Consider the following 288358-nt stretch of genomic DNA (forward strand, 5'->3'; position numbering starts at 1 on the left):
ATATGGAGATATCCACGTATTCTTACACACACACTATGATGCTGTGTTGATAATCATACGCACACAATTAAAAGCATTTTTTTTGAAACAACATTTAGATCAGCGCGTTGCGAGCACCGTGTTCTAGTTTCATTTCCGCCAGTTCTAAAAATTTAAAACTGCTCGCAATTTGAAACAATTATAAAACTTCGCGTTGTAACCAGTCTTAGGACCCTATTATATTTTTGTAAACTGCTCGATTTTATATTTTGATTTCTCCACCATAAATTTCTTTCCGTGCATGTTCTTTCCCGCAGGGTCTCTTATTTTGACATTTTCTTTTGCCCCTTGTTCTTTCCAAATTTTCTCTCCATCCCGTCCTGTCAGTGGCCTGCGGGAGGAATCGCTGCAGTTTTTGGTGTGAGCATTTTCGTCTGCTTCAAATCTCTTAAATTTATCTAAATTCCAATTCCGCTTTCAGCATTTGCCTGGAGAAACATCCCAGGTTGAGGGTCGAGCATTACCACTAGCCGCGGTCACCAGCCGAAGCAACGCGCCAACAACCATGGGCAACTGGGTTTCGCGGTACGTCACCAACCCGGACGGAACTCCGGTGCCGCTCACGCAACCTTCGTTCGATCCGAACTTTGGCTTTGCTCACGCCCGCAAGGAACGAGGTAAGTTGGCTCCGTTGGCTCATCCCGGTGGTGGTCGCTTCTTCGGTTTGGTGTAGATTTACCTGCCTAGTTCGGAAATGTTTACGTTGAAAATTACATAACAAAAAAGGTTAGACATCGTAACCGAGCCACCAGCGCCGAACTGTCAAACCAAATCAAAACAAACTGTTTGTTAAAAATGAATCGTCTTTTTTTTCTCGTTCCAGTGATGATTGCCACCGAGGAGGAAATGGAAGCGGCCAAGGTGCCGCTGGCCGATCGGGACTACTGTGCCCACAAGCTGATCGCGTACCGTGCCTGCCGGGCGGACGTGTGGCCATGGGCGTACAAATGTGCCCACGAAAAGCACGATTACCTCAACTGCGAATACGAGGAGTGAGTATTATTTCGTTGTTGTTTAGGTTTAATTCTTCCATTGGTTTTTTGAATTTAAAAAAAAACATTGTTTGAATTTTGTATCCTTCCATTTTCGGAAAAATAATAATAATAATAATAATAATAGGAATAGGAAAACATCTAATTGTTTTATATACTGTTAAAATTAAAGTTATGATTGATGCCTACTTAAAAGCAAACCAGAAAAAGAATTTGCACCAATTTTTGAGTTTTAAATTAAAAGTGCTTTAAAAAAAACTTCCCTAAACAGGCTAATTTTCGTAATCAAATATTATTTTGCAGATAGAGAGAGGCCTTCAACAAGCGTTGAAAAAAAATCCTTTTTGTAGATAAATAATAATTTAAAAATTTCGTGAACCAATCAAAATGAAGCAGGTTAATATTAGAATGGCGAGATTTCATTTACCACTCACCGTTAAAAAAAAAAAAACAGCCTGAAAAATCCACTCTATTATTTTTTTATGATCTGCGTTCAGAATTTAGTCGACTTTAAACACTTTAAATTTGATCAAATTCAGTATATTCAGACATTTGCATGTGTAAAGGTTAGGGTGGTCCAAATCCGGACTTTTTTGGGGCTACCCCCTGAAATCAAAGATTGACCCATCACTAGGCTAAATTCTAAATTTGAGCTCATTCTGACCACGGGAACCCCTCCCTCCAATCGCTTAAAGTTTGTATGGGAAAAATCGTCAAAATGTATGGAGAAAAGCAACTGTTTTACCTGTGGAAGGCACCATAATTATCCGATTCTTACCATTTCTCAAATGTAGAACCTTTATTAAATTTAGAACAACTTTCCCGAAGACACTATATTTTTAGGATTTTTTCCCGCGAAGTTATTAGCGCCCAAAACTGGAGATGGAGCCACACGTTGCCGTCGTTTCAGGGCTACTTGCAAAGATGGTTTCCGATGTTGATATATATCACACATTTATTTTATATTTATATACTTGTGTTGATAGAAATCACAGCTTTTATAAAATGTAAAATTGCAAGATATTGAATTTTTTATTTGAATCTCAATATTCTTGTTCGTAAAATCTGTTAGGAACAGGTTTAAATCTGTTTGATAATGGGGAGGAATAGTTAGTTTTTTTTTTGTAAGTTTTCCTAGGTTGTTTAATAATTACAGACTCCAGTTATGTGTAAGCCAGTTGAGTAATGCTATCAGAATCTCTGATTTCAATTGAAGTGGTATACTAGGGGCAGGGGGGGCAGAATGGCCCGCCTAAGTAAAATGCGCCAAAAACCATGGAAAAACATGAAAACTTATGAATTCAGTGTAGTAGGCTTATGCTTTGGAATGTTCCCTTCAATGTTGTATACTTGGTTGATGAAATTTTTTAGCTTAAAACTATTTTTGAGCCAATTAAAAAAAAAAGGTTTTTTCGACTACTTTTCCAGGGTGCGGGGCAGAATGGGCCACCTTAAAAAAAAAGCCATTTCGTCTAATACAATGTTGAAGGGAGATAAGAAATGACTTAAGGTACCTTTCTAACATAGTTTCCATGAAGTTAGACAACTTTAATAAAAATAGTCACTTACCAAAACAAACATTTTTGAAAATAGTTTTAACATGTTGAAATAAGTCACTATTTTTACAAATAAGCATCAAAATAACTACAAAATCAACTAATGTTGCATTAAACGTTATTTGTGAACCTACCAGGAGTGAAATAATCCATTTAATCCAAATTTCATAACTTTTGATTGTTTTTATAAGGCAGGATAAGGGTGGTCCATTCTGCCCCCAAGTGGATTTTAATTTAACACTTCCACCACCAAGCCTCTAAATGATTTCAAGGCTCCGTTGTTGTTTGTATACCTTGGTAGTAACATCTAGTATCGTTATAAGCGTTGAGCAAACTTTTTCAAACAATCCAACTTTTTAGAAAGCTTATTTAAAAACCTCGAAATAAACAACATTTGCGTGGTTTTTCCAATAAATTTACATTTTTGCTCATAATTCGAAAAATACAATGAATTCAAACGTCGTTTTCGGTATGGTGAAGTTATTTTACGTCCTTTATAAGACACTTGCCTTACAATTGGTTTAAATCCATTCTAAAGCCCAAAACCAAGGGTGGCCCATTCTGCCCCCCCTGGTCCATTCTGCCCCCCCCCCCTGCCCCTAACCATTCTGAATTGTCAAAAAATCCATAGAGTCTCGATCAATCAATAATGAAATGATATCGGACAAAATTCGTTAATCTGTTGAACTAACGGTTTTCGGATTATGGTTGTATCGACCATTGTTGCGAATCGAGGATCTACTGGAGTTTTGACGATCAAATGGAGCCTAAAATTTAAAGGGACACATGGGTTTTGTGAACAGGAGTTAATCTCTTTAACTCAAATGACAGTTTACATAAGATATGATAGGGATATACTCTTGTTTGCAGAGCTTCTGTGCCCTAATGAAATGGAAGGCACGAAATAGTCGTCTTAACAACGAGTGTTCAACTTGTAAAATATGAACGTTTCATTAATGTTTATTGTTTTTGGAAGCAGCCAGACAGGTTTAAATAACTAGGTAAAGAAATGTTTGGCTTTGTAATTAAAATTTCGGGGATTTGAGATTCAAGTTACTTTCAGACAGTTTAGTTGAGGTTGATTCAAGTTAGTTAGTTTTCCCAGAAAAAAGGCCTCAAGATTTATGTTCCCTTGACAAGTTAGTTTTTATCTTTCATTTTCCAGTAAATTCATTTGATCTCCTTTAAATTTGAAATACATTATAGGTTCCCTTTGTATAAATCTCAAATTAGTTTTTGATTGAATCATAATTTCAGATTTCCTTTATTCAGTTTTAAAGTTAGATTAACGTAACTGCTCAAGTCATCCAAGTTCTTACTACTCACACCTACACTAATTTTCTTTCACCTTCCCCCTCCCGATCCCCTATATCTTCCGGTGGTGTTCATTTTGTATGCAATACTAGTTCGGCCACTACCCTTTTTTCCACAAGAAACCGGACTTGGACTGACTTGAGGCCGCGTCCCCCACCTTGCTCCGTAAAACGAAAACGAAAACGAAACGAAACGAAGTTATTAGCGCCCAAAACTGACCCTTTTTGCGCGGCCAGCTGTAAGGGGCTACCTAACAACGATGTTTATTTCCAATTCGTACACGCACGTGCTCTCTCTCAGGTTCAAACTCTCTCACGAGCTTGCTCGCCTGCCTGCCTGCCTGTTTACCTACAAGCGCGCGCTGTTTCTCTGCTTGGACTTTTGTCGTCGTCGTCGTTTTCGTTTGCTATCCGCTGCGCTGCGTTTCTGGCATGTTTATTATAATTTTCAACTAAAATAGCAGGATTGTTTTGAGATATATTTAGCATATAAATTCTTAAATTATGTCAAAAATAAAAAAAAAACTGCGCTGAAAAAAATAGTTTAAAGAAAAGACAGCTTAGGCTCAATTAAAAAATTACAGCAAATGTCATGAGAACAGGGTTTGTTTGTTTTTCCAAGCATTACACGCAGTTTTTCGTATATGCTAAAGAAACATGATAATGATTCAATTATTTTAAAAAAATCTTCAGGTAATATAAATGTTGTTCCTTTAGGTAGTTTGCTTTAACAAAAATATACTTTGTACAAATCAAGGCAATTTTACAATTATTGCTGCAAAGTTTCATTCATACTCTCTAAAATTCCCTGGGCTTTGTCATAATGAGTGTCATAGGTTTGATGCTTGTTTGGCAAAGAGTATGATTTGATTCGATGTGGAAATAAAATCGAAGTGTTCAGTATATTGCTGAAGCTTCCATTTTTACACATGGACACCACTTCATGCTGCGAGAACCCACTTTGGCGTAGTCTCAGGGCTTAATCGATGGCCGGTAAGCTGTCATCGAGACAAGGAGGTTCTCTGATAGTGGAAATATCACATTTGTACAATGAACCGCTACATATGTGATTTTTCCCTATCTTAATGTGGGTGTCAGGTTAGGACGCGGGTTTAAAAAAAATAGTTTTTGTTGAATTTAGGATTTTAACTATAAATATCAACTTTTTATACTTTGCCTTTAGTTATTTAGGGACAAAATTAGTAACAGTGAATTTATTAATTCTATCAGAATCGGTGATTTTCATTCAAGTAGCATAAAAACCATTATGATTTGTCAAAATTTCCATAGAGTCTCGATCAATCAATATTGAAATGATATCGGAATAAATTCGTTGGTCTGTTGAACTAACGGTTGTCGGATTATGATTGTATCGACCATTGTTGCGAATCGAGGATCTACTGGAATTCTGACGATCAAATGGTCGTCTCTTTTTCAATTAGCGACTTGTAAAATATGAACTGTTAATCTACTTTTTGTTGTTTATAAAAGAAGTCAGACAGGTTTTAAAAGAAACGTTTTTTGTCGGGGATTTGAGATAAGAGTAGCTTTCGGATATGTTACTTTAAATCTTGTATTCAATTCAAGTTAGGTAGTTATCCGCAAATGAATATTTGGACTTATATGAATAATTGAACATTTTGGACTCATAAATAACACACAACTGTGCATTTATTCTAGAGTCAGATCCATACAGCGTCAGTGTTTATTTGGTCGAAGTGTACTAATTCATTGGCAGATCTGATTCTAGTTGTAATGTACGACAAGACTACTGACGGACGTGACAGGACGAGGGCCCAGTTTAGAGGTTTCGACATCAACGATGTGCGGCTGGATCACCCTCCCAAAAAAAAAAAAAAAAAAAAAAAAAAAAGTTTCATTCATACTCTCTAAAATTATTTTTTTATTCTTTCTGGAAATTTCTTTCTGTGTTCCTAGACCACCTGCGACAAATATTGCAACTGTTTATCATTTTTTTTTCAGTTTACCTGTAAATTTTTCGATTCAGCAAACATCTCTTTCTGCACAATCGTTAACTACCATCTTGCAGTTGCGGCCTTCCTTTAAGATACTCATTTGTATTCAGTTTAAAAAAAAATCTAAAGAAAATTCCTTCCTTTTTTATCTAAAAAAACTGCATGGTATTTGTTGACGCACCGCGTTAGCGTACTCCATTTCTGAGATGATCGATGAGGTAAGGGAAAGAGTTTTGTAAAAAGAAGAAGGAAATGTCAAATGGTCAAAGCAGAGGAGATGTATAGAGATAGAAGAAGTGCCTCATCAAGTGCAATTTGTTGTCCGCAGGGATTATTTGATCTTTTTGTAAGTAAATAATTTATCAACATCAATAACAGATCGGCCGCCAATGTAGGTTTCATAATTTTGTATCAATTAGGAACATATCTACTACGGAGGCAGCGGCGATTGATGTTGTGCGGGTTTTAGAGGTGTAGATAGAAACTGTTAATGTGAGTATTTAATCGAGATTTGCATTGTAAAACTAAGCCTAATAATAAAAATAACTATTACAGTTTTAAGCTGCAAGAATAAATGCTGCTCTAAAAATCATTTCGCCTACTGGTCCGAACAGTATTTCTTGTAACAAAAGCAGATAAATTAAAATCCAAAACGTTTGCAATTAGGTTTGGATCAGAACAGATGACGATTCATGGATGAACTAATTCATCAAATTTGTATTCTCTCTCACACGGTCTTATAATATGATATCTTTTGTTGATCACATATTACATTAAATTTTATATCTTAAAACAAACCTGGTATTTTAGTTCAACATTATAATAAACATGTCAAGAACGCAGCGAAGTGGATCCCAGTCACGACGTTCTAGCAGGATTCTAGCAGAGTTCTTACAGCGCTGGATATTCTTACAGCATTCTAGCAGAAACGTTCTACCGTTCTAGCAGGATTCTGGCAGAACCAGCTCTGCTAGAATATTTCGTGACTGGGATAGCAAACGAAAACGACGACAAAAGTCCAAGCAGAGAAACAGCGCGCGCTTGTTGGTAAACAGGCAGGCAGGCAGGCGAGCCAGCTCGTGAGAGAGTTTGAACCTGAGAGAGAGCACGTGCGTGTACGAATTGGAAATAAACATCGTTTTTAGGTAGCCCCTTACAGCTGGCCGCGCAAAAAGGGTCAGTTTTGGGCGCTAATAACTTCGCGGGAAAAAATCCTAAAAATATAGTGTCTTCGGGAAAGTTGTTCTAAATTTAATAAAGGTTCTACATTTGAGAAATGATAAGAATCGGATAATTATGGCGCCTTCCACAGGTAAAAAAGTAAAACAGTTGCTTTTCTTCATACATTTTGACGATTTTTCCGATACAAACTTTAAGCGATTGGAGGGAGGGGTTCCCGTGGTCAGAATGAGCTCAAATTTGGAATTTAGCCTAGTGATGGGTCAATCTTTGATATCAGGGGGTAGCCCCAAAAAAGTCCGGATTTGAACCACCCTAGTAAAGGTATTTTTTTTTAAATACAAATATTTAAAAAATTGTGAAGGTTTACTTTTAAATTGTCAAAATATCGGGAATTTGTTATATTTTGTTTGTTTTAAGGTACGAGAAAAGTTGGGAATCCCAAGCATATTTATTTGAAAATTATTTAAGTCTTGAATAATTTTATACCTCTAAGTACAATTTTCAAATGATTAAACAAAAATATTCTAGAGTTTTTTTTTAATAGGTCCCATAAACATATGAAATACAATAGCTTATAGGACCTTTAAAAAAACTCTAGAACTGTCAAGAGAACATTTAAAAAAATTAAAATTTTAATCGATGGATCAACTATGGTCCCCTCCGAATGAGCTGTCAAGTTGGACCATTTCTATCAAAAAAGGCCGTGAAGTTTTTTTTTTAATTTTTAAAAATCAATTTTAAATATTTTAAGGTCGCACAAAGGGTCATTGCACTCAGAAAATTAAGTTTTATCGTTGTAAACAGTAATATCACAATTTTAAGCTTGATTTTAGGACCAAATTTTGGCAGCTGTCCATACAAAAATAGTTAGTACGTGAATATTCGAAAATCTGTATACTTCTAAGAAATTTTCTGATCGTTTTGGTGTCTTCGGCAAAGTTGTAGCTATTTGAGAAATAATGCCGATTTTTTAATTGACTTTTTTTTTACAAAAATAAACATTTTTCGAAATCAATAATTTTTTTTTTTTGTTTGTTTTGCCATAGAATGGACAATCATTTTGCAGCCGAGTTGATTTCTTAAAAATATTGTGTTTTTTTTTTTACATTTTTTTACTGTAGGGATTATGGGTTGCTGGATCACGAATCATTTTTTGAAAATGCTGTGTTTTCTGGAAAGATAGAAATTTTAGTCGACATTTTTTTGACTTCAGTTTTTCTGTAATTCTGTAATTTCGGAATACATTCGTCCGGCTTCAGCTGAAGATTCATGCTGTCCCATGTTGCATGTTCGAGTGTAGACCTACGGAAAACCTTGCCGCGAGGAGAGGTGAGTGAACCTGTACACGAGCCACCTACGACATAATTCCTCGGGCGGCCCAGGTCAACTCGAAGTTACCCCAGGCACCCCCAGTGCAGGACACATTGGGGGTAGAAAGCGGATAGAATAAGCAAAACATCAAAGCAGAGCGCGAGCCATACTTTTAAAGTGGTTTGTATCTGCAAAGGAATTTGTATTAACAAAAGGGTCAGAAATAAAAAGGCGATACTAATTAATACTTCCCTGCGACCTTGGAGGTCTCTCGGTTGGACATATAGCCGTGGCCACCAAGCTTGGTAGCAATCCTGACAGTCAGGGTGGTATTGATCACAGCTGATGTTAATTTGTCCTGCAGCTGTGTAGCAAGTCAGATGCTCGCTCATTCGGTTTGAAACGAAAAGAACAAAAGAGAACACAAGAAAACATTAGATTCTGATAGTGAGTTTTACACAGATATAAAGTGTAATATAATATTAAATATATTTATAATAATATTTTCACTTCACGATTATTTATTGACACTTTATTTAGTTAGCTTTCACTATCACTTTCACTATTTCTTCGGGTCGTCTAATTTTCGTCGTGCTTCCGTACTTGAAGAATTCCGCATAACTAATCATTGCTGGTTAGAAGTTTCATGTCGAACATGTTACAAACTAACACAACAGTGACACAGAAACAGAACTTCACAAGCACGGACATTTTTACACGACCTCCCAGTGAATTAATACCGAGCTTTAACTATTTTTTGTACAACTATTACCTAAAATGTCCAAAGCAGCTCAGTAAAACTCACTGGGAGCGTTCCACAATTTAGCCCCATCCGGGGGGAGCTTATCCCTTTGTACCCTCGTGTTTGTTTCCTTTGATCAGTAGTCTAGGTAGTCCAAGAATGTTCAGCACAAGTTTGAATCGAAAGCAATTGCTTCAACAGCTGAACGGATCAAACTATTGCTTCCCTTGCTGAACTAACTATGCTACTGTTACTAAGGAAACAAAAGGATAAAACATCATGATTTGATGTTCTAACAGGTACGTTCAACTAGCCAGCTGCGAGACCCATCAGCCCGGCCGGGAACCAGTCCATATCTGTCGAGTACAGCATACGGTGTGGTTCACAAAATATCAAATACAGTGAACACAACACTAAGGCTATACATATGGACTGGCGGGATGGAAGCACGTGGACACCTCCCCCCATTTTTTTTTGACTTCAGTTTTTGATGTAAAATTAAATTTGCAATCGAAAAGTACTTACAGATTTTTCGATACAATAACAATCTTTTTAAAGAAATATTTTAAATTTTCAGAATAGTGTTTATGATTGTCCATCAGTAATTTTCTTGAAAGGTTGAGAAAATTTTAAATAAAATTTCCAGAGTGAAATTGAAGCTTGGACTTCTGGTTGTAGAAATACAGCAAATAAAAGAAAAGAAACTGGAAAATTTAAATTTATTTTATCAGCGTTTTATTTTTTAGCACCAATATCTCAGAAACTGTTCCTCTGTAATTACTTTTAGCTTTAAGAAAAATGTAATTACCTAACCAGGTCCCAGTACCGAACAGGACCTAATAAAAATAATTTGATGAAAATAAATCTCAGAAACTAACAGCCCTATTTTCAATGTTAATAAATGAAACATTTGTGAAATTTTCTGATCAGCTCTAAAAAAATATTTTTAAAATTTTGGAATCAACTCTAACATTTCCAAGGGGTGTAATATTACATATTTGACCTTTTTTAAAATGTTAGTCTTGATTCCATAATTAAAAATCTTTTAAAAAAGCCGCGTTTTAAAAAGTATTTTTAGTTATTTATTTAGAAATTTTATTTGTTGATTAATATTGACTTTTTGAAAAACAGTTTTTGATTTGAAATCATTCTTTAAGTAAGTAATGCCTATTATTTGATTTCTGGAAATGTCGGAAATTTGAGAATGGGATTTGATTGGTCACCCTTTATAAGCATTAAGCGTCGTCGATTAAGCCATTCTGGATTGTGCCTTTTGATTTTAGGCCTTTCAAAAATTTGCCTTGCCTAGAAAACTGTAACTTTTTTACTTGTAAAAAAAACCTGAAAAAATTAACTTTTTGATTGGGGAGAGGGGGTTCTGGAATTCCTCAAAAAAATGTCACGTGGTTTATGGATGGTCCCTCAACTATGATAAAGATTAGGAAAACAGTTAATTTTTGAATCAGATTAGCATATAAACAATATTTCTTATTTTTCAGTTACATCTACCGGATGAAGGAGTACGAGCGCGAGAAGCGACTGCTGCTGAGAAAACAGAGAATCGAAAAGAAGCAGGGTTCGGAGCTGCACGCCTAAAACCGGGAGGACACTATCACCTCTTCTGCCAGCGCCCGAAGAAGCCCTTCCCACTTTCAAACACGTTAATATTCTTCTAGTAGCAAGCAAAATGATACAAAAACAAATACTACGCAATTTATGATTTTAAACGCGGTTATCCATCATAAATCTGCCCGGTTGAAATCGGTTTTCTAGGATTAATCTGCCCGCTGTTTCGCTATGACCCCGGGGCGGTCATCATATCCGAAGGCCAACCAGCAAAAGACGCAAACATTTTTTTTACAAATTAATCCCGTCTCTATTCCTCCTTTTTGCTGCGCCCGCGAAACTTCCCCCGAAGCACGTCGTTGCAGCCCTCCCGGTTCCGGGCCACTTCTATCGCCCAAAATTGAATCCTCACCACCAGGATGGCATTGTCCGGTTGGAATTCCTCGGTTGCGTCGGCCCGCAGCAGCGTCCCGTAGCTAAAGTCCTCCAGCCGGTTGAACTTTTCGACGTACGCGCGCCATTTGGCCTTTCCGTCGCCACTTTTAAGGTCGGCCTCCTTCACCACCGAAACGTCCAGGTCGGGGAAATTCCGGCGGAACTCTTCGTAAATTTCGTTATCGTACGGGGTGAGGTGGAGCTGGCGCGGATCGACGCTGCACAGCAGGTTGAAGTGAATTTCGGCGTGCTCGACCGCTTTCATGGCCCAAAGTTCCTCCACCATGCCATCGTTGACAAACTCGTCCGCGGGTCGGCTCAGCACGTCCATTGTGGTCGGTTATGAGAGTGTTCTGTGGAACTGATGTAAAATAGCTTGAAATTGTTGGAATATCACCGTAATTTCACTAAAATACCGAATTATTTTTATAATTTTTGAGCCACCTCGTTGTCGTCGGCGAATGCACGCGATTTTTTAATGTCTGAAGATTTGTTTTGATCTGTCAGAACGAGGTGAAAGGAAAATCGGAGGAAAAAAATCAAACGGGGGACAGCACATCAGAGTCGAGCAGTTTAAAGAGTTTAATAGATTAGTCGAGTAGTTTTAAACTTTTTTTTTCAAACATATTTTTTACTGTTTTGCTTTCAAATATAAATTTTGAAATCAAAAATAATTTTGACGAGTCGTTTCATCATGCGAAGTTTAAAAATGAAAAATGTAATAGTTTTTGAACTTTTTGAAATAGTTTTGTCAGGTTATAAATTTTAAATTTTGTTCTCTTTAACTAAGAATTTTAAAATTCTTGAAAATAAAATGAAAATTAAATAATTTAAATAAATTATGATAAATATAGGAAAAATAACAAAAAAAAACTTACTCTTTCAAGCAGTTTTTGCCATTAACTATGACAAATTTGCATACTTTAAAAACAACGAATTGAAAAAAAAAATAGAAAAATACATTTTGATACATTTTAGTTTGACTCTGTCAAACCAACTGGGAACAAACAGCGGGTTGTAATGAAAAAAGCATAACAAAATTAAACAAACAAACCACTGAATTCTTTTTTAAAAGTTTTTGTACCGCCTCCTATCCCGTTCAAAAATTTAGGGGCTGAAAAATATAGCAAAATAGCAAAATTTTCATTTAAAAAAATAATTGGGCGCTATTTAAATCTTTTCAACTAAAAAAATATGTATAAACTGAAAAAGATTAAATCCTTTTAAGTATAAAATAAAAAAAGGAACTCAAAGTGTGAACTAAAAAAATAATAGAAAATTAAAAGAAAAAAAATATAAAGCAAAAAATATCCAAAAAACTAAATTGGGTCCTAAAATTAAGCTTAAATTTGTGATATTATTGTTCACAACCTCGTTCACAACGATAAAGCTTATTTTTCTGAGTGCAATGACCCTTTGAACGATCACAAAGCATTTAAAATAGATTTTTAATTCAATTTTTAAAAATTAACTTCACGGCCCTTCTTGACAGAAAAGGTCCTACTTGACAGCTCGTTCCAAGGGGACCATAGTTAATCCATCGAAAAAATGTTGTCTTGTCAATAATTTTTTTAGCATTAAAATTAAAAAAAGTGATCAGAAATGGTTTTAATCATGAGCAATTCTCTACCAAAACCGGAAATGGATTTTATTTGTATTTTTTGATTTGGCTCAAACTTTGTGGGGGCCATCCCTGTGACCAAATAAGCTATTTTGTGTCATTGGTTCACCCATACAAGTCTCCATACAATTTTGGTTGCTGTCCATACAAAAATGGTATGTAAATATTCAAACAGCTGTAACTTTTGAGTGAATTTTTTGATCAATTTGGTGTCTTCGGCAAAGTGATCAGTAGTGCGGTGCCTGTGTGGACGCGCAGTCCTGTTTTTTCGTGTTATTTACCGTCTCTTTTGTGTCGCTGTTCGAGTGCATGAGGTGATTGGTCATTATTCTGTAATTCTGTAATTTCGGAATACATTCGTCCGGCTTCAGCTGAAGATTCATGCTGTCCCATGTTGCATGTTCGAGTGTAGACCTACGGAAAACCTTGCCGCGAGGAGAGGTGAGTGAACCAGTACACGAGCCACCTACGACATAATTCCTCGGGCGGCCCAGGTCAACTCGAAGTTACCCCAGGCACCCCCAGTGCAGGACACATTGGGGGTAGAAAGCGGATAGAATTTTCAGTGAATACAATAATTATGACAATACAGGTTCATATAATCCTTATTCCTCGATCTTACCTTTTGACACTATCAAACCTAGCAATATTACTATTGCATCTTACCATTCCCTTTTGATAGTGTCAACTTCAAACCTTCATCCATTGTGCAATTAACACATAATTTCCGCTATATTCTTCATGCGGAATCGTCGTCTACTTTCTTCGCCTTATTATCACTGAACCACGGCGCGATATTGTTCTCACATTTTTTTGAGCTTCAACGACCGATTGTTATTCACGCACTTATAAAAATACTTGTTCTGTTTCGCGGCTTTGTGAAAAATACACATGTGTTGGCTTATACAATGACTTTTTCGGTCATCGTATGCTCGCAAGGTACATGAAAGAGAAAAAGAGAAAAAATGGGATAAGTACAATGTAAAATAAAATCGAACATTGAATAACAGACTAACACAGAAAGAAAGAATAAAGAAACCTTATTTTGCAACTAGACAGAACTACCTACTTGTAACGAAAAGTTTACAAGAAAACAACTGAAGTTGTGAAATATGGGACAAAACAAACAAACTTGAATAGTTAACATATATAATAAAACAGATTGAACGTACCTTTAATCATATTAATAACAGTTATGCCCAAATTTCTTACCAAAAATTTTATCAGCAGTTATATTTCTACAATAATGTATTGCAATTCCAAGTTTGAGTAGTTAAAGGTGGTGAGGTAAGGGACAAGTTATAGCAATAGTAGATGGATAGATTTTACTAAATTTTATCTTAAAATAAAAGGAAAAATCTAGCTTGTTTTTTGAAAATAGCCAATGCACCAATTGCAAACATACAGCATTTCACGTTCACACCGTATGGAGTAAGTGTGATAAACTATATGTCCACATTCGGCGCATCACCTTTTTCAAAATACAGGAAATGATAGAAGAAAGGCTCCATTGTGTAGAGCGGAAGGCTTCTGAAACACTTAGAACTCAGACCAGGCATCCTCTGAAATAAGAGAGAAAGACAAATATTAAAATTGTGGTATTATCACTAAATCCTATCATCCTTTCACCCCCCAAGACATGGTCTATCCTTCGTGCCTTCGTGTCTTAGGTGATGGCGAATTCTACCTTCTTCAATGATCTTCGGACCACCTCCAACTAGAATTCACAACAGGACCACCCTCGGCTCCAGTTTACAACATGACAGCGACGAGAACACAGCCGAATGGGAGTTGACAGTATCAAATGCATGCTATACCCTTTGCTTTGCTGGATACTTACTAATAGCAAAGGGCGAGAGTCCTGCGACTCTCAGCAATCATGAATACTGCCCATTTGCCACAGAGGTGATTGGTCATTATAATTAAATAATGGCATCAGTAGTGCGGTGCCTGTGTGGACGCGCAGTCCTGTTTTTTCGTGTTATTTTCCGTCTCTTTTGTGTCGCTGTTCGAGTGCATGAGGTGATTGGTCATTATAATTAAATAATAGCATCATTAGTGTGGTGCTTTTCGGGACGCGCAGTTCTGTTTTTTTTTTACCTTCTTCTTTTTTTTCATTGTTTTTTTTTCATCGCGTTCGTTGGCCGATGAGTTTTTTTTATGTTGATCTGTTTTTATAGTTTTTTTTTACAAAAACGTACCTATTTTTTTGAGACTAGCAAGTCGTATTGCTGGATTAAGTCCTTTCTATATCATCGATGATTGGAAGGCACGCCGTCGAATATTTTTTAAGGCTTATGATATAAAATCATTTCAATAAATGAAGCCCTTCCTACATCACCGTTGATCGGAAGGCACGCCGACGGAGAATTTCTGGAGAATCGCGGTCGAATTAATACTATATTTAAATCCCTAGATAGCTATCTTTCCGCAGCCGGCTGCCTAAGATTTTTAAAATTTCAACCGATAAACAAATTGCTTATGGTCGCATCACCTACCACAGTGAATCCTGACCTCATACCCATCTTACTAACCCCTCAAAACTCATGTGATACTTTGTCGGTGACGCAGCTGATTTAGCGGTCCCATCACTCAAGTATCGGCTAACATTCCCATCCACTTCCCCGTGTCTTACCTCTGGTCGTGAATTTTTGAAAAAATAGTGATTTTTGGAAAAAATTTCAAATTTCATGCAAAAACAAATTTGAAATCAATTTTTAATGCAAAATTGAATTTGCAATCGAAAACTACTTTACAATTTTTTTGATAAAGGGCTTCGTTTTCAAGATATAGCCACCGAAAGTTTGATTTTAGCAAAATATTTGCAGTTTTTCGATTTTTAAAAATAGTGACCATGAGCGACCATTTCTAAAAATATTTTTTTTTGTATAGTTCAGAAAATTTGCTATAAAATTGTCTAAGAGACATTGAAGATTGGACCTCGGGTTGCTGAGATACAGCCGCTTTAAGAAAAAGAAACACGAAAATTGAAGTTTTCTAAGTCTCACCAAAACAACCCACCATTTTCTAATGTCGATATCTCAGCAACTAATGGTCCGATTTTCAATGTTAAAACATGAAACATTCGTGAAATTTTCCGATCTTTTCGAAAAAAATATTTTGAAAAAAATTAAATCAAGACTAACATTTTAAAAGGGCCAAACATTGAATATTACCCCCAAATATTTTTTTCGGAGAGATCGGAAAATTTCACGAATGTTTCATGTATTAACATTGAAAATCGGATCATTAGTTGCTGAGATATCGACATTAGAAAATGGTGGGTTGTTTTGGTGAGACTTAGAAAACTTCAATTTTCGTGTTTCTTTTTCTTAAAGCGGCTGTATCTCAGCAACCCGAGGTCCAATCTTCAATGTCTCTTAGACAATTTTATAGCAAATTTTCTGAACTATACAAAAAAAATATTTTTAGAAATGGTCGCTCATGGTCACTATTTTTAAAAATCAAAAAACTGCAAATATTTTGCTAAAATCAAACTTTCGGTGGCTACACTGAAAACCCAACCATGGTAGTTGCTACCATACTGTAGGGTACCGACGTATTTTTGCTAAAAACAATCCGTGCTTGAATTGACTGACTAACGTAGTCAGTTTTACTATGTCGAGAGCGGAATGGTAATTTTAACCCTCCAATACCGAGAGAATGATTATTAATTTTGTAATTGCTACCATGCAATTTTGTGGAAGTATGGCACATTTGACCATATTTGCGTTTACTTTTACTAAAAAGCCATAGTTAATTTAATAAACAGCATTTTTAGCAAATGTTCTTAAAATTACCATGGTCGGGCTTTCAGTGTATATCTTGAAAACGAAGCCCTTTATCAAAAAAATTATAAAGTAGTTTTCGATTGCAAATTCAATTTTGCATTAAAAAATAACTTCAAATTTGTTTTTGCATGAAATTTGGATTTTTTCCAAAAATCACTATTTTTTCAAAAATTCATAACTTGGCGGCAGATTTTTTGACCATGTTTCTCTATAGCTCAAAAGTTGCGGATTTTAGTCCCCTAAAACATATAAAAAAATCTCGAAAATCAAAAAATACGTACTTTGGGAAATTGATTTTTTGTTTAAAAAAAAAGTTGATAAAAAAATCTGCAAATTTTTTTTTCCGTGTATCTATTTTTTTCTCAATTCTGGAGCAACATTTGAAAAGGGCGCATAAGCATTTTGACAGCTAGAACAATTTTGCAAATTCCGAGAAAATAGGTAACTATTTAACAAAACCCGCAGCGTTAAAAGGTAGCTGGGAAGGCCAGCTATTGTTTAACACATCGAGTTTTGTCAAAAAGTTACCTGTTGGCTTGGAATTTGCAAAATAGTTCCAGAAACCAAAATGCTTATCCGCCCTTTTCTCGTGTTACTCCAGAATTGTCCTCAACAATACCTACAACTTTGCCGAAGACACCAAATTGATCAAAAAATTCACTCAATAGTTACAGCTGTTTGAATATTTACATACCATTTTTGTATGGACAGCAGCCAAAATTGTATGGAGACTTGTATGGGTGAACCAATGACACAAAATAGCTTATTTGGTCATAGGAAAGGCCCCCACAAAGTTTGAATCAAATAAAAAAATACAAAAAATAAAAATGGTCGAAATCGGCCGATTTCGTAGAGAGTTGCTCTCATGTCTTTTTATTGTTGTACATAAAAATTTACATAGGGCTTTAGTACCCAATTCACAGTATTTTTTTACTTTTTTTTATTTCTGTTATAAATATTTATTTAAGTTAAATAAAGCAGGGATCAGCCTTGGGATCAGCTCATATTTATTTGAAAGCATGTTTTAGATATTTGTTAACATATCAAATAGGTCCTCTACGGATCGATCGCCCCAGGTAACGGTAATTTTGTAATTTACGCATTATCGCACTTTTCTTTATTTGGATTTGAGAATTTTAAACTTTTTGGTATTTTTAAATTTAATAATGTATTTTTTTTTTTAAATCTTTCAGTGTCAACAGCGAGAAACGTCAACGTCTGTCAGAATGTCAGGGGAAAAAAGTTATCGCGAAAAGTAGGACGATAACTACAACATCACAGTCAGAGGAGAGAAAAAAAGATTATCACGATACGTGTAAGCTAAGTGACGAGTACAAATTCGTAAATTTCAGTGCAAATTACACCCTTAATTCTTAATTGGAAAACCAGCCGGGAGGCCGTGGCATGGCATTCTGGTGAACGAGCAAACGGCGACGACGACGATGATGAACAACCTGAAAGCTCCGTCGCTGCACTCGCTGCTCGATTCGGACCATGGTTCCGCCGAAAGTTTGCTCGCGGAATCGCTCCAGCTGGACATTGAGGAGGTAGTGCAACTGTTTACGCGTTTACGGCTGCTGGATTCTTGACGATTTTGTTCTGATTTACAGCTGGACGATGAAGAGTACTCGATTCCGACGGTGGACCACCTGCCGACGCTGGAGAGCGTCCTGAGCGAGATCGACAGCGATCTGGACAGCGCGTCGGCGCTGGGGCGTTGTGCGGTTGATGGTTCCGGGCGGACGCCAACGCCGTCGCTGGGTGGAGACGATTACATGCGACTGGAGTCGATTCTGCGGCATGTGGTTCTGCAGGGCGTTACGGCACAGGTCACGTCGGCGGTGGACCGGGTAGACGCCGGGTTGGCCACTTCTTGTACGGTGTCGCAGATGTTGGCGGTCGGGACGTCACATGGGCATATTTTGGCGTTTGACTGCACGCAGACGTTGAAGTGGTGCAATCAGGACGGGATTTCGCAGGGAGCGGTCTCGGCGTTGTCTTTTAATGAGGACAATACGCGGTTGTTGGCGGGTTTTGCTCGGGGGAACATTTTGATGATTGACACGCTGACCGGAGACGTGATACGGACGCTGAACGATGTCATTACGCCGAATACGGGAGTGTTGCATTTGAAGTGGACGAATAGACCGGCGTTGGCACTTTGTTCGGACTCGGGGGGTTCGGTGTGGAGTTTGAGCTTCACGCGGAGGTTGGGAATCCGGGGCTGTGACTCGCGGTGTCTTTTTAGTGGTGCTCGCGGCGAGGTTTGCACGATCGAGCCGCTCATGCTGGGTGACGAGGAACATCCGTTGAAGAACTACACGCTGGTTGCGTTGGCCACGTTGAGCAAGTTCTTTGTGGTCATGATCCGTCCACGGTTGAAGGTGATTAAATTCCATCCGATGGCCGGCTACCCGGACTGTTTGCCGCTGCTGGCGTGGCAGATGGTGCTGATCCAGGCGGCCGATTCTTCCCGTACGGTTGATCCGGTGTTGGCCGCGGCTCGCGGTGCAGATTTGTACTTCCATCAGATCAGCTACTGCAGCGGTCGGATTTCCCTGATCTTCCTGCGGCACATCCAGCTGGGGTACAATTTGCTGGCACTGCACTGGCTTGGACCGAAAACGATCGCTTGTCTCGACACGCTGGAAGTGCTGCATTTGTCCGACGTTCGGACCAACAAAGAGATGGAGTCGATCGATTTGTCCAACGTGGGCCTGATGTACAACTCGGCGCAGTTCAAGGGTCTTGCGACCGGTAGTAACGTATCGCCTGCGCTCGCCCTGGCCGGTGCCTCGGCCTGTTACAACACGGTCGTCTCGCAGGGCAATCAACTGTATCTGCTTGCGGGCAAAAGTCTTCACGGGGTGAGCGCACGGGCTTGGAGCGATCGCATTTCCTACCTGACGTCGATGCAGCGCTGGGACGAAGCGATTGAACTCGCCGTGGAGGGTTACCGGGCCGCGGCCGGCAGACACCGACGGCTGGTGGCCGCCAAGGAGCGAATATTGCGCATGTTTGACGAGTATTTGAATGCCACGAAAAAGACCCCCGAAGCGTGCCTGGAAGCGATCGTGGCCTGTTTGATCGAGATTAATGAAAAGTAAGTATGAAGAAATCTTACGTGGAGATCTATTGCACTCGATCGTCATTTTTTGACTCACGATCGAGATTTCTCGATAGTAAGAAGAATTTACAATCGAAAATTGTAATATGTAGCATGTTTTTGATTTGTTGCTGGTAAAATTTTTATTTAAAGTTTTTGTCCCTAATAAAGGTCGAGTGGGGAGGGGCTACAAAAACCATTTATTTTTAATAAATTTCAAGCAAAATTTTCAACATTTAGAAGCAAAAAGTATCACAAAATGCTTTCTATTATTACAGTTATGCAACTGCAAAAAATTGGCAAAATATCAATAAATCTATGAAAGTATTTTTTCCTAAGCTTTTATGTCTTTTTTCCGATCTGTGGCTACAACATCAATCAATCAACCAACAAAATTCAAAAATTTGCAATCTTAAGGTGTTCTATATTTGATTTAAAATACCATAATAAACATTATGACATGTGTTGAACATAATTGACAGCCAATTGCTCATTTTTTTTTCAAAGAAAATTTCAACTTTCGGTAATGGTTATTTTTTTGTCCACTGATATTTTGGGATTTTTTTGAAGCGGGGGGGGGGGGGGGGGGTCAGGCCTTATTTAAACAAAAAAAGTAACAAAAGTAAAAAAAAAAAAATATCAAGAAAATAAATAAAAAAAAGTATAAATAATTAAAAAAATTAAAAATAATCAAAATAAAACATAAAAAAATAAAAATTTGTTTTTATAAAATAGAACATTTTAAAATTTCAAAAGTTTTCATATTAAAAAAATAAAAATACAAAATTTTAAAAATCTAAAAGGCTTTAAAAAGTCCAGACGAATATGATTTTTTTCGAAAATGAATGCATTATATTCATATTATTACACTCGTACGGTGGATTTGCAGTCATTATTTATCAAAAACAATTAAATTTGACGAAAAAAAAAAATTAAGCAAAAAAAAACTTTTTGCAATTCCGTCGTGAAACTTCTTACTTTTCCTGTCATTCTTGAGCGACGAAATAGCCTACTTTTCTGTACCAAAAATAACAGAATCGAATAGCAATACTTTTCAAAATAAATGCAGAAAAGTTCTATTTTTCAGCACTGAAAAGGATGCTGAAAAGTTAAACTTTTCAGCACTTGTTTCGAAAAGTAACACTTTTCAACATTTTTTTATTTAAACGATTTAGTGACAAAATACATGAAAATTTGACTTAAAATTTCACTCAATGGGTGTTTCTCGGAATTGCAAAAAATGTTGTATGGAACTCGTTGCAAACCTTGATTTTTTCAGCACTCGTCGTATTTATCCAACTCGGTGAACCTCGTTGGATAAATGTACGACTCATGCTGAAAAAATCCTCTTTTTGCAACTTGTTGCATAAACTACTATTTTGCGGTACTCGATAATTAACTAAAATTCTAGTAATTTTTGAGTAATCCCTAAAAAACGATTTTAAACGAAGAGGAATGCATTTTAAATTTATTTCAGCTGATGGCGCTTAAGTTTCCATTGAGATTTTGAGATTAAAAAAAAAATATTTATATTTTTTTGCTCTCTGATTTTTCGAGAACAAAAACTTTGAAAAATATTTGCAACTTGTTTGCAACAGCCTAAAATAAAAAAAGAAATAAAAAAAATCAAACACATAAAAATTCAGATAAAAAAAATTAAATTTGAAAATTGAAAAAAATAAAGAATTTAAAATAGGCCATTCCAAACATATTTCAAAGTTTATGTTTGCCCGAAAAATTAGAGAACAAACAAAAAAAATCAAAGAGCTGCAAAATTTTATTAAAAATAGAAAGTCCACCACTGAAAAAAAAAAAATAATCATATTTTCCATATTTTTGCTCGATTAAAAATATTTTGATTTTTTTGTGAAATTTAAATGTAAATTATACAGTACCTACCGAGAAAAGTTATTTACTAAAGACATTTTGAAAACTAATGATTGCAAAACAACTTTCATTCAAGTTGTCAGTTTTTTTCTTAAAATTTTATATATTTGTTTTATTATTTTTATTGTTGTTAATTTTTGTAATTTTTTAAATGCTTATATATGTATTTTTTTATTAATTTAATTCTTTGTTATTTTTAATTATTTTTTTTAATATTTCGATTTTTTTAAATACAAGGTGGCCACTCAAGTCGGGAAATCGGGAAAGTCGGGGAAAAGGTGGAAATTCGCCAAAATCCACAAAAAATCGGGAAAAAGTCGGGAATTTGTGATTTGATGATAATTGTGGCATATATTTGACTCAATTTTTTATGAATAAAAAGATTGTTATTTATTTTTGACTAAGTTTATCGAACAAATGATAACATAACATCTAACTTCAAATAACAACAAGGCCAGCGTATAGTTATGATTCTGATTCTGTTCCATTTTGCCAAATTGGTTGAATATTTAAAAATTGAATCCAACTTCAGTTTGGCATAATTTTTATTTGTGGTAATTTTTTTTAAATGTTCATTCAGTCATTTCTAATATTGTGTCAAAATATTTGATTCCCTTAAACCTTTGTGTGATAGACTATAGATAATGCTTCGTTTTCAGTTTTCGGAAAATTTTAATATCGAAAATAATACAAACGTTTTTTGTTCTGAATGAAAAATGGAAAAACTGTTTTACGCTTTAAAAATATTTCAGAATCTTGAAATTGTAAATAAAACTGGTAAAAAATTAAATCAAAATTTTTGACTTTCAGATATGGTCAGTATATTAATGAATTTACGAAAATATTGTTTTTCTGAAGTTTAACATCTTTTCCGTTTTGTTTGAGAGCACAACATTTGTAAAAAGTTTGGAAAGCCTTCACTTGATAAGAAATTTATTGATGAACGTTATACAATTTATTCTCAATTGATCGTAATAGATTTTTCATGCAGGCCAAGGGTGCATGATACTGATGATACTCGTCGGTTGACACACCTAGGCGAGGAACATCCCGGAAAGAGCCCAACTACATTCGTAGTGCTGTTTGGACAAAACAGCATGGCTCTGGTTCCTTGCAAGTGTCCTATTTTCTTACCTCCACGTTGGCTTGGTTTAGTCATCATGATGACAAGGTGTAACCTAGCTGGTGGCCTGTGGAAACGACTCGTAAACCTTTGACCAGCGAGGGTCAGAGTAGAGACGGCTAGAAGAAAGGGGCGCGTCAATGTGGGAAAGGGAAGTAATTTGTGATTGTAGACGGTATTGTTTTGATTCGCAGTATGTTGAGTCAACTGCTGTGGATGTACCTGAGCATCGCAGAACGGGGTTTCTCTTCTTTCCATTTCAGCTAACAGCTATCTTCTGTTTATTTTGTTTCACTGATTTTCTAAAACGGCTTCTGTTTACTTTCCTCCATTTGATTTCGATTTTACTTATTTGATTCTCTTTTCCACTCTATTTTACCAATTGATGCTGCTGTAACAAACTGTCTGCTTTCCCTTAATTTGGCAGCGATGTCAATTTTGTTTATCATGTGCCTTTTCTTTATTTATCTATTTGAATAATTTCTCATCTTCCCGGTAAATTGCCCTCAATACAATCTAAGCTATTTATTAACTATTGTTAATTTCTTTATCTACTTCATAAATTACTATCTTTCTTTTACTATTGATTCTTTACATAGTATATTTCCTTCACTGTCCATTGTTTTGAAACTTCACCTTTTTCTCAAGCAAGTGAGGTTCGAGCCCTTACTCAATTTATGGAATGATTAAAGGATTAACACAAATATTACTATTGTACTTTTGGTAAACTTTAATAACATGCTTAGGACCAAAAATTGTAACAAAACACCGCGACAAAAGAAAAAGCAACATATAAACACGACTCAACACTAGGAAAGGTTTCAGGAGAAAACAATACACAGTAAAATAACAATTAGTTTTGAATTCGAACTAAAAATAAAACAGTTTTTGCTTTAATGAAAGTTGATAGGCACACTATAGATGGTTAGGCGCTTATACTTACATCAAACCCTACGTAATGTACCACCCCCGGCCGAGTTAAAATGCGTAACCGGAAAAGAAGGTGTGCATGCCTGGCACGAACACTCAAAGCGTGTTCTAGCGTGCTGCTCGTACTGACTCAGAGCAAGGGTGAGATGTAGGTGTAAGGGCAGTGCGTGTTCGTCGGGAACCTAGTGCATAAGATCGGTCAAGGCCCGTTCTTACACTGAAAATTGCGAATTGCGAATTGCGAATTGATCGTAATAGATTTTTCATGTTTTTTTTTTCTAATGACGGGAAAAAAAATAAAAATTGGATTGGCTTGATTAAATTAATAAGAATTTGTCAGAGTTACAACAAATAACTCATTTCATTCATCATTTTCATTGCCAGTTAAAACGCAAATTCAAAAAAACTTTATGTTTGGTTATTTCAAAAATAAAAATTGAAATTATATATATTTTTCGGGTAAAAAAAAAAGTTCAAAATCTGATGATTTATGTTTTTACTCAAAACAATGCTTTTATTTTTGAAGAAAGGTTGAAAGTTTTAAGAATTTATTTTTGGAATTTTATTTTTTTTACTTAAACTGTTTGATTTTCTTTAGATATTTTGTCCTCTCATAATAAAGAGTTTTTAAAACGAAATCATTCTTCAGAAAAGCAATACTTATTTTTTGAGGTTCTGGAAAAGTCGGGAATAAGTCGGGAATTTGAAAATTGGATTTGAGTGGTCACCCTGTAAATAGTATTTTTTCAGGCTGCAGATGCGTTTGATTTTTTAATTATATAATCTATTTATTTTTTAAATATTCAATGTTTTTAGATTTTTATTGAATTTTTTAATACTTAAATTAAAAAAAACTCGATCTTTAGTCGCATTTTGTCGATGGCAAAATCTTATGATCAAAATCGAAATCTCGATCGTGATTCGAACAATTACGATCGAGTGCATAATGACCAAGTCGTTATTGTTTGATTTGAATGACTAATCTCTGCTTTCTTTTAGGAACCTGCTCTGGCAGGATCTGTACGATCGTCTTCCCACGCCGGACCACTACCTTTCCATCGTTGCGCATCACATCGAAAATGACGACCTGGACTCGATCGCGCCCTCGGTGGCGCAAGTCCTGTGCGATCATCTGTGGCGAAAGGGACATATCAACCGGTTGGAGAATCTGATCCTGAAGCTGGACTGGCAATGTCTCGATCTGCACCAGGTGCTGACGATTTGCCGCAAGGAGCGTCTGTACCGGGCCCAGATGTATCTCAACACGAAAGCCCTGGCGGATTACACGATCTCGCTGACGGATTTGATTCCGTTGATTCGCGACGGAAGTGATCCGCATTTGGGTAATTGCCTGTTGGTGTACATTTCGAGTTGCCTCGCGGGACGAGGTTATCCGACGGGGGAGATCGCTCCGGACATGATCGCAACGGTGAAGCACGAAGTTCTGCGTTGTTTGACCGTGGTCCATTCCAAGAGTGCTTCGGAGGGAGAGCTGCCGTATCCGTTTTTGAGGACGCTGCTCGAGTTTGACACGCGGGAAGCGTTGAACGTGATATCGCTGGCATTCCAGGAGAAGGAGTTCAACGGGGAGCTTGGACTGTCCCAGCGGCAGCGGATCATCAACATTCTGCTGGAGATTTTAACGCCGGAACACGCCAGTTGGTCCCAGATCGGTTGCTTGCTGAACTTTATCGCCCATCAGATTTCATCACGTCAATTGCCGGAAAACGACCTTCTGCTGGAACGCGTCGTCAGTTACCTAACCAGACAGAGCGCGGAAACAGAGACGGAAGGAATGTCCCGGCGGGAACACTCCGAACAGGAGCAAACCTGGCTCGAGTTGCTGCGCTCCAACTGCCTTAGTCACATTTCAAACGAAGAACTGCTGAAGATTTCACGCCAGAGCCGGTGCTACCGCGTTACGGAGTACATCCTGGAGCAGCTTGGCCGGTACGAGGAAATCTTCGATTGCTACCTGCTGGACGAGTTCCGTCATCTGGAACTGTTCAGCTACATCGCTCAGTACAGTGAAGACGATCGAAGGCAGGTGTTTCCGCTGTTGGTGCGGAACTTCAAGCGCATTCTGGACATCAACTGCGAGCAGACGACCCGCGTCGTAACGGAACAATTTATGCGACATCTGAACCAATTCCTTCAACTGCTGGACGACACCCCGGAGAAGCTGTTTCAATTCCTGCGTCAACTACTCAAACTCTCACTCCAACTCGAGACGCGCGACTGCGAACGCTACCTCCAACTCCTCTGTCAATTCCAACCCGAAGAGGTCATCGAATTTCTCAAATCCAACGACTCGTACCGGTTAGACTTTGCCGTCGCGACGATCAAAAGCGCCGGCATGAGCGCAGCCCTCATCTACCTGTACGAAAAGCAGGGCGACTTCCAATCAGCGTACGCCATTGCCGTCGAAGCCCTCAAGGAAGCCCCCGAAAGCACCGCCGAGCTGTGCGCCCTGCAAGTGTCCGGCCTATGCACCCGCGCCTCCTCCATCCTGTCCGAAGCCGAACGCGAAGAGCTCTGGTTCTCCCTCCTAAAAATCGTCCTCTCCCGCTCCGACCTCACCCAAATCACCAAAAACATCCTCCACTCGGCGAGCGAGTTCGTAGACCTGGCCAAACTGGTCCAGCTGGTGCTCACATCCGGCACCAAAACCGGCAACTTTGGCGACATCAAGCACGTCCTCATCGGCATGCTGTCCAACTCGGCCTACGAAACGGTCCTCCTCGAAACGACCTCCCGCGTCCTCGGCAAAGATCTCCACTCGGTGCTGTCCCGCGAGCGCCGTTTCGCCCGCCGCGGCCTCTGCGTCAAGTCGATCAAGTGCACCATCTGCCGGTCCAAGCTGTACACTGCCGCGAAAGATTCGATCGTCGTGTTCGGCAACTGTGGCCACGCTCTTCACAAGGACTGCGCGAGCCGATTCTGCACCATGCCCGCAGCCGATTCGCCGACCGAGGCGTCCGGATCGAAGCTGCGCTGCCCCCGTTGTGACACGGTCATCCACGAGCGGGAATCGGTGCGGACGGTCGAGTGTCGGTTGACAGCGACGTCACCGTCGTCGTTCCTTGGAAGTCGCACCACGGACGACGGAAGCGGCGATTCCAGTGCGTTGAAGGTGAGCGCTCCGCCGCGAATCGGGCTGTGATCGATTTGCCAACGGTTTCCTGTTTTGCCATCTGAATCCCGGGACCGGTGCTCGGGGTGAGTTTTGCTTTTACTCTTTAGGTTCTCTATTCCATACTCGTTACTTTGGCGCTTTAGACTTTTAGCAATTTGCTTTCTCTCGAGCAACGCCAAACATAATTGTATTATTATTCTTATTTATTATCAACTTCCCGCAAAAAAAAAAAAACTAACCGAAAAAAGAGCTACACAGTTTAGCCGACATTATGTATGACGAATAATATATAAATGTAGACCATGGAAATCTATGCAAAATATTTAGCAGTTATTATAATAATTAATTATTACATCAGAATAATAAATTAAGCAACACAACTCTACCATCTTTAGCCTAAGTGTACTAAACTGAATGAGCAAGGATTAAAAGAAAACATCGTTTCGTATAACAATGTTTGTGCATGAATAGACAAATAAATGTTTCGTCCTTAGACAAAAATGTTCACAAAAATTGTTAGACTTAGTAGAATTTTCATTGCGATGACAGCCCACAAGTCTTGCTTGAAAAACAAAAAACAAAAGATATCCCAAAAATGGACAAAAATACTAATTCAAATATTTAAAGATACAGTAGAATATCTAGGTCTAGTAGGACACGCCCTAAGCAAGCATTACGATCTACCATCGATTAAATTACTACTGACGATCGAGAAAATCTCGATTTGTATACGAAGCCTTTTTTTAATTCAAAGGCTTAAAAATTCTAAAATTTTAAGAATTCAAAACTTCAACACTCCGAAAATTAATTTAAAAAAACAAAAATGCATTTTTTTTTAAATTTCTTATAAGAATGCTAGATTTTTTTTGCATGTTTCTAAATTTCTAATTTTTTAAACTTTAATAAATGGGAGTTGCGTTAATTTTAATTTCAGATTTTTTATCTCAAATTACAAAACTAAGCATTGTTGATGTACGGTATTGAAATCGGAAGGAACGCGGTCAAGAAAAGTTGCAAAAAATCAAAATGCTTCTTTAAAAAAATATTAGATATAGAAAATTAAAGAGCTGAAAATAGATGAATTCAAAGAAATAAAAAAAAACTAAAATTGTTATAATTCAAAAAATCTTAAACTCTAAGATTCTAAAATTCCCGAATAAAATTTATTTTAAAAATCCTTACTTGAATCCTTAAATTCTTATATTGGTACAATTTATGTTGTAAATAATTTAATTTAATATTAAAAATGTTTAATGTAATGTCGCCTGAAAATCATACAGTTTTGGAATTTTCCTTGTTTTTAGAATTTTTTTAGGCATTTGATTCATTGTTTTATGAATTTGAGATTATAATGTTTTTTTGTTTTTTTTTTTAGTTTAATTGGAGCATTATTAAATATTGAAATTTTGATGATCTATACTTTCCAAATTTTGAATTTTCGTTTTTCTTTAATTTTAAGTTATGAGTTAATTGATTTCAGATTTTTTGAAAATCTGTTTTTTTTTAAACTTTGTAATTTTAAAATTTTTTGATTTTTAAATTTTTGGATTCTTCATATTTTTCAACTTTGGATTTGAAAATTATTTTTTTTAAAATTTGTTTGTTTGTTTTCATAAATTTTGAAATTCTTGAATTCTCACATTTTTAAGTACTTAAGATATTTAATTTTGAAATTTGTAACTGTTAAATTATAAATTACCGCCAGAAAATCAGAAAGTTTTGGAGTTAAATATTTAGTCAAAAACACATTTTTTGATTTTAGAATTTTTAATTTTTTAAGCTTTCGATTCATTGTTATATAAATTTGAAATTATAATGTTTTTTTTAATTCATTTGAAGCATTATTAAATATTTAATTTTTGATGTTCTATACTTTCCAAATTTTTAATTTTGGATTTTTTTTATTTTTAACTTCTGAATTTTTGAATTTTAAAATTTTTTAGTTTTTGAATTTTTTGATTTCAGATTTTTTGAATATTTTGTTTAATCTTTGTGATTTTTTTTTTAAACTTCAGATTCTTTAATCTTTTTAATTTTAGATTTTTTGAATTTTTAAAATTATTTTTTGTTAAAAAACATGTTTGTTTTTATTTTAAGTTTACAAATTTCTGATTTATTTTGAATTTTGAATTTTTTTAATTTAAATTGAAAAATGTCTAGCTTTCTGATTTTATTAATTTCTGTTAAAATTTTTCAAAGCTTTTATTTTTTTTCTGCCTGACAGTCTAGTTCACTTTTTTCCCTCTTTTTTACTTTTTTCGAGCAATAAACAAAATCCGTCCTCTTAATATTAGGATTCTGCCGGGCCTCCCTCGTGGCGCGGTGGTTCGGCTGCCGATCTCTAAGTTGCTGTGGGGCGCGGGATAAATTCCCGCCTTATCCTCCTGGCCTTCTATCGGATGGGGAAGTAAAACGTCAGTACATTTGCGTAAAAAAGGTTTGGGGTGACTCAACACAAATAACCTTCGGACGCCTAGAAATAAGCAGAAACTTGCAATAGAGACCGCAAAAGACCCGGGGGTCGTTTAAGTGGATTGCTCTGCTTTTTTTGCATTTTGAGATTCGGAATTATAGGCAATTTAATAATTTTCATAATTATTTATGCGTTTGTAATTTTCTGTCGCATTCAAATAAGAAAATCACCCTTTGGAAGTCGCGTTTTCAGCCTCCATTACACTCATTTTTACAAACAGTACACAAAGTACACTTGCACGACTGCCGAAAGATACAAAAAAAGTTATTTTCTTCAAAAAATAACCTAAACATGGATACAACTCGTAAATGGTGCCCCCTTTTTAGAAATTGACAGAAATAATTTTCGATTATATTTCATAAAAAAAGATGGCTTGACACGAATTGTTGTCAAACGAACAACGGGGTCACTTTTTAGTTTGACACCCTCTTTACACGGAACTCACACACACTACCAAACATATAGTATGATAGTAAGTGTGAGTCCCGTATAAAAAGTGACAGTTCATCACTTTTTAGTTTGACTTTGACCAACCACTAAAAAAGTGTCAAATGAAAAAGTGATCAACCACCGGGGGTTGAGACTATCAAAAACTTCGTATTCGTATACGTTCGCAATCGGCACAGTTTAGTCCTAAAACAGGGTGGCCACCTCGGGAAAAAACCGGGAAAACCGGGAAAAAACCGGGATTTTTATCCACCGGGAGAAAACCGGGAAAAACTCGGGAATTCGACCGACAAACCGGGAAAATATTTTAAGTTTCGTTAAAATTTGACAAAAGACTCTTTTATGTATTCAATATGTTCTTTTCTCAATAAGAATATTATTCCTGTTATTCTAAATGAAGAATTCGCGAAATCTATGTTTGAATTTATGTGATATACTCATGCTTCTTGGCTATGGATTTTTTTTTCTGTTGTATCCTATGATACTTTTACCAGACGAATTTGTTTTTTTTAATAAAGAAAATGTTTGCTCTACCAGCGGTTCTCAACCTGGGGTACATGTACCCCTGGGGGTACCACGAGCGGTCTCAGGGGGTCCGGAAGACAAACCCCGTAATGGCGGATATTTACCCCATCTTTGCTAAAATATTAGTTTTGCATAAAATTAAAATTAGGATTTTTTTGTAAGTGGAAAACTGGGTGCTGAAAAGACAGAATGCGTAACGTGATTTTCGAATGCTCTCCACTGCTCCCCACTAATACATCTGCACTACAGCTGTAAACATGAACAAAGTGGAAGGCTATGTTCAAGCTAAAGCGTGACATATTTTTTGCTGCTGAAATGACTTGTTATAAATTTTTTTGATTCTGTTTATGTTTAAATTTTCGTTGAAAAATTAAGGGCTTCGTGGTTTTTTTGTTCGTATACTAATCAATGAGCGGCCAAAAGAGGCCTTTTTTGTTTTCCACGTGACGAAATATTGCGTCAAAAATGGGTGGAATTTTGTGAATCAGAAGAACACCTAATCGAAGTTCCGAGATTGTATACTTTGAATACCTCAAAAGCTCGACGCCACCGACAAAATAAATTATAGAGCGATTACAATACTTGCCACTTCTTGTTATCATTTTGCGAACAGTTAATTGGTTCCGCTTTGACAGTTCTAAATTGAGGCCGCTTTGCGAACCACTATTCTGCACCCAGGTGGAAAATATGGATATCATGGTACGAAAACAACATTACAGTAAATATCTCTCTAAATTTAAAGATCAAGACTTTTCCTTCAAATTGTCACACAAAATACACTCTTTTAAAATATTTTTCTTGGCCTGTATCTCAGCAACAAAAGAATGGATCAAAAATGTTCAAAAAAGAATGCTGTAAAGAATTTTCTCAACCATTTGATTTTTTAGAGATAAAATAGAATTATTTTTTAATTGAAAATAGCTACAACTTCAAAAAAGTATGTGTAGTATGTTTAAATCTGAAAAAAAAATATAAAAATTCAAAGAACAAGCCATAGTCTCAACATTTGAATGCAAAAAGTGTTAAAAATGCATTTTACGCTAGTTCAGTTGTTTTGCAATCAGAAGTCTTCAAAAAATGCAAGATTTGACGAAAACAAAAAAAAAGAACGAATAAAAAAATAAAGATCGAAAATTTTCAAAAATTCAAAAGATTATTAAATCAACCCAAACATGCTTAAAAATTATTCTAGACGCAAGGGAATGCATTTTAAATTGATTTCAGCTGATTGCACTTAAATTTTCATTAAAATTTTGATGCTTTATGAAAAAAAAAAAATAATTTTTTGTCCCCTGATTTTTCGGGGCAACAAAAACTTTAAATAAAATGTGTACCCGCCTTATGTGTTGTTGAAAAACTCACAGCACGATAATTTTTTAATTGTTTTTACCATTATGTGTTTTGGGTTTTTTAGAAAGTATTTTTTATTAAAATTATTCTAAAAAGAAAGTTTCAAGGTATCGATTTTTTTACATTTGTATGGCACTTTTCCTGCGCTGCTGCCAAAGTGTATACATTTTTGTTTAGACTAATGATGCAAAAAGACTTTTTTGGTTAAAAAGAAAGTACTCACATAATTTTAGCAAAAAAAAATTCACAGAAATTGATAATTCTTGGAAGAATTGTTCTTTTTGAATTCACAAAACCTTTTTTCAAAGAAAATTAACGAGCATTTACATCAATGTTGATAGCAACGTATTTTTGTAAATCTATTTTACAAAATTCATAAATTCTTTTTATAATTTATCTTATTTAAAAAAATAAAAACGACTTTTGATGAAAAAACCCAATAATTTGAAAATTAGAGGTTTGATTGATAACAGATAAAAACGGCTTCGTTTACAACTTACTTACTTTTTACTCAAGATTTGAAAGCTTTCTTGAGGAATTCAAACTTTGAACCAAATGTATGCGTTCAAAAAGTATGATGATATTAACGTTAGCCTAAAAAACATTGTAATTTGGTTTAAAAACATTCCGGAAAATTCCTTCTGGTCCCGGGAGAAAACCGGGAAAAAACCGGGAAATTGAAAATCGAAATCTGGTGGCCACCCTGTCCTAAAATCATTCTTAAATTGCTGATATTATTGTTCATTATTAAAATAATAAATAAAAAAAAACATCGATATTTTTTGAGCCAAATTTGGATAAAATTAAGCACCGAAATCGAGTGGTAGAAATGAAAGTTCTCCCACAGACAAGGGTGAAGGAATGCGTGGACATACCGTACCAAACGCTCCGTCAATTCGGAACAATATCTCTTAGATATATTAAAGCTAAGAATTAGCTTAGAAAATCAAATGCAAAAACGTCACCTTCTCACAATTGAAATATAAAATAAATTTTAAAAAATAGATAAATAAATTAAAGATGTTAGAAAAAATAACGGTGATATTCAAAAATAAGCTTTGAACATTGTTTACACTGTATGTTCACACAAACATTTTAGGTTATATTTAGTATACGTTCTATAGTACTAGATTTTATAGGAATTTTGTGCCAAATTTGTTTTTTTTTTACAAATGCATTGCTTGCGCCTAAAGGTACGCTACCTTCCGACTCGTAGTCTATCTCTAGGAGTTAAATTTTCAGAAAATACTGTCGCCGAGATCCGTCAGCTATTGCTACTACTAGTCATCCCAACTGTTGGACTCCTGCTTGAACAGCAGTTCGTACACGGCGGCCGCCGCCGGATTAGGCAACTGCGCCGCGCTGGAACCTGCCACCGCGCCGCCGGAACCGCTACCCCCGGCGGCTGCCGTTACGGCCGCGTACGCCGCCGCAGCTTGCTGTTCCGCGTGAAGTTGTGCCAGCGCTTGCTGATGCTGCTCGAGGGCCATCATGGTGCCGGGCGGTGGCGTTCCTTGACCGAACGGCGACGGCCAACTGACGGTGGCGGGGGATTTCGGGGGCAGGGGAACCTTCCGGTGCATCCGGTTGTAGTGCTTGATGTAGTTTGAGTTTGCGATGGCCCCGCTGCTGTCCGCGTCCGGCGCTCGGATGTAGATTTTGATTTCCATCCGACAGAACGGGCAGATGACTGAACCCTGGAGTTTGCCGTCCTGGATGGAGACGTTGATGTTGATGTCCGGGAGTTCGACCTCCTTCGATCCGACTTCGCCGTGGGACGTCAACCAGGAGAGAATGTTTTGCTGTAGCTTTGAGCGGTAGATCTCGACTAGGGATTCCGCGGAGGGAACCGCTTTGACGGCACTGTGCGGAGCAGCCGGCGGTGTTTGTGGTTCGTCACGGGAGTCACTGCTTGTGGGGTTGGGGGGTGTTGGTTTGGACACCTTGACCACGGTGGTCGCGTGACGGTCCAGCTTCCGCAGCAGCTTCGACGTTAGGTCATCCATCCCGATCTGGTTGATGCGTTCGGACAGGACCTTGATCAACCGGCGATGACCCATGGGCAGCTTGAACTGGGTTGCGATGTCGTCCAGGTCGGATTCGCGCATGGCCGACAGCGACAGCAGGTTATCGAAGCCGGTTCTCCGCAGGGCTTCCTTCACCGGCTGTGGAATGTACCCGAGCGGAGACAGGATCTCCCAGAACACCCGGGTGGCCATGTCATCTTCCGCCGGCTGAAATGGTCGGGACGGGTGAGAAACAAGTTGTTTGAGCAACTTGCACAAGTCAAACGTACCATATCGAGCTTGATGTCTGCCATGGTTGCGTATCAATCTCTGCGTATTGCTCCAAATTGATCAGCTATTTCCTGCTACGTCTCATTCTGGCGTACGCGTTATTACGCTCTAATCACAACTGGTCTTACGCACCACGGTTCAGCTGCCTGTGTATTGCACTTTCAGGTGACCTCACGCACCGAAAACCCCTTTTGGCGTATTGAATCTGGTGCTGCGTCGGATTTTTGTACGATTGCAGATTGACATAAATCTCGCTGCATCAGGTGAACGCATTAAGCTGCTGCTGCTGCTGTTTGGTTGGTCTGCTGGAGGCTGTGACGGGACGAGTGTGTCAATCACCTCTGCTGCTTTGCATGGAATGTTGCATGCAAGGTGTTTGGCGGTAGTGTGATCCAAAATATGGTTCGTCGTTGTCAATTTTCTAACCTGAATATAAGTCAGGTCAGATTTCCGAAGTCAAAATATGAAAATTTCAATGCTTTTAGACTTGAGTTTAAGCAATCATTAATTGTTTAAATTTTTAAAACTTGTCTGGTCATTATTGCATTTGATCACAATAATTCGATCGTAATTTTCCAACGGCCGGGAACCGTGGTGTGAAGAAAGCGTGTAGTCGGCTTGGGTTCGATCCCAGACGGTCCCGGTGGCATTTTTCGAGACGAGATTTGTCTGACCACGCCTTCCGTCGGATGGGAAACTAAATGTTGGCCCCGGTCTAACCTAGCGGGTTAGCTCGTTAGCTCAATCCTGGTGTAGGAGTCGTCTCCCTGGGTCCTGCATCGGTGGAGTCGCTGGTAGGCAGTTGGACTAACAATCCAAAGGTCGCAGGTCGAATCCCGGGGCAGATGGAAGCTAAGGTGTAAAAAGAGGTTTGCAATTGCCTCAACAATCAAGCCTTCGGACACCCAGTTTCGAGTAGGAATCTCGCAATCGAGAACGCCAAGGCAATAGGGGGATGGCGTCGCTATTTTTAGACCCCGTTTTCCACTTTTTCTCTTCGAAACCGACTACTTTATCGACTTAATTTTGCTGGGCGAGATAGGACGCCGTCTATTTTTAGACGATGACTCAGCACTTTTCCACTCTTGCACTTAAAAAAATCAGATGGCAGCACGATGTTACGCCACGTCCCTATGCTGTAGAGCGAATAATTTGATTTTTGATTTAATTTGCCAGCGGTAAGTCGTAACTTGTCGATAGTAGATTGAGATCATTGATCGTAAATTTTCGATCTACCATCGAAAGATTACGACTGACGATCTGAAAAATCTCGATGTGTTCAAGTTTGTTTTCAAAACTTTTTAAGAAGTCAAAAATTTCAAAATTACAACAGTTTAAAAAAATTCAAGGTTATGAAAAAACCAGTAAATATCTTTTAAAATAAAAAAAAATAACAAGAAAATCCTAATTTCAATTCCTTAATTTAAAAAAATATGAGAAAAATTAGAACATTGTTTCCAAATTTGAAATGTTTATTTTTTTAGGTTTCAACAATTTTAAAAATTATTTAAAAAAATTAAAAACCAAAATAATATCCTAAAAATTAGAAAAATTAAAAGAATAATCTTTTTTCAGTATGGTGTCCATGTGACCCTAATGGAAGCTGTACACTCAACCCTTGGTGGTTGGTCACTTTTTTCAACTGCCTAAGCAAATTGACCGAGCCACGTAGCCCAGTGGTAACGCTTCCGCCATGTAAGCGGTAGATCGAGGTTCCCCTCTCTACCACGACTGGGGCCGAGGTACAAACCCTTTAAAATAACATTGGATAGCGAGTCTTAAAAAAATGATTGGTCCAAAAAATAAAAAAATAAATACATCAGGAAATTTGAAAAATGCAGAGTTTTAATAAGATTACAATCTATACAAAAAAACATTTTATTTTTTTCGAATTTCAAAGATTCATTTTACAATTTAGAAGAAACTTACCTAAATACGAAATGTAGTCTGCAAACGAATCAACGTCTCCAAGCAAAGCGATTTACTTTAATTTTTTATGTTGAGAGCTTACTAATCTTATCTAAAATACAAATGCGGCCAGTCCGATGAAGGCATGCTGGTAAGTCTTGTTATTAGTTTACGAAAATGTATTTCAAAAATTAAAGCGACCAGCCTTACTTCGTAGTGTTCACCGCAGGGAGAATTCTGAGAACAGATCATGCGTGGAAGAATGCGTGGACATACCGTACAAAACGCTTTGGCTTTTCTTTTTAAATTTGTATTCTTCGTTTGAACATTTTCTAATATTTTTTTAAATTCTGAATAAGATTTTCTAAAACCTTTTTGAAATTCTCAATTAGGTTTTCTGAGACATTCAAACTTTGGCGTTTGTTTGTTGTCAACACAGATTTCATTTTTATTACATAGTCGTTGATCCAAATATCGAAAAAAAAGATCAATTGCGTTTTTTGCTGTTTTTGAAAAGAGATCATTTCTAACAGCTTTTGCAAAATTTATCGACTAAAACTTGTCTAGTTTCTGAAGAGTTCTCAAAGAATCTAACGTAAACATGAAATTTTTCGTCTCTGGACACTTTGCGCAGATTCGACCTTGCATGCAAGGATGCACCTGCTTGCATGCAAAGCTCGAGCCAGCCAAAATAAACATACAATAAAACAACTTTGTCCAGCAGTGCAAAGTTCGGGGCTGTCAAACAAAATTGAACTTTAATGGTTCTAGACTGCTAGAACCCACTTCAACCATATCTTTTAAAAAACCTCAAAATGACTTCCCCCGCGACCACCGTGGAGCGGTGCATATTCTGCAAGATCGCGACCGGCGCGGACCCGTCCGCCACGATAATGTTCCAGAACGAGCGCATCTGCATCTTCAAAGACATCCGCCCGGCGGCCGATCACCACCTGTTGGCCGTGCCGAAGCACCACGTCGCGAGCGTACGCGCGCTCACCACGGCCGACCGACCGTTGCGTAGGTTCCACGTCTTGCACGGGTTGTCTGGAGAATTTAAGGTTTTTTTTTTGCAATTTCAAGTGGAGGAAATGCGTGCCGAGCTGGAGAACGTGATGCGCGACCAGTGCCAAATCGATCCGGTGACGATGGCCGTGTTCGGGTTTCACGTTCCACCGTTTGTCACGGTTAAGCACCTGCACATGCACGGGATCGCGCCGACCGGAAACATGGGATTCATTTCGAAGATGATCTTCAAGCCAAACACAATGTGGTTCAATACGGTATGTTTAGAGATTAATTTAATGTCTTGAAGATTAGGGTATTAAACATAAATTGGTTTTGTCTTTCCAAAAGGACGCGGCCGTAATCGACAAGCTTCCCCCGGGTCCAGCAGCGGAGGACGGTGCTTCAAAGTGATGTTACGACTGTTTTCTGACGAGGCTCAAACAATATTGTGTAGCTTATTACAAACCCTTCCTAAATATAATGATTTAGACACACTCTTCCACAACTAAACTTAGTTTGACTTTATAATGGAATATATGGTTAGATTATTCTTGCACAGATCACATACCTTAAATTAGTCGAAGTCTACAAGCACTGCGTGCTGATCAACGTCTGATAGTATTGCACGTACTCCCCACATTGTTCATCTGGAAGGAAAAAGCAAGATCAGCTGAAGAAGTTGAGTTGACCACGGGCAACTTACGCTTCAAAAAGTCGGGCGAGCCGCGCAGCCGGATGTTCTTCGCCTGGAAGAACGCGTACACCGAGTGGAACACGAGCGCGTCTTGGGTTTTGGAGGCCGCCTCCAGGTACTTCCGAGCGGGGAGGGAATCCGCACCCGGCATCTGTTTGGCGATCCGAAGCGCCTCGATGACCTGGCCCTTCTCGAGCAGGACTTCGAGGATGATTTCGTTGGCGTTGAGCCGGGCCAGCATGTCCAGGGCCATTTGGGAGATTGAGGGGTGCGAGTTGGAGAGGGAGAGAAGGAAGCAAGCGAGTGGTTTAGACTCGTTGAGGGCGGAGTATTTCAGCAGTTGCTGGAGCGTGTCGAACTGCTTGTTTTTGACGAGGTCGATGACGATCTGCTTGCTGAGCTCGTGGTTTGCGGTTATGCCGTGTTTGGCCAGCGAGTGTAGGTAGAGCAGGAGGATCTTTCCCAGCTGTTCCGAGTCGGTTATGGTGGAGAAGACCGCCGTGTACATGTCCGTTTGGTCGATCAAGACTCGTGGAATGAGGCCAGGTTTCTGCTGTTGAGATTTGCTGCTGGTCATCGTCATCAGGGCCATCTGACTCTGCAGTTCACTGTCCAGAACGCCCTTGTAGAGTGAGTTGAGCTTGTTGAACACGCTCTCGATGACCGGCAGCATCGTTCCGCTGTAGTTGGTACTCATCATCTCTTTCAGCACGGTCAACAAAGCCGGTTTACCGTCACTTCGCTGCAGCAAGAACTCAACCAGACGTAGACGATCGGTGATCAAGGCGCACAACGAACTCAGCTTCAACAGCACGTACCACAAACAGCCCAACTTGGCATCGATCACGATATTCGGCTGAAACAACACCCAGTGCTGCGAGTAAAGATCACAGTTCATCGTCTTCCCGTCCAGCGAGATGCTAGGAACGGCCAACGCAAACGGTTTGATCGCCCTGGCCGGAATGATCGGCTGGTGGACAACTGCCCCAGTCCCAGCTTCCGTTTCCGACCCTCCAAGAGCCACGTCAAACAACATCGACGTCGCCGTGGCCTGGTGATGAACCACGATCACATCATCAACGATATTCATCGCAAACCTGCCATTCTGTCCCAATCGCAAAATGTGAGACTTTTTCGGGGCCAACCCCGGCCCATTCAGCAAATAGATCACCACCTCAAACTGACGATTCTGCAGCGGCTTCAAAAGCATGATCGCGTTCGTCCCATAAAGCTGTGCCAACGTCACATCCCGACCCGAACAACCCTGCCCCGCCGGCAGCTCCAACCGAGGCAACTTCGTGATCGTCGACGGCTTCAGCATAACCGGCGTCAAGATCGTCCCCAAGTTCGCCGACAACAGCGCAAAATTCGACGTCGGACAAAAGCTGAACCAGTTCACCGTGATGTTCAGCGACTTGACCGACTTCAGCGTCCTCTTCTCCAAATTCACCGCAAAGATCTCCACCCCAGAGTTGGAAATCAACGCCACCTGGCGCTCCTGCACCCACACAAACCCATAGATCGTACTCTTGCCCTGGTGCACCATCATTTCCTGCACCTGCGGCTGGTGACTCGCGTTGAACGGAACAAACTCCACCGCCGTCTCGTTGCGCTGAACCGCCAGCACCAGATTATCCGACGAGAACTTGATCGACCGGATCGTGCCGCGATCCTCCATGCAAAACGAAATGTTCGGCCCGTCGCCGGGCGTGGCACTCTTGACCACGATCCCTGTCGCTCCGCCGGAGCGAACCGCAAACACCTGCAGAAATCCGCAACATTAAAAACCTCAAAAACAAATCAATTTTTGCTTCCCAACCTGCTGCTTGGCATCGTCGAAGAACACGTTCGTGAGCTGGCTGACGGCGTCGAAGCGCACCGGATCCGGGGACAGCTCCAGATAGTAGTGCTGAAAATCGCCCATTTTTCGAACCTTTCTGCCCTTATCACAGCAACTAAGTTGTGTGTGCGGGGGAAGCAAAACAAACGACGTGATGACTGCAAGTCAGATGACAAACGTGACGTCAAACAACAACAACAGCAAGCGTTGCTTGGCTTTGGGGTTGGGAGAATCAGCTGTCATCAGTACACCCACCTCCTCTGATGTTCACAAGTTTTTGTTTTGATTTCGGCTTGGTTTGGCATTTTTTTCAGTAGTGCATTATTTTTTAAAGTTTGCTGGTATTTAGAAAAACTGCATTTTTTAGTTAGTAATTAAGCGCTTGATGACAATCACTGCACATAAGTTATATTTCAACAAGCATGAATGCAATCATCGCGTTGTGCCATTTTTGCGAAGCACATGGTAAGTATTAAGTATTTGAAAAAGGATGCTAAATTCAAGCATTCACTAGTTTAAATATCATTATCATTAATACCAATCAATACCTGATGGCTGGCAGCGAAGTTATGAGAAAGTATAGCTTGTATCAGACTTGGGTTATGCTGATCCAGCTTATCTCAGTCCCCTCGCGCTGCTTTCAATGACCCAATTCAGAATGGCAGAGATCTTGGCGTACACATTTCGAGGTCATTAGGCATTAGCTGGCCCCACCTAAACATAAAGGAAGAACCAGACTGGTCGACCTACTTCCAATTCCATCAGAATCAAGGGGACTCGGCACGTTGGTTTGTAAGAATGTTTTAAATATTAGAGGCCATATCAATGAGGTTCACTACGGACCGATCTTACCTACAGATTGGCTAGGAAAACGGGTTTGCCGATGTAAAATAGCTGTACAAAGCTGGTCGGCTCCTGTCCAATTTTGAGGTGATTCTGAGAACCGTAAACAACCCGGTTTGAAGCGCATATCAGTGTTGCGTTTTTTTCTGGAATAGGTTTGACCGCGACCTGCAACTTTCCCAAAGACCGTTTCGAAATATCGATTTTACTCAAATTCAAAAATATAGAATTAAAACAAATTAAACAAGTAGATTTCAAATTTCAAGTTTTAAACCGCTGAAACATTTATTAATTCAATTCTAAACGAGCAAATCTATGAGATTCCGGTCATTCGATTTTTGTTTTAATATTTTTTAATCCGGCTGAAATTTTTTTGGTGCCTTCGGTATGCCCAAAGAAGCCATTTTGCATTATTAGTTTGTCCATATAATCTTCCATACAAATTTGTCCGTTGGCCATACATAAATGATGTATGAAAGTTCAAAAATCTGTATCTTTTGAAGAAATTTTTTGATCGATTTGGTGTCTTCAGCAAAGTTGTAGGTATGGATATGGACTACACTGAAAAAAAATGATACAAGGCTAAAAAAAAATTTGGTGATTTTTTATTTAACTTTTTGTCACTAAAACTTGATTTGCAAAAAAAAAAACACTATTTTTAATTTTTGTTATTTTTTGATATGTTTTAGAGGACATAAAATGACAACTTTTCAGAAATTTCCAGTTTGTGCAAAGAATCTTTGACCGAGTTATAAATTTTTGAATCAATACTGATTTTTTCAAAAAATCGAAATATTGGTCGCAAAAAAATTTCAACTTCATTTTTCGATTGTCATCAAAAAGTACTTTATTGAAATTTAGATAAAGTATACCGTTTTCAGGTTTAATCCATTTTTAGGTGTTTAAATATGAAACATTCTTGAAATTTTCCGATCTTTTCGAAAACAATATTTTCAAAATTTTAAAATCAAGACTAACATTTCAAAAGGGTGAAACATTCAATATTAAGCCCTTTTAAAATGTTTGTCTTGTTTTAAAAATTTCGAAAAAATCGGAAAATTTCGCGAATGTTTCGTATTTTAACATTGAAAATCGGACCATTAGTTGCTGAGATATCGACATTAGAAAATGGTGGGTTGTTTGGGTGAGACTTAGAAAACCTCAATTTTCCTGTTTTTAAACACTTGCATGGCAATATCTCAGCAACTAAGGGTCGTATCAACAAAGTTCAAAAAAGTAAAATTTAGAAAATTTTCTCAGCTCTTCAAAAATATTTTTTTCAAAAATGGGCAAACATGTGCACTAATTAAAAAAAGAAAAACTGCGACTATTTTCAAAAAAGTTACCTGGAAATAGATTTAACTTGAAAACGGTGCACTTTATCAAAATTTCACTTAAGTACTTTTTGATTGCAAATTTGATTTTACATCGAAAAATTGCGACCGATATTTCGATTTTTTGAAAAAAAAACAGTATTGATTAAAAAATTCATAACTCGGTCAAAGATTTTTTACACAATCTGGAAATGTCTGAAAAGTTGGCATTTTATGTCCTCTAAAACATATAAAAAAATAATAAAAATTAAAAATAGTGTTTTTTTTTTGCAAATCAAGTTTTAGTGACAAAAAGTTAAATGAAAAATCACCTAATTTTTTTTACCGTGTATCATTTTTTTTCAGTGTAGTCCATATCCACACCTACAACTTTGCCGAGGACACCAAATCGCTAAAAAAATGTCTTCAAAAGATACAGATTTTTTAATTTTCATGCATCATTTTTGTATGGACAGCTGCCAAATTTGTATGGAAAATTATATGGACAAACTAATGATGCAAAATGGCTTCTTTGGGCATACCGAAGGCACCAAAAAAGTTGATGATTAAGGTTATGGCTGAGGGCTGTTGTAAATATTTTTTTTTATGTTTTTTTCCCCTCTACTTCAAAAGAACCCGAAAAATCAGGCGGTGGATTTTTGTTTTCAAACAATTACAAAATGCCATCGGAAAGTTAGATGCGTTTAGTGATTTTAGTTAATTTTCGATGTACACTGCTGCTTAAAAAATTAAATAATAGTGTATGCAACAAGTTGTTAAATGAGGATGTTTTCAGCACGAGTCCACCAAGTTTATCGGACGATGCTCTGCTGAGTTGGAAAGTGCTGAAAAAATCGAGTTTCATACAACTTTTAACGCAATTTCGATAAATACACTTGAAATGGAATTTTAATTGGAACGTCCATGTGGTTAGTCAATTCGAACCAAACATTTCATTAAGGCTTAAAGCAAAAACTTGATTTGAGAAACGAGATTGTGTCACATTCCCCAGAAAACCATTCCCCCGAATACCATTCCCCAGAATGAACCGTTCCCCAGAAAACCATTCCCCAGAATGTATTATTCCCCAGAAAACCATTCCCCATAAATATTTATTGTGGTGATTATAATTATTTCCAAAATTTAAAAAAAAAAAAATCCAAAATTTTCTAAATGTTTTCAAAATTTTCCAAATTTCCAAAATTTCTAAAATTTTCAAAATTTCTAAAATTTCCAAAAAAATTCCAAAATTTCCAAAATTTTCAATTTTTTTTAAAATTTTCAAAATTTGCAAAATTTCTAAAATTTACAAAATTACCTAAATTTTCAAAATTTCCAAAATTTTCTAAATTTCCAAAATTTCGAATTTTTTTAAGATTTCCAAAATTTCCAAAAATCAAAATTTCCATTATTTCAAATTTTTAAAAAACTAAAAAAAAATCATAATCTTTGATTTTTTTTTTTAAATTTAAAATTTCTTTTCTTTAATTTTGATTTTTGAATATCAAATTTTGTGTTTTTTTTTGAGAATTTTGAAAATGTTTTTAATTTATGACATTTTTGAAGCTTTGGTTTTTTTTGGCTTACCATTAACAAATTATGATCGTAATGTTTAGATCGAAAAATCTCGATCGTGATGCGAGAAATAAAGATTGAAATATTACGCTCGAGTGCAATAATCACCACGTTAACTTGTGTCAGCAGTTATAACAAGGCTAGAAAGTTTTTCCTTCTTTAAGGAAGGAAAACTTTACTGACTGATACAAGTCAAATTTTACCTTTAAAAGGGAGGAGGAGAGTTTTCCCTTCTTTAAGGAAGGGAAAAAATACTTGACCACTTACACAACTTTTTAAATTTGTTATCACTATTCAAGAGAGTTTTTCCTTTTGGAAACAAGAAAGAATACAAGAAAAAAAAACTTTAAAGCGAAATTCAACTTCTATTAGCAGATATCACAAGTCAAGACAGTTTTCCCTTCTTTAAAGAAGGTGAAATTCAACTTGTGTCAGGAGACCTTAAAAGAAGGAAAAATTAATCAGTTATTGTAAGTCAAGAGAGTTTTCTTCTTGCAAAAATGATAAATTTAATTTTGTCACCTTAAATCAAATTTAGAAAATTTATATCATCATGCAAAATGAGCAACATGCCAAATGGAATTATACCAATGACACCCATTATCATATTTAAATTTTAACAAACATTTTTCTTCTTTGCAAAATAAAAATAGCATTCACGGAAAACAAGAAATAAAAAGAAACTGCAATTTATTCGGCATTTGTATAACAAATTTAACATGACTGAAAAAGAAGGGAAAATTTCTTAGAATAATAGAACGAGTCATAAGCCGAATTAACATTTTCTGTTATTTTCTCAAGAATTGTTGTCAAAAAAAGGAAAATTTCTTGGCATGGATAAAATAACCTTGTCCAATTTTTATATTTTCTAAGAAATTTCAAACAAACTAATTTTTGAAACAACTTTGATTTTTCGAGAAAGAAACTTTTCTGGGGAATGGTTTTCTGGGGAACGTGACACAATCGAGAAACGAAGCTGCCAAAATAGTAGCCTATGCAACAAGTTGCAAAAAGTAGAACTTTTCAGCACTGGTATTGAAAGGTATTAACTTTCCATTCTGGTATTTTTGGTAGGGAAAAGTAGGCCGTTTCGTTTTTCTAGAAGGACAGGAAAAGTTGACAGTATTACAGCGTGTGATTTTTTGTGATAAAAATTGGGAATATTTAGAGCTCATTTTTAGAGTTTTTTTTGAATAGGTCCTACAAACATATGAAAGACACATATAGGACCTTTTTCTTAAAGAAAAAAAAAAAAAACTCTAGATTTCGATTTTTTTGTGACTGCCGCGCGGTTTGAACCTTGGCATTTTTTTGAAAGCGTCCCACGACAATATTTTTTTTTTACAAAAATTAAAGCGGCCAGCCTTACTGCTTGGTGTTTACCGAAGAGAGAATTCTGAGAACGGATCACATTTCACAGATTCTACGGGGGAGGAAGGATGCGTGGACATACCGTACCAAACGCTCAAATATAGAACAATCTTCAAAGCTAAAGTTACACATACACCAATTGAAAAAGGGTCTGACAATACTAGCATGACTAAAAGTCTACTTCAAAACCCCACATCACCCTGACCATGTTTGGGAAAATATCAACTTTTCCCCTCAACTCTCTCCCCCCCTTCGCAGGTCCCGGTTCCCTGTTCTGCACGCAAACGCTGCGCGAGACCAACATCCACCAGCTGGACATTGCGTTCGACGGCGAGCGCAAGGGCTGCGCGGCGTGCACCTCCGTCGGCAACAGCACCGGCCTGGTCAGCAAGGACCCGGACAGCAACGCGCACTTTGTGAGCAGCCAGAGCCCGGTCATCCCGGAGACGGTGGAAATGGTGCGGAAGGCAGCGCTGAGGAGTATCAGCAGTGAGGTGAGCAGTTCGAGTTCGACGGCGGCGGTGATTGCGGACGGTGGGTTGGTGTTTTTCGGCGATGCCCATCGGGGACACGTGCTGAGTCACACGTTTCAGCTGATGGATTCGCAGGCGCGGGGATTTAGCAAGCTGTTTTCGATCGTGATACTGATGAAGGACAAGATGTTTTTGCTGAACATTCAGCCGTATTTGGCGGATTGCTTGACGAAGATTTCGAGGGAGTTGCAGGGATATGCGAGGGTCGTGCACGAGGGGGAGTTGAAGGCGCAAGGGTCTAGTAATCGGGCGCAGAGGATTAACCAGGGTTTCAGCAGTTATTCGTCGCGATCGTTGATTGATCTGACGGGGAAGGAGTCGATCTTTGCGTATTTGCACGCACACTTTGCGTTCGTTTTGTGGGCCGGGTCGAGGTATTTGACGGAGAGTATTACGCTGGGGAGTCCTTCGGTTCCGCCGTGGTTGGGACGTGACACGGAGGAGGGATTTACGATGGTGCAAACCGACAAGGAGGGGTATTTGATGCGTCGGATGGGCTTCGGGAAGGTCGAGGACGAGACGGATCGCGTTGACGAGTGGACCAAGGCAAAGTATTCCCTTCGGATGTTCCGGCAGATGCTGAAGGATTCGTTCCTGTCGGTTTGCTTCTGTGCGCTGACCGGGATTCAGATCGTCATCCGGGGTCCGCAGGTAAAGGGCATTTGTTTGGCGAGGAATTTGAGGAAGATGCTGCCGGAGCCGTTGCACAAACTGGTCAAGACGCACGCCGAGTCGTACAAGGCGGCCAACGAGTGTCGAATCATCAACTTGAGTCAGGACGCGGTGGCACCGAATCCTTCGGCTGGGATTATGAGAATCGATTTGGTGGATGACCGCGGAAAGGATACGGTCGCCGTTTGCGTGTGGGAGGCCGATTTGCCCAGCAAATGTGAGTATCAAAAGTAGTTAATAATTACTGAAACGAATTTACCTGTTTTGTTCTCTATCTCTCTTCCAGTGCCAACGCTGCTTCAGAAGATTGCGAAAGCCGTCGACGAGGAACTTTTTACCGACACGGTTCTGGACAAACAGCTGCGCGCTCTAGTCGAAGAGTGGAAAAAGTAAGACCTTGAACACCAACCAACCCGATTTCTTTTCCTAACAAGGCTTTCTTTCGTTTTTTCGCACCACGCACGCACTCAACACAGCAAAGTGGTCTGCCTCCGGAAGATGAGCTCCAACCAGGACGTGGCCAAGATTAAGAAGATCATGGGCATCCAGCAGCAGGACCAGGTGCTGATAACGTACTGGTACAGTCACTTGTGACGACGCACGGCCTTTTTTGTGGTGGAATTTTTTGCCTTTTGTATTTCACTTAATTACACAAGGAGAATAATGAAAGAACCGATCGTGTTTTTCCTTCCGTGTGTTTTTGTTCCGAACTTCCGCACTTTCTCCGCTTAATTCTTGAAACCGCAGCTGCTGCGACGACCACGAGCCTTCTCGTACTTACGTCCCTTGGACTGGACGTACGGCCGGGTGTTGGAGTGGGGCACGCCAGGGGCGCGTCCAAAGTGAGTGAACGCTTCACGGGCGGTGCGGGCTCCCTGCATCAGCACGGTGTTCTTTCCGGTCGGCGCCAGCAGGGCCAGCTGATCGAAGGTGTAGATCTTACCGCCCCACTTCAGGATGCGCTCGCGGGCCTTGTCCGTGACACGCAGCGCGCACACGTCCATCTTCGGCACGTACAGCTGACGGTCATCGTTGGTCACGGTTCCGACCACGACGGCGATCGTCGACTCGTCCTTGCCGCGCAGCTTCAACAGCTTCGACACTCGCGACAGCGCAATCGGGGGCTGGTTGGTTCTGCTCATAAACAGACGACGCAGAACAATCTTGTTGAACTTCTTGTGCGTCCGGCGGTACAGGAAGCGGTACAGCTGTAATCGGAAACAGGGAGAGAAAACCGCAATGTTTACATCCTGTCCATAACCTCATATTTCAAGACGTAAACAACAACTCACCTTAACCAGCAACCGCAGGTACACGTCCAGCGATTTTGGCTTGGTACGGCGAACCTTACGGTCCCACTTGTGATTGATATCGATACCCTAAAAAAAAAAAACAGAGAGAAGACGTTCCGTCGATTAAACAAATCCAATCAACAAACATACAGCAGGCGTTGAGTGATGGTGGTATTTGGCACAACTGTCAAGAGTGAAGAAGCCGTCGCCACATGCAACAAACACAAATTTCACCGAAATCCGCGGAAAATCACAGCGGCAACGATTTCTTCACTTGGATCACCAATTGCACTAATTAATCTTGCAGAATTTACGCCACCATCGTCACTTTTTACCATATTTCCTAGCAAAATATCACAGCGAAAGAAGCTCGACTCGAAACGACTCTTACCATCTTCAAGACCGGAAAAAGAAAGAACCCGTCGCTGCCAACCGTACGTCAAATTTGACATTTATTTGACATTTCGAAAAATTCGAACCGGATATAGGTTTCTGTTCGAAAATGGAAACCTATATCGAAAATGAAATTCGAAATGGAAACTATATTTTCGAACAGAAACCTATATCCGGCCTACTTTATCGACATCTTTTTGAAATACCCGTTTCAAAAGGGCCTTTTTGAGGGGTAGTTCTAATTTTTTGCTGAAAAAGATTTTTATTCGGTCGTTTTGAGGTTTCCAGCTTGGATGTTGGGGTTATTTCAAAGAAAGCTAAAAATCTGGTAAGTTTGGGTTGGAAACTTTTGATTTGAGGTCAAATGTGTAATTTAGAGTCTCTTGAGGCACACTCATATGGAATTTGATAGACATGAACATGAACCCATCGATTTCCATCAACTTTTCTGAAGAAAAATCCTAGAAAATCGAAAAAAAATCTTCAAAAAAAAGTTGCTCTGGACCCCCCAACGATTTTTTTCGCCGAGCCCCGCAATATGTCGGGAAAGAGCCCTTTCATGGTGCCAAATATCAGACTTGCCGAACTTTTTATTTTAAGTTTTTTCTAGGAAACACCGTGGACACCGTGTGTCTAGTTTTAGAATTCATAAATTTATAATTTTCTGATTTATTGATGAAATTTTAAATTATTGATTTCTCAATATTTAGGTTTTGCTGTGCGACTGTGTTTCAAATGTAGGTGGCACCAAAATGAGGTTACTTGCCTAAAATCGTATTCCTTTCTGCTGAATTGAAGAACAAAATCGCTTGTTTCTCATGATTCCCTGTATCAATCTTAATGAAACTGGTTGCAAAAGACGAGATTTTATTTTTGCTTTAAAATAATGAACATTATTTTTTGGGCGCGCAAACATTTGTGAAACAATTTGTCACGAAAAGAACACGCAACATTTCTTGACCGCGTTCCTCCCGATATGCATACCGTACTTAAAGCGGAAAATGGCAAAAGTGATGAGAATTGGGTCCTAAAATGAAGCTTAGATTGCTGATATTATTGTTTACAGCGATAAAGCTTATTTTTCTGAGTACAATGACCCTTTGTACGACCACAAAGAGTTTAAAATGGATTTTTAAATCAATTTTGAAAAATTAACCTCGCGGTCCTTCTTGACAGAAAAGCTCCTACTTGACAGCTCGTTACAAGGGGACCATAGTTATTCCATCGAAAAAATGTTGTCTTGTCAAAAAAAAAAAAAAATGCATTAAAATGAAAAAAGTGATCAGAAATGGTTTTTAATCGTGTTTTTTAACGTTGTACATAAAAATTTACATAGGGCTTTAGTACCCAATTGGGTCCTAAAATTAAGCTTTGATTGCTGATATTATTGTTTACAGCGATAAAGCTTATTTTTCTGAGTACAATGACCCTTTGTATGACAACAAAGAGATTGGAATGGAATTTTAAATCAATTTTGGGAAATAAACCTTGACAGAAAAGGTTCTACTTGACAGCTCTTTCCAAGGAAACCATAGTTCGACGGTAACATTACAAAAGGCATCATATACATTTTGACACTTTCTGGGTTATTGTATATTCTGAAAGTACTTCTAATAAGCTACCTCTCCACCAAAAATGAGCAAAAGTTACTTCAGTAAAGTCTGTTTAATCATGATTTTAAATAAAGTAACATAAACAAAATCTCTGCCATCAGCAGTCCCTGTTTATATAGCCCTGTCAACCTGTCAAACAAAAGGCTACATAAAACTCGTGACGAAAAAAAGCAACATGAACTGTTGAAAACAAACTTATTTACAATCGTTTTCGAAATCGTGCTACAAATCTGATTAGAATTGCAAAAAAACAGTATTCTGCTAAATTATTTGATCCAACCTTGCCATCCAAAACAATTTGGAAAAACTTTAAAAGCCTTGGATTTAGGGACGACCCAGATAACCTTGACGATAAATTTAAACCTGAAGATGTTAATAACTTTTTTATCCAAAAAATTGAGAACTATCCAACTGGAAACAGACAACCTACTATTATTCCTGATATCGTTGAAGAAGACCAATTCAAATTCCGAGCTGTTACTGAAGATGAAGTCCATAAAGCTATACTTAGAATTAAATCTGATGCAATAGGGTATGATGAAATTCCACTTAAATTTGTTAAACTTTTTCTTGATCTTTTGGTTCCATACATTACGCTTTTATACAATAAAATCATTTCTACAAATACCTTTCCAACAATATATAAACTGGCTATAGTTAAACCGATACCTAAAATAAAAAATCCATCTAATCCTAACGATCTGAGACCTATTTCTATTTTGCCATCATTATCAAAAGGTTGTGAAATCTTGCTGAAGGATCAAATAGTTCAATATGTTACATTCAAAAAACTTATCACACCATTTCAATCTGGTTTTCGAGAACACCATAGTACATCCACCATTATTACAAAAGTTTGCCAGGATATAAATGCATCATTTGATTCTAACTATGTTACAGTACTTATCTTATTGGACTTCACTAAAGCCTTTGATTTGATTGACCACAGAATATTTATAGATAAACTTAAAGAACAATTTAAATTTTCTAGTGATGCTTGTGATCTTATGAAAAGCTACCTGAGCGACCGTTCGCAATTAGTTCAAATTAACGGAGTCCGATCTCAGTTTAGGTCCACAAAAAGAGGTGTACCGCAAGGATCCGTTTTTGGTCCGTTGGCGTATACATTATCCGTTAACGATTTGCCTAGTTTTATAACTCATTGTAATAAACAATCTTTTGCCGATGATACACAGATTTACCTTTCTTGCCCAGTTGATCAGCTTCCTAACAAAATATCTCTAATAAACTCTGATTTATCTGCTATTTCTCGTTACTGTAAGGATAATGGACTTGTTCTAAATACTTCAAAAACAAAAGCAATATTTTTTTCCCGTCAGAATACAGTTCTTCCACACTTACCTCCTATTCAAATCGACAATGAAAATGTAGAAATAGTTGATGAATGCTTGAACTTAGGTATTAAAATGAACAAACATCTTACATGGGATGATCATGTATCTCTAATAACACTTGGCAACTATCTCTTGTGTGCTCTAGACGTGTTTTTCTGCTGTGCTTTTCTTCGCTAAACAATCCGCGCGTTGTGGCAGACTCTGCAAAATGAGTGCTGCCCGCAAAAACACTCTTGTCGTCGACTTCAGCGTCCTCCCGGAACGCCCCAAACTGGACGTCGTGCAGCGGTTTGTCGAGAAAGGTCTAGGAATTGCTGCCTCGGACCTGAAAAGCATCCAGCTGCACAACATCCGCCATTGCGTGCTCATCGAGATGGCGGACCCAGCCGCCGCCACCAAGATAGCAGCAGACAACCACTGCAAGTACGCCTTCAAAGCCAACCCGACCATCAAAATTCCGGTCTACGTCGATGACAACACCATCGACGTTCGGATCCACGATCTGCCGCTAGACTTACCAAACGCCCAAATAGCTGAAGCCATGCGTGAGTACGGTGAAGTACTCACAATCAGGGACGAGGTTTGGCGGAACTTTTTCGCCGGCGTGCCGAATGGTGTGCGTGTGCTGAAGATGAAGCTGTCCAAGCCCGTGCCTTCCTATATCAACGTATGCGAACTCAGCACATTAGCTACGCACACACATCAAGTTGTCACGTGTCGCCGCTGTGGCGAAAAACGCCACGTGTCGAAGAGCTGCTCAGCAGCAGCAAAGCAACAACAAAAACCAAAAAAATCCAGTCCTCCTGCGCCGATTGTTTTGCCTCCAGCACAACCAACGGTAGTTGAATCCCAAGTCGTTGCTCTCACTGAGAACAATGGCAATGACGGATTTACTACTGTTGGGAAGAAAGGCAAAGCTAAAAGGCAATTATCGGGAGAAGAAGTCAATCAATCAGCGGAAAAAAGAAGCTGCGTGGATGACGACGCTAATACCGCACCGACACCGAATTTAGAAAAAGGACAAAGCAATGACCATGGACAACGAGATCAACAAATTCTACCACAAACAACGCCGAAAAGAAGACTGGGTAAGCCAGCCGTTTGACGGAGGACTACGCCAGTCGAATAATTGAAATGTTTTTTTTTCTTATTGTTTTTTTGTTTTATATAAGTAACGCTTGGCCAAACTATGTTTACAGAGGCCAGTAAAATAAACACAAAAAAAAAAAATGTATCTCTAATAAAGAAAAAGGTCTATTCAACTCTTCGAACTTTAAATTGCCATAGACACACATTATCAATTGACACTAAAATAAAGCTAGTACACACATTATTAATGCCTCATTTCATTTACGGTAATGTTATATTTTCTAAAATGAATGTTGACACTGAAAGACACCTACAAGTTTGCTTCAACAGTTGTATCCGTTTCATCTACAATTTAAGGAGATTCGATCATGTTTCACAATTTCAAAGGTCAATTTTTGATTTGTCTTTGAGCAAGTTCTATCAGTTTCAATTATTGTTATTTTTATTCAAACTTATAAATTTCAAAGAGCCGCAATATCTTTTCGAAAGTTTAGTTTTCAGTCGTTCAAATCGCACAAATAATATTATAATACCAGTTCACCACACTAACTTTATGGGAAATTCATTCGCAGTTCGAGGCGCACGTTTGTGGAATGATTTGCCGCATAACTTAAAATCTATAACTTTATTTAGTGAATTCAAGCGTAGGTGTAAAGTGCATTTAAAAAATTCAATTTGAGTTTTGTTTTGGTTTTTGATCAAGCGAAGAGAATGTATTACACACTCTTTTATAACTACATACACAGCTGATAATTAGTCTTAAATTTATTACTGAATTCTACCTAAACAAGTAATTTGTCGTATTATCGACATTATTATATCTTTAGTTTATTTCGTTTTAGTTTTTAATTTAGTTGTTAGTTTTTAGTTTTAATGAAACATAAGGTCTTTATCATTTAAGTCAATGTATACAAAAAAGGTTGTACCTTCGGTATATTGTTGAAAAATAAAATACAAATACAAATACAAATGAAAAAAGCGCCATGTACATTCGGCGAAGAAAAACGAATCATAACAAAGCGCCCCCCTCAGTGACAGCAGGGTGATATCGACGTTTGTGATTTCAAAAGAAGTTATGTTTGTTTTTCTCAAATAAAATTACGGAAATAATCTTTTATTGAATATGGATGATCAAGTATCAACAAAAGCAACGTTTTTCATCGTTCGTTATCGTTAGGACATCTTATTTTGCTTTTATATAAAAATGGTAATTGAAAATGGATGCTCAACATTCAAATGCGTTTTTCTCAAAACGCATGGTTTGTAAAAATTTACATAGGGCTTTAGGACCCCAATTGGTCGAACGGCTTAGTGTGATTAAAATGGGTATATTTCCCCTATGCGTTGGGGTTGCTATTATTTCGAGGGCCTCGTGGCGCGGTGGTTAGCGGCCAAGTTAGCGGCTTCGGCTGCCGATCCCTAAGTTGCCTTATCCTCCTGGCCTTCTATCGGATGGGGAAGTAAGACGTCGGTCCATTTGCGTAAAAAAGTTTTGGGTGACAAAAGACCCGGGGGTCGTTAAAGTGGATTGCTTTGCTTTTTATGCTATTATTTATTATTTCTTCTCATTATCGATGGACACGATTTTTAATAACAACATAAGATATTTTAACAAAACTTGTTGTTGAAATAATTTCCCTTTTGCTATTCCAATGAGTCCAGGATAAGGCTAGTACGCTGATCGGAAGGAAAGGGGTCAAGAAATGGCTTTCGTAAGCCGTATACCGCTATAAGCGGTGTATGCACTTCGGAAGGAATCGGTCAAGAAAAAATTCAAATGGGCAGCAGCGGCAGCGAAAGCAAGCCAGAGAGGGTGAAGAAAAGCCCCAAGAAAACGCTCCCTCTCCTTTGTTCTGTTGTCCGTAAAGCTGTTTCTTGACCCCTTTCCTTCCGATCTCCATACTAGCCTATAGGCGGGATAGGAAAAAAAAATGCAAGAAATAACTGAGAGTAGAAATTCAGAGTAATGTTATTTAACTTTTGTCTTTAAATTTCTAATTTACTTTTTATGTTTACTTTATTTATTAATTCACAATTTCTTTTTCTTCAGACAAAGTATTCTGGAGTGTCCAATAACAATCCGTAATTTCTCACCTCAAGCCGATTGACTTTATTTTCACCATTTCCTTACAAAGTATCGTTAAAACCAAATATTTACATGATTATTCCCGGCACAATTCAACACGCGATCCTCACACCTTAAACTTCTCCACCACTTCCTCCCAGGAGCGCATATTTCGCAGCAGTTTCAGCTTGTTGTTCGGATTTGGCGCGAACGTTTTGTCCACCTTCCGGATGCGCATCACTTCCGGTTTGTTCCGAAAGAATCCCAGGTTGATACCGGCCACGAACACGGCTCCCAGCGCCGACGCGTCCGCCGTATCGCTCCGTTCAACGGGCAAACCTGCCGTGTCCGCCAGCATTTGGCAGATGAAGTCGATTTGGGAAACGGTTCCGTCCACCTTGATTTTGGTAAATTCTTCCAGATTTTGGGCTTCGATTTCCTTGAGGGCACTCACGTAGAGGAGTGCGATTCGGTACACGAGACTCTCGAACAGTGCGCGGATGAGGTGCTCCTTGCGGGTTGATTTCTTGATGCCGATGAAGCTCGATCCGGCTGTGATGTCGCGAACGCCAAACACGCTGAACGCTGGGATGAAGAATACTCCGTTGGAGTCGGACACCGAACTGGCCATCGAGGAGCCCTCGCGTGGTTCGGTGAAGAGACCGATTTTTAACGCCCAGTCAACGACCGTCGTGCAATCGGTGCAGATCTTTTGCAGCACGTAGGCTACCTCTTCGTGGTCTGAGATTGGGTGGACCGTTTTGTGGGCGATCATTGGGGTCATTCCGTTGGTGGATGCTAGACAGGAGGCTTTGGTGACGATGTTGAGTACGGCAGCCGTGTCCATTTTGATGTATAGTTCGGATTTCTCGAAACAGCAGGTTCCCCAGAGGGCAGCTGAAGAATTTGCAATCTGGAAGGAGGGTAGATTGAAAATGTGTAGGGGAAGCACGTGTTGTACTGAGAACACTACATACCGAAGTTCCAATTCTAATTGTACTGCCAAATATAGACTTGTCCACGAAGCCGTAATGAAACGAGTTGTCTACCACTTTTGGAAGAATTTGGCGCTGAAAGGAATCAACTTGATTAGAACGTATATTCCACTTGAGTGATCTCGAGACTTGCCTCAATCGGGTACAGCATTGCGGCCCAATCTGCCCAGTCTTGCGTGAAAGGATCGTAGAATCCTGTCGCTACGCAGCTCGTCACATCGCTAATGTGTTCGACCTTCTTGTTCGGATCGATGCCCTGCCGGAAGCGGTACAGCAGCCACGCGTCGATTCCTCCAAACAGTACGTTCCCAAAGGGCAGATCTTGCATGATTCCGGGACTGTTTTCCAGCATCCACGCGAGACGCATGGTCACATGTTCGTTGGTCACCTCGTACAGGCTCTGGTTCAGATACCGTTGACTTCGGGTGAAACAGTGCAGGAAGCTGGCACTGCTCTTGAACGCCTTGAACATAAAGTTCTCGTTGCAGTCCTTGGTCATCTGATCGGCACGAAGATCTTGGGCGGTGATAAAGTTGTGGTACACCATTCCATTCGAACGATTCCAACATGTGAACGAACCCTGGTGGCAGGAAATCGCGAGGAAAGCGATTTGGTCAGCGGTTAGGTTGGCCTCTGTGGAGTTCAGTTGGTATTAGTGGTGACGATCGGATATTGCTCAAAACATAACTAACCTTCGAACGCGGTCTTGATCGTGGTGATTACACAACTCCATAGCTTCGCGGGATCTATTTCCAAACGTCCTATCGCTGGGTAGACGAATTCAATCTGCGTTCACAAAGAAAGTAGGGTTAGCAGGTTATTCGAGGCCCTCCTGGGGGTTTCACTTACATGATCGTATGCCGACCCGACGACTTCAACGCGCGATGATTCCCGGAACACTGCGTAAACGAAACACTTGACCAGCTTCGTATCGACGTTGAGGGCTGCGACGTACTTGACCGCGGTTCCCATCATGTTTCCCGTTTGGCAAACAAATCTGGCAAAGGGAGGGGGGCAGGATCGAAACTAGAGACCAACCACTTCACGTATCGACCTGCGATAGACTAAACGAGGCTCTCTAGTAGTTCTTCTGTTGATCCGCCCAAAATAGATTAATTATTGACGAGCCAACGGTGCATGAAGTGGCGATAAGCGCGCGACTCAGGAAAGAAGAGCCTCTCACGCTTGAACAAGATCCACGCGAGAGGCCAAGGTCGCCAGATCGGCCAACGGTTACCAACGGTCGAGGTATGTGGGCAGTGACATGAGACTACGCACTGACAGTGAGAGAGAGAGGGTCAAGTAAAAAGGTAGCAAACTTTTCATTTATTGCAAAAACAAGCTTCAATAAATTTATCACAACACGTTTGAGTCAGTTCGGTTGGTCGTCCGCGTCGTACCACAGCTTGAACCGGTCAACGGCGCGTTCCCACGAGCGCATGCTCTTCAGGCATCTGGCAGTATTGGCGGAGTTGGGTTGGAAGACTCGCTCGATCTTCCGAATGTCCACCAGCTCCTGTTTGTTGAGCCAAATCCCGACGTTCAGCCCGGCCAGGAACATTGCCCCGAGCGCGCTGGAGTCCGTGATCTCGCCCCTTTCCACCGGAAGTCCCGTGAGGTCGGCCAGCGTTTGACAGATGAAATCGTTCCGCGAGACGCCGCCGTCGACCTTGATGACCTTGAAGGTGTAGTTGGTTTCTTTGAGGGCACACACGTAGAGAAGTGCGATTCGGTAGGCCAAACTTTCGAGAAGCGCTCGGACGAGATGTTCCTTTCTTGTGGACGCTTTGATCCCGATGAAACCGGTTCCGGCAGTGTCGTCACGGATTGGGGGCTGGAAGAGAGATGAGGTGGGTGTGGTATTCTAGATTAAGCGTGTAACGGGTAAGGCGAGGGGTTTTGTGGTAAACTGGATTAAGAGTGTAATCTGTCAGAACTGTAGGATCTTCGTCTTTAAATGTAATGTTAAAAATTTAAAAATATTTTGAACGGGTAATAATAATCCAAAGCAGACTAGTCCTCACAGAAGCGTGTACTTGATTTTGACAGCGCATGGAAAGAGGAGAACGTTCGGCGAGAAAGTGTGAGTGTGATTGAATTGTGCTGGAATCGGTTGGTGGAATCCGGAACAGGACACGACGAAAGCGGACATTTTGTGTCTCAAGGAGTCCCGGTTGCGACTCTACAAGAACGGTCAGTCTTGGTGTGATGGCGATGTTTGTTTTGATTATAAACTCAAGAATGTCACATTGAGTTAGTTAAAGTGTCTATACTAACCCCCAACCCGCTGAAAGCTGGAATGAACGAGACACCGTCCGAGTCTGGGACCGACAGTGCCATCTGTGAAGTTTCCCGAGGATCCGTGAACAATCCGATGCTCATGGCCCACTCAATAATGGAACCATTATCGTTGGACGCTCCTTCCATCAAATAAACCAACTCGGAGCTACTGTTACGAGTCTTGAGTCGGTACCCGACCAGAGGGTAGAGACCATGCACCGATGCCAAGCAGGTTACTCCGGTGTTGATGTTGAGGAATGATCCTGTGCCCATCGTGATTTTAACCTCACCCTTCTCGAGGCAGCACGTGCCCCACAGTGATGCCGATTGGTCTGAAATCTGGACAAAATTGTTAAACTATTTTATACAAAAAACACACGGTTCTAAAATTACCGAAGCTCCAATTTTTATTGGACTACCAAAGAGCGATTGATCAACATAGCCAAAGTCGAACGAGTTGTCCACAACCTTGGGAAGCATCTCCTTCTGTAAATCGGAACAATGTTAGCATGATCATCAACCTCATCCAATTCCTTCCCCAACCAACCCGAATGTTGAACAACTTCAGCGCCCACGCGGCCCATTCCTGTCCAAAGGGGTCGTAGAATCCGGAAGCCGTGCAGTTGGTCACATCGCTGATGTGTTCCACCGTCCGCGTTTGGTCCAACCCCTGACGCAACCTGTACAACAACCACGAATCGATCGTCCCGTACAGCACCGTTCCCTCCTTCACGTCCCGCTGAAGATCCACGTTGTTTTCGAGCACCCACGCCAACCGGAGCGTCACCTGCGGGTTCATCATCTTGAGCACACTTCCGGCCAGGAAACGCTTGCTTCGGGTGAAGAAATGCAGCACGGTGGCGCCAAATTTGAGCGCCCGCAGCTTCAAACTGTTGTTCCAGCTGCGGACGAGTTCGTCCGCGCGCAGGTCCTTCCACGTGATAAAGTTGTGGTACACATTTCCGGTCAGCCGGTTCCAGCACACGAACGTGTTCCGCTGCGTCGATATGCTGAGGCAGGTGAGCTGGGCCGCGGTCAGGTTGGCGTCTAGAATGTAGGAAAATTGCATTTATTATGAAATCTTGATTCTGTTAGAAATTTCAACCAATTACCTTCACCATCGAATTTTGTTTTTATTTTTGAACAATTTTGGTAAAAATTTCGGGTATAAAAAAACATCTTAATCTTAAAAAAAAATTTGCCGATCGATCTATTACACAGCAAATTTAAAACATTCACGGGTCCAAAAATCAAGTTTAATTGAAATTTAATTTTATTTAACCTTTTCAGGACTGAGAGTTCAGTTCAGTTCATTTCCAAAATTGTTTTGCAGCCTTATTTTCATTTTCTCATCGCTGTCTTTAAAATTTGTTTGAATAATCTAGAACGGGTTAAAGCTGAGTACGTTCCGAGCTTCGCTTAGAAGCGCTGTCAATGAAAGTCACGCATTCTGTTCGTGACCCCTCCCCTAAAGAATATAACAGAATATCAAAATTCAATAAAACGCAAATAAAAAAATAAAAAAATGCATTTTAAGAATTTACAAATACAAATTTCTGCATTTTTGTATGACCCAATCTCACCCATAGACCCTATGTCAATCCTGATAAAGGTACGAGCTTTAAAGAAAAATATCCCGAGATTTTTTAAATTTTTAATTATTGAATTATTCATTTTTTCCTTGATTTTTCCCTTTTTTACTATATATTTCATATCGGGGAACAGTTATTTCTATCACTCAAATAGGTTACCCGTCGTTTTTTTAAGTTTTTGATAATTTTAAAAATTGAATTTTTGAACATTTTTTTTTATATTTGGATTTATAAATATGTAATATAATTAATTTTATAATTTTTGTATATTTTTATTTCAAAATTTCTCGAATTCAGATTTGTTTTAGTTTTCGGATATTCATATTCTTTAATTTCTGAGTTTAAGAATTTTTGATATTGTGGTCACACATATTTTTAAAATTATCAATTTCAGTTTTATTTTACTTTTTTTGATTTTTTTAATCTCGGAATAATTGAGTTTTGAACTGTATTTTTTTATATTTCTTAAACTTTGAGTTTTTAAATAATCTCAATTTCCAAAGTTTTGAAACTATGAATATCAAAATTCTATTTTCTAAAATTCTGCCATATTAAATTAAAAAAAAAACCAGATTTTACTTTAGAGAAATAGTGAAATATAAACATGTCGTTATTCGCTTAACCGGAGTGAAGTTTTGTTGAAGACTTCGGATAATTAAGTACAACCGGTTGTATATTTATTGAAATCCCCATAATTTTGATTTTTTTATTTTTACCTTTCATTACAATCTATTTCTTATCGGAGAACTGTTATTTCTATCACTCAAATCGGGTACTTATTTTTCTTTAGTTTTTGGAGTTTAATTCGGTTTCAAATTTAACATTTGCATATTTGTTGAATATTTTAAATATTTAATTTAATAAATTTCTTAATTTTTTAATTGGAGCATTTTTGTACTAGTATTTTGAAATTTCTCTAATTTTTTTAGCTGCCGGAATTATTTTTTTAAATTTTTTTAGAATATATTAATTTTAAAATGTTTGAATTCCTGATTCTGTGTAATCAATTTATTTAAAATTTATCAATTTCTGTTTAATTTTTATGTTTATAGAGTTTTTAAAATTTTGATTTAGAATTTTGACATTGTATATTGTCTTTGTAATATACACAGAAAAAAATAATGTAAATTTGGAAGCTGTAATTTTGGAAGGTTGAATATTACCTCTTTTATGATGTAATTTTACCTCAATTTAGACTGAAAAAGTGACACTACACCAGAAAGGTAGTAAAATTACACATTTCCAGAGAAAAAATTACACCTTTTTTCTGACATAAAAGATGTACCCCTTCCCAGATGTAATATTACCATGATTTTTTTTTCTGTGTACGGCATTGTAAGATTCTAGTGTAAAGTCACATTTCAAGTCGATGTACATTCCTGGCAAATGGTAATATGTTTCATTTAGAATTTTATGTTAAAAAAGCGTTTATTTCATGGCTCAGTTTAAAAGCTGACAACTGAGCCATGACATAAACGCTTTTTTAACATGCCTTCTCTATGACGTTTAACATGCCTTCTCTATGACGTAGAAGGCGTAAAGAAAGAAAAAAATAATGGGATTTCAATATATAAAAAACAAAATGTAAATAAAAAAAAAACAAATAAAACATTAAAAATCCAAATATGTGATTTTTAAGGATTCAAAAATAATACACTGAAACCCCGATGGTTTGGCACCAACTATTGTCAAATTAACGGGGTTACGTTTTTAGTTTGACACCCTCTTTACACAGAGCTCACACTTACTACCAAACGTGTTGTTTGATAGTATGTGTATTACATTATTATTATTATTATTATTATTATTATTATTATTATTATTACATTATTACATTGTGTAAGTGTAAGTCCCGTGTAGAAAGTGACAGTTCGTCACTTTTTAGTTTGACTTTGACCAACCAACGGGGTACAAAGGGTACAAACTAAAAAAGTGTCAAACGAAAAAGTGACCAACCACCGGGGGTTGAGTGTACAGCCTTTTGAAAAAAACTATTTATAAAAATCTTTAACTTCTTAAATTAAAAAAATATATTTCTAAAATTCTTAAATGCTGCCATCTCAAACTACAGGAAATCTCTTGGGAAATCTAGTGTTTTTAGCAAAGTTGAAGCTGTGTTGTCTGTGGTTGAAGGTTATGCTGAAATATGATAATTCAGAAGCAAACAGTTACACTTAAAAACAATACTCAATTATAAATTTACTTTTTTGCAATTCCGCTGTGAAACTTTCAACTTTTCCTGTCCTTCTGGAGAAACGAAACGGACTACTTTTCCCTATCGATAATAGCAGAATGGAAAATTAATACCTTTCAATACCAGTGCTGAAAAGTTCTACATTTCAGCACTGAAATGGGTGCTGAAAAGTTGAACTTTTCAACACTAGTATTGAAAAGTAACATTTTTCAATATTTTTTTTGTTTTGAACGGTTAATTTACTTAACACATGAATGTTTGACATAAAATAACATTCAAAAAGTGTTTTTGGAAATTGCCAACAATGTTGTACGCAACTCATTGCAAAACTTGATTTTTTCAGCACTCGTCGTTTTTATCCAACTCATTAAAACTCGTTGGATAAATGTACGACTCGTGCTGAAAAAAACTTCTTTTTGCAATTTATTGCATAAACTACTATTTTCACAGAAAATAAAATTCCTAAAAAACTATTTTAGATATGTTAAGGGAATCAAAAAGGCAAGCAACAAATGTCAAAAACCAAAATTAATAACACAAAACAACTTTAAATTTCGAAACTTAATTGGATTAATTCAACATCACCTTCCGTGAGCGTCGAGATCAAATTTCGGGTGTGACAAACTGGTTTAACCGGACGAAAGAAGCCCGCTAAATCCGCTCATTTGCAGAAGGTCACACAGCGCGTCACTGCGCCAAACAATACGACTGCTAAATAGTACCGAATTTAGTTAAAGTAACTAAGAGACGTGGGAATTCTAGCAAATCTCAACATTGATTAAGCATTTTTATAGCCCCTTTATCGTCGAACCGCGCGATTAGATAATACCGTCGGAACCAACCTTCGGGCATTCCAACCTTATCCCAAATTTGTCGTTGATCACGTTGCGCTTAAAATGCATTATGCATGCAGCAGTGTACGTACCTTTAATCGCATTCCGTATCGTCGCGATGACGCTGTCCCAAAGCTTGCCGGGCACGATCTCCACCTGTCCGGGCGCCGGATAAACCAGTACGACCTGGGGGGAAATTAAGGTGAAAGGTCAGCGCTCAATTAAGCCTAAGAATTGCCACTTATTCTCACATGCTCGTACGCGGTCCCAACGACGTCCAGCTTGCCGATATCGCGATTCACGGCGTAGATAAAGCATCTTATCGTCGTGGTGCCAATGTCCAGCGTTGCAATGTACTTTTCACCTGGCACGGCTGCAGCCGGTTCCATTCCAACGCGACGTGTGATGTAATGTAAACGAGGAAAGAGAGTGAGGAAGAAAGTCTGGTCTGTGGTTCAGCGCGTTTGGCGCACGCAAAGTCAAGTTGAGTCCGATTTAAGCCGCCGCCACAAACAAATCACGCGCCTCAAGAGGTATCGAGTACTACGCGGTTCGTCGCGTGGGGGGAGACTGGACCGGACTGCACGAGATACGCTGATCAACTGATGGGGGGGACCATTGAGAATAACAATACGCGCCACTACCAGCGAAAAAAACGGGGAGGCGTTGTCGTATACGCTTCAGTATATTTCGAAGCACGTGTTGATACCAAGGGAGTTTCCGTGAAAAACGTCACAAAGTGTGAAATTTGTGTTCCCTAAAGTCATTCAAATTGAACTAGTTATTACTCAAAATGTTAAGTTATTTAAAACAAATCTCCATGTAACATGTAAAAAGGATGACCACCTCAAGTTACGACTGTGTTGGGTCACGATCTTCGGGGAATTATTGTTATCACTCAAATTCCATGAGGCGCATGCGCTTATGTCTTGGTTCAGTCTGTTTCGCACATACACTCAAGTGTAGCGTTAATTCAGTCCGGTATCGTTTCCTAATTTGTGTTTGTTTTGTTGTTTCGTTTCGTGTTTTGCACTGCACATTAAAACAAACCGTCTCGTACACATACAGCGAATTCAATATGTTTATATATGAGGGGGGTAGTGCATGACGCGCCCCATCGTCATGCTTGAGACAATTCCAGATGGAGATGGCAGTTTATCGAGAAGCATAACATTGCTCGGAATTTAATTAATGGCTTTTCGTCATTGCAATTTTTCATTTTTGTTATTTTGATATTTATTTGATATTATTTTGATATTTCTCACCGATTTGAAACATGATCAAAAAGTTGATTTCAATCTTGCTTTTTTACCCAAATCTTTGATTTACTAAAATATAGAATATACTTCAAATAGTTATTTTTCTTCAAACAAATTAATTTTATTTTAAGATATTCTTGAGTGTTTGACAGTTTTATGCACACACTGTTGGAATTTAACTGCTCTGGCAGACAATTCACATTTTACAATACTGTTTAGATAATAAAATTGTAACTGGACCAGAAAACCCGCTCTTGTATTTTACCATATCTCCGTTGAAAGGAAGTCATGAGTCATATGGTAACGCTGATGCCTCATAAGCGAATGATTGGAAGTTAACTCCCCGATTTGGACCAACAACACTTCTTTCAGGTTTTGTCTTATAAAGAGGTAGAGTACCATCACAAGTTGTACAGTTCCTAGAATCTTTAGACTAATGTTAATCCATGCAAATGTCCCTTTTTATGTCTAAAATCAGCGCAAATTTTAACAATAACAATCAGTGTGTTCAATGGAGGCAAATTAGAACCTTTCTAGCCAGCACGTATCTCCATTCAGATCCACATACCTTTCAGATACCCGTTCATCGGAGGAATCCACCGCAACTGCATTACTCCGCTCCGACGTCTCTATCAGCTTGCCTCGTCCGGCATTGATATCACAAAAAAAACACAAATTTCTAGCGTTTTAATTGTCGAATTATTGAGCGATTTCCATCCGGCCGTCTGTTTTGACCAAAACACAAATATTGACACCTGTGCGCGTACGATTGGGCCCACTGTGCGCATGCCCGCACGTGCGGGACCACGTGACGAAAATTAAAAAAAAAAGTCAAATCATTTGGCGCCAAATGGTATCAGCTCCCGGTTTGCCGGTGTTTTGTCATTGTTTACAGATTTTTTTGAGACGATTTATTATACAGGAATCTGTACATACTGAAATACCTTTTTTTTGAATACATTATATTTTCTTAAAATTTAACAACATCCCACGACGTTCTAGCAGGATCGAGAGCAGGATTCTAGCACCCAGTCACGAAATATTCTAGCAGAGCTGGTTCTGTCAGAATCCTGCTAGAACGGTGGAACATTTCTGCTAGAATGCTCTAAGAATATCCAGCTCTCTAAGAATTCTGCTAGAATCTTGCTAGAACGTCGTGACTGGGCAGAGTTCTCACCGAGCTGGATATTCTTGCAGCATTCTAGCAGAAATGTTCCACCGTTCTAGCAGGATTCTGGCAGAACCAGCTCCGCTAGAATATTTCATGACTAGGATGGAGTTTTTTTTAAAAGGAATATTCCATTTTTTCATTTTTTTTGCTTTTTGTGTGTTTTGTGAATACTTTTTACCTAGAGCGGTTAAAAAAAATTGGAGGTCTTTAAAAAACTCCTGAAATATTTCATTTTGTTTTGCTCAGGCTAGTACAATTATCCACAAACCACTTGGACACTTTATGAGGAGGGAGGGGGGTATCTCCGCCAACTCAGCAGTTGCCCCAACCCCTCTTCGATTTCTGTGAAACTATGCTCTAAGAGGTAATTTTGGTCCCTGATTACGAATCCGAGGTTCGTTTTTTTACCGGGTAGATAAAATTAACATATAGGGCTTTATGACCCTATTATTAAACTTTTAAATTCTCACATTCTTCTTGAATGCTGCCATTTTGGACGCCATCTAAGATTACAGAAATTTAAACACTTCATAAGCATTTTTGGAGTCATAGTTTAAGTTAGAAACCCACATTTTGAGAAAAATAAAAGTTTCGTGATTCGATTATCCGGACTGACATTTTGGCTAAGACTTCGAATAATCAATTACGAACCGTTTTTGAGTTTATTAAGCCCCTAAATTTTTAATTTTTATTTAATTTTTTGAGTATTTTTTTAATTTTTGGATTCTAATTTTTTTGAATTTTCAAATTCTACATTTTCTAAATTTCTGAAATTTGTATTTGGAAATTTCTGAATTTTATGATTTCTATTTGCTAATTTTTTGGATATTTTTAATTTCCGAATTGGGTCCTAAAATGAAGCTTAGATTGCTGATATTAACTTTCACAGCGATAAAGCTTATTTTTCTGAGTACATTAACCCTTTGTACGACCACAAAGAGTTTAAAATGGATTTTTAAATCAATTTTGAAAAATTTACCTCGCGGTCCTTCTTGACAGAAAAGTTCCTACTTGACAGCTCGTTTCAAGGGGACCATAGTTGATCCATCGAAAAAATGTTGTCTTGTCATTATTTTATTTATTTTTTTTGCATTAAAATGTAAAAAAGTGATCAGAAATAGTTTTTGATTGTGTTTTTTACCTTTGTACATAAAAATTGACTTATGGCTTTAGTACCCAATTGGGTCCTAAAATGAAGCTTAGATTGGTGATATTATTGTTTGCAGCGATAAAGCTTATTTTTCTGAGTACAATGACCCTTTGTACGACCACAAAGAGTTTAAATTGGATTTTTAAATCAATTTTGAAAAATTAACCTCACGGTCCTTCTTGACAGAAAAGCTCCTACTTGACAGCTCGTTCCAAGGGGACCATAGTTGATCCATCGAAAAAATGTTGTCTTGTCAAATTTTTTTTTTTGAATTAAAATGAAAAAAAGTGATCAGAAATAGTTTTTAATTGTGTTTTTTATCGTTGTACATAAGAATTGACATAGAGCTTTAGTACTTTAGTAGTCGAACAATGGTGTTGAAACGTCAACATAAGTTTGAAACTGGTTTTGACGTTTGAGTGCTTTTTAATTTGAATACATTCGAATTAGCGAGCATTCGAATTAACGAATCCGCTCTATATTTAGCAATGCTACTATCACAAAATAAAACGTAGAACATATAATTTCAAAAACTAATAAAATTTTGAAATTTTGCGAATCAGAAATTTAAAACTCAAACTAGAACTCGAAAATAAAAAAAAATTAAATCTAGGAAATTAAAAAAAAATAGTTCGTACTTTATTCTGCGAAGTCTTCGTTAAATATTCCGATATATAAATTCTCTAAATTTGAGTTCATAACCTAAAATATGTTTTTTTTTCTAATTTAAGATGACGGCAAAACCACAGAGTAAGACAGAGTCACCACTGCCTTTTGATTTTTGGTTAAACTTTGTGGTACATCGCAGTTACATCGCACGCCTGCTAGGCGTCATCCATAAAGTATGTCACGCTCTAAAGGGGAGGGGGGGTCTGAGCAAGTGTGACATTGCATGTTATAAGTATAGGAAAAGCGTGACAAAGGGGGGGAGGGGGGGGGGTAAATTTTGGCTGATTTTTGCGTGACGTACTTTATGGATGAAGCCCTACCAGCAAACCTTATGGAGCCCAAAAAATAAATGACGTTTCTTCGGACTGGTCCCTCTGGGTTACTCTGTGGCAAAACAGTAATTAAGAATTTGTAAATAAAAAAAACAGAAATTCGGAAATTAAGGATTTTAAGAATTTTAGAACTTTAGAATTTTTGAGTTTGAGAATTTTAGATTCGATAAATTTAAGAAGATATGAATTTTAGAATATAGGAATTTGAGGATATTTGAATTTAGAAATTCAAGAGCATGAGAATTGAGTGATTTGTCACGAAAAGAATGCGCAATTTTTCTTGACCACGTTCCTTCCGATCTTCATACCGTACTAAAGCGGTATACGTACTTCATAAGAAACCGGTTAAGAAAAAAAATCAAATGGGCAGCAGCGGCAGCGAAAGCAAGCCAGATAGGGTGAAGAAAAGCCCCAAGAAATCGTTCCCTCTCCTTCCCAGTTAACTCAATCCGAATTCTGAAACGGAATCTAAATAGAATCGTATACGAATACCATTTCAAGCGCTACAACCGGTTCCGTGTTCGAACCGGTTGTTGCGTTTGAAACGGAATTCGTGTACGATTCTTATTAGGTTCCGTTTCTGAGTTCTAATTGATTTGACTGGGTTTGTTCTACTGTTCGGAAAGCCATTTTATGACCCCTTATCTTGGGAGGTGCGTATTGGCCTTAAGAGTTGAAAAATCACATAAACGATATTTTTGATAAATATTTGCCGTATCATTTAAAAGATAAAACTTTGGATTTCTAAAAAATGTCTAGTCAATTTTCAGACGGAATAAATAAATACTAAATAACAATTTAAAAAAGATTTGAATCTTTTTTGATAAATTTCTATTACAGATTTTTGTTCCTTCCATCCTTGTTCCTACAGATTTTGACCCTTAAAAATACAGAAATTAATGTGACAACCTGGCAACCGTGCTTTTTGACAGCGATTTGTTTTGATTGTTGATTGCGCCGCGATCACGTAATTTCTTGTCGCGCGCCGGTCGTGTTCCGGATTGTACCGTTGTTATTATCGGTTTGTGTTGTAAACCAGGTTCGGAGGTCGCGGTCGGTCGGGATCGTCGCGCGCGTCGGAGTGCTTTCGGGAATGGGCGGAGTCGACACGAGCAAGTGGAAGCCACGTCGAACGCAAGGCACGGTCATCAGCAGTACGCGCAACCGGTTCGCTTGGGCGGTTCTGGCCATCGGATCGGCCACCTTTGCCGTTTATTAGTGAGTTTGTTGTCGTTGTTAATTTTATGGTCATTTTGAATAAGGGTTGTCTCCTTTCAGCTCGATCTACCGGTACATCGGCGGGGACGAGTTGAAGCAGCGCATGAAACGAGATTTTTACGAGCAAACCGAGGAGGAAATTGATCGCCGGAACTTGATGCGATTCAGCTTGGTGGCGCCAAAGCGAGGGGACACCATCCGGAAGTTGCTCGAAGAGGAACGGATCGATCGCAGCGAGAAGTAACGATGGCCGCCAGTGGGAAGGTCAAGTACGCCAAGCTGAGACTGTTTAAACCTTCCACTTCCGGTGCCAGCAAGCCGGAAGTGTCACAGGAACATGGGTAATTTGCATTAGATATTACTTACTTGCGCTAGTCTTGTTGTTACGAATAAAAAAGTGTTTTAAAACTAAGAGATTGATTTTTATTTCTAGGGAAAGTCCAAAAGAACCTCCCGCCCCGCTACCGGAAGTGATCGATCTCGTCGACAGCGAACCGGAACCGGACGAGATGTTGCTCAAGCGCACTCGGCTAGACTCGCGTGAAAAGTCTCCCGACTCACCAATCCTTCGGTTGCCAAAACTGCCGCGGAAACCTCCCGAAGGCGGTTCCGGAATGATCAGCAAATTCTTCAAAGTCTCCGAAGATGACTTTGAACCGGTCAAGAAAGAGTCAACTGCGCCAAAGGCGAAAACAAAAGTGCAACGAAAGGTTACAACGAGGAAGCCTCGAGCGCCCCGCAAATCCTCCCAGGACATCCGGAAGGCGTTCCAAAAGTACCAGGACAATGACGAACTGCTGCTCAACGAACTCATGGTGGAACACTCCCGCGCGGAACAGATGGACCCGGAACAGCTGCAGCTCGCCATCGCCATGTCCCGGTCACTGTCCGAGCAGCACGGCGTCGTCGAAGACATCAGCGATTCGCAACAACCCGAGGTCGGCAGCAGTGCCAGCGAATCGACGCTGCAGGAACGCCGCCTCCAGGGCATCCGAACCACGCTGGAGCAGTACGGGTTCAAGTGCAAGGGCAACTACGCGGACCAGGATTTGAACGCCCTGTTTGGGACGCCTCCGGGACCGAAAACCGGTCGGAGAGGAAAGACGCGACGGAAGACGATGCTGATCCGGCGGACTCCGGAGGACATTGTGGCATTCATGGAGCGTGGCGCGGAACGATTGCTTCGGGAAGATCTTCACGCGGTACTAAAAGACTCCGGAGTCGTCCAGCTGGACGCTCGAACCTACGGCAGTGACGTATTCTGGATGAACGAAAATCCGAGCCTTGGCGAAGGCGCCATTCCGGAATACTTCGTCGAAGGGCTGATGGAACCGCATCCGGCCAAGGCCGGCTGCCTGTTGAAAGATTGGCACGCGATTCCGGGTCGAGAACGCACCCCAGAGCGGACACGAACCGTTCCGGAAGTCGAACCTCCAGCGCCACCGGAAGTGCCCGATCCGAACCTGTCAGAAGTACTTCAGGAGCCGGAAGATGCCCTGCTGGATATGGACACCGTCCCAGACGAGTATCGAGAAAAGTATAACAATGAAGTTCCACTTCCGGTTCGCGTTGCGAACAACGACGAATTGCGACTTTCGATTCCGGAAACGGTCGAGAGTAAAGCTGAAGTGGAACCGGAAGACGACAAAGTTATGGTCATTTCCGAAGAAGTTCCAGAAACTATCGAGGCTGAAGCGGAAGTGATACCGGAAGCAGCGCCTCTCACCGAGAAAGAGACATCGGACGACGATGAAGTGATGGTCGTTTCGCTTCCCACGACACCGCTTCCAGTGTTTGCTCAACCGTCTGCGAGTTCGCCGGAGCTGTTTGATTCGGAAGAGGGTGAAGAGGAAGAAGGAGTGTTTCTGACCGCGCCGGAGGAAGTGGCCGCTGACGAAAAAGTTGAGCAGGTGTTGCCTTCGACGTCGGTGCCACCGCCACCGGAGGAGGAGGAGTTGTGCACCAGTTCGGACAATATGTTTGAGGATTTCGATCCGGCGGACGTGTCCGAACCGATCGTGGACTGCGACATGTACTCCAGTGATGAAGGTAATTAGTGTGGTTGGGATTTTAGGAAGTTTGGTGGATTTTTCAGGAAATTTGATGGAGGTCACTTGAACTATTAAAAATAATTCAATCTAAATATGTGCTTTGAAATCAATCAATAAAAACTAATTTCAAATATATTTTTGAAGATTTATTTATTCCGGAATATTTTTAAATCTCTGTTTTGAAAAAATGTCAGAATTTTCAATATTTACAAAATGTCAACATTAACAAAATTGTAAAAATTGACAAAATTGTCAAAATTGTCAAAAATGTCAAAATTGACAAAATTGTCAGAATTGTCAAAATTGAAAAATTTGTCAAAATTGACAAAATTGTCAAAAATGTCAAAATTGACAAAATTGAAAAATTTGTCAAAATTGACAAAATTGTCAAAATTATCAAAATTGATAAAATTGCCAAAATTGCGGATTGACAAAATTTTCAACATTGTCAACATTTTCAACATTGTCAAAATTGTCAAAATTGACAAAATTGTCAAAATTGAGAAAATTGTCAGAATTGTCAACATTTTCAACATTGTCAAAATTGTCAAAATTTTCAACATTGTCAAAATTGGGTCCTAAAATGAAGCTTAGATTATGCTGATATTACTGTTTACAACGATAAAGCTAATTTTTCTGAGTAAAATTACCCTTTGTACGACCACAAAGAGTTTAAAATTGATTTTTAAATCAATTTTGAAAAATTATCCTCGCGGTCCTTCTTGACAGAAAAGCTCCTACTTGACAGCTCGTTCCAAGGGGACCATAGTTGATCCATCGAAAAAATGATGTCTTGTCATTTTTTTTTGCATTAAAATGAAAAAAAGTGGTCAGAAACAGTTTTTATCGTGTTTTTTACCGTTGTACATAAAAATTGACATAGGGCTTTAGTACCCAATTGTCAAAATTTTCAAAATTGTCAAAATTTTAAAAATTGACAAAACTGTCAAAATTATCAATAATGTCAAAATTATCAAAAATGTCAAAATTGACAAAAATGTCAAAATTGTCAAAATTGTCATAAATGACAAAATATTATCAAAATTAACAAAATTGTGAAAATTGCCAAAATTATAAAAAAAAATGTTGAAATGATGAAAATTTTGTCAAAGTTGTCAAAATTGAAAAAAAATGACAAAATTATTAAAATTATCAGAATTGTTAAAATTGTTAAAATTATCACAATTGACAATATTATCAAAATTGTCATAATTTTCAAAGTTTACAAAATGTCAAAATTGCCAAAATTGTAAAAATTTGAAAATTTGGTTCGAATTGTCAAAAATGTTAGATTTTTCATAATTTATTTCATAATGGTCAAAATGACCAAAATGGCCAAATCGGTCAGAATGACAAAAATGGTCAAAATGACTAAAATGGTCTAAATGACCAAAATGTTCAAAATTACCAAAATGGCCAAATCGGTCAAACTGACCAAAATGGTCAAAATGACTAAAATGGTCAAAATTGCCAAAATTGTAAAAAATGTAAAAATGGTCAATGTTGTCAAAATTGTCACAAATTTCAAAATTTATTAAAATTGACAAAATGACAAACTTATCAAAATTGCCAAAACTGTAAAAAAATTGAAAAATGTCAAAGTTGACCAAAACACCAAAATAACTAAAATAACAAAAATGACCAAAATGGCAAAACCGGTCAAAATTACCAAAATGGGCAAAATGACCGAAATGGTCAAAATGACCAAAATGACCAAAATGGCCGAATCGGTCAGAATGACCAAAATGGCTAAATCGGTCAACCAAAATAGCCAAATTGGTCAAAATGATCAAAATGGCCAAATCGGTTAAATTGACCAAAATGGCCAAATCGGTCAAAATGACCGAAATGGTCAAAATTACCGAAATTGTAAAAATGACCAAAATGGCCAAATCGGTCAAAATTACCGAAATGGTCAAAATGACCAAAATGGCCATATTGGTCAGAATGACCAAAATGGTCAAATCGGTCATATTGACCAAAATGGCCAAATCGGAAGGAATGACCAAAATGGTCAAAATGACCGAAATGGCCAAATCGGTCCAAATGACCAAAATGACCAAATTGGTCAAAATGACCAAAATGGTCAAAATGACCAAAATTGCCAAATCGGCCAAAATTGCCGAAATGGTCAAAATGACCAAATAGGTCTAATTGCCCAAAATGGCCAAATCGGTCAGAATGAAAAAAGGCCAAATCGGTCAAAATATCAAATGGTCAAATTTACCAAAATGGCCAAATTGTTCAAAATGACCAAAATGGTTTAAATGGTCAAATTGACCAAAATGGCCGTATTGGTCAGAATGACCAAAATGGCCAAATCGGTAAAATTGGTCAAAATGACCAAAATTGCCAAATCGGTCAAAATGACCGAAATGGCCAAATCGGCCAAAATGACCGAAATTGTCACATTGACCAAAATGGCCATATTGGTCAGAATGACTAAAATGGTCAAAATGACTAAAATGGCAAAATTGGTCAAATTGACCGAAATGGTCAAATTGGTCAAAATGACCAAAATGGCCAAATCGGTCAAAATACCGTCATGGTCAAATTTCCCAAAATGGCCAAATCGGTCAAAATGACCAAAATAGCCAAATCGACCAAAATGGCCAAATCGGTCAAAATGACCGAAATGGTCAAAATGACCGAAATGGCCAAATCGGTCAGAATGACCAAAATGGTCAAAATGACCAAATTGACCAAATGGCCAAATCGGTCAAAATGACCAAAATTGCCAAATGGCCAAATCGGTCAAAAAGACGAAAAGGTCAAAAAGACCGAAATAGTCAAAATGATCAAAATGGACGAAATGGTCAAAATGACCAAAATGTCCAAATCGGTCAAATTGACCTAAATGACCGAAATGGTCAAAATGACCGAAATGGTCAAATCGGTCAAAATGACCGACTTGGCCAAATGACCGAATTGGCCAAATCGGTAAGAATGTCCAAAATGGTCAAAATGACCGAAATGGTCAAAAGGACCAAAATGTTCAAAATGACTAAAATGGCCAAATCGGTCAAAGTGACCGAAATGGTCAAAATGACCAAAATGACTAAAATGGCCAAATCGGTCAAACTGACCGAAATGGTCAAAATGACCAAAATGGCCAAATCGGTCAAAATTACCGAAATGGTTAAAATGACCAAAATGGACAAATCGGCCAAATGACCAAAATTACCAGAATGGCCTAAATAACCCTAATTACAAAAATGACCATAATTACCATTGAACCAACCATTTAAAGATTTTGCTTTTCTTTTTTTTGAATGAGGTCTAGTTAGCATCGAAAAGGATTTTTTTAAAGTCAAATCGAATAAATGCAAAGCAAAACAAAAACAACCACATTTTTGAGGTTATGGCCACTACCCACGTGCTAATTAAAAGTCCAGTCTTAAGAACAATGTCTTTTTTTTTTTTCTCGCCAACTCTCTTTCTTCGCCAGTGAAGATGTCCACCTCTTCCAAACGTGCTGCCGTCGACCCTAACCCGCTCGAGTCCATCGCCGAAGCCATGCCAGAAGAAGACGATGTCGCCGTCCCGCACGATGACTTTGCCACGGTGATCACACTGAGTTCCGGCGATAGCAATTCCGTCGATCGATTCGTGCAGCTTAAACGACGCTCCTCGACGGAACCGTCCAATGATCGGGGTGAAAAGGAACCGAGACTTTTTCCAACGCCGGCCAAGGATCTGTCGTTTCACGCGCTGGCCCTGCAGAGTCGGTTGAGCGAGATCGAGAAAGGGGATGTGGAGACGATCGAGGTTGAGGTTGAGGAGGATGAAGCTGAGGATCAATCGACGGGTGACGAGGACGAAGTGCTGGTCATTTCGGACGAAGAAGTCAACTACTCGATTCGACGGGACTATACGTTGGGCTACAATGCGTCTCCGGAATTACCGCAAGAGGATGTCCCCGGGGAAGATCCAAACGCGACGAAGCAGTATTTTGATCTGGAAGGTTTCAACAAGCGTCAATCGGACGCCGGTTCCAGCTTTCACAAGGCGGACAACACGCTCGCTTTTCTGGACGGTCTTATTGAGAAGTTCAACCTTCCACCGGTCCCGGCTGTCCGTCGCCCAAGCTGTGATAACAAACTCGACGACTTTATCGAGCACTACGAAGTTCCGGACTTTTCAGATGAATCCGCGTCCGAGCAGGCGGTTGAAGAAGTCGTCCCTGAGGAACCTCCCGCCGAAACTCAACCAGTCATCTCGTCGGACCAGCTGGACAGCGAGATCGAAAAGATCCTGAACCAGGCCAAGCAAACGTGCACCCAGCTCGAGCAGGAATCCCGCCAAAAGGACCCCAAAATTCACCGTACTAAATCCGACTCGGCCCTGCTTGCTCGGCCAGCGAAGGCTCCAGCACCGTTCCAGGCACGGTTCAAGGCGGTTCTGGAGGAACCGACTCCGGCGCCGGTGCAGTGTGAAATCCGCCTGGACAACGTCACTCCACTACCGGATTACGACGCGCTGAGTTCTCCGCTGCTGGAGCGCGAGCTGTTCAAGTACGGGCTGAAGCAGCTGAGCCGGGCGAAGGCCGTCAAGATGTTGAACCACATCTACGATCAGCTGCATCCGCTGGTGGAGCTGGTTGAGGACGGCGAGACAATGGATGAGGAATTGCCCCGAGCGGTGAACACGTCGTCGCAGGTCAACGAACGGGAAGAATTGAAGACAGCAACAACGCCGCCGGCGGCGGTCATTGGGGAAGGTCCGGTGTTGGTGGAACGGAGGGATGCCTTTGTTCCGGAGATTATGGACGATGAGCCGTACGTGCTGGCGGTGAAGCCCCGGAAGAAGGTTAGATTGTTTTAACCGGAAAATTACAGAAAAAAATATTAAATTTATTTTCTCAAAATTAGACCTTTTGGTGCTCGGTTCCGCTGCACATTGCCTTCTACAACATGGTCAAGGCGAACTCGGTCCTCCGGCAGCGGATCCTTCGGTACGAACCGCTCGACCTGGACGCGATCGTTGGTCACCTGAAGGAGATTGGACTGCGGTACGATAGCAACGTGAGTTTGATTAGTGTTTGAGTGTTACAATTGAGATTTAATAATTTCTTTATATTTTCCAGGAAATGATTGCCTTTCTGGATAAACGGTGCATTGCGTTCCGATCCGCCCAAAATAACAGCGGTTCCACTGCAGCGGCAGGGCGGAAAAAGAAGACTGGTGCTAGTTGATAAGTTTGTGTAAAGTGAGTTAAATATTATTTAAAGTAAATTTTTGGTCGAGCATAACAAATTGGCGTTTTAATTACCTGGAATCGAAATTTTACGGAATTAATTTTGATGGTGATCGAAAATGGCAAATCAACGTCAACATTTCAAAAAGCATCTTGTACAAACCATGCGTTTTGAGATTTAAAAAAATTAAAAATATTGATATATGAGCAATTCTCTACGAAATCGGTATTTTTTCTTTAATTTTAATTTTTGTATTTTTTAATCCGTCTGAATTTTTTTTGGTGCCTTAGTAATGCCCAAAGAAGCCATTTTGCATTATTAGTTTGTGCCTATAATTTTCCTTACAAATTTGGCAGCTGTCCATACAAAAATGATGTATGAAAATTCAAAAATCTGTATCTTTTGAAGGAATTTTTTGATCGATTTGGTGTCTTCGGCGAAGTGTACTGCCGTTCTACGCATAATTGTCCCATGTCAGTTTTGGACGATTTTGACTTTATGCCATTTTTAAGTTTAGTTTGATGTGTACTTTTAGAAAAACACATAAAATCTGATACTTTATTCGGAAACTCATTAAAAACAACATCAAGTCTGTTTGTCCCATCGTTGTACTTCTACGCATAATTGTCCCACCAAGTATTTTCTTACACGGAATCATTAGTTTTACTAAGCATTATGTCTTGTTTACCTGTTGTATAGCAAGAGACTCACAAATAAGGTTGATAAACTGCTAACTGGGGCGATTAGGGACACATAGGGCGAATAGGAACCTACGGGACAATTATGCGTAGAAATACAGAAATCGGTCGAAAAATTTCAATCGCGTTTTTCTTAGTTGCACTTTTTTGAACATGGAACAGTAATGCGTAGAACGGCAGTGTAGGTATGTATAAGGGCTACACTGAAAAAAAAATGATACACGGTAATTTTTTTATGGTTTTTAATTTCACTTTTTGTCACTATAGTTTGATTTGCAAAAAAAAAACACTATTTTAATTTTTTTATTTTCTGTTTTAGGGGACATCAAATGTCAACCTTTCAGAAATATATTTGAAAAATATTTGATCGAGTTATGAATTTTTGAATTAATACTGATTATTTAAAAAAAAAATCGAAAGATTGGTCGGAACATTTTTTCAGCTTTATTTTTCGATGTAAACTTGAATTTGCAATCAAAAAGTACTTCAGTGAAATTTTCATAAAGTGCAACGTTTTCAAGTTATAGCCAACTTTAGGTAACTTTTCTGAAAATAGTCGAAGTTATTCATATCTTTAAAATTCAAAAAAATATTTTTGAAGGCTGAGAGAATTCTCTATAGCAAAGCTTTTATAAACTTTTTTGATACGACCCTTGGTTGCTGAGATATTGCCATACAAAGTTTAAAAAACAAGAAAATTGATGTTTTCTAAGTCTCACCCAACAAATCCACCATTTTCTAATTTCGATATCTCAGCAACTAATGGTCCAGATGTTCAATGTCAAAATCTGGAGTTTTCTTTGAACTGAAAATTTGGTTTATTGGACCTTTTAAAAAAAAAACGCCAGAAATATTAAACATTTGTGAAATTTTCCGGTCTTTTCGAAAACAATATTTTTAATTTTTTAAATCAATATATAGAAAAAAATTCAAAAAAATATAATTTAAAAATTTTAACATTTTAAAATTCAAAAGAAAACAAAAAAAATAAAAATGTCATGATATTATATTAACGATCAGACTTACAGTTTTTTTTTGGTTTTTTTTTTTAATAGGTCCTATAAACATGCAAAAGACAATAGTTTATAGGACCTTTAAAAAAAACTCTAGAGACGTTCCATAATTCTTAAACTTACAAAATATAATGATTCAGAGAATTTAAACCGTAAAAATGAAAAAAAGATTCCTAAATTCTGAAATGCTACAAATTTTGCCGCCATCTTAGATTGCAAAAAATCTTGCTTATTTTTTCAAAAGGTTCGATGTACATAAGAAACCCATATCGCATTTTTTATTTTGAAAAAGGACCCTAAAATGAGAGGCCTGAGACCTACATTCTGAGTAATATAAGAATACACGAACTGTATTTTAATTTTTCACATAAAAATTTTCGAATTTTAAAATTTCAGTTAAATTAAAGTTTGATTTTAAATTTTCAATTGAATTTTTAAATCTCTGAATTCTTTAATCCTTGAATTTCGATAAAAAAAATTTAGCACAATTAAAAAGAAAACTATTTTTAAAATTATCAAATTTTAATTTTTGGATTTTGGCATATTTGTACTTTGAATTTCTGCATTTCTTATTTTTTTTACTTCTGGATTTTTTTTGAAGTTTCCATTTTCATTCTTCGATTCTGATTTTGAATTTTTTAAGTTTGAATTTTTGTTTATTTTTGAATACTTGGCATATAAACATAAAAAAAATCAAAATTTTAAATTCCAATTCTTTTTTAAAAACCAAAAGTATGACAGAATCTAGAGTTGTTTTTTAAATCCAATATTGAAAATTTTAAAATATTGCTTCTTGAGTGTTTTTGAAACCGCCTTGAGTCAAGAATATTCAAAAATTAATGTATTTTTTAATATTCTTGAAAGCCAAAAAAATAAAATGTTGTGTAGGCAGTTGCAAATATTTTTCAAAGTTTTTGTCCCACCCCCTCCTTCAAAATAGGTCCGAAAAATCAGGAGGCAAAAATATTTTATTTCAAAATACATCAGTATTAAATGAAATTTTGAGCTCATCAGCTGAAAAGAATTTTCCTGTAATTTAATCATTTTTATATGTTTGTTTAAAAATTGTTTCAAATTCAGTGAATTTTCGATGTACAGCACCGGAATTTTCATTTTCGCAAAATAATATTTTTCGTCAAAACTAATTACTAGTGTAATGCATTTTCCAACAACTTTTTCATTGAAGTATTAAAATTTTGACTTTTAATTTCAATATTTAATATTCAACATGAACAGGGTGACTTGGGAATTGTGGGACAGAAGCGTGGAATCGATATCAACAACATATTTTTTTGGTTCTTTCTGTGGTCCAAAACAACCAGCCAAAATTTTAAAGCGATTGGTTGAGCCCTGGATTGGCGTAAAGAGAATGCATTTTGGTCGTCTTGGATTAACAATTTTCAAATAATTAGAGCATGTTTGAGGTTAACGGTCGAAAACATAAAAATGCAGTTTTTGTGATTCATTTACCCAAATAGGAATATTTACGGGGACTTCGAATAATCGAGTCTGGACTGAATTTTATATTTTATGAATCACATGTATCGAAAAATATACTTTATGATTACGTATAAATTCCCTGATAACAAGATCAATAAATTCGATTTCCGTTTAAATTTCCAAGAAGTTGCCAGCTCTCCTTATCAGCAACATTTTTGCGCCGAACCACTTTGTTGACAAAACACGCAACAGAGACATTCCCATCGAACATACTTAGTACATGTGTATAAAATATTCTGCCCCAGTGCATCATCAACTCATTCGACGGTTGCCACTTGGCTGGATCACTTCGCGCGCGCTCGTCCTTCCTTATTCCCCTAGCGTTTATCGCGTTTTGTTCGTTAATTTAATCATCCTCACTAGCGGTTGGAGTGGCGGGTCGTGTGAGTTTATAAAGTGTGACTGCAGTTATTCTGCCAGGCCCCGAGTGTTGCAAATAATAACAATAATAATAACGGAACAAAACATCAAAGCGGCCAAGCCTCCCGGCTCCGAGTTTAGTTCGTAATGTCGTTCACGAGGAAAGTGACCGTCTACAAGCAAGGATGTGGCGGGTAGGTCGTAAAAAAAAGAATCGAGAATAGTTATCACAACCGAAGCGAACGCTTTAATTAAAATAAAAAAAGTTGAATTCTCCCGCGTAGAACTGTGACCTAATTCTCGCGGCTTGAATTGAGATCACGGTAGTGTGCAAATTGTTGCGGAGAAGAAATCGGCAGATTTTTGTGATTTTTTTTTTGAGAAATGCGTATAACAAACAAACAAATTTTTTTATCACATTTTGTACCACGCGTCTCCATCGAACGGTTATTAGGGTGACAATAAAAAAATCGACCTCAGGGATAACCCCTGATTCGATTACTTACACAGAAAAAAGGTGAATTTTGGAAGGTTGAACATTAGGTTGGTTTAATATACCTCTTTTTAGAGTAATATTACCTAAAAAATGAGTAAAAATGTAAACCTGATCAGTTAGCAAAACTGATGAAATTCAACAGTTTCTGACGTAAAACACATTTTTTGACATTAAAGGGCTTTTGTTAATTTGATTTGGTTAACCGCGGTGGATTTTCTTGAAATAATTCGAACTGTCAAAAATCCACCAAAACATCTACCACATGGATCATACAAAAAAACTGTGGTAGAAAAGTATCCACCGGTAGATCCTTTGGTGGATTTTTGACAGTTCGAATTATTTCAAGAAAATCCACCGCGGTAAACCAAATCAAATTAACAAAAGCCCTCAAATCTGTCACCATTCCCTGATGAATATTACCATCATCTTTTTCTGTGTAGGCAAAAATAAGTAACTGTGAAAATTTTGAGCGAAATCGGTTAAGGTTTAAGGGTCGCTACAGATCGTTAAAGCTGGTGATAATAATTGTTTTCATAGAACAACGTCTTCTCTAAATCGATAAAAACTCGTCAGGGTTTACTTTTTCATAAAATTTTACTCAAGAATCTCAAACTTGACAATGATCCAACACATTTAAATTTTGAATTTTGAAATTTTTTGTTTTTCCCCACGCATTTTTGCGGTTTTCCTATACAAACTTCAACGATAAAAAGAGACCCTTATACATTAACCGATTTGGCTCAAAATTAGCACAGTTACTTATTTTTACATAAAAAATCAAACCAGGTATCTCTTAAGGTTTTCCGAGATTTCCATGTTTTCTTGTCACCCTAATGTGGAACCATTTTAAGAAACCAAATGTTTCAATTCAATCTCCTTTTATTAAATGAATCCATGTAAAATTTTCAAAACAAATTTTAAATTTTAACTTCGTCGATTGGAATACTGCCGCTCTAATCTAGTCCGTCCCATATGTATTTTTGTAAAAAATGAGATAAACTTAACAAAAGTTTTAATTTTACATGTACTTTTAGACTATTGAATAAAAAAAGTATTGTTTGTTCTAAAAAATCCAAAATAAATATGACTTTCGTGCTGTCCCATATGCAAAATAAAGGCAAGTCAGTTCCTCATATAGAAATGTCTCGCAAATCGTTAAAATGGATGCGAAATTATTTAAAATCAACATAATATGTTTTTAAGAGTACGTATAACTTGAAAATGTCATTAATTGTTCATTTCTGAAGAAATATTTGAAAATTTAAAAACTAGATACTCCAAACCTTTAGTGACTTTTTTCTTTTGAAATGTACAACCACAGAAGGAAAATATATAACACATACCGTTATGGCTAATATCTAAACCATAAAATTAGTTATATTTTTTCTTGAATGAAGGTTGATCCTGGTTCTGGGAGAGACTCCATCAACGATAAGCGTAGATTTTCAAATTATTTTCAAGGCCTTAGCAGTTGAGAATTTTATTTGCCTCTGTAATATATTACCAATTTCTGGTGTCGTAGCAGATCATATTTTCATATCCAGGAACTTTATTATACAGATAATTTAAAGCAAATAAATCTGAAATAAAACAAACCTGGAAATGACAGTTGAACCAGGATGAAGCGCTTCCGTAGCAAAACCTTTTACACTTCCTGTCCTTCTAGAGCATCGATCCTCAATCTTCTTCGATGCTGGTATCTCCATTAGGGTGGTCCAAACCCGGGATTCCTCGGGGCGAAAATTGAAGATTGACACATCACTAGGCTAAATTCCAAATTTGAGCTCAATCTGACCACGGGATCCCCTCCCTCTAAGCCCTTGAACTTTGTAAGGGAAAAATTGTCAACAGGTATGGAGAAAAGCAACTGTTTTAGAATGAGCTCAAATTGAGAATTTAGCCTAGTGATGGGTCAATCTTTGATTTAAGGGGGTTGCCCCGAGGAAACCCGGATTTGAACCACCCTAATCTCCATGTAAAAAACAAAATGGCCTACTTTTCATGAAAAGAGCACAGGTTATAGCAGGTTCCCAGTGGCCACTGTGTCTTAATCTCTGTCGGTTTTGGAATGGTAAAAAATATCTCAATATTTATTTTTTGGCGATTTTTTAGTAACTTTAATTATAGACGCTCTACTAGGGCTCGTTGGATTTTAGGCTCTAGATCAAAATTTCCACTGGGTAGGTTTATTTATACAGCGATTCCACGTAAAACCAGCAGGACCCAGATCAAAAATGCTCCGATTTGGCTCTAATTTGGCATGGGAGTCCTTGTCCAAAATGGGGTGGTCTAAAAAAGCAAAAAACACATTTAAAAAAAAATAGCTTCGGAACGGCATCAAATTAAAACTTTGTTTTTTGAGTTGATGGTCTAGACCAAAGAGCTCACAGCTAAAAAAATCCTATGAATTTTCAGGATTTTTTACGTAACAAATCCAAACTTTTAAAAATTCATTAACAGAATTCTGAGATATTATCCTTTGAAACAAAATTATCGGATTTCGGTATGTAAATCAATCGAATTCAAAGTACCATGCTTCTCCATCGAAATTAGTTTCTAATACATATTGTAGGAGACGCATGGTGCTTAATGATTTATGTATTGGTTTGTCGTGGAATCGCTTAATTAAAAATGCGCATTTTTGCTATAAATTTAATATCTGCAAATTGACTGTTAACAATTGTTATTTTTTCCCAATTTAGTACCGTAGTAAGTCTTGAACTAATGTCATATTCAATGAATAAGGTTTTAAATTTTTATTGTATTTTTAATGCAAATTAAATTTATTTGTCTTTAACAAATTTCACTGTGATGGGTTGGATTCGAAGTGCTTTGAGAACATTAGTGAATTGGTTTCAAGGGTAACAAAAAAGTTTATGATACTATGACACTCCTAAGAAAAGTTTTGATATAATGTTATGAATAAACACGCATTAAATTTAGATGATTTTTTTCTAATAGCACTTTTCTCCATCCCACCGTGCCCAACTAATTATTCCAGCCAGCGAACCGTGACCACCGTCACGCAATCCAGCAGCTCGTGTTTCTCCTCGTCGTCATCGTCAAACTTCCAGAACTTTGAAAACTTTCAAAACTGCCAGAATGTAACGTGGACCAAAAACACCCCGTCGTTGGCTGCCCAGGTGCTGCTACCCCAGAAATCCACCGTTTGTCCAACGGCAAAGGCCACTCCGTCATCGACTTCCACGTCGTCGTCATCATCCTTTGAGCAGACCGTTTTGGAGGAGCACAATCGGCTACGTGCGCGACATTCGGCCCAGCCGTTGAAGCTCAATCCGGCAATCAGTCGATACGCACAGGAATGGGCTAACGTGAGTATCAACGAACTGACCTTGCGCAAGTTGCAATTTGTGGTGTCTTTTTTAGGTTTGTTGGTGGAAACGCTTGGTGGATTAAAAGAAGTCTTTTTTAATTTTTAACATTTCAAACAGAGTTCTGATTGTGCATTTATTTTTAGATACAATTTGTCTCGACTTCACCGTATCTAAACGTGATAAGAAGAGCGGAAGTAATATTTTTTTGTACCAATAAAGTACTTGCTTTTGTTTGTGAGGCACTAAAATAGGGTGAATCAGAAATCATTATCTTAAATTCTAATTGAATGGCTGGGAATGGTGCTTTTTTTAAAAGAAAAAGTCTGTTAACTCAGAAAAGGTAGATAAGGTTTCTGTGTAACTTAGTGATTAAAAATCCAGTAAATGTTAAATTGATTTTCTTCGTTTACTTGTAAATGACGTCTCTAGATTGTTAGGTTTTATTTAATTTATGAAGAAACAAGAAAAAAATAATCATCAACGTGCCACTAAGAAACTCATGTAATACTGTAATAGTGGACGATTCATTCATGCTTAGGAATTAAGATTTTTTTTTTCGATTAGTAGAAATTTGTATGAAACATAGTAAGGACATGAAACTTTTGTGGCATTTTCAAGATTCTAAAATCGTTGTGATATTTTTTTTATACGTATTAACAGTTAGACATATAACTTGCAGCTGAAATTGTTTTATTCCAAAACATGGAATCAAATTCTTTTTAGTATTGTTGAGTTATTAGCAGTACTTTGAACTCCCTGAAGCACGCGTGCTTTTCCCACTTGATGAATATTCACATTCGAGTGTCCCCCAGCGAGGAGATAAGCATGGTTGCGCCGACAGACACCAGACCAGACGTCCGACCTTAGTCATGCATAGTTAGACGGCTGAGCTAATACCATCGACAGTGTTGATGACTAATCACTTTCCCTTTAAATTCCAAACAGAACCTGGCCGCCCGGAACACGATGCAGCATCGGTCCAATAACCGGTACGGGGAGAATCTGTACGCGTGCTTTGGGAAGACTGTCGTTGGTGGGGAGGATGCTGTGAAGTCGTGGTACGACGAGATTAAACACTACCGGTTTGGACAGCCTAGTCCGGGAAACTTTTCTCAGGTGGGACACTTTACGCAGGTTGTGTGGAAGGAGTCACGGGAGCTGGGCGTTGGGATGGCGAAGAATGGGTAAGGAGTGTAAACATTTCTGATTATTAATATTTTACTAATTGTTTTGATGCTTTTTAGCAACAACGTCTACATTGTCTGCAACTATGATCCTCCCGGAAACTTCATGGGAAAATATGCCTCAAATGTTACCTCTAGTTAAAATGGTCTCCAAATGATAAATATTGTCACCAAAGTTTACTGTAATTTAAATTGTACGTATTTTATTCATTCCATAGAACAAGTTCACAACCAAAGATCGAAATTATATTTGTATTTTCATGTTACTTAATCATGTTTAAATATTTATATTTATATTTTTATAAAAGCAAATAAAATACGTTCAACATATAAAATAACATACAATTTTGTCTAATAAAAAAAAATCAAAATTGCTGCATGTTGTTTCGTAAATGCAAAAATAAACGTTAAACAGCGTCCAATCGATTGCACGAGATTTTGTTAAATGAAAATTATAGTTTTTATCATTATTAATTTTTTTTGGGAAATTTTGAAAAGGACCGTGAAACTAGAGCACACGGTTTTAGGATTAGAATGGTCAATATCCGGAATGTTTGCTTAGTGCGAATAATAAATAAGTTTTGCTCTAATCTAATCTAATCGACCATTAGCGATGTCAGTTTAAAGAAATCTCACGGGAAGAATTTGTGGTTGGATTACGCCAAAAAGTTTGTTTTGATTAAGGTTTTTTTTTTATTTACAAAACTAGCTAATTATAGAAAACTACAATGTAAAAAGCATTTAAATTTAACACTTTTCCCAAAAAAGAATGATCATTGTTGTAATTTTAAAAAGTTTCTATTTAAATAAAAATAAAGTGATCAACAATTGTCTCATCCAAATTTCTAACATCATCTAATTTTTTTGTCTTTGTTATGCATAAAAGTTATTTTTTTAAATAAAATTAAGCCTAAAACTTAAAAATTACCCAAAAGATTTTTTGAACAGGTAAACATGTTGACCACGTGCCGCCTCTGCCTTCAGATAAATTTTATGTCTTCGGCAAAGTGGTATAGGACAATTCGGAAAAAAATGGTAGGGGAGAGTGGGGAGACTTGATCCTCGGGGACACTTGATCCCAAGCCTGTATCTCGTCAGCATGTGGGTAAAACAATTAGCTTTGTTCTAGAAAGTTGTGCGAAATTAACTAAAACTCATTGTAGAAAACAAAGAAAAAAATAAAAAAATGTTTAGATAGTTACACACATTTTTCTAAAACGAGCTGCACAAAACTTCCAAGAGATCTTTTTTCTTTGTTTTGATATGTATAGAAAACACTCAAAAATTATTCAAAAAAATATTTTTTATACATGAATTGTTTGATGAACTTATCAACTTCAAAACCCTTACGCATTTGATGTTAAATTTATCGTCATACTATTAATAATAATATTCAATGTTTGGCCTTTTTAAAATGTTAGTCTTGATTTGAAAATTTTGAAAATATTTTTTTCGAAAAGATCGAAAAATTTCACAAATGTTTCATATTTTAACATTGAAAATCGGACCATTAGTTGCTGAGATATTGACGATAGAAAATGGTGGGTTGTTTGAGTGAGACTTAAAAAACATCAATTTTCCTGTTTTTAAACCTTTGCATTGCAATATCTCAGCAACTAAAGGTCGTATCAACAAAGTCCGAAGAAGCAAAATATAGAGAATTTTCTCAGCTTTTCAAAAATATTTTTTTCAAAACTGGGCACTAATTTAAAAAAATAAAAAACTGCGACTATTTTCAAAAAAGTCACTTAAATATGGCTATAACTTGAAAACGGTGCACTTTATCAAAATTTCACTAAAGTACTTTTTGATTGCAAATGTGATTTTACATCGAAAAATGAAGTTGAAAAATTTTTACGACCAAAATTTCGATTTTTTGAAAAAATCAGTATTGATTAAAAAATTCATAACTCGGTCAACGATTTTTTGCACAACCTGGAAATTTCTGAAAAGTTGGCATTTTATGTCCTCTAAAACATATCAAAAAATAAAAAAAATTAAAAATAGTGTTTTTTTGTAAATCAAGTTTTAGTGATAAAAAGTTAAATAAAAAAATCACCAAATTTTTTTTACCGTGTATTATTTTTTTCCAGTGTAGTCCATATCCATACCTACAACTTTGCCGAAGACACCAAATCGATCAAAAAATTCCTTCAAAAGATACAGATTTTTGAATTTTCATACATCATTTTTGTATGGACAGCTGCCAAATTTGTAAAAATTATATGGACAAACTAATGATGCAAAATGGCTTCTTTGGGCATACCGAAGGCACCAAAAAAGTTTCAGTCGGATTAAAAAATACAAAAATTAAAATTGAAGAAAAAATACCGATTTCGTAGAGAATTGCTCAATTCCGAAAAAAAACCCATTCAGTGAAATTTTATGTCAAATTTTCATGTTTTTCGTCAATAAATCGTTTGATTCAAAAAAATATTGAAATGTGTTACTTTTCGAAACAAGTGCTGAAAAGTTCATTTTTTCAGCACCCATTTCAGTGCTGAAAAGTAGAACTTTCAGCATTTATTTTGAAAAGTGTTGCTATTCGCTTCTGTTATTTTTGGTACAGAAAAGTAGGCTATTTCGTCGTTCAAGAATGACAGGAAAATTAAGTAGTTTCACGACGGAATTGCAAAAAATAATATTTTAAGTTTTTAAATATTTCACGTATTAAACCTGTTATATTTTGAACACAAACGTACAGGTTTTATGTGAAATTGCTGTAACTTACAGAAAATTTAAAGTTTGGTTGAATAAGAAACATTTTGCTTAAGATTTCTTCAAAATGTTGAAAGGGGGATCAAGTTACCCCTAACATTTTTAAAATGCCGGTTTATTTTTTTTTGAAACGCTTGGCATGATTAGAAGAGTTCATCTGATGAAATACCCTTATTAGCCAAACATAGATGAATGTTTAAGCTTTCAATTCATGCAAAAAGTGTATAGTTTTGTGAGAAATTGACAGAGCTATGTGCGATACAAAAAAGGGGATCAAGTCTCCACACTCTCCCCTACACTCAAACAATACTCTTTTTTTATTTTTACATTTCAACACAAAAAACGCAATTACGTAACTTTTGAAAATTTTAAATGATTTTGATATGTTTTGGAGGATAAAAAAACAACTTTTTGAGTTATGATCCAGCCAGTTAAAAAATAAAATTTAGCATTGTTGCCAATTTCCCAAAAAAAAAAAGTTTTAAAACCCTAAAAAAAACGATCGAAAAAAACATCACTTCATTTTGGATTTGGAAACAGAAATTACTTTAAGGAATGTTTTTAAAGTGAATCGATTTCGTGGTGAACCCAACTTAAAGTTTTAGTTTTTTCTTCGTTTTTTCAATAGTCTCATGCTCAAATCAAGAGATTTTTTTTGTCCGGAAGGTTCAGAAAATGCCCTTTAAATTGGTCTCAGAAACCTTGAATATTGGACTTCTACTTACCGAAATACAGCCACAGTAAGAAGCAGGACAAATTGCCGATACATAAGCAACTATTGTTCCAATTTACAATGTAAAATATACGTGAATTTGCAAGATTTTTCCCATAAAAATATTATCGGTTAAAAAAAATGGCTACGCTGTCAGATTTGTTTTTCATTGCTGGCCGCTCAAAAGCTGTTTTTTTTTTATCCACTTAAACATATTGAAACATATATCAAAAATAATGATTTTGCGCAAATTATTTTTCGTGTTAAAATGTGAAATAAAAACATGTGAATATTTTTATTCCCGTAATGTTTCTAAGTTAAACAAAATTAGGTGTTATTTAAACAGAATTGAAAAAAATTCAAAGGATTTTTCAGTAGAACCCCTTTATTGATATGTGCAAATTTGATTTTGATTTTAATTCGTGCTACAATATTGGTTTTGATGGCAATTAAAATTGATATTTATAATAAATTTTGAAGCGCTGAAGCGCAAACTTTTTTGAGAAAGCATACTTTTACATTTGGAGCCTATTCCAGTACATGTTTTAAAATATAAATCGTGAGAGAAGTCTAATCGGTTGAAAATTATTTGAAAAAATAAATTGAAATCCTATCAATGTCATTCTAGCTTATGGTACCGTAAAACGGGGTGACTTTGATAGCCGGGGTGACTTTGATAGATACGGAATGGATTAGAATCATATTAACTGTGGTAGAGAATTGTTCAAAGTATCTCAAGAAGAACTTTTCATAAAATTTTGAAAAGTTTAAAAAGTTAGTTAACTATAGTTAAGAAAATGTTGATGAAAGTCAATATTTTAAACTTCTCAAAGTGTCATGATTTTCTCAATCAACTTGATTTTGAATCTGAAAATGGAATGCATTTTCGGATTCTTTGGACAATTTTCCACTAGTAGAAGGTTAAAAAAGTTTGTAAATAATAAATAATATGTGTTTTTGAAACACAATTAAAAAAATCTTCAAATTTATAGGCAATTTCAGTTGAATAAATTTCATGTAAAATGTGAAAACTTATGATTCGTGCTTCGAATTCAGTATAAAATGCAATATAAATCGATAATTTTGTAAACAAAACTAGTATTAACAAATTTCAGGCAAAATTCCGACTTTTTAAAAAATTTACCTGAAATTGATATGTATTTTGTTAAAAAGCTTATAAACTTAGTTAACTAAATATAAACATTGATTTTGTTTCTTCAAAACTATATCAGCTACTTTAGTGATGGTACAATTAACGTTCAATCTTAAATATGATTTTATCAAGAAAAACTATGACTATCAAAGTCACCCCGGAGTTTAATCTAAGAATTTTGAACTTAACTATTTTTCTAAAAACTATTGAATTTTTCTTCAAAATAGTGCATGGACTTTGTGTTACCTACCCAGTACATGTTTTAAAAATAATAATCTTGAGAAAAAACTTACCTGTTGGAAAATATTCCCAAAACAAATTGTAATCCTATAAAAGTCACCCCGGTTTACAGTAGTCTGATTACACGTCTATATTCATTGGAAACTTGTTTTTTGCTTCCTTCATATGGTACAAATAAGTTCAATTTATCAAACCTTAGTTTTGATTCACTTTTTTATTCTTTTTTAATCTTTTTTTAATTTTTAAATTTTCTATTATATTTAATTTTTTTAAATCAAATTCTATTACAATCTATCAAACATAGATTTGCCTACAGCATATCCGTCACTTTGCCACCTTCACATTATCCGCATACTGATTCTTATAATTCCCCGGCGGATCGTAATTGCACACCACAAACACGCTGTCCCCGTTGGTGGCCATTCCGACGCCCAGCTTCTTGCAATTCTTCCACACAACCTGCGTAAAGTGGCCCACCTTGCCAAAGTTTCCACCCGGATCCTTCTCCCCAAAGGTGTAGTCCTTAATTTCACCGTACCAACTGGCCACCGCGTCCCCGCCGGAAACCTCCTTCCGCCCAAAGATGGCGTAGATATTTTCGCCGTACTTTTTGTCCGTCCGGTGCTGCAGCGTCTTCCGCCGGGCAATGTCCTCGGCCCACTCCTGGGCGTACGCGCACATGGTCCGGTTGAGTTGAAGCGGAGGGGCCGCGTGGAGCGACCGGAGTCGGTTGTGTTCTTCGAGGACCTGTTGCTGGAATTGGCTGTGGAGGGAATTTAGGCGTTTAGAGTAATCGCCTGAAAGTATACTTTCATGGGTTTTACTTACGCTGACATTGTTCTTGACGATTATGACAAGCGATCTCTTTGCTGGGGAAAGTTTAACTGTGATTTCTTTAGAACAATTTCACCTCTTTTAAATAGAACCTCACCCTTAGAAAGGGGGTGCCTCTTCTTAAGTAGGAACTAATTAAAACGTCCTTATCGTAACCTTTGTTAAATTGGTCCAATAAAGCCGCATTGTAATTCAGGTCTGTTTGAAGTTCCGGCGAGAATGAGTAATGTTGATTATGTTCATAAATGCGTGACAAATTGAAAACCCGCTGGAGAAATAGCAACTTGTCCGTGTATCCGACGTACCTTGCCTGCTACTCAAGGGTTAACTTTTTGTTCATCACAATTTCAAATGGTCAAGTTTGATTGAGCGTGGGATATGGTGGAGGCGCTTGGTTAATTGCTGCATTTAGGATTGCACTTGATTGTTAATGGTCTTGCAACTAGTTCGTTTTGCAGGATTAATTTAAAAGATTGGCATTTTTTTCCAAAATAAACTAAATAATCTTCTGAAATACAATGAATTTCATGTTTTACTTCATTTTTCACCCACAATTTTAAACCATAACGAAGGGTTGGTCATCCCATACAATAAAACAAAAAGCTTACCACATTCGTTCAGTAGGTTCCGTGGTCACATTTCCTGGTTACGTTTTTTCACGACACTCCAATATAATTATTTGCTACGTACATGGGAAATTGGCTACTGTCCATACCGTAACCATAAGCACACAATTGCTTCATTCAGTATGAGAACAGCTACCGTTGAAGAAAGTAATTTTGAAATTATTTATATTTTCCATTTTATAAAAATGTTAGAAATATTTTCTTAAGACATGCAAAGCATTTTTATAATTTTGAAACAAAATTGTTCGATCTTGCATACATTTACGGTACTCCACATATTGGCACACAGTAGGGTCACCAGCTGGAACGCGTAAAAAACCATCGTGCGGGGCCAATATTGACAATTGACAATTTTATCGCCCCTAAAGCCAACCGAAAGGCCACAACCCTTCCGTTGCAAATATGGCGATTGGCGGTTACGGCCAAGAGGGAAAGGGATGAGTGTGGGGGAAAAGCGTTCCAGAGTCATAAATCCACATTTCGTGCACATTGAACAGTAGTTGTTGTAACTGCATTGTGAGGAATGAGAAATGGGCGTTTTTAAGGGAAGGAAAATTGAAAAAAAAACTTTGTCTTATTTTAATTCCAGAGTATTTATTTAAAAAAGTGGACAAAATTTGCATTTTGTTGACTCAAGGCAGTTTCGGAAACACCCAAAAAGCAAAAAAAAAACTTTTTCTATTAGACCTTTTCGAAGAAGTTAAAATTATTTGAAGAAAACTTGTTCAAAAATCTTGATTTCAGGCCATGTCATTTGATGTTAGTAGGCCACGCTTCACTGTACTGAAAAAGCGCGCAAATTTCCAGCCATTCTACTTTATCACACGTGGTGTAGCGGGCGTCACGTTTTTTTTTGCGATATCAGTAACTGAGATGATTCATGTAAACTTTCAACGCTTTTCAGCAAACGAGAGTAGAACATATTTTTCGTAGAGCGCTCTCCAGTTGTAAAGTGGACCCCAAGGGGAGAAGTATTTCGCTGGTGGTGTCGTGTGCGTGTGTTTGCTATAGTTTATCGGTCAAAAACGAAATCAGTGTAGTTTTGTTTGAGCAGATAAGGGAGGCCAAACTTGAACTTGGCACTTTGCACAGGGTAAACATTTCGGGATTAGAGCTGATAAAACGGTGTTTGGACCAGCGCGGGAATTGGAATCATGAGGTAAGTATTAATTGAGTAGGGAACGAACCTTAGTTGGAATATGTGGTAACGTGGAAAGTACTTCATTCAAACTTATCGGAATGAATCATTTAGCAGCGAAGTGCCGATATATAAATGTAGCAAGTCGCACGTCAACATACTTGATTTACATCATTAGTTAAATGTTAACGATTTGGCTTTTCAAACAACTTTAAGAATTATGTAGAAATTTGTATGACCCAATCTCACCCCTAAGACTCAATTTCACCCTTGCTGACGGCATCTATAAATTATTTTAACTGAAATTTAATTTAATTGAGGACAATTTCTCCGTACACGGAAAATAGTCAATTCACGAAATTGTGAATTGTATTTATGAATTTGAGAACCACGAAGGAATATATTCAATTCACGTTTATATTGCAAATTCTCATGAATTCCTTCGTGGTTCTCAAATTCATGTACACAATTCACGATTATGGGAATTGAATTTTTTTGTGTATGTGCGGGAAATTTTACAAATTTTAAACTTTAAGAGGCTGTATCTCAGCAACCAGCAGTCCATTGAACCCTAAGGGATGAACAAGCAAACGTAAATAAAGTTATCGTCGCGGATTAAATCGTAAAATCTATCGGTATTACCACGTTACAAGTTACGGTTATTGTTTGGCCGCTGCAGGAGAGCTGACTCGTCATCGATCTGGTGGAGTTCTGCTGTTTAAGAAGAGGTGTTAGCTGTAAATCGCCAATTAGCAACATTATTGATACACCACGTTGCTGCTGGATCTCTTTAGTTTCCTTGTGACCTTTTCGGAGTGACCACTCTGACAGCTGCTGTAATGGTCACTCACTGAAATGAACTCTAACCATTCTATGATAACACGTTCAACCTCGGTGAACTCACTTATCAGCTTGGACGGCAATACTTTGAAAAGATCTCGCAGCGATCTTAACCAGGGCAGTGAGATGGGTGAAGTCACCGATTTGGCTGATCTGTGGTCCAAAATCCATGGAATGTTTTCGAGCTCTGCCACAATCATGGAAGAAAAATTCAACACTATCGAATCCAAAATTGACTCCTGCAAAACAGATCTCGAGGAGCGTATTGGTGGCATCGAGCTCAAGCTTGCCGAGTTGCGGAACGAGTGCCACTCGAGTGTTCAAAACATCGCTCAAACTGTGGACGTCATACGCCATGACCTGGATATTACTGCAGAGGGCATCAATCGACTTGGTAGATCTCAAGATATTCTTATCTCTGGGGTTCCCTACACACAAAATGAAAATTTGCTCGGTCTGTTCAGGAACATGGCAAACACACTTGGGTACAAAGATAATCAACTCCCCATGGTCTCGCTCAGACGTATGGCTCGCGACCCTATCGCACCCGGAACGATGCCTCCAATCGTGTGCCAATTTGCCCTGAAGAACGTTAGAGACGAATTCTACCGCAGTTACCTCAACCTGAAGACCCTCAGCTTGCGCAACTTTGGATTCGACAGTGACAACCGTGTGTACATCAACGAAAACCTCACCGAGCAAGCCAGGCAGATTCGAAGTGAGGCTCTGAAACTCAAGAAGAAGGGGAGGCTGCTGAGGGTTTACTCCAGAGACGGCGTCGTTTTCGTGAAGGGACCTGGTGCTGCTGATGCCGTCGCGTGCCACACGCTGGACAAGCTGTTCCACCACGTCAAATAACCTTTCCTCAAAAGCGCTCTCTCTCCTTCCCCCACCTCCTTTGTTTCCCTTCCTTGAGTTTTTTCCGTGAATCCCCACCCCTCCTGAAAGTCAATTTGTGAAAATAGTTCACCAATCAAACCTATCCTCGCTAAATCATTCATCCCGCCTCGATTTTCCCTTGAATCCGATCCCTTATTTCCCGTGAATCCATCCTTCCTGAAAGTCTGTTGCTGAAGAAAAAAATACTACGCTTGCTGATCAAATTGTTGCTGATGATGTCTGCTGTTGTTGCTGATGACGGTTTGCTGCTGCTGCTGATGACGGTTGCTGATATCGCTGTTTTACGGATGCTGCTGTTGCTGGTGAGGTCGGCCGCTGTTGTCGATGACTGTTGTTCCTGTCGGCGATGTCGTAAGCTACCGTTTTTGCTGTAGTGCTGGTACTACCGTGCTGGATGCAGAGGCGCTATCAATGGCCGTAACTTACTAAGATAGTTGTGTTACTTTTTGTTTGATTGATTTAATCCTAGACGGCCCATATTTCAAGAAAAGTGAATTCAATAATTAGTTATAAGATATGCTTCTCAAATCCTAGTTGTAATTTTCGTGTGGTGGGTATGGCAGTTGGGTTTCCTCTGAAGTCAATTTGCAGTTGGTTCTACGATGTTGAATAGTGGATCCGTTCACAACACCCTTTCAAATTCATTCATTCCACGTGCGGTCATCAATGCTTGTTTAAATAATGAAAAATTGAATATTTCCCACATCAATGTTCAAAGCCTTTGTGCTCGACACTTCACTAAATTCAATGAACTTAAAATGTCTTTTATTGACAACAAAATTGATATCATTTGTATGACAGAAACTTGGTTAAGTGATAAGATTACCGATTCGATGATTGAAATTGATAATTTCCAACTGGTTAGAAATGACCGAAATCGACAAGGAGGAGGTATTTGTGTATATTATCGAAAGAATTTGAATTGCCGCATTGTTAGTAAATCGATATCTTCTCCATACTTTCATACAACTGAATTTTTGTTGCTGGAAATGCAGTGCGGTTTGAACAAATGTCTACTAGGAGTTTACTATAATCCACCAACTTCTGATTGTTCTGGTCTTCTGGCATCCCACTTTGAAGAGTATAACATAAAATATGATTCAACCTTTTTTATAGGTGATTTCAATACTAATTTGATGAAAGATTCAAATAAATCACGAAGTTTTCGTGATGTTCTGGAAAGAAAGTCATTTGTTTGTATAAACGATGAGCCAACATTCTTTCATAATACTGGTTGTTCTCAGCTCGATCTTCTTTTGACTGACTCTCCGCAACTTATTATAAAAAATGATCAAATTTCTATGCCAGGTGTGTCAAGTCATGATATGATAATTGCCTCATTAGATATTGATTTCAATTCTGAAAAAAATATTATTTATTATAGAGATTACAATAACTTTAATGCGGCAGCTTTGCGTGATACCTTTTTTTCTTTCGACTGGAACTCTTTTTTGCGTATAACTGATCCTAATGATTTATTGGTCAGTTTTAATGAAAGACTTAAGGTGTTACATGAAGACTTTTTTCCCCTCAAGTGGTACAAACCAAGAGACAATCCTTGGTATAACAATGGTATTGAACTAGCTATCGTTAATAGAAATATTGCCTACAATAATTGGAAACGTAACAAAACTACTGATCTGCATAACAAATATAAAAGACTTAGAAATCTCGTAAATGAAACGATCAAACATGCCAAGGAAAATTATGAAAGAAGAATTATTAATACCAACGTTCCTAGTAAACAATTATGGAAAAATATTAAAAAACTTGGTGTTACTAAAACTAGTTCCACCCACAAAAGCTGCGAGTTTTCTCCTACAGACATTAATAATTTTTTTGCCTCTAATTTTACGTCCGATGATACTCTTTATGATGGTGTTTCAGGCTTTTCAAATGATGATGGTTTTCGTTTTCGACTAGTGGAAGATTTTGAGGTTGTTAATGCTGTATTTTCTATCACTTCAAATGCAATCGGTTTAGATGAAATACCAATTAAATTTGTTAAAATTATTCTACCCTTAGCATTATCTTATATTACTCATATTTTCAATTCTATTTTTCTGACTTCAATTTTTCCTAATGCATGGAAACGCGTAAAAGTTATTCCTATTAAGAAAAAAAATAATAGTACTTCTTTAAGTAATCTTAGGCCAATAAGCATTCTAAGTGCTCTTTCTAAAGCATTTGAAAAATTAGTAAAATCACAAATTTCAGAATATGTTAATCAAATGAATTTACTGAGTCCCTATCAATCAGGTTTTAGAAAACACCACAGCACTGAAACTGCGTTAATCAAAATACACGACGACATTGCCTTAAATTTAGATAAAAAGGGTATTGCTATTTTGCTCTTAATAGATTTCGCCAAGGCATTTGATCGTGTGTCACATACAAAACTATTGCATAAATTAAAATCTAAATTTAACTTTTCTTCTATGGCTGTTGATCTTATAAAGTCATATTTAAGCGATCGAAGTCAAGCCGTTTTGTATAATGATGTTTTTTCTAGTTTTGTAATGATAAAATCTGGTGTCCCCCAAGGTTCAGTCTTGGGGCCAATTCTTTTCTCGCTTTTTATAAATGATCTTCCATCGGTTCTAACTTTTTGTTCGGTGCATTTATTTGCTGATGATGTCCAAATTTACTTCAATGCTGATGTTAATTATAATCTTGATGTTGTTGCACGAAAAATTAATTCCGATCTTCAGAGTGTTTGGCTCTGGTCTCAACGTAACTTGTTGTTTATAAATTCGTCTAAAACGCAAGCAATTCTATTTAGTCATTCCAAGATTAAAATTAACCATCCCATGTTGTTTTTGAATGGTGACCAAATTGTTTTTGTTGATAAAGTTGTAAATCTTGGGATAACCTTTATGTGTAATTTATGTTGGGAGACCCAAATCAACATTCAGTGTGGAAAAATTTATGGAACATTAAAGAAATTACATCTTGTAGCCAGACATCTAGACATAGCAACAAAAATTCGAATTTTTAAAACCCTGCTTTTTCCGCATTTTATTTATGGAGATTTCTTGTACACAAATGCATCTATGGCAGCCCTTGATCGACTTAGGGTGGCACTTAATTCATGTGTAAGATTTGTTTATAACCTTCCAAGAATATCTAGAGTTACTCACTTGCAGAAAACACTTATTGGATGTAATTTTTCGCAATTCTATAAATTTCGTTCATGTGTTAACTTGTTCAGAATTATTCATACTAAAAAACCAGAATATTTATATACTAAGCTCAGACCGTTAAGATCTACAAGAACTAAAAGTTTTTTGATACCGCAACATTCGTCTTTTTACTATAGTCAATCTTTCTTTGCAAGAGGGGTTGTGAATTGGAATCAATTAAGCATTAGTATCAAAAATAGTCATTCTTATAAAAATTTCAAAGAAAACCTACTGTCAGAACTCGCCAGCGTAAATTAGAATTAGGATAAAGAGAAGCATAGCATTAAGGAATCGATTTATCGATATTGAATTAAATCCTGCATCTGCACACTTTGTAACAAATTAAAAGGCTAAGCCTTAAGTTACATTATTTGAATTAAATAAATAAATAAATAAATAAACCAGCAGTCCGATCAACCAAACAGAAAATGTAGAAAATTTTCCTTCATAAAATATTTTTAATATGTAAAAAACTGAAAAAAACGAAAAATTCACCATAAATTTCCTAATTGCGGTGTTCTTTACCAAAAAATTTGTGAAGTAATTTTCGATTGCAATTTTGATTTTGCTTTTTTTCAAAAACTTTTATTCTCAAAAAAAGATTGTATTTGGTACCAGTGTGTGTTTTTTCTGACAGTTCCTAAATATCTCTCTACAACTTTGCTGAAAACAATTTAATAAGAAAAACCCTCCTCAAGATACAGATTCTAGATTACCCACAAGTCCTTTTTGTATGACCAGACCGAAAAATTGAATGGAATCTTGCATGAAAAACAATAATGATGCACAATGGCTACTTTTGACATAGGGACACAGTTTCATCCAAATAAAAAATACAAAGAAAAGTCGATTCGCGAAAACTTTGGAAATTACTCAGTAGTTTGAATGTATCTTTCATTTTGAGTTAACAATATTGCCGAGCAGAGTAAAATAACACGGGAATACAAAAATTTTAAATTAGTTTAATATCATTAAGATTGAAATAATAAATGTTACTAAAAAGAAATTGGGTACAAATTCACATAAAGCTTCAACAAAAGTAATAAATTTAGTTGTCCTTTCAATACAAAGTTATACAGTATGTTAAAAAAGTATTTACACCCCTTGGGCACTATGCACATTTTGTGATGAAACATGTAACAATTTAAAGTTTGGCAGAAACCTAGTACTTTGCTACCAAAAGCTCATGAAAAGATATTTTCTATAAAAAGTTATATAACAAATACTATTACCAAAATCAAAAAAGGTACAAAAAAAGTTTGTACACCTTTCGAAAAAATAACAAAAATAAAGTTATTTGTTGACAAATCACCATAAATCCAGTCTTCCAACTCCAAATAGGCATCCTTGACTGATTAAAAATATAATTTGGATTGAATATAAAGTTTACTAATTACTTAGTATAAAAGTTTATATAACTCTGAAAATTCTATATAAAACTTATCTAAACTTAATTTTGCACACTTTCAATTTAGCTAAATGTCAATATATTATTTACTATAGTCAATTTTTCTTTGCAAGAGGGGTTGTGAATTGGAATCAATTAAGCATTAGTATCAAAAATAGTCATTCTTATAAAAATTTCAAAGAAAACCTACTGTCAGAACTCGCCAGCGTAAATTAGAATTAGGATAAAGAGAAGCATAGCATTAAGAAATCGATCTATCGATATTGAATTAAATCCTGCATCTGCACACTTTGTAACAAATTAAAAGGCTAAGCCTTAAGTTACATTATTTGAATTAAATAAATAAATAAATAAATATATTACCATAGAATTGCTAAATAAACCTTCTGAAGTGGGTATAACACCGTTTTGGTGGTCTTTGTATCGCTAGAATAGATTTTTCGTTGGAATTTCGTACTAACCCGGAATTACGTCGTCGGAAAATCCGCCGGCATCCGAACCGGTCCACAATTCACAAGTCAACCTATGTGGCATCGGAAAAGGCATAAAATTTCCGATCTTTTGATACCCAACCATCTAGGTTTTCTATAAAACCCACGTTTTTGAATACCTAGGCAAAAACGTTGCTATGGTTTCGTTTGAGCAATCTGCCAAAAATGTATGGACTTTCGTAATTTTTGCTCTCGTGGATTAAACTTACTTTTTGCCCAGGTATTTAAAACCGTAGGTTTTATAGAAAACCTAGATGTATGGGTATCAAAAGATCGGAAATTTTATGCCCTTTCCGATGCCACATAGGTTGATTTTCTGACGACGTAATTCCGGGTTGGTACGAAATTCCAACGAAAAATCTATTCTAGCGATACAAAGACCCCCAAAACGGTGTTTTTTTTTTGAAATTAAATATGTCTTTATTGAATATTCTTATAATAATTACATTTCTTTTACATGCTAAGTGGTATGGCCTAATGCTCTTCATCTTTGTTGTATTTTTCGTTTTATTATTAACTGATCACATTTATTTTATTTACTTCAAATTGTTCTACATTATTGCATTGAATCGAATACATTTGGGTAAAAAAGAAAAAGAAAAAAAAATCGCTTTTACAACTAATCCTAACTTAAAACTAAAAAATAAATTCATTGAAATATTCAAAATCACTAGAACGAGTAAACTACGAACTGTATTTTAAGATGAATGCTCCAAGCGTTCTTACTTGTTCTTGGCGAGTTTTGCAACCACGCAGTGTTGTTGTCATCTCGAAGAAAATGTTCAAAAGTTCTTGTGGTGAAAACAGGTCACTACTGCCTTCACCCGTTGATGTTGGTTGGCTTTCCCTCAGTTGCTGACTGAAACCTGGAGGTGTTGTATTCTCTGCAACTCTTTGCCGCTGATTCAACGGCAATGGCTGCAGATTTGGAACCACTCGAACAGATCCTGCTCCTGGTGACGCCAAAGCAGGAAAATCCACGTCCGTGTATGCTGGTGGTGTTTTGCGACGATTTGGTTGGTGCCTCGTCGTCGCTTGCTTCCGAATGATTACAAACTCAGCACGTTTTGGGCAGCTTCGATTCTTGGTAGAATGGTCGCCGCCGCAATTGAAGCATTTCGCTTCGATGTTCTCGTTGATTGTTTCGCAAGCTTGAGTTTTGTGCTCACCTCCGCAGGTTGCACAACGACTCTTGATGAAACAGCCAAAACGGTGTTATACCCACTTCAGAAGGTTTATTTAGCAATTATATGGTAATATATTGACATTTAGCTAAATTGAAAGTGTGCAAAATTAAGTTTAAATAAGTTTTATATAGAATTTCCATAGTTATATAAACTTTTATACTAAGTAATTAGTAAACTTTATATTCAATCCAAATTATATTTTTAATCAGTCAAGGATGCCTATTTGGAGTTGGAAGACTGGATTTATGGTGATTTGTCAACAAATAACTGTATTTATGTTAATTTTTCGAAAAGTGTACAAACTTTTTTTGCACCTTTTTGATTTTGGTAATAGTATTTGTTATATAACTTTTTATAGAAAACATCTTTTCATGAGCTTTTTGTAGCAAAATGTTCGGCATGAGTTTCTGAACAAAACGTAGTACTAGGTTTCTGCCAAACTTTAAATTGTTACATGTTTCATCACAAAATGTGCATAGTGCCCAAGGGGTGTAAATACTTGTTTTACATACTGTAAATGTTTTTGAGAAATTCCGAGAAAGACTGAAATATCTAAAAATTACCAAAATTCGATATCACGACAAATAGTTTTATTAACGATTTCTAAATTTAATGTTTGTGGTTTCGGAAGTTTCGAAAAAAATGGGTTTGTTTATATTTTGTTAGTTTTTTCGAGAAAAAATACAACACAAATAAAAAAATAATAACATCAAAAAGAGAAGATAGAATAAAACAAAATTTCCTATTTTAAATCAAATCAACCACGTTTGGAGCTAAAAGTATCAAACTTCTTTGAAGTTCTTTCCAATTTGAGATACCATGAGACAAAAATGTTTGAGAGTGTCCCGATTGGTCAACATTTGCAAAATTAGTTTTCCACCAACCGATCTCATATTTGGAATTCATATTGGGTACACACAAAGATTAATTTCGATTTTTCCAAACAAACCATTTAAATTCGTTCAAATTCATTTGCCTTAATATTTCAACTAACATAAATTAATTAAACTGTTACCTGGTTTTCAGCCCCGGTAGTTGCAATAATTACGGGTCAATCAACTCTAGTGGCACGCATTCCGCATCCAAGACGAGAGGTCTTAACCCCAACCAAGAAGAGAAAAAAAAAAGACATAAACAAAGCATGCCATGCTTGAGCATAACATCGTTGGCGACACATAGTAGAGGCCGTGCCAGCTCAGAGTAGGCCAGAGAGGTGCATACTAGCGTGACAACTCTAATTTGCCGATTTGAAGTTGAGGGTCAACGAACGCGACATGACATGGGCAGTAGGCCAGGTGACCCGTACCTGCATTGTTCTATGCGGCGGTCATTGAAACCATTGATTTCGTTGTGGCCCAGAATGGTAACCCACGGGGAAGGGAATCGGTTACAGTTATGTGTGTCTTTGTACTCCATACTCTCTGTATCGGCTATTATGCAATTATTTATCGATTTTTCAATGCCATTCAATTATTTATACATTATGCGCGAACAATCGACTGTTTTGCCTCCCAATTCGAGCACGAACAATGATAAATCGATGCTGCCTTCTTTTTTTTTTAGTTACAGCAGACGTCGCCGACGCCACCACGTGCGTTAAGTGATTTTATTTTTCGACACTGTCAATTTTAGAATCGCGATTTCTCGTTGAGGCGCCACACGCGATTGGACATCGTAAAACATAGCTTCGGATAGGTTTTTGATTGGATTTGGCGAAATTGGAGGATTATTGGGGGTTTTGGCGTGGCGCCACACGCAGGAATGTTTTAATTGACGGTCGGATGAGGATTTTTTAAGGTCCAACTGATCCAATTGATGGCACGAAAAGTTGTAAAAGATGTTTTTTTAGCCGGAATTGGTTCAAAGTGAAGACATCTACTCGAAGTCGAATATTAGCAATATTTATTCATATTTTTTTGTTTCTGTAAAGTTTAAATTTTTGAGTTTTTATTTAAAATTAAATTACACTCAAAAAAATGAGTTCGCGTAAACGTGAACAGCGTTCATGCCAACGGGAACCAGGAAGAAAATTGTTCAACTTTTATAGTGCATTGCACCATGAAAGTGAACAGTTTTCTTCCTTGTTCCCGTTGGCATGAACGCTGTTCACGTTTACGAGAACTCATTTTTTTGAGTGTACTCAAACAAAATTGAAAAAAAAAATGCAAATGATATCATTTCAAAGTTTCAATCATATTAAGAGGCAATATTAAAAAAATCGTCAGCATCGAGTTGTAAACTTAAACCATTCAAAAAAGCTCAGAATGCCATGAGGAATTTCATGAACACAAAAACCAGCATAGATAAAAGTTACGACGTGTCATCGTGGTTAGATTTATGCTTCGACGCTATTGTTTTCCTTTGTGTATATGTATTAGTGTGCATGCTGTATGTGCGCTGTCACCAGCATTTATCAAGCTCTATCATTTCCCCTGCTCTATAGGCTTGTGGGAAACATTATGCTCACAGGCTCAAAAGGAAACGGAAATACCATGCCTTAAGCGGCTGAAAATCGTTTTTAATTTAAATATCAATATAGTTCTTGTAATTTGGATAGAAATTAGGATGATAAATAAATGAATTAATAACAACTTTTTAAGATTTTTTGCAAGGAATGGAATTAATCAAATTTAAAAAATACAACTCGGGTCACAGAACTAAAGCTTGTTTTTTTTTGTATTTTGATACGAACAAAAAAAATTATGTGGGATGAAGAATAGTTCTTTTCATTTCAATCAAAATGTAATTGGATGTATTGAGACACATTTTTTAAAAGGGGTTTGCACATTTTTTGTGATTTTTTGTTTTGATATTAATAGACACAGAACAGCAAATTGTGTATATTGATTCACATATTTTAGGCATTCATTTAAAAGTGCTATGAAAACTGCTGCTCCTATTCGCCCGAGTTGACAGAACTAATTTTTAGTAATTTTTAGATTTCAATAAAAATTTACAACATTGTTCAGGACATTTCTTTTTTTATTTGTGTCACCTGAGCAATTCTCTACCAAAACCGGGAATGGATTTTATTTGTATTTTTTTATTTGGCTCAAACTTTGTGGGGGCCTTCCCTATGACCCTTCCCTATGATTTTTTAATCAACTTTTTTTTCACTAAAACTCAATTTCCCAAAATACGTATTTTTTGATTTTCGAGATTTTTTGATATGTTTTAGGGGTCAAACATCCGCAACTTTTGAGCCATAGAGAAACATGGTCAAAAAATCTGCCGCCGAGTTATGAATTTTTGAAAAAATAGTGATTTTTGGAAAAAATCGACGTTTCATGCAAAAACAAATTTGACATTATTTTTTAATGCAAAATTGAATTTGCAATCGAAAAGTACTTTACAGATTTTTTGATAAAGGGCTTCGTTTTCAAGATATAGCCACCAAAAGTTTGATTTTAGCGAAATATTTGCAATTTTTCGATTTTTAAAAATAGTGACCATGAGTGACCATTTCTAAAAATATTTTTTTGAAAAGTTCAGAAAATTTGCTATAAAATTGTCTAAGAGACATTGAAGATTGGACCTCGGGTTGCTGAGATAGAGCCGCTTTAAGAAAAAGAAACACGAAAATTGAAGTTTTCTAAATCTCACTAAAATAACCCACCATTTTCTAATAGCGATATCTCAGCAACTAATGATCCGATTTTCAATGTTAACACATGAAACATTCGTGAAATTTTCCGATCTTTTCGAAAAAAAATATTTTGATTTTTTTTAAATCAAGACTAGCATTTTAAATGGGCGTAATATTCAATGTTTGGCCCTTTTTAAATGGGGGCAATTTTTTTTAAACTTAAAAATTTCAATGGAAATCAGTTGCAATCAGTTGAAATCAATTTAAAATGCTATCCCCTGCGTTTAGAATCATTTATAGCAGATTTGGGTTGATTTAAAAATCTCTTGAATTTTTGAAAATTTTCAATATTTATTATCGCAAAATGTTTTTTTTTCGCTAAAATTTTTGTTTTTGTTAAATCTTACATTTTTTGAAAACTAATGATTGCAAAACAACTGAACTAGTGTAAAATTAATTTTTAAGGTGAAACACGCAAAAGATAATCTCTTCCGAACTTTTTTTTTTAAATCAATCAGTCGAAGATTTTTTGTGAGTCTCGTTGTTATCACCACTTAAATTCATTTTTCGACGTGTGATGTTACACCTGCAAGTGTAATAGTGTAATCGGTGATTCGCTGAATGATCCAGATGATGATTTTTTGCGTTTCTTTTAATCGAACTTTCGTGCGCGAGAGAGGAGAGAAATGTTCCCTTCCCATTTTTTTCCTGATGAGCGTCATAAGATTTTGAAAGAATCATCACTGGAATTGATAAACATTTTTAACTTGTAAGGATTCGCTAAAAGAATATTTTGAATTTTAGTTAAATATCATAATTAATTTCATAATTGAATAAAAACAAACTGTTAAAAAGAGTTAGAAAAACGATTAGCCAACTATCCTATTTTTAGGAATTGTCAATATAGGTGTCAATTAAATATTGTTTATCCATAAAAAATATTGGTTTTCTCTTCCCTCTAGTTTAAAAATGATGCATTTTTGGAAGTTACTTTAAAAAAATATTTCTTTATTTTTTTGTAAATATTTACATGATTATATTTTGACCACTGAGCAATTCTCTACGAAATCGGCCTTTTTCAGAATTTTAATTTTTGTATTTTTTAATACGACTGAAACTTTTTTGGTGCCTTCAGTATGCCCAAAGAAGCCATTTTGCATCATTAGTTTGTCCATATAATTTTCCATACAAATTTGGCAGCTGTCCATACAAAAATGATGCATGAAAATTAAAAAATCTGTATCTTTTGAAGGAATTTTTTGATCGATTTGATGTCTTCGGCAAAGTTGTAGGTATGGATATGGACTACACTGAAAAAAATAATACACGGTAAAAAAATTGGTGATTAGGACCATTAGTAGTTGAGATATCGACGTTTGAAAATGGTGGGTTGTTTAGGTGAGACTTAGAAAACATCAATTTTCCTGTTTTTAAACACTTGCATAGCAATATCTCAGCAACTAAGGGTCGTATCAACAAAGTTCAAAAAAGCAAAATATAGAGAATTTTCTCAGCTTTTCAAAATTTTTTTTTTCAAAAATGGATAAACATGTGCTCTAATTTAAAAAAATGAAAAACTGCAACTATTTTCAAAAAAGTTACTTAAAAATGGATTTAACTTGAAAATGGTGCACTTTATCAAAATTTCACTATAGTACTTTTTGATTGCAAATTTGATTTTACATCGAAAAATGAAGTTGAAAAATTTTTGCGACCAATATTTCGATTTTCCGAAAAAATCAGTGTTGATTGAAAAATTCATAAATCAGTCAAAGTTTTTTTGCACAACCTGGAAATTTCTGAAAAGTTGGCATTGGATGTCCTATAAAACATATAAAAAAATAAATAAAAATAAAAATAGTTTTTTTTGCAAATCAAGTTTTAGAGACAAAAAGTTAAATAAAAAATCACCAAAATTTACCGTGTTTCATTTTTTTCAGTGTAGTCCATATCCATACCTACAACTTTGCCGAAGACACTAAATCGATCAAAAAATTCCTTCAAAAGACCCAGATTTTTGAATTTTCATACATCATTTTTGTATGGACAGCTGCCAAATTTGTATGAAAAAATATATGGACAAACTAATGATGCAAAATGGCTTCTTTAGGCATACCGAAGGTACCAAAAAAGTTTGAGTCGGATTAAAAAATACAAAAAAAAAACGAATGACCGAAATCTGAGAAAACTGCTCCACTTTCTTATGTTAGTTCAAGTATAATCTACAAATGTCCTTTTAAAATTCTTTCATTTCAAGACAATAATTAAACTTGATCGAAAAAAGAAAACTTCTGCCACTTGAGGGTTTCCCCCGTTGGCAAAACCTGCTCCCTTTTTTTTTGGCACAAACCAAGCCGGTGGTGTCCGCAGAAAATAACTTCAAAAGCCAGAAAACCAGAAAACATAGGGGTGAAATGCCCGCAAACTTTGGCGCGAACAATCCACCTAACTAGAATCTCATAAATGTCTCTGTCTTTCTTCTCTGTAAATATTCTCGATGATAAATGGTGCAGTGTTTAAGGCTGTAATCGGTTTCCGGTTGAGGGGAAATTATGAAATGATGGTGTTTACAGAAATTTCCGCAGAAACCGGTGACGTAGTGAGGGGCACAGAAACAAAACGACAATTTATTCATGTCTCGTTTCTTTTGGGGCAGACTGGGCAATTTGAGTGCCATGTGTGGAATGCAATATAATGTCTGCTGGCAGGGGCAACGACAAGTGCTGGGTTCGATTTCTATAATTCATGTTCTGTGGACAATTTTGAGTGGAATTGAAGTCTGCCTTTTTTCGAGGGGTGACAACCCCACATTTCTTTGGATTTGAGGAAGGGTGGCGTACTGCGGATGCGTCATGCGTACTATATCTTCTCCGGGGTGTTCTCTAATATCGTACAAATTCGCACACATTCTTGCTGTGCCTCTGTGTTGGAATTCATTCATTCTCACTCTACGTTGTAGAGCATCGTAAAACGGACCGGGGATAGTTGGACTAAGTTTTGCTTCAACGCGGGATTTAGGGATTTGCCAGCAGACACTAAACACACACTCTTAAGCGGCTTATTTAAAGTGGGTTAAACGGCGAAACTTTTCAAAGACTGTTCAATAAAATGTAAATAAAACACTCGACGCCATCGTCGAGTTGGGAATTTGATATCCCTTGCTAGTTTGAAAAGGTGCTGTAGACTATATAGCAGCAAACTTTGGGAGGATTTGCTCCAATAAGTTCGCACATTTGTTGTCTGATGGCTCACCAGCACTAAAGTGGATTAAATTACATTACATCATGATCTGATCTATAGAGCCCTTTTGTTAAAAATTTGCAATGCAACAAAATCGATAGCTTTTGTTCAAAAGTTGACGTGGCTCAACGTGGATAGTTCAAATCCGATCCGTAATCGATATTATTTAATAAGCTTTGCAATCGCATCGTTGGACATGTGGATTATGCAAATGGGCGGGTTAACCTCGAACCAAACTGTAGTTTGTGGATATATTCAGCGGATGTTTGCATGCATACAGATTTCTTGTGCAATTTCAATGCACTTCCTTTATGGGATATAGAATCTTGGAGCCGGTGCTTGTAACGTTATCATAACACTAGATTGCAAAATTATTTAATAAATATCCGAAAATTACCTAATATATTATTATTCTAGCATTTTTTTTTCTCAGTCTTTTAAAATGTATTTTTTTTAAATTTATTTTCCATGCACAAAATAAAATTGAGAACCAGTGCATCCCTCCTAGGTGCAGTCCCGCAATGTTTTAAAGTTTTCCCCTGCGAACCAAAGAAAGTAGGATCAACACTTTACGGAGAAGTGGGTGGGAGAACCGGGGTTTTCCTCTTTCCTACGATTTGTCGGCGTTTCCTCTCGAAGCAAGCTTGATTTCCTACTCGAATTTCCTCTACCCGGAAAATGAGATTCTTTGAATGTGTTGGTAGAGCAGAGGTTAAGGACAGCGTTGTCGAGGGGTTACTTGATTTATTTTCCAACTTTAATTTTCAACTTATTAGTTTTTTTCTGTCCCAGAAAAGTTCGCTTAAAAATTTAACAAAATTCCCACACACTTGAGCGACCCCTCGGCGATATCAACAAACCGCAGCAGTATCGGCAGCAGCCCAACGTGGTTGTGCTATACTCGCCCCGGTTTCCCCAGCCAAAATTTTCCAGCTCACACAACACATTAGCCGAACGATGACGCGTTCCCGGTGTTTGTTGATACTTGTATGCTTGTCACGATTCGCGAGATATCTCTACCACTCTCACTCTGAAGAGAGGCACTCTTTCTCTTGGTTCTCTGTTTTGGAACTCTTTGTGAGAAAATATAAAAAGCCAAAAAATGAAAATATATAAAGCCAAAAAATAAAGAATTTTGATATATTTTTGAGTTTTAAATTATATAAATAGTAAATTTTGCAATTATCATCTATATATATAAAAAATTTCGACGGTTTTGTTCGAACGCGAATCAGTTCAATACGGAGTGTCGGATCAAGGTGCTTTTTGTTGCGTTGGGTTCCTATAAGCCCAAGGAAGGTTCATACGCTAACTAATTGGCACTTTGGCCACTCTGGTACCGATTCCGGAAAATCTGCAGATTGTATGGGGAAAGTTACGTAAAATCAAATTTAGATCATAGGAGGCTGAGAAAGCAAAAAAGCAAAAAAACGTCAACAAACAAAAAAGGCAGAACGAAGTTTGTCGGGTAAGGCTTGTTTTTTTTTAATATTTTATCAAATCAACTATGAATTTTGTGTGAAGTCTAAAAAAAATCTATCCTTCTAAAGATAGCTGTCTAACCTTGCAAAATTGAGCATGAGCATGAGCATGAGAGACCACCCATGGTTGTCCTTCTCCGTTGCTGAACAGGACCGTAATATCCTATCAATACAACCGACCATACGCTTGAACGATCTAATGGTGTTTCCCTTATCAACAGCATGTATGAATGCGTTGAAAAGATAAAACATCAAGATCATTAAAACTAGATCTGAAGCAAATAGGTAACAGTCATTGGCCACCAACGGCGCCCGCCATGTCAGTTTGTAGATCTCGGGGGATTGGGACGGGAATGTTAGTTAGCACAGGTTGCTACCAAGGGTGGGTTCTATACGATATCCACACCCCCACGTGTGCCGGAAAACTACTTCTACTTGGGATTTTGTTAGTGGGTAAGGGTAATGGCCAGGATTCAACATAGAGGATGATGATGCGACCCAATAATCAATAAATTTGGTTTAATAGTGTGATGTATTATGCATTCTCAAGGCAAACAGTCGGAGGATGCGGATGAGATTATTCCCGGTTATTTGGTGTTGAGTTTAGCATTAATGATTCAATCTTAGACAGCCGGCTGTGGAAAGATAAAACCAAATAAAATGCGAAAACGCGAAACCGCCCGGGCCAAACCCACACAATCGAAAACGGCAACGAAAATCCTGCGTGATAACCGCGACGCGCACCGTTCAAATCCGCCAAAGCAACTGTCAAACAATCGCGAAATCACCCGGGTCGAAATACACACACAATCGGGGGGGAAACAAAGACGGAAACGGCAACGAAAATCCTGCGTGATAACCGCGACGCACACCGTTCAAATTCTCCAAAGCAACTGTCAAACAATCGCGAAATCACCCGGGTCGAAATACACACACAATCGGGGGGAAAACAAAGACGGAAACGGCAACGAAAATCCTGCGTGATAACCGCGACGCACACCGTTCAAATTCTCCAAAGCAACTGTCAAACAATCGCGAAATCACCCGGGTCGAAATACACACACAATCGGGGGGAAAACTAAGACGGAAACGGCAACGAAAATCCTGCGTGATAACCGCGACGCACACCGTTCAAATCCGCCAAAGCAACTGTCAAACAATCGCGAAATCACCCGGGTCGAAATACACACACAATCGGGGGGGAAACAAAGACGGAAACGGCAACGAAAATCCTGCGTGATAACCGCGACGCACACCGTTCAAATTCTCCAAAGCAACTGTCAAACAATCGCGAAATCACCCGGGTCGAAATACACACACAATCGGGGGGGAAACAAAGACGGAAACCAATAGCTGTCTAACCTTGCAAAATTGTCACAAAAAGTTAAAATTAGATTTGAAAAATTTAATTCTCCATTTTTTAATGAATTTTATTTTTGGATTTTTTGATTTGCTTCAAACATTGTGATTGCCTTCCCTATGCCCACAATAGTATTTTTTTTTTAATCATATCTGTATCGTAAGGAGGAATTTTCTAGAATTAAGAAAAAAAGGATGCACACTATCAAAAATACCACATTTATTAGTTTTATTTTTTGTCCCAAAAAGTCAAAGATTCAATTTTTTTTTGCAGTTTTACATATAAAGTGACAACAGAAAAAGATACAAAAAAATTACACGGAGTTACACATTTTTGTACAAAACAGGATTTTTGAGAAGTGTCAAAAACTAGGTTTTGATAATTTCATTTAAAAAAATAATTTGAAAGCAAGATTGAATTTGCAATATGATAGTAAATTTTTATTATATCTTAGTGTTTTGGAGAATGGTCACAACGCTTGCTTAGAGCGTATCCTAGGCCCTACCCTTTCCCAAAAACGGTTATACTCCATGCGATACTTATGGGACCTTATGCACCAGCAACCCTCCCGATTCCCAAATCACTTTCCTTGTCCCTGGTGCGTGGTGGGGCTGGGAAGGCATGGCATTAAAGCATTTTTTTTTCTATAAAAAGCATAATTTTCAAGTTATAGCTATTCTAAGCCTAAGTTAAGGTAAAAATTTGAATATCTGCCATTTTTGAAAATATCGAATTCGAATAGCTGAGAAAATTCGCAATAATTTTCGTTTTTAAAGTCTAATAAAGATAGAGAAAAAAAATGACTTTTTCAAAGTGTCATCTAATAGACCTTTATTTTTTAAAGACGAAAATTCTGTAACTATTCGTCTTGCAACGACCTTATCGTTTAAAAACAAACAAGTTTTACTAGTGGAATAGCTAGAGAATTTCCTATACAATCCAGATCATAACAAGATAAAAAAAAATCAAAATCAAAAAACTAAAATTATTTTACTTTATACTTAGGCCGTTGCAAATATTTTTCAAAGTTTATGTCCCCCCCCCCTTCAACATTGGTCTGAAAAGTCAGGGGGCAAAAAAATATTCAAAAAAACTTCAAAATTTCCATGAAAATAGAAGTCTAATCAACGGAATTTATATTAGCATGTTTGGGCTTGTTTAAAAATGTTTTGAATTTTTGGAAACTAATGATGGCAAAACAACTGGACAGTTGTATAATGCATTTTAAAACACTTTTTTCATTAATATGTTGAAACCATGGCTAGTAATTTAAATTTTTATCCTTTTTTATTTATTTGCCCCCCCCCCCCCTCGATTTTGGGCAGAGTCGAGGGACATAAACTTCAAAAAATATTTGCAACGGCCTTATTTTGATATAAAAAGTTGGAAATTTTTGTTGAAAACATAACCAAAGTTGACCTCCGAAAAAATCTCAAGTAAAATCATTAAACTCAAGATTTTCTTAAAATTTATGAGTACTTTTGTTTAGTTGTTTTTAAAGATTTAAAATTGGGTTTTTAATAGATTTTAGGCGATGTTTTAGATTGAATTCCTTCTAGGGACAGAGTCGGAGGGTTAAAATGTCTCAAGTTTGACTTTTAAAATAATAATACAAAAATGCCTCAAAATGCATAAGATTTTTGCTCTAAGGGTACCAGCAACCAAAGAAGTTGTTATTTTTTTTATTCCAAAATTGTTGAACTTAAGAAATCCTGAAATAATTTGATTATAAAAATTGTCAAGTTTTGTTGTAAATCATTATGGAAATAGGGGATGAATAAAAAAATGAAATTATATCTAAGAACTATATTCCGTAGTTCTGAAGATATTAAAATGTCTGTAACAAAAATCTGGGTACAAGAGCTCTGGTTGATGTGCACCGTTAATGCAAAAATGGGATCAGGTATGTTTTTTAAAATGTGATAAAAAATTATAAAACAGAATAGAAAATGTAGAAATTGCATTTAAGAGATTGAAAACAAACGTTAATATTAAATTTTGATGCATTTTGAACAGATTGAATTTGAATTCATAATTTTTACAAAAAATTTAAAAACATCGAATGTTACATGTTCCAATTTTTTGTTGTAAAATAAACATGAAAAATATATTTAAAAAAATCACAAAACGAGCACGTGAAATAAAGCCAAGGGTTACTTCGATAGCGCACAGTGAGACCGAGAGAGAGAGTTCCACAGCGCGCGCAAAACCTGTCTCCAGCATTATCAGCAGCAGAGAGAGCGCCTGCTTGGGCGTCGCGACGTCGTTTGCCACACTCACTGCTAGTCAGCGTGTCAGTCAGTTCAGTGCTCGTCGAGCATTGGTCCGCTGCAGGTTTGTTTTTGCGGGAGTTGTCGCGCGCGAAAAACGAAGCTTTTCCGGTGGGTTGTGTGGAAAATTCTCGCGGGCTGTTTGGCACCAGTCCAACCAGGATTCAGTTTGTTGTGTTGTGCTGTGTGCCGTTTGTATCCTTCCCTATGCAGAACCTCGATAGAGTGTCTTATTTATGACCCTTTTCAAGGAAGGCCGGGCGCATCGTAAACAAAATTTGTGCTTTTTTTTCGGTGTGTTAGAATTTTCCATTGGAGCAAATTTTAAAGTTCAGGCGTGAGGTTGGGAAAGCTTGCGTGCTCGTACTGCACCTGCCACGTGGGTGTTGAAATGAAGCTGTGTGTTCTGTGTGTTTGCCCACCTGGTGCCGTCAGGATAGATCAAATGGAAATTTATTCGTCATGAAGCAAGGAAAAAAAAAGTTCGGTATGAAAATGCACAAGCAAATATGACACGAGTGTAATTGTGATGAAAATTGCTTCCAAAAAAAAAAGCAGCAATGATCCTGACAGTGAAACCATATTGTTTGTTGATTTTTTCTTCCCTTCTTGTTTATTGTGGTTCGCCACACAATCTCTCTCTTGTCCACAAAAGTGTGACTGAAGAGACGATGATTGGCTCGCGCGAGTGGCGTTGATGGTCAGACACATTCGGTGTTGTCACGATTTTGGGAGCATGTGTGTTTGATAAGAAGAAGAACGGAGAAGACACTTCGGACGGTGAAGACGCAAAAGGACAGAATCGGCAGCAGCAGCAGCAGCAGAAACATCAATCGATCACTGACTCTTTCTTCTGCGGATTTGGATGCGATGATGGTTATGTTTGTTTTGGGATTTGGTGATGAATCTTTTATGATGTGACTTGCCGTTCGTGCAAATATTTACATGTTGGGGAATGCGAGATGATGGGTCATGTTATGTTATGCGGTTTTTTGAAATATTTTATGATGTTGCTTCATGCATCTCATGTAAGCTTAAAATTTTCAATTTTGTTGTCAAATCTTATTTTGTTAAGTTTGAAATTTGATCAACATAAAAAAATATTAATTTTTAAAGTACTTATTTTAAGTTTCGATCGGGTTTTTGTTTGGTCTTAGTTTTCCAAAAAAAAGAAATTTCTGTTTTCTTAAATACTTCTCGAAAGGTCCTAGAGTTGGTAGCATTTTTTGTAAAAGGTAAGCTTGGTTTGCTATGTAACTAAACAGAAGAATCTTATAAAAATATAACTGGGATTGATTTTTTTAAACAGATCACCCTTATTTTTTCTCAATTGATAACGAAATTTTCAATAATTAATTTCCAAACATTGTACATAGTTTTCATTGCAGCAATTTTCATGCCATTCATTTTTATTCTTTTGACCAAATGGCGTAAGTGCTATTAAGTAGAAAAGTATGTTAAATTAATCATTTTTTCTTAAGAAAAATAAATGGTTCCTCAAAAATAACCAACAAATGAATTTACTGTATCATTTTTTTTGAGGTTTTTTTAATCAAAACTCAGAAAAAATATGTTAATGGAAACATAAGGAAGTTAAAACTGTGATGAAAAGGAGTAAATAAAGTTTTCATAGGATGCTGAAAATTCGCCAATTTTATTTTACAAAGATCTTGGCATTGGAGGGACAACAAATAATTATCCAAAAGGCAAATTTGTTCATCAAGAAGTTTACTATAACATTAATGGGCATTTTTCAGCTGGTTTTAAGAGAGAAATTTGTCAAAAAATCAAAGCCAATAATTTGGTGTTTTACGCTTTAAAATTCTGCTATTGAATGATTACGGCAATAAATTCAATAAAATTCAGAACTTTGAACAGATCTCTTTTCAATAAATCGAAAATTGCATATACGCTTTTTTCACATCGAAATTATTCGATGCATGAAAACATTGCTCTTATAAGGGCAAACATATTGAAATCCTGCTGAGTCCGAAAATGTCTGTAACATTGGGGAGTTGATAATGATTACAGATCAGAAAAGTTTAGCAAAAATATTTTCGATGTTTTGGCATATTTTTGGCATTCTATCAAGTCTTAATTTTTTTAAATATTTTTTGTTTGAATATTTAAGCCTAAAATTTTATATATATTTTTTTAGCTTTTAAATTTTTATAGCAAAACTTAGTTTTTCGATTATTTTATAATTTTAGTAACGTGCAATATTTTCATATTGAAATCACTGCTTGATGGGCTTGATGGGATTCCTATCTAGATAGAACTAGGGAGCACACAGGAATCGAAATGCTGAACAAATATATTTTTTAATGTTGCATTTAACCATATTAATTCAAATTGGGACATTTATTAATGGATTACGAGTTATCATAATTGAAAAGATTTTTTTAAGTGGTTCAGGCCGTTGGAAATATTTTTCAAAGTTTATGTCGCCCCCCCCTTCAAAATTGGTCTGAAAAATCAGGGAGCAAAAAAAATATTTTTCTAAGAAACTTCAAAATTTTCATGAAAATATTAGTCTAATCATCTGAAACAATCTTATATGCATTTTTCTGCATTGATAATCATATTTAGCATGTTTGGGCTTGTTTAAAAATGTTTTGAATTTTTATGAAATTTCAATGCACAGCACCGCAAAAAATTTATTTTTCGCAAAAAATAAAATTTTCGTCAATACTTAGATATTTTGGAAACTAATGATGGCAAAACAACTGGACAGGTGTATAATGCATTTAAAAACACTTTTTTCATTCAAATGTTAAAACCATGGCTCGTAATTTCAATTTTTATACTTTTTTATTTTTTGCCCCCCCCCCCCCTCGACTTTGGTCAGAGTCGAGAGACATAAACTTCAAAAAATATTTGCAACGGCCTAATTTGGCCTTTTTTAACCGGTTTATTGAGGTTTCACAGAGTAAAAATATTATGAGCTATTCAATGTATTTTTTTTTTGGAAATTCATTCAAATTATGTCTTAAGGATTTTGTAATATTTTGTGATTAAATCAAATTTAGCTTCGAGCAAAAAACAATTGGATCTGTTGCTCCACGATCTCTTCTAGGCGGAGCCCATTTAAAAAAATAATTAAAAGTCATTAAATTTTAATAAACAAATGACTTTATTAATTCCTGGATTTTTTTTAAATATTATTACAGAATTACTTATACGGTTTTCATTGAATTAGGGGAAATATACCATTTCTCAGCCTATTTCTATTATCGGCCTATCAGCACTTTGATCATGAATTACAGCTTGCATAAAGTGTTTTTGACTGTTCCAAAGTAATAAATAGCTCAAACAAAAGTGAGCAAGCAACTCTTCGTTGTTGATACACCTGAAAATGTTGATTTAATAGCGCAAAACGGCAAAAGTGATGAGAATTGGTCGAACGGCTTAGACTGATTAAAATGGGTATATTTCCCCTACATTTTAAATTTACTGCCCAAATTGTTTTATTCGAGAATTTTCATTTTTCTCATGTACAGGAGGTCATTTTGAGCAACTTTTTTTTTACGAAACACTCTACTTCTCCCGTTTGATGTTTTTCTTGTATAATTTTAATATATTTTTATTTGCATTTGTCTTGTTTAGTTTATGTTTGTTGCTGATAGTATTTGGCCTGCACTTATTTTTACAAACAAATATAGAAAATGTTAATGAAAAGCCAAAATCCTAAAAAAAGCCATTTTCAAAAACATTAGCAAAGTCACATAAATCAAGTCAAACTTCCAATCATGAAAGTTTCTTAAATTTAAAGCGTTCTACATTCAATACTTTTTGAAGATCAGATTTTTTTCAAAAATTGATTCTTTGTGAATTTTGGGATTGAAGTCAACCTAGAGGCGTTGGGTTGTAGAAGGTTTTATAATTTTCGTAGCACTTGTTGAAACCTTTTGTTTTGAAAATTAATAAAAATTTTGGCACTAATTTTAATTGAAACAAAATTTGTCGAAGTTATATCAACTTGAAAAATTGCGTAAATTATAGTCGACAGAATTTCCGAAACTCTTTTAGTTTATACAGAAATGAAAATTACGAGATTTACTTAAATTAGAATATTAAAAAAAAAACTTTTGTCCTTTTGCCTCTAAGATCTTGGTGACTTATGCCCGAGTGTGATTTCATCAAACCGTCCCCCGTCAGCCGTGATTTGTGGATGATGTTAAGTGCCATCTTTTTTGGATTTTGCCACATTAGCAACACTTTCGGGAAGACTCCGGGGTGCACACGCGAGAACTCGATTATCGGATCCGCGCTAGTCTGGCTTGCTGTCTTTGACTAAATGGGATTAGTCTGGCAGCGGCGGCTCGCTGTGGGTCGTTCTTTTTTACGATTCTTCCACAGAATTTTTGGTGTGTGTTTTGTGTATTGTGTTCACCACCCAAGGTCAATCGTTTATTTCACTATTTTTGGTAAATGGAATGCATGCTTTTGTATTTTGCTTCTTCTTCCTCTCATGTTCATCGTCTTCTTTATTGGCGCATTATTAAACACTCCCAGTCGCCGCGACTCAGTCAGCAGCCATTTCGGGTAATTAATTCTAATTTGGCCGTTTTCTTCCTTCATTTCTTCGCTCAGCCTGGGAAGGGGGCAAATTCTCGAAATGCTTTTTTATTACACCGCAGTTTCCTAATGAACGTCAAGTGACTAAGCAATGGATTAAAGTTTGGGCGAAACACCTTGGTGTCGATACGATGTATCTGCTGAAAACTTTTCCAATAAAGAAGCTGTCAATAAGCCAAAATCACCTGCCAGCAGGTTCATAACTTGTGATTGCGATTTTTGAATTTCCATATTTTTCAACCGCAAAGTTTTCTCGTTTCCACAAAAAATAACAAGAAGTGCTGAAAAAGTGCCCGAAAGGAAAACAAACAAACCAGGCAAAAATGAAGTTCTTCCTCACTTTGCAAGGCAATTTATTCCAAAAGAAAAAAAAAGGCTTTTGGCACGTTCCAGACTCCTTCTGGGCAGAATCCAAAAATCCTCCCTCTAATTCTTAATACAAAAAAAGTAAGCCATCCTGGTCTGGCAACTTCATTCAAGTCAAGTGACTGAGCCTTCACCTCTCCCACGCTTTAGACATGCAAAGTGTGGAAAAATCCTTCCGCCACTTTGTTAGTAGCCTTGTGTGTGTGGGGGGAGAGAACAAAGACGATAATTTTCCTCCCGGCCAAAGGGAAAACTGCAAAAGAGTGGCTGTTTGTTGCAGGAAATTGCCTACCTCTTCTGCATCTGCCTTTGTCTCCTTGAGTTTGGGAAAAGGTGCTTGAAAGACAAGAAAAGGATTGGAAAGTTTTCGGGAAATGCCGCTGGGTGGAGCTTAATTTCCGGGAAAAAGGTGGAATTTATGTTAATTATTAAACTTTTATCATAAATTTTGAAAAATCCTGTTTATTTTAATTTAAATTATGCAAATGTGAATCAATAACAAATTCTAAAAATCACAGCATATTGGCGGTTTGATTGATGTCTATTTACATATAGATTCATATAAGATAGCTGAAGTAATGGAGCTCACTAGTTGCTTAACAATTACCTCGTGAACATCACACGTACCGCGATAAGCTTGTCTGCCTATTTGAATTTCAATTAGCATTTTGAGTACACTGAAAGACAAAACTTTAGAGATTATACATCGATTTTAAATTAAAAATGTGTCTCCCTGTGTTCAAAACATCCCACTCAAAACAAGTCATTACAGCTTCATATTACGACAATATTCACCTCGAACAATTAGACCAACCAAACAGACATTCTTGCGAGCCGTTTTTGCGCGATCTTATCAGGCAGTAATTGAGTTACTGCCTCGCACAACAATCTAGTTAGTTTACTCATATGGCAAATACACGTTGACGGAGTCGTAGACGTGGCTTGTTCCACACAGCAGGCTCTGATTCTGGTCGTAGCGCGCGCAAATCTACCTTGCCAGATAACGGGGCGATCAATTCTGTCATAGCCTGCTAGATCGATTGAGCTCCACGCGTTACACCTGTTCAAACTGCCAATCAAGTTGGACAAGCCTTCTTCGATTTTCGTTTTCAAAGTATGACTAACACCGTTCATTTTTCGATTCCCCCAACAAGAATTTATATGCAAATACGACAAAGCGCTACTTTGCGGGTTTTGGATGACGACGACGACCACTCGGAAGAGGTGCTGTTTCGGGCCATAATCTGCCATAAGACACACCTCTCAAAAAAAGTCTCGAGAACGTGCCGGCCGGTTTTCTGGTTATTTAATCTGCGCATCATCCGGTCAAACAGCGTCATTTGACCCGCGTCCCCGGGTCGTCTTCATCATTTTAAGTGATGTTGTGAGCTGTGACCCTTCCCCTTTGGCTCCTTTTTTTATTGTGACGCACAATATTGGTGCTTTTGGACACATTCCGGGCGATCGTAAAATTGGTATAAAAATTAAAGTTTGCCTTTGGCGGGATCGTGGGCAAACACTTTCCTCACACAATGGGTCGTAAATTTTGGATGGGGAAGTGAGTAGCCGACCTAATGTGGTCGTTTTGCGTGAGTTTGGTTCTGGACATGGCATTACGGTTAAAGTTGGGAGCAATTGTCATAATAAAAGAAGTTTTCTAAAAGACATATTGAAATGTTTTCAAAATCATTTAACTATGATTTATAAATGGATTCAATTCGCAAAAGAGCTGCTTTCTATAATTCTTTGGACACATTTTCACTAAGGTAAAGATCAGGTGAAGATAGGTTTTGAAACAGGATTTCCAATCCTTTTTCAATTTCTGGGTAAATTTTAAGCAAAATTTCATTTGAAAAAGCATGTCTTAACATTGACAATAAAAAACAAAAATACTTCAATCAGAACAGATTCAACCTCAATTTTATTTAAAAAATATGGAGTAGGATGGGGCAAATTGGTGAACGAGCCGTTATGATACTTAATAATTACCTAAAAATGTCATACTTTGTGTTTTCGACATGTTTTAGGGGCTATTTTGCGTTTACAGAAAATAAGTGATATAAATTCTAAAGTAAATTTTCAAATCAACCTATGATCCCTGGGTTTCCTATGCAAATAAAACCTTTTGAAAATTTAATCTAGAGTTAAAGTTTGTGTTTGGTAGGGGCAGAAGTCACTTTTTAGAAATTTTGATCTAACATTTGAAGTTTACAAAATAAGGTGCTGAGATTTTTTTCAGGCAAACAAATTGAAAACGTATAAATATTTAAATAAGGAGCCATAGTTTCTAAATTTTAATGAAAAAAGTATTTTAAAATGCATTATAAACCTGTCCAGTTGTTTTGCAATCATTCGTTTTCAAAATATCGAAGTATTGACGAAAATATTTTTTTTGCCAAAAAATCCTAAAAAGGATTATTAATGCAAAAAAAATGCATTTTTCGCACCAATTTTGAAGGAGGTGGGAAACATAAACTTTCAAAAATATTTGCAACGGTCTAACTTAATTGAAAAAATTACTTTTTTTTATTGGCCCGCAAACTCATGTCAGCATCAAATTTATCCAGCCATTAAGAAACATTAAATGTTATTTGTAGTCAACAAAGTATGTAAGCCTATTAATAAAATACTTTTAAATTTTGGGTAAAATTGTTAAAAAGTCAGATTTTTTCCTAAAATTCATCAAAACTAGTTTTTTTTTGTAAAATTTTCGATTCATATTGCATTTTAAACTGAATTCGAAGCACGGATCAAAAGTTTTCACATTTGAGACGAATTTTTTTCTACGGAAAATGCCTTTAAATTTGAAGATTATTTTTATTTATGTTTCAAAAGCACATAATATTTGTTATTTACAAATTTATTTTATGTTCTCTTAGCGGAAAATTGTCCGAAGAATCCCAATTCATTCCCTCACAAAGTGTGAGTCGAATAAAAAAATAGATAAAATTAAAATTGTCGAAATCGGTCAATTTCATAGACAATTATCGGTCCGATTTCAATGTTAAAAATTCTTTTTGATTTTTTTTTATAATATTGAATGTTCAATCAACAATAAAAAAAAAACAAAAAATGGGTTGGAATTCTTTACTGCTTTTATAACTTCATTGAAATTAAGAAGAAGGAAACATGGGAAAAAAACATATTTCCAAATATGTTACTGTTAAAAAGATCGAATGGAACCGATAAACTTTAATTTTATATTTATTGATACAGAAATCACCTTATTTTAGATATATATTTTTTTTTAAATTGAAAGAGCACACGATATTATGGATTGCGTTATAATATTTTAGCTTATTTCTTAAAATAATGGAATAAATGTCTGTTTCTGAAGTTGTTTTAAGTGGCAATAAATTAGCCCCGAATTGAAGGAAGGTCTAAATTTGGATGGTCGAGTAGGTAAATAAAATTTTAACAACTAAAAAATATTACAAGAAAATATAACTATCGAAAAGCAAATAAGAACATTTTCTATATGAAAAAAGTTTCAAATTCAATCATTGATCTTCGAAAAATATTCCTTTCTAGCTAACCCAGATAATCAATTCAGATAGTTACTTTGTGTCTCATTCCATGACCTAGCGCGAGTTCAATTTCCAAAGTTTACCCCGTTAATACCAACAAGTCAGCCGTTCAACTCACTTTTAAAATCAACCCTCCCAACTCGTGCTTCTACACTCAAAAAAATGAGTTCGCGTAAACGTGAACAGAATTCATGCCACCGGGAACCAGGAAGAAAACTGTTCAACTGTTATAGTGCATTGCACCATGAAAATGAACAGTTTTCTTCCTGGTTCTCGGTGGCATGAATTCTGTTCACGTTTACGCGAACTCATTTTTTTTTTGAGTGTACTGATCCATAGAAACAGGCCCAACCTCGTCATCATCTCCTTCTCTGTGTGTCAGCCTCCCGGCATCCAATCAGTAACATGAAATCCAAACAAACAATCCCGCTAATTGTTTAAACACGTTTCTCCCAGCGCCCAGCGTGTTCTAACTGTGGCTGGGAAAATCTCGCTACAACAACTTTCCTTCGGTCACAAACAACAGTCAGTGTTTTGGTGGAGGGGGAGGGGGCGGGGGGTGGGGTAAATCTCGTTCCGGAGATCTGCTGTAGCGACACTTCTTTGGAGAGCCAACCAGACGTCTCTAGTACAAATAATTAAAAAGGCAATCTAAACATCATGAATCAATCATGAACACGGTGTGGTTCTTTCATCTTGCGGGATAAATTTACCGAATTCTTGAATATTTTAGCTTGACCGTCCTTGGGAGCTTTAATTGAACGCTGTACTTTGAGTGTTGATTAGCACTTTTTCGAGGAAATCCCGCGTGACATCATTTATGGCTTACCCCGCCGATTGAAGTGGCGCTTTTGAGTGGTTATTCAATATGGCAGAATCAAAACAACCGCATCGGCAACGAGTCAGCAGTTCTCGACGGAGCACATCTCACTTCTGAATGGCTCATTACATCAGCTGCTCTGAATTTGATACCGTCGTCGTCTGTGATGGGTGGCAGATTAGTCGTGATTTGATAGATTGATTGACGTGAATTGAAAAATTCTTCAACTTATTAAAATTGGACTACTGGAACATTCCTAGGCTTAAATGTTTAGCACCTCTGTCAGAGTTGTGACTTGTTCCGAGAAAGGCAATTAGGATCAAAACCCAAAAGTTTAATCAACCATTCATCAGAGGCTTATGATGACGTCGGACCCTCTTGTCTGCCAAATTCCATATCTTTCCACTCCAAAGCATTCAATAGGCCAGCTCAAGCACTTCATATCAAAAGCCTTGGGCAAACAAATCACGTGACGACGATGGAGGAGAACGGCCAGCAGCAGCAGCCCAGATTGGAACTGCACAAGGGCGTTTTGCGCCGATCTCATAAATTAACCATAAAGCATGAAATTGAAATTTACTTTCGCCCTCCGAACTACCCTCGAGAACTCACTTTGCACTGACTCGAGAAGAGGACACAATGGGAGCCATCCCCGAACTACGTCCCTAAAGTTTCTCAGCACGTACTTTGCGAACTGCCCCCGAGGGAGTGCTTTACAGCTAGGTCGTGACGAGCCCGTTTCGTTACACTGTAGATGAAAGTCAGTAGTGCATTGAGGCAGAGAGATGCTTCATCCTTGCCGTTGCAGCAGCAGAGTTTGGGGGAGGAATATGAATGCGAAATGTGGTGGCAGATTTCATGGACGAACTGTCGAACTGAAGCCAAACGATGTTTGCGTTTGCTTCAAAGGGAATGCTCCGAATTGTGTGCCAGAAAAATGGAGCTGGACTTTTGGCGATATACAAAGTAGAATAAGGTTGATCTATATTTCATATTTTCCGTGAAGTTATTTTCTGAAACATGTTTTTACAACCACCCTAATCCACAACCAAACATGAACTCAAATGCTTCATACTCGGTCCTTGAGGGAGACGAACTGGAATGTAGTATGTAGTTCAAGTTCAAGGCTGTTGTTTGGTGCAATTATGTTGTGCGAAGGTTAAACTTTTTGTCTTCGTAATTTGTATAAATTTATTTTAAAATGATCCTGAATGCACTATTTCTATACTTTTGAAAAAACTTCTTTGTATTTTAAGCCAAGAAACTGAAGGATGACGTTTCCTTAGGACTTTTATGGGAATTCCTTTAGTTGGAAACTAGATCGTTAATACATTGTTGAACATCGAGGTTTTCGTGTCAAATCTACCAAAAGAAATCGACTTTGAAACTTATGAACTTATTCAATTCATACTAGAATGATCAATTTTCATCTACCAGAAAAAATACTTCAGCATTAAAATCACTAGTGCAAGATCACTCTCTAAAAAAAATATTTACAATTTACAAAAAGACTTTCCCTAACAAGGTTAAAATTTTAAACAAAAAGAAAAAACAGAAATAATGACACATCAAATTAAAAAAAATACTGGCATCAATATTTCATTTTCCAGGAAATTGAACCCTCTCTTTCGTACGAAACATTCAAGATATTTTTTTTGAAACTGAAAAGAAACAAGTCTTTTTAGATTTTCTTTTTATGCTCAGGAGGCCATATTGAGAAACATTGTCGTTTCAAAGATTATATCGATAATCAAAATCAAAAATAAATATCGATATTTAGAACCAGTGTTGCCAGATATTCAAATTTCATGGATTATTGGAGAAAAAACTGAAAAATAGCAAGGTGGCCACTCAAATCCCATTTTCAAATTCCCGACTTTTTTTTCTCACCCAAAAAATGATTGCAAAAACTGTTTATGAAAAAGAGAACATCTACAACAGAACATAAATAAAATATAAAAAGGTTTAGAAACAAAACAACATTCTTTTTATAATTTTATATAGCACTAAAACGAACAAAAATTTAAAAATAAATTTAACTCAAAAACTACATAAGATTTTATGGTTTATTTTAAACAATATCAAACTTAAAGTTTTTTTGGAAAGGGAATGGAACAAAGTTAAATTCTATCATTTTTTCAGGAAATTCCTAAGGATAGCTTTATTCTTTCAAAAAAATTCAAAATATCCGGATCATGAAAAAAAATGTTTATCATGTTTCCTTTTTAATTTCCGTATTTAATATATAAATAAAAAAAATCCATGTTCATTATTTTTTTTGAAAATTTTAATGTTTTCGATTTAATTTGAATAAAAATTTCAGTTTAATAAGAAATTAACTTCTAATTTCATGCGAATTTTTTGAAGAGACTAATTCTCTAAACATATTTGTAATGGCCTACATAAAAAAAATGGGCGTAATATTGATTGTTGTGCCGTTTTGAACTGTTATTCTTAATTACAAAATTTAAAAAAATATTTTTCAAACATTTTTGTGATTTAAAAAAAGAATATTTTTTAATTTTTATTTTTCATCTGATATTAAAATTTGAAATAAAATGAAATTTTGATAATGTGTAGTGTTTGTGGTAATTCTTTTGGAAAAGTCGAAGTTTTTTAATGAGTTTAAATGCCCATTGCCCATTTCTATAATAAAATATTTCCCAAATGCTGAGAAAATTCGGAACATTTTTCATTTTTGAACTTTGTTGTTATGGCCTTTGGTTGCTTCGATATGCGAATAAAAAAAAATATAGAAAAAATATTATTATCTCAGTGTTGCACGATTAGCCCTAGTTTTTGATCATCTCACATCTTGGGAACTAATGGTCCGATTTTCAATGAAAAAAGTAAAGTTTTGTGAAATTTTCTGTTCGCTGCATAAACATATAAAAAAATGTGTTTGTGAAAATCAATTTTTAGTGACAAAAAGTTATTTTAAAAGTACAGAAAATTTTGCTTGTGTACATTTTTTATGTAGTTCTTATCTCTACCTACAACTTTACCTAAGACTCTAAACCGATAATAAAGTTCCTGCAAATGTTTTTTGAATTTTCACATATTATTTAGTATGGACAGCTGCCAAATTTGAATGGCAAATGATATGGACAAACTGGTGATTCAAAATGATTTATTTACAAAAAAAAAATAATAATTTGAATTTCTCAATTATGAAATTGTGAATATTATTTAGAAGATACATTATTTTGTAAAATTTTGCGTATTTAAAACACTGAAAATCTGTTCGAAATTTCGCCTTGTTTGATGCCCATTTTGCACATTTTTATACAATTCGAGAGTTGTCAAAAAATTATGGTATCTTATGATTTTTTTTGAATATTAAACAACAGAATATGTTTTAAGTAAATGTTTCAAACGTATAATTTTGATCTTCAAGATTTCCGCAGGAATCAATTTTCCCCAAAAGCAACAATCCGAAAAATCAGCTGATCCCAATAAACAAACCATTCATCGACCACTCGTTGCAGGAAGCAATTAGTTTAATTTAAATTCACAAAACGCGTTCGGAAATCCAGTTCAGTAAACCACACTTTGAATCACAACTAAGGGACAGGAATTACACCCGTACAAAGCGCCACGTGCTTTGAATTAGGCTAAATAACGCGATCGGCAAGATTGAGTGCGTTGCCGGTGTTTAACATAAGGAAGATAACCAAACATGTGTCGAACGGTGTGACGTTAGTTGGGTGCAAGTTACTGTTTCAAAACACACACACGCCTCGACTAAAACATCCCGTTTTAGGTGGTGCTTCCGGAAGTGGCGTTTTGGCCTCGAGAGGGGGTGTGAGAAACGCAATGAACGCGAAAACGTGCCCAAGTGATTAGTGAATTTTGGATTATTTTTCGTTTTGTTTTTGTGACATTTGTTTGGCGAAATAACTGTGCCATTAAATTTTGGGGTGTTGAAAGTAAAACGATGGAAGTGTGCTGTCTGAAAATGGCATCCAGATGCAGGTGAGTGTCACGGCGGATTTTTTTTTCGTAATATATTCATGCGGGATATTAACAGAACAAACTGACGACAAGTAGTGCTGACGGGAAATGTAAACACTTTTGAGTTTGAGAGTACACACGCGGGTCGAAATTCGACGTTTGCGAGAACATGACTTGCGACGCGTCTCTTTATTCTCCACTTGGGTGGTAAATAGTGTAGCAACAACAGTAGTGTGTAAGGTAGAGAATTGACACGTTACTGTTAGTGTACACAATTAGAAGAAAAACACAGATAATAAATGGTTTTGTTTGATGTCGGTTGTATGAGATGTTGTGTATTTTTGTGTGTGGAAATGTCAAAGGGGAAATGACTAATGATGTAAACTGACATCATATTTTTGAAGGGTTTAGGTATAGCACACAATTAAGACTATGCCATGAGCTAATGAGAAACAAAAAAATAGCTAAATTTATCTTTCTTGAGTCAAACATAATCATTTAATCTTGTACTAAACATATTTTTTCGACTTTTAATAATAATAAAATGCTTGTGAGGACTATCTCTTTCTACTACTTAGGACTTAGATAAGCTTATGGGTAATTCTCCGCCAACTCACACAGCAGTTGCCCCGACCCCTCTTCGATTTGCGTGAAACTTTGTCCTAAGGGGTAATTTTTATCCCTGATCGCGAATCCGAGGTCCGTTTTTTGATATCTCGTGACGGAGGGGCGGTACGACCCCTTCCATTTTTGAACATGCGAAAAAAGAGGTGTTTTTTAATAATTTGCAGCCTAAAACGGTGATGTGATAGAAATTTGTTGTCAAAGAGACTTTTATGTAAAATTAGACGCCCGATTTGATGGCGTACTCAGAATTCCGAAAAAACGTATTTTTCATCGAAAAAAACACTAAAAAAGTTTGAGAAATTCTCCCATTTTTCGTTACTCGACTGTAAATTTTTTTGGAACATCTCATTTTATGGGAAATTTAATGTACTTTTCGAATCTACATTGACCCAGAAGGGTAATTTTTTCATTTAAAACAAAAATTTTCATTTTAAAATTTCGTGTTTTTTCTAACTTTGCAGGGTTATTTTTTAGAGTGTAACAATGTTCTACAAAGTTGTAGAGCAGACAATTACAAAAAATTTGATATATAGACATAAGGGGTTTGCTTATAAACATCACGAGTTATCGCGATTTTACGAAAAAAAAGTTTTTTAAATGTTGGTCGTCGTTGATCATGGTCGTTCATGGTCACCCGCGACAGACACGGACGACGAAACAAAGAGAAACGCAAAAAGTAACATTTTCAAAACTTTTTTTTCGTAAAATCGCGATAACTCGTGATATTATAAGCAAACCCCTTATGTCTATATATCAAAATTTTTGTAATTGTCTGCTCTACAACTTTGTACAACATTGTTACACTCTAAAAAATAACCCTGCAAAGTTAGAAAAAAAACACGAAATTTTAAAATGAAAAATAGTGTTATTTTCGATAGCCGGGACCATGGTGTAGGGGTAAGCGTGATTGCCTCTCACCCAGTCGGCCTGGGTTCGATCCCAGACGGTCCCGGTGGCATTTTTCGAGACGAGATTTGTCTGATCACGCCTTCCGTCGGACGGGAAGTAAATGTTGGCACCGGACTAACCTAAAAAGGTTAGGTCGTTAGCTCAGTCCAGGTGTAGGAGTCGTCTCCCTGGGTCCTGCCTCGGTGGAGTCGCTGATAGGCAGTTGGACTAACAATCCAAAGGTCATCAGTTCGAATCCCGGGGTGGATGGAAGCTAAGGTGTAAAAAGAGGTTTGCAATTGCCTCAACAATCAAGCCTTCGGACACCTAGTTTCGAGTAGGAATCTCGCAATCGAGAACGCCAAGGCAATGCGTTTTTTTCGGAATTCTGAGTACGTCATCAAATTGGGCGTATAATTTTACATAAAAGTCCCTTTGACACCAAATTTCTATCTCATCACCGTTTCAGGCTGCAAATTATTGAAAAACACCTATTTTTTCGCATGTTCAAAAATGGAAGGGGTCGTAAGGCCCCTCCGTCACGAGATATCAAAAAACGGACCTCGGATTCGTGATCAGGGACAAAAGTTACCCCTTAGGACAAAGTTTCACGCAAATCGAAGAGGGGTCGGGGCATTTTTTCCCGATTTCGTGTGAGTTGGTAGAGAATTACCCTTATACTTTTTAATAATTTCATTGCCGGCCAGCGAATACTTATACTTTGGTGTTCTCCTTTTTTCTTGATGGTCCCTTCGATATTTACAACCAACTGTATAACGAATATTGTTGCTGCCAAAACAACAATTCGTCGTTGTCGTGCTACATTGTCGCACGTGCATTTTGAGCCAAATTGAGTTAAGGAAGACATTTTGTGCAGCTCTTAATGCCTCACCGTTTCACCTTTACAGATCCCCAAAATTGAAATTAAATGCTGAGATATTCATTGCATTGTTGTCATGAAACAAGTTTCAATCTTGTCGTGCTAACTTGACACACCCTGAAAGTTGCTGTAAGTACGAAAACTAGCCAAAGGGATTTCAGGACAGATCGCGTTTGACACACGTACATTCCCAACTACCGTACACATTTTCAATTATAACTCTGGACTCCGTCAACCAAATTCAACTAAACTTCGGGACAATGCACAGAATGGTCAACCAAACAAAACGTGTTTGTTATTGTTTACATTGCGTGCATTTGTTTATTCAAGGTCAAAATTTAACTAACGTCAAAAAGCGACGTGTGGCATGATAGCACGTCGATCTATTCTAATATTGGCAAAACTTAATCACACTCTCGCAAATTCTACACCGTATCACTCATATCACGTTGCATCCATAAAGTTTTCCACGTGAATGTAACGATTACTATCACCATTCCACGGGAAAACCCTACCTGCTTAGCCGGCTAGATGGTTTCCGGTGGAATTCGAGCTATTTCCACCCCGCTGTCCAAGGTCGTCCCATCTCTTGTCCGGCCCACCGGAAGGACGGAAATTACCGAAACGTGTTTTATTCACTGCGTTCAGAGGCTAGTTTTTTTTTTGCACCAGGAAAGGTAATCACGATCATCATCAACAACGGTTGAGGGGGAGGGGATATGTTTTCATGTGTTATAAAAAAACGGTGGAAATAAAGTTCGCTCGTCAAATTAAACCAGGTAATGACATGGATTCAGCTTTGTTTACGGCGGCAGTTTCCCGCGGCCAGCCGTTGAAATCGCCATGTACTGAAATATGACAAAAGTGGGGTTGGAAATTTGAGAGTTGTTTTGGGCAGCTCGGGTAGTTTGCCAGTTTTTGGCTTGGTGAACAGTGTTGAACGGAAGTGTTCAACCGTTGGTGAATGACCCCATTGCTGTGTGACACGTTGCATGGCCCAGGTTGGTTGGGAGGCCCTGACCTTGACATTCATGTCGCGGAAAGCCGTTTTTCATGCACATTTTCATTTCCCAGTATAAAAACAAGAATAACAAAAACAAATAATGAGAAACATGAGCCATGATATGCCATGTTGGGGGGAGCCACGAGGTGGTCGTTTAATGGCGGTTGTTTCTGAGTTGTTTATTCTAACTAAATTATGATATAGAAAAAAGCCGGGGGACTGATTTTGATGAAATCGCGCGCGCTTAGTCAGTCAGTCCCATAAGCGGTAATCCATTTTCGAGCTCAGATCTGGTTGCGTGCTCGAGGCAATTAAGGGTAATTTGTTTGCAAGTCAGCTGACTTTGGGATTTAGGGTGATTTCGAGCGAGAGCGGATAAAAGTAAATCGTTTAGGGAAAATTAATTGGCTTTTTCGACAAGTTGAAATCCATGTTGGTGGTCGTGTTAAGAAATGTGAGACTATTCCAGTTTGATCTAAAACAAAACATAAAAATCTGAAATGAATTCGATCACAAATGCATATATCTCAATACAATCAAGTGCATAAATTTACATCTTCGCCAAAACATTTCAAGCAAACTGTGCCATCGTTACATAAACTTAACCACGGTAATAACTTACAGCTCTATTCTGTAAACAAGCTGGAACGTAGCAGGCTCCGGGATCTATACCTAGAATGAATCGGTCTAATAAATCACCCGATTCAACTGTGACTTATTAGCTGACAGGCAGCAGGGTTACAATAAAATTGCCAGCCCAGACTGCCGTTCCCGTTCTCGGCGATCGCTATCTGATAAATGAAGCATTGCACGATACAATGCAACGTGTGATGATGTAAACGTGATTATCTCTAGTTAGTCAACTGAGTTAAAAAGTGTTTCGAACAAATTACTCTGATTAGCCAAGGGTTACAAAAAATTAAACCACGTGATCAAGGAACCTGTATTTATACCGAACCTAGTAGGCCAGCATCCTCCAAGATACCCGATGGATCTGAATGAAAGTCGCGACAGTAGCACACGAGAGGAGGATGATCTAGTGCTCCACGACGATCTGCGCGCCCTATTGGGAGCGTGCAATTCATCACGTCAATTAACGGCGCGAATGCATCGCCCGGGAAAGGGGATTTCAGCATCGCACAACGGCCTACTACTGTTTGATTCTCCTACGCGACGAGCTGATCTGGAGTAATTGACGGGCGATTGCAGTTCTAGGTGGAGTTGCTTTGTCGGTAGATTAATGTCAATTGGGGGGATGAGTGGAAATATTATTTTTTTCAATAAACTGTCGATTGAGCTGTCATTAGGTTGATTGAAAGCATAACAAAGTTTTAACTCTTGCAATGACAGCACTAATTGCTGCCAATGAACGATTAGGAGGGTTCAAAATAGTGCAATTTTGTACTGATAAGGTGGTTTAATCAGTACAAAATAACCTGTAAGGAATTAAATTCAAAGTATAGCTCAACTATCAACCTGAAATTGATGCGCAGTTGGTTCAGCGGGGACGATCGAGAGTGCCGCAAACGACTCGGGAATAGCAATTATTTCGCGTCAATTGCTGATTACGTATAGCACGGGGTGCAATTACCGCCCTGTGGAACATTATTGCACGGAACGGTTGTTTTCAAATCTTGATAAAAAGACTGCAATTTTTCATAGATAATAATAAATCTTGCCAAGAGGGTAAAGTTCAACTTTTGAAAAACTTTGTGCATGTAATTAAAAAAATGCAAGTTTCGACTGGCATAAGACTTATTGATTTAACTGAAAACACGATTTAGATATTAAGTTATTCTAATGAACCGACAATGCACTACATACTTTAGCCCGGTTTCCCCCAAATTTCAACCCCAAATTACAAAAAAAAATACTTTTTTGGAAAATGTTGAAAATGAGCTTCACTCTTCTTCATGAAAAATAAATAAATTAAATGTCACCTCAAGACCCTTAAATCGATTTAAATCTATTCAGAATACATTTTAAACTGCTTTATTTAGTATTTAAATAAAATTTAGGACTACAGACCAAACAAATTAGTAAAACCTTGAAAAAACGTATATTTACATGAATGCTTAAATATTTGCAGTAGAGTAATTACAGTGAGAAGGTGTTGTTCGCTTGAATCTCGACTTTTTTCACGAGATTTTGAGTTTTGACTTAGACGAAACTTCGTCCATACATTCCCTGTACCAATAGATTTTGCGTCGTTAGTTTTTTCATACAAGTCTTGATACAAATTTGGTAGGCATGCCATACAATATTGATATGTGAAAAAAATCTGTATCTTGAGAAGATATCTTCTGATCGATTTGGTTTCTTCCTAAAAGTTGTAGGTTAAGATTTTGACTTTTTTAATAGGTACACTGAAAAAAATCCTGATTTTTAAATTATCACTTTTAATAACTTTTTGTTAAATTTCCAAAAAACGTATTTTTAATTTTTAACATAGCTAGTCTTTTGGAATCAAAACATATTTTTGCTAAAAAGCCAAACTACCTTTCTTTTAAAACGTGGCATTCTAAATTGGTTTAGCAGTTCCGGAGATATGATTTTTTTTAAATGTGTTTTTTTAAATCGTTGAATAACGTAATTTTTTAGACCACCATATTTCGGATAGACGCACCCTAATCGCCAAACAAAAAAACATGGGTCTCATTAATTTGACCAATTAACTTCCATGCCAAATTTGAACCAAATCGGAGCACTTATGATTTGGATCCTTCCTGTTTGACGTGGAATCGCTGGTATATGAGTTTTTTGTTCAGTGTCCCCTTATTTCTCCCTTACTCTTCAAGTGAAGATATCTCGGCAACTATTGTTCCCATGTTAAACGTTAAAAAGTGATACCTTGATTATATTTTCGGGTCTTTTCAATATAAATAATTCAAATTTTTTTAAATCAAGCTTTACTTTTGAAAAGGTCTTAAATAAATAATTTTCTTTATTTAATGATTTTGATTAAATTATAAAAAAAATTGAAATATTTTTACTAAATAGATCAAAAAATTTCGCAAGAGATTATTTTTTTAGCTTCCAAGAACGTCACTTGAAAATTACAGGCAATGGTGACAATTGGGTCCTAAAGACCTATGTGCATTTTTATGTACAACGGTAAAAAACACTATTAAAAACCATTTCTGATCTTTTTTTTCATTTTAATGCAAAAATATAATTAAACAAGACAACATTTTTCGATGGATCAACAATAGTCCCCTTGGAACGAGCTGTCAAGTAGGATCTTTTCTGTCAAGAAGGGCCGCGAAGTTAATTTTTTTTAAATTTATTTAAAAATCAATTTTAATCCCTTTGCGGTCGTACAAAGGTGCATTGTACTCATAAAAATAAGCTTTATTGTTGTGAATAATAATATCACAAATTTATGCTTAATTTTATAACCCAATTAAAAAAAAATCATCGATTCGAATTCTTTGCGAGGCTGCATCTTAGAAAGTTTTCCTAGTAAATTTATACCTTAAAGTAGCTATAACTTAAAAAAAGGTACATTAAATATTTTGATAAAATTTTTATCAAAAAAAAAAAAATGTAATGTACTTTTCGATTGCAAATTCAATTTTGCATTAAAAAATATTTTTTTTTAAATATTTTGTCTAGGTTTTCGATATTTTCGAAAAAAAACACGATTTTTTCAAGAAATCATATCCCCCAAACAAGATTTTTTACTTTTTTTTAAACATAGCTAACAATTTCGAAAATTTTAAAATACGTATTTTGGAAATTCAACTTTTAGTGATAAAGTTAAAGTTTTCCAAAAACTACCAATCATAACCTACAACTTGGCCAAAGATAGCAAATCGATCAATAAATTCCTCATCAAGATACAGAATTTCAAACATTTACATACCCATTTTGTATGACCAGAACCCAAAATTGTATGGAGACTTGTATGGAAAAGGTATTGATGCAAAATGACTACATTTGACATAGGACCAAGTTTCATCAAAATTATAAAATAAATTTTAAAAATTGCGAAATCGTAAGGAACTAATCTTCTAAATTACATTTTGCTTGTTCGGTTCGAAAAAGATAGAGGATTAGTTGAACAGTATTAAAATTTCAAGAATTTTGCTTAAAAATGGTTACAAAATATCAAAAAATGCATTTACAGTTAGTAGAATTTATCAAATCAATATGATCCGTTTGACTAAAAAGACAAAAAAATTTTTTTTTAAATAGATGATCAACTAGAACTACAACTACTTTGTTAGACCCACATTTTTTTTTTGAAAAATTGAAGTAGGGAAAGGATATCCTCATATAAAATATTTGTAATAGTCCTACAAACAGAATAACCTGCAGAGATTGTGATTTATGCAAAGCTATTCGCGACATCATTTCAGCTGGTTTGCAGTTTCCTGTCTTTCTTGGGCAGTATTTCACACGCCCAAACCGTTTAGAACCTCCATCAAATTGATGCTTCAACCCATTCTTGGTCAAACAAACCATTAACCCTTTAAGTACCACGTGGAAATTTAATATTCAAAAAATCATATCTTGGCTCAAACACAACCAATTTTCGATGTTTTGGGCTTATTCGCTCAGGATTTTAATACGGAACACGATGCAATCGGAAAAATCCGGATTCCGGTTCCCTGGCCGGAGATATTCCGGATTTCCCAGGGCCAGATTGGGGCTACGCTAGCCTGGTCATTTTTCTGATTACAAAAACCATCCAAAAAAGATGAATACGAGTGAAGTACTATGGAATTTTATCATCTGCAATCAAACGAAGGCCATTTTATTGAACTAGAACCATGTTGGACACGGGAAACCCGGTCAGTAACCTGGGACCGGTTCCAGGGTCCCGGTCATAATTCGAAGATATGACCAGTACACTTTTCTTGTCCAAAGTGGGCATGCGACATGTCTATGATCATGAAATTGTATCACAAGTTCAAAAAGACTAACTCATTGCCAATCGGACCGACTGTGGCCATCCGGAACCGGTTCCAGGGTTCCGGCCATAATCCGAATATATGGCCAATACACTTTTCTTGTCCAAAGTGGGCATGCGACATGTCTATGATCATGAAATTGTATCACAAGTTCAAAAAGACTAACTCATTGCCAATCGGACCGACTGTGGCCACCCGGAACCGGTTCCAGGGTTCCGGCCATAATCCGAATATATGGCCAATACACTTTTCTAGTCCAAAGTGGGCATGCGACATGTCTATGTTCATGAAATTGTATCACAAGTTCAAAAAGACTAACCCATTGCCAATCGGACCGACTGTGGCCACCCGGAACCGGTTCCAGGGTTCCGGCCATAATCCGAATATATGGCCAATACACTTTTCTAGTCCAAAGTGGGCATGCGACATGTCTATGTTCATGAAATTGTATCACAAGTTCAAAAAGACTAACCCATTGCCAATCGGACCGACTGTGGCCATCCGGAACCGGTTCCAGGGTTCCAGCCATAATCCGAATATATGGCCAATACACTTTTCTTGTCCAAAGTGGGCATGCGACATGTCTATGATCATGAAATTGTATCACAAGTTCAAAAAGACTAACTCATTGCCAATCGGACCGACTGTGGCCACCCGGAACCGGTTCCAGGGTTCCGGCCATAATCCGAATATATGGCCAATACACTTTTCTAGTCCAAAGTGGGCATGCGACATGTCTATGTTCATGAAATTGTATCACAAGTTCAAAAAGACTAACCCATTGCCAATCGGACCGACTGTGGCCACCCGGAACCGGTTCCAGGGTTCCGGCCATAATCCGAATATATGGCCAATACACTTTTCTAGTCCAAAGTGGGCATGTGACATGTCTATGTTCATGAAATTGTATCACAAGTTCAAAAAGACTAACCCATTGCCAATCGGACCGACTGTGGCCACCCGGAACCGGTTCCAGGGTTCCGGCCAAAATCCGAATATATGGCCAATACACTTTTCTTGTCCAAAGTGGGCATGCCACATGTCTATGTTCATGAAATTGTATCACAAGTTCAAAAAGACTAACCCATTGCCAATCGGACCGAGTGTGGCCACCCGGAACCGGTTCCAGGGTTCCGGCCATAATCCGAATATATGGCCAATACACTTTTCTTGTCCAAAGTGGGCATGCGACATGTCTATGATCATGAAATTGTATCACAAGTTCAAAAAGACTAACCCATTGCCAATCGGACCGACTGTGGCCACCCGGAACCGGTTCCAGGTTCCCGGCCATAATCCGAATATATGGCCAATACACTTTTCTTGTCCAAAGTGGGCATGCCACATGTCTATGTTCATGAAATTGTATCACAAGTTCAAAAAGACTAACCCATTGCCAATCGGACCGACTGTGGCCATCCGGAACCGGTTCCAGGGTTCCGGCCATAATCCGAATATATGGCCAATACACTTTTCTTGTCCAAAGTGGGCATGCGACATGTCTATGATCATGAAATTGTATCACAAGTTCAAAAAGACTAACCCATTGCCAATCGGACCGACTGTGGCCACCCGGAACCGGTTCCAGGGTTCCGGCCAAAATCCGAATATATGGCCAATACACTTTTCTTGTCCAAAGTGGGCATGCCACATGTCTATGTTCATGAAATTGTATCACAAGTTCAAAAAGACTAACCCATTGCCAATCGGACCAAGTGTGGCCATCCGGAACCGGTTCCAGGGTTCCGGCCATAATCCGAATATATGGCCAATACACTTTTCTTGTCCAAAGTGTGCATGCGACATGTCTATGATCATGAAATTGTATCACAAGTTCAAAAAGACTAACCCATTGCCAATCGGACCGACTGTGGCCACCCGGAACCGGTTCCAGGTTCCCGGCCATAATCCGAATATATGGCCAATACACTTTTCTTGTCCAAAGTGGGCATGCGACATGTCTATGTTCATGAAATTGTATCACAAGTTCAAAAAGACTAACCCATTGCCAATCGGACCGAGTGTGGCCATCCGGAACCGGTTCCAGGGTTCCGGCCATAATCCGAATATATGGCCAATACACTTTTCTTATCCAAAGTGGGCAAGTGACATGTCTATGTTCATGAAATTGTGTAACAAGTTCAAAAAGACTAACCCATTGCCAATTGGACCGACTGTGGCCACCCAGAATCAACAAGTTCAAATTAGCTATAACTTTCAGCAATAAATAAAATTATAAAATTATAAAATTATAAAATTATAAAATTATAAAATTATAAAATTATAAAATTATAAAATTATAAAATTATAAAATTATAAAATTATAAAATTATAAAATTATAAAATTATAAAATTATAAAATTATAAAATTATAAAATTATAAAATTATAAAATTATAAAATTATAAAATTATAAAATTATAAAATTATAAAATTATAAAATTATAAAATTATAAAATTATAAAATTATAAAATTATAAAATTATAAAATTATAAAATTATAAAATTATAAAATTATAAAATTATAAAATTATAAAATTATAAAATTATAAAATTATAAAATTATAAAATTATAAAATTATAAAATTATAAAATTATAAAATTATAAAATTATAAAATTATAAAATTATAAAATTATAAAATTATAAAATTATAAAATTATAAAATTATAAAATTATAAAATTATAAAATTATAAAATTATAAAATTATAAAATTATAAAATTATAAAATTATAAAATTATAAAATTATAAAATTATAAAATTATAAAATTATAAAATTATAAAATTATAAAATTATAAAATTATAAAATTATAAAATTATAAAATTATAAAATTATAAAATTATAAAATTATAAAATTATAAAATTATAAAATTATAAAATTATAAAATTATAAAATTATAAAATTATAAAATTATAAAATTATAAAATTATAAAATTATAAAATTATAAAATTATAAAATTATAAAATTATAAAATTATAAAATTATAAAATTATAAAATTATAAAATTATAAAATTATAAAATTATAAAATTATAAAATTATAAAATTATAAAATTATAAAATTATAAAATTATAAAATTATAAAATTATAAAATTATAAAATTATAAAATTATAAAATTATAAAATTATAAAATTATAAAATTATAAAATTATAAAATTATAAAATTATAAAATTATAAAATTATAAAATTATAAAATTATAAAATTATAAAATTATAAAATTATAAAATTATAAAATTATAAAATTATAAAATTATAAAATTATAAAATTATAAAATTATAAAATTATAAAATTATAAAATTATAAAATTATAAAATTATAAAATTATAAAATTATAAAATTATAAAATTATAAAATTATAAAATTATAAAATTATAAAATTATAAAATTATAAAATTATAAAATTATAAAATTATAAAATTATAAAATTATAAAATTATAAAATTATAAAATTATAAAATTATAAAATTATAAAATTATAAAATTATAAAATTATAAAATTATAAAATTATAAAATTATAAAATTATAAAATTATAAAATTATAAAATTATAAAATTATAAAATTATAAAATTATAAAATTATAAAATTATAAAATTATAAAATTATAAAATTATAAAATTATAAAATTATAAAATTATAAAATTATAAAATTATAAAATTATAAAATTATAAAATTATAAAATTATAAAATTATAAAATTATAAAATTATAAAATTATAAAATTATAAAATTATAAAATTATAAAATTATAAAATTATAAAATTATAAAATTATAAAATTATAAAATTATAAAATTATAAAATTATAAAATTATAAAATTATAAAATTATAAAATTATAAAATTATAAAATTATAAAATTATAAAATTATAAAATTATAAAATTATAAAATTATAAAATTATAAAATTATAAAATTATAAAATTATAAAATTATAAAATTATAAAATTATAAAATTATAAAATTATAAAATTATAAAATTATAAAATTATAAAATTATAAAATTATAAAATTATAAAATTATAAAATTATAAAATTATAAAATTATAAAATTATAAAATTATAAAATTATAAAATTATAAAATTATAAAATTATAAAATTATAAAATTATAAAATTATAAAATTATAAAATTATAAAATTATAAAATTATAAAATTATAAAATTATAAAATTATAAAATTATAAAATTATAAAATTATAAAATTATAAAATTATAAAATTATAAAATTATAAAATTATAAAATTATAAAATTATAAAATTATAAAATTATAAAATTATAAAATTATAAAATTATAAAATTATAAAATTATAAAATTATAAAATTATAAAATTATAAAATTATAAAATTATAAAATTATAAAATTATAAAATTATAAAATTATAAAATTATAAAATTATAAAATTATAAAATTATAAAATTATAAAATTATAAAATTATAAAATTATAAAATTATAAAATTATAAAATTATAAAATTATAAAATTATAAAATTATAAAATTATAAAATTATAAAATTATAAAATTATAAAATTATAAAATTATAAAATTATAAAATTATAAAATTATAAAATTATAAAATTATAAAATTATAAAATTATAAAATTATAAAATTATAAAATTATAAAATTATAAAATTATAAAATTATAAAATTATAAAATTATAAAATTATAAAATTATAAAATTATAAAATTATAAAATTATAAAATTATAAAATTATAAAATTATAAAATTATAAAATTATAAAATTATAAAATTATAAAATTATAAAATTATAAAATTATAAAATTATAAAATTATAAAATTATAAAATTATAAAATTATAAAATTATAAAATTATAAAATTATAAAATTATAAAATTATAAAATTATAAAATTATAAAATTATAAAATTATAAAATTATAAAATTATAAAATTATAAAATTATAAAATTATAAAATTATAAAATTATAAAATTATAAAATTATAAAATTATAAAATTATAAAATTATAAAATTATAAAATTATAAAATTATAAAATTATAAAATTATAAAATTATAAAATTATAAAATTATAAAATTATAAAATTATAAAATTATAAAATTATAAAATTATAAAATTATAAAATTATAAAATTATAAAATTATAAAATTATAAAATTATAAAATTATAAAATTATAAAATTATAAAATTATAAAATTATAAAATTATAAAATTATAAAATTATAAAATTATAAAATTATAAAATTATAAAATTATAAAATTATAAAATTATAAAATTATAAAATTATAAAATTATAAAATTATAAAATTATAAAATTATAAAATTATAAAATTATAAAATTATAAAATTATAAAATTATAAAATTATAAAATTATAAAATTATAAAATTATAAAATTATAAAATTATAAAATTATAAAATTATAAAATTATAAAATTATAAAATTATAAAATTATAAAATTATAAAATTATAAAATTATAAAATTATAAAATTATAAAATTATAAAATTATAAAATTATAAAATTATAAAATTATAAAATTATAAAATTATAAAATTATAAAATTATAAAATTATAAAATTATAAAATTATAAAATTATAAAATTATAAAATTATAAAATTATAAAATTATAAAATTATAAAATTATAAAATTATAAAATTATAAAATTATAAAATTATAAAATTATAAAATTATAAAATTATAAAATTATAAAATTATAAAATTATAAAATTATAAAATTATAAAATTATAAAATTATAAAATTATAAAATTATAAAATTATAAAATTATAAAATTATAAAATTATAAAATTATAAAATTATAAAATTATAAAATTATAAAATTATAAAATTATAAAATTATAAAATTATAAAATTATAAAATTATAAAATTATAAAATTATAAAATTATAAAATTATAAAATTATAAAATTATAAAATTATAAAATTATAAAATTATAAAATTATAAAATTATAAAATTATAAAATTATAAAATTATAAAATTATAAAATTATTCGGGTGGTCGGTCCGATTGGCAATGGGTTAGTCTTATTGAACTTGTGATACAATTTCATGAACATAGACATGTCACATGCCCACTTTGGACAAGAAAAGTGTATTGGCCATATATTCGGATTTTGGCCGGAACCCTGGAACCGGTTCCGGGTGGCCACAGTCGGTCCGATTGGCAATGGGTTAGTCTTTTTGAACTTGTTACACAATTTCATGAACATAGACATGTCACATGCCCACTTTGGACAAGAAAAGTGTATTGGCCATATATTCGGATTTTGGCCGGAACCCTGGAACCGGTTCCGGGTGGCCACAGTCGGTCCGATTGGCAATGGGTTAGTCTTTTTGAACTTGTTACACAATTTCATGAACATAGACATGTCACATGCCCACTTTGGACAAGAAAAATGTATTGGCCATATATTCGGATTATGGCTGGAACCCTGGAACCGGTTCCGGATGGCCACAGTCGGTCCGATTGGCAATGGGTTAGTCTTTTTGAACTTGTTACACAATTTCATGAACATAGACATGTCACATGCCCACTTTGGACATGAAAAATGTATTGGCCATATATTCGGATTATGGCTGGAACCCTGGAACCGGTTCCGGATGGCCACAGTCGGTCCGATTGGCAATGGGTTAGTCTTTTTGAACTTGTTACACAATTTCATGATCATAGACATGTCACATGCCCACTTTGGACAAGAAAAGTGTATTGGCCATATATTCGGATTATGGCCGGAACCCTGGAACCGGTTCCGGGTGGCCACAGTCGGTCCGATTGGCAATGGGTTAGTCTTTTTGAACTTGTTACACAATTTCATGAACATAGACATGTCACATGCCCACTTTGGACAAGAAAAGTGTATTGGCCATATATTCGGATTTTGGCCGGAACCCTGGAACCGGTTCCGCGTGGCCACAGTCGGTCCGATTGGCAATGGGTTAGTCTTTTTGAACTTGTTACACAATTTCATGAACATAGACATGTCACATGCCCACTTTGGACAAGAAAAATGTATTGGCCATATATTCGGATTATGGCTGGAACCCTGGAACCGGTTCCGGATGGCCACAGTCGGTCCGATTGGCAATGGGTTAGTCTTTTTGAACTTGTTACACAATTTCATGAACATAGACATGTCACATGCCCACTTTGGACAAGAAAAGTGTATTGGCCATATATTCGGATTTTGGCTGGAACCCTGGAACCGGTTCCGCGTGGCCACAGTCGGTCCGATTGGCAATGGGTTAGTCTTTTTGAACTTGTTACACAATTTCATGAACATAGACATGTCACATGCCCACTTTGGACAAGAAAAATGTATTGGCCATATATTCGGATTATGGCTGGAACCCTGGAACCGGTTCCGGATGGCCACAGTCGGTCCGATTGGCAATGGGTTAGTCTTTTTGAACTTGTTACACAATTTCATGAACATAGACATGCCACATGCCCACTTTGGACAAGAAAAGTGTATTGGCCATATATTCGGATTATGGCCGGAACCCTGGAACCGGTTCCGGGTGGCCACAGTCGGTCCGATTGGCAATGGGTTAGTCTTTTTGACTTGTGATACAATTTCATGAACATAGACATGTCGCATGCCCACTTTGGACAAGAAAAGTGTATTGGCCATATATTCGGATTTTGGCCGGAACCCTGGAACCGGTTCCGGGTGGCCACAGTCGGTCCGATTGGCAATGGGTTAGTCTTTTTGAACTTGTTACACAATTTCATGAACATAGACATGTCACATGCCCACTTTGGACAAGAAAAGTGTATTGGCCATATATTCGGATTTTGGCCGGAACCCTGGAACCGGTTCCGGATGGCCACAGTCGGTCCGATTGGCAATGGGTTAGTCTTTTTGAACTTGTTACACAATTTCATGAACATAGACATGTCACATGCCCATTTTGGACAAGAAAAATGTATTGGCCATATATTCGGATTATGGCTGGAACCCTGGAACCGGTTCCGGATGGCCACAGTCGGTCCGATTGGCAATGGGTTAGTCTTTTTGAACTTGTTACACAATTTCATGATCATAGACATGTCACATGCCCACTTTGGACAAGAAAAGTGTATTGGCCATATATTCGGATTATGGCCGGAACCCTGGAACCGGTTCCGGGTGGCCACAGTCGGTCCGATTGGCAATGGGTTAGTCTTTTTGAACTTGTGATACAATTTCATGAACATAGACATGTCGCATGCCCACTTTAGACATGAAAAGTGTATTGGCCATATATTCGGATTATGGCCGGGAACCTGGAACCGGTTCCGGGTGGCCACAGTCGGTCCGATTGGTATTGCATTAGTTTTTCCGAACTTGTTACACAATTTCATGAACATAGACATGTCGCATGCCCACTTTGGACAAGAAAAGTGTACTGGTCATATCTTCGGATTATGACCGGGACCCTGGAACCGGTCCCAGGTTACTGACCGGGTTTCCCGTGTCCAACATGGTTCTAGTTCAATAAAATGGCCTTCGTTTGATTGCAGATGATAAAATTCCATAGTACTTCACTTGTATTCATCTTTTTTGGATGGTTTTTGTAATCAGAAAAATGACCAGGCTAGCGTAGCCCCAATCTGGCCCAGGGAAATCCGGAATATCTCCGGCCAGGGAACCGGAATCCGGATTTTTCCGATTGCATCGTGTTCCGTATTAAAATCCTGAGCGAACAAGCCCAAAACATCGAAAATTGGTTGTGTTTGAGCCAAGATATGATTTTTTGAATATTAAATTTCCACGTGGTACTTAAAGGGTTAAGCCGATAATTTCGCTCAGCTGCTCGTCCAAGCGGCATTAATTGTGTGTGTGTGCCGTCCGTCGTCAGTCCAATTTATGAGAGTGCTAAAACGCTTCAATATTTCAAACAAAAAAACATGCTATTGCTATTTATAGTAAGGGGTTGTGTGCAATAACCATTTGGATTTAAACAAATTCTGTCACCCAACCTGGGGGCTGCACGCCGTACGTCACCCCCCGGCGGCGGCGTGGTCTTGGAAAACAAACATGGATATTACCACTCCAATTCTAGTGTGAGGTTAATCAAACATAAATTCCCAGCAGTGGGAAAAAGCTCGGGCAATTTTTTTGCTTTCTGTTGCTGCTTCATGAATTTTCATCGAGAACTGCTCGCGCGCGATACAAATTATGAAACTAATTTGCACTCGATTGTGGACATCGCAGTACGCCATGTCAAGTCCACCCAGTCCGCGTTTTTGCCGCGCAGGCCGTTCTTGGCCATTCCGGTACATGTGTTTTGTGTCTGTCTACAGCGCTGCGTTTCGATATGTTTGGCGATAATTAAGAACTCATATCTCTCTGACCCAATAATAATTAATTCATCAATTGAGGTTAATCATTTATGTTCACGCCGTCGTCGACGTCGACGACGGCTGCGTTTCTTGTGAAGTGTTGCGTTGAGAACTGCCTGATGGCCTACTGTTTGCAGTAGATTCTGTACCCATGGTAACCTGAGAAATTCCTCTCCGCCGTCTATCAGTCTCTGTAGATGGTTTGCTAAGATCGAGAGCGATAGCGAAAATCACAAGCACATGTTAAATGATTTTCTTCTGTTCAGTCAGTTTGAGCTGCGTTGATGTTGGTCGCGTGCAGCCAAGATCCATTCGCGTACATGTTTAGTCAAAGCTTGTTAGACGACTGCATTTCACTGCACGGGACGGTCTCAGCAAGTCAGCACAGTTGCGCGGCGATAAAAAGGGCAAAAAACACAGATTTATGATCGATAATGACGGGTGTGGAATGGGTTTTGCAACTGCGAGTGAGAGCACACGCAGTTGAAGACCTGAGCAGGGCAGGGCATGGCAGGCAGCTCAGCGGTCGTTCTCGACTGTAATCAGGGAAATTGGCCTCATCTTTTTCGCTGCTAGCGCAGCAGGCCATGCCACGGCGACCTGATGCAGAGTGTTATTGATTGGATATTTACAAGCGTAATGGTTTGGATTTTCAAATTAGTCACAGTAGGCCGTTTGCTCGTGGTAGGGTTAACGAGGGGGTATGCTGGATTGTTATTTTAATAATAATTTGAATTATATGAATATTCAATATAGGGGAAATTCTCGTATGTTTGGCAGGTTAAGCACTCGCTCCTAACTCTATCCAGCTTGTTGATTTTCACTATTTAAACAACTTATTTTGTAAAACTGTTGATAGTTACTTCCTTGCCCACTTCCTATTGAGCTATTTATCACTCGATTTCTGTTGAAAAAGATCTTTACGAAATGTAATAGAAAGTCAATGTGCTGATATGGCAACATTGAGGCACGATGGAATTAGATGCTGTTTCCCTATATACTTGACTTAAAACTGAGCGAGACTCTTTCTTTTTTTAAAGTAAACATAAATAAACTGGTCCAATTTATTTTTTAACTAAGGCTAATTTCTTTTCACACTTTCAGCTTTAAACGAGCTTTTGAAAAATCTGGACGTCTTAAATACATGTTTGTGTAGTTTTAGTCAAGAGAATATTTTTAGCATGATGACTCGCCGTTACTAATCTAAGTTAAGAGATAAGATAGCTTCCCTAAACACCTAACCTAGGTCACTTAAGCGCTTACAGAAGAGTATTAGATTCCATTTTTATCTGGTAGATAAGTATTCGAAATTTACGGTTTGCAAAATAAAGTCGAGCAAGTTTGGCGTCAGCTTGTCACACTTGTACACACAAAAAGTCCAAAGATTGCACTTGAATCTTATCGACCACCCATTGAACGAGCACAATTTTGATTGATAGCACTCCATCAATTCTTATCGACCACCCAAGATGCACAGAAAAAAAAATGATGGTAATATTCATCAGGAAATGGTGACAGATTTTGTGGCAAAATAAATGATTAATTTTATCCCTGAAAATGATGAATTTTCATCAGTTTTTGATGAATATTCATCAGGTTCGCATTTTTACACATTTTTTAAGTAATATTACACAAAAAAAGAGGTAATATTCAACCTACCAAATTTTCAACATTCCAAAATTCAACTTTTTTTTTCTGTGTGGGCAAAACACAGAGTCCCAATGATTCATTGCCGATAAGTAGGCCGCGTCCAGCAGAACACTGACCACCACCGGCTTGGCCAGGATCCGTCGCTAAATTCAATCAAATTAGAGACACCAATAATAAAAAGTACACCCAAACGATGATTGATGGACAGCACGGCCTACTGCGCGATCAGCTGTGTCGACTGTCACAGCGTCGTTAAAAAAGCAAACAAAATTTGTGACGTGTCACGCTTTTAAAGCCACGTGCCTAAACGCTCCTCGCTGACATGTTTGTTGACAAGCATCCGCGTCGACTCTGAAAATATAGACCTGCCTGTCCGCAGCATGATTCGATGATGTTCACGGTTCACCTGGCTTTGCTGGGCTGAGCCCAAGGTAATTTATCATCCCTCGTTTTGACAACGGTGGAAAACAAACACGACTTTTTCCCCCCTCCGTGTGAGCTTTTTCCCTTCTGTTTTTGATCGGGTGGGTGGCGTCAAGGATAAAGTTAAAAGCGTCGATGCTGGTCGTAATGGCAAGTTTGTCCTATATGCCAACACATATCAACACATTTTCAATTGTAGAAAAGCCACTTTTCCGACTACGGACAAACTCCTACGCCGCCCGCATACCGAATCGGATGGTTGATGGCTAAACAAGGATCCTTGTCGAGCGATTGATTCACCTGTTAGAGTGCTGGTTGACGTCCGTTATTTTTCCCTCCCCAACTCCGGGTTTGGAACAGGCAAAAAAGGAAAGAAAAATGAGCCTCCTTTGATGATGGAACGTGCGGGTGCGGACCATCACGTCATCAATTTTCCCGCCCCAACATTCCACACCGTTGACCGAGAAGGCTGCCGACTGCAGTCTTCGGGGTGATTTGGGAGCGTTAAGACACGTGTGTTGATTCGCAAATCGGGCGTGGGTTGCTTTGGTTTTTGGTATTTTGGGTTGACGCAAAAATATGTTAAATTTCGATGAAAAACCTTCACAGAAAATTGTTTCAAACTTTGATATATTTTTTGTTTACATTGTTTGCAGGCCAACAAGAAACATCAAGGACATTACGCAGCTGTCGACGGCCGGTGCGTCCCACGATTGCGGTTCCCTGTCTCGAGTCGTGATGGTGCGGAAAACGGATCAGCGCGTTATCAATCATAAGGGTAGTCAAAAGGTAGGTAAAAAGTTTATGCAGTTTTGTTTTGCTTTTCGTAGAAAACTTGTTTTCCGAATTTAAAATCGAAGGATTTTTTAAAATTAAATTTACCTTTTGATTCTAAAATTCCGAAATTATTTTTAATTGAAAAGTGCAGAAAATATCACAATACTTTTCTAGTCGAAATTAAGGGCTGAGAAAAAATAATGTTTCACAAATTTTGAACATCCAAAACTAGATATTTTCACTATCTCTGAAAAAAAAAGCTGTGGATAATTTCTCCTTAACACATATTCAAGTTTCAAAAACAAGGAAAATTTGTCACACCCACAAGATTAAGTGTCGCGGAAAAAGGGGTTTTTATCAAGTTTTTGAAAACAAGTACTAACTTTCACAATTTTTTTCCCGGAAAGTTCACAAGCTCAATAATCATGAATTCAAAAGTGAGAAAAACTCAAAAGGGACATACGACAACAATTTCAGAGATATTTTTTTACCAGATAATAAAAAATTCCCGTTCATTTTATAAACACTGTTCGATAAAGAGGAGAAGATGAGCGTTTAATTTGATTAACTTTTTATGGAAGTTTATTTAATTTTTTGTCTTGGACAGAGTAGTACCTACTTCTCAGAAAAAAAACATTCTTTAAAATACTTCAATTGATCAATTACTATAACTCTAAAAATATATATATATATGTATGTATTTTTAATAGAAAGGGTACATTTTGCCTTCCTCACCTCACTGAGGCAAGGCTATAAAATCACTCGAAAAATGAACTTCTTAAGAGGCAGTATTTGTAAATATTGCTCGGTTTGTTCTAGAGGTCGTATTGAGGTGCTCCGATTTAATAGTTTTTCGATTTTTCTATAACAAACATTTTACAACGTTAGTTTTTGCCCTGTAGGCCGCCATAGCGGCACTTTTTGGTCTCAATTTTGTCATATTCGGAATCCTTGGACAATTTCACGTAAGTTAGAAGTATTGAAGTTGTAATTTTGATTTAAAAAATACTTGAATAAAACATTTTTGAAAAAAGAAATAGATCTTATTTACCCTATGATCAATACGTCAAATGCTGTATCAAGTAGGCGAAAACCTGTTTTACCTCTAATCCAACAAATTGTTAAAAAATATTTAATTCATTCTAAATGGCAATTTTTCCAATCAAATTTACAACTCCAATACTTCTAATTTACGTGAAATTGTCCGAGGATTCCGAATATGACAAAATTGAGACCAAAAAGTACCGATATGGCGGCCTACAGGGCAAAAACTAACGTTGTAAAATGTTTGTTATAGAAAAATCGAAAAACTATGAGAAAAACTGCGATTGGCCAAAAAGTTAATACCGTAGGCTTATAGTGCATGAAATTACCTATCTTTTGACCTATGGGAGTATGGGTGTTGGAGGCTGTTGCAAAAAGATATTAAGGTTTTAAAAAAATCCATTTTTGACAGTAATTTGCAAAAGCTAAGAGAAAAAGTCAAACCAATCCTGGATGTCTATGGCTCATTTTGAAGTGCTTCAAAAGACATTTCGAATGCATCTAAGAGAGTTGGAATTGATGAAGTTTTACGGAAATGCGAGCAATTTTAATATTTTTTATGTTTTTTTGACCTCAAACTTCAAAGCCCGTTTTACCCTACTTCCCTTGGTCGTAGAGGGCTCATATTTGGCATGAGTTCATCTCATGTATAGACAAACAAACGCTGAAAGTTTCATCCAAATCGGAGCACCTCGATACGACCTGTTACACATTGGTGAAAAACTCGCTCTTAAATACACCTCCTAGATATACCTTCACGTATAACTATCGACTCAGAATCAAATTCTGAACAAAAGTCTGTGGGGATGTGTGTAGACATGATTTTTTTCCCCCACGATTATCTCAGAACTGGCTGAACCGATTTTGGTCGGATCCGACTTATTCTGTTCGTTTTGGGGTCTCCTAAGACCCTATTAAATTTTATTCTGTTTAGTGAAGTACTTTTAAGGTTATGCCAAGAAAAAGATTTTTGTAGCTACAAAAAAGGGTGATTTATGCATAACCTCAAAGGCCGGGTCTTTTTGCTTACCCGCGAGAGCCGCGCAGCATGCGTATCGCCCGGTTGCCAAATTGCTTAAGCAGTGTCTGCGTCTCTTCTGGAAAAAGTCTGTATTAATTATGTTGCTGAATACATCATTTTGTCTCGAAAAAAATAAAAAAGTATAAAAATTGAAATTACGAACCATGGTTTCAACATTTTAATGAAAAAAGTGTTTTAAAATGCATTATACACCTGTCCAGTTGTTTTGCCATCATTAGTATTCAAAATATCTAAGCATTGACCAAAATTTTATTTTTTGCGAACAATATTTTTTTTTGTGGTGTTCAAAAACATTTTTAAACAAGCCCAAACATGCTAAATATGATTATTAATGCAGGAAAATGCATTTTAGATTGTTTTCATTGTTTTAGACTTCTATTTTCATGGAAATTTTGATTTTTTTTGGAAAAATATTTGTTTGGCCCCCTGATTTTTCAGACCAATTTTGAAGGGGGCGACATAAACTTTGAAAAATATTTGCAACGGCCTAATTGAAAAAAAATTAAAAAAAATTAAAAAAAACTTAAATTAATTTGTAAATACAACCTAAAATACAACATGAATGTGAGGAAGGCATCAACCACCTTAAGGTGGATTAAGTAACGTTTTTGATAGTACTTTTGTGTTTTCAAGGACATGAATTGCTTACTTATTTGAACTTTTTAATTATATATTTTTTGTCATCTTGATATTTTGGGACAGGCTAATTTTTGTCAGAAAATTTAACATTGGTTGCCGGAATAAGGCTTGTGAAGAATGAAAAAATATAAAAAAAGTTTTGCCAGTTTTATATCATCAATAGCTAGGAAAAAATAATGGTATTTTACATTCGATTAGTGGAATTATCTTAAAAAAAAAACATTATTAAAATTATTCACATCAGATAAGTTTAAAATATAACTATACTGCCCCTGATCGCATAAATGTCCCATATGAATTTTCATCGTTTATGAGTTATTGATGCAGTTTGGTTCAAAATCGTGTGCTTTTTCAAAAAAGCCTTTAACATCCAGTACTTTGTTGAAAAATCAGTAAATCCTTTTTAAAATATAAACCTTGATTTTAATTCACAAAAAAACACAAAAATGTCGAAAAATTGATTAATTGTTTCATAGCCTAAAAAATCTGGGAAATGGACAAGAAAAAATAGAATAACTAAATATTATCTATAAACCCTATCTTAACAACCAAAGGTCTTATTAACTTATTTTAATATGGAAAATTTAAGCCATTGTGCAAATTTGGTTTATCAAACAAGTTTCTATACAATTTTAGGAGCTTTACATACAAAAGTGCGTTGAACATATTCCAAAATCTTCAATAATATTTATTTGATGGAAGGAATTTGTTTAATTGATAATATTTAATTTTATTCAATTTAACCAATTTTTGCACCAAAATTAATCAGAATACGACGGTAGACCCTTTTTGAAGGTACTGAAGGTTTTTTTGCTTTAAACCAAGTATGTCTCAAAAAGGTATTTTCTTTTTAATTTCGTGATTTAATTATTTACTTCCTGTTTGACAATCATCGATCAATGATGATCTTCATACCATCAAAAAGAGAAGGACTGTTATCGTAAATCGTCATCAAAAAGTATCAACACGTGTAGGGTGTAATCAACTTTGTAGGATTTTATTTTCGAATATAGTCAGAAATGTAAAATTTATATGTATCTTCAAAAGATTGGGGGAAGTCGTCACTTTAAGATTGAATCAAATTATTTTCATCAAAATCATAAAATACATCAATTATTAAAAAATCGTTTTTGCAATTCCATCGTGAAACTCCTTACTTTTCCTGTCATTCTAGAACAACGAAACAGCCTATTTTTTTTACCAAAAATAATAGAATCGAATGGAAACATTTTTCAAAATAAATGCTGAAAAGTTCTACTCGTGCTGAAAAAATCTTCATTTTGCAACTTATTGCATAAACTATTACTTTATTGAGAAAATCTTGAGAATCACTCAGCAATATTTCACGCGTAATTGTTAAATGAGATCCGACACATTCTCGTTCACTGGAATTGTTAATCAAAAGGAAAACCGCCAACTTTGATTAACTGTCTACCTGTTGCATCAACAAGTAATTTGATCACTTCGATCTTTGGAAGTATTCCTGGGCTGCGTCCGTCAAAGTCTCCAGACGTGCACCAAAACCGACGACGTGTGCACCAATAAACACCTTTCCCAATCACCTGAAATTTGAGCCAATCGCGGGCTGGAAGTTACGACTTCCTTTCCTTTTAACTGTATCAATAGTGCACTGTGGTTCGTGGGTTGTTGGAAAGTGGTCAAAGTATTGCTTTTTGTCAAGTTCATTTATTGCTGAATGCAAAAAAGCTATTTTTAATCATTTTTGAAAACTGAATTTTAAATCATCGACAGTGTGCCGACAGGAGAGCAAATTGCGGCAAATTTATCGTCGCCAATCAAAACCACATAAAGGTGAATTTATCGCGGTGATCATAAACCGAAAGCACATCCGCTCTCAAACCACAAATCCCACTGGAGTCGCTTGGGGTGGTCAGGTCTCGAAGCAGAGAGAGGGGGGCATGAAAACTTATGTTCATTATTTAGTAAGTTTGTTTTTTTTTCGAATATTGCCTTTTTTGTCGTTGGCTGGTTTCTGGTGGTTGGTGGTGCACGTTGTTTCAATGTGGTAATTCCGAAGAAAGGTACGGGCCCAAGCCTCAATCGAAGCAGGCTGCGGTGAATATTTGCGATATGAGAGTTCAGGTTTGTTTTTATTGAAATGGGCGCTGCTACAATGTTGGCGGTAGCCTGAATCGAAGCAAGCCTCTTGGGAAAAAAAGGTTCCCGTCTCATCGCCTGCTAGCGTTGAAAAAGAGTCATTGAGTCGAGTGATTTATTGGACTGTTTTAGCGAGAAAAAAAAATCAAAAAGAGCGATTCAAAGAAAAGCGAGCAACTTTTTACTATTTCATTGGGGAAAATGAGAACGGAAAGCAGACAATGAAATCTGTAGGAAAAAGTGGGGGAAAACCCCCGTAGTAGAATTTTCCCTCACTTTGGAAACTTTGAGGCTAAACGACCTTGCAGAGAATAGTTGGCAGACACTGGAAACGGAACGAAAAGTTATTCCCCATAGTTTTACTACCAATTGTGCGGGGTAAATGAGCAAACTCCGCATGACCTCGACTAAGTTCACGATTGTTCTGCCAACAAGTCTCGTAAAAATCAATGGAACGTGATGATGTGTTTCGGATTTTTATTGGGTTAAAACGGTCGGGCATGATTTTGCATACTTTCAGGCGATCATCAATAATATTTTCTCATAAAGCATGTTTTCATGAAAGAGCTAAAAATAATTCTTCCAATCAAAGTGAAAGCCATTATCCGAAAATTCGCAATCAATTTGGAAATCCCTGAAGGACGCTGAAATAGAGCTGGCGCGATCCAATATCGGTGTAACACGCACCGCCGGGAAAGCCAATCTTTTCATCTCGGAATCCGTTGATTGCCGGTGTGCTTTCTGCTCTCGATTACAATAATCTCCTGCTTTAGGAATAACCAACCGAAACGGCGATTGAAGCCCTGTGGGAAATTTGAGTGCAAAACGGTTCTACGTGATTGGGGATTTACCAGCATTGTTATCTTTTGCTTATTTTGTAAAATTGTCAGAAAAATACTAGAGTTCAAATGCTGATGAATGAAATGAATACCTAGAATTTTGCAAAAAATCTTATATTTTATATTTTTATTTTGTACTTTTAAAGGCAATAAATATCTTGATGTTGAAAATTGATTTTCTGATCGATATGGTGTCTTCAACAAAGTTTGAGGAAAAAATGTTATGAATGTTATGTTACTCTAAAAATAATTCAATTTTTCAAACAAATCCCATTTTTTGAGCTATATAGCATATGTCATTTGACAATGCTTCCAATATTTCGAAAAAAAAATCATGATTAACCGATTTAGACGTGACGTACTACAGTACTTGTTCGGTAACTGGGCGTTGTTTAACTGGGATGCTTTTTAACTGGGTGCTCGATAGCTGGGCTGTATCCCACTAGACTCATCAAAAGGACCAGGACCCGACGGAATAGCACCTGCATTCCTAAAGAACCTTGCAGAAGAATTGACATTTCCACTGCATCATCTTTTCAACATGTCAATAAATACTGGAAAATTCCCACAAACATGGAAAAAGTCTTTTTTGGTGCCTATTTTCAAGTCAGGCCCAAAATCAGACATACGTAATTATCGCGGAATTGCCCTTTTGTCTTGCATTCCAAAACTTTTCGAATCTATTATAAATGAAAAAATCTTTCAGCAAGTAAAAAACCGCATTACATGTAAACAGAACGGCTTTTTTAAAGGCCGCTCTACTAGCACCAACCTTTTAGAATTTGTAAATTTTACACTGAATGCAATGCATAATCGCAATTTCGTAGAAGCAATTTACACAGACTTTAGTAAGGCATTTGACAGAATCGACATACCATTATTAATCTTCAAACTGCAGAAAATTGGAATTCAACCGAATCTTTTGGAATGGCTTAAGTCATATTTGACTAAGCGCGAACAAATTGTTCGCTTCCAAAATGTACTATCGGAATCAATTCACGTCACCTCTGGGGTTCCGCAAGGATCCCATCTAGGACCTCTTCTTTTCATCTTGTATGTAAACGACATTTCCTTCATTCTTAAAAAAATTCACGTACTTGTATATGCAGACGACATGAAATTGTATATGGAAATAGGAAATGCCAATGACAGTCATGTATTCCAAAACGAAATTAATCTTTTCTACACATGGTGTAGTAAAAGCCTACTCCAATTGAATGTAAAGAAATGTAATTCCATTGCCTTCAGCAGAAAACATGAAACACCAAACATAACAGTATTATTAGGAAACCAACCAGTAGAAAAATGCAAAGTAGTACGTGATCTAGGTGTCATCCTAGACTCACAACTAACTTTTGTAGAACACTATAACACAATAATAAACAAGGCAAAAAGTACATTAGGCTTTATAAAGCGCTTTGCATTCAACTTCCAGGACCCGTATACTATTAAATTACTCTATATAACGTATGTCAGGCCACTCTTGGAATACTGTAGTATCGTCTGGAATCCATACTATGCCGTACACCAAGCACGTATTGAATCTGTCCAAAAACAATTCTTACTGTACGCACTACGTAAACTTAACTGGACTGCATTTCCTCTCCCATCGTATGAAGCACGCTGCATGCTCATAAACATACAATCATTACAAGAACGTCGTAAATTTGCCATGCTCTCTTTCATCAACGACATTATTTCTCAACGCATACAGTCAGCAGCATTATTTTCAGTAATACGCAATAGTATTCATGAACCAAGCCGTACTCTTAGACATTCACAACTTTTTAGAATAACTGCATACAAGACAAATTATTTAAAAAATTCGCCATTAAATCAAATGATGCGCTTTTATAACGAAAATTCACAGTACATACATTTCGACATGTCTAAACCGGAACTACGAAAAAATCTGTACAATAGAAATAATATCTAGTATGTAAGAAAATTGTAAGTAGTCTACATAAGCTTGACGAATAAACAATAAACATCCAATTTAAAAAGCAGACAAACGTCAAAAAACAAAAACAAACCAAATTGACCGAGGGGTCAACCGATGCAAAAAATCAAGTGTATTGAATAAAACTTTTTTTTTATTTTTTGGAATTTTTTAGTTTGTTTTAAGTAAACTTGATAAAATTGCTCTGGAAAAAATTTAAGAAACTTTTATTTTTAATATTTTATTTAGAAAAAATAATGAATTGGGCGTCCCCTCGGCAATTTTCGTTTATCCCAGTTATCGAGAAACATTCGGTGACTGGGCTACGTTACCAAACAAGTACTGTACACTCAAACCCCGATGGTTTGACACCAACACTTTTTAGTTGACACCCCTTTTACACGGAGTTCACACACACTACCAAACGTTTATTTTGATAGTGTGCGTGATCGCCGTGTTAAAAGTGACAGTTCGTCACTTTTTAGTTTGACTTTGACCAACCAACGGGGTACAAACTAAAAAAGTGTCAAACGAAAAAGTGACCAACCACCGGGGGTTGAGTGTATATGGAAAAAAGAAGTTTTATATGCAAAATCAAATCAGCATTCGGAAAAAACTATCAGCAGTTCCATATAAAATTAAAAGTAAAAAAAGTGCTTCGATTTGGCTCAAAATTGGGTACCGTAAACTGGGGTGACTTTGATAGCCCGGGGTGACTTTGATAGATTTTTCAAATGCCCGTCAAATTAATTTCTAAACATTTTTGAGAATTTTGAGTATGTAAGCATTAAGGGATAGCTTATTATCGAACATATTTGCAAAAATGTGAGTGTTACATTGGATGTATCAAAACTAGTGGCCAAATCAAATTTCTATCAATGTCACCCCGGGCTATCAAAGTCACCCCAGTTTACGGTACTAAAGCCCTATGTAAATTTGTATTGTACAACGGTAAGAAACACGATTAAAAACCATTTCTGATCACTTTTTTTCATTTTAATGCATTTTTTTTTGACAACACAACATTTTTTCGATGGATCACGGGGGATGGAGCAGGGGTGCCCAACCTTTTGGCCCTGCGGGCCAGATCTGATTTTTCTGAAGTAGTGGCGGGCCGGAATTAATATTTGATAAAAGTTGAAAAAGTAAACACATTTTTTCAATTTTCTTATGATTGGGTTCTTTTAAAGCAAATACATAAAAGAACTAGTGTTGCAAATATGATTCATATACCTTGATTTTAAAAATGAAAAACAAAGATAACATTCAAAAATGTGTTTATTTGACTTATTTTAATTTTTGCTTGTTTAAAATTGTATAGATATTATTTTTGACGATTGCAATTAAATACCTTGATATATTTTTTTATAAAAAAAACATTCAAGTTTTAATGATCGTTTCATTTTTTTGAAGTTTTTGTTACATTTTTCAATATTTTAAAAATATTTCCGGCGATCTATTTTCAGTATGAATAATTTGATTTTTAAGCTTTTTTTAACTTTATCACTAAAAAGTTGTTCTGGAAAAATACATTAGTTTTGCTTACGCATTTATTAAAAAAAGACAATAGAAAAAAAACTTCAAATAGAAGTTAACACAGTCAAAACTGAAAGAAATAACATTTAGTCTCTTTTTGTAAATTTTAAGACAACAATCCAAGTTTTTTCATAAATTTCATAATTTTACGAAATGGATAATTTTTTTTCCTGCACAATTTTTTCAGTTAAAAAATATCAATATAAAAATTATAAGAATTAAATTCAAACATGAAGAATGTTCTTATAATATGTTAAAATTTGATCTCAAGCTTATTTTTTAAATTCAGACAATAATTTTATTTATTTAATACTTCATGAACAGCCTTAAGGGCCGGTCATAGAAATATTTTAAAAAGCCGTCGCGGGCCGGATAAAATGGCTTCAAGGGCCGGATCCGGCCCGCGGGCCGGACGTTGGGCAGGCCTGACCTATGGTCTCCTTGGAACGAGCTGTCAAGTAGGAGCTTTTCTGTCAAGAAGGACCGCGAGGTTAATTTTTCAAAATTGATTTAAAAATCCATTTTAAACTCTTTGTGATCGTACAAAGGGTCATTGTACTCAGAAAAATAAGCTTTATCGCTGTAAACAATAATATCAGCAATCTAAGCTTCATTTTAGGACCCAATTAGAGTGGAGATTCTTTGGACGACATTATTAGACCCGTATTTTTTTGTTTGGCCAGTAGGGTGACCTATTTCGTCGTAAAAACTGGAAAAAGGAGATTTTTTCTTAAGCACCAAAACAGCATTGATTTTATGAGTTACGATGAGTAATTAGTTAGCGTCAGATTTCAAATTTTTTAGATGAAACTATAGTGAAATTATCCGATCTTTCATATTTTCAAAATTTTCCAATCAATCCTTATATTTGAAATTGCAAAAAAAAAAAATTTTGGGTCACATATTTTATTTCAAAATTTGAAGATGTTTTCGAAACAAATATTTTCAGAGATTGTCGAGCTTGGTCATGCTTCTATGAGTGAAAAAGCCACATATTTTACAAAAAAAAAACAGGGTTTAGTGGCTATAACTAGTCCAGATAGGACTTCGGATAATCGATTCATTAACATTTTTTTTCCTTTTTTATTGTTTTATTTTTAACGTCAAATTCGTGTTCTGTGTCCCTACTTTAGTCAAATTTTAAGAGCGAGTCCACGAACAGGGCATACCCCTTTGTATGGGACGTCGTTTGGACCTCACCAATCTGCCTGAAATTTTCAGGGGTTGTTTGTACATATAAAACTAGCATCTGGCCAAAATATGAGCACTCTAGGTCAACGGGAAATGGGGCAAATCGGGACACAAAGTTTGAAGGTTCAAACACGTCAAAAATCTTAAAAAGGCTATAACTTAGGCAAAATTCAATTTATTTTCAAAATTCAAAATGCATCCAAAAGGGCTTAAAAAAATGCAACAAAATGCAGGGAGAAGCACCCCAATTGGTTAAATCTAAAGGGAGTTATTGGCATTTTAGTGAAAAAATAGCATAATTTTCAAACTCAAATAAAAAAGTGTTCCATCCAGTTATCAACTCGGTTCGACCTGCAGTTTGTAGAGGACATCTGGGACTACCATTTGAGACAGAGAACGCTTTGGGTAAGGCAGTTTAACATATTAAATAGACACTTTTACTTTTAGTGAATTTTTTGGTTGTAAATTTTTGCTCGGGGGACCCCTTAGATCCCATTTTCTGGTGATAATTTTATCATATTCGTGTTCCTGAGACAATTTCACAATAGAAACATGCATAAAAATGTTTATTTTGATCCATTTTAAACCTTTAAAAAATAAAAGTTAAAAAAAATCTTCGATTCACATTTATTGAAAATCAAGCTCGTTTCCAAGGATACTAGATGACACCAGAAAAAAGCAGCTTTTTAATTTTTTTTAACTTTTATTTTTTAAAGGGTTAAAATGGATCAAAATAAACATTTTTATGCATGTTTCTATTGTGAAATTGTCTCAGGAACACGAATATGATGAAATTATCAACATAAAATGGGATCTAAGGGGTCCCCCGAGCAAAAATTTACAACCAAAAAATTTACTAAAAGTAAAAGTGTCTATTTAATATATTAAACTGCCTTACCCAAAGCGTTCTCTGTCTCAGATGGTAGTCCCAGATGTCCCCTACAAGCTGCAGGTCGAACCGAGTTGATATCTGGATGGAACACTTTTTTATTTGAGTTTGAAAATTATGCTATTTTTTCACTAAAATGCCAATAACTCCCTTTAGATTTAACCAATTGGGATGCTCTATCCTGCATTTTGTTGCATTTTCAAAGCCCTTTCGGATGCATTTTGAATTTTGGAAATAAATTGAATTTTGCCTAAGATACAGCCTTTTTAAGATTTTTGACGTTTTTGAACCATTTAACTTTGTGTCCCGATTTGCCCCATTTCCCGTTGACCTAGAGTGCTCAAATTTTGGCCAGATGCTAGTTTTATATGTACAAACAACCCCTGAAAATTTCAGGCAGATTGGTGAGGTCGATGTGAGATGGGTATGCTTTGCTCGTGGACTCGCTCTTAATAGTCGACTGCCTATTTAATTACAAAATGCATTTTTACAATATTTCATCATTAAAAATTCTAAATCATTTTAGCGTAGTTGAGGGGTACTACTTAAGCTCAATAATCAAAAATAAGACAACAAAAAAAAAAATTTCCGACATGATTTTTTTTCAAGGCTTTCGAAAAATCGGGTATGGACTGCGCATTTAATTTTCCATCTCTTACCGAAAAAAAGTCAAACAAATCTTCGACTTTTTTTTACATAATTTTAGGAAAATTGGCAGCACTGAAAACAAATTAAAACACATTTTCCTGCGTCGATGATTAATTTTTGCATAATTCGGTTTGTTTGAATTTTTTTTTTTGATTATTGGTGAAATTTCAATGTACAGTACCGCATATATAATGCAATAAATGGTGTTTAATGCATATTGCATCATGTTTTTTCATTGAGTTTTTTCGAGGGACATAAATTCAAAAAAAATATTTGTAACGGCCTTAATAAACATATGAATGATGGAGATCTTTCAAACATTTCGATTTTGATTCCTTAGAAATTAAGTTAATTATTAGGAATCGCTCAAAAGCATATTATTTGTCAAATTGTTTTTTTTCGGGATTTTTTTATGCTAGTTTGTCAAATTAGATCGATTCACTTAAATTTGAAACTTTGTTGCTCATTAAAAAATAGAACTTATAAAAATGATTTTCTTATTTCCCAGATATTCTAATGTAGATCACGAGAAGACTTGAAATTTGATAGTTAAAACTTATTTTTTGCATTACTGTCAGCAGGAAAGCCATTAGATCTACGGGGTAAGACTAAGTCATACAAATTTCTGTAAATTTTGCTTTTCGATTGTTTAAGGACATTAAAAGAGAGCAAGGGATTGTCCTAAACAAAGGGGAAAAATATGTTATTGATTTGTTACACATTTACAGCAAAATGCTCTACCAAGCTTTTCTTGAGATAAATAAACAGCTAGATCAGTCCGAATTTTGTTCGACATATATTATTTACCATACCATCATGAAAAAGGGGGTTTCAACAATTTGAGCGACAAAAGTTTGCTCCTTTCATCTATATATAAAAAAAATTTCGACGGTTTTGTTCGAACGCGAATCAGTTCAATACGGAGAGTCGGATCGAGGTGCTCTTTGTTGCGTTGGGTTCGTAAAAGTCCAAAGAAGGTTCTTACGCCAAAAAGTTACAACTTTAGTCACTCTGGAACCGATTCCGGAAAATCTGCAGATTGTATGGGAAAAGCTGCGTAAAATCAAATTTTGATCACAGGAGGCTGAATAAGCAAACAAGCAAGAAACGTCAGGGAACCAAAAAGGGCACGACGAAGTTTGCCGGGAAAAGCTTGTATTATTTAAATATCTAGTAGTAGAAATCATCATTTTTCAAAAAACCGTAATTCATTAAAAATCTGTATATACTAGGGTGTTTCAAATCCGGGCTTTCTCGGGGCTACTCCTGAAATCAAAGATTGACCTATCACTAGGCTAAATTCCAAATTTGAGTTCATTCTAACCACGGGAACCCCTCGTCAAAATGTATGGAGAAAAGCAACTGATTCAGTTTTTTAGCTTTTGAGGGGCAAATGTCACCTCAGACAATATATTAACTGTCTCACTGTACAGACTTTTGACTCTAAATTTTTACTTTTATTTTACTTATTCATCAGCTGAGCGGTTGTTGCTATAGTTTTAAAGAAAAAGGATCAAGTTTTAGTAACCTTTCATTTAATGCTAAAATCTGCAATAATGTTTAAAATAATAAAATAATTGCGTCTATTATGATTATTTTTATTGAATCTGAAATTTATTATCAGGATATTTTGACACTCAAAACTGATTAAATAAATACAAAGCAGTACCACCTCAAAGTCAAAGAAGCATAGAGGAACGCACTGACAAAAACAACCCAAACGAAAAATATTGTGCTGCTCCTAGCAAAAGCACCTTTTGCCATTGCTCAAAAGAAGGCATTTTTGTCACCTAAAGTTATACAAAAATAAGAATTTAGAAAATGGTTATTTTGCGCAATTATTTTTTTTTGTGAAAAGCAGAATTTACCAATAACTTTGCTAAAGACTCGAAATCGAACAGAAAATCCGTTTTCAAGGTATGGACAGCTGCCAAAATTGAATGATACCTGTATGAAAAAATCAATGATGCAAAATGGCTTCTTTAGTCATAGAGAAGGTACACACAATGTTTCATCCAAATAAAAATAATCGTTGTCCGAAGTCTCAGATAATTGCTCAGTATGAAAAATATGCAATCTGGCCAGGCCTACTTCGTTCTGTTTACCGCAAATATGATTTCTTTAAAAAAAAAATAACTAGTCAACAATTAAAACTCAACTTTTCTTCTTCCCAGGACCCACTATGCGAGGTCATCACGATGGAGACCATCTCGACGTACAAGGGCCACAAACCGGACCGGACGGTGGTCTTCAAGGAGAAGTTCGATCTCAGCGGCAACGACATGACCAAATCGCTGTCCACCAGCAAGCTAATGGGATCGCCGCGTCTCTCGATCAGCCCGCTGCGCACAGTTCTGACCACGACAACCGAGCTGGAGCAGGCGGGCAAGAGTGACCGAAACAACAACAACACGTCCCCGCTGGTCACCACGGGTCAGTCGTTGTTCAAGGAGCAGCAGCGCCACAAATCGCTGGACAGGGCTGGGAACAACAATGTAAGCAACGGGTACATTTCGACGACGCCAAAGCCAACCCGGTGCTCCAAGAGTCCCTCGATCAGCAACCTGCGCACCAAGTCCCCATCGTTGTCCGCGTCACAGAGTTCGCTTCGCAGGTCGATCTTCAACGATTTTGAGCTCGAATGCTTGAAGGCACACAACGAATACCGGACGAAGCACGGCGTCCTGCCAATGAAGATGAACAAACGCCTTTGTCGGTACGCGGAAGAGTGGGCCAAAGTGATCGCTGCGCGTGGCGTTCTGGTCCACCGGAGCAACTCCCAGTACGGGGAGAACATCTTCTGCTCGTGGAGCTCGCCGAACGCGAACGTCGTCATTACCGGGCGGGAACCGGTAGAGAACTGGTACAGCGAGGAACCGACGCACGTGTACGGGAAGGAACCGGCCACGCTCAAGACTGGCCACTTTACGCAGGTCGTGTGGCGAGACAGTCGCGAGCTGGGCGTCGGGGTAGCTAGGAATAGGTTGGTCAAAGTAGGCTCTTTTTTACAACTCGGTACTGATGATTGTATTTTTTTCAGATCTGGTCAGGTGTTTGTCGTGGCCAACTACGATCCACCGGGAAACTACATCGGGAGTTTCGCCAAGAACGTGGCCCCGCCGGGCGGGTTTGAAATACCAAAGATTATCGTGGACAGGCCGCTGGTCGATGACTGCAAGGTGATTACGCCCAAGCCGGAGAAGCACGTGCGCATCGTGGACGAGAACGATCCGGACCAGTTTGACGAGTTTTCGCGCGCGATGCTGCGGCACCACAACGAGTACCGGCGCCGGCACGGCGCTCCGGACTTGGTGTGAGTTTTGGGGACCTTTCTGGATTCAGGAAACGAATTTGACATTTTGATCTTTTCCAGGTTACACAAGGAACCCCTCCGGGATGCGCAGCAGTGGGCGGAGATCCTCGCCCGGGATGACCGCTTCACGTACCGTCAGAACTCCAAGTACGGCGAGAATCTGTACTGTTTGTGGTCTTCCGATCGGCACGCCAAGCCCAACCCGAGGGACGTTTGCCGGTCCTGGTACGAAGAGGTCAAGCAGTACGCGTTCGCGGTTGAGCCGCGGGGCGTCATCAAGGGAGGCCAGTTCACGCAGATGGTCTGGAAGGGAACGCGCGAGTTGGGCGTTGGCGTTGGCCAAACACGCAGCGGCAAGGTCATCGTGGTTTGTACGTACTACCCGCGGGGCAACGTGCTCGGCCAGTTTGTGGCCAATGTGCAGAAGAAGACGATTTAAAACCATCCGTCAGGAAAACAAACACTAGAGAAGCCTTAAAACGATCAATCTTTGACACTTTTTTCCCCCACTCACAAAAATCTCGACGATCCTCGTAGATAAAAGTTATAAACTTGTAAATCAATCCACAAAGCAAATCATATAAAATCCGTACAACAAGCAAGCCTTTAATCGCAGTAGCTACCGCAGGAGAATTCGATTCGACACATCAAAGCAACCTGAGAAGAGATGCCTTTACAGCTCCGTTTGGAAGCTCCTCCTCCTCCTTCCATGCTTCACCGCCTACTGCTGCAAGAGTGGTGGGGTGGGTGGTGAAGCGCACGTGCACCACGTTACAAAAAGCACCTCAGCGAGCCATAATAAGCAAGCAAGCGCACCCGATTCCGAACCTCTTCATGAACACGTTGTTGCTATAAATGTAGAGAAGATGAACCGAGAGAGAGAGGAGAGAATAGCTTATTTTTGTACATCCACCAAGTCACAGTTTTTTGTAGAGCTTTTGATACCGTTCGTTGTAGCTTTTCCGGTTTGCTATAAAATAAAGCTGGCAAAAAAAAAGTAACGCACAGGGAGTTATGCAGAGTAAGCATTTTAACACCGGGTTTTGAACATTTATTCACGTTTCAAGCAAAGTTTTGTAATAATCTTACCCATTTTTTAGGCGATAAAGCGACATATTTGGCTTCCTTGATGTAAATTTTTGTATCAAAATTGACTTAAAAATTGAAAAAAAAACACGTTCACTTGACTTACAAAGAAACAAATATGCGATATATTACGTAAAAGTATTGATCAGAAATCATCGTACAACATTAATTGGTAGATAAGAGTTACAGACTATTTATAAAATTGTACATTTACTTCAACGCCATCATAGTTGTGTCATTTTCGATAAAAAGCAAGTTCAAGCAAGATTAAAATAAAATGTTTTTCAATATGCAACGCGCTCTTTTCTTTTTCGTGGTTGAATATCACTGTTAACTTATAAATCTTAATTACTACTCAAATTTGGAATAGTGACCGATTATCACAATTTCATTCAATTCTACAACAATTATCTAATCTTCTTGCTGAAATTAAATCGAAAATACAACTAATTTAGTATTCCAAAGTAAACAAAACCAAATCTAGAACTCACTTGCTCTCCTTTTTTGTTTATGGAAATTTGTGTGGGAAAGCTTACTTCTTTGTACAGTCCACACTCGATTATCCGAAGGTTTGTATCGGACTTCAGATAATCAAATCACGATCATTTTTTCAGATTTTTTTATTTTCTTACTTTTAACATCGAATTCGAGTTGTGCGACCCCATTTCAGTAAAATATTAAATTAAAAATGCATTTTTTCAACATCTCATCACCGCCTTTCTGAGAGCAATCTTGGATTTGAAAAGTCTGCATCACTTTAGAGTAGTTTAGGAGTCATACTAAAGCTCAACAATCAAAAATAAGACAACGAAAAAAGTTTGATTTTCGTGATTCGATTCGTGATTATGCGAAATGAATTTTTGTCAAGGCCTGCGGATAATCGAGTCTGGACTGTTTTTTTGATTTTTGTGATTTATTAATACAAATATTAAAAAAAAAATTGTGTTGTTTAATAAATTCAGTAAAAAATTAAAAATATAAAAAAAATCAAAAGATATTCAAACAAAACAAAAATCTCCACAAAATTAAAAACGCATAGTTTCTACCATGTTCTGAAAAATCGATCATGTCGAGCTACTTTTTTAAGTATTTCGATTGATTTCATAAAATCGAAAATAATTGCTTTCTTGTTGTTTTTCTTAAATATATTTATTATTTCACATAATATCTGAAAAAAAGTTTTGTAAATTTAGGCAAAATACCACTTGAATACAAAAAAAGTGGTTGTTGAAGTGTCGCAATTTATTTTTGAACACCATTAAATAAAAAAAAACATGATTTCACTAATGCAACATCAGTGGCGAAATAAGGCCAGATCTTCATCGAAAGATTTTGTGCAAAATTGCTCATATCTCTGCCAACATTTCAAATGTATTTCACGCATCATCTATTGAAATAAAAGCAATAATCGTTAATTTCTACATAATTTCTAGGTACAGTTAAACCTCGCGTAGTGCGCAGGCGTTACGCTTTGTATTTCGTCGATTACTCGAAAACGACTGAATATTTTTGCAATCTTTTTGAAACTAATTGTAGATTGGAACAAGACGAAGAAATTGCTTCAGATAGATTGCAAAAATATTAAGTCGTTTCCGAGTAATCGACAAAATACAAAGCGTAACGCCTGCGCACTATGCGAGGTTTAACTGTATATTCAATATAGTTTTAATTGCAATATTTTATATTACAGCTCAAACTTGATTAACCGATGGCCTTTGAACAGTTTAATTTCGGATAATCAAATCATAAAGAAAATATTATTTTTTTATTTTCTTCATTTTTACATCATGTCTGGTTTATACATCCAGCACATTGTGTTTCTCGAGCAATAGACCGTACAGAGCAATTCTCTACGAAATCGGTAATTTTTTTTTAGAATTTTAATGTTTGTGTTTTTTAATCCGGCTGAAACTTTTGTGGTGCTTTGGGAATGCCCAAAGGAGCCATTTTGCATCATTCGTTTGTCCATATAATTTTCCATACAAATTTGGCAGCTGTCCATACAAAAATGATGTATGAAAATTCAAAAATCTGTATCTTTTGAAGGAATTTTTTGATCCATTTGGTGTCTTCGGCAAAGTTGGCTGGATAAGGACTACACATAAAAAAATGATACACTGTAAAAGTTTTTTTGGTGATTTTTAATTTAACTTTTTGTTACTAAAACTTAATTTGCAAAAAACCGCTATTTTTATTTTTTTATTTTTTAAATGTTCTAAAAAAAATGAAATAAAAAATCAGCAAAAAATTGTTTACCGTGTATCATTTTTTTCAGTGTAGTCCTTATCCATACCTACAACTTTGCCGAAGACACCAAATCGATCAGAAAATTCCTTCAAAAGATACAAATATTTGAATTTTCACACATCATTTTTGTATGGACAGCTGCCAAATTTGTATGGAAAATTATATGGACAAACTAATGATGCAAAATGGCTTCTTTGGGCATATCGAAGGCAGCAAAAAAGTTTCAGTCGGAGAACTGCTCTACACTAACAAGCTTCATCTCCAAGAATAATGAGGTTTGACTCTTGGGAAATCCGTACCTCTATTCTGGGGAATTCTTAGGGACCATCCATAAACCACGTGGACACTTTAAGGGGGGGGGGGGGTATGGCGATTGTCCACGATCCAAACAAAAAAGTTTTTTTTTGTATGGACAATTGTCCACGAAGGGGGGGGGGGGGGGGTAAGAGATTCCCCAAAAAGTGTCCACGTGGTTTATGGATGGTCCCTTACTCCTCTGGAAGAAATCAAAACAAAACAGGTTAATCTGCTGAACCTATTCGCGTTCGCTATAAAAAACCGTGAACCCAACCTTCTCCACAATCAGTCGCATTTATTCTGCTCAACAATGTGGTCGAACGTCGTCGTCGCCTCCGTCTTGTTTTGCGGTGGCATTGCTGCAGTTGCATCGTCCTCCGACGACGGCTCGGTTCGTTTCGCGGTGGACTTTTTCAAGCATGCTTACACCGCTCGGCAGAACGCGATCCTCGCCCCGATCGCCATCCGGAGCGGTCTCGCGATGATGCACCACGTGGCCACCCCGGACGCGGCGCGGATCTTGCGGGACGGTTTGTATCTGCCAGAGGATGGATTGGGAGTGATCGAGCAGACAAAGTTGGTGATGAGTGGTATTAACGAGAGGAAGAGTATGTTGGAGATGTTGTCCAGGGTGTATTTGCCGGACGCACCGCTTAATCCGGAGTTGGTTGCCCATTTGAGGGATAATTTTGGGACTGGTTCGGAGATTGTGAATTTTGCTGAGGGGAGCAAGGTCGCTGAGCGCGTCAACACGTGGGTCAACGAATCTAGCAGGGGAATGATTCCGGAGTTTCTGAAGGCTGACGAACTCTCCGGAGATGTAACTTCACTGCTGATCAACGTAATGGTAATGAACGCCTCGTGGGGGTTCTTCGATGAGAAGAAAACGAAGAAGCAGACGTTCCACTTTTTGAATGGAGATCACGAAGTGGACATGATGAAGGTGGACGGAACGCTGCCCCGAATGTATCTGGAGGATCTTATGACGGATGCGATCAAGCTACCCTACGGATGGGGTTCAGATCTCTCGATGGTCATTCTATTGCCAAGGGAAGAGGTGAACCTTGAGCACGTTATCAAGCACTTCACTGTCGATCATTATAATCAGCTGGTTCAGCTTGATAATAAACCCCAGTGGCATAGACAAATTTGGCTGGGTGTCCGCGCTTTAAGATCGAGCAAAAATTGGACGCGCAAGAAACGCTGGAAAAAATGGGACTTGAGACACTGTTTGGTCAGGAAGCGTTCCAGTTGCTCGCGACAAGGTTGTCCAAACTGGGTCAAGTCAAACAGTCGGCTTTTATCAAGGTGGACGAGCAGGGGACGCAAGCTGCGGCGGCTGCTGGTTAGTTACAAAGTTTATTGAAACGGCTGAAATTATTTTTGAAATGTCTTTTCAGCAATTCAATCGCTTGTGGTTTCTGGAATTTCGAATGTCGACGTAGATCGACCTTTCATGTACATCATTCGCAAAGAATCGACGAAGGATATTCTATTCATTGGACACTACTCCAATTACGAGGGATAAATCAAGAATCTGTGCAGCTATGACTCCATTCACAGCGTTCCGACGTCAATAATGCAAAATATGATAACAAACGACGAAAAATGTTGGTTTTATCGCTATTTGATTACCCTTATTAAAGAAATAAAAAAATATTCAAAATCAAATCAAACTGTTGGCTCTACAGCATTGCCTTGGCGTTCTCTAGAGAAGGAGAGATATAAAATATTGTTGCTCCTCCCATTTTTTTTACACTTACAGGGATGGATCAACAACAGTAAGGGCCAAGCTGTAAAACAGAAACATAAAGTCCAAAATCAGCTGAAAATCGGCTGTAAATGCGCTTTTGGTGCAATTTTAAAAACTCCTTAGCTGTTATGCATAACGCTACCCATGTAACAAAACAGCACTAAAACAGGAAATTATTCAGCACAAAAAGCAATGGCGCTGGCAGTTAGCAGGGTGTGTTCTCTCGCAAATGGCCGCGCTCCAGTCGGCAAAGATTCGTTCGGCGATGAGTCAGTGATTTCTGATCTTTGAGCCGAAAATCAGGACCCTTGATGGAGACTTGTATGAACTAACTAATGACGCCAAATAAAAGAAATAAAAAAAATCCATTAAATTTTCTCATTTTTGGGAGAACTCAGGAGTACTTTCAGAATACGGAATAATCCAGAAAGTGTCAAAATGTACATGATCAGTAGTTTCTAGTGCCATCCTCTCTTAACAGAAATGCGATTAGAAGGTGACTTACCGGGCGTTATGCAAAGTAAGCAAGTTTTTTGACGTTTGTCGCTTTTTAACAGGGCTACGGACAGCTACGGACCAGTTATTGAGCGCCCAGTTAAAAATCAGCCCAGTTCAACAACGCCCAGTTACCGAGCAACTACTGTAGTTTATTTTCATTCCATAATGTTGAAATTTGTTTTGCCCAATAAATAAATAAGAATTATTCCCAGTTTTGAATTTATATCATCGGAAATAAACCTTGACATGCAATTTTCAGACGAACTCTAGATTAAATTTTCAAAAGGCTCTATCTGCATAGGAAACCCATGACTCATAGGTAGTTTTGAAAATTAAATCTAGAGCTGATAAGTTCGTTCTTATTGAAATAAATGAATGAAATAAAGTTGAGTTCTTTCATTAATTTTTATTCTTGTAAATTTAAAAAATGTGCAAAAAAGTTAAGAAAATTTGGACGCTCTAAAATTCACTGACGATTCTTTTTTCATAAAGGCTCAATCATAGTTTTTTTTTTAACTTTGAAATGCCAGATTTGCAACTGCTATTACTTTTGAGAAATAGTGATTTTTTTAAATCTTACTACCAGAGTAAGGTAAACAAAAGGAAATGCGTAGTTTTGATGATTTTAATACCATAGTTTGGTATTGGTGAACTCTTGAAATTAAAGGGAAGGATAATTGAAGATCAAAATTTAGTATCATTCTTATTATTGGTATTATTATCATGTTGAATAAATTCAAAAACTAGTGATGTTTTAGATTTCATACTTTTAATGGAATGGCAATTTTTTTAAAGGTTTTTGTTTAAAAATCGTAGATTTTTTGATGTTTTTTTTTGATGTCACCCCCAAAACGGTGTTATACCCACTCCAAAATGTTTATTTAGCAATTATATGGTAATTCAACTAAAATTGACATTTAGTTGAATTAAAAGTTTGCAAAATTAAGTTTAGATAAGTTTTAAATAGAATTTCCAGAGTTATATAAACTTTTATACTAAGTAGTTAGTAAACTTTATATTCAATCTGTTGGGGTTGGTCCTTCTCACCGTGAAATCCTCCTTCGATAGAACCTGAGCAGCGTTCACCAGACCCCAACACGAACCGGTAGGTGCGGCAGGCAGGGGGGAATGTTCACGTCCAGTGCACACTCGGAGTCGGTTTCCCAGGAACAGCAGCGGCCAATTCTTCCCAGAGTCCACCGAGGACTCGTTAGACCACACCGGATATCGCACAGTAACAACTCGCGGGAATTAAGTAAAATAACCGAGTAAAAATCGTCACTTTATTAACACTTAACATCTAACAAAAAGTACAAGTAAATTGCGCTCGCAGCGCGGGCCAGAGGCCCTCCTGTTGGCGATCTCCTATCGGCTCAACTTGGTATATTGGACTGTGTGTGTTTAAACCTAATTCCCCTGCAGGTCACCTTTAACCCACAAGTCGATCCATATCACGCACATTAGCACCAAAATCCAGAGATAATGAGCTAATCCTAGGTGACGTCATTGATCTCTCCAGAGAGGATCGAAGGTATCAAAAGCGGTGAATATAACTTTGACCAGGGGTACATCCAAGAATGGATGCTACTCCCAAACATCCTCACCCACCCTGAAATTTCTAAAATTTCTGAACAACCAAAATTCCCATTTACTGACTGTCGTGATCGGGGACCATCGACTAGCCAAGTACCCAAAACTCCCGTAAAGTGGTGTTTTCCTGACAATGTGTCATTTGTGTAAATTCCATACCATGGCAGCTTAAGGGTTACCCCGAAACCAATACCAATTGTCGACCAAACTAAACCAAATGGTGATGTGCTGCCTGCTTGCCCGGGATGTTGTTGTTTCCTTGTATTGCTGACCAGCTTCAACAGATCCTGTCTACGCTGAATTGATCTTCTTGGTTGGATTGGTGTCCTGCGTGAGTGTGTGAGTGTCTCCGGACCTCACCCACCGTTGACCATCGCCGAGTACTTCTGCATGTATCCTACACACAGAAGTCCAGTTCGCCGTGCTCGATCCTGGATGTGAGCGTGCCCATGGCGAACCCCAACTGCAATCAGCAGTCGCGCAAACCGTCGTGTTGATCGTTGCGATCGTGTCCAAACCGTTCCTGTGGTGTGCATACCAGCTCACCCACCATCGACAAACCGCTGTCGATATCGTTGTAATCCGTTCCTATGTGGTTGTAAGATGCGTAGTTGGATTACCGATTACCGATCTTTTGTGCTTGCCACGCAACTATTGTGATCGGAATCAACATTGGAAGCAGACCGTCCTGGAATTGTAAACCTGCACACCTGCACATCTACCGCGATACCTGCGTGACCGTGCCACGTCGACCTTGGAGTGATGACGTCCTGCTGTCTAAACCCAACCTTGCCTGATCGTCCGCCTAGAAGATCTTGGTGTTCAGCTTCCCGAGTGGATCAAAATAAAATCAATTGTGTTGACTCAAAGTGAGTGCTTGTGACGATTTGCATCGTCCGCTAGGTGTGAGACAGTGCACAATCTCTGCACCTCCGTGTGACCGCCCGTGGGTCGCTTGTGAAGCCCTGCTTCAGCTTTCAGGTTGTGTGTACGTGGAGCCCGTTGCCCCGACCTTGGTTGGAAATGTGGAGACCTTCTCCAGCTGGTGATTTCCTTCGGTGTTGACCGTGGGAGGAGCCCGATGCTCCGACCTTGGGTTGACGTGGAAGAAGCCCGATGCTTCGACCTTGGATAGTCCATGTGGAGCCCTGCTCCGGCTTGGCCGTAGGTGGAGCCCTATGCTCCGGCCTTGGGTTGGGATGTGTGGAGGTTTGCTGCAGCTTGGCCGTGGGTGGAGCCCGTTGCTCCGGCCTTGGGTGGGAATGTGAAGCTCTGCTCCAGCTTGACCATGATTGAAGCCCTATGCTTCGGTCCCGGTGATTCCTTGGAGCCCTGCTCCGGATAGGCCGTGGATGGAGCCCATTGCTCCGGCCTTGGGGTGGTAGTTTGATCCAAATGGGTGTTGAACATGCATGCACGTCACCGATGACGTCACGCTCCGAGAAGTGTTGAAGATCCTTGGTTAGGGTGACCGTTCCGTAGGTCTGACATCCCAGTGACGCCTTGTTATAACCCGCAGTGCATCCGAGACTGCTTTTTTTTTTCGTAAAACCATTGCTCCGTCGTCCCAGACGGAAGTTACAAGATCCTAGGCTGCTCGTTGGATTAGGAGACCATGTCTGTCGACAGTTGAGTTGGTAGTTGTTACCGAAGCCCGTGCTTCGTGGAGTTCGCAGTGCACCGTTGACTGCATCCTTCCTTGGTAGCCAACGTAACATCCCTCGTCACGCTTGGTAGGTGTGTCTCGTCCCGATGACGCAACACTCGGCGACCATTCGCCGGTCCAGATGGTTGGCGACGTCCCGTGACGTCACGCTTGTGTGTGGTTGAATCCCCATCAACCCTCATGTGTATTGGTAGCAATCGACAGTTGGTTTTGGTATGTGTAAGCTTGCCAGAGTTTGATCCCAAGTGTAAATGTTACAGCTTACAAGTGTGTATGTGTTCCTGGCCCTATCCAAGTGCCTTTTGCAACTACCTTTCCTACTGCTAAACAAACCGATAGTTGATGACGTCATGGTCTAGACAAACAATGTTTGATTGCTCCACTGCTTTGCCGCGGGGTGGTATCCTTTTGTCCTCGCTACCCTGGCTGGCGATCCCTTTGTTTAATCGCGATCAGCTGATTCGATGGGGTTGACGTCATCAGCAAGTTGCGTCGTCATCTCGGGAATCTCCGTGCCGAGACGTGCCTCCAAATTGGTTGATGATGCAATCGAGAGAAGAGGATTTGGTGTAATATCCAGAGTGTAATGCCTCGGCAAGGCATATACCGTACAACGTGCTATTTACCTTAAAGAAAAGTCCATGGTGCCACCTCTTCGACTCCGATGCATGGTTGGTGACCTCGAGTTGAGTGGGTTGCCAGCGTTCGTGGGGTTGTTGTGTGGTGATTCTGTCGGGTGACGATCGCAGGTGGACTCGTCAGCGCGAACCATTTCACTGCCTTCCGTGGGGTGGTGAATAAGGTGGTGTTGTCCACGTGATGGGGTGTGGTTGATGATAACAGGTAACCTCGGGTAGGCCCCGTCCACCGCTGTACCAAGCGGTTCACCACGTGGTAGTGCTCCATTGACGTCATCGATTCCTCGCCCGAGGAAGATGGGTATTTCCAGGTCGTTCACGTTCGGAATGAGTTGTAGAACGAAGATTTGTGTGAGTATGCGGTGATTGCCCAAGCTTCGGCGGAAACATATACTGATCTATGCTAAATTACCTGAGAAAACAGGAATCCTCGCGGGATCAGTTGTTCCGGGTGAAGTTAATTGATGAAATCCGAGCTTGCCAATCCGTACGCTCCTTTCACGACGCTCCAGGTCGTTGGTGATTGTTGAGACCGAGCCGTCGAATCTCGTACCAGGTAGCAACCGTTCCACACGTGGTTACTCTCACACGGACAATGGCGGATGTCCGTTGAAGATTGTCGATGAATGGCGAAACCATTTTCCATTGATTTGTTGGTGGTTCGAATAGCCAATACGAACCAGGCGAATTCCGGAAGTGCGACGTTCCCGTTTCGCACCGTAGATGTCCATGACCACCACTCCCAGTGGTCCGTTACCGTCACCGTTGACGATGGGTTGATTAATTGCCGTCCAAGTGAATTCGGAAAAGGTGTGGGTGTTAGTAAAGCGACTGGATGTAATGCTTCGGCTGGACATATTGTTCTTGGTTCTACTAACCTGGCTAACCATTTCCGGTACCGATGTCCAGTCCTGGAGTACGCCAACCTCCATGATGATGGCGTCCATTTCCGAAGGTCCTTTTGTCCTTATGACCTTTGTCCTTCCGCGAGAAGATGGCGACCTCCACCATCGCTGCTGCACCGACTCTCCAACTTGGCGCGAATCCTTTCCGCGGGTATCCATACCCCCACCTGGTCCAGACTGTCCGTAAGCGCACATCCGGCTCGAAGGACCAAATGTTGGGGTTGGTCCTTCTCACCGTGAAATCCTCCTTCGATAGAACCTGAGCAGCGTTCACCAGACCCCAACACGAACCGGTAGGTGCGGCAGGTAGGGGGGGGGGGGGGGGGGTAATGTACACGTCCAGTGCACACTCGGAGTCGGTTTCCCAGGAACAGCAGCGGCCAATTCTTCCCAGAGTCCACCGAGGACTCGTTAGACCACACCGGATATCGCACAGTAACAACTCGCGGGAATTAAGTAAAATAACCGAGTAAAAATCGTCACTTTATTAACACTTAACATCTAACAAAAAGTACAAGTAAATTGCGCTCGCAGCGCGGGCCAGAGGCCCTCCTGTTGGCGATCTCCTATCGACTCAACTTGATGTATTGGACTGTGTGTGTTTAAACCTAATTCCCCTGCAGGTCACCTTTAACCCACAAGTCGATCCATATCACGCACATTAGCACCAAAATCCAGAGATAATGAGCTAATCCTAGGTGACGTCATTGATCTCTCCAGAGAGGATCGAAGGTATCAAAAGCGGTGAATATAACTTTGACCAGGGGTACATCCAAGAATGGATGCTACTCCCAAACACAATCCAAATTCTTTTTTTAATCAGTCAAGGATGCCTATTTGGAGTTGAGAGACTGGATTTATGGTGATTTGTCAACAAATAACATTATTTATGTTAATTTTTTGAAAGGTGTACATACTTTTTTTGCACCTTTTTTATTTTCGTAATAGTATTTGTAATATAACTTGTTATAGAAATCATCTTTTCATGAGCTTTTTGTAGCAAAATGTTTGGCATGAGTTTTTGAACAAAACGTAGTACTAGGTTCCTGTCAAACTTTATTTTTTTTACATGTTTCATCACAAAATGTGCATAGTGCCCAAGGGGTGTAAATACTTTTTTTTACATACTGTATGCCTAGGTTCTTATACTGTTAACATACTTGCATACTTGGAAAAAAACATCTACTCTACTCTACTCATCAAATGAAGAGGTTTGCTTCTGGGAAAATCCGAACAGGGGAATTCTGATTCCTTTGGAAGAAATCAAAACAAAACAGGTTAATCTGCTGAACCTATTCGCTATAAAAAACCGCGAACCCAACTCTCTCCACAATCAGTCGCATTTATTCTGCTCAACAATGTGGTCGAACGTCGTCGTCGTTACCTTGTTTTGCGGTGGCATTGCTGCAGTAGCATCAAATTCCGACGGTTCGGTTCGTTTTGCGGTGGACTTTTTCAAGCATGCGTACACCGCTCGGCAGAACGCGATCCTCGCCCCGATCGCCATCCGGAGCGGTCTCGCGATGATGCACCACGTGGCCACCCCGGACGCGGCACGGATCTTGCGGGAAGGTTTGTATCTGCCAGAGGATGGGTTGGGAGTGATCAAGCAGACAAAGTTGATGATGAATCGTGTTAACGAGCGGAAGAGTACGTTGGAGATGTTGTCCAGGGTGTATTTGCCGGACGCACCACTCAATCCGGAGTTGGTTGCCCATTTGAGAGACAATTTCGGGACTGGTTCGGAGATTGTGAATTTTGCTGAGAGGAGCAAGGTGGCTGAGCGCGTCAACACGTGGGTCAACGAATCAAGCAGGGGAATGATTCCGGAGTTTCTGAAGGCTGACGAACTCTCCGGAGATGTGACTTCACTGCTGATCAACGTAATGGTTATGAACGCCTCGTGGGGATTCTTCGATGAGAAGAAAACGAAGAAGCAGACGTTCCACTTTTTGAACGGAGATCACGAAGTGGACATGATGAAGGTGAAAGGAACGCTTCCCCGAATGTATCTGGAGGATCTTATGACGGACGCGATCAAGCTACCCTACGGATGGGGTTCAGATCTCTCGATGGTTATTCTACTGCCAAGGAAAGAGACGAACCTTGAGCACGTTATCAAGCACTTCACTGTCGATCACTATAAACAGCTGGTTCAGCTTGATAATGAGGACGAAGGGTACGGAAATATACGGCTGGGAGTTCCGCGGTTCAAGATCGAGCAAAAATTGGACGCGCAAGCAACGCTGGAAAAGATGGGACTTAAGACACTGTTTGGTCAGGAAGCGTTCCAGGTGCTCGCGACAAGGTTGTCCAAACTGGGACAGGTCAAACAGTCGGCTTTTATCAAGGTGGACGAGCAGGGGACGCAAGCGGCGGCGGCCGCTGGTTAGTAACATAAGTCTTTTGAAATGGCTGAAATTATTTTTGAAATGTCTTTTCAGCAATTCAATCAGACCGTATATCTGGCCCATGGAATGTCGACCTAGATCGACCTTTTATGTACATCATTCGCAAGGAATCGACGAAAGATATTCTGTTCATTGGACACTACTCCAATTACGAGGAATGATCCGAGAAGCTACGCAGTATGCTATGACTCCATTCAGTGCATTTCGTAACGCAATGGTTTGTTCGTCTAGCCTACTTTGACCTCAACCTAGTGAAAGTGATATTATACGTTGAATAAAACTACGTCAGCTTGATCATAAGATTTTTGAAATTACTTATTTGTTTTATTTAAAATTTAGAAACAAAATTCTCTGCCATTCTTCCACTTGTCCATGATAAATGCTGTTCTCTGTTTATCTCTGTGTGTGTGCCTGATGGTGAGGAATTTTTAAGGTAGGTTCTGGACATCACTACACAGTATTCGATTTCTGTCAACTACTCTACTCGCTAAGACATGTGTGGTGAAGATGAAAAATTGTATTTTTAGCGTAAATTAGAACCTGGGGAAAGAAATCTTCAAAAAAGAATCGACCTCTATCCAGTTTGTCTAGTTAGGTGCAGTATTGTGTGTGTGTGTGTGATTTATTGATATCTGAGCGTTCAAGTACTTTTATCTTACAAAAATTATACCACCACGGTTTCCGTTCAGTTACAAAAACTCTGCTGCGAAACGGCGGTCCCTCTTCCACTTGTCGCTTCGCGCTCTGACCAGTTTCTGAATTAGTTTTTTTTTGTTTATTATTTCTGTAAGTGTGTCAGTTTTGTGTTGTGTCATTTCTAAGGCCTTTTATAGTTTCTTTGTTTCCTTCAAGTTGTGTGTTAAGTTTTAATATTTTATTATTATAGCTTTAATTTGATGAATTTTTCATATATCTTACATGGTCGCTAACTGCTAGAGTACTAAACGAGAATTTCTACCTTTATTTGTTGTCTGACCTAGGGTGTAACGATGCGTGTTTAATTTTTGTTCTTGTTGTTAGTTACTTCAATTACTTATCTATTACCACTATCAGTAACCTACCAGATCGATTGATAAACTCCACCTTCCCGTTTCGTGTTTGTGAACCGGCGATGCTCCGTTCGTTCGAAATTTTAATGTAAAGCGTTTACAGTATACCAAAGCGTTTGTTTTGTTTCTTGATTCTTGTTTTTTTTTATTTCACGTTTTAGTTTGAAACAACAACGAAACTGAAGAAGCATTCATTCAATGTGGTTGAATTTGTTATAAAAATCGAACGAAATTTGATTGATTCTTGATTCCTAAACATCATTTTGCTAGTTTTACTTCTTAAGGAGACTATTTACACTATTTACAGAGTTAAAGTAGATTTGTAAAGACGTCAACGATTCAGTTTATAAACTCTCGATAAGGCTCGTTATAAAATAATCAAAAAAAACGGAAACAGAGTCAAGTTCAGTTGATAACTATTTTTTTTCCGAAACAGCAGACGAATAACAATTGTTTTATCGCTGGCCCTTGTTCAATCTCTTTGGGGGCAGCGTCGAAGGTGTTTGATTTAGAGTTTTAAAATCTGATATAAAAATATCTGAAGTACAAACAGTGTTTAATTCCTCGGGGAAGTTTTCGCAACAGTCACCTGTGCCAATGCTGGTGGCATGATTTTGGTTTTTTTGTAGGACTTGTTTGATATCACTTTTGTTGGTTTATTTGAATAAACTTTTTCTCTTTATAAACTTTTTAAGACGTGGAACTACAACGGTACGAAAATATGACGCTATTTTTTTAATAGGTTTTTTCGGCAAATTCGTGCGTATAAATTTTCAAATCTTCTATTTTAACACAAAAGCTACTTTGGACCACTTGGTAGATTTTCATAATGTTTCATTTGGTTTGGTTTATTCTTTGATAATGATTATGGTTATTTTTCTCGAATGAAAAGGTTCTGGTTTTAAAGCTGATAATTACTACTTGTTTACCACTATTTTACTCGTACCTGACTTATATTTACATAGTTACACTACCGAAAGGTTGTATCGGGGAACGATTGATGACAGTTTTAACGAATTTATAAATGCAACCAAATAAATCATAATTATATGAAAAAACAAGTCAATTGTATCCCTCTTAGAATATTTCAAAAGAAACTCAGTTTATTGACAGTATATTTGATATTCTGGATATATTTTAAACCAATTTTATACAAATTCAATATAGAGCGAGTCCTGAAAAGGGCTATAATTTATTCTTACTCAGTATCTCAAGACAGTGTTGCCAACAAATTGGTACAGAAATTCGTCAAATTGAAATATATACAGAGTATTTTAGAGTGATGATCAATTTTCTTTGAATCAACCTAAATACACTTTTTGAGCCCATAATTCTTTTTTATGATTTATTCAGGCGAAAGCACCGGATTCTTTACAAGTTTAGTATTAAAAAAAAAAAATGATTATTATTTATGATATTTTTTTTTATTTTTGCACAAAAGTCTGCCCGAAGACGTTCATGCTCTATTTCTAAACTGTCAAAAGTTAGCTTTTCCATAGCCTACTAAGATGAGGTTTTTTATGTGCAAATTTCACCAAAAGCAGGCCATTACCATGCAGAGCAAAGTTGTAGAGCATGTCAAAGCACAGACATAGTTTTGCTTTAATCAATTATGTTTGTAAAAAAGCATCTTCAACCACATTGACTTGTTTTAAACCGGTAAAAAAAATGTTTTGTAATATTTTTTTACGTTATAAGTTGGAAACAAATATCGTTTCAGAGTTTCAGAATTTTACCGGCAGATGCCATTGAATTGTTTAGTTAAAGCTTATTGTGTCTCAAGTAGAGAGTCCAATTTGCCGGAGTTTCAAAAATCCCGGGAAATTTGAAATCAATTGATTTTTTTTGATTCTCAACAAAATTGTTAAGGACAGCTTTAACAGTCAAAATATCGTTTGAGCCAATTCACGGCTTGACTGCTTGTAAAAGTCATACATCTTTAGTGAAGTATATATTTTTACATATTTTAGGAGCTGAACTCCGAATTGCACATTAAATTCAAAAAAAAAAATAACCTGAAGTATTTTTTTCTTTTTAAAAATACTTATTTGTATTAAGGGTTTGGATTGTAAATATAACAAATTCTTGCTTTTCATCCATAAAATTGCAATTAAACTGCCGAAGCCATGGCCAATCGCTTCACACAGCGAAACAAATACTTCGTGAATTTCTTTGCCTACTCCGGCCCTCAACTCGAGTCACAAACGAATATATTCAGAGAGGAGAGAATCTAACCAAACACCAGTCAGTTTGTCGTATATTATATTTGGAAAGGTGAAAATTGCTGTAAAATGTGTCTTTCATGATGTGTTATCAACAAAATTGCAACACATTTTTGACAAAACAAAGCCGATCGCAGACTATTTTGAGTCAGCTTTGAGCGACATAGCGCAATCAGCCTCTCTGAGCCATTCGCTGTACTACCCGATTTGAGAGAGAGAGAGGGAGAGCAAAGTGAGAGTATTCAGTAGCGATCGGTGTGGAAGTGACAAACGGTAGGAAACGGTAAGAGCAGTTTTTCGTCGCGTTCGGTTTGTGATCGCGATTGAATGAGTATTTTTGGAGCAATAGGACCCTTGATTAAACTTGCCTCTGTGACCAGTATGAGGGAAGATGATTAAGAGGTAGTATCTGTAGATTTTGCTCGGTTTGTTCTAGAGGTCGTATCGAGGTGCTCCGATTTGGATGAAACTTTCAGCGTTTGTTTGTCTATACATGATATTAACTCATGCTAAATATGAGCCCTCTACGGCAAAGGGAAGTGGGGTAAAACGAACATTGAAGTTTGAGGTCCAAAAAACATGAAAAATCATAAAATTACTCCCATTTGCGTAAAACTGGACCAATTCTAATTTTCTTAGTTGCATTCGAAAGGTCTTTTTTAGCACTTTAAAATGTGCTTTATACATCTAAGATTGGTTTGACTTTTTCTCATAGCTTTTGCAAATTACTGCTAAAAATGGATATATTTAAAACCTCAATATCTTTTTCCAACAGCTTCCACATACTCCAATAGGTCAAAAGTTAGGTAATTTCATGCACTATAAGCCTACGGTATTAAATTTTTGTCCAATTGCAGTTTTTCTCATAGAATTACGATTTTTCTATAACAAACTTTTTAAAACGTTAACTTTTGCCCTGTAGCCCAAGAAAACGGCCCTTTTTGGTCTCAATTTTTACATATTTGAAATCCTCAGGAAATTTCACGTAAGTTTGAAGTGTTGGAGTTGTAAATTTGATAGGAAAAAAGGCCATTTAGAATGAATTCAAATATTTTTCAACAATTTGTTGGATTATGAGTGGAACGGGTATTCGCCTACTTGATACAGCATTTGACGTATTGATCACAGGGTAAACAAAATCTAACCTTTTTTCAAAAATGTATTACATATTTAACTATTTAAAAAAATCAAATTTACGACTCGAACAAATTAAACTTACGTGAAATTTTCGGGTCCAGACAGTTAAGATTAACATTAAAACATATACTTGAAAAAAAAAATTGAAAAGATACAAAATCACTTTTCAAGAGTTTTATCTTTTGAAAAAATAGTGATGCGTTATGTTTCTCTTAAAATCTAACTTTTAATGTTTTTTTTAAATGTGAAGTTTCCAAATATTTGGAGCATTTTTTTTTGAAGAAAGGTTGCAATACAAATTAGTTGCATTCTTTCATGTATTACAGAGTGGATTTTAATGATTTTTTACATTTCATTTATGTTATTGTTTATGTTACTTTGGTTTTAATAGCAGGGTAAGTTATTTTGTATTTAATAAATATTTCACAAAAGTCCACAATCAGGCTGCCATTTTTTCATATTCTACAATCGAACAATAGCATGGTCGTTGCTCCATAAAAAATATTTTTTTATTAATTAATTCGGTTTTATTGGTGAATAATCAAGATACAATCAGTTCTTTTGCAATTCATAACAGAGTTTTGGAGTTCCTTTCAGCTGTGTGTTGCATCATAATCCATTTTGGAACAATTATTTCTATAACTATGGCACTAACAAGAGCAAGAAAAATTAAAAAAAAAATTGCTAAAATTGCAAAGGAAAGGGGAAAGAAAGAGAAAAAGCTTATAACTAAATCACAGTATTTTATCCTTTGTAGATGTGCTTGATCATCAGCTCCCCAAGGGCTAGAAATTGCTCCGCCTTGTTACGGCAGGTCCGAAACCTCGACATCATCTCCCCCGCGAGAGCAAAGAACTCTGGCAGGGTGAAGAGATCTTCCCCGGTGACTTCTTGCTGGGCCGCATAAAACATATTTTAATATGTAATTGCTTGAAAATTATTCAACGAATTGGACTGATTCTTATTACCCAATCCTTAATTAATCAATTTTTATCAAATGTTATCATAGTAAGGCTGTTAAAAACATGTTTCCAAGGTGATGTCTCCCACCCCTTAAATTCGTCTAGAAAAACTGAATTTGATCAAATAAAGCAGTGATCCCCGTGCACCGCGTTCAACCGCGTTCTCTGTTTTCTGGACTCGATCAAACACCAGCACCGCGTGTGCACGCGTACAAGCAAACCTAAACTCTGCCGTGTACAGGCTGTACCCATACACGAACCTCAAGTTTAAACCGAACCTTGCACCTCGGGTACAAACCCCGTGCAGGCCGACGACGCAGAAAAGAGACAAAAATAGTTCCCTCACGCTCCCTCTGCTGTAGAGTGGTGTTTCATTCTCCGCTGCAGTCACACTACAGTGTTTGCCGCAGAGAGAGTGAGAAGCAGTCATTTTTTCGTCTCTTTATACGCTCTTCGCTCGCACGGCGTTGTACCCGAGGTGTGCACCCCGTGTTTACACCGCGTGTAAACTTGAGTGCGCCGTGCGGGAAGAACTCGAACATGGTAGCCTGGTGTGTTTGAGGTTCATCTGCACTGAAAACTTGTACGGCGTGTACGGCGTGCGTGCGTTTCGGGAAGACTGAAATAAAGTTATCTCATTTAACAATTTTCAATTAATAGTAATCTGCACAACATTGATGATAAAAAATAAAGAAAATGTATGGGATTTTATAAATTTCCCGGGAAACGGGAAATGTTGTTTACATGAATTCTTGGAACTGGAAATTGGAAACTCTACAACAACGTCATGTTTTAAGTCTAAAATTTAAAGGAAATTTAAGATGAAAAACTTTCATTAAACTTGAAACAAATTGGAGTTTGCGAATAAAAAAAAGTAAAAGTACAGAAAAAAGGTTAAACAAATTTATGCTAAAACTGACCCCATTCGTTCCTCCCTCAATTTCCTTTCCTTTCTAACAACTTAAAACCAAATTTGCGCTAGCATATCACCGTTTGTGTCTCCCAACTGGAGCACGTGTTGCGTTGCACCATTATTCCTAGAGATCCTAAATAGGGAGACTGGTCGAAGTGAATTTGACGTACCCAAACAGACACGAGTTTGACGTATACAAACGAGCCTTTACGCCCAGCAAAACTTATCAGTGTTGCCAAGCTCAAAACATACGTTGCCAGATCGATTAAGCCAGCTTAGACCAGTCTCCCTATTTAGGGTCTCTAATTATTCCTCCCCCGCCACATCCAAGGTCAGCTTTGCCGGCACACTTGGATGACCACCGTTTTAATTTCTTTCTTCCATTTCTTTTAATTAATTACTATTAATTGTTACACACACCGAGCTGTTTGCTGTTGTTAATTTTTCCGACCGGTCACAGTGTTTTTTTTTGTTTTGTTTTATATTTACAATTCGTTCGTTAAGAGTAATTCACTTTACATGCCGTTTGCTTTTTCTGTTGTTGTTGTTCCCAATGATGTGTGTGTGCATGTTTTACTTGTTAATTATTACATTCATTGAATGTCACCTTGCAAACCGCGCCGTACGATTCGATAGTTTCGATCACTTTTGTTGTCCTTTCTAAAGAGTAGTGTTTGTCTAGTTGTTTTGTTTTTCTCCTTCTTTATGATTTGGGTGCCAGACCTCAATGGATTTTGCGCGTTCCTCGTAACTCGTTGTGCAGCGTGCTGACTATTTTGTTTTGCTCTACTAGTTCTGGATGTGTTGCTTTTTGGTTGATGTTGCTGAGTAAAAGAGGAACCTTGTCTGCTGATTGTTCTCTGTAGCGTCGGTAGAAGATGTGCGATGATGATCGTTAATGAAACCTAAATTAGCTACCAGTTGAAGTTTAGTAGTAACTGCTGATGTCCGCGTTCGGCGAGCGATCTAACTGAGTTTTGGTTGGTGCAACGGAAACTGCTTCTAGAATCGTCTTCTGTAGTAACCGCTGCTGCCACTGCTGTTGCTGCTGCTGCTGCTACGGGTGTGAGGCTAGTTCTATATCCACTTGTTGTTTCGCACCGCCGAGCGGAGCCTACGGCCCCACATTAAGTTATATCATACTATCGTTCCGTGGAGGTGCTGCTGACCGCCGGGACCACCACCACCGCCGGACGAGGGCGAGCTCGATTCGTTCTCCCGCAGGGTGGCCAGGTTCGAGGTTGATCCACCGACGAGCCCGCCCGGACCGAGGCCACCGTGGTTACCGTTGCGACCATTTCCGCTGCCGCCGCCGCCGCCGTTGGAGTCGTGGATCGTGCTCAGGCCGAGCGTCGATCCGCCCATGGTTGAGCCCAGCGTGGACGGATTCACGCCGCCGCCACTGCCCGTGGGTACTGGAACGCCAATTACCGGCAGAGGTTCCTCCGGAGGGGTCACCTGGAAGGAGGGATTAGCGCAGTGCTGAGGTCAGTGTAGTTGCAAACGGGCAAGATGGGATAGCGCTTGAAGCACCATGCGTCTCCACGACGATCTTTGAAATGGCGAATGATAACAAATTACTAAGCAAATAGGAGGCCGTGAGATGGTCTAAAGGTAATCACACTTTGTCAGTTGAAGTTTCAAACATGAACAAGACCATTGGAACTTGATAATAATCATCCCGTCGATGATTTTTTTTGGAGATGATTCAAAATATTGTACATAAAGAAAATTTTAAAACTGATATCAATACAAAACATTACTTAATCTACCTTTAGGTGTTTGGTGCTTCCTCACATTCATAGAGTGAATACACTGCACAGCCTCAAAAAAAGTGTACAAATAACACTTATTTTATCAAAATATCTAAGATCCGGCCTAGAAAAAGTGAATAAAAAAAATTAAAGTAATTATAACTTTTGATAGGGTTGTCAAATTTGTTTTAAAATCGTAATTTCAAGTCTTTTATCATAATTTTACACTTTCTACGCTTTTGAATCATTCAAACATATCAAACTGAGATTTATCTGTATCATAGCTTGATGGAAATTTAAATCATGCGAAAACTTCATTAAAATAACTAATATTATTTTAACGTTTTTGAATGATGTTTTCCAAAATTAAATACGGCATAAAATAAATTGCGAAGAATAAATCAGCCGTCATTTTTCTTGCATTTTTAACGTGAGCAGTGCTTTGGATAATTTAAAAAATAATTTTATTCGTTTTTGTAAGTTTTTGCACTATTTTCATTAAGACCTGGTCCAGTTCTTTGAAAATGTATATATATTTTTTTTATTATAATTTCATAAGGAATTCATTTCAAGTGCTTTGAAAATAAATCGTTTGAAGAAAAAAATAATCTGTTATTTATTTCTGTTCTTCTTATTTTTCTTTGAAAGTATATGAGCAACTCTCTACGAAATCGGCCGATTTCGACCATTTTTATTTTTTGTATTTTTTGATGGTGCTCAAACTTTGTGGGGGCCTTCCCTATGACCAAATAAGCTTTTTTGTGTCATTGGTTCACCCATACAAGTCTCCATACAATTTTGGCTACTGTCCATACAAAAATGGTATGTAAATATTCAAACAGCTGTAACTTTTGAGTGAATTTTCTGATCAATTTGATGTCTTCGGCAAAGTTGTAGGTATTGTTGAGGACTATTGAGATAAAAAAAGGTACACGGAAAAAAATTGCAAATTTTTTAATCAACTTTTTTTTCACAAAAACTCAATTTCCCAAAATACGTATTTTTTGATTTTCGAGATTTTTTGATATGTTTTAAGGGACAAACATCCGCAACTTTTGAGCCATAGAGAAACATGGTCAAAAAATCTGCTGCCGAGTTATGATTTTTTGAAAAAATAGACATTTTTGGAAAAAATCGAAATTTCATGCAAAAACAAATTTGACGTTATTTTTTAACGCGATTTTAAAAAAAAGTGACCATGAGTGACCATTTCTGAAAATATTATTTTTGAAAAGTTCAGAAAATTTGCTTTAAAATTGTTTAAGAGACATTGAAGATTGGAATTATGGTTGCTGAGATCCAGCCGCTTTAGAGCGAGTCCACGAACAGAGCATACCCCTTTGTATGGGACGTCGTTTGGACCTCACCAATCTGCCTGAAATTTTCAGTGGTTGTTTTTACATATAAAACTAGCATCTGGCCAAAATATGAGCACTCTAGGTCAACGGGAAGTGGGGAAAATCGGGACACAAAGTTTGAAGGTTAAAAAACGTCGAAAATCTTAAAAAGGCTATAACTTAGGCAATATTCAATTTATTTTCAAAATTCAAAATGCATCTGAAAGGGCTTAAAAAATGCAACAAAATGCAGGATAGAGCACCCCAATTGGTTTAAATTAAAGAGAGTTATTGGCATTTTAGTGAAAAAATAGCATAATTTTCAAACTCAAATAAAAAAGTGTTCCATCCAGATATCAACTCGGTTCGACCTGCAGCTTGTAGGGGACATCTGGGACTATCATCTGAGACAGAGAACGCTTTGGGTAAGGCAGTTTAACATATTAAATAGACACTTTTACTTTTAGTGAATTTTTTGGTTGGGAATTTTTGCTCGGGGGACCCCTTAGATCCGATTTTCTGGTGATAATTTTATCATATTCGTGTTCCTGAGACAATTTCACAATAGAAACATGCATAAAAATGTTTATTTTGATCCATTTTAACCCTTTCAAAAATAAAAGTTAAAAAAATTAAAAAGCTTTTTTTTTCTGGTGTCATCTAGTATCCTTGGAAACGAGCTTGATTTTCAATAAATGTGAATCGAAGATTTTTTTTACTTTTATTTTTTAATGGGTTAAAATAGATCAAAATAAACATTTTTATGCATGTTTCTATTGTGAAATTGTCTCAGGAACACGAATATGACAAAATTATCACTAGAAAATGGGATCTAAGGGGTTCCCCGAGCAAAAATTTACAACCAAAAAATTCACTAAAAGTAAAAGTGTCTATTTAATATGCTAAACTGCCTTACCCAAAGCGTTCTCAGTCTCAGATGGTAGTCCCAGATATCCCCTACAAGCTGCAGGTCGAACCGAGTTGATATCTGGATGGAACACTTTTTTATTTGAGTTTGAAAATTATGCTATTTTTTCACTAAAATGCCAATAACTCCCTTTAATTTAAACCAATTGGGGTGCTCTATCCTGCATTTTGTTGCATTTTTTAAGCCCTTTCAGATGCATTTTGAATTTTGAAAATTAATTGAATATTGCCTAAGTTATAGCCTTTTTAAGATTTTCGACGTTTTTAACCTTCAAACTTTGTGTCCCGATTTGCCCCACTTCCCGTTGACCTAGAGTGCTCATATTTTGGCCAGATGCTAGTTTTATATGTACAAACAACCCCTGAAAATTTCAGGCAGATTGGTGAGGTAGATGCGAGATGGGTATGCTTTGCTCGTGGACTCGCTCTTAAGAAAAAGAAACACGAAAATTGAAATTTTTTAAAGTCTCACCAAAATAACCCACAATTTTCTAATGTCGATATCTCAGCAATTAATGGTCTGATTTTCAATGTCAAATTATGAAAAATTCGTGAAATTTTTTGATCTTTTCGAAAAAAATATTTTGAAAAAAATTAAATCAAATTTAGCATTTTAAAAGGACGTAATATTCAATGTTTGGCCTTTTTAAAATGTTAGTCTTGACTTAAAAATTTTCAAAATATTTTTTTCGAGAAGCCACAGGCGATCTTGATCGGGTTTGAGTGGTTCACCGCCTGCATCAGCGTCGCAAAGTGGCTTCACGAATTTTTCATATTTTGACATTGAAAATCGGACCATTAGTTGCTGAGATATCGACATTAGAAAATGGTGAGTTGTTTGGGTGAGACTTAGAAAACTTAATTTTCGTGTTTCTTTTTCTTAAAAGCGGCTGTATCTCAGCAACCCGAGGTCCAATCTTCAATGTCTCTTAGACAATTTTGTAGCAATTTTCTGAACTCTTCAAAAAAAAAAAAATATTTTCAGAAATGATCACTCATGGTCACTATTTTTAAAAATCGAAAAACTGCAAATATTTCGCTAAAATCAAACTTTCGGTGGCTATATCTTGAAAACAGAGCACTTCAATTTTGCATTAAAAAATAACGTCAAATTAGTTTTTGCATGAAACTTCGATTTTTTCCAAAAATCACTATTTTTTCAAAAATTCATAACTCGGCGGCAGATTTTTTGACCATGTTTCTCTATGGCTCAAAAGTAGCGGATTTTTGACCCCTAAAACATAAAAATCTCGAAAATCAAAAAAATCGTATTTTGGGAAATTGAATTTTTGTAAAAAAAAGTTGATTAAAAAATTTGTAAATTTTTTGTCCGTGTACCTATTTTTTTCTCAATAGTCCTCAACAATACCTACAACTTTGCCGTAGACACCAAATTGATCAGAAAATTCACTCAAAAGTTACAGCTGTTTGAATATTTACATACCATTTTTGTATGGACAGTAGCCAAAATTGTATGGAGACTTGTATGGGTGAACCAATGACACAAAAAAGCTTATTTGGTCATAGGGAAGGCCCCCACAAAGTTTGAGCCAAATAAAAAATACAAATAAAATCCATTTCCGGTTTTGGTAGAGAATTGCTCATATCGTTTTCTTGGTTAAAAAAAATATTTCCATGGATTTTAGCATAATTAAAAAAAAAGTTCGACAACTGTTTTTTTCATTAACATTTTTAGAGTTTTTGCATTCTATTCAACATGGCCAGTGTTTTTAAATAAATAGTTTAAAAAATAATAGAAGCATTTTCTGAATTTTTTTGTATTGTTATCAACATGACCAGTTTTTAAACATGCTCTAAAAAAATCTATAGGGTTTTACATTCTTTTAAAAAAGGTTGTATGAAATAAGGAAAATAAATTTGTTTTGAAAAATAAGAAGGTGTTTTGTAAAATTAATTTTTAAGTGTTTTTGCATTCTTTTTTGCGTGAGCAAGCAGCTCAAAATACCATTCCAGTTTTTTTTAATTTTTTGCATTGTTTTAAAAATGAGCAGTTCCTGAAAAAATAAAAAAAATATGAAAATTCACGGTTTTCGGCATTTATTGGAACATGGCAGTTTCTTTATTTTTTAAAGAGTAATTTTCATATATTTCTTTTAAGGTTTTGATTGTATCAAACTCAAGCAGTTCTTTGCATTCAAAAAACAAAATTCCGTGAAATTTCAAAATGAAAGTTCTAAATGAAAAAAAAAAAAACTCTTCTGAGTCATTGCAAATTGGAAAGTACATTAAATTTCTCTTGAGTTATGATTATCTTCTTTCAACAAGGTTAAAGTCTCTTGAAAGCTCATTTTCAAGTAAATTTACAGTCTATTAATAACGGACACAAAACTGAGAAAGTGTGATTACGGCTTTTATTTGAATTTGCATCGCAGTAGGCGTAATGTACGCATTTATGTGCCACACTGGACAAAATGCACACACAGATTTGATTCGATTTGGTCTTCCAGTTTCGATGCATGGTAAAGACGAGAGACAAGTGACAATCGACGGATGATGAATGTTTTGGTTTGTTTTGTTTTGTTTAACACAGATAGTTAGGCAGACAGGTAGTTATGAAGCGACAGGTTTGATGAAGGCGTGGTTTTTCGTTTGTTTTGTGTGGCTACCTCCAGTCCTATACTTCCGTTGAGGGCGATCTTGATCGGGTTCGAGTGGTTCGCCGCCTGCATCAGCGTCGCAAAGTGGCTTATGCCAATCTCCTCCAGCGACGATTTCCGCCGGCCCGAGTTGCCGATGTTGGGTAGTCCCTGCCGGAGCGAGTTGGAACGCCGCAGTAGAATGTCACTGTCGATCTGTGGAGACAGAAACTGAATGGATTGAGCGGCTTTTGCTAGCGTCACATCCAAAGCGGCTTGTCTACTGCGTCTAGGCGTGCTTACCCTGAGCGAATTGCTTCGCCCCCTCATCTGTCCCAACGCATTAGGACTATCTGGAAGAGACAAAGAGTTCGATTTTGTTGTGACCAGCGGGGGAGCTCGGGGCGTTACGTAACCTGACATCGACTGAGGGCCACCGATGGTGTTCAGTCCGATGCCCGATCCGCGCCGGGAACCGGCCGCCGCCGCTGCCAGGTTGATGTTCGAGCAGAACGAGATGTTGGACTTGCGCCGCGAGTTGTGCCGTTCGAACGTTTTCTGGGCGGAGAAGGGCGAGGGTCGGACCAGGTAGCTGGGGAAAAAAATGGGGTCAAAACAAGTTTATGTTAAACTTTTCAACGGGATTATCGTCTCTAGACACTCACATAATGTCCCCCTCCTCGAGCTTCAAGTCGCAGGACGGGTTGATGATGACGTACGACAGGTGGTTCCGCTTTTCGCTCACGTCATCGTAGTCTATGCTGGGCAAGTTCAACGATTCCATGCGACTTCGGACCAGGTTGGCAATCTCCGCCCGTTCGATCTGTTGCATGTGGTTGTCGCGCGCTTCGTCCGCCATATTGATTGAGTACTGTTTTGTATGAGTTTCGCGTTTTTTTGTTTTTGATTGTATTTTTTTTGTGGGCAGATCGCAGCAGCCATTTTCCAGTCACAACCGGTAGAAAATGGCCGTCAATGCCGCCCCGGTAGATAACAAAAAACGCGAAAACCAATACCACAATGCGGCGTCGATGGCACGTCACGTGTGTGCATGTGGTTGTTGTTGTTGTTATTATTGTTTGAGCATGACACAAGGACACACGTACACACACACACATACACGGATACAAACGCACACAGTTTGACAGCGGGAGGTGGATTCGGGCAAGACGCATTCACAGAGCGAAATGGGAGAGAAAAGAGAGAAAGAGAGAGAAAGAGAAGAGAAGAAAAATAATCACAATTAGTAACGTCATTGGTGGGGCTCAGTTGGCGGGGGAGGCGCGTGAGGGGGTTCTTTTTTTCAAGGGAAGACCCGCAAAACAGGTCCAGTAGGCCTTGGGGGAGAAGTAGGTGCGCCATAAAAAGGTGAGCATCGTAAAACCTGCTAAAATGCATTGCTGTACAACTATAAACACACACACATAAATGTAACGAAACAGCCGGTTTTGCCTTTGTTAGCTGTTGCCCAACATAACAAACTACACTATGTTAGTAAAACTGTTAGTAACATGTAACTGAACAAATCCAAACCAGGAAAATCGGTGCATTCAAATATATGCACATCCAACCAAACTGGGGAAACATTTGTGGCTTGCGATAAATGTGAAGTGTGAAATTCATTCAGTGTATTTGTGGGTGTGTGCTTCCAGTGCTGGCAGTTATGATTTGTAAAATTTCAACAAGAGTGGGATGAATTTTAAAATGTATTGGCCAATCAAATTTTCAAGTCCAATTAGTTTAATGTTGCAACAAAATGTTTTTCTAATTGATACGAATTAAAACGAGTTAGGAAAAAGTGTCAATCTAACTAATTCAGCAATAATTATCAAAAATGCAAACTACCAAAAGAGTTGCAATCATTCATCGATTTCAAAAGTGTGGAGCATCGCTAAACTACGTAACCTAGTGTTATTTTTGGCTCTTTCGTTTTTGGAGGTTGATTTCATGAATGTTTTCGCTGCTGTTAGTCGCAATTGTTGTTTTATGTTTGTGACATTGTGTGTGTGTGTGGGGAAAAAATGGGGGTCATTCTCACAGCAAAACGCGGGCGGGGGTTGGTCGGGCAACAGAAGTGCACGCAACGAAACGCGAATGGATGCAGTTTTTCTGTTGATTCTGAACTGACTTGGCGCGGCAGATGCGATACTTACCCTCGGAAAGGCTTGCAAGATCTGAGTTATGTCTGTTAGTGGGTTTTGTATATTTTTTGCGATATCTTTTTTTTTAAAGATTGAAAAGATTCAGTGAGTGGGCTTTTGTGTGAATGTTTTGGTGTTGGTGGTTGTGTTTTTGGTAGTGATTGAATTTTTTAAGGAAGTAAATTTGTGTGTTTGCTGCCAATTTGATCAAAAGTTGTAAACATTTTTGGGGTGGTTGAATTTTTCATCATGCAGTACAAACATGCCAATTTAGTTTCAAGGTGATTAAATTTTAAAAAATGTTTGATTTTAAATTTTGCTAAATTTGCCTAATGGATTGTTAAAAATAATAGATAAAACAATTTATTGGGGCTTCTTGTGCAACAAAAGCTTTTGTGTCAACAATTCAAAAAGCGTGTTTAGGTGAAAGAACTATTTATAGAGAAGAAATCCGATGACGATTTTAGGGAATTCAGAAGGTTTTACAAATTTTGGAGGGAGCATAATAATAACGTGAGCAATCAATTAGCCTTTCGCAGTTTTTTTTCAAGATTTTTGATTTTGTGTTTTTCATTTGGATGAATTTTGGCCATCAATTCTTTATGTCCAAATAAGCCATTTGGAATCATTGGTTTCTCCATACAAGTCTTCTCACATATTTGGGGCCTGTTAATGCAAAAGTGCTATGCAATGTTTCGAATATCAGTATTTTGAGAAGTAACATTTGATCAATTTGGTGTCTGCGGCAAAGTTGTAGGTTATGATTTGCATTAATCAGAGAAAATAGTTCCCGAAATTTTTATTTCCCTTTCTAACAAATAAATAAAATAAAACAATATTTTTACAAACTTTATGCTTTTTGTATTTTCGTTGTTGTAGTTGACAAAAAATGCATAAAAATGGTTTTCAATCAAAATTCCACAAGAATACTTTTAGATTGCAAATTAAATTTCATAGAAAAAAAGTTGAAACAATTTCAACGCTGTCAAAAAGGCTTTTTAAAGTATCATGCAACCTTTTGAAATGCTAGACTAAATTTTTCGAAGCTCATGCTGAAATATAAAAATTAAATACAAAAATACGTCCTTAAGTTTTTTGGCCATTTTAAAATTGTTAGGATTAACTTTCATAAAAAAATGTTGTATTGAGTTTTAAACAAACTTTTTTGTAGTGTAAATGCAACTGTCAAATATTGAAAAATCTTATTTCCTTGGTTAGACAAAATTTTTTTTAATTAATTTTGAAATATTTTGAACAGGCTTAGAAAAAAGAAACAATAGATTCACATCTAAAAACCCACCAGCAGTTGCATGCGTGTACTTTGTGCACACTGTGTAAGGGCACTTGTATGAAACGCCAAAACACGCGACCTCCAAAAGGTTAGATTAGATATTTGAGTGAACAGTTGACAAGAAAATATTCAAAGGTTGTTCTGTAAAGAGTAAAAAATATATTTTGAGATTTTTGTGTTTTAACAATAAAAATACGATAAATTCCAACAGAAATATACTATGTACCTCGTTTTTGTGACTTTTATACCAATGGTTCGTCTCTATATCTCGAGAAGGGAATCCATTATCAAGTTGATGGTGTTATGTTAATAAAGTCAATAAAAAATCACTGTTTTTGAAAATTTATTTTTTATGTGACCTCAAGATTGGAAAAATAAAATATGCGAAAATTTCGTAAAAATCAAGCTTTAGATGAATTTATTCAAAAAAATAAAGGCCACGGTTTCAACATTGGAATGAACATAAGTTTCAAAAATATCTAAATATTGACGAACATTTTTTTGCGAGGAGAAACAGTTTTTGCGGTGCTCTACATTAGAATTTTATAAAAATTCAAAATATTTTCAAGCGAGCCCCATATTAGAATGTTTTCAGTTGATATACTTCTGGTTTCAATGCAATTTTTAAGGATTTGAAAAAAAATATTTGTTTTGCTCCATGATTTTTCGGACCAATTTAGAAGGGGCGGGGCGAAATAAACTTTGAAAAATATTTCCAACAATCTCAAAAAGAAAAGAAAAAACATGATTCATGTTGGCAACACTGCCAGATATAAAATTGTTTGCCCTAGCTAGACCATATCAGGCAAGTTTTTTTTTTGGTTTTTGAAAAAGAAATTGCAATAAAAGAGAGTTATATTTGAATATGTCCTATAAACATAGAAATCCCTTAGTTTCTGTTTAACAATAGGAAAGAAAAAAAGGTTTAGATTAATTTAAAAAAGTTTTCCAATTTCTTATGGATTGCCCTTACGAATGAAGACTTGTTTGCAAAACCCAATTTGATGTAAAATTGCTTCGTTAGTCATACAAAAGGGCCCTGACAAAGTTTAAGCCAAACCAAAATAATCAAAAAATAATCAGTGGCTGAAATTCTGGAGAATTGGTCTTACACTGAAAAAAATCGCCATGTAAGTTCAATGGCATTTCCTCTACTATCAATAATTAAAAGTGACAAACTAGACAAATTAGTGAAAAAACAATCAGATTTTCGAAAAAATACAAAATTTCAACACCAAGAATGTTTTTTTGTGGTAAAAAAAAAATAGATAGGAGATGGATTGTTTTGAAATCTTTCAAAGATTCTGGGAACTTCGTCGCAAAACGGATTTCGAAGGTTGTGGTGACGGTCAAGATGAGGGATCCTTCGGTACTCGGTAGTGTCCTGACTCACTTCTTCTAGCGGTGGTTTGGTGGTTGACTCGGTGGTGGATGGTGATTTATTTTCCAGGGTGGTGGGTTGGGGGAAACAAGGTGTGTGTGGGGGGCCGTGAGGTGAGGTGTGGAAGGTTTTTGATCTTTTTTTTGCAGGTGTTTTTTTTTTGGTTACCAAAGTGACAGGTATTAAAACTTACGCTCGATCCCCGGCGGGCCGTGCATCCCCCGAGACACGATGAGGACTTGCGGACCGGTGCCGGCGGTGGCCGGTAGGTGACGCCCCGCAGGTTAGCTTCCGCGACGCCCTTTATGGGGACGCCGGACGCCGAGGTGCTGCTGGCCGTGGCCGTCGTCGTGACCACCTCCTCTTCGTACTGATGATGTGGTTGATGGTTGTTTTTTTGGTTGGATGTGTGTTTGGTTTTTTTTTACGGTTTTTTGTATTGGTTTTTGGTACGATTCGGTCGGTAACGGAACGGAACAAACAAACGGACATGCGAAATCAAGCAAGCGTTATCAATTTGGTTAATAAATGAGTATAGATAATAGTTAGTAAATATATTTATGATTTTGGTGTGTGTGTGTTCAAATTAATCGTTAACATGTATGTTTTTCTTCCAACGAATGACAACATAACCTCAAACCAAAGGTGGTCGCGGCGCATGGTGGGGTGTGAGTGGTTGGTGGGTTTGGGGGTTTGTGGTGGTGAACTTGACCTATTCTAAGGAAGCCATGAGATTTGCAACAGGTTACTATGATTGGTTTAAGTAAAACGGGGCGGAATTACCGGGCTTTGTCAGTTAGGATTAATACGAAACTCAATCGATCGTGCACTGAAACAAAAAACCAACGTAAAACGGTTCGTTAATGTCTACAAGCTTAAGCAACAGAGAAAAGCTTCTTCTCAGCACTTTGAAAGCGCGCGTGGTAGAAGATTAACAGTCTGAACTACAGTTTGCTCTACGAGTATGAATGTACTATAGAAAAAGGAAACCAGAGAATACGATCAAAACGAACTTTTCCCAAAAGTCGAGCATAGTGAATGTTGCTAAAGCTTGTTCTTCCGTAAGGAGAGAGGGGGCAAACAAAAGGTGGTAATCACAGGGAAACAGAAACCAGAAACCAGTTTTCGGGAGAACATTGTTTCCCCGACAGACAGAGGGAGAAAAGTTCACAAGGTCATGCACCAGGTGTGACGTGGGGAGTTTGAAAGGGGGACAGAGAACAGAGGGACAGGGAACCTGGCCAGGCGGCCTCGTTGCAAACTAAAGACAAACTAAAGGATTACTGGTTTTTGCGTTATTTACGGGGTATCACCGGATTATTTTTGAATATTTATAAGTTTTCTAGGACTTTGAACGGGAAAGGGGGAAAAGCATAACTACTTGTTTTGAACCAAACGAATAATGTATCATACGTTGAGAAAAGTTTTCACCAAAGTGGCTCAACTCAACAGTTTCTTGTAGTTTACTTCTTTTTTTGGTTATCCAACTAAGACTCACTGTGTGCGTGTGCGATCAAATAATTCGTCCTTTTGTGGGGCTCTTTTTCGACGACGGTGGCGACGACCGGTTCGCTTCAAACATTTTCAAACAGAACAAATTCAAAATATCGAGACAGACAGACAGAAAATCAAAAGACTGAGACTGAGAGAAACTGAAAATCGGAAAGTTGTCTAAAGTTTGGAAAGTAACAGACATCATCGCAAAAGATTGAGGGCGGGGAGGGGGAAAGTTTAAAGTGGGGGGGAACGAGGATCGAGCGCTAATTGGGGATTGGCTTCCGGAGTTACGACGATAGCTGAAGGTCTCTACAACTGGCAGGAGGCGATTCGCTATCTATAGCTAGACTGAATGTAGTACTGAAGGGAAGCAACCCGAGCTTGGGCGGGTAATCGTGCCATGTGACGAGAGTTATTCGAATACGAGTAAAAGCAGAATTAGGAACGACGAATAAAATGAGTAGTTTTAAAAATGGTTCTATCCTACGTCGGCGGTAGCAGGCAGCGCAGCCGAGTCATTCATTCATGAAGAAGTGAGGAAAAGGAGTCTCGAAATCAATCAAGTTTAAACTCGCGCTCAGTTAATTCAGTAGAACAAAACGGGACAGACGGGGTTTCCTGTTTCCGGTTCCGGAGAGTATGTACAACATTTCGGTTTATCTTTTGTGGTGATGATTTTCGAGTGAATCTCATGAAACTGGCGGTTGATTTTTTCTCAGTGTGTGGCGAGAGTGTGTTTTGGTTTTGACAGCTGACGGCTTGGCGTGGCGTGAGGGGGCGTGACTTTCTCGAATTTGTTTACTTTTTTTTGGGGGGCGTGGTATGGCAGGGGGCGATTATTGTTTTTTGGTTGATGATGAAAGCACGTATGTGACGACAGCGTCGGGTTTCAGTAGAAACGAAACGAAAAAGCCAAAAACTTACGGAACTGATAGAAGGTGAAGGTAGAGAGGTAAAGAAACGGAATCGAAAGAAAGGTTGAGCAAAAAGCGAGAGAGAATAGCGAGAGAGGAAGTGTGAAGGATAAAGGAAACGATAGAAACGATAAGTTGAGAAAAAAGAGTTTTTTTTAAATCTGCTGAGAAGTTGAGAGTAAAAATTATGTAAACAAAGTAGGCTGAAGAGGCAAAATGTTGCAGCCTTTGTTCTGTAGTTGGTCGCGTTAAAAAAAAAGATAGTTTGAACGAAAAAGTTGAGAGAGATAAAAACGATAACAAACGAAACAATCTTAAATTGGGACTCACCGTTGGTCGCAACCGCACACAATGTCTAATGCCGAACGATCCGAAGGGTCGCCATTTTTCGGCGACGGGTGAGTTACTCACATGTGACGCTTCCGAGGCGCTGGTTTCCTGGGTGCGGTAGATGCCGATCGGGATTTCGCACGTCGTCGAGCAGAGTTTCTGGTAGAGCCGGCCGTAGGTGCGGATCCACATGTCATCTTTGGTGATTTTCATCTGCAAAATGTGGGAGAGCGACGTCATCTCTTTAGTTGGGGACACTTGGCGGAAAGGTGGAGCACAATTTTCTTCAGTGCAACGCGCTCAGTAGGCCGCGAAGAAGACAAGATGTGGGAGGAGCTTACCGAGCCAAGGGTGCGGCCTACTGTGAACTAGCATGAACAAACACAGAAAAACCCAACAACCGCAACAAGGTTAAGAACGACAAGAAGGCCATGAAGAAGAAATGACGTGGGTGGAGCTTACCGAAACCGCCTACTCTGTTACAGAACACGAACAAACAAACCGACACCGAGACCAACACAACTTCCGGCGGTCTGGTCAACTCACCGAGGTTAGGAAGCCACTGCCGGGGGCCTGGTCGATCCCGAGCAGCAACCGCACGAACGTGATGACGTAGTCCTTGACGAAGGCCTGATACAGTAGGGTGTCGAGCATGGACGCGCTAAAGACGTTCCCGGCGGCAAATGGAAGCCGGAACATGTACGATATATGCGATCCGCGCTCTTTTTCTCGCTGTTGGAGATCATCAAAAGTGTCAACAGATGTGGTTCGTTCGAACCCGTTTAGGGCATCGGGGGGACTAGTTACCTTCTCCATCTTACTCAAGTGCAGCGCGTACTTGTCGTGCGCCCGGAACTGCATGAACCTCATGTTCGAGCTCTGCGACAGCTCGGTGATGCTGCGGATGCTTGGGAAGAACCTGCAAGAGGAGGAGTCCAACCCGAAATCGTCAGTGTTACAACATGCACACGCCAAACCCCTCGGAACCTACTTGAACATGGTTTGCACCGCCACGATTGTGTTACAATCCGCCAGCGTATCTTCCTCGGCCGAGTTTGACAGTTCTTTATTTACAACGACCACGTTCTCGGCTAACGTGATCCCAGCACGCAGCAGATCATCCAAGCAGTCTATGGAACCCAACATCCAGTAAACCTGCGGGACCACAAGCGTGCGTTAGTCATGACCTACTAAGATGGCTCACCAAGCGCGTCGTCATTACCAGTGGAAAGTACGAGATGGCGTCCAGGAAGGCTATATCCGGTCGCCGTTCCAGCAGCAAAATGATCGGATTTAGCGAGGTTTTCGAGCGGAAGTGCGCCCGCAACGGGATGATAAAGTTGTAGATGCCGTTCGAGGCGTAGTCGGCGGCCAGGATGATGGTCTTGTTCTGCCACTGGTACTCTTTGGCGTTACGGTAACTGCAGTGTTCGCAGACCTGGTGGCGAGAAAGGGTCTTTAGTACTACGGCTTGTTGTCCATGGGCTACTTGGATGGCTTACTTGAGCAAGCTGAAGGCAGCAGAGGGGCTTCTTCTCCTTGAGTAGGAAGCAAAGCGTCGGGCTGACGCCGATGAAGGGTGAAACGGGCGGGAAACCTTTGACAATCCTGCAAATAACACAAATTTGAAAAAAATATTTAGTAAATTTCGCAATGACACCCATTTGTAATTCATTCCCCAAAAACGACATTTTTCACGAAATAAAGTAGCTCAAAACTCGCCTCTTTCGAGGAATCCAAAAATTACAAAGCACTTGGAGCATTTCCCCTTGAAACTTTCAAAGTCTAAATGAACACGATCTAGCATCTAGTGTCGAACACGTGGAACACAAGCAGCAACTCTCGATATCTCTAGGCAGGGCAACGGTAACAGAACTATTCTATGCTGGTGATGATGGCAAAAAGGCGCGCAAAAAAGAACACAACATTTTTCAACTTTTGATTCACACTATTCTAGTTAGGCGGAAAGGAGGCAAGCTCTGCTAAATGTTCGAACACCGTGTAGTTTACTAGTTCGCGGCGAAACCAGTGATGATGGCCGCAAAAGGTTCGGCGTCAGATGGCGACTTTCCCATCGATCTGAAAATATAACCGAGGGAAAATTTCATCGCGCTTTTCGTTTCACTGCCTTTGCTACTGGAGTCGGTTTTCCTCTTTTTTTCAGTTTGCCAAATAGAGCATAATGAATCTGTGCAGCGAATGCACGGGCAGTTATGCTGTTAACAAGGTGGCGTTAACGCCACTAGTGAGAATATTGGGAAAATTGGCGCTTACGCTGCAGCGGTTGGCGATGTGAAAGGGTTGAAACTGCATTCGGGCATTTTTGAGCAAATTGGTAAACCATTAGTTTGCAGGGATGCTGCTGCAGGTGTGAAATGCATGAATGTACTTTTTTGTTCCTTGCATGACCCGATGATTGATCGTAAGTGTATTTGAGTCGTGACGATGTAGGTATTGCTATCGATGTTGATTGTTATTTATTTATGATGAATTTTTCGATTTTTTTTGCAAGCCATAGATATTGTTGCAATTTCAGATTTTTTTTAAGCTTGTAAGATTCATACGCATTACATGCGTACGTAAATAACTGTATCTCCTTTTGGTTTCCTCCACCAATAATTTAATTGAACCGAAGTTGAGTAGCCTTATACAGAACTTACTTACTGATACCAATTTATGTACAATGTTGCTTGATTCATATCTGTTCATATCATTTTGTTCTGAAAAATTCCAAACGGTGTTTATTTTGGGAACGTTAAAACTCATGCTTCCAAATGATTCATCTGAAGCCTCATCGTTTTCCCATTTTTTTGGACAGTAATGAGAATATAAATTAATAAATATTACCATTGAAATAGATAGTTAAAAAAATGACTTCAAATTCTGTTTCTTGTTTTTGTTGGTTAAACGAGTTTCTGAAATAATTAAAATATTAAAGTATTTGTTGTTAACATAGTAAAAGTTTGTTCAGAAAAATCCACGATTGTTTCAGTTTTGGACATTGAATTATTTTCTTTAGTTTTGCTGTTTTTATTCTCGAGAATTTCAATATTGTTTTTGTTAATTTGGATGAACCTTTGTTCACCTATGTCAAAAGATGTCATGTCAAACAAAATGAGCATGTTTATATTCAAAAATGTGTATCTTGGAAGTAATTTTCTGATTGATTTGATATCTTTTACAAGTTTTAAATTATGATAAGGACTTTTCAGGAAAAAATACGCGAAAAAGCTATCAAAAAATAATTTCTCAATTTACGTATTTTTTTAAATTGTTTGGTAGGGGAGTTTGGGGAAATAGGATCAGCTCCAGCTCCAGCAGTTTTAGAACAAAAGATAGTTTATAGCTTAAACAATGTTCACCTTTAATTAGTAATTAAGCAATGATCAATGTAGTCTACGTTTGTTTGACGAATGAAATAAAAAAAAAGTTTTCACTAAAATGGGACATTTTTGATAAACCATGTGCTGGCGGTAAATTTGAAATGGCTTGTGGGGTAATTTGAGCATACCTGAAAACTACCTGTTAGGTAGAACAAAATTACATTTAAAGATATGTTGCTTTTTGGAACGTATTGAAAAGTATACTAAGAAACTTAAATGAGCAATGAAAATTTGAACAAAACTTTTATTTATTCTATTTTTTTATGTTATTTATAATATCCAAAAGTTTTAAAATCGAATCCAACCAAGAATCATTATTATTAGGGTTAGTGAAATTTCACGATTTCGCGAACAGCGTGAAATCCGCGAAATTTTGCTTTTTCCTCGAAATCCCGTGAAATTTTATGTTTGTGTGAAACTGTAACGATTTTTCTCAAAATATTTTATCAAATTTAAATAGGAATAAAAATAATCTTAAGGACTACTGTAGAATTAAGCGAGTGAATACCCTTGTTCAATTACTAATATAGGGTTAGTGAATTTTGACGATTTCGTGAAATTCTTGAAATTTATCAATTTTCTCTTATATATATATTTTTTTCTAATAAGATCATATTAAATATTTCAACCATAAAGACTTTTTAAGTAAATTTTATTAGTTTTCAATTGAAAAGCTTGATATGAACCATTTGAAGAATTGTTCAGATTTTTCAGTTTTTTTTTTTAGAAAATAACTAAATTTAGTAATATTTTCATTCGCTGTGGTAAAACATTTATTACTTTTTTATTTGAAAGGTATAATTTCAAAAGAAATTAAAAGAATCAAGCTTTGTTTTATTCAAAATAAAATGAAGAATATTTTTATCTTTCAAATCACCTTTTAAAAACATTTCAGATTTTTTTCTGAGTCCTGTTTAATTTTAACGACATTTGATTATTTGGGTTGATGATTCCCGTGAAAGTTAAAAATTACCACTTTTTTTTTGTTCGAATTTTGAATAAAAATTTATTAGCAAATCATATTATTTTTGAAATTTAGTTTTTGAAAAGAGAGATGAAAACCTTAAAAAATATTTTGAATGGGCTAAATGTCGCAGAAAATTCAAACTATTTTACTCATTTTGGCTGGACAAGATTGTTAAATTTTGCTTTGATATGAAATTCAATAAAATGTAAACTGATAAAACAGAAGCAAATCAGGGAAAACTTTTTAGCTTTATTAGTCGAATATTAAAAAAGCAGTTCAATAAATGAGAATACGCATGCCCTACATTTTGTTTCAAAATATAAATAGAGCCCACCAGTCAATCAGGTGGAAACTTTTTTGAAAATTGAGAGATTTTTTTGTGTCACGTTCAAATTTAGTGAAGATTTTTTTAGTTTATTGAAGAATAATATATAATGAAGCATAAAAAGTAGTTTCTACGATTTTAGCATAAGATTTTCAGAATGATTTTAACATTTTTCACGTTCCGCGAAATTTGCGTGAAATTTTGTGTTTTGAAATTGAGGTCCCCGTGAAATTTGCTATTTTCGAGCGTGAAAAATCACTAAGCCTACTTATTATCGTTAAAATTAACTAAAATTTTGGCTTCTCTAAATAAATTTCAGCTCCAGAAATAAAATTTTAATTTGAAGTACTAAGGAATTGAATCATATAGATAGACAATTTGGTTAACTTTTATTGATTGTTTCAAATTTAAATATAAAAATGTAAACCAAGCTTGTGTTTTAACACAAAAAATAAAAAAAAATGTTCTAAGGTCAAAATACAATAAAAAAATAAATATTCTATTTATCCTTTCAAAACTTTTTTTTCGTAAAATCGCGATAACTCGTGATGTTTATAAGCATACCCCTTATGTTTACACATCAAAATTTTTGTAATTGTCTGCTCTACATTTTTGTAGAACATTGTTACACTCTAAAAAATAACCCAGCAAAGTTAGGATAAACACGTTGAGTAACGGAAAATGGCAGAGTTTTTAAAACTTTTTTAGTGTTTTTTTCGATGAAAAATACGTTTTTTCGGAATTCTGAGTGCGCCATCAAACCGGACGTCTAATTTTACATAAAAGTCCCTATGAAACCAAATTTCTATCTCATCACCGTTTCAGGCTGCAAATTATTGAAAAACACCTCTTTTTTGCATGTTCAAAAATTGAAGGGGTCATACCGCCCCTCCGTCACGAGGTATGAAAAAAACGGACCTCGGATTCGTGATCAAGGACAAAAGTTACCCCTTAGGACAAAGTTTCACGCAAATCGAAGAGGGGTCGGGGCATTTTTTTCCAATTTCGTGTGAGTTGGCGGAGAATTACCCAATTACAAGAAAAGTAAGTTGTCTTTAGACGGAATTGCATTTTTTTAAATTCAGGCCTGAAAAGGTCAAAAGAGTCGTAGAACGAGATTTTGTTTTGTTTTTTTTTTCGAACGAGATTATTTAAGAAAAATCACTTTTAGTCCAGTTTATTGATCATAGTAAAAGAATTAAAAAAATGCAGCGTTCAAAGAAACCGTGAAAAAATAGTACAACTATTTTTTACAGCTTTAAAGTTCCGTCGGTTTATCGTACTATGGGTAATTAAATGAATTTTGTATTCAGTGCAATCATTCTATTTACTTATCCAGCAATCAGATGTTGAACCAAATCGTCATCGTATATTTTCAATATGCTTTCATCTTGCAGCCCGTTCATTATTAATCCCACAAAGGCTTTACAGCAAATCGAAGATTATCGTGTTAAACCAGCTGAAAATGGTTGAATTCCCTGTGTGTTGTCAAGAGTATTACGAAAACCGTTTAATCTCTAGCCGCGCGTTGTTTGCTGCAACATGTTCGTGACGTCGAACAAAATCCTCCTTTACTTACTCTCCGTTCAGCAGCGGCAATGGCAGGCATCACAGATGGCAACACTGCATCGGAAATAGTGGTAGAAGCAGGAGAAGATCCAGCATCGTGCTGGACTTGTGTCGAGGAATTTGAAATTGTGAAAGTGCACACAGACATACATAAAACACAACAAAGGTACATGCAATTCACCGGAGAAGCACACATGCCGGGCAACAACACAAACACCTGATTGTACAGTTGTATATTTTTTGCTTATACAAATATCATACAAACGTGAATACACAAGGGGAACTAACAACTGAAAAAAATAGTTAAATAAATTGCAGAATAAAAAAGATAGATTACAAAAAAGGAGCCAAAAAAGGTAAAACATTGAAATTCTTAATGAATAAAATTAAATATCTATAAAAAAGGTATAAATTCGGAAAAAAAATCTTTCAAACGAAAGGTTTCTGAAAATTTCATCCTGCACTGTATCAATAAACTAAAGTTCCTCAATCGACACAATCGAGACGATGGTGAGAAAAAAAACTACTTAAACGAAATCAAACAAACTAAATAAAAGAACGCAAAAAAATCTTAAATAAAGTAAAAGAAAAAGCAAAAAAAAAAAAATCAGCATCCACACTTACCGGGAACAATCGGTTTGCCATGCGGGGGGTGGCGTGCGGGTGGTGTTGGTGGTCGTATCTTTGCTATCGGATGTCGAAGAACTACAACACTTGGACACGCCGGACGAGCTCAGAACGAGCGAAACCGTCTGCAGGAGGGAAAGGTCGGCACTTCCGAGGCCACTGGAAAAGGGGTGAACAGGTGGGGGTACAATAAGGGAGGGTGGGGCCGCAAACACACACACACATGTGGAAGTAAAGAGTGAAAAAAGTGGGATTTGAAAGAGAGAGAGAGATGGGGAAAATTTACACGTGAACACAAGTAAGTTTAGTTGGAAAGAAAGAGAGAAGAGTTAAGGATTGGGTGCATTTGTGCGTTAAGTATACAGTAATTAGATTTTTAAAGTGGGATTTATAGAAATATATGGCAAAAGAACGAGGGTTACAAAAAAGGATTTTGTAAATACAAGTCATTCTTATATATTTTAAATAATAACTGAACTTTTATAAGCTAGAAACTTTCACTCGATGAATCCTAAACTAAAACATAAATATCAAACAATAATAATTGCTGAGTGAAAAATATGGGAATAAGCTCATGAATATCACGAATAGCCAATTAGTATAGAACGGTAATGAATGTGTTACAGTTCATGAAAACAGAAAATTGATTTAACTAGTTTTCAATTATTGACCAGTAGGGTGCCCAGAATATGAGAAATTTACTCAAAACCTCGCTCCAAAAACAGAATATTGTTTCTTGGGCTATTTTAGGACTCTGGGCCAAATATGAGCAAAATCGGTCAAAATTTACCCATTCGAAATCGACAAAATGTATGGAAAACCCAATTTTCTTACGGTTTGGTCAGCACAGTGCGCTACTTTCATTCAAATATTCCCAAAAGTGAGATTCTCATTGAAAATTGAATGTTTTACAACGTTGTAGAACATACAAAAGCTGCTTTTTTGTATGATAAAACATTTTTTTTCACCAAATTTAGGCTCGGGTACTAATGGGTTAATCTCAACCAATTTCGCTCAAAATTTGCACAGATGCTTAACATAATTCAAAAACTCGTTTTCCGCTTCTGGGCACCCTATTGATCAGTTATACTATATCTTAATTTTATATTATGTTCTATAAGCAATACACGAGGTGATTTCAAGGATTATATGCTCCTCCCGTGGACGATATAGTGATATAATATAATATAGTATATTCGTGTTCAGCGACCCCAAATAGTTAAAATCGATTTGTCGACAGTCTTTACACTGTGATACTATTAAGCAATTCTCTGAGATTTCGGTTATTCGATATTTTTTTGTATTTTTTAATCCGGCTGTAACTTTTTTGGTGCCTTTGGTATGCCCAAAGAAGCCATTTTGCATCATTAGTTTGTCCATAAACTTTTGCAATCAAAAATCGGTTTCTTTTGAAGGAAATTTTTGATCGATTTCGTGTCTTGGGCAAAGTTGTAGGTATGGATAAGGACTACACTGAAAAATAATGATACACGTTAAAATTTTTTTGGTGATTTTAAATTTATCTTTTTGTCACTAAAACTTGATGTGCAAAAAAACACTTTTTTTTTTTCTGATATGTTTTAAAGGACATCAAAACGGGCAAAAAATCTTTGACCGAGTTATGAATTTTTGAATGAATACCGATTTAAAAAAAAAACGAAATAATGGTCGCAAAAATTTTTCAACTTCATTTTTCGATGTAAAATCGAATTTGCAATAAAAAAGTACCTTAGTGAAATTTTGATAAAATGCACCGTTTTCAAGTTATAGCCATTTTAGCTAACTTTTTTTAATAAAGTTGCAGTTATTCTTTTTTTTTCAATTAGTGCCCATGTTTGCCCATTTTTGAAAAAAAAAATTTTTGAGAAGCTGAGAAAATTCTCTGTATTTTCCTTTTTTGAACTTTGTTGACGACCCTCAGTTTCTGAGATATTGCCATGCAAAGATTTGAAAACAGGAAAATTGATGTTTTCTAAGTCTCACCCAAAAAACCCACCATTAAAAATAGTGTTTTTTTGCAAATCAAGTTTTAGTGACAAAAAGTGAAATTAAAAATCACTAAATTTTTGTTTTACCGTGTATCATTTTTTTCAGTGTAGTCCATATCCATACCTAATTAGAATTAGATTATATCCAGATAAGAAAAGTGTCCAGCACCTCTTGGAAAATTTTGAAAAATGAATGAAAAAATTCCGTTAATGTTAACAAAAAGAAGTATTGCAGAGCAGTAAAGTGCCACGGTTTTTAGCAAAATCGCTTACGTGTTAGTTTCCCTTGGAAGTTTGCTACTAAACATGTTTTGAAAATATTTCCCAAATCTTAATTCACTTCCAAAAGGAAGGAATTCACTGAAATCTCGCAACTTATTTTTGAGATTTTTCAATTTTGTAATTTTTTTTATTCAATTAAAACTTTGTCCATGCATTCTCTTTCTCAAAAAATGCCAAAATACGTTTTTTTTTAGTTTTTGATTTTTTTTAATCAGTTTTGAGGGATTTTAAAAAGTATCCAAAGTGCATGATTATACAGCAATTCCCCAGAAAAACAGCATGATTCGAAAAAAAAGTTTGCAAAAATCACTTTTTTTTTCAAAAAATCATATCTCCGCGCCATTTTATCTGATTTTAGCTGTCCTAGACGCAAAAGAAAGGTGATTAGTTTGGCTATTTGGGAAAAATAGTAAGAAGTTTCAAAAATCTAGCTTAACATTTGAAAAGGTCGTATGAAAACTAAAAATGCTGTTTTGAAGGTCTCGGGACCAAAGGGCCTATGTCTGAAAAAAAAATAATCGGATTCCTCGGAAAATTTCACATAATATACCAAAAAATTGTGAAGTTATGTTTTCAATACTCTAAGATACGATTTTTTGAAAATAAAAACTTGGTTTTTCGACGCGCCACGCGCAAATATGGGAAAATGATGAAAACGGGGAAAAACGACTTTTTTCACTAACTGCGCTAACTTCAAAATTTCCGCGATGACCTATACATGTTAGGGTACCAACATTTTCGTAATTGAAATACGCAACTTTTGATACCCTTACATGTATAGGTCATCGTTTTCATACGACCTTTTCAAATGTTAAGCTAGATTTTTGAAACTTCTTACTATTTTTCCTAAAAAGCCAAACTAATCACCTTTCTATTGCGGCTATGATAGCTTAGATTTTTAAAAAAGTGGCTTTTGCGAAAATCGACGAAAATTGCAATTTTTTGGACCACCCTAACACGGCGTAGGTCACCCTAATGGCAAAACCAAAAAATACGGGTCTTATTATTTCGGCCAAGGAACCCCCAGAAAATTTTTGAGCCCGATCGGAGAACTTTTCTTTCGAATCATGCTGTTTTTGTGGGGAATTGCTGTATAGGTAGTTATAGTATTATAAAAAATTACCATACATTTTATATTGATGGATATATCATTGGCTCAAAAATTAAACATAAAAAGAAAACATTTAAAAATAAAAGAGATAAATAATGCACAAACAACTAAGCATTTTACAATATATTCTGAGTAATTTACAATTTAAAATTTGAACTCTGGCAAAATTTGTATGGAGACTTGGTTGGACAAACTAAAGATGCTAAATTTCCAAATCCAAATCATAAAATACAAACATTAAATTTCCAATAAATTGTCTTATTCTTGAATTTGCCAAGGTCAAAATTCGGCAGTAAGGCTTGAATATTCGAAGAATGTTATTTTCTCATCATATGAAATTTTAAAGCACCACCTTCAACGTCCCAACGTAACGCTCGTTAAGGAAGTAAATTCATGCAAGGGACGATACGTCGCATATTGGCCTGCCCCCAGGACGCACCGAGGGTCGACACTATTATCGTGAGCATTTCACTTAATTGATAAAATAAAACAAAAGCCATCCCGCCTGGCCCTGAACCATATCGCTCCGATCTGATAACTGGGACAAAACTTGGAAAACCAGGAGAGCACTTCTCTTGTCTTCCTGGGGAGACAGAAATTGCACTTTGCACCATCGTCGTACGTCATCTGCAGCCAGACCAACTTCCACACACTGGAGAATTCCCGGCGTGACGTCCTGAAAGTTTGACAAGGCCCCATCACTTCGGGTCGGGTTTGAAGGGGAATTGTGCCTGGGATGACGACGCGTCCGGAACACTCACTCTGCCAGAGCTGATAGCAGATTGTTCAGATAAGTTCAAGACGACCATCCCATCGCTTCTATTATGGGTTACGAGCACACTCATGTTGCGGTATCGTTACGCGGGGTGACTTTGTACACCCATTTCGGCTCCGGCTTGCTGTTTTGAAAGTCACTCCACGTTGTTGTACCACCAGAAACGTTTATTTATAGAATGTACGGGATGTCTCATGAGATGCAGGCTCTGTTTCTGTTAGTACGCTGCAGCTAAAACAAATGGATGTGCAGATAAGCCGGTTCTCCCCTCTTGGGGCGGAAGATCCTCGTGGAGACCGCTCAGCTAATGATGCAGTGTGGTGCAGGATAATAATTGAATTATTGAGACGAATGAGTCCACTTGATATCGAGTGAACTTCCGGATATGGGTTCCGTCCCCTCAAGGGTTGATTTATTATTGCTGAGTGTGATGACGACAAACGCAGGCTCTCTCGGTGTCGTCCGCCCAGCGGGGAAAGGTCAAACCAGGCTAGAAGCCCATTAAATTTTAGATGAAACAATCAACAATCTGCTCTGTACGATGAGACGACGATGATTCAGGCAAGTTCAACAAACAGCTTAAGTTTCTAATCCAACCTAAATTGGCGAACTGTTTGCACGAGAATCATCGGTTGGGTTAAGCTGCCCTTCCCGCAAAGGTGAGCTTTAGGCAAAGTGAGAGATTATACTTCTCAGAATTGTCACGCAAGACCGAGAAGCAATCACAAAAAAGCCTAATGAAATTATTAATTCAACAATTAAATTTCTTTGAAAATTTCTTGTAGAATTCAGCTTTGAAATGAGCATAAAATATAAAAGCTTCAGGCAATTATCAAAAAGTGTAAGCTGAATGCAAGTGTTATGAAATATCGTGAAATGTTGAAATTGATTAATTTTCCATGTTTTCGGTAGTTTTTTTTTATTAACTAAGATTGATTGTTTGAACAATGTTATTTGTTTCTGAAACGCTACTTTCTCCCAATGATTGCCAAACAACTGGACTGGTGAAAAAAGCATTTCAAAACACTTTGTTCATCCAAAATTTTGAAAGCATAATTTTATATATATTTATCACTTCACTTCACTTCTGAAACTAAAATCTTTTTTTTGTTGACCCACCGGCAGTCGCTTACATGTGCTTTGTACACACGTTGTAAAAACACAATGGGTTTAAAAGCTATTTCAATTTAAAAAAAATGAAAAAAAATGACATACAGTCATGCCCCGTTTTCACACGCCTCGGTTTTTCACTGCCCCAGTTTTGATTCGTTCAGCTGCCTCTGAGGCAGAAGGCTTATGGAATTTTGGCTATATGGGGGGCATTGGCTATAATCCTACAAAAAATCATCCAAACTTCAACAATTTTTTTGTTGTTTTGGAATCGGGATGATGTCAGCTATCGATTGCACTTATAATTAAATGAAAAATTATCTCAAAAATATGAATTTTCCCTGTATTTTGAAAATGCAATGTTTCTCGAAAAAATACTTAAAATTATTTTTGGGTATCAAATGATCGAGATTTTTCATACATTTCGAAAGCAATTTTTTTTTGAAAATGCCAAAAAATTCACAAAACTACGTGTTTTCCAAAAATACTAACATTTTAGTTTATTACAATATGGATATCAAACGATCGAGATTTTTTTTAACATTTCGAAAGTTAATGCAAATTTTTTTGAAAATAGTCAAATTTTTCACAAAACTACGTTTTTTTCAAAAAATACTCAAAATTTCAAAGTTAACAATTCGAAATAATTGAAAAAATCCGATCATTTTTACTCATATTGTGAAAAACTGAAAGTATTTTTTATTCATGAATACGTTGATTTTTTGAAAATTTTGAGAATTTTCAAAAAATTGTGTTATAAGTTTTGAAATGTATGAAAAAATCGTTTGAGCGTATTGTGAAAAACTGATATTTGGAGTATTTTAATCAAAAATACGTTGTTTTGTGAAAATTTTGAGAATTTTCAAAAAATGCTGTTAATAACATTCGAAATGTATGAAAAAACTAACTTAATCCACCTATGTGGTTGGTGCCTTCCTCACTTTTTACCAACAATGGGTAATATGGGCGGTTTGGACACATACTTCAGCTATTTTTTTAGATCCAGAAAAATAAGTACATAGATATAACTTAAGTGGTCATAACTCGAGACAGGGTTGCCAGATCTTCAATGTTGTGGACTCGTTGGAAAGGTCTCTCGATTACCTAACCAACGATGTGTCGGATGATGGATCCGGACATCGTTTACATGCATCTTTGTGAGATCCGGCATCAAAATAGTACAAGTATATCACTTAAATGGTCATAACTCGAGACAGGGTTGCCAGATCTTCAATGTTGTGGACTCGTTGGAAAGGTCTTTCAATTACCTAACCAACGATGAGTCGGATGATGGATCCGGACATCGTTCACATACATTTAAGTGAGATCCGGCATCAAAAAAGTACAAATATATCACTTAAGTAGTCATAACTCGAAACAGGGTTGCCAGATCTTCAATGATGTGGACTCGTTGGAAAGGTCTCTCGATTACCTAACCAACGATGTGTCGGATGATGGATCCGGACATCGTTTACATGCATCTATGTGAGATCCGGCATCAAAATAGTACAAATATATCACTTAAGTGGTCATAACTCGAGACACGGTTGCCAGATCTTCAATGTTGTGGACTCGTTGGAAAGGTCTTTCAATTACCTAACCAACAATGTGTCGGATGATGGATCCGGACATCGTTTACATGCATATAAATGAGATCCGGATATATGTGAAAACACATTTTTATACATAACTTTTGAACTAGTTATCGAAACTTCAAACAATTCAATAGCGATGTATGGGACCCTAAACCAAGTCGAATGCAACTGGTTTGGTTAAAATCGGTTCAGCCAGTGCTGAGAAAACTCAGTGAGAATTTTGGTCACATACATACATACATACACACACACATACACACACAGACATTTGTTCAGTTTTCGATTCTGAGTCGATATGTATACATGAAGGTGGGTCTTCGAGCTTTTAATAAAAAGTTCATTTTTAGAGCAGGATTATAGCCTTACCTCAGTGAGGAAGGCAAAAATCCGATCATTTGATATCCATGTTGTAAAAAACTGAAATTTTGAGTACTTTTTTCGAAAATGCATAGTTTTGTGAAAATTTTGAGTATTTCTAAAAAAAATGTTATTACATTTTAAATGTATGAAATCCCAATCTTTTGATACCCAATTGCAAAATATTGAAATTCTGAGTATTTTTTTTTTCGAAAGTACGTTATTTTGTGAAATTTTTAAAGATTTTAAAAGAATGGTATGATATTCGAAATGTATGACTAAAACATCATTTGATACCCATATTGCAATAACAATTATTTTGAGGTTTTTTTGGGTAAAAAATTGCATTTTCAAAATACATGAAAAATACGTATTTTTGTAAAATAAATCATGTAATTATAATTGCAATGGACAGTTGCCATCATCCCGATTCTAACACACTATAATTTTTTGATGTTAGCATAATTTTTCATAGGATTATACCCAATGTCTTTCCTATAGCCAAAATCCCACAAGCTCTGTGCTTCAGTTATGCACGCCTCGGTTTTGCATCCCCCATATGCGGTGCTAAACCGAGGCATGACTGTAATACACTGTCATTTATTTTCTTTGGATTGACTGTCTGAAGTACATCTGGGTGATATTTAAACATTTACTATGTGATACAAGAATCGATATGCTGCTTAGCACTTCTATAATTTTTTTTTTAACTTTTGATGATTATGTTTAAAATATTGTTGATAAACCCATAACCTGTTAACTCTCATTATCACACGTAACCTCAACCAACTTGTGAAAATGCTTCAGAGATCCCCATCACCAATTAGTACCTATCACCATTCCCTAACCAAACCACCACCTCCCCCAAATACTCACGCGATCTTCTCCGAGGGCGCCCTCCACGGAACGTCATCGTCCAGCTCGTCGTCGCTCTCGTTGTCCTCGCCGTCGATGCCGTCCTCGCCGGATATGCTGAACGACGAAGACGTAAACATGTCCGGCACGGGCAGGATCGACGGTCTCCGACTCCCTGCCGAACAGATCAGATCAAGGTAGGCGTTGAGTAAAGTTCCTCTTTGCTTGCCGACGATTTGCATGGCCTACTGCCGCTACTTACCCCGTCGCTGGTTCAGGACGTCCGGGCTGAGCAGGTTCGGGTTGTTGTTGGACGGGATCTCCAGGTGGTTCGCCGTGGTGATGGCCGGCGGTCCCAGCGAGGACTGGGTCGTGACCGAGGCCGGGGTGGCCGGCGTTGTGCCGGCGAGGGCCTCCTTGAGGTTTTGCTTCGAGTCCGATACGGTGATGGTGTTGGCGTTGGACGTAGTCAGGAGCCCGCTCTCGGCGTAGGTCGCTGAAGATGAGGGAAGACGTTTGAACGTGCGGTTAGAGTGGTTTGCATGGTCTTTATTTTGGTAATTTGGGTTGGTCTCAGTTATGAGTGTAAGGTTTTGTGTTATTTTGTAGGTTTAATGTGCTGTGAAATAAGTTTATTTTTAAAAGTGGTGAGAGAAACGACAGCAAAGCGACAAAAAGTGAGGTGACGAATACAACTAAATTATTTTTCTTTATAATTAACAACCGGTTTCAAATATAGATATCTCTGGAATTTCCCACGTAAACTAATTGTCCTAGTAATGACGAGTGTTCTCGTATCAATCAATTATTCAAATAGTTCGTGCTTGACGGCGTCAAAGTCGATAGCATCTATTTATTTATGAATGTCCAACGCACACACATTCTCTGATAAAACCCACCATTGTTTCCTCCCACCCACCTCCAACGATTGCAATTTAATCGAGAGGGGGTGGAATGGTGGTTTGATGGCGGTCACTCTCGACATAATTGTCAATATTTGCGTAGGCCAGCCACGCAGTACTCAACGAGTGTGGTCAAAATGATAATTAAGTCAGCTAGGACAGTCGACAGTGCTATGGGCTACCGAAACAGGAACCCCGAGAGTGACATCTGCCAGTGCAAATAAAATAAATAATTCCACGCTGTTCTGATAAAGTCATGGATGCGATTTGCTTTGTTTAACGTTGAACAAACGAGAAATCTGTTTGTTGGTATACTGCACAATTGCGAAAATATTGAATAAAATTGGAACCGCAGTTATAAAACCCATGCTGAAGTTGTTACATAGATTAAAACAGAGACTCATGTATTGTATTTTAGTATTTAAGTATTTTAGTATTTTAGTATTTTAGTATTTAAGTATTTTAGTATTTAAGTATTTAAGTATTTTAGTATTTTAGTATTTTAGTATTTTAGTATTTTAGTATTTTAGTATTTTAGTATTTTAGTATTTTAGTATTTTAGTATTTTAGTATTTTAGTATTTCAGTATTTTAGTATTTTAGTATTTTAGTATTTTAGTATTTTAGTATCTTAGTATTTAAGTATTTTAATATTTTAGTATTTTAGTATTTTAGTATTTTAGTATTTAAGTATTTTAGTATTTTAGTATTTTAGTATTTTAGTATTTTAGTATTTTAGTATTTTAGTATTTTAGTATTTTAGTATTTTAGTATTTTAGTATTTTAGTATTTTAGTATTTTAGTATTTTAGTATTTTAGTATTTTAGTATTTTAGTATTTTAGTTTTTTAGTATTTTAGTATTTTAGTATTTTAGTTGTTATTTTTTGTTGATTTGCTGGATTTTGCTATTTTTTTGATCTTGTTTAGTAATAACAGAAGTAAAGAATTTTTGAAAATTAGTTTTTTTTTATTTTTATGCTTTTGAGCAGTTCTCTAGGATTTCAGTCATTCGATTTTTTTTGTATTTTTTAATCCGACTGAAACTTTTTTGGTGCCTTCTGTATGCCCAAAGAAGCCATTTTGCATCATTAGTTTGTCCATATAATTTTCCATACAAATTTGGCAGCTGTCCATACAAAAATGATGTTTGAAAATTCAAAAATCTGTATCTTTTGAAGGAATTTTTTGATCGATTTGGTGTCTTCGGCAAAGTTGTAGGTATAGTTATGGACTACACTGGAAAAAAATGATACACGGTAAAAAAAATTTGGTGATTTTTTATTTAACTTTTTATCGCTAAAACTTGATTTGCAAAAAACACTATTTTTATTTTTTTTTATTTTTTGATATGTTTTAGAGGACATAAAATGCCAACTTTTCAGAAATGTCCAGGTTGTGCAAAAATTTTTTGAGCGAGTTATGAAATTTTTAATCAATACTGATTTTTTCAGAAAATCGAAATATTGGTCGCAACAATTTTTCAACTTTATTTTTCGTTTTAAATCAAATTTGCAATCGAAAAGTACTTTAGTAAAATTTTGATAAAGTGCACCGTTTTCAAGATAAATCCATATTTAGGTGAATTTTTTGAAAATAGTCGCAGTTTTTCATTTTTTTAAATTAGTGCACATGTTTGCACACTTTTGGAAAAAATATTTTTGAAAAGCTGAGAAAATTCTCTATATTTTGCTTCTTCGGACATTGTTGATACGATCTTTAGTTGCTGAGATATTGCAATGCAAAGGTTTAAAAACAGGAAAATTGATGTTTTCTAAGTCTCACCAAAACAGCCCACCATTTTTAAATGTCGAAAATTTCTGAAAAGTTGGCATTTTATGTCCTCTAAAACATATCAAAAAATAAAAAAAATTAAAAATAGTGTTTTTTTGCAAATCAAGTTTTAGTGATAAAAAGTTAAACAAAAAAATAACCACCGTGTATCCGTGTATCATGTTTTTCCAGTGTAGTCCATAACTATACCTACAACTTTGCCGAAGACACCAAATCGATCAAAAAATTCCTTCAAAAGATACAGATTTTTGAATTTTCACATATCATTTTTGTATGGACAGCTGCCAAATTTGTATGGAAAATTATATGGACAAACTAATGATGCAAAATGGCTTCTTTGGGCATACCAAAGGCACCAAAAAAGTTTCAGTCGGATTAAAAAATACAAAAATTAAAATTGAAGAAAAAAGACCGATTTCGTAGAGAATTGCTCTTTTATTTTTTTATATTTTTTTTATTAATTTTTTTTTGAATTTTATTGTTATTGTAAATCAGATCCTCTCTAGTATCATTTTTTCCGAGGCGCTTCGCTGGTTTTTAACGACATCCAAAACAAGGTCATTTAGACTCGAAATTTTTAGACACTACTCAAAATATCTAAGCACACTACACTATTACATAGAAAAAAATTAATCGTGAAAGGTTGAAAATGTGGTTGGTTGACTATTACCTCTTTTTTGTGTGAAAAAATGTGTAAAAATGCAAAGCTGATGAAAGTCCACCAGAAAATGATGATTACCATAATTTTTTTTGTGAAGTTGAAAATAAACTTTCAAACTAAGAACCTTCTAAACAACTGCTAAATTAGCTTAATCCACAAAAAAAAATCAGCGGGATTTACTAGTTTAATGAACTTTATTGAACTTTAAAATTCAAAAAATCAAAAAATTCGCGTGTTTGCAAAAACCTTACATTTTAGGGTTTTCTCTTTTCTGTGAACGAGTTTTTTTTTTCCTATAATAAAAGTTAAGTTTAAAAAGCTTAAAAAACGAAATTTCCCAACAGTCACAACAGCTTTTCCACGATTATCCAACGTTTATCATTCAACAGGAAATGATCCCGATCGAAAATCCTCCAATCATTACCACTTCTCATTATAAGCAAAAAAACAAATGAAAATGGAATAATAAATTGCGAAATAATCAATGCTTGGACCGCTTGTTGAAACAAAAAAAATCAGTCAATTGATTTTTCCCGCCGCCACACTGATTGTTTTTTGCTCTCGTCGAGATATGGGTTAAAATTAATTGAAGTGTGTTTTTGTGTGTGTATCTGTGATTGTGGAACTTGATTGATTTTTTTTTAAATACACACTCGTTAAGTCTACCAATTTGGCGGGTTAAATCAACTGTTAACAAACACTAAGGAGTGATTTTTGGGGAAGGGGAAATCAACAACGGTTGAAACACAGTAGGCTACGACATTTGTACTTTTGGCTGTACTCGAACTAACATGCGAAACTTATAAAAAGTTGAATTTCTATTCTAAAATCATCAAAGTAGGCTACTAGAGGGGTTGAGTGTGCATGAATTTGACTGGTGACGGTGTGTTTTTGTGTGAGTCTAATTTAATGCAGGTGATCACGTGGTGGTGAGTTCTACCAACTACTATTTTGCTTGGGGAACTTTTCAATAGGATCGTAGTAGGCCTGGGGAGTGTGTCGACGCCCAGGTGGGCGGTTCGATCATCAAAGCTTCTGTGCTTGGTTGTACTGCCACAGTAGGCCTAGACTATTGGCATGAATTTGATCAGCGAGTCGGGGTTTTTTTTTTGAAAATGAATGGGGAAGGTAGGGTCAAGCGGTCTAACTAGACTTTGAAATGTTTAGGAAGTTAAAAAGATTAAACTGAATTAATTAGTTTGGAAGTATAAATTATTGTTAGAAAATTTGCTTCAGCAATTTAGAAATAGAGAGAAATAGAAAAAGAGACAGTGTTAAAAGACTCGCGAGAGGAATTCGAACGCCACATGCAAGTTTCGTGAAATCGAAAATATTTTTAAAAATTATTTCAAAAGGGACAAAATTCCAAATAAGCGGAATCAAATGGGAGGAGGGGGGCAAAATGGCACTCACGCACGGCCAGTGTTGCCAGATCGGTACTACCACTGTCCAGGACAAAGTTCGCGGGGTGTTTGCCGGTGGCCCGCGGGGACCCGGGACTGTCGGAGTTGAGCGAGCCGAGGCTCGGACTGTGAGGCACGCGCACGCAAACCGATGGCACCGGGGCCATCGGCGAATGGTTGTCGTTGTTGTTATTGTTGTTTGATGATACTGAATGACGGGATGGCAGAGAAAAAAAAAGAGTTTTTCGAAAGTTTTGTGAATGTTTGCTTTGATGGTCGGATTTGATTTAAAGTTATAATATTTTAAATGCTTTAAAAAAATGCTGATCCAATTTGATCGTTCAAATTTTGAATGTGCAAAAAATGGCTTGAAGAGTAAAATTACAGAAAAAATATTCCATGATCAGCACAAAAAAGCAACACTCAACATCATGTTCTGGGCGGAAAAAAACGGAAAACTTACATCGAAAGCAGAAAATATGTTACACGCTGCGGTGGAAAGGGGTGAATTTTGTGTTTGTTTCGTGTGGGTGTTTTTTCCTCGCCTAATTTTTCTCGATACATCATGAATATTTGGACACGTTTTTTGTTTGTTGAGGTGGTGAGGTTGGTTGGTTTCTTGTGTGAGTGACTATAAAACAACATCTTCATAGCAGTAGCGGCACCATAAACGTGGGGAGCAGGGTGGGGTTCAACGGGGCAAAACGGGACACGGGTTTCCTATTCTTCTCGTTCGAGCGTTCACGGAACAACAATGGAACAACACACCCGAACACGTAAAAACAGAGCAGCGTTCAAGGGGTGGGGGGATAAAAAAACGTCCTTGCAAGGCCACGTGGATCACATCCTAATGGGGGGAGGGACGGACATTTGACGGGGTGGAAAGGGTTGCAAACTTACTCTCTTTCGGTGGCTGGTCGGGGCTTTGGGTTTGATTTTGGTTCACCACAAAGGCCGAGTTTTCCTCCTTGGTGATGCTCATGTAGTAGCAGGTGTCGTCCTTTTTCATGATATGTCGAGGGCCCGGATTCAGCAGAATCGTCTCCTCGTAGAACTCTGGTAACTCGGCCGGCCGAACACCAACTAAGGCAACGCCGTACCTGAATTTATGGCAGACGACATTATTAGAATCGATCGAAAAAAATAAAAACACTCTCAAAGTAAACTCACTTTCGGTGCGAATGAAAGCTGGCGTACGTGAAGCTCTTTCCCTCGTACTCGCCGAAGAACCGGCTGTCGCCGAGCACGATGTGGTAGATCTCGTTTCCGGAACACTTGCCGTACAGCCGGTGCCACTCCTCCGCCGACTGTTGGCCCTCTCTGTGGAGAAATTAATGATAGAAAATGATAGATTTTGGTCGTCTTGGTTTTTAGTAAGGTTTGATATAAATCTCTCTGTTAAATAAAAAAATTAAAATTTTGTAACAAAGTTGTATATGGGTCATTCCATCTCAACTGTGCACGAAAAAGTGCAAATTTGAAAATTACCCTCTCCGATCCTGCTCAAATTTGGCAGAGCTGTTGATACTATCAAAACATGCAAGAATCCCGAATTTCATCCAAATCGGACCACCCCCTCCATTTTTGTACCTCCCCAAAAAATCGACGTTTTGGCGATTTTTGACCAAACCTCCTAGTTTCAAACGACGATAACTCAGGAACCACTAATCTTAGAGGGTCGGTCTTAGACTCAATTTTGAAGGAAATCGGACGTAGAATCCATTTCCGTGATCAAAATTTTGATTAATTTATTTTGTCTACCTGTATTGCGCAATTGAAAACTTTAAACGACCGTATCTCAAAACACCCCAACTTATTTTTTTTATTTGACCTCACCATCGTGTTCCCCGGCCAATTTTACATAAGAATCACTTATCGACAGAAATGAATATGTTTCGTTCCAGAGATATCGAATTTTAAAGCTATGTGTTTCCGAGATTACCTACATCAGCTTCATTCGCCGCATCTGCTAGAAGCACACAGGCGGGCTGATCAATAACTGCTACCTGGTGTTCTGGGAGATGATTAATTTAATTTATATTTTTATAATTTTACGCAACTATTTATTCAAATGGCTAATAGGGGAAATTCTGGTATGTTTGGCAGGTTAAGTCCTCGCTCCTAGTTTCGTCCAATTTGCTCATTTTCACTATTCAAACAACAAATTTTGCAAAACTTTTGATAGAAATTTGCTTGTTCACTTCTTATTGAGCTATTTATCACTCGATTTCAGTTGAAAACGCTTTTAATCAGCTGTAATTGAATGCCAAAGCGCTGATATGGTAACATTAGAGAAACGCTGGAATTAGATGCTGTTCCCCTACCTTGATCAATCTATTTGTGTGAAAGGAATATTAATTGGGTTATTTTACGTGTTGCTAACCGTTTTAAAGTACCTCCGAGGCCATATGACTAGGGCCTTCATCATGGGCGGTAGCAAAATAGTGCCATTCAGCAAAAACCCCAAAACCTGCTTTATTATTATTATTATTATAGTTAATTATTGACACTTTACCATAATTTGGCAAATCCGATTTATGGTTTAAAAGAAATCAATTTTTATATTGTGAGCCAGCTCCATTTGATTCAAAGAATCCAAGAATGATGTAAGAAAAAAATACTGTTGTTCGGACGGTGTCGAAATCATCGCAACTAAATTTGGGGAATTAGCCGCTTTTCAGCAGATCAAACTTTGTGATTTTCTTAAATTTTTCAGTTTTATACTTTCCAGAAATCCTTTTCCTACTCGTTGTGATCGTCCTTCACTAGAGTAAAACGTATCAACAAATTTTATTAATTTTAGTTCATATTTCTTACTCAGTAATGTATCGTGCACTTATTGTTCAGTGTTACTAACAAGATTAATTGCATTTTCCTGCTCGCTCCGTCGGAATCCAATTCTGCCCTTTACTGTGTGTCGTTATTGCTCTGTCCTGTGGGTTAGCACAGAAATTCATTTCATTCATTTTTTTTTGAACAGATAAACATTCGCGATTAAACTCCAGTTTCCTACAGTGTTACACAGTTAATTTTTGCCCAATTTGATAAAGATTATTTATGATGAAATATTATTTCAATAAATGGCCAGGTAGCAGTTATTGATCAGCCCGCCTGTGTGCTTCTAGCAGATGCGGCGAATGAAGCTGATGTAGGTAATCTCGGAAACACATAGCTTTAAAATTCGATATCTCTGGAACGAAACATATTCATTTCTGTCGATAAGTGATTCTTATGTAAAATTGGCCGGGGAACACGATGGTGAGGTCAAATAAAAAAAATAAGTTGGGGTGTTTTGAGATACGGCCGTTCAAAGTTTTCAATTGCGCAATACAGGTAGACAAAATAAATTAATCAAAATTTTGATCACGGAAATGGATTCTACGTCCAATTTCCTTCAAAATTGAGTATGAGACCGACCCTCTAAGATTTGTGGTTCCTGAGTTATCGTCGTTTGAAACTAGGAGGTTTGGTCAAAAATCGCCAAAAAGTCGATTTTTTGGGGAGGTACAAAAATGGAGGGGGTGGTCCGATTTGGATGAAATTCGGGATTCTTGCATGTTTTGATAGTATCAACAGCCCTGCCAAATTTGAGCAGGATCGGAGAGGGTAATATTCAAATGCTGTTCCGCTTCAGATGGAATGACCCATATATAATTTTAAAAGTTATTTTAAAAACATTAAAGGATTTCAAATATTCAGTATGAGTTTTTTGGTTTAAAAGATTCAATGTTTCGTTCCCAAGCGTAAATTTCACTGTTTGTTGCTTCCTCTGATTTTTCACCTTCACTGAATTTATTTACACTCAATTCCCGGTGGTTGGTCATTTTTTCGTTTGACACTTTTTTAGTTTGTACCCCGTTGGTTGGTCAAAGTCAAACTAAAAAGTGACGAACTGTCACTTTTTACACGGCGCTCACGCACACTATCAAAACAAACGTTTGATAGTGTGTGTGAACTCCGTGTAAAAGGGGTGTCACACTAAAAAGTGACCCCGTTCGTTTGACAACAGTTGGTGTCAAACCATCGGGGTTTGAGTGTATTGGAAAAAAAGTTTTTTTTCAACTCTGTTGGCAAAGTTAAAAAATATGAAACTGCAAAAATGTTATTTTAAATTCAAGTTTTATTTGTTTGTTTAATCTGTGCTCCAGTTCAAGGTTTAAACTTGAAAAAAAAAAACTGTTGGATCCAAATCATTTTTTTATGGCTTAGAGTGCTCGGATTTGATTCAAATGTACTTTAATAAGTCTCTACTGAGCAATTCTATACCAAAACCGGAAATAGATTTTATTTGTATTTTTTGATTTGGCTCAAACTTTGTGGGGGCCTTTCCTATGACCAAAGAAGCTATTTTGAGTTACCCATACAAGTCTTACAATTTTGGAAGCTGTCCATACAAAAATGGTACGTAAACATTCAAACATCTTTAATTTTTTAACTTTTTTACAGATTTTTTGATAAAGGGCTCCGTTTTCGATATATAGCCACCGAAAGTTTGATTTTAGCGAAATATTTGCAGTTTTTCGATTTTTCAACGTACCATGACCATGAGTGACCATTTCTAAATATTTTTTTTTATTCTGTAAATTTTCTATAAAATTGTCTAAGAGACATTGAAGGTTGGACCTCTGGATGCTGAGATATAGTGGCTTAAGGGTGCAAAGCAACCAATGAAGTTGTTGTCTTCTTATTCCAAGATGGTCAAACTTACGGACCCAATCCTGCAACAATCTGATTGTAAAACTAGGCAAATTTGGTAAATCGCTTTGTAGACAGTACCTCAGGGGATGAATAAAAAAATATATCGATAGTTCCCATAGTTTTGAATGTACTAAAATATATGTAACAAAAATCTTAGTGGAAAAGCTCTGGTTAATGTGCACCGTTAAAGAAATAGAAACAGGAAAATTGAAGTTTTCGACCCACCATTTTCTAATTTCAATATTTCAGCAATAATGTTCCGATTTTCAATGTTAAAACATGAAACATTCGTGAAATTTTGTGATCTTTTCGAAAACAATATTTTTAAAAAATTGAGTTAAGCTTAACATTAAATATTACGCCCTTTTAAAATGTTAGTTTTGAATCATGGTTATTTTCCTCGCAAATGTTGGACTTTGTCAAAATTTCTTTTGAGTACTTTTTAAATTCAAATCTAAAAATAAAGCTTACAATTTTTTTACCATTTTTGAAGTTTAAAAAAAATGTCCCCTTGAAAATTGGCAACACTGCCAATAATGATTACCCTTAAGCCTGATCTACAATGGCAAATCGCTGAATGTTGCGTCTGTCACTTTTGCCCCAGTTTACTTCGACGTCAGGCAGGGATCGTATCAATCGATGGTCGATACTCGACTGTCATTTGGATCAAATTGATTATTGTTATCGCAAACGTTTGCTTAAGTTTGATTGTAGATAAAGATTTTCTGGGGTTTAGCTCAAAAGTTGTATTTTAGATCCGAAAAAGAAAAAATATGAAAAAATAAACATACATACTCTCTCATTGTCGATATTGAAGGGTCCCTCGAGACCAGGAGATATCAAATTATAGAACGAATAATCAAAGCAATCTATTTGAAGAGATTGTTTTTTTTGACAGCTGCAATATTGATATAGAGAAGATTGACAGCCAGAGAGTCCACTTTATCTCAAAAGCCGTAATTTTGCGCATAAATTGGGTTATTTTTTATGAGTGTAAAATGGAAGACACTCACAAAGTTTCTGGGAGAGTTGCTCATACGCCCCCTTTCTTTATTCATTCATATTCGACTACCTATCAAAATTATACTAGTGTAATCTTAAATTAGGTAAATGTATTTTATTTTTCGTGGGATTTGAATAATTCTGGTGAATCTTTTCTGTTTCACAGCTGTATTTATAAAGTGAGTGTACACTGTTGTAAAAAACTCAAACTTATAGATTTTTGACTTTTAAGTGCACTTAAAACTGTTTAGACTGCAATCCTGAATCGCTCCTTTTGACGGTAACAAAGTCAAGATTTCGAAATAATTATTTTTTATTTACAGAAATGTAGTTCTGATGAAGAAATGTCCGAATTAGAAATATTACTGCACAACGCAACCCAAGCTGGCGATCTCGACGCTATAGAAGCTCTCCTGAAGCAGGGTGCCACAATTGATTCAATGAGCCGTGGTAGAACCCCCCTAATGATAGCGGCCGTCAAAGGGTACACAGAAATTGTTCAATTTCTTCTGAAAAACAACGCCAACGTGAACGCTCGTGCCCAATTCGACGACTCGACGGCGCTGCATTCAGCAGCCCAGGTTGGCCACTTGGAAGTTGTGAAAGCTCTACTTTCCAGCGGTGCCACAGTTGATGCCGCCACGAAAAACGACAACATGACTCCACTCATGCTGGCAACACGGTTCAGGCATAAAGCTGTGGCAAAGTTGCTACTTAAGAGTGGTGCCAACCTTAACGCCAGTACAACTCCCCAAGCTATGACGCCACTGCACTTTGCCGTACAAAGTGCAAAGGTGGAAATGATTGCCATGCTGGTGGAGGCCGGTGCCACAGTTGATGCCACAACGCATGACACTGGCACGACGCCGCTAATGTTGGCCGCGTGGATGGGTTACGCGTCAATGGTTAAAGTTTTGCTCAAAAGCGGTGCCAACTGCGATGTGAGAACGACGGCGTTGCGACTGGCAGTGAGGCAGAATCATTCGAAAACTGTGGCGTTGCTGGTTGAAATGACGGCTGATAGTGTTGCCAAATAAAACAATTAAGATTAAACAAGATTGTTTTTTTATTTATGTTTATACGTTTATTTAAAGAGCAAAAATAATAAAATAAATCGCAGAGGTAGGACAAAACAAGCAAAGAGTTACATCATGCTCAATTATATTTAGAACTCCAAGCATCTGCAGTGGATTGCTTGGATGCTGAAAATAGAATCCAACCACCGCAAGATGTCCATGGCCTTCTTGAACCAACAATTGTAACATCGTCTTGGCTTGTTTCATTACCACAGACAAAACCAGAGAGCCCTGTGAAGTGTGCCGTAACAACACCTGGTTCCCAAGGGGGTGACAACTCCTCGCTACAGCCCAGAAGAGATTACCTCATCGTTGTCATATCTCGTCAGCAGTTTTTTTTTTGTGTAGCTGTTGTTTTTGTTAGTAGTTGCAAAAATATCCCCATATAGTTTGTGGATAGGATACTTACTGTCCCCTTGACGTGTGCAGCAGGAGCGTCACCAGCGTACTCGCCCCGGGACACGTGCAGTTGTTCGCTAACAACGCGTATTTGAACTCGTCCTCGCAGACAACGTGCTCGGCAAATTTGACGTGCAGCTTGTTCTCGGGCCTGGTTGGGAAACAAACGAATCACGAAAAAAAAGTTACTAATTAACCACAAAAACATGCTTGTTTAAAGTGAAAAAAAGACTTTAATAAAAAAAAAAATTAAAAGTAGAAAGGTCACCCGCGCACTCACCGGAAGATCTGCACGTACTGGGGGATGTTCGGGGCAAAGTCCTTGACCGCCCAGGAGCGCAGGATCGTGTGCTCGTCGGCGGCCGTTTTGTCCGCGTAGTTGCGCGCCGCCAGGATGAAGCACGCTTCCGCCTCCGCCATCCGGGCCCGGGCCAGGTCACCGTCCTTCAGGCAGGAGCCCTGTGTGTGTGTGAGAGCAGGCAAAAGAGAAAGGAAGGAAGCGGGAAGAGAAAAAAAAGTGGGAAATAATTAGACAACATTCACTCTAGATCGGCCTTTTAACACAATTAGGTTGGGCTATATTAAGGTATTTTTTTTGGGAGTGGAGGCAGGAGCGGAAATTACAGCGTTATTTGATGTTGAAGAATTTAAGGAACTTCGACAGGATTTTATTTTATCTCTGAGATGGTGATTGCTCTAATTGAGAGCCGGGCAAGATTCAAAGAAAATCAATTATATTTTTTTGTTTTCAAAGCACTACACTTCTGGCCTTTCTCATTTAAGTTGAATGAGCAAATAAAATAGACAAATTAATAAAAATTTGGCTCAAATTTAAATCTGAGATGGAAAATTCATGCAAAAGTAAAACTCTACAAAAAACCCTTATTATCTTTAACTTTTTTTTCGCGGAAAGATAAATTTCAAGAAACAACTTTTTTTCATATTTATGAAAACTGTAGTGAATTTTCTCAGGTTTTCTTGTTGGTTTAAGAAAGGACATACACGGACTTTATATGAAAAAAAAAAATATACTAACTTTTAATAAAAATTAACCCGCATGGCTTTTAATTAAAAATGGTTGATTTTATTTAAAAAAATGCATTTCAATTGAATATTTGATTTGAGTTTTTATAAATAATAATTGATTAAAAAAAATATAGTTTTTCCAAAAATAATAATATCTAAGTGAAACTAAATTTGTCCTTTTTATCGGGTGCGGGACATTTCACCGAATTAAAAAAAAAACGGTTTGAGAATACTTCTGTGAGTTTTTGCATTCTTTCAAACATGAATCGTTCTTTGTTTTAGCTTTTGGTAATTTTGGTGTTTTTATATTTTTGTTTACCTTTAATTTTAATCTTTTTTTTAGCTCAGCGAATTGTCCATTCGGCGAAACGTACCAGATCCCTTTTTTTCAAGGGGTTCAAAATGTAAATATTTTGGTTCTCTTACACACATCAAAATAAAAAAAATCTAGAGTTTTTTTTTTAATAGAAACACAATAGCTTATAGGACCTTTTTGAAAAAAAAAACTCTAGAAATGATTCATGGGATTTTATTGTTGTTGAAAAAGGCAGCAGCTAAACTTTATTTTTTAAGTGTAACTTTTTTTTGAATTGTCCTCATCAGCATCTACTACTTTGTTGAAGAAATCAATCGATAAAAAAACAAGCAAATGATGCGAAATGCTTTTTTTGGGCAAAGGAAAGCCCCTTAGAAAAGTTTCAGCCGAAAAAAAACTAACATTTCACGAAATTGGCTCACCATTAGTTTTCAGTACAATTAAAAAGGTTCTTTTTTTTATTTTTTTGCAAAATTAATTTTCGTTTTTTTTATGATCTGGATGAAACTTTGTATAATACTTTTTCTATGACCAAAGAAGACAACTTTTGTTCGACACACAAGAAAAAAAATATTGCGCAAAATAACCATTTTTTAAAAATCTCGTTTTTGTATATGGGTCATTCCATCTCAACTGTGCACGAAAAAGTGCAAATTTGAAAATTACCCTCTCCGATCCTGCTCAAATTTGGCAGGGCTGTTGATACTATCGAAACATGCAAGAATCCCGAATTTCATCCAAATCGGACCACCCCCTCCATTTTTGTACCTCCCCAAAACATCGACTTTTTGGCGATTTTTGAGCAAAACCCCTATTTTCAAACGGCGATAGCTCAGGAACCACAAATCTTAGAAGGTAGGTCTTAGACTCAATTTTGAAGGAAATTGGACGTAGAATCCATTTCCGTGATCAAAATTTTGATTAATTTATTTTTTCTACCTGCATTGCGCAATTGAAAACTTTAAACGGCCGTATCTCAAAACACCCCATTTTATTTTTTTGATTTGACCTCACCATCGTATTCCCCGTCCAATTTTACATAAGAATCACTTATCGACAGAAATGAATATGTTTCGTTCCAGAGATATCGAATTTTAATGTTTTGATTTTTTGAGATTACCTACATCAGCTTCATTCGCCGCATCTGCTGGAAGCACACAGGCGGGCTGATCAATAACTGCTACCTGATCATTTATTGAAATAATAATTCATCATAAATAATCTATATCACTTTGAGCAAAAATTAACTGTATAACTGTAGGAAACAGGAGTTTAATCGCAAATGTTTATCTGCTCAAAAAAAATTAAGTGAATTTCTGTGCTAACTCACACGACAGAGCAATAACGACACACAGTAAAGGGCAGAATTGGATTACGACGGAGCGTGCAGGAAAATGCAATTGATCTTGTAAGTAACACTGAACAATAAGTGCACGATACATTATTGAGTAAAAAAATATGAATTAAAATTAATAAAATTTGTTGATACGTTGTATTCTAGTGAAGGACGATCACAAGGAGTAGGAAAAGGATTTCTGGAAAGTATAAAAATGAAAAATGTTAGAAAATTACAAAGTTTGATCTGCTGCGTAGCGGCTTATTCCGCAAATAAAGTTGCGATGACTTCGACACCATCAGAACAACAATGTTTTTTTTTTCTTCTATCATTCTTGGATTCTTGGAACACAATACGGCTGCTGTCCACACGTATAAATATTTTGTTAATTAAATGTACCGTGACCAAAATCATCTTTTAATCAAATGGAGCTGGCTCACAATATAAAAATCGATTTAATATGATCAAACTTTTAATCCATAAATCAGATTTTGGGTTTTTTGCTAAATCGTCAGTTGTGTGCTATCTTGTGACAACGACCATTTAGTACTATTCGAGAAAATCGATTTAAAAGTTTGACGATAAATATTTTCAAAATTATGAATGATAGAGTCAAACTTTTTGTAGCAATCGGTTCGTATACTATCGCTAAACAATCGCTCCAAGTTTGGTTAAACCAGTTTTTTTTTTTTTTTTTTAATATATATTTATTTTGATTTTCTCTTCCATGTACATTCATTCAGTTAAAATATTATTGAGTGTCCAATCACAATCGATGACTTTTCACCTCAATTTTAAATACTAGCAACTTTCATTTATTCATGAAATATTTAGCTTTCGCTATTCAGTGATTTCAAATGTAGGAGGTCCTACATGTACAAAAGGGAAAAGGGATACCTTAAAACTAACTTATAAACTATATAAAGAGCGGATCAATGCAGCTGAAGACTGCAATGATTTTTGTCGAAATGCATCAATTATCTTATTGGACATAACATCCAAAGTGTCAACTTCGGCTAATTGATGAAGTTCACTGGTGCTGAACCAGGGAGGAAGTTTCAGAATCATTTTCAGAATTTTGTTCTGAATCCTCTGAAGTTTTTTCTTCCTGGTTAAGCAACAGCTTGTCCAGATCGGCACAGCATAAAGCATGGCAGGTCTGAAAATTTGTTTATAAATTAACAGTTTATTCTTGAGACAAAGTCTAGAGTTCCTGTTTATAAGTGGATACAAACATTTAATATATTTGTTACATTTAACCTGGATACTTTCAATGTGATCCTTGTAAGTCAGGTTTTTGTCAAAAGCAAGTCCAAGATATTTCACTTTATCCTCCCACTTTAAATTTACCTCATTCATCTTTATAATGTGATGACTTTTTGGTTTAAGAAAATCAGCCCTTGGTTTGTGAGGGAAAATAATAAGTTGAGTTTTTGCAGCATTTGGAGTAATTTTCCATTCTTTCAAATAAGAATTGAAAATATCCAAGCTTTTTTGTAATCTTCTTGTGATGACACGAAGGCTTCTACCTTTGGCGGAGATGCTTGTATCATCAGCAAAAAGTGATTTCTGACATCCTGGGGGCAAATCCGGCAAGTCAGAAGTAAAAATATTGTATAAAATTGGACCCAAAATGCTTCCTTGAGGGACGCCGGCACGTACAGGTAGTTGATCAGATTTGCTATTCTGATAACATACCTGCAGAGTACGATCCGTCAAATAATTTTGAATAATTTTCACGATATAAATCGGAAAATTAAACCTTTTTAATTTCGCAATCAAACCTTTATGCCAAACACTGTCAAATGCTTTTTCTATGTCTAGAAGAGCAGCGCCAGTAGAATAGCCCTCAGATTTGTTGCTTTGAATCAAATTTGAAACTCTCAACAACTGATGAGTAGTTGAATGCCCAAGGCGAAATCCAAACTGCTCATCAGCAAAAATTGAATTTTCATTAATGTGTGTCATCATTCTATTAAGAATTATTCTTTCGAATAATTTACTAATAATTGGTTAAACCAGTTAAAAGATACAATACATTATGTAAACAAAAATCTGAAAAGCACGTGTCACAAGTGTGTTTTGAAAGTAAAATTGTACTACGTGTCACAAGTGTGCACAGTATTCCCATACAAACTAAAATAAGCTTAAATCAATAGTTTAACCGACTTAATCAGTATATTTTCAAAAACAAAACATTGCATTGCCTTTAGAAAATGTGTATCAACATAAATTTGTGAAAAACAAGAGAAATTTTCCACATTTTCCAACAACATGTATGACGTGTCACAAGTGTGCACGATCATTTTGATGATAAATTGGTCTATGTCACAAGTGTGCATTACGATATCCGGGAAACGGAAGCGAGTTCCCAAAATCGGGTTAAAGCATCTTGTAGTGTTTGTTAAGTATAGCAAAACGTCTTCATTAACTCAGTTTCGACCAAAATGGCCTATGTCACAAGATAGCACACAGCTGACGAAATAGCACTATTTTGCTACCGCCCATGACAAAGGCCCTAGTCATGGCCTCGGGAGTACTCTAAAACGGTTAGCAACACGTAAAAAACGGTGCATTCAAAATAACCCAATAAATATTCCTTACTCAAAAAAGATTGATCAAGGTATTAGCTATTTGAAAAAATATTTGCGTAAAATTATAAAAATAAAATTAATCATCTCTCAGAACACCAGGTAGCAGTTTTTAATCAGCCCGCCTGTGTGCTTCTAGCAGATGCGGCGAATGAAGCTGATGTAGGTAATCTCAAAAAATCAAAACATTAAAATTCGATATCTCTGGAACGAAACATATTCATTTCTGTCGATAAGTGATTCTTATGTAAAATTGGACGGGGAATACGATGGTGAGGTCAAATCAAAAAAATAAAATGGGGTGTTTTGAGATACGGCCGTTTAAAGTTTTCAATTGCGCAATACAGGTAGAAAAAATAAATTAATCAAAATTTTGATCACGGAAATGGATTCTACGTCCAATTTCCTTCAAAATTGAGTCTAAGACCGACCCTCTAAGATTTGTGGTTCCTGAGTTATCGTCGTTTGAAGATAGGGGTTTCGCTCAAAAATCGCCAAAAAGTCGATGTTTTGGGGAGGTACAAAAATGGAGGGGGTGGTCCGATTTGGATGAAATTCGGGATTCTTAAATGTTTTGATAGTATCAACAGCACTGCCAAATTTGAGCAGGATAGGAGAGGGTAATTTTCAAATGCTGTTCCGCTTCAGATGGAATGACCCATATCTAGAGTTTTTTTTGAAAAGGTCCTATAAACTATTGTCTTTCATATGTTTAAAAAAAAAATCAAATTATTCGCTCTACAGCATTGCCTTGGCGTTCTCGATTGCGAGATTCCTACTCGAAACTAGGTGTTCGAAGGCTTGATTGTTGAGGCAATTGCAAACCTCTTTTTACACCTTAGCTTCCATCCACCCCGGGATTCGAACTGACGACCTTTGGATTGTTAGTCCAACTGCCTACCAGCGACTCCACCGAGACAGGATCCAGGGAGACGACTCCTACACCTGGACTGAGCTAACGACCTAACCTTTTTTAGGTTAGTCCGGGGCCAACATTTACTTCCCGTCCGACGGAAGGCGTGATCAGACAAATCAAAAATGCCACCGGGACCGTCTGGGATCGAACCCAGGCCGACTGGGTGAGAGGCAATCACGCTTACCCCTACACCACGGTCCCGGCATATGTTTATGGGACCTATTAAAAAAAACTGTAGATATTGATCCTTGCACTGTAACTTGGATTTGGCCCGCACTTTTCTCTTGCACTTTTGACAACAAAATTTTCAAAAACTAGGCAACCAGCAGTTGTTTATTTACATTTCCAGTCGCAGTTTCCACCAAACTGTACATTCGCACTTTAAAATTGCGATTGACAGGTGAGCAACATCGGCTCGCTTTGATCATTTTTTGAGAAAATTAAAATTTTCCCAAGCCAGTTTGACAAGTCGCAATAGTGCGATCGATAGCAATAATTTAGTGCGAAGTCCAAGTTAGTGAGAATTGCGCAATATTTTTCTAAAATATTTTTTCATATTATTTTTATGTTTTTTATAATATTTTTTTTAAAAGCTAAGCTTTTTTTTTATTTTATTCTGTAAAATTAAATTGTTGTGAAACTCAAACTCAAACTTGGTTATGGCCTAAAAAAGAAATTTTAGCCCTTTTCCACTTTTTTTTCGAAAGGTATATATTTTTTCAAAAAGTTGGCAACACTGCCAAATGAACTTTGACGAACTTGTGCCAAACCTCAAAAGATGAAATTTGTTGTATCTTTTAAAATGAGATTTTTCTAAGAAGGTTCAAATATTTTGCGCATTTCAATATTTTGTCTGAAAAGTATTTTTTTAGAGTGTAACTTTTTTAGTCCTAACCAACAAAATCCGATCTCAAGGTAAAGATTATTGAATATTTCAATAGCTTTTTTGTATGGACAGCTTCCAAAATTGTATGGAGACTTGTATTGACGAACAAATGATGGAAAATGTTTTTTTGGTCATAGAAAAAGATACACGCGAGGTTTTATCCAAATAAAAAAAAAACAAAATTTTGGCTAAAATATAAACTAAAAAATAAGTTAGAGAAATAAGAAATGTACCTATATATCATTGATATCATTGAAAATCTCAAATTAAGGGATATCTGCCGAAAGAAATTAAGATTAAGCATTAAAAAATGCGTTTCTACATTTAAAATTCTAAATCGAAAAAAGTTATCTCTGATGAAATGAGTTTAGGTAACAAGTTGTAAAAGGATGATTTTTTAAGTACGATTCGTACATTTATTCAACAAAGTTTACCGAGTACAATGAGCGTTGAAAAAAAAAATCAAGTTTTGCAATGAGTTGAATACAACATTATTTTGCATTTCCAGTAAACACCTTTTGAATTTGATGTTTATCATTCGAATGTTATATGCCGTCAAGGTAAGTGTCAAACTCCAAAATAGTATTGAAAAGAATTATATTTCAATCAACACTCAAATTGAATGCTGAAAAGTACAGTTATTTTTGGACATGAAAAGTAAGGCGTTTCGTCATTCATGAATGACAGTAAAAGTAAGAAGTTTTACAATGGAATTGCAGCAATAAAACCAATAGACAACAGCTCGTTGTAATTTTCTTTCAATTCAATCTGAGCATTTAATTTCTCCTTGCAATGCAACGAACACAATATCGAGTGCCCTTGATTGAATTACATCCATCAACTCTCTCTTCAAGAGTCTTTCCATTTTACTGGTTCCTTACCTGAATGTAGATGACACGTTGGGCCCAGATCGGCACCTGCAGTATCATCCGCATCGTCGTGTCCAGCTCCATCGGACTGAGCAGCACCACGTAGTAGTCCTGCAGCAGCGGATGGGCGTAGAACTCGTTCAGGAAGTCCATGATGGTGTCCGCGTGGAGCGTCGTCGAGCACACGACCACGTGCTTCTCGCTCTGGGCCCGGTGGGACGAGTAGCTGCCGCCGAGCTTCTGCCGCTCCATCCACGTGAAGGCCAGCTGCTCAAACTGGGGAAAAAATGGGAGACATTTTATTGAAAAAGCTAGGCACGGTACGGGGTGGTCCCCGGAGGGGAGTTGGAGGGGGCTTTTATTTAATTATTTTTCGCATGTATCGTCTATTTGTCTTGCCGTTTTTTTCGGGGGGTGAAAGTGGACAAGGGGGAGAACTTTTAACGTTCCATATAGTTGGCGAAATTTGCTTTCAGGGCGCAAATTTGATAATGGAATGGCCAGAATGGCTGGCACAATTAAATTTTATGGAGGGGCCATTTAAAATGCATATTTTAGCTTCAAATTAAATTTAATAACTCTAGTCTCACCTGCGTCGGCAGCACGATCAGCGCCACGCAGATCATGATCACCATGTAGAGCTGCGAGGGCCAAATGTCCGGCACAAAGTCACCGTAGCCGACGGTCGAGAACGTCACCACCACGTAGTAGGTGCTCTGGAACAGGTTCAGGTGCCGGTGACCGGCCCGCTGGAAGTGCTGAATGCCGCAGACGCTGGAAAGGACGAAGAAAAATGAAAATTGGTGGAGACGCATGGTGATTTAGGGTGACGTGTTTGATTACACTCTAATGCAAAAAGTATTCTGCTTTTTTATTTATTTTTTTTTGAGCGAAACTTTTTCTGAGTGTAATCACTTTAAGTGGCAGTAGGCGATGCGGGTGGTGCCCCCCAAAATTGGGTTATTCATCTGAAAATGATACGTGCTTCTTCCCAGGGAACCCAGCGCAGCCTGCTGAGACCGCCTGGCTGGCAAGAGAATGGCACCATAAATTGATTATGGTTGAGCTCCGAGCAGAAGAAGAAACCATGTTTCTATACGGAGATTATTCTATTATTTCAGAACCTGGTGCTGCTGGGACCGAGACAAAAAGGAACTTGCATAAAAGTGGTGAGAAATTTAAATAAATTTGCTGTAAAATTGCCTGATGCATATAAAAGGTATGACCTTAAGGGGGTGCATTCTCTGCAACGAGAGGACTTCAACCTGAAGAGCTCTTGACACAAATTGATCCATCAGCTATTTAAAACTAAAATGTTCTGTTTGAAGTATTTTTAGACAATTATGTTGAAAAAATACCACTGCAGTATAACGATGCTGCAAATTTATCGATTTTGTTACGTCCTCGAGTCCGGGATTGTGTTGTTAATCAGTGCACAGTTCTCTGAACCTGGCATAACTATACCAAACTGTCTCCGTTTCAACCCACGTTGGGTTGTACAATGTTTACATTATTTCAGCCGTGTCTGCGACGACGACTACAACGTGTCATTAAACCAGGAAGAGGAAACTTCAGCACATCCGGCGACGACGAGAAGAGAGTTTTTCAATTATGCTTCTGACAGTTTTGTTTCTGGGCTGGGTTTAAAATGGAAATTTTGTATTTTTGTTTTTTTTTTTAGATTTTGATGTATAATTTTAAATATTTATTACATAATAAATTCAAAAATTAAAGTTTTCAAATAAAAGTTGTGTTTACTACACCCGGAAAAACTTTGAACAAAAACAAAATAAATATTAATCGCAGCCACCACACCGACACATCTCGCTAGCCTGTTTCCCCTCTATCACATAGATACAACGAAAACTAAAAATAATTACCTTGTGAAGACTAAGCACAGGAGGGTCGCCGACAGGATTGTCAGCTGCTGGGACAGGGCAGACTGGGACTTTTGCATCGCCCGGTGCAGGTCATTCTGTGGGTGGTTGGAAAAAAAAATGAAAGTTTAATTGGTTGCATAAACCGTTTTGTTTTGTTATTTTTTTAATCTATAAGCTGGAGCTGGAATCTTGTAGGAAATGTACCGTTGAAAATTTTCCTCTAAAGGACTTTAAAGTTGTGTAAACTCTGAGCTTATATTTGCTAGTTCCAAAGGAGAAAAAATTCAAAAATTTCTAGATTGTTGAAACAAATTATCACAGTTTTTTTTTTGCCATAAAAGGGTGATTTTTTTGCAAAAGTTTCGTAGATCCATCTGAACATTTTTGGTAGATTCTTTATTATTGATCTCCAAAATAGGACCAAAAATCGATATCGATAATGAGCTGTTATGTTAACACATAAGTCCAAAATCATTTATTTAAAACAATTTTTTTCTCTAAAAGTTATCAATGTATTATTCGTTTTAAAAAACTGTTTTGTAGGGTTTGCTATGATGCTTTTCATAAAATAAGTTGTTAGTGTCTTTTTCAAAGTTGCTTGGGTTGGCATGCCCAACACGTTTTAGAAGAGAAAAAAAAACATTTCGGAAGAATAATTGGTATTCTGAAATAGCCTAAACGTGAACCATCCTATTTTTCAACCCTATTTTTCGGAAAATCTATTTTCCACCTAATTGTGTGATCTGCACAACTCTGCATTGTTTCGTCCATAAAACATTCCACACAATTTTGACAGCTGAATAATTCTCTAGAGTTATTTTTTTCGAGATTTTTAATTTTTTATTTTTTTATTTGGATGAAACGTTGTCCAAGCATTCCCTATTTTAAAAATTGGAAATAAGTTTTTTTCCGTACAAGGCTCCATACAATTTTGCGGGCTTTTTATTTATGAGTATGGTGAATATTCGAAAATCTGAATCTTGAGAAGGGATTTGCTGATCGGTTTTGATGTCTTCTGTAAAGTTGTAGGTTATACGGTAGTAATGCGTAAAAATGTTGATTTTTAATCTGACTTTTTATCACTTATAGTTGAATTTCCAAAATACGTACTTTTCGATTTTTTATTTTTTTTTCATGGGAATTAAAAAACCTTCTTAAACGATAGACTTCAGGATGGAGCCAAATCTGGTACAGGAGAGATGGATTTAAATAAATGTAATTCTTGGCCAAATAAAAATGTAATAATTGCCAAATAAAATTTCCAAAATCAGTTTTAAATAGGCAAACTCTTAAAATTTGCAAAAAAAAACGTAATAAGCAAAAATATTACTTTGGTTCTCAACCTTTTTTGCTCCACTCCCCATCTGATCTGATTGTTTCAATAGTTTGTTTTTCAGAAAGCCAAAAAAAACTTGCGAAAATAGCTATAATCGAATAATTGAATTTAATTCAGGCAATTGAATATATTTTTGAATATTTTTTCATTGTCTTATTTTTAATTTTGGAGTTTAAGTATGATCTCTAAGCTACTCTTAAGTGATAGAATTTTTAAATCCAAGATGGCGGTCAAAATGGCGCTGATGAAATATTTGAAATAATAAGATAAATAAGTATCTTTCAATAATTGTTCCTCTATTAGGACAATGCAAATACTCACTTTTTTTCATGTTAACCCATTGAACCAAACTACCATTGTTTAATAATACATGTTTAATTCAGTAAAACGTTACAGAAATCTATCTTGCCTAGTCTCTGTCCAAAAAAAAAAAAAACAAAGCGGTCAACTAAAAAAAAATGTTTGACAATAAAATTTTACAAGGTTTCAACAATGCATAAAATTTCAAAGAATGAAAGGAAAAAGGACTCAAATTCAATTAATTTCAAAGTTTTGTTCATGTTTCATAAAAAAATACTAAAATCGAATGAAATCTCTTGCAAAAAAAAAACTTCAGCTGCAATCTCGAAACATGATGAAATTCTTCAACATATCTTTTTTTTAAGAACTACTCATGTTTGAGAGAAAACAAAAACTTACAAAAAAACAATAATATGGTAAATGACAAAAATATTCAAAGTAATGCAAAAATAACAAAAAAACTAAAAAAAGCTTTTTTTTGTGAAACTGCTTCATCCCAATTAGTTTTCTGATAGATTCGATTCGAATTGTTTTGTTGAGTTTTAGAATTTCGCCATCTATATTTAAGATATTATAAAGATGGAGTCTAAGAAAAGTTTTAATTATTTCAAGGTCTCATATTAAAAAGTATTTTTTTCAAATCGTAATTTTTTATAATTTTTATCAAAATTGAAGACATGCGTTGCTGAATGCTGATGTTTTATGTTTGATGGCATTATCTTCCAAAATAATTTGAATATAATCTAAGATCAGAATTGCTGATGATTTATCCAGTCTGGCAACAATTTCGTGGAATGAATTAAATTTTAACACATTTTCACAGTTAGGAATATCTGAATTTTCACAATGAACGAAAGATTTTTTTACCATGCGAGGTAATAAAACTCCAAATGAAACCACATGTTTTTATACTTTTTTTATCCGTGCATTTTTAACTACTCTGGACCCTTCTGGGTCGTAATCGTAAAACGTCGAATAGCTATGGATTTATTCGATTACTTCCCAGTAAAATGGGTTCCATATTAAACTAAATATTCATACGACCATCCAAATCAACTAATCTCGCCCTATAATGCTTAAGGTATCAAACGCCCGTCAGCGAAAAAAAAAAAAATCCCCAACGACGAACCAATTCTGGCTGCACTTTTCCACTCTCCTCTTCCCCTGTCACCCCTTCATAATAAAATCATGGGGAAAACCCTCGAAAATACCACCACAAAAGTGAGCGGTGACCATAAAAATCTGATACGAAACGATCAAATAAAACCGAATGGACCGTAATCAGAAGAATGGCACCGGAGAGCCACCAATATGAAGCCATTATCGCGTTAAGGGTACTGGGTCTATGTTGTCTGCCACAGCATGCCATGGGCTACTACGATGTGGTCGTCCCTGAAGCCTTACGGACGAGAACAAAGAATATTCATTTCTGCTGGCTGGGTTTGTTGTTACGCTGGGTTGCTTTGATCAGGTTTTGTTCGAAGCAACTTCGTGCTACAGTGCGCCATCTATATACTTACAAACATATTTTCCAAGGAACGTTTTGCGAGCCAGCAGTTGAGAAACACTGGAATGAACAAGTTCCTGAACGGAGGCCATAAAATCTGTGCGGTTGGTCCGGGTCCGGTAGGTTGGTTCCATCCGTCCACAATGATGTTATTTTTGATGGGTTGAAGGAGAAACAGAACAAAAACATACACACTTCATTAATTCGTAATTCATAATTGTACAATCAACAGTCACGACATCTGGGTGGTGGACAAAGGAACCTTTGGGGGAAAAAAGGGAAAAGCACTCGTAAAAAGTCCCAAATGTGACATCGTAGCAGGCGCAGACAGTGCTTTCGAGTCAAGTGTGCCGCACGAAACGGCTCATCTGGTTCGAGGAGCTTTACGACTGAAGGAGTCCGGTCATGGCCTGCTGCTGTCCACTTCGTTTGTCCTTGGGGGGAGGAGCGGCCGCAATTTCGAGACTTTTGTTGATTTTCTCCGAGGTTTCTTACTGCTCTGTTTGGCCAATGAAAATCCGAGAGGACAATGTCTTCGTCGAAAGAACAGGTCGTGATCAAGTGGCCGGTTTGGGAAAAGGGTTTGGAGGGATTAAACGATTACTGCTCCGGAGATGAAGATGGGATTTGGGCGGGATGGACAGACTAAGGTGACACACACACATGAGAGATGCTTACCGTAATTGTGAACGGTATCGTTGTAACAAGTTCCAAAATAAAATGAAATGATAAAATCTGCTGCCATATATTGCCCTGAAACGAGATTGGAAATTTATTCCCAATTAGAAATATTCAGTTCGCAGATTTCCTTTAAAATTTATGCTCCAAACTTCCCGGAGGGCAAATTCCAACAAATTAATTAACTCTCCGACTGTTTCGGTCGTTTCGATTTTCCAATTTACCGAACAGTCGGAAAAAGTTTCCCGGCGAATGCCCGACGGGTTCATGGATCTGTAATTGACTTTTGCAGAACAACTCAAAACGGGAACTCACCTTGTATCCGAGGTAGGCAATCAGCAGCGCTTCCGTGAGCGAAACGAGCGCCAGGACGAGCTGCACCGCCCACAGCTCCGTGGACCGGTTCACCCACAGGATCGCGTCCCAGTTGATGATCGGATTCTCCTGGAACTCCTCCTCCGTCAGTTTGGCCGAGTCCAGGAACTCTGTTTTGTTTGACACCTTGCAGCCGTAGCTAATAAACAATTTTGTAGAATTAAAATCATCACCATCAATCACACCGTGCAGCACAAATCGATTGCCTCCCAAGCAAGCCATGCAATTCAGTTCAGCGAATTCTCGCTCGAGGCCTTTGCACCCAGAACAAAACTTCCAACTTACTCCCACCAGGGAAGGTAATCTGAAGCCCTTCCGGCTACGAACAAAGTTTTGAGCCAAACGAGATAACACAACCAACTATGGCCTCTATCAGGCTGCTACGGAGGCAGCTGATGAAATATGCATTCCCTCTTTTGGCCAGCCGAGACCAGTCCGAGCGAGGTCCGGAGGTTCAATTAATGAAAACGAAGGTCCGACTGTGAAGTGGCCGCCGCCTTCCGTCAGGGTCAAAAGCCACTGGCAAAACATCACATGAATAATGGAGCAGCCTTTTCCAGCACTAACTCGGACATGGGCCGAGCCGGTTGAAGTTTTCGACTGAGAGAGAAAAAGGGAACGTAACTGTAGGTTTGTGTAATTGGGTCAGACTGCGTTTTTCAGTGAAGGATGTGGACGAATGGTGAGGGATTAACTCTCTGACGGAGGTGATGCATAAGGGATTAGCCGGAACAATCAATAAACACGGTGGAGTATGGGGATTTTCGGCTCTGTTCTGGGGAAAAGGTCAATCAGGTGATTAAAGGTTAAACAGCGTCTTTAAAATATAGCATAACAGTACACAGTAAAAAAATCATGGTAATATTACATCTGGGAAGGGGTACATTTTTTATGTCAGAAAAAAATGTGTAATTTTACCTCTTTTCTGGTGTAATGTCAGTCTAAATCGAGGTAAAATTACATCATAAAAAAGGTAATATTCAACCTTCCTAAATTACACCTTCTAAATTTACACAATTTTTTACTGTGTATTGAGCCCCGATGTTGCTCTTTTGCAGTATTTTTTTTGTTTAGATAGTAATCGTAAAGGATTAGTGTTGATACAGTGTTGATTAGATATCGATTAGTACTGAAGAAGAGAAATTTCCTCTTTTGATTGAAAAATAAACAGAAATTCCCGGGAATACCAGAATCCAAGAAATAATTTGGTGTCTTCAGCAAAGTTGTAGGTATTGTTGAGGACTATTGAGAAAAAAATAGGCACACGGGAAACAAAAATTTACGATTTTTTATTAGCTTTTTTTCACAAAAACTCAATTTTCCAAAATACGTATTTTTTATTTTCGAGATTTTTTGATATGTTTTAGGGGACAAAAACCCGCCAAAAAGCCACAGAGTAGTATGGTCAAAAAATCTGCCGCCGTGTTACGAATGTTAAAAAAAATAATGATTTTTGGAAAAAAAGAAAGTTTCATAAAAAATTACCTGATTATTTTATGTAAAATTGAATTTGCAATCAAAAAGTACTTTACAGATTTTTTGATAAACAGCTGCGATATAGCCACCGAAAGTTTGATTTTAACGAAATATTTGCAGTTTTCGAATTTTAAAAATAGTTTAAAGTTAGGCCCTTTTAAAATGCTAGCCGTGATTCATAAATTTTAAATGTATTGTTTTTGAAAAGATCGGAAAACTTAAATTTTCTGATTCTTTTTCTTTAAGCCGCTATATCTCAGCAACAATGTCTTCAATGTCTCTTCTACAATTTTATAGCAAATTTTCTGAATTTATAAAACATATTTTTAAGGGACGGTCACTCATGGTCACTATTTTTAAAAATCAAAAAACTACAAATATTTCGCTAATATCAAAGTTTCAGTGACTATATCTTTAAAACGGAGCTCTTTATCAAAAAATCTGTAAAGTACTGTTTGATTGCAAATTCAATTTTACATAAAATAATAAGGTATAATTTTTCTGTATGAAATTTAATTTTTTTTTCCAAAAATCACATTTTTTTAAAATTTATAGCTCGGTGGCAGAATTTTTTACCATATTTCTCTATGGCTAAAAAGTTGCGGGTTTTTGTCCCCTAAAACATACCAATCTCGAAAATAATAAAAACGTATCTTGGGAAATTGAAATTTTGTAAAAAATAGTTAATTAATAAATTGGCAATTTTTTTCCGTGTACCTATATTTTTCTCAATTGCCCTCAACAATACTTACAACTTCGATGAAGACACCAAATTGATGAGAAAATTAACTAAAAGGTTACAGTTGTTTGAATATTTACGTACCATTTTTGTATGGACAGCTGCCAAAATTGTATGGAGACTTGTAAAAAAAGATCAAAACTCGGGAAAATTGGACGCCCTAATGAAAAAGATGTTTTTTTTGATTTTTGGGCTTTCCATATTTCAATAACTACTCATTGGGCGAATTCCATATTTGGACGATTTAATTTTGAGATAATAAAATAAAATAAATTCTGTCACATTGTTGAAGTCACATATTTCAAAATGGAAAACTTTCTTTCAAAAATGTACTTTAAAAAACGAAATATATAATGTCACCAAATTTTGATGAGTTTGGAATCGTTAAATATCGTGAAGTTATTTTCAAAATCAAATAATTATTTTCAAGGGCATTACACTGGAAAATTTTAATTAGGCTTAGCGATTTTTCGCGCTTAAAAAATGCAATTTTCACGGGGACCACTATCCAAAAACACAAAATTTAACTACCTATAGAGCAATTCCAGCTCAAATCAAGAATTTTTCTGGTACTTTTGTAGCCGACCCTCTCCGATTTCAATGAAACTTTTTAGACATGTTATCCTAGACCTATATAAGCCATTTTTGTGTATATGGAGCCAATAGTACTCGAAAATAACATTTGAGAAGGGCGTATGGTATTTAAATATTTTTGTATTTTGCAATTTAAAAATTACTGTATCTCGAAGCCATTGCGTCGTATCAAAAAGTGGTCAAAGACAAACTTGTAAGAAATTGGACGGACTTTCTGAAAAAAATACACTGATACAAAAATACACGCCACTTCTATGAGATTTTTTTGATTTTTAAGTATCAAACATAAATTTAAAGGTGTTGTCACGATTTTTTTTCGTTCAAAATTTTTGAGGAAAACGCCTAAGATGTTACCAAAAGACTGACGAAAAATGCAGGATGGTATGTCTCTCCTAAAAAAATACAAAAATCATTTACTAAAACTGTTTTTTTTGAAAAGTGGTCTAAACGTAAAAATTTTTAAAAACCAGTAGTGGGAATCGATTCTCCAGACAATTTTACATAAAAGTCTCCATATTGACCATTGTCCTATGTCCAATCCTTGGGAAGATACAGCGGTTTTAAAAATAAAAATGTTGAAAAAACGGTTTTTTTTGTGGTTTTTGGCAATTTCTATATGACAGACTTGGTTTTTCAGTCTCGTAAATATTTTTACCGGAAAGCTCGTCCAATTTCCCATAATTTGCTTTTGACAGCTTTTTGATTTGACTCGTTTTGATATTTACGTAAGCTAATTTACTATCCAGGTTTCTACCACACTGAAAAAAATATTCCCTTTTCAGTTATTAATAATGTAATTAAGCTTATATCTGTAAGCCCTTACATCCAAATGAAATGCTGTCAAAGGCAAACTTATGGGAAATTGGACGAGCTTTCCGGTAAAAATATTTATGAGACTGAAAAACCAAGTCTGTCATATAGAAATTGCCAAAAACCACCAAAAAACCTATTTTTTCATCATTTTTATTTTTAAAACCGCTGTATCTTCCCAAGGATTGGACATAGGACAATGGTCAATATGGAGACTTTTATGTAAAATTGTCTGGGGAATCGATTCCCACTATGGGTTTTTGAAAATTTTGACGTTTAGACCACTTTTCAAAAAAACAGTTTTAGTAAATGATTTTTTTATTTTTTTAGGAGAGACATACCATCCTGCATTTTTCGTCAGTCTTTTTGTAACATCTTAGGCTATTCCCTCAAAAATTTTGAATGAAAAAAAATCGTGACAACACCTTTAAATTTATGTTTTAGACTTAAAAATCAAAAAAACTCATAGAAGTGGCGTGTATTTTTGTTTCAGTGTATTTTTTTCAGAAAGCCCGTCCAATTTCCTACAAGTTTGTCTTTGACCACTTTTTGATACGACGCAATGGCTTCGAGATACAGTAATTTTTAAATTGCAAAATACAAAAATATTTAAATACCATACGCCCTTCTCAAATGTTATTTTCGAGTACTATTGGCTCCATATACACAAAAATGGCTTATATAGGCCTAGGATAAAATGTCTAAAAAGTTTCATTGAAATCGGAGAGGGTCGGGTACAAAAGTTCCAGAAAAATTCCTGATTTGAGCTGGAATTGCTCTATAAAATCTTATGGTAAACAACCGTGGAGATTTAAGTACACTAAATTATAGTAAAAGGATCCAAGCTACGTGATTTTGCAAGCTAAAAATTTCCAGTTTTCACGGGGACCATCAAATCAAATCATTAAATTTCGTGGAAATTTCACGAGACCTGGAAAAAATTAAATCCAGAAGGGCTGATTTTTAAGACTTAAATAATATTTTTAAGCTCGAGAATTTCAATCTGGACTGAATCGAGTTTGAAACTTTAATTCTTCTAGAATTCTATTTAAAAAATGATTTTGTCGGATTGTTATTGTAAGGAATTTTCCTTGAATCACAATTATTAGTTTTCAAAAAATGAGCTTTCACGAAAAATATGACGAAAAGAACTCTTTGCCTAACTGTACATGTAAATTCCACTAATATCAAAAGTCGTGCTAAAAGTGACAATAAATGCAGGGACATGCATTTGTTTTCAGTTTATTGTACTTCTATTTTCACGTAACATTTCAAGGTAATCAGAAAAATAATGTTTTTTCCCTGATAATGAAAAAACCCGAAATAGCATTTAAATATTTTTTCTATTTAGGGGAAAGCATGGATACATTAATGCTTTTTACAGTTTTGCATGGTACATTTAAAAAGTACAACATATTATTAAACGTTTTAAAAAAAATCTGATTTGCTAAGGGTATTTCTAATCCGAAGTTCCAAATTCTTAAAATTTAAAAACAAAATTGTACTTCAATGAAATCTTTTATTTTCAGCATACTTATTGTTTCCTTTTTCAATTGGGACTTATCAAATTTACACTTATAACGTTTATGGATAAATTATTGGTAACATTTGTTTTTTAATGCATTTATTTTCAAAAATCCTTGAATTTCACGGGATTTTGAGGAAATTGTGGAATTTCACGAATTTTACGCTGTCCGCGAAATCGTGAAAATTCACTAACCCTAATTATAATCTATATAATTTTGATAACGCATCGTCATGGTTTTCGGTCGACGATCAATTCGTTGGTTAAATCAAGTTAATTTTCGTACTGAAACATAATTCAATATAATTTCATACAGTAAATTCTAATGTTGCGCAATTCCATACAAAATTTTGTTGTCAAGATTATGAAAATTAAGGGATAACATACATGTAGAAAATCTTAAAAATTGTATATTACAGAAATACTATCAAATCCACAGAAAAGATGATTTGGAATGACTCCTAAATGGATGGATGAATGGACCAAATTGGCATAAATTTGGGGTAAAGACACTCAAGCTATATCCCGTGTGTATGACGAAGCCTGATTTTGACATTTTTCTTTAAAAAAATACAAAAATCAAAAACTGATGATTTTTTAAACGGAAAAACATAAAAGTATTTTTAACCTTAAAAAAAAACCGGAACTCAATTGTGCATTAAGCATTGAAATGGTGCAAATGTTGAACAAGTCACACCATTTCAAAGCAAACCTCACCCTTAAAATGACACACCGGAAGAACTCCCTCCCAAAACAAAATACGCTCCACAGCACCCAAAAGACTCCATCCATCCAATTTCCCCTTAACTGGGACCACTTTGCACTCTATTTGTTTCCACTTTTCCACCCGCCTTTCTCGAGCGAGCAACCAAATTCGGTTTGGTTTCCCGAAAAACGTTACGGCAAAAGTGTTTTGTGGTTTGCCTTTTTGTGGCTTTCAATGAACAAATTGTTCATCCGAATCTAAAAATCTAGACTGAGAGAGAGGAGATAGCTAGAAGGAAGCACACCCAGAAGCACTTTAGTACGTTTGTATCGCAAAGCTGCATCCTAAAACGTATGGAAAAGGATACACCACAATTGTTACGGTTGATGTCGGGCTTGATTTGAATATGTTGGTGAGTCCTGTTTCGTTCTGACTGTTGAGTTTTTGGCCAAAATGAAGCTCTGAAAGGATCCATTGTTTACGAGTTTGTGGGTGAGTTGGGTTTGCTTGAGGTTGAAACAATTGCTCTACTTTTGGGTTGGCAATCGATTTGCTGATGTTGATTTTGTGGGAGTCGAGTAATTTTTAAGTGCTACTTACCAAGTTGCAAACGTTGGATCTAGGTCCGACACTACTCGAAATATGTACAAAATGCAAGTTAGTAACTTAAATAGTAAATTAGCAATACGTATCCTTAAACCTGGAAAGAAAGGTGGTTCAAAAAAAGGGTTATGAATAATTTCGAAAGGTACAAGGCAAAAAATTCTGGCAAAGTTGAGAGCATTTTTCCGTGCCAATAATATTCATGAACTTGCTGAGGATGGTCACGACAGTGGCATGGTTTTTACGAAATGAACATAACTTGAAACTTGTAACAGAATTCCACTTCAAGTGGGGACAATAACTTTTTTGGTTTTTTTTTCTTGTGGGGACAAGATCATAACAGTTGAAGAAATAGTACAATTTGACACATGGTTATTTAATTTATTTTTATTAGTTTTTTTGATTGTTTATTTCATGGTAACTATTGGTTGACAGAAAATGTAACTGATTTTAGTTATTTGGTGACTACCGTTTTTATAAATTATTATTTATTATTATTATTTATTTTATAGAAATTGTAGTAAAAATATGACATAAAGCATAACAACTATATGGTGAATAGTACTTTAATGGTTGTTTTTTAAGCGGGATCATCACATAACATTGAGTGAAAAAATACTACTAAAGTGAAATAAATTTAATGTTAAGTTAGTCATATTTGATTGAATTTCGATATTTTCACTGGAATTCCCTCGAAACAACCTGTTCCACAATCACAAACCATACACGTTCAGCATAAATTGTCGACATAAACCGTGTGTGCATGTTAACCTCCAAACTGGCGGATATCACGCGACACAATTTCCCCCTGTCCAGGTTCACAATTTATTCAGGACCTGCGAGGTTGTACCACCTTGTTGTTTTTTATTTACTTATTTTTGTTCGAGCGCGCGACGTTATTTTCTGAATTGCATTTTTGATGGACTGACTTCCAGACTTTGGTTGAGAGAGTAGGTCAAGGAACAGGTGGGACTATAAATAGTTAACATGTTAGTTCAAACGTGTTGGTTATTTCCAGGGTAATTGCTTTGAATGATTGGTTGGCTTTTCACCTAGAAGAAATCTCTCAACTTTGCCTCAAACGATTCTAAAAGAAAATTGAAATTCAAGATGAAAGAGGTCCACTTACTTGATCTTTGATTCTTTATAAAATATAGTTGCAGTCTTTCTTTGAATGTATTTTCATTTACATAATATTCTACCCGTACTCTGAAATGAGAAAAAAGAGAGAGAAAAGAAAAATCGGAATTAGTATCAACTTCTTGAGGGGTTTTTTCTCCTGAGGGGTCAGATCTCTCCGACGCTAAAGGATTTGGCACGGAGGGAAATCCTGGCATTTATTTCGTTTCCTGCAGGTCGAGCACTTTGCCTGCTGCAGCTGAAATGTGGGTTAAGTGAGATGGGAAGTGAATTTTTCACTGATTTTTGCTCCCGTTTCTTTTGCTTCCCAATGGCGGAAAATGAAAAGAAAATGGAAAATTTTCCTCCCTTTGTTGTTGCGCTGCACAGAGTGGCTTGATTCATTCGTAAATTATGGTAATGCGGGGATGCATTTTTCTCTCTTTTTATGTGTTTTTTTTGTTGGAATGCCGAAGTTCGGTTGCTGACAGAGAGTTTTTCTGCTGTTCATAAACTCGTGCAGGGGAGAACTGGGGAGCTAGCAAGTAATCTGAATTAATTAGTTTGCTAATTAAGGGAAGAAAGAAGCAAGGGGGAGAGGAATGTCCTCGTTGTTGTAATGCTGGAAGTTTTGTTATGATTTGCTACGAGTTCTTTTATCTCCCATTAGTCGTGAAATTTGTCCTTTCCTAAAGCAATGAAAATTACCTGAAGAAAATCGAAATTTTAGTTTAGTTATTACAGTGGTCTAAGTCAAGTGATGTCTTCCACCGTTCCCCGAAAATTGAGCAATATAATCCATAGTAATAAAAGCAAATGTTAAAACCCTTTTCAATATATTTTTTGGAAGGAACGAAGAAGCGTGGTTGATTTTTTGTGTTTCTCTAATAACTAAACGGGAATTGTCTCGACAGCAGCATCCGATACCTTGCCTTTAGACCTTAAACACACTATGCCAATGATCGCAACGCTTGCTTAGAGCATATCCTAGCCCTTTTACCTTCCCAAAAACCGTTCAACTCCAAGCGAAACTTACTTGGGGATACCGTGGAGATTTTCCCTTATCCTCTTAAAAAAGTGAACTTTGTCATTTTGGACATTTTGGTCGTTTTAGTCATTTTGGACATTTTGGTAGATTTGTTCATTTTGGTCGTTTTGTTTATTTTGGTCGTTTTGGTTGTTTTTGTCGTTTTTGTCGTTTTAGCAATTTTGGTAATTTTGGTAATTTTGGTAATTTTGGTAATTTTGTTATTTTAGTCGTTTTGGTTATTTTGGTAGATTTGTTAATTTCGATCATTTTGTCGTTTTGTTCATTTTGGTCGTTTTTGGTTTTTTGGTCTTTTTGTTCATTTTGGTCGTTTTTGTCGTTTTGGTCGTTTTTTTTTGTCGTTGTCGTTGCCGTTTTGGTCGTTTTAGTAATTTTGGTCGTTTTGGTCGTTTTAGTCATTTTGGACATTTTGGTCGGTTTGGTCGGTTTGTTAATTTTGGTCGTTTTTTCCATTTTGGTCGTTTTGTTCATTTTGGTGGTTTTGGTTATTTTGGTAGATTTGTTTATTTTGGTCGTTTTGTTCATTTGGTCGTTTTGGTTATTTTGGTAGATTTGTTCATTTTGGTCGTTTTGTTCATTTTGGTCGTTTTGGTTTTTTTGTCGTTTTTGTCGTTTTGGTTATTTTGGTAGATTTGTTAATTTGGATCATTTTGGACGTTTTTGGTTTTTTGGTGATTTTGTTCATTTTGGTGGTTTTTGTCATTTTGGTCGTTTTTTTTTGTCGTTGTCGTTGTCGTTGTCGTTTTGGTCGTTTTAGCCATTTTGGTCATTTTGGTCGTTTTAGTCATTTTGGACATTTTGGTCGGTTTGGTCGTTTTGTTCATTTTGGTCGTTTTGGTTATTTTGTTCGTTTTGGTTATTTTGGTAGATTTGTTCATTTTGGTCGTTTTGGTTTTTTGGTCGTTTGGTTATTTTGGAAGATTTGTTCATTTTGGTCGTATTGTTCATTTTGGTCGTTTTGGTTATTTTGGTCGTTTTAGCCATTTTGGCTATTTTTGTAATTTTGGTCATTTTGGTCATTTTGGTCGTTTTTGTCGTGTTGGTCGTTTTAGTCGTTTTGGACATTTTGGTATTTTTTTTCGTTTCGTCATTTTCGTCGTTTTGGATATTTTGGTAGATTTGTTAATTTTGGTTGTTTTTGGTCGTTTTGTTCATTTTGGTCGTTTTGGTTGTTTTGGTCGTTTTGGTCGTTTTTTCGTTTTGGTAGTTTTAGTAATTTTGGTCGTTTTCGTTATGTTGGTAGATTTTTTCATTTTGATCGTTTTTGTCGTTTTGGTCGTTTTAGCCATTTTGGTAATTTTGGTCATTTGGTTATTTTTGTCGTTTTGATCATTTTGGTCGTTTCAGTCGTTTTGGTAGTTTTAGTCATTTTGGTAATTTTGGTCGCTCTTTTTTTTTGGTAGATTTGTTCATTTTGGTCGTTTTGTTCATTTTGGTCGTTTTGGTTATTTTGGTCGTTTTTGTCGTTTTGGTAGTTTTAGTCATTTTGGACATTTTGGTCATTTTGGTTGTTTTAGTTATTTTGGTAGATTTATTCTTTTTGGTTTTTTTTTGTCGTTTTGGTCGTTTTAGCCATTCTGGTCATTTTGGTAATTTTGGTCATTTTGGTCATTTGGTTATTTTGGTCGTTTTGGTCATTTTGGTCATTTTGGTAGTTTTAGTCATTTTGTTCATTTTGGTCGTTTTGTTCATTTTGGTCGTTTTGGTCATTTGGTTATTTTGGTCGTTTTGGTCGTTTTGTCGTTTTAGCCATTTTGGTCATTTTGGTAATTTTTGGTAATTTTGGTCGATTTGGTCGGTTTGGTCGTTTTTGTCGTTTTAGTCTTTTTGTACATTTTGTTCATTTTGGTCGTTTTAGCCATTTTGGTCATTTTGGTAATTTTGGTAATTTTGGTTGTTTTGGTTATTTGGTTATTTTGGTCGTTTTGGTCATTTAGGCCATATTTTTCTATTTGGTATTTTTTGTGAACTGAAATTCACTTTGTTTTTATGTTGTTGCAACACAATGCAAAATGAAAATTATTTCAGCAAAAGTCCATCGCGGCTACAAGTTTTCAAAGCGCCGTCAAAATGAGTTAAATTTTTGACAACTCTAATTAGTGCTGTAATGAGCTTTTCTGAATTATTATTTTGAGTTCAAAAAAGAGTTGTTTAAATAAATTTCTTTTTTCAATTATCAGAAATGGGAGGGATAGACTTTCTCGTTAAAGTTTCAACTCACGAATTTCTCAACCAATCAAACTTCAATCATAAAAAAATGAAGTCTCATATAAAGCCAGTCACCGTTAAGCAGAAAAGGTCAAACCGATAACCGATCCAATAACTTCTGGGGCCTCTCGACGATATGCTTTTTATTTTGCTATCTGCTCGAATGTAAACGAGACTCGGTCCGAAAAGGATTCTTGTGCCGTTGTTTCACCGTAAAACGGTCCGAGAAGGAAAAAAAAAAGCGAAAAATAAAGACTCACTTACTGCGGCAGTAGTCGTACGTCCCAAGGAAGGTCCGTCGCCAAGAGTCAAGTGTTTGGCCATAAACGCCGAAACCAAATGGATCGTTTGCGAAATGGGTTTGCGTGTGCATGAGCGGGGTATGTTTATGTGTACGTTTGTCAGTTATGGCTTCAACTCAATCAACCAGTTAAATATGCTGAAGAAGGATCTACCGCATGGTTGATACAGGTTTGAAAATATCTTTTAATCAATTTATTTTATTCTTAAGTAGTGTAGGCGTTTGTTCAAAATTCAATCAATAATTTGACTCAGACTTAGTTTATATCTAGAACTACTTCTAACGAAACTAATGGCATGTGTGTTTTGCATTTCCAAGTGATTCTCAATTAATCTTTGAGATCAAAGACCTTTTCCATCCTGCCAGAATACAAAGAAACTTCTCTTTTGTCGTTCATATCTACTCCGAAGATTGTCTCTCCAGACAGAATTACCATGTCGTTAGACAGTGCCCTCCCAGTCAGCAAGAGTGTCGTTAAATCTCGCACAGTTTGGCCAGCAGCCAACAGATTTAACCATTCAAATGAAATCTATTATTCAGCTCCAGACATTCCAAATCCAGCCACAGTCTGGATGTGTGCGTTCAAATCCTTTCGGAAATAATTTCCCACCGTGCCATATTTGCATTCATAAATGACCACCAACGTTCCGGCGGTCGTCGCCCAGGCTTGCCGGGTGCTTTACGACCAAAACCCAACCGGGTCCAGTAATTTATAGTTTTTAATTAAAAGTATAGATAACGCGACGGTGAATACAAGGCACGCCCAGTACCAGAACAGGATAAGCTGTTGGCAGGCACTGCTGTTGGGATAGGACCAAAATCCTCCGGGGTACCACAGTGCCTACAGTATTGAAGGTCAGGGCTAGGCCCTGCTGCTATGTGCCATTTGGGACCGAAATTTAACCTAGCGCGAGATTACTAATGACCTGGGCCGTAAACCCTTCGTGTTGAATTTACTGCATTAGCGACTATAATGCGTTGCAGGCCTGACGTCAAGGGAGAATTATAATTGAATTTGTAATTTTGGCAAACTAAATCAAAAATTTTAGCACAAGTTCAAAAAATAAAATAATGCATTTTCTTTTGAAAACATTTTTAGAAAACACACAAATAAGTCCTTTTATTAATTTTTTTACTACTACTCACAGAAAAATTGCTAATCTGGAAAGTGCAACATTTTTCAGTGTAGTGCACCTTTTATGTAAAAATAAAATACAGCGAACTTTCTGCAGCTAGTTGATCCAAGCTCCATACCTCGATATTATGTAACAGTACTTGTTTGGTAACTGGGCTTTGGCTGTAGCCCAGTTACAGAATGCTGCTCGCTAATTGGGCTGAACGAAAATTTACGAGGGGGTTTCCGATGTATAAAATTTCCTGAATAATTATAAAAATAAAAGTTACTCAAAATTATTTATTATGTTCACTTTTCATATTCCTTTGATTGTGACTTGAAATTAAAAAAAGTTTTTTTATTTGTTGAACATCATTTTTGCATCCATTAACCCCTAGGTAATTTCGGTTTGTTTTGGATTTTTGACGTTTGTCTGCTTCTTAACTGGGCTACGGCTGTTTTTTGAAACAAGTTTATAACATTTCTATTCAGAAAATTCCTGATAAAGAGATAAAATAAACCTTTAAAATATTATAAATAAGGCCGCTGCAAAAAAAATTGAAAATAATGTAACCCCCTGCCCCCTCCCTCTGCTTTCAAAATTGGCCTGAAAAATTAAGGCCAAATAAAATATTAAAAAAAGAGATAAAATCAAAATTTCATTGGAACTAGAGATGCATTCAACTGAAAACAATTTAAAGTGCACTTTCATTCTTTGAAAAACATTTTCAAAAATGATTGAACCTGTTTTTTGTGAAACTTAATTGTACAGTATCCAATACGTATTTTTTTCTCAAGAACATTTTTTTTGAAACTAATATTTTTGAAACTAATAATTTGAAACTGATATTTTTGAAACTAATATTTTTGAAACAAATATTTTTGAAACTAATATTTTTGAAACAAATATTTTTGAAACTGATATTTTTGAAACTAATATTTTTGGAACGAATATTTTTGAAACTATTTTTTTTGAAACAAATATTTTTGAACCTAATATTTTTGAAACTAATATTTTTGAAACTAATATTTTTGAAACTTATATTTTTGAAACTAATATTTTTGAAACTAATATTTTTGAAACTAATATTTTTGAAACTAATATTTTTGAAACTAATATTTTTGAAACTAATATTTTTGAAACTAATATTTTTGAAACTAATATTTTTGAAACTAATATTTTTGAAACTAATATTTTTGAAACTAATATTTTTGAAACTAACATTTTTGAAACTAATATTTTTGAAACTAATATCTTTGAAACCAATATTTTTGAAAACTAATAATTGAGAAACAATTGTTCTGATGTGTAATGCATTCAACAAGACTTTTCATTGAGATGTTGATTACAATTTCAATTTCATTTTTTAAACAATTATTCATAATCATTTACAGTCAAAAAAAATCCTATACATCTCAACAACTAGAACAATCTATATTTTCAACATATTACAGGAACGATAAAGTAGTGTTGATGAGAAGTTTTAATTAAGCCGCACTTCCCTTAAGGCCTTCAGAAACAGAGCAGTATGCTAATTTGGTGTGTTGCGTCCATCACGTTTACGTTATCATAATTAAACACACTTAACGAAATTACCCAACACAAACAGTTCCTCATTTCACCACTCAGAGTTTTCTAGGTTGGCACCACCCCTCGCACCTTCCAAAAAGGTCGACCACAAGTCAAATTACATCCATCCTGCCCAAACACACACAGGGCAAAAAGGTCCACGTATGTATGTGTGCGTCCCTCATATTTATATTTAATTACAAGGGATAATTTATTCAGTGTCTGCACCAATATGTCTGCCACGGATGACAGCTCGCTTGGGCTGGAAAATCCGACCAAGTTCGACACAAATTGAGTTATCAATTTCAATTTAGGGCGTTCTCGCGACACGAAACTGAAACACTCACCGAAGATGACAAATTGGCGTAGCATTTTTCTTGGAAAGTGCGCCGCAACGTATGTAACAACACTGACACACACAGCATTTTCCAAACAAAGCCAGAAACAACAAAAGGTGTACAGATTTTCTCACGGGTTTTTTGGGAACACTGATAGAAATTTACAAAATTTGTTGTGTTTTTCAAATAAGGAGTTTTTATTACAAAACTATACTATTCAATAAATTTCTCAAATAATTTCAATCTAGAAACTTTTCACAGTGTAAATCTGTCGAATTTTCTCAGAATTTCCTTCGTTTCCGTCGAAAAGCTATACGGCACAAAGAACAACTTTCCAGCGAGGGTACTGGGACTTGGCTTGGCACGGGAGGGTAAAACCAACAATAAAGCTCGGCACTTGATAAGCACCGCAAGGAAGAATAAATATCAAACTCTTCTTCAACGAACCAGATTGCTGTGTGAGTGTAAGGGGAAATCTTGTTTTATAATACAATTTTCTCAAGTGTGAGCCGACAAATATTTCCCTTCGGTAGGGTTTGGTTGTCAGAAAATTATATTTAAAAGAAATGCCGTATGGGACCATCCACAAACCCCCCCCTCGTGGACAATTGTCAATACAAAAAAAAACTTTTTTGTATGGAGCGTGGACAATCGCCAACCCCTCCCCCCCCTCCTAAGGTGTTCACGTGGTTTATGGATGGTCCCTATATGATATTTTGATATCTTTTAAATTTTTAAGTTGATTTTTTCCAAGATCCGCTCAAATCAGCAAAAAAATAAAAAATATAGCATAAGACTCTTTTGCGATCACCACTTCCGTTCAAAAATGATTACCTTACTACTTCCAACAACTTATTCAATCTTGAGTCAAGCGACACGCCCGAAACTCTCGGTAGCTGTTTCCGAGGAAAGATCCAGTTTTTGGCGGGAACAAACCACATCGCGTTGTCGTCCTAAGCTAATTTGAAAACTTTTACGTTGGAAACCAGCCAGTGCCACCCCTCCCTCGGGAACAACACGCAGCTACATTCATTGTCAGCTCCGGTGAACATTGCGTGCGGTGAATTTAAAGTTTGAAACACGGTGCAGATTTTGGTTTTTGGACCCACAGTATTCCATGAATTTTGCGCGATTTGCGAGCTCAGTAATGGTAGCCTACTTTGCGTGTAGGCCGTTTTCGGGACGAAATTTTTCAAACAGGCTAGAATAATGTCTATTGGAATGTTTCCGTTTTTAGTTTTGTCAATATCAATTTTGGTATAAGACCAATACAAATTTAAATCAAGCTTTTGTTCCCTTCCCTTCAAAAAACCCCCAAAAATCAGGGGGCAAAAATTGTAATAACCACAAAAAATTATGATTTGTATTGAAAAAAAAAAAAATCATTTCTTTACTATTTAGAACACAATGCATAACGTTTATGTATGCAGTTTTAATCAAATATAGGTATTTATATCTTTTTACAAATTTTGAATTTGAGACGTAAACATTCAAGAATTTTTGTTTTCATAAATCCATTGATTTTTTTTTTCAAATTTGTGGCAGTAGCATAACAGTAGCATTGCTTTTTGTTTTTTTGTTGAAAATTTGGCTTGAAAATTTAATTTATTTGTTTCGCTACCTCCCTCGACGATTGACAAAACACTTAAAATAAGATTTGTACCAGTCTTAAATGATTATTTCTTTTAATGCTATTTTTTGTATTAGAAATGATGGAGTGAAGCAAAATATACTCAATTCAATGTAGATAGCAAAAGAAATGTGTGTGATTGTTTTTAACTAAAATTGACTTCGCATTTCCTAAGTCATAAATTTTGAAAATCTGGCAACCCTGGTATGGAATTTCGTCACAAAATAGAGAGATATGCAATTTTTCAAGATTACGAGTATCTCACAAGTAAATTCAAAATAACATTCAGATCATTATACATCTAGTGGAACAGTTATTTATTGATCTCTCCGACTAATTCGGTATTCTGGCAACCCTGTCATAAATTATCACTAATGAACAGTTGCCAGAGACTTCGGTAAAAGATAAATGTTTGTATTTCGTGTATTTTTTCTGATCTTTCCGATAAAAATGTTTTCAATTTTTTTAACCAAACAAAACATACCAAAATAGACAAAAATTTGACCAAAATAGACCAAAATTTGATTTTAAATTTTAATTGAGGGATCACTTAAGCAAGTTTAAAAATTTATCATTATTTCCGTAAAACTCCTAAAACGTATTTTTTCCCATTTGTTATCTTTCAAAAACTGTTTCTTTGCATACACTGATTTAGTCATCAACGTCTTTGAAGCAATTCTGTAGATTTTTTTTTAAAGACTGGTAATTACCACACCACAAAGTAACTATGACATCAAATTACAGAATACTTTTCGATTAAAATTTAAAATTTAAAAAAAGGGTTATAAAAACAATAATAAGCAATAAATTTCAATCATTTTTTTTTAATTTTGGAACAAAAAATATCGGTTTTGTTCAAAAATTAAGTTTTGTCGTACCCATTTTTTTTAACTGAAAAAAACAGAATAATTGAAACATTTTTTTGAGTTTCACGCGATCGAGCTGGAATAAACATAAAAAAATCATAAATGTCTATACGTGCCCGTTTTGCAAAAATAAACGATAGAAATTGTATTCTGAATACATTAAAGTCGATTTTACATGTTTATTCAAAAAACGTTTTTAATGTTCATAATTTATATTTTGCCCCCCGATTTTCGGAATGGTGAATTATGACATGTACATGATAAAAATTGTGGAAACACAAAAAAATTCAATCAAGATTTTTTTTGTAGTAAAATCTGGCAACTGTACACACTTAGATTTTTTTAACCGAATTCGGTAGTTTAAAAATCGGTAAAGTTCAGGTCGGTAAACCATCTGTCAAAATGAACAAAATTTTACCGAATTTCGGCTGTACGACTAACTATAAGAACTTCATTACTTTTTACTGAATTCTGTAATTTTCAGTTTACCGAAAAGTCTATATGTGTAATATTATACATATTTTGTTTATTTTTCATTTATTTTTATTAGGTCCTTTTAGGTGCTGCGGCCAGGTTAGCATCGGGGATCTTCAAATGTTTCAAAAATTGCTGGCATGAATCACTTTGAAATAAATACTTTTTTTGTGAATATTACATGAAAACGACATTTGAGAACGATTTACTGTGAATCAGTGGTAGGAATTTGAAAAAAATCTGATGGGTCATAATCTATAATCGACCAATTACACACATCCTGACATAAAATATCACCACTTAGAAGATGTTTTATATTTTCGAGGTTCACAATTTTTGCCATAATTTAAATGATTTCCAAAATTTTAGATTTTTTGAATAACCAAAAATGATAGTGAACTTTGAAAATCTGGCAACCTTGTCGTAATTTTGAAAATCTAACAACAACGCAACTTACAAGACGCAAGATTGGAAGTTGTAATCTTTGGTTGAAGTGGCACCTAGACTTTATTACATATTTAAAACAAATAAAAAAATCACTACCATTTTTTGTTAAATTTTCGAATAATAAGTCTTACAAATGTGAAAAAACATCAATAATTCCAAAATTCAAAAGCAATGCAATATCAAATGGTTCTTTTTTAAACTCTCAAAGCGTATGTTCTCTAAAGCTCTTCTCATCTCACAACAAAAAAAGAAGCAAACCCAATCTTCAACCAAGTCAATTCAGAACCCCACCGTAAGCCGGATCGTAATTTATCCAATCTGCTTTGAGTAAAGAGGCACAGCAAATCCTATCTGGCTGATGATGGTGGCGGTGTGAGCTTTCAATGGTGTACATATTTTGGGCAGGAGATTTAAACTTATTTCGGGTGAGAGACTTTTTTCGACTTTTGACTTCGGCTTGTGGTGGAGGGTGGAAAAACGAGAAGTAATGGGAGTAAATTTTCACATCATCCATGAAAGGAAATGGATTTGATTTTATTAGCAGCGGGGGTCGATGGGAGTGGAAGTGGAATAGAACAAATTTGTGAACGGATAAAGTCAAAATGAAAAAAAAAGTCATGTGAATGACAGCAAATTTGGAGCTTTTTCGCAGATCAAACGATAATTGCTGAGTAAATACTGATTTTCCAGATGGGATTCTTCAATCAATCAAGATTTAATTTGATGTTCAAAGGTCGATTTAAAATAAGAACATTTGTTTTGTTGATTGATTCAATTTGGGATCCGTCCGGGGTTTTCATCTATTTTAGGAAATTTACCAGAAAAGGAAATTATCGTTTATATTGTTATTATCAGTTCAACATAAACAAACACACCGGAAAACTTTTTCCACGAAACAAGCTCAAAATTTGCCCCCCAAATCCAACATCAAAACCGAAACCCCAAAATGATTCCCCGAATCAACCATTCTCGACACGAACAATCTTTATGAGTATGTTTGGTATGATGGTGTAGCGTCTTTGAATGACGTGACAAAAGAACGTGAGAAGCAATTACCCCCGACTCACGACACGACTTCAACAACTGCCACGACATCAACCTTTGCTCGGTGGGGGCAATTTTGGCACGAACATCACTTAAGCAGAACAAACCTTTGTCCGTTGCAAAAAATAAAGGAAGGATTGCATCAAAAGAAAGTGGTTGTGTGACACATTTTTTTAGGGTTGAATTTTATTCGTTGTAAAATAATGATTCTCAGAATTTGTCACCATTTCAGTGTAGAATTTTGGCGAAAACATCAGCTTTACATGAAAATTTTAAATTTCTTAAGAAAAAAAAAAAAAAACAAAAGTGAACCCAGAACCACCCTATCAAGCGATAATAGTCCCATTACACATTCGTTTTGCACGTGAGAAAACATGTTTTGATGTTGTAAAGGAGTTTCGCCTCTGTTTTTTTTGTTCGTGTGGCCCATCCAATCAATTTATGGGGTTATTTTAGCATAAAAGTTCATTGCGTCGTGATTGTTCGTTCAATCTGGCGACAAAAAGGTGTGCGAGAAAACATACACATTTTTATGGGGTACATGTTTGAGATTTAATAGCGTACTGATTGGGATCGTTTGAAAATCGCTGAAGGGGTTTTCCCTGAGGATTTGCTTAGAAATAGATTTTTGATGCCATTTTGAAAGTAATTTAATTATCTGAAACAACAATCACTAACTCGCTCACTCACTCACTCCCTAAATCACTCATTTACTCATCCACTCGCTTACTTATTCACTCGCTTAATATTTCAATCGCTCACAAACTCACCCACGCACTCAGTCATTCAGACACTCGGTCACAGTTTCACTCACTGACTTTCACTAACTCACTCACTCGCTTTCTATTTCAATCGCTCACAAACTCTGCTCATTCACTCACAAACTTACTCAATCGTTTACTCATTCGCTCGTTTATTATCTCACTCGTTCACAACCTCACCAATTCCCTCGCTCACTAACTCACTTAATAATTCACTCACTAACTATCTCTTTCGCTCAATAACTCACCCTTTCACTCACTCGCTTACTCATTCACTCACTTACATTTTCAGTTGCTCACAATTTCACCCACTAGGTCACAGTATAACTCACTTACTTCACTCACACATTAATTTCAGAATGGACGTTTCGCTGAATGAATAAAAAATCCACAAAAAAAAACAACTTTTGAACGATTATTTGTGAGAATTTCCCCCTTTTTTCAATCATAACTGATCATATTTGGAATATGGAAAAGATCATTTTTGTGAGTTTTTGCAATAAATTCAACAAATGAAAAATGGGCAACACTTTTTTTAAACTTCAAAATTTTTATGGAAGCAGAAGTCAAATCAACCAAAAACTATTTAAATTGCTTTTTTCCGCCTTTTTAAGCATATTTAGCCCGCTTGAATTTAGCCTCGCTTGAAAATATTACATTTTTTTCGTGGAATTGCATTGTACAGTAACATTGAATGTTTTTCCTTCGCGAAAAAAAATGTGTTAATACTTAGATATTTTGAAAAATGAAAAAATAATATTGCAAAACAAATGGATTAGTATAAAATATTCAGTAACCTAAAATCAAATTTTAACAGTTTGCAAAAAGTATATTTTAAATATTCCATCATCGCCCCCCACCATTTATGCCAAACTTTTTTTTTACAAATTTCTATCCTGATTTTTTAAATTTTAAAACAAAAAGTATTAGAAAATTCTTTATGCATCATAATTTGAAAAATATCAATAAATTATTATAACAAATTCTTAAACTGTTACGTTTTGTACCGATCTGTAGTCCCTAAAAAAATAATAAGGTTTTATTTGTTTAAAATTCAAAAATAAAAGTTGTATATTTTCAGAGTAATGTATAACTGCCTTAAAAAGGTTTGTTTTTTCAAATAAAATTTAAATTTGTTTGTCCTCTGAATTATTGGAAAATTTTTGAAAGGACAAATACTTGAAATAAAATTGGCATTGGGTTAAGCAGTTCTTTTAAATATTCTTTTTCTAGATTGTTCATAAACATGTGCAATTCTTGAAAACATTTAAATGTATATTTTAATTTAAAAATTTAGAAAAATAAAAATAGGTTTTTTGCATTTTTTAACAATGCACTTTCTACGTTTTATAATAAGTGATTTGAATACTTTTTTTTTAAATTTTTATGCTTTAGCAATAAGTCGTTCCTTGGAATCAAGGTGGAGACTTTTTAGAAAAAAATGTATGTTTTTTTTTGCATTTTTAAAACATTAGCAGGGGACCATTCACAAACCACGTGGACACTTTTTTGGAAATGTTAACCCCCCCCCCCTCGTGGACAATTGTTCACACAAAAAAAATTGTATGGAGCGTGGACAATCGCCATACCCCCCCCCCCCCCTAAAGAGTCCACGTGGTTTATGGATGGTCCCCAGTTTCCTTATCCTAATAAAACTGCTGAGTTTTCGCATCATTTCTAACAAGTTTTTTGAATTGTATAAATTTGAAAACCAAATTATTTAAGGTTCATTCCGGCGTTGCAACGGTACGAAATTTTTCACTTTTTTCGAAATATATCTCGTATGATATCAAAACCATTCCAAAACATAAATATTATTACAAGTTCGAGTAAGAATTCAAACTTTCTTGGTTTGTGGTCTTGGAGAATGAGTCTTAAGAATGTTGTTAGTTTATGGTTTTAAATTTTTTAAGCAAGTTTGAGAAAAATTATGTTTTTGGAAAATACACCTTTAGATTTTTTTTGCGAATTCGGTAAAGTTTACCAAATTTTCAACTGCTGAACAGTTCGGTAAATTGAAAATTACCAAATCGGTAAAAACTTACCGAAAATCGGTAATAAAATTCATTATTGTTCATCGTACATACAACCGGTAAAATTTGGTTCATTTTGACAGATGGTTTACCGATGTAAACTTTACGGATTTTTCAACTACCGAATTCTGTTAATAAATCCTAGTGTGAAAGTTTTTGAAAGTTTTTGCATAAAAAAAAAGCATTTTGCAAAAAAAAACCATCATTAAGTAAGTCAACTAAAAAAATCAGTCACAATATAATACTAATACAAAACGTTCTTCGGTGTAACGTTCCATTCGGTGAAATGACTTTCGGCGAGATGTCCATTAGGCAAAATGTACCAGATTCCAGCAATAAAAAAAGTACGTTTTTCAAGCTCAATCCGATTGCTGTTTTTCTCTCAATCCAGAGCACAAAACTCATCATTCATTTCGATTGTTGCCAAATCACGTTCACGTTCGAGTGGATGATAAAAAATAATACTTCGATTGCAAATATTTTCCCTCGTATCAATATTTGTTCTAAGCTTTTCCCGGTGAATATTATTGTGACGTCACGCCCGCTGTGCGTCACACCGCACTCTTTACCCGTTTCTCGCAACTGTGCCAATATAATTGATTCACGAGTATAAGTGATCACGTTCGCAAAACACAAGCATTGACAAAATAAAAGGGGGGACAAAAAATCCCCATTGATAACCATTAGCGTCGCTCGGTGGTGACGAGTTTCCGGTTAAAAATTCGGTGTCATTGTCTGCCCAAAAATAGACCCACGAGTGACGTTCAAAAATAGAATTTAAGGCTTACTCGCGTAGTAGCCTACGTCGATTCAGCGTCACCATTGATTGAGTCACCTCTCCGGCCTGAGCAGCAGCAGCTGTTCGCCGGAGTGGGTTGCTGCGATCGATAAAACCCAACTTTCCATTCTAATGGGGTTTGTAGATTTTAACTTTTCACAATGATTGCCACGGCCTACTCGGTGCGTCCAGCCTGTTGATCCACCGCAATTTGTTTTAGGGAGGTGAAGGAGGGAAATTGGCATTTCATTTGCATAAACCGCAACAATGCCCTCTCTCTACTACTCAATGCTAAGGGATTGGGACAAGCTGCAGATGAATGTTGTTTGCAAATGTCAGCCTGTCCCACCGGAAGCACTTCAATGTTTAGGGCTTAATGGCACTGCTCGGGGGGTATTCGAAGGGATGGGGTTTGGCAGCTTGAAATTAGTTTGACAAGCAATAAATATTGATGCGACGTTCTTTATTGCCTTGCAGAGGTGTGGCTTTTCTGTGCGGTGAAATACCTCATGAAAATCGCCATTTATATTCCGCATAAATTGGGAGACACAACGAGGAAGGGCCAAAAGGACGAAAATAGGAAAAAACCCCTCTTACGGTGCACGAAAATAGAAACCAGACACGGTGACTGACAATGATAAAACATGCAAGCATTACCGGAGCATCACTCTTCAAATCTAATTCTTTGTGCGCCACAACGAGATTCAGAGCACTTAAATTTCGTTCTGAGATTCGTCCCATTTTTTGTGGAAACTTTTAGCTTTTACAGTTTTCGAACATATTTTTGCCTAGATTGGTAAGCGGAATCAATAAAAACTGCTTTAACACAAATTTTATTTGGTCAGTTATATGAGATCTGAGTTTTATAATTATTTGAACAACTTTTAGTTGGTTATATACATCTAAATTTCGACAATTTGAGTTTAATGATTATACCTACATATCAATTTAATCAAATTTTATTTCAAACAATAAAATTTCATTTTTTAGTTTTAGTTCGAATTTTTGGAACATTTTAAGCGAAAAACAAAATAAATAAAAAAAGTTAAGTCTCTTGTTGTGATGTCTAATTTCTCAATATTCTTTACTACTTTCATGGATTCTTTAGCCCCTTCAATTAGCAAACTTCGTTTATTTTGTTCTTTAACCTGATTCCTCTTTGCCTCGACAGTTCCTTCGATATTGACACAAATAGAGTCGATTGGTTAGGTACTGTTCTTCGTTATCCGAAACCAGGTTGATTTTTTTGAATATCAAATTGTGACTTAAAACTGTGATTAGATATAAATTTAGTGACTTTTGATTAATAATGACTTTTTGAAAAAAAAAAAATAATCAAATTTCATTGATGTAAAACACATTCATCAGATTGACCCTTGAACTTTATTTAGGTCACGAAAACGAAGTTGGCTTTATAGCTGTCGGCCACCATTGCTAGTACCAACCACTAGTGTCTTCCTTTTTATCTACAAGGACTTCGCCGCCCTGGTATCCTAAGTGTATGAAAGTATGGCACGGAGCGACAGCGCCGAATACCCATATTTACACAAAGATTTTTTTAGAGCGCCCGCCGCGGGATTCGAACCGGCGACCTCTGGATTGTGAGTCCAGTGCGCGGTTCGATTGATCCACACGGGTGGACGGATTTAGGATCAAGTTGTTTTTAAAAAATATACAAAAATTATGTGATTTTTGTTCAATTCTCTGAAATATAAACAATGTAACAAAAAAAAAAGTTATTTAAAAATGTTTAAAATGTTTATTGCTATTCTGAATGAAATACGTTCTATCTGCGATATTAAGTTTAAAATAAAAGTCTTTCAAATTATTATCCAACTTCAAAAAACGAACCAATACACGATTTGTTTTGATCAAGTTGCCGAGTGACAAGTTTTAAATCTTTTATGTTTATTTAGATTTGCAAGTCGTTTCTTTTTTATTCAGAAATCTGAATTATATTTCAACCGAGAAAATATCAAAAATGTCTTTAATTTTTTGATAGTCATGATACTTGTTATTTTATAATTTTGTATTTTTGTACCAGTTGCAGGGACAATTGTAACAGGGGATCGAAGCAGTCTACGATTGGAGAAAGACGACAAAAATTTTCGCTGCTGCTTTTCTTTGAATTTTTGTTCCAAAAAATAAAAAGTGGTTCCGGAACTAACCAGTGCAGTGGTGAATGGTGTTGTTCGTGGTGGAAATGTTCAAGATTTTGAACAGGACGGTTCAAACAAGGACGTGGCTCGTTCCGGGTCGGACGCGGAACTGCTATGGAACGCGGAAGCCTTCGAAACTTCCCCGACGACCAGGGTGGATGTGGGCTCGCCTGGAAATGGACAACTTCCGGGAGTCTGAAGGAACTGACCCAAATTGGAAAGGTGGCGAGCGCAGATAGCGAAGCGGTCGTCGGTCTCCTCGTGGATGGACTCGTCGAGGTCAAAACCCTGCAAACGAAACGGGAATCGGAGCCTTGGCGCACGGTTTAGTTCGTCGGAACCAGTTAAGGTGGAACGCAGTTGCAGCGGGGAGGTTCCGTTGCCGCAGTTTCCACGAAAGGAGAGAAAGGAAGACGACGAAGCAGATTACGAGTGGGGCGGCGGCAAGCTGAAGCAGCCCAAGCAGGAACCAGGCATGCGAGACCTTTGAAGAGAAGCTATTTTGAAAATGTTATCAACTGGTGAGCTCGTTCTTTTTATAAGACAACCATACTTTCATTTATTCTGACATACACACACATCAATGAACACAAACCACGCCAATATTACTATATACGCGGTAGGGTGTTCCTTTGGTCGTTCGCTGTGAGTTGTGGATTGCCTGCTTCTCTAATGAAGGTTCGACTAGGGGGGCATGCTTATTAATTTCTCGTCGCTCCATACCCTCAGTGACGTAATGGGAGCAAGGGCGTCTATACAAAGTGTCCCTACACCCGCTACAAATTTCCGGTGCTTGGGGAGGGGAAAGGGGTTTCTTTTTATTCTTTGCGCCGGTATTTGTAGCACTAAAACTCGTGCAAAAAAACTTATGCACGTGGGTGTACAGATTACAGAGTAAAAGATGATCGAATTGTTCACCTAGCGCTCACATGTGTTTCGGGACCAAGTTGCCTGCGGGTATGGGGATCATACATACATACATACATAGTTGCAGGGACAATTGTAACCGAGTTCTTTATGATCTTGAAAAAGATGCATAAAAAATCCTCAAATTGCTATGAAAACCAAATATCAGTATTGTCTTCTAATTTGTCAACATATTTTTTACTTGAAAAATTGAAATAATAGAGACCAAACAATATGTTTACCGATCTGTGGTCCCAAAATTCAAAATTTTCAAAATGTCTTAAAAAGTCTATTTGATTAAAAATACATGAATAGTTTACAATTGATTTAACATGTTTTTTTCAGTAAAAAATAAAATTTTTGTCAATAATTCTAGATTACTTAAAAAAAACAATTAATGCACCATGGGTTTCCTATAAACATAGGACCTTTTGAAAAAGTAAGCGAGAAATTTATCTTTGCCTCCTCATTTTAGGGAAAATTTTGAAGGGGGAATACAGGGCAAAAACCTTAAAAAAAAGTCGAAATGACCTTATAAGACATCATTCAGATATTTTCAATTTAAAATCAATTGTATGTATAAATCAGTAAGGAATAAATTGTTTGCAATTTTTAAAACATCTTGATAAGTTTGGTGAAGTTAACAAAACAAAAAGTTGCAACTTTGCTTTAAATCACAGAAAAAAGATTTGTCATAAACAAATCAATTTTAACTGCCGTCAAAACCAATTTCGAATCATAAACCAATCTTTTTTACATTTTCTGATTTTTTTTTCTTCTGAAAATGCTAAAAAATTGAAGATAAATTCTGTATCAATAACAGATATTTTTTTTATTCAGAAACTAACTTTAACAGTTTTAATGGAAAATTTACAAAAATTTAATCCATTTTCTGATCTGTACTTGAAAATATTGACTGTAGTCTTAAAATAGTCCCAACAATTTTGAATTTATATTTAGTTTATTTTAAATAACTTTCAAAGGTAAAAACTAATTTTCGATTGCGAACAATATTCCATGCCATTCCGTTTGTATTTTATTTTTATTTCAATTTTGCGAAAAACAGTCTCCAACCGGTATTTCCTCCCAAGCTGCCAATGTCAATCTGGTATACGATATAAGATTATTCTTTGAAATCACAATTTTGAACTTTTCAATTATAATTTTATTTTAAGACCCAAAACATGACCCCACACCCTTTCATCGCACAACCCTTCACAGCATTCCAGCTGTAACTGAGCTCTACCTTCCGTGCCAATCTGCAGTCTCTGCAGCAGTAGCAGATCATCTCGTCCTCGTCATCAACCTTCGCAGCGCAGAGTGCCTCTTTACACAAACATCCCAAAAAACCATGAGATGACAAAACCAGAGATTCGCATGTTTTTTTCCCCCGGTCCAAATGTGAGGGGGTTTTTGCTTTTGTCGAGTCAGATTTTTGTGTTTGGAGCTTCTTTTCTGTGCTTTCAGTGGATGAAAAGGATTATCCACTGTGTGCAACGTCGTATCAGTAAAGCGACGGAGAGTCTTCAGGTCGGATTAGCTTTTCCGGTGAATGTTTTCCCTTGCAAAAGTTGGAGTCAACAATGACAAGGGGGGAAGCACATTTGCATAAACTGATTGTAATGGGTGGTTATTTGTTTTGTTAATAGGGGTATGATTAAGAATGGTACTTGAGTTAGCATAGTTGGTGGGAATTTGAATTAAAAGTTTCTTGAAATGCGAAATGAGCTTGAAAAAATGTTTTCTAGTTGTTTACCAATCCAAGTAGCCATTGAGTGGCGGTAAAAGAAAACAAAACCCTCCTCATTAGTCACAGCCTACTAACAACAAACGACTGTTGCTGAAATCGGTCCTTGCCCCTCGACGTATCCTGGCAAACTCCAATCGATCATCGTAGCAAACCATGCTTCGACTGACTTTCACGTTTCTTTTTCCATGCGTCTGGCTCGGTTGAGATTTGTTTTGACGGATGGCATGCTGCCGGCTGCCGGTGACGATTGGTCTGGTCCAGTGCCTGGCTAATTGTTGAACGTGCCAAGTGGCCATAGCTGGCACTTAATCTGGGAGTATTTTTTCCACCACGCACAACGTATTCTTGTTTCAATTTCACCGACACCCAATACACATTGGCATTCACGGTGGTTCATGAATAGTTAATCGAACACGAAGGGAAAAGGGGGGAATGACACTGACAGTGACAACGGGTTTCGGATTGTCCCAGATAACGGAGCGGCGGTGTGTGTGTGGTTGGGCGAGATAGAGGCCACGTGAGACACGTGGTCACCATCATTCCTGTCGGCGACGACACAGATGACACAAGTAGCGTGACATACTGCGATCCGAGTGAATGTGCCACGCCATCATTATGGGTGGATTAATCATAATGCGTTTCTTAGTGGGGGACGGTGGATTGTTAGTGTGCATGGTTGTGTACGTGTGTAGGGTCCTAATCGCGTGATCGCAACGGGGCAGGATTAAGGCGATTGTCAGTCTGGTTGCCGCCCATACCGTGTTCACTTACTTTGGTTGTAATCTGATGAATGAATTGTGCATGAAGTATCTGAACCAGCACAGTCTTGGAAAGTGACGTAAATGCCATGTCATTGTGATTTAAAATGGCAAAAAGAAATTTGTTGACATTACCTATATTTCATAATAGGGTTGTTTAACATCTCAGCTCATCGGTTTGCGTAATTTTAATCGATTTTGAGTGATTTATACTCAAACTGTACTAAAAACTCTCAAATTTGATTCAAAAGTCAAAAGCAACATTTCAAATCTCTTTTAAATAGTTAGTTCTCTGAGACTTTGGTAAATGATTTTTTTTAGCAAGCTCGTTTGGCATGTCTTATGAAAATATTTTTCAAGATATTTTTTTTTCTTTTACCGTGCACTTTATCAAAACAAAAATTCTTTTCATAAGGTCAATGAGTAATTCTCTAGAATTTCACAAAAATTTCATGATTTTTTAATTTTTGATTTCAATTTTTCCGTGCAATCCCTAAGCCAGAAGGAGCTATTTTGCATATTTTTTTTCCATGCAATTTTGCCGTTCGGTCATAAATAAAGGAAATGTGAATATTCGGCAATCTAAACTTTTACAAGGGATTTCTGATCGATTTGACTTTTTCGGCAAAATTGTAGCTTATGATTACGATTTTTTCTGAAAAAATAGCTACACGAAACATAAAAACCCGACCTCCACTAAAAGTTGAATTCCCAAAATACGTATGTTTTACTTTTAGATTTGTTTTTTTTTATTTATTAGGCTGGTACAAATTTTATTTCAAGTTTTTGTCCCTTCCAACTTGGCCCGAAAAATCAAGGAGCAAAAAAATATTTTTTTCAAAAAACTTCTAAATTTCATTGTTTGTTTTCGCTAAAATTTTTGTTTTCGTCAAATCTTACATTATTTGAAAACTAATGATTGCAAAACAACTGAACTAGTGTAAAATGCATTTAAAAAAAATCCCATGCAAATTTTGAAACGATGGCTTGTTATTTCAATATTTATATTTTTTATTTATTTTTATTTTTTAAGATTTTTTTGTTCTCTTCTATAAGAATAATTTCTGAATTTTACAAAGAGAGTAATTCTTTGGAATGGCTTAAAGCAATTATTTTGGATTTTTCATATGCTGAGTTAGATGTATACCTAATAAATTTAATTATGCAAAATGGCTGCTTTTGACATACTCCCTATGTAAAAAGTTTCATTCAAATCAGAATTTTCAAAGAAAAGTCAAATAGCGAAACATGGAGAATTTTTCATTTATTTAGAATTATTTCCTTCGTTGCTGTTAAATAAGAATATTGAAATTGAAAGTCATAATATACAAAAACAAACATTTATTCAAAAAAAAATCTAAGTTTTGAAAATTTAATAGTTCTAACTTAAAATTTTTTTTGCCAACAAATATGTTCCCAAATTTTAAATATTTTTAATCAGATATAAAGTTTGAACACTAATTTATCACCTTTTTCAATAATCGAGTGATCACCAACAAAGTAGATCCCTAATAGATGCATTAACCCTAAATAATAGAGTAAAAGGTGGAGGTGATTCAATGTAATTCAAGAGATTGTTCCAAATCATGTGTAGCAAGAATCATCACAATCAGCTAATTTTAATAAAGTAGGTAAGGGTAATTTCAGCTGCTAAAAGCTAAAATTCAAAAATCTTTTGGTGCTGCAGGTGTTAAACTAGGAAAAACAATGCAAGAAAATGGATTTTGGATTATTTTATAGTAAACTACACTTAAATTTGCATTGCAATTTTGTTGAAATTAATTGAGACAATTTTGACATTGAAAAATATAGGTCAACAAATTTATATCAACATGTTACATATCTCCAAATCTAAAATTCTTAGTGTAAATATGGGTATTCGGCGCCGTCGCTCCGTGCCATACTTTCATACACTTAGGAGCCCAGGGCGGCGAAGTCCTTGTAGATGAAAAGGAAGACACTAGTGGTTGGTACTAGCAATAGTGGCCGACAGCTATAAAGTCAACTTCGTTTTACATATCTCCAAAGATTTTAAACAGCAATTTAAACGTATTTAAAAACACAGTAAATTAAAAAAAATCAGGAAGTTACACGATTTGATAAATTACCTATTTTTTTGTAATATTCATGTTTTTATGGAAAATATTACCATATTTTTATTGAGTATAACAAAAAAATCTTAATCGTTTAGAGTAAACATTTTTTTTCAAAAAAAAAAAACCAGGACTATATTTATCATAATAAAATTCCGTTACATGATTCTATTGTTTTAATCATCCACATAGCATTTAATGTAAACCAGCACCAATTAAAATTGAATAATACCTTAAATTTCAGTCCAGCAGCAATTACCGAAAACCTTTAACAATACAACCTACTTGAACGATGCAGTCTTTCAGTACTTATTTACCAAATCCACCAGTCAGCACCAAACTGTGTGTTTTACCTGCAATGAAAAAGAAACGGAAAAGATTCCAATTAGAGCCCAACCTCAAAAACCATTCCATCCAAGCGAGCTTTCAAGCTCGAATGAAAGACGAATCTCGTTTAATTATTTATTAAAGTTTCTCCATCATCATCGTCGTCGTCGTAGTAGCAGCAGCATCCGCGAAAGCAGCAGTTTCAGCATCAACTTCTCTCAAACCGAATGCAATTACATCGCCCCCAAAAACGACTCTCCTAATGCCATTAGGGCGGTAGCGGTTGGTTTATGCTCATCAGACCTCAAATTGCAGTTGTTCGTTCGTTCTTGAGCTGTTTCCGCGCTATCTTGGCTGGTGGGAAATTTTTCAGGGAACTGTGGCAAGAAGAACATTTATGAAGTCTCATAATCCTCAGAGTGAATGTCTTTTAAAAGTTGAAGATGAACTTTGGAACATGATGTTTCGTGGCAATGTTTTTTTTCTGAGCGTTATTTAAAAGGAAATTTTTAATTAAACATTTTCAGTTATTTTTTTCTTATTTGGGTAGGTTTCAAAAGCAATCAAGCCTAATTACAAAGTCGTTCCGGCAGGGTGCCCTCAGACATCATAATCTCGTGCAGTCTCCGGAAGAATGGACACATTTTCAGTTGTCGGTCCTTGAAACTGAAAATTACGAAGACGCCAAATTGCGTCAAATTTATCACGGTCAAGAATCCTGTTTAACGTGGCACAAAAAAATTGCATAATTTCTTCCAGTGTTTATCGTAGTAGTCCTTGGAGGAGGATGATTTTTAAAATTAATTTGTTACAGAAATGATTTGAAATTTTAAATAGATGTGTTATTTAAAACATCTACAATATTCAAACTTTAATTTTTCATCATTAAAATTTCCATTGAGCCCTGTTTGTAACCCATCCCAAAATCACTCCCATAACCAAAACTTGTGACAGCCAAAAATGTCAAAAGTCCTCGGAAATGGGTCACGAGTAACAACAATCCAACGTGACAAATGAATTAATTATGCAAATGTAAACAGAATTTTGCAAATGTCTCCCCTCCCCACCCCCCGTCATCCAAGCATGTCAGTTGAAAAAGTGGTGCTCGAAAAGTTTGACAAATGATCGTGAAGGCTGCCGCTGCTTCCAACTCTCGGCGGCGCCAACTTGGATGGAAGTTGAAATTGATTTTTCCACCACCACCGGAGGGCGAAGTGACTGGGTTGTTTTTGTTTGTTTTTGCGGGTTTTTAGGTGTTTTACAAACAGGACGGCTGCTTCCTCCTACTTTTTGGTGAATGAATGAAAAGGCAATTAAAGTGTACTAATTAATTGGATTACCGGGGGGCGATTTTCGGGGAATAAATTGGATAAAATATATATTCTGAGAGGGAATGGAATGGACGGGCTCTGGTGATGATTTATGCAAAATTTATGGATTGCTGACATTTGCGAATTTCACCGATTTTACACGAATGACAGGGTAAATTAATTATTGAACAGATATGCGGAAAGATAACCGGAATGACGGCGGGAGCTTTCTGTGGAACTGACAAAGTAACTGACAGGACGATGAACAGATTTCAGCTGGTTTTACAGCGCGCGTTTTTTTTTACTCGAAATGCAACGTAAATTGCATAATTTATCAGCAAGTATGTGCGCTCTGACGTGACTTTGCTAGAACAGGAGTGTGCAAGAGCACGTTACTTCATTTTTTGTGCGATCCATTCCGTTCAATTAAGTCATTTTGCAGGTGAGTGCAAAAAGACGTAATTCACCGATCGAATCATCGAAGCCATTAATTTTCATTTTAACCGTGAACTCGCATGGCACTCTTCGTTAGACGAAATCGATATCAACATGTCAACCCAGAGATAAAACTGTATCGAAGTAGCCCAAAGTCCCCGTCCGTCCATCATTACGAAAAGTCAGTCAAATTATGTCATGGCGAATGTGATGGACGATAACACTCATACACACACAAATGCGGACACAAACACTGACAGCAACGAAAAAAGGGCTGTGAATTTTGCCGGTTGGTCCTGACAAGCCCCCAAAGGCGAGGCGAGGTTTCACAGGAAAATTTGATACGTGGGCGCTCAGACAACTGTCCACGTGTTACGACTGCGAGACTAGAAGGTGGAATTATTATGATAGTAAAATAATACATTTTTAATGGGCATTCACTCATACGTGTGTGCGTGTATGTGTGTTTGAGAGTGGGGACATTTGTTTCTGACATTAAACTATTGATTAGCATCAGAAGTTTTCTTTAAAAAAACAATAATATGTGCATGCTATTAAAATATGTACTGAAAGAAACAAATGGTTTACATATTAAACACACCCAAAGTACAGTCCAGACCCAATTATACTAAGTTTTGATTATCCGAAGGTTTGTATGGGACTTCGGATAATCAAATCATAAACATAGAAAAAATCTTTTGGATATTTTATTTTCTTACTCTTAACATTGAATTTAAGTTCTGCGACCCCATTGTAGTCAAATTTGAATACCCGAGCAGACGGAAATAATTTGGGAAGGGCAGTTTTTGATATTGTGAGAAGATCGAAATATGTTATTGGGATGATCGGATAAGTTGTTAAAATAACAAAAATCAATAACAAAGATTTGTTCGAAGAATAACATAAACTGTTATTATGTTGTTATTGCAATAACAAACCAATAACACTGAAGGAATCATGAAGGAATAACAAGATTTGTTATTTTGTGCGGAGAGGTGGAGCAGCATAATAACAAAAAATGTTATTGAACTGGGATGTCTCCATAACAAAAAAAGTTATTGTTTTGGTTTATTTGTAATTTGCAAATAAACCTGCAGTTGCCATAACTCCTCTGTACTAGTCAGGGCTGCAGAGTCGGGTACCTCCAAGCGACTTTGAATCCATACTTTGAAGACAACTCCGACTCTGGATGCAGGATATGACGTCAACGACGACTTCAGCTCTCCAAAAATACCCGACTTCACAGATTCCGACTCCAAGTAAAAGTTGCTGAAAATTAGATGAATCCGATGCAGTCTCCGAGGTCTCACTCTAGCTCGAACTTCAACGTCAGCTCCGACTTCCTGGCTCTGTGAAAATAATAACAGTTTTTGTTATTCACACTTCAAAAATTCTCAATAAATAAATCCATTCCGTTAGGGAATATCCCTTAGGGGGTATATCAAATAATAAAAAAAATCAACTTTTAAAATTTCAATTTTTTAGAATAATTTTAGCTTAAGGACCCCATTTCATGGCCAAAATAATGACCCCGACGAAATTGGTCAAAATTATCCCATAGTTCTAGCCAATTTTAGCAAAGTCCCATAGGGGGTATATCAAATAATTAAAAAAATAAGCTTTCAAAATTTCCACATTTTAGAATAATTTTAGCTTAAGGACCCCATTTCAGGGCCAAAATAATGACCCTGACGAAATTGGTCAAAATTATCCCATAGTTCTAACCATTTTAAACAAAGCCCTTTAGAAGGTATATCAAATAATTAAAAAAATCAAATTTTAAAATTTCAACTTTTCAGAATAATTTTTGCTTAAGGACTCCATTTCATGACCAAAATAATGATCCCGACGAAATTAATCAAAATTATCCCATAGTTCAAGCCAATTTTAAACAAAGTCCCTTAGGGGGTATATCAAATAATTAAAAAAATCAACTTTCAAAATTTCAACTTTTTAGAATAATTTTAGCTTAAGGACCCCATTTCATGGCCAAAATAATGACCCTGACGAAATTGGTCAAAATTATCCCATAGTTCTAACCATTTTAAACAAAGTCCTTTAGGGGGTATATCAAATAATTAAAAAAATCAACTTTCAAAATTTCAACTTTTTAGAATAATTTTGACTTAAGGACCCCATTTCATGGCCAAAATAATGACCCCGACGAAATTAGACAAAATTATCCCAAAGATCTAAACATATTTAACAAAAGAAAAAATAATAACAGATTGTGTTATGGACACTTAGAAACTTTTCCATTTGTGCGATTTATGGTAATTTTATTTCTAAGTCAGTATACCGAACGAATAACAAATTTTGTTATTAGGAGAGATTTGAAATGTATAACATTTTCTCTTATTAGCGTGTTATTAAACATTTTCAATATAATATCACTTCAATACCAAATTTTGTTATTTTATCAGAAACTGTTATTATTTTTTCTTCTTGAAGTTGAACTTCAGGATAAAATAATAACACTTTTTGTTATTTTAACAGGATTTGTTATTGAAATATTATTAATTTTGTTATTACCGTCTGCCCGGGTAGTTGATTTTCTTTTTAATGAAAACAGTAATTTATGAAACAAGTTGCAACAAAAAAATAGAACTTTTCAGCACTTTTATTGAAAGGTATTAATTTTCCATTCTGTTATTTTTGGTAGGGAAAAGTAGGCCGTTTCGTTTCTCCAAGAAGGACAGGAGAAGTTGACAGTTTCACAGTGGAATTGCAAAAAGGTATTTTTTCAATATTTCAGGATTTTTTTCAAAAGGTCCAATAAACCAAATTTTCAGTTTTTGCTTTTTGGGTTTTTTTTAATACGGTTTCAAAAACATCCAAAAAGCAAAAACTGGAAATTTGGTTTATTGGACCTTTGAAAAAAACTCTTGGGTTTAAAAGTACTTAATCACTTTCACGTAGGAGTCATAATAAAACTTGTCAATAAAAAAAGGCAACCAACTTTTTTTGTTATTCGATTACAGTCCAGACTCGATTATCCGAAGGCCTTGGCAATATTTCACTTCGAATCACAAAAAAAATATTTTTTTTTCGCCATCTTATTTTTGATTGTTGAGCCAATTTAATACGCACCCAACACCAACCATTCGAATTTTACTTAAATGAGGTAGTGAACTCGAATAATAAAAAAATACATTTTTTTTGTTCGTCATTCGATTAGAAGTCCCACAAACCTTCAGATAATCGTATCTGGACTGTATCCAATTGATTTTTTTTTCGTGGGCAATCGATTCTTGGCTATGGCAAAAACAACAATATTTAAAATATTTTTGAAAAAAAAAAAACAGTTCAGCTAAAATTATTTTTGTGAAGTTATTTTCTCTTGTAGAATCCAAATTCACGCCAACATTTCCTCCAATTGATTACAAATAATTGAACAACTGCAAAAAAATCATAATCTTGACAGACATTTTCCCATGAATTTAAAAATGCCAAAATAAATCAAATTTAATATTTATTTGTCTTTATAAAATTTGCATGCAACTTGCATACAATTAAATTTCCATGAATATTTTAATGCGCGATGCTCAGTTACCTGAAATTTTTAATTTTATTTTTTTTCAACATGAAAAATATTGACTTGTATTTGATTTCTCTTAAAAGATTTTTCGATTTTGCGATGAAATCTTGTTTAAGTTTCCAACAAACCCAAACTATCGATTTCAAGAAGCCATTTGTTTAGAGTATATCATATATATGTTATTTTTTGAGTTAGGCTGGTACAAATTTATTAAAAGTTTATATCGTTCCAAAAAAAATTCCAAAATAGTTTTTTAAAAAAAGTTCAAATGTTCTACAGGAATTTAAGTGTAATCAACTGAAATCAATTCAAAATTCAAACTTTTATCATATTTGGGTTACTTAAAAAATCTTTTGAATTTCGGTGAATTTTTGATGTACAAAACCGCGAAAAGTTTTTTTTTGTTTCAAAGCTTTGAAGAATATAGTTTTTTTATATCCGGTAAATTTTAAACTTAAAAAAATGCATGTCAAATAACAAACAAAAATAATTAAAAAATGTGAAGTGAAAAGTTAAACAATATGACAATTTTTTTTGTTGAAAATTAAAAGATCTAAAATTTAAAAAGTATTTTTTCCTTTAATGAATTTTAAAAAGTCAAGGTATTTAGATTATCTGCAAGCAAACAATTCATAATGGTTTTTTTTGGTATTTTCAAAGTATATTTATGCGATAAGTGACTTTTCTTCGAAATAATGTTAAATTAATGCGAAATAATGCTAAAATAAAAATAAGTAAAATACAATGTGACAATCTCATTAAATTTCGATGGTAATTTCAATTTTCATCATTCATAAATTTTTTTTGGAGAATTCAGCAAGATTGCAAGAAAGAGAGCATAAATAGTTAAATTAATTTATAAACTAAATGTACGAATATTCAATTCTAGACCAATCTTTCATTTTTACGATCGCTTGCACCCCATTAGATTTCAAGCAAAGTCATTAAACTTTCCACTAGTGCTCCGCCCGCTTGAACAAACATCCAATAGAACTTTTTTCGGATGTTCCCAAACACAGAGACAAGCAACCAACAGCAAGCTCAGCAATGGCAACACAACACACAAAAAACCCGTTCCCGAGGGTCCCATAAGTGGCGTTTATATGACCCGGGCGCCCGAATGTATGCTACACCACCAAAGGACGTGTCGGTTTCGTCTCGGCGTTGACATTGTTTGTTCTTGCTTGGTCTGTGTGTATTTGTGTGCTTTCGGGGGAAGATGTGCAAGTGTTTATAATTAAGGCACACACAATCTCCAATGGCCAATAAAAGTCGCACTTTAATATGGGGGAGCTGTTAAAATGAGAGGTTGATCACTTTGCTTGGCTTTTCTTTTAGATGTTTTATTTAAGGTTTATTACTCTGCAACAATGTGTTCAAAAACCCGCAAAGGAAAACACCTTTTACGCCACTTAAATTTCCGTTGATGTATCGATTGATCGGCTGTCACGCCAGGACAGCAACAAAAAAAAGGTCTCACAAAGCAGGGAAAAAGGATTCCCTTACCTTTCACGAAAGCTAAAACGTCCTAACACACACGTTTAGTTTTGTGCGTCGTAATCGCTTCGGTTGTCATCTTCGTCGTCGTGCTCGTCATAGTCGTTAACTTTCCCAAACCTTCCCTTTTTCCCTCTGCTTCCCCGACATGGTTGGCGTTCTCGAAACCTTGAACTTTTTCTTTGGAGCCTGCAGAGCGTCGCAGTATGACGCCAGCCTCTCGAAAGGGGTAGTAAACTTAGTCGAGATGAAAGAAAACTGATGGTGCGTTGAATTGAACTTTTTTTTTCTCCTTCCAAGAAAAGCAGACATATTTTCAGTGAGTTACTTCAAAGTAGCAAATTTTCTTTATGAATTGTTGTAGAGAAAACTTTATTTTTTTTCCAATGCAGCAACATTCACTGTTGGGTGATTTACTCTCTCTCTCATTTTCTTACAAAGAAAACTTTTCGGTTGAAGTAATCAAAAACACACGACCGGCCGGCCGGAAACGATAGTTTCTGCTTCTGTTTTGGGCAGAAATCTCTGCCAGATTTTTGCTCAACTGCTACACTGGTAGATGCAACAAACTTTTGTGTGGTTTGTTAGGCTGGCTTGTTCGAAAGTGAGGCGAGGAAAAGTTTTCAAGTTGAAAACGTTTTGTGGCTTCCACCGAGGACCATTCTTCGCCTGATAAAGTTTTCGAGCTGTCTCGAGAAGAACCCGCTTTGTGATACAGATGTTTTGGCTGGGTTGAATTATGGCGTTTTCTTTTGGCAGCTCTTTGTACGAAAAGTTTATTTGTTTTTATAAAGCACAAACCTTGTGGAACATTTCTGTCAAATCTGCTTAAAATTTGTATTATCAGGAAATATTAAAATATGGTCAGGAAATCCATAAGTTTTTTTAATGCTGACCTCCTATCTTATTCTTAGCAGAAACAAATAATATTCTAAGAAAGATCAAAGCTGCTTTGTGTTTTTTTTTTGTAGATGAATCTTTGGTTCTTTCTCTTCTTATGACCAAAAAATAAGTTTGCTTCATTAGTTTGAGAATTTAAGTCTCCCTACAAATTTAGAAGGCCCAGGTGGAAATTTTAACTATCTAAACACATTGGAATTTTTTATTTCTTTACGCTTGTAGCCCCAAGGGTTACCAGAAAATTGGAAATGCTCGTCAGTATTTCGATTATTTCTAACCTATTTTAAACCTATTTTAATGTTTTTTTTTGTATATATTTGATGGATATTTTATTTAATAATTTCCAGCAAAGTAGATAACATATAGATACAGCTACTCTAAGTTACAAAGGAAAAGGCATTTCCAACTTTTTTCAGAATGTTAATAAAAAAATTGATAAATGCATTTTTAAATTGTCGGTTGGATTGCCAAATGTGTTCTTAAAGTATTCGAATCATGTTTCTCCATTTTCAGTCAAAACCAAATAATATTTGACTAAATTATCGATTCCTAGAAGTCAAATTTCGTCCGAAGCCCCTTGGTGCTTCAGGTGTAAATATATATTAGAGGACAATAAATCCATATCACACATGATAAAATTTATTTATTGTAATTCTATCATAAAAAAGTAAGCTTCAAATAATGTTTGTACAATCTAAAAAAAAATGCTTTTGAAAAATGAGCAATTCTCTACGAAATCAGTCTTTTTTCTTCAATTTAAATTTTTGTATTTTTTAATCCGGCTAAAACTTTTTTGGTGCCTTCGGTATGCCCAAAGAAGCCATTTTGCATCATTAGTTTGTCCATATAATTTTCCATACAAATTTGCAGCTGTCCATACAAAAATGATGTATGAAAATTCAAAAATCTGTATCTTTTGAAGGAATTTTTTGATCGATTTGGTGTCTTCGGCAAAGTTGTAGGTATGGATACGGACTACACTGCAAAAAAATGATACACGGTAAAAAAATTTGGTGATTTTTTATTTAACTATTTGTCACTAAAACTTGATTTGCAAAAAAACACTATTTTTATTTATTTTCATTTTTTGATATGTTTTATAGGACATCAAATGCCAACTTTTCAGAAATTTCCAGGTTCTGCAAAAAATCTTTGACCGAGTTTTGAATTTTTTAATCAATATTGATTTTTTCAAAAAATCGAAAAATTGGTCACAAAAATTTTTCAACTTCATTTTTCGATGTAAAATCAAATTTGCAATCAAAAAGTACTTTAGTGAAATTTTGATAAAGTGCACCGTTTTCAAGTTAAATCCATTTTTAGGTGACTTTTTTGAAAATAGTCGCAGTTTTTCACAAAAAAAAGCTGAGAAAATTCTCTATATTTTGCTTTTTTGAATTTTGTTGATACGACCCTTAGTTGCTGAGATATTGCCATGCAAAGGTTTAAAAACAGGAAAATGTTTAAACCAAGACTACCATTTTAAAAGGGCGAATTATTGAATGTTTGGCCCTTTTAAAATGTTAGTCTTGGTTTAAAAAATTTCAAAATATTTTTTTCGAAAAGATCGGAAAATTTTACTAATGTTTCATATTTTAACATTGAAAATCGGACCATTAGTTGCTGAGATATCGACATTAGAAAATGGTGGGTTGTTTGGTGAGACTTAGAAAACATCAATTTTCCTGTTTTTAAACCTTTGCATGGCAATATCTCAGCAACTAAAGGTCGTATCAACAAAGTTCAAAAAAGCAAAATATAGAGAATTTTCTCTCACCTCCGTGTACGCACGAGAGCAAGCAGCAGTGAAGTGCTCAGTGCTCCATCGTTTTTTCGGATTTTTTCGTCGCTATTGATTGTGATTACCCGCGAGTTTGCTTCTCCAGCATGCCAAAGGCCGGCCGTGGCCGTGGCAGTTCGAGTGCGGCCTCGAAAAACCCGCGAAGTTCGTCTACCGGCCGTGTGCAAAAAGGTAAACAAAACAACGCCGTGTCGACCGCCATCGCGCAGGGGAGCGTGAGCGCAGAAGGCATCGATAAAAAGTTACTACATCCCGGATATGTTCCGAGATCACCAGTGCGAACCCGTTCCGGTACCTCCGGTGCCACAACCAGTGGCACATCAACATCCGCCAACATCCCCATCAGGAACGAGTTCCAGATGCTGAGCGACGACGAAGAAAACAACAACAACACCGACGGTAGTAGCACTACCGACGACGACGACGATGATGATCGTGCACGGAAAAAAGTGTCGACGTTAAAAAAGAACAATTCTCCTACGGAACGAAGACCACCTCCAATTTTTGTTTTGGACACGTTGGCGGACGATGTTGACGAGTTGCTGGAAGGCCTCGGATATTGTCTAAAAATCGGCAAGTCGTCAGTGCAAGTGATCACACTGACCAAAAAGAATTTCGACCTGGTGCTTGAAGAATTGAAGCGTAGCAACTTCAACTTCTACACATTCAACCCAGAGAAGCCCCCTGTCAAGGTCGTCGTGCAGGGTTACCAAGACCGTCCGGTTTCCGACCTGAAGAAGCACCTTTCGGACGCCGGAATAAAACCGCGGGAGATAAAAGTGCTCTCGCGCAAAACAACGGTAACAGGTACCCATACACTGTACCTGTTGTACTTCGACCGCGGCACCGTCAAGATCCAAGACCTGCGGCGGATTAAGACGTTGGACGGTTTTTGGGTAAACTGGCGGTTTTACTCCAAGAACCCAACGGACGTAGCGCAATGCCACCGTTGCCAGAAATTCGGCCACGGCTCGCGGAACTGCAACCTCCGGCCCCGCTGCGTGAAGTGCGGTGAGTCACACCTCTCGGAGGCGTGCGCACTGCCACGAAAGGCGGACTTGGGGGACAAGGCAGAACAAACCAAGCCGCGCGTAAAGTGCGCGAACTGTGACGGCAACCATACCGGCAATTACCGCGGATGCGTCGCGCGCAAGGCCTACCTCGAGGAGCAGGAAAAGAGGAAGAAGAAAGTTGCAGCGTCCCACTCTCCTCAGCGAAGTACGAGCGCAGCCGTTCCTGTAGCTGGACAGCGTACGGTTCCCGCGGACAACTCAGCATTCCCTCCTGGCTGGGAGCGATCGTTTGCCAGCGTGGTTGCTGCCGGTAGCGGCAATGCAGCCCAACAAGAAGTCACCGGGGAAGATCTCTTCACCCTGCCAGAGTTCTTTGCTCTCGCGGGGGAGATGATGTCGAGGTTTCGGACCTGCCGTAACAAGGCGGAGCAATTTCTAGCCCTTGGGGAGCTGATGATCAAGCACATCTACAAAGGATAAAATACTGTGATTTAGTTATAAGCTTTTTCTCTTTCTTTCCCCTTTCCTTTGCAATTTTAGCAAGTTTTTTTTTTAATTTTTCTTGCTCTTGTTAGTGCCATAGTTATAAAAATAATTGTTCCAAAATGGATTATGATGCAACACACAGCTGAAAGGAACTCCAAAACTCTGTTATGAATTGCAAAAGAACTGATTGTATCTTGATTATTCACCAATGAAACCGAATTGAATTGAAAAAAATGTATTATCAGGAAATAATAAAATATGGTCAGGAAATCCATAAGTTTTTTTTAATGCTGACCTTCTTTCTTATTCTTAGCAGAGTCAAATAATATTCTAAGAAAGATCAAAGCTGCTTTGTGTTTTTTTATGTAGATGAATCTTTGGATCTTTCTCTTCTTATGACCAAAAAATAAGTTTGCTTCATTAGTTTGAGAATTTAAGTCTCCGTACAAATTTAGAAGGCCCAGATGGAAATTTAAACTATCTATATTTTATTTCTTGACTCTTGTAGCCCCAAGGGGTACCAGAAAATTGGAAATGCTCGTCAGTTTTTCGATTATTTTTAACCTATTTAATGATTTTTTGTATATATTTGATGGATATTTAATTTAATAATTTCCAACAAAGTAGATAACATAATAGATACAGCTACTCTAAGTTACAAAGGAAAAGGCATTTCCAACTTCTTTAAGAATGTGAATAAAAAAAATTGATCAACGCATTTTTAAATTGTCGGTTGGATTGCCAAATGTGTTCTTAAAGTATTCGAATCATGTTTCTCCATTTTCAGTCAAAACCAAATAATATTTGACTAAATTATCGATTCCTAGAAGTCAAATTTCGTCCGAAGCCCCTTGGTGCTTCAGGTATAAATATATATTAGAGGACAATAAATCCATATTTAGTGGTATGACATCACACATGATAAAATTTATTTATTGCAATTCTATCATAAAAAAGTAAGCTTCAAATAATGTTTCTACAATCTAAAAAAAATGCTTTTGAAAAATGAGCAATTCTCTACGAAATCAGTCTTTTTTCTTCAATTTGAATTTTTATATTTTTTAATCCGGATGAAACTTTTTTGGTGCCTTCGGTATGCCCAAAGAAGCCATTTTGCATCATTAGTTTGTCCATATAATTTTCCATACAAATTTGCAGCTGTCCATACAAAAATGATGTATGAAAATTCAGAAATCTGTATCTGTTGAAGGAATTTTTTGATCGATTTGGTGTCTTCGGCAAAGTTGTAGGTATGATTACGTACTACACTGGAAAAAAATGTTACACGGTAAAAAAAATTTGGTGATTTTTTATATAACTTTTTGTCACTAAAACTTGATTTGCAAAAAAAACACTATTTTTAATTATTTTTATTTTTTGATATGTTTTAGAGGACATCAAATGCCAACTTTTCAGAAATTTCCAGGTTGTGCAAAAAATCTTTGACCGAGTTATGAATTTTTTAATCAATACTGTTTTTTTCAAAAAATCGAAATATTGGTCGCAATCATTCTTCAACTTCATTTTTCGATGTAAAATCAAATTTGCAATCAAAAAGTATTCTAGTGAAATTTTGATAAAGTGCACCGTTTTCAAGTTAAATCCATTTTAAGGTGACTTTTTTGAAAACAGTCTCAGTTTTTCACAAAAAAAAGCTGAGAAAATTCTCTATATTTTGCTTTTTTGAATTTTGTTGATACGACCCTTAGTTGCTGAGATATTGCCATGCAAAGGTTTAAAAACAGGAAAATGGATGTTTTCTAAGTCTCACCCAAACAACCCACCATTTTCTAATGTCGAATCTCAGCAACTAATGGTCCGGTTTTCAATGTTAAAATATGAAACATTCGTAAAATTTTCTGATCTTTTCGTAAAAAATATTTTGAAATTTTTAAACCAAGACTACCATTTTAAAAGGGCGAATTATTGATTTTTTTGCCCTTTTAAAATGTTAGTCTTGGTTTAAAAAATTTCAAAATATTTTTTTAGAAAAGATCGGAAAATTTTACTAATGTTTCATATTTTAACATTGAAAATCGGACCATTAGTTGCTGAGATATCGACATTAGAAAATGGTGGGTTGTTTGGGTGAGACTTAGAAAACATCAATTTTCCTGTTTTTAAACCATTGCATGGCAATATCTCAGCAACTAAGGGTCGTATCAACAAAGTTCAAAAAGCAAAATATAGAGAATTTTCTCAGCTATTCAAAAATATTTTTTTCAAAAGTGGGCAAACATGTGCACTAATTTAAAAAAATGAAAAACTGCGACTATTTTCAAAAAAGTCACCTAAAAATGGCTATAACTTGAAAACGGTGCACTTTATCAAAAATTCACTAAAGTACTTTTTAATTGCAAATTCGATTTTACATCATTTAACGATTTTGCAACCAATATTTCGATTTTTTGAAAAAACCAGTATTGATTCAAACATTTCATAACTTGGTCAAAGATTTTTCAGAAAAGTTGGCATTTGATGTCCTCTAAAACAAATCAAAATATGAAAAAAATAAAAATAGTGTTTTTTTTGCAAATTAAGTTTTAGTGACAAAAAGTTAAATAAAAAATCACCAAAAAAATTTTTTTCCAGTGTAGTCCATACCTACAACTTTGCCCAAGACACCAAATCGATGGAAAAATTCCTTCAACAGATACAGATTTATGAATTTTCATGCATCATTTTTGTATGGACAGCTGCCAAATTTGTATGGAAAATTATATGGACAAACTATTAATTTATCAAATTGATGTTTGATAGACAAAAAAAGTAACGTTGCAACTAATATGAATTTTAGATTTTAAAATAATATTGATATTAGAAGCCATTTTTTTAAGTTTATGTAACACCTGTCTAAGGTTACGCTAGGCTTTGATAAAACGGAATTTCACAAAAAAAAAAACTATTAAGTTGATAAGACTTCTACTTTCACTAAAACATTTTTTTTTAAATAGATTTTTGCCCCTCGTTTTTCGGGCATATTTTCAGAGGCCATGGGGTTTTTTTTTAAATTTCTATCATTTAAAAATGGAGCAAAGGCAAGAGAACAGGATAAATATTTATTTCCTTAAATCGCCAATTTTGCAAAATTCAAATTAACACAAAACTCATTATGATATGAACAATAATATTTTACCGGTGCTGTTATCACTGTTACCACTAGTATCACAAATAAGGTACTTGTTCGGTAACTGAGCTGCATTTTTAACTATGGGCTAGAAAACTGGGCCAAAAGTGATAATGTCAAAAAACAATAACAATCCAAAGTGGTTGCAAAATGACAGTCTCAAAAAATAGTAAAAAATATTCTTAAGTTTTCATGTAATTCAAAGTTAAAATGAAAAGATTTATAAAGGTTGGACTGTGGAAAAATTGTAACTTTTATTATCAAATTTCAACATAAATTATTTTGCCTTGATGGTTCCCTTGTCATTTTTTGTTCAGCCTAGTTAGCGAGCAGCATTTCTTGAGCAACGTTTGAAAGGGCGTATACGCATATTTACAGCTAGAACCTTTATGCAAATTTCCGAGACAACAGGTAACTATTTTAGGAATTCCAAGGTGTGTAAAGGTAGCTATTGTTTTACAACTCGATTACTGTCAAAAAGTTTCGCAAAACCTGAGATTTAGCAAATTGGTTCAAACTGTTTTCCGCCCTTTTCAAATGTTGTTCCAGATTTGATGAATAGGATATATCGTCGCTTGTGTGCTATCTAGTGACCCGTCCTATCGTTTTACAGCAGCCGTGTTAAAGATAGCACACAAGTGACGATAATTTCTGCCAATTTATCGAACAAGTACTGTATTTTAAAATAAACCGACACATACTTTAAACCAAAGCATTTGATGTGATCGCTGATTTTTGCACTTCTAATTTTATTGAAATTTTGATAAATTTTAATTTGTATCATTATTATTTTAATTTGATTGACACTAAATGTTTTTAACAAAAATATCAAACAAATCGCAAACACCTTGCATCTCTATGAAAATTGTATCTTAGAACCATTTTCATGGAGACGCATGCTGCTTCAGGTTCGTGTGTTTAAATTGGATATTTGATCACAATAGAATCAACTTATTTTCTAATCAAGACAGGTTCTAATTGTTTTGATAGAGGAAATTTGATTTGGAACAAATAAAGGGTTGATTTTTCTGAAGCACTTCTGCGTTGAAAAATATTTTTTCATTATATTCCGTAAGACTTCTTGCAAAAAATATCCACCTTGGTATTTTGTCGTATGAATCCCATGAGGTCAAGCAATTGTAGGATGAGTAGCGACTGGTTGCAGCCATAATCCTTCAAACGGTGACGACGTGCACACGGTCCCCAAACCAGCTCCAGCTTTTACGGAAACCACTCTCCCCTATACGGGTCGGTTTTTTCCAACAGAACCGCCGATCGATACCGCGTGGCCACTAGCCGTCGGGGGGCTAATTACTACTGCCTTTTCTTCTTTTTCTTCTTATTGCTGTTATCACCACCACTTGCGCTCGTTGCGTTTACTAATACTACGGCCGATACTACGATTACTATCACTACTATCACTTTTATCGCTATTGCTGGCCCATTCCAACCCAAATTGCATCTTGGAGCTACGCAGGTTTCGCTCGAACTCATCCACAACGCGTATTGCTTTCACATTGCACCAGATCAATCACATTTTGAACGAAACGGTAGTAACTGACACCACTTTCTTTCGATTGCAACGCGTTTTGCGTTAAAATAATCACAATTTTCTTAAAGGAAAATACGTTGACGAGTTGATTTAAAATTTAAATACTTTGTCCAACTACGTTGTAGTAAATCCATCCAAGCAGGCAACGACCGACGACGGGTCAGGGAAAATGGCGCGTCACGACTGTCACTGTCACGATCACTCACGCGTCCGGGACCTGTCACTGGAGAGGAGGCTCTTAGCGCCTTGTACTGCTGCCCTGGCCAGGGGACCACGAGTCCATGTTTTGGGGCATGTTCTCACGGTAACGGTCGTTGGTAAACTGGCGCGCGTCTCGCCGTGTCCGGAGGACGAGAGCACTTTTCCACATTTTCCACACGCGGTGCGCGAGGAAAAGCGGCACTGAGAGGAGGTTTGTTTTCCCTACGTCGTCGGATGGGCCAGTGGTGCCAGATTTGAGAGCCGTTACTGTGACACACTAATACAATGAGAGAAAGTGCCGGTCAGGGATGAAGCTTTGGGCCGGAGTAGGCTGTGATGAGTGAGCGGTGAGAGAGCTTTGGTCACGCTTGTGAGTTAGACAGTGAGACGTAGTAGGCTTTTCCGTGGAGAGCTTTCCAAGTTTGAAAGAAAATGTCATAAATCATAAATCATAAATCATAAATCATAAATCATAAATCATAAATCATAAATCATAAATCATAAATCATAAATCATAAATCATAAATCATTAATCATAAATCATAAATCATAAATCATAAATCATAAATCATAAATCATAAATCATAAATCATAAATCATAAATCATAAATCATAAATCATAAATCATAAATCATAAATCATAAATCATAAATCATAAATCATAAATCATAAATCATAAATCATAAATCATAAATCATAAATCATAAATCATAAATCATAAATCATAAATCATAAATCATAAATCATAAATCATAAATCATAAATCATAAATCATAAATCATAAATCATAAATCATAAATCATAAATCATAAATCATAAATCATAAATCATAAATCATAAATCATAAATCATAAATCATAAATCATAAATCATAAATCATAAATCATAAATCATAAATCATAAATCATAAATCATAAATCATAAATCATAAATCATAAATCATAAATCATAAATCATAAATCATAAATCATAAATCATAAATCATAAATCATAAATCATAAATCATAAATCATAAATCATAAATCATAAATCATAAATCATAAATCATAAATCATAAATCATAAATCATAAATCATAAATCATAAATCATAAATCATAAATCATAAATCATAAATCATAAATCATAAATCATAAATCATAAATCATAAATCATAAATCATAAATCATAAATCATAAATCATAAATCATAAATCATAAATCATAAATCATAAATCATAAATCATAAATCATAAATCATAAATCATAAATCATAAATCATAAATCATAAATCATAAATCATAAATCATAAATCATAAATCATAAATCATAAATCATAAATCATAATTGTTCCAATCTGCAATAAATTTCTCATTTTTATTCAATCAGTTTGGTGGTGAGAAGTTTTTCTCACTTCAAAGCTTACTTCGACCATTTTCATCAAAGACACTTAGCGGAGACACTTTTGAAACGGAAGCTCATTTTCACGAACTGTTTCCGAACGAGAAAGAGACAACTGTATTTCCTCTTTGTTTATATTTTAACCGGAACTATAAACTCTCTCTTTGAAAAAGCTTTTGCTCTCCCATGACTTCTTTCTTTCAGAGAGAAAGCTTTTCCTCCTCCCTCTCAAAAGCTCCCCCACATTCTCTCGCACCACGCTTGCTTCGATCAACCTCACGAGAAGCACACTGTGTGCACCTTCGGAAGAGCTTTCCAAACTTACAACAAAGCCCGCAGGTCGAACTTACAACTCGTTCCGCTCCTTCGGTCCCTTCCCGGAAAAATCGGCACCCGTTTCTTGGTGCAAAATTTTAATGATGACTCTCGGCGACCACTCGAGCACCTTCCACCACCCTTATTCCGAGGAAGGGAAGGACAAAACCAACAATTTAGCACCCGTCGTCGTCATCGCTGGTCGGCAACGGAACGGTACTTTCTCAAGTGCACCCACCCCCCCTTCTCTTTCCGGTTTTTCCACCCTCTCTCTTTTTCTGCACACAGCGAAACGCGTTCGTCAAAGCAAGCCGGCGCGATCGAAGCGATTGTTATTTCCGTTTGTTCCTGTCTGTTTGTGGGTGGGTGAGTTGTGTGTCGCCTGCTGCGATCTCGCACTTTGTTCGTGTTGATTCTTCGTTCGGATTAATTTGCTTTGTTTTGTTTGTCTATTTGTAAATTATACACACACACAGTTGTTTTGTACTTCTGTTTATTTTTCTCTTTTCTTTTTTTGCTGGTGGCCGGATCGTTCTTGGGTGGAATCGGAATCTTTGTTGCTGTTGGGTGTTTTTCTTTTCTTTGATGAAGCTCTAACGCTTATGGGTAATTGAGACCTTTCTTTTGTTTTTATTTAATTTTGCTGGAGCTTTTTGGACTGATCTGTTACAGCAAAGTAAATGTATTCTGTCAATATAAAAAATTACAGGAGTTTCACGAAAGCAAAATCCAATCTTCAAATCTTCAAATCTTCAAATCTTCAAATCTTTAAATCTTCAAATCTTCAAATCTTCAAATCTTCAAATCTTCAAATCTTCAAATCTTCAAATCTTCAAATCTTCAAATCTTCAAATCTTCAAATCTTCAAATCTTCAAATCTTCAAATCTTCAAATCTTCAAATCTTCAAATCTTCAAATCAAATCTTCAAATCTTCAAATCTTCAAATCTTCAAATCTTCAAATCTTCAAATCTTCAAATCTTATGTTCAAATCTTCAAATCTTAAAATGGGGTTTCTTGGATTGGTGTTTTGGCAATTTAATTTTTTGAAGAAAATATCGAATGTATTTAATTGACGAAATAAATCTCGATTTATTTGATTGACTTTCTATTATAGTCCAGACTCGATTATCCGAAGGCTCGATTATCCGAAGTTTCGATTAGTTCGTTTTTTATTAATTTTCTTGTTATTAACATCAAATTCGAATTCTACGACCCAATTTTAATCAAATTTGACTGTTTTATTTCCTATTAAATTCAAAAATGCATGTTTTCAATATTTTATCATTTAATCATTTTGACCACCATTTTGAAAATTTATTTTTTCCTGATTCGATTATCCGAAGTGAAGTTTTGCCAAGGCCTTTGGATAATCAAGTCTGGACTGTACTAGCAAAGCTAGATAATTTATTTTGAAAAGGTTTAATAAACAAAATTTTCATTTAACGCTTTCTGAAATTTTCTGCTATTTTGACAATAATATTTTCAAAACATTAGAATCTAGAGTTACCTCTTAAAAAGGCTTAAAAAAAATAAATTTTCAAGCCATTCAAATTTTTTGTCTGGGTTATGATATTTTGAAATTATTATTATTTGCCAAAACAGCAGAATATTTTTAAAACAATTTTTTCCTTTTTAACATTGAAAACCGAACCAATACTTTACTAGCAATCGTGAGTTGAAAAATGAGAACTAATTAGATAACACAAAGAAAAACTAATTTTCTAAAATGTAAAAATTTGTTTCTCAGCAATCACCGATCTAATCAACAAAGTTTAAAAAAAGTGTAGAACATTTTATCAGCTATTGAAAACATTTTTTCCTTGGTGCTTTTCCTTCATGAAGTATTTTTGAGCAAATCGAAAAAAAAATCAGAAAATGTGTAAATAATTTTTTTTTTAAATTTTGTTCAAGGCCGTTGGTAATATTTCTATAGTTTATGTCTCATCCTTCAAATTGGCCCAAAAAAAGGGGCATCCCAATGTAGTCCCACAAAATGTTTATTTTTTCCGCAAAAAATGGTTAATTGAGAAAAAATTCTAGAGTTTTTTTAATAGGTCCTATAAACATATGAAATACAATAGTTTATAGGACCCTTTAAAAAAAAAAAAAAAAAAAACTCCAAAATTGATGTAAGGACTGGTGTAAGATGCCATTTAAAACATTTTTTTCATTCAAATGTGTAAAAGACATAAAAGACAAAAATTAATCTATACAATAAACACAAAGAAATGCATTGCATATAAACATTCGAGTGGACGACTCTTCCCGGGTTTTTAATTGATTTGATAAATTCAGAAAATAGTTTAAAGATTAAATTTGTCGAAATCTATTTTTTTTAATTTTATCAGGATTTTTCGAGGGAATAGGGGATAACCACTTACTTTCACTTGGACTTACATGTTTCATCACAAAATGGTTTTATTTCGGTGTGTTATCTAAATTTAAGGTTAGTGATTTTTCGCGGCCCAAAAATTTGAATCTCGCGGCATGACAATTACAAAACATTGAAATTTCACGGCAATTTCACGGTACTCTTAAACCTGCTGGAAATAAATTTAAAATTATGTATTTTAGTATTATTGTGTTCAGGAAAGTTACTATAAAAATTAACAATAGTTCATGAAACAAAATATTACCCCCTGACAGAAAATATTCAATACAATATTTGTATGAGTTCAATTTTGTCGAATTCTACAAATTCTTACAACTGAAAGACTTTATAATTTCAATATCAGCATAATATCCAAACAAAACCCATTCTTGATTCACCAAAAGTAAATTATTTGAATAAGTGAAATAAATTGTTGTATGTTTTCGTGGTTTTCACCAAAAGTGATATTTGATTATTTGAAAAAAGTTTAGGCAAAGTTCCATTAATAAAAGATTTTGTTGGATTTGGTATTGATAATAGAAAAAAATTATAAAACATTGAAAAATTCTTTAAAAATTGCAATTTGTTAAATTTTGAAAATAAATGAAAAACTTAATTTATTTCCAAAATATTCAAATTATTTTGAATTTTCCTCACGTTATAATACTATTAATTCATTTTACTAAATATTACAGAGATTTAGGAACAAAATAGCTAAAATTGCTTTACACTTTTTTTAATTGAATTTTGTTATCCATAGCATGTTACAATCAAAGCTCATTTCGCTGTGCATGTGAAAATCAGCATTTCGTTAGAGATTTTTTTATGATCAATATCTTCTATATATCTCTGATTCCAATATGTCTATGATTTCTAAATTTACCATGATTTACAACTGCTTCCGAATTGCTCGTCTTTAGGATTGTTTCAAATCAAAAATCAAATATTCAAACACTGAGGAGCAATTTTTCAAGTGAATTTTCAAATTTTGTGGCATTTCACGGTGTTGACCACACAGCTAAAAAAGTAGTAATCCAGCTGCGTGTAAAAGACCTGGGTGTAAAATAAATATTGCATAATTGTATGCAATTTTATGTGATTTTACACCTTGAAATATGTTGCCAATCAGTATGGGAAACCTACTTGACCGAAATTCCAAGCTTATATATTCGTTTATCCTTTCAGCTTTACATCGGTCTGATGGCCGAGTGGGCTAAGGCGCCAGTCCTTATTGTTGGTGCTGGGTTTGAATCCCGTCGGTTGCAACATTTTTTTTGTGTTTGCAAAAATGGTACATGCAGCGTGTAATATTAAGTGTTTATTTTGACGAAGGTGATGTGCATGCTTTTGCATGCGATTTTACCATCGGATTTTTTGCTGTGCAGATTTCACGGTCAAGGGAAAATTTCGCGGATTACGCGGCTTCCGTGAAATCGCGAAAATCACTAGCCATACTAATAATAATTTGACTGCATTTAAAGTACTCATAATCTATTCAATCAACGATATCATTCTCTGATCGAGAAAACTTCCTAACCCTTCCCAGTGTTTCCAGACCCTTTCATAGTCCTCGAAAAAAAATAAGCATTGACTAGGTGAACAAAGGACCGGTACCCCGACACCAGTTAGCACCCTTTTTATTCTAGTAACATTTTTTTTTTCTCTGAAAGGGGTAATAAAAAGTTTCCCCAACTTTCCCTTTTGTCATCCACTTTTCCGTCCACTTTGGAATCGATGGTTGTGAAAATGGTGGCCCCATTATCTCGCACGGGGAATTGTACAAATTGAAAGCTTTCGTCGACAACAGCTGAAGGACGGATATGAATTGGGTTGTTGTTGTTGTCGTTTTTTGTCTCTTTATTTTCGTGTGAGATGATAATGGCACACAGTGAACTTTCCGGCTACAATTAAATAAGTTTTAATTGTTGCTATAAATATAGCCGAGCAGAACAACAACGAGGGAATCGGGTTCAATCAAAAGTTTCAGAGTCCCAGAGCTGAAGCTCTGCGATAATTATAGTGGAGTTAGGGTAACAGTACCCGTTTTGGCATCGGACAAATGGATTGAATCTACTCAATTTAATTGCTTAATACTTTACGAAAGTGGAACCCTGCAAATTATGTGACAGCAACCGGCTTGCTGCGATTTGCCAAGATGACGAGAGCAGAACAAATCTGGACGAGAGTGTGCGTCTGTCATCATCACACACTCATGCCGTATATAGTTACAGCATGCCATGACAAGGCATCCCATTTGTGCAAGGAAGAAGCTGGGGCCAGTTATCTCGGTTTGTATCTTAATTGGTTCCGTCCGTCTAGGCGGACGTGTCTCTGGTTCTGGGGTCTCAAAGTTCAAACATGAACCGTTTGCATGTTTAAACAGAATTGCACCGTATGATAATGTGCTGTTTGCAGACAGGAGTTGAAACGTGATACAAGGGTGCGATATGAATTTTCTATTTAAATGGTCGTTACTTTGTTGAAAGCATTTATAATTTTCTGGCAAATTTTTACCGAGAAATTTAAATTGGGCATCCTAGACCACTGCGAATTACAAATTCAATATCTGAACCCACATAGGTAAGCATAACCAAAATTCGAACGTTGACCGGTGGTCGTTTTGGGAACATTCGATTTTCCTCCGATTTCAGCTCTCACTACTGCACGGAAAGACTGATAAAGGCAAATCTAACAATCGATAAGCTTATTTTGAAACATCACGACACTTTTACAAAATAACATTTTTTTTAGTTGAAAAAGCCTCTATTTTAGCTAAATCATCCAAATATTTTGCTAGATTTCTTTTGCCAGTCTCTCCGTGAGCTGGTAGAAGCTAAACTGGACGTCGAAAAGAGTCGTGGTCGGTGGGGCTAATTACCAATTCCGCGAAACTCTTCTGACCGCTCGGGGGTTGGGAAAATTGATTTCCGTGGCTTTTCATTTGCGTAGGAAAATTGCATTTGAATTCGATGCCCAAATCGGTCTCGCTACCCCGAGTGCCATGCACTCATTGATGGCTTTCATGGGGTTCTGCGTTCCAGATAATGGGGAGATTGGAGCAAACTTTGTCTTCTGATGACTCGCTGAAGCTGATTCGATTCGGCAGAATCGTACGTGATGATTCCCACTAAATATTTGATTATGCGCTATGCATTGCTTTTGCTTAAAATGTTCAACGAAAAGCCAACTTTTCCATCTCAGCAAGTCAAGCATTTTCACGAGAAAAACAACTGAAATCATTACTTTAATCAACATCTCACCTCTCAAGCTCACGTGGCATTAAACCTTCCAGCCAAACAAAGCAACCCACCCTGAAAAGTTAGTTAACCTCTTGCTTCCTCTTTTTTTTTTTTTTTCATAAAAGTGCTAGCACGTGCCCGAGACAACGGCGGCTTCCGACGGGCGTCATGGTCTACTGAGGTGTGTCTTCTTGTTGTGCAAAGTTTAACCCTTTTTGCACGAAACACACGTGACAGAAAAAAAGCAAGTTTTTAAACGTTTAAAGCAGTGTTGCCAGCTTTGGCCACTTGACACCGCTAAAACTACAAAAAATAAAAATATTTTTACTCTTTTTGTTATGGTTTATGTTGACTCCCATTTCAAAAGTATAGTTGCCTGTAAAGTTGCGTTAGCCATTTCGGCAGACAAAGCAGGCTGCAATCTGTGCAACCAGCAGTTTTGGAAATGCCAAAGTTCCCACCGCAATGTGACCTACTATGATCATCTGCAAGCCATTTGCCCAAAACTATTGTCACTCCCCTTTCACCAGAAAAGGGGACACGAAAAAGCACCAAAAATTCATAGCACACTAGGACTGGACACAATCGGAGACAAATTCTTTTCTCGAAACTGGCCATAAAGTGCATCTCGGGATGTTTCCGAAAGAATTATCCCACGAAAAATGGATTTACCGTGCTTGGGCGTGACTTTAACTCAAATAAATTGTTATAACTTGAGAGTTTAAATCACATTTCAGAACGGTTCAAAACTGACCGTCTGACATTCAAAAGTGTCCACCCCCAAAAAGTGGCCACCAGCCAACCCCAGACGGAGAAAAATTAGTTTCCAAAATCGGAATTTTTAACCACGAACAAAGTGTTCAAATTTCATGCCACGTTTTTCATGAATTTTTGTTCACGATTTTGGGAACTCTTTTTTTCGCCGTGCAGCAAAGGGATGATGAATGTATGCTATTTCGCTTTTGTTACCACTATCGTCGTCAACCAGAATTGCCCTTTCTCTCTCTCTCGATCTGTGTGTGTGTGTGTGTGTGTGTGTGTGTGTGTGTGTGTGTGTGTGGTCTTTAAATATTTAAGACCACACGAACTTTGCGCACGTGGTGAAGCTCGGAATTGTGAAGAGAGCTTTTTTTTACTGGTCCGTGCAAACTTTCCATCAGCTTAAGTCAACGGCCGGCAATGGTGTGACAGAAGAAAGCGGTAATAAAGCTTTTTTTTTCTTTGGGTGTTGTGAAATATTCATCGACGAGTCCAATTGCATGCCGGGGAGCAAATATAAAAATTCGTAACAGATATTGCTTCGTCGCCGTCGTTCCGGCGGTGATTATTCTGCGCCAGAGGACATTACTACTTGAAGTGATGTTCCGACATAATGGAAAT

The 288358-nt window shown here is 36.3% G+C and overlaps 19 protein-coding genes, 1 long non-coding RNA gene and 1 pseudogene across 60 annotated transcripts in view; 13 read left to right on the forward strand and 8 right to left on the reverse strand.

Moving 5' to 3' along the window:
- The first annotated feature begins 372 nt into the window (after positions 1-372).
- LOC120417824 (NADH dehydrogenase [ubiquinone] 1 beta subcomplex subunit 7) lies at positions 373-10810 on the forward strand. The gene is made up of 4 exons (XM_039580038.2): positions 373-397; positions 461-656; positions 863-1031; positions 10611-10810. Exons 2-4 carry the CDS (start codon positions 545-547, stop codon positions 10705-10707), a joined length of 378 nt encoding a protein of 125 aa, XP_039435972.1. The 5' UTR covers positions 373-397; positions 461-544; the 3' UTR covers positions 10708-10810.
- Positions 10648-11649, reverse strand: LOC120417822 (protein PBDC1). 2 transcript variants are annotated; one of them, XM_039580036.2, is made up of 2 exons: positions 11529-11649; positions 10648-11473 (listed from the first exon to the last, which is right to left on the reverse strand). In XM_039580036.2, the coding sequence occupies exon 2, from the start codon at positions 11441-11443 to the stop codon at positions 10988-10990; it is 456 nt and encodes a 151-aa protein (XP_039435970.1). In that variant the 5' UTR covers positions 11444-11473; positions 11529-11649; the 3' UTR covers positions 10648-10987. The 2 variants fall into 2 exon arrangements, with proteins under 2 accessions (XP_039435970.1, XP_039435971.1); XM_039580037.2 differs by having other exon boundaries at positions 10648-11465; positions 11529-11636.
- Positions 11650-17775: 6126 nt separating this feature from the next.
- Positions 17776-27225, forward strand: LOC120417810 (vacuolar protein sorting-associated protein 8 homolog). Its single transcript, XM_039580009.2, has 4 exons — positions 17776-17839; positions 17914-18071; positions 18135-19627; positions 24570-27225. Exons 2-4 carry the CDS (start codon positions 17967-17969, stop codon positions 26731-26733), a joined length of 3762 nt encoding a protein of 1253 aa, XP_039435943.1. The 5' UTR covers positions 17776-17839; positions 17914-17966; the 3' UTR covers positions 26734-27225.
- Positions 27226-28907: 1682 nt separating this feature from the next.
- LOC128093500 (uncharacterized) lies at positions 28908-32114 on the forward strand. Its single transcript, XR_008212536.1, has 2 exons — positions 28908-30312; positions 30830-32114. It is a non-coding gene; the product is annotated as an uncharacterized LOC128093500 (long non-coding RNA).
- A 463-nt stretch (positions 32115-32577) lies between these two features.
- LOC120417827 (uncharacterized) lies at positions 32578-34113 on the reverse strand. The gene is made up of 2 exons (XM_039580043.2): positions 33798-34113; positions 32578-33735 (listed from the first exon to the last, which is right to left on the reverse strand). Exons 1-2 carry the CDS (start codon positions 33819-33821, stop codon positions 32782-32784), a joined length of 978 nt encoding a protein of 325 aa, XP_039435977.1. The 5' UTR covers positions 33822-34113; the 3' UTR covers positions 32578-32781.
- Positions 34114-36398: 2285 nt separating this feature from the next.
- Positions 36399-37224, forward strand: LOC120417800 (adenosine 5'-monophosphoramidase HINT3-like). Its single transcript, XM_039579999.2, has 3 exons — positions 36399-36726; positions 36790-36989; positions 37063-37224. The coding sequence occupies exons 1-3, from the start codon at positions 36522-36524 to the stop codon at positions 37123-37125; spliced, it is 468 nt and encodes a 155-aa protein (XP_039435933.1). The 5' UTR covers positions 36399-36521; the 3' UTR covers positions 37126-37224.
- LOC120417797 (regulator of MON1-CCZ1 complex) lies at positions 37223-39396 on the reverse strand. The gene is made up of 3 exons (XM_039579995.2): positions 39228-39396; positions 37418-39170; positions 37223-37361 (listed from the first exon to the last, which is right to left on the reverse strand). The coding sequence occupies exons 1-3, from the start codon at positions 39330-39332 to the stop codon at positions 37300-37302; spliced, it is 1920 nt and encodes a 639-aa protein (XP_039435929.1). The 5' UTR covers positions 39333-39396; the 3' UTR covers positions 37223-37299.
- Positions 39397-39515: 119 nt separating this feature from the next.
- On the forward strand, positions 39516-46372 carry LOC120417798 (folliculin). The gene is made up of 4 exons (XM_039579996.2): positions 39516-39713; positions 44609-45772; positions 45842-45944; positions 46032-46372. Exons 1-4 carry the CDS (start codon positions 39671-39673, stop codon positions 46147-46149), a joined length of 1428 nt encoding a protein of 475 aa, XP_039435930.1. The 5' UTR covers positions 39516-39670; the 3' UTR covers positions 46150-46372.
- LOC120417799 (60S ribosomal protein L18) lies at positions 46267-47314 on the reverse strand. Of its 3 annotated transcripts, none has more exons than XM_039579997.2 (3): positions 47183-47314; positions 46848-46934; positions 46267-46763 (listed from the first exon to the last, which is right to left on the reverse strand). In XM_039579997.2, exons 1-3 carry the CDS (start codon positions 47297-47299, stop codon positions 46284-46286), a joined length of 684 nt encoding a protein of 227 aa, XP_039435931.1. In that variant the 5' UTR covers positions 47300-47314; the 3' UTR covers positions 46267-46283. The 3 variants fall into 3 exon arrangements, with proteins under 3 accessions (XP_039435931.1, XP_039435932.1, XP_052565602.1); XM_039579998.2 differs by having other exon boundaries at positions 47239-47287; XM_052709642.1 differs by having other exon boundaries at positions 47167-47188.
- Positions 47315-48811: 1497 nt separating this feature from the next.
- Positions 48812-51541, forward strand: LOC120417792 (uncharacterized). Its single transcript, XM_039579960.2, has one exon. It carries the CDS (start codon positions 50417-50419, stop codon positions 51311-51313), a length of 897 nt encoding a protein of 298 aa, XP_039435894.1. The 5' UTR covers positions 48812-50416; the 3' UTR covers positions 51314-51541.
- Positions 51542-53373: 1832 nt separating this feature from the next.
- Positions 53374-55507, reverse strand: LOC120417830 (putative glycerol kinase 5). Its single transcript, XM_039580046.2, has 5 exons — positions 55207-55507; positions 55050-55143; positions 54491-54990; positions 54340-54432; positions 53374-54275 (listed from the first exon to the last, which is right to left on the reverse strand). The coding sequence occupies exons 1-5, from the start codon at positions 55330-55332 to the stop codon at positions 53490-53492; spliced, it is 1599 nt and encodes a 532-aa protein (XP_039435980.1). The 5' UTR covers positions 55333-55507; the 3' UTR covers positions 53374-53489.
- Positions 55508-55655: 148 nt separating this feature from the next.
- Positions 55656-63245, reverse strand: LOC120417828 (putative glycerol kinase 5). Its single transcript, XM_039580044.2, has 7 exons — positions 63084-63245; positions 61508-61629; positions 61349-61442; positions 57185-57684; positions 57031-57123; positions 56635-56976; positions 55656-56191 (listed from the first exon to the last, which is right to left on the reverse strand). The coding sequence occupies exons 1-7, from the start codon at positions 63124-63126 to the stop codon at positions 55730-55732; spliced, it is 1656 nt and encodes a 551-aa protein (XP_039435978.1). The 5' UTR covers positions 63127-63245; the 3' UTR covers positions 55656-55729.
- Positions 63246-66777: 3532 nt separating this feature from the next.
- On the forward strand, positions 66778-67467 carry LOC120417842 (uncharacterized). The gene is made up of 2 exons (XM_039580062.2): positions 66778-67055; positions 67116-67467. The coding sequence occupies exons 1-2, from the start codon at positions 66931-66933 to the stop codon at positions 67297-67299; spliced, it is 309 nt and encodes a 102-aa protein (XP_039435996.1). The 5' UTR covers positions 66778-66930; the 3' UTR covers positions 67300-67467.
- Positions 67263-72744, forward strand: LOC120417838 (uncharacterized). The gene is made up of 3 exons (XM_039580057.2): positions 67263-67396; positions 67489-69104; positions 72560-72744. The coding sequence occupies exons 1-3, from the start codon at positions 67302-67304 to the stop codon at positions 72595-72597; spliced, it is 1749 nt and encodes a 582-aa protein (XP_039435991.1). The 5' UTR covers positions 67263-67301; the 3' UTR covers positions 72598-72744.
- LOC120417803 (structure-specific endonuclease subunit SLX4) lies at positions 72623-74300 on the forward strand. Its single transcript, XM_039580001.1, has 3 exons — positions 72623-73915; positions 73978-74130; positions 74193-74300. The coding sequence occupies exons 1-3, from the start codon at positions 72623-72625 to the stop codon at positions 74298-74300; spliced, it is 1554 nt and encodes a 517-aa protein (XP_039435935.1).
- A 3453-nt stretch (positions 74301-77753) lies between these two features.
- LOC120417840 (uncharacterized) lies at positions 77754-83075 on the forward strand. Its single transcript, XM_039580061.2, has 4 exons — positions 77754-78068; positions 81372-81702; positions 82651-82889; positions 82950-83075. Exons 1-4 carry the CDS (start codon positions 78022-78024, stop codon positions 83029-83031), a joined length of 699 nt encoding a protein of 232 aa, XP_039435995.1. The 5' UTR covers positions 77754-78021; the 3' UTR covers positions 83032-83075.
- Positions 83076-87956: 4881 nt separating this feature from the next.
- LOC120417804 (Golgi-associated plant pathogenesis-related protein 1-like) lies at positions 87957-88548 on the reverse strand. The gene is made up of 2 exons (XM_052711191.1): positions 88541-88548; positions 87957-88475 (listed from the first exon to the last, which is right to left on the reverse strand). The coding sequence occupies exons 1-2, from the start codon at positions 88546-88548 to the stop codon at positions 88037-88039; spliced, it is 447 nt and encodes a 148-aa protein (XP_052567151.1). The 3' UTR covers positions 87957-88036.
- Positions 88549-90148: 1600 nt separating this feature from the next.
- On the forward strand, positions 90149-160583 carry LOC120417839 (uncharacterized). Of its 4 annotated transcripts, none has more exons than XM_039580058.1 (6): positions 110283-110366; positions 123310-123521; positions 143884-144016; positions 158064-158872; positions 158930-159202; positions 159263-160583. In XM_039580058.1, exons 2-6 carry the CDS (start codon positions 123484-123486, stop codon positions 159639-159641), a joined length of 1632 nt encoding a protein of 543 aa, XP_039435992.1. In that variant the 5' UTR covers positions 110283-110366; positions 123310-123483; the 3' UTR covers positions 159642-160583. The 4 variants fall into 4 exon arrangements, with proteins under 4 accessions (XP_052566585.1, XP_039435992.1, XP_039435993.1 ...); XM_039580059.2 differs by having other exon boundaries at positions 110352-110370; XM_052710625.1 differs by lacking the exons at positions 110283-110366; positions 123310-123521 and adding an exon at positions 90149-90331.
- A 2550-nt stretch (positions 160584-163133) lies between these two features.
- Positions 163134-164951, forward strand: LOC120417815 (serine protease inhibitor 42Dd-like; annotated as a pseudogene).
- Positions 164952-171229: 6278 nt separating this feature from the next.
- LOC120417816 (serine protease inhibitor 42Dd-like) lies at positions 171230-174384 on the forward strand. The gene is made up of 2 exons (XM_039580021.2): positions 171230-172270; positions 172327-174384. Exons 1-2 carry the CDS (start codon positions 171241-171243, stop codon positions 172452-172454), a joined length of 1158 nt encoding a protein of 385 aa, XP_039435955.1. The 5' UTR covers positions 171230-171240; the 3' UTR covers positions 172455-174384.
- Positions 174385-176404: 2020 nt separating this feature from the next.
- LOC120417793 (potassium channel subfamily T member 2) overlaps positions 176405-288358 on the reverse strand; it is a 367487-nt gene continuing 255533 nt past the window's right edge. For 8 of the 35 annotated variants that reach the window (XM_052710596.1, XM_052710607.1, XM_039579971.2 and 5 more), the window contains 27 exons: positions 241220-241299; positions 240088-240187; positions 233578-233776; positions 233263-233337; positions 232598-232681; positions 229442-229536; positions 228152-228335; positions 227574-227837; positions 219902-220080; positions 219632-219772; positions 213617-213766; positions 213347-213546; positions 212457-212654; positions 207952-208185; positions 207711-207864; positions 199614-199775; positions 194248-194353; positions 193968-194183; positions 193737-193900; positions 193292-193664; positions 192746-192958; positions 190198-190374; positions 187345-187365; positions 185857-186062; positions 185495-185783; positions 185222-185422; positions 176405-180058 (listed from right to left, as the gene is read on the reverse strand). In XM_052710596.1, the coding sequence (XP_052566556.1) occupies positions 179714-180058; positions 185222-185422; positions 185495-185783; positions 185857-186062; positions 187345-187365; positions 190198-190374; positions 192746-192958; positions 193292-193664; positions 193737-193900; positions 193968-194183; positions 194248-194353; positions 199614-199775; positions 207711-207864; positions 207952-208185; positions 212457-212654; positions 213347-213546; positions 213617-213766; positions 219632-219772; positions 219902-220080; positions 227574-227837; positions 228152-228335; positions 229442-229536; positions 232598-232681; positions 233263-233337; positions 233578-233776; positions 240088-240187; positions 241220-241299 (4810 nt within the window). In that variant the 3' untranslated portion in view covers positions 176405-179713. Of the gene's footprint in view, positions 180059-185221; positions 185784-185856; positions 186063-187344; positions 187366-190197; positions 190375-190664; positions 190834-191519; positions 192303-192745; positions 192959-193291; positions 193665-193736; positions 193901-193967; positions 194184-194247; positions 194354-199613; positions 199776-207710; positions 207865-207951; positions 208186-212456; positions 212655-213346; positions 213547-213616; positions 213767-219631; positions 219773-219901; positions 220081-227573; positions 227838-228151; positions 228336-229441; positions 229537-232597; positions 232682-233262; positions 233338-233577; positions 233777-240087; positions 240188-241219; positions 241300-279019; positions 279892-288358 lie in introns of those variants that run through there. The other 27 variants (XM_052710603.1, XM_052710606.1, XM_039579984.2 and 24 more) reach the window with 27 other exon arrangements.

Source organism: Culex pipiens, chromosome 3 (assembly GCF_016801865.2).
Source record: "Culex pipiens pallens isolate TS chromosome 3, TS_CPP_V2, whole genome shotgun sequence".
Taxonomy (NCBI): domain Eukaryota; kingdom Metazoa; phylum Arthropoda; class Insecta; order Diptera; family Culicidae; genus Culex; species Culex pipiens.

Bases quoted from the DNA above. Each gene is read 5' to 3' on its own strand.
- LOC120417800 (XM_039579999.2), top strand. From the start codon at position 36,522: ATGACTTCCCCCGCGACCACCGTGGAGCGGTGCATATTCTGCAAGATC. The intron at 36,727-36,789 runs GTAGGTTCCACG...TGCAATTTCAAG, and splicing joins CACGGCCGACCGACCGTTGC to TGGAGGAAATGCGTGCCGAG. The intron at 36,990-37,062 runs GTATGTTTAGAG...TCTTTCCAAAAG, and splicing joins ACACAATGTGGTTCAATACG to GACGCGGCCGTAATCGACAA.
- LOC120417827 (XM_039580043.2), bottom strand. From the start codon at position 33,821: ATGGCAGACATCAAGCTCGATATG. The intron at 33,736-33,797 runs GTACGTTTGACT...CGACCATTTCAG, and splicing joins CAGACATCAAGCTCGATATG to CCGGCGGAAGATGACATGGC.
- LOC120417798 (XM_039579996.2), top strand. From the start codon at position 39,671: ATGAATGCAATCATCGCGTTGTGCCATTTTTGCGAAGCACATG. The intron at 39,714-44,608 runs GTAAGTATTAAG...CCCCCTTCGCAG, and splicing joins CCATTTTTGCGAAGCACATG to GTCCCGGTTCCCTGTTCTGC. The intron at 45,945-46,031 runs GTAAGACCTTGA...CACTCAACACAG, and splicing joins CTAGTCGAAGAGTGGAAAAA to CAAAGTGGTCTGCCTCCGGA.
- LOC120417822 (XM_039580036.2), bottom strand. From the start codon at position 11,443: ATGGACGTGCTGAGCCGACCCGCGGACGAGTTTGTCAACGATGGCATG.
- LOC120417839 (XM_039580058.1), top strand. From the start codon at position 123,484: ATGGAAGTGTGCTGTCTGAAAATGGCATCCAGATGCAG. The intron at 144,017-158,063 runs GTAGGTAAAAAG...TCTTCTTCCCAG, and splicing joins ATCATAAGGGTAGTCAAAAG to GACCCACTATGCGAGGTCAT. The intron at 158,873-158,929 runs GTTGGTCAAAGT...TATTTTTTTCAG, and splicing joins GTCGGGGTAGCTAGGAATAG to ATCTGGTCAGGTGTTTGTCG.
- LOC120417803 (XM_039580001.1), top strand. From the start codon at position 72,623: ATGCCAGAAGAAGACGATGTCGCCGTCCCGCACGATGACTTTGCCACG. The intron at 73,916-73,977 runs GTTAGATTGTTT...TCTCAAAATTAG, and splicing joins CGGTGAAGCCCCGGAAGAAG to ACCTTTTGGTGCTCGGTTCC. The intron at 74,131-74,192 runs GTGAGTTTGATT...TATATTTTCCAG, and splicing joins GACTGCGGTACGATAGCAAC to GAAATGATTGCCTTTCTGGA.
- LOC120417828 (XM_039580044.2), bottom strand. From the start codon at position 63,126: ATGCAGTTGCGGTGGATTCCTCCGATGAACGGGTATCTGAAAG. The intron at 61,443-61,507 runs GTGAGAATAAGT...ATTTCCCCCCAG, and splicing joins TTGGGACCGCGTACGAGCAT to GTCGTACTGGTTTATCCGGC. The intron at 57,685-61,348 runs GTACGTACACTG...CCTACATTCTAG, and splicing joins GATACGGAATGCGATTAAAG to ACGCCAACCTGACCGCGGCC.
- LOC120417842 (XM_039580062.2), top strand. From the start codon at position 66,931: ATGGGCGGAGTCGACACGAGCAAGTGGAAGCCACGTCGAACGCAAGGC. The intron at 67,056-67,115 runs GTGAGTTTGTTG...GTCTCCTTTCAG, and splicing joins GCCACCTTTGCCGTTTATTA to CTCGATCTACCGGTACATCG.
- LOC120417838 (XM_039580057.2), top strand. From the start codon at position 67,302: ATGGCCGCCAGTGGGAAGGTCAAGTACGCCAAGCTGAGACTGTTTAAA. The intron at 67,397-67,488 runs GTAATTTGCATT...TTTTATTTCTAG, and splicing joins GAAGTGTCACAGGAACATGG to GGAAAGTCCAAAAGAACCTC. The intron at 69,105-72,559 runs GTAATTAGTGTG...TCGCCAGTGAAG, and splicing joins CATGTACTCCAGTGATGAAG to ATGTCCACCTCTTCCAAACG.
- LOC120417810 (XM_039580009.2), top strand. From the start codon at position 17,967: ATGATGAACAACCTGAAAGCTCCGTCGCTGCACTCGCTGCTCGATTCG. The intron at 18,072-18,134 runs GTAGTGCAACTG...TCTGATTTACAG, and splicing joins TCCAGCTGGACATTGAGGAG to CTGGACGATGAAGAGTACTC. The intron at 19,628-24,569 runs GTAAGTATGAAG...GCTTTCTTTTAG, and splicing joins TTGATCGAGATTAATGAAAA to GAACCTGCTCTGGCAGGATC.
- LOC120417840 (XM_039580061.2), top strand. From the start codon at position 78,022: ATGTCGTTCACGAGGAAAGTGACCGTCTACAAGCAAGGATGTGGCGG. The intron at 78,069-81,371 runs GTAGGTCGTAAA...TAATTATTCCAG, and splicing joins TACAAGCAAGGATGTGGCGG to CCAGCGAACCGTGACCACCG. The intron at 81,703-82,650 runs GTGAGTATCAAC...AATTCCAAACAG, and splicing joins ACGCACAGGAATGGGCTAAC to AACCTGGCCGCCCGGAACAC.
- LOC120417824 (XM_039580038.2), top strand. From the start codon at position 545: ATGGGCAACTGGGTTTCGCGGTACGTCACCAACCCGGACGGAACTCCG. The intron at 657-862 runs GTAAGTTGGCTC...TTCTCGTTCCAG, and splicing joins TCACGCCCGCAAGGAACGAG to TGATGATTGCCACCGAGGAG. The intron at 1,032-10,610 runs GTGAGTATTATT...CTTATTTTTCAG, and splicing joins CTCAACTGCGAATACGAGGA to TTACATCTACCGGATGAAGG.
- LOC120417816 (XM_039580021.2), top strand. From the start codon at position 171,241: ATGTGGTCGAACGTCGTCGTCGTTACCTTGTTTTGCGGTGGCATTGCT. The intron at 172,271-172,326 runs GTTAGTAACATA...ATGTCTTTTCAG, and splicing joins GCAAGCGGCGGCGGCCGCTG to CAATTCAATCAGACCGTATA.
- LOC120417799 (XM_039579997.2), bottom strand. From the start codon at position 47,299: ATGTCAAATTTGACGTACGGTTGGCAGCGACGGGTTCTTTCTTTTTCC. The intron at 46,935-47,182 runs GTAAAAAGTGAC...TTTTTTTTTTAG, and splicing joins ATATTTTGCTAGGAAATATG to GGTATCGATATCAATCACAA. The intron at 46,764-46,847 runs GTGAGTTGTTGT...TTCCGATTACAG, and splicing joins ACCTGCGGTTGCTGGTTAAG to CTGTACCGCTTCCTGTACCG.
- LOC120417797 (XM_039579995.2), bottom strand. From the start codon at position 39,332: ATGGGCGATTTTCAGCACTACTATCTGGAGCTGTCCCCGGATCCGGTG. The intron at 39,171-39,227 runs GTTGGGAAGCAA...GGATTTCTGCAG, and splicing joins TCGACGATGCCAAGCAGCAG to GTGTTTGCGGTTCGCTCCGG. The intron at 37,362-37,417 runs GTAAGTTGCCCG...TTTTCCTTCCAG, and splicing joins CTCGCCCGACTTTTTGAAGC to ATGAACAATGTGGGGAGTAC.
- LOC120417792 (XM_039579960.2), top strand. From the start codon at position 50,417: ATGAGTGCTGCCCGCAAAAACACTCTTGTCGTCGACTTCAGCGTCCTC.
- LOC120417830 (XM_039580046.2), bottom strand. From the start codon at position 55,332: ATGATGGGAACCGCGGTCAAGTACGTCGCAGCCCTCAACGTCGATACG. The intron at 54,433-54,490 runs GCAAGTCTCGAG...GATTCCTTTCAG, and splicing joins CAATGCTGTACCCGATTGAG to CGCCAAATTCTTCCAAAAGT. The intron at 54,276-54,339 runs GTATGTAGTGTT...CCCTCCTTCCAG, and splicing joins CAATTAGAATTGGAACTTCG to ATTGCAAATTCTTCAGCTGC.